General features: G+C 40.8%; 2 protein-coding genes, 1 long non-coding RNA gene and 1 pseudogene across 4 annotated transcripts; 2 read left to right on the top strand and 2 right to left on the bottom strand.

Annotated features, from left to right (window-relative positions):
* Window positions 1-2,510: 2,510 nt before the first annotated feature.
* Window positions 2,511-77,822, bottom strand: ABCB4 (ATP binding cassette subfamily B member 4; the record flags this gene model as incomplete). Its single annotated transcript, XM_079711497.1, has 27 exons — window positions 2,511-2,714; window positions 10,824-10,970; window positions 13,757-13,963; window positions 15,432-15,629; window positions 17,387-17,543; window positions 20,123-20,263; window positions 21,761-21,861; window positions 26,416-26,619; window positions 27,641-27,724; window positions 29,040-29,117; window positions 31,342-31,446; window positions 33,821-33,967; window positions 36,368-36,529; window positions 39,300-39,461; window positions 48,812-48,982; window positions 49,331-49,534; window positions 51,733-51,858; window positions 52,081-52,191; window positions 53,250-53,363; window positions 55,912-56,083; window positions 58,630-58,754; window positions 60,392-60,563; window positions 61,916-62,107; window positions 63,858-63,915; window positions 69,606-69,756; window positions 73,471-73,525; window positions 77,740-77,822. 27 exons carry the CDS (start codon window positions 77,820-77,822, stop codon window positions 2,511-2,513), a joined length of 3,831 nt encoding a protein of 1,276 aa, XP_079567623.1.
* On the top strand, window positions 33,821-47,715 carry LOC307058117. Its single transcript, XR_013811085.1, has 3 exons — window positions 33,821-33,901; window positions 34,229-34,342; window positions 47,706-47,715. It is a non-coding gene; the product is annotated as an uncharacterized lncRNA (long non-coding RNA).
* Window positions 77,823-106,334: 28,512 nt separating the features above from the next.
* Window positions 106,335-212,996, bottom strand: ABCB1 (ATP binding cassette subfamily B member 1). Its single transcript, XM_079711496.1, has 28 exons — window positions 212,875-212,996; window positions 212,239-212,312; window positions 206,726-206,786; window positions 195,226-195,397; window positions 181,175-181,226; window positions 178,334-178,525; window positions 177,742-177,913; window positions 167,967-168,091; window positions 153,509-153,680; window positions 152,115-152,228; window positions 151,870-151,980; window positions 151,564-151,689; window positions 151,254-151,457; window positions 150,396-150,566; window positions 147,765-147,926; window positions 146,749-146,925; window positions 146,087-146,233; window positions 143,471-143,578; window positions 139,732-139,809; window positions 136,536-136,619; window positions 129,875-130,078; window positions 124,052-124,152; window positions 122,518-122,658; window positions 119,667-119,823; window positions 118,977-119,174; window positions 111,001-111,207; window positions 107,403-107,549; window positions 106,335-106,615 (listed from the first exon to the last, which is right to left on the bottom strand). Exons 2-28 carry the CDS (start codon window positions 212,304-212,306, stop codon window positions 106,412-106,414), a joined length of 3,855 nt encoding a protein of 1,284 aa, XP_079567622.1. The 5' UTR covers window positions 212,307-212,312; window positions 212,875-212,996; the 3' UTR covers window positions 106,335-106,411.
* Window positions 212,997-218,053: 5,057 nt separating this feature from the next.
* On the top strand, window positions 218,054-218,902 carry LOC307057890 (small ribosomal subunit protein uS5-like; annotated as a pseudogene). The gene has a single exon. The product of its transcript is annotated as a small ribosomal subunit protein uS5-like (transcript).
* Window positions 218,903-223,090: the final 4,188 nt, after the last annotated feature.

Below are 223,090 nucleotides of genomic sequence, written 5' to 3' on the forward strand. Positions count from 1 at the left end.
GCAACCACCAGTCTGTTCTCTATGTGCATGATTATGTTTCTTTTTCATAGATAGGTTCATTTTTGTCATATTTTAGATTCCACATATAAATGATAACATAATGGTATGTCTTTCTCTTTCTGACTTACTTCACTCAGTATGATAATCTAGTTGCGTCCATGTTGCTGCAAGTGGCATTATTTTGTTCTTTTTTATGGTTGAGTAGTATTCCATTGTATATCTCTTACACATCTTCTTTATCCATTCGTTTGTCAATGGACATTTAGGTTGCTTGCATGTCTTGGTTATTTGAATAGTGCTGCTATGAACGTAGAGGTGCATGTATCTCTTTGGATTAGAGTTTTGTCTGGATATATGCCCAGGAGCAGGATTGCTGGATCATATGGTAACTCTATTTTTAGTTTTCTGAGGAACCTCCATACTGTTCTCCATAGTGGCTGTACCAATTTACATTCCCACCAACAATGTAAGAGGGTTCTCTTTTCTCCACACCCTCTCCAGCATGTGTTATTTGTAGACTTTTTAATGATGGCCATTCTGACCAGCGTGAGGTGATACCTCATTGTCCTTTTGAATTGCATTTCTCTGATAATTAGTGAAATTGAGCATCTTTTCATTTACCTGTTGGCCATCTGTATGTCTTGTTTGGAGAAATGTCTGTTTACGTCTTCTGCCCATTTTTCGATTAGGTTTTTTTGTTGTTAAGTTGTATGAGCTGTTTGTGTATTTTGGAAATCAATCCGTTGTCGGTCACATTGTTTGCAAATATTTTCTCCCATTCTGCAGCTTGTCTTTTCATTTTGTTTATAGTTTCCTTTGCTGTGCAAAACCCTGTAAGTTTGAATGGGTCCCATTCATTTATTTTTGTTTTTATTTCTATTGCCTTGGGAGACTGACCTAAGAAAACATTGGTACAAGTTATGTCAGAGAATGTTTTGCCTATTATCTCTTCTAGGAGTTTTATAGTGTCATGTCTTATGTTTAAGTCTTTAGGCCATTTTGAGTTTATTTTTGTGTATGGTGTGAAGGTGTGTTCTAGCTTCATTGATTTACATGTGGCTGTTCAGCTTTCCTAGCATCACTTGCTGAAGAGACTGTCTTTTTCCCATTGTATATTCTTGCCTCCTTTGTCAAAGGTTAATTGACCATAGGTGTGTGGGTTTATTTCTGGGCTCTCTGTCCTGTCTCATTGATCCATATGTCTGTTTTTGTGCCAATACCATGCTGTTTTTTTTTAAACCTTTACATTTAAGTACTTTTTAAAAAATTAATTTATTTTTATTTTTGGCTGTGTTGGGTCTTCATTGCTGCAGGCGGGCTTTCTCTAGGTGCCGCAGGTGGGGGCTACTCTCAGTTGCGGTGCGTGGGCTTCTCATTGTGGTGGCTTCTCTTGTTGCGGAGCACGGGCTCCAAGCGCACGGGCTCAGTAGCTGTGGCTCGTGGGCTCTATAGCGCAGGCTCAGTAGTTGTGGCGCACAGGCTTAGTTGCTCTGTGGCATGTGGGATCTTCCTGGGCCAGGGCTTGAACCCGTGTCCCCTGCATTGGCAGGTGGATTCTTAACCACTGCCCCACCAGGGAAGTTCCTCCATGCTGTTTTGATTACTGTACCTGTGTAGTACTCTCTGAAGTCTGAGAGGGTTATGCCTCCTGGGTTGTTCTTTTTCTTCAGGATTGCTTTGGCAATTCTGTGTCTTTTATGGTTTCATATGAATTTTAGGATTATTTTAGTTCTGTGAAAAATGTCCTGGGTAATTTGCTAGGGATTGCATTGAATCTTAATTCTACAGTTTTATATACCTAAACTTTGCTCTTCACTTTCTCCATATGATTTTTAAATTTTTTTATTCAAGTATGGTTGATTTATAGTGTTTCAGGTGTACAGCAAAGTGATTCTGTTTTATATCTATATATATTTTTTTCAGGTTCTTTTCCATTATAGGTTATTTCAAGATATTGAATATTGTTCCCCGTGCTATACAGTAGACCCCTGCTGTTTATTTTTATATGTAGTAGTGCATACCTGTTGGTCTTAAATTCCAAACTTATCCCTCCCCCCTTTCCCTTCTGCTAGCCATAAGTTTGTTTTCTGAGTCTTTTTCTGTATTGTAAATAAGTTCATTTGTATCATATATTTTTTTTAGATTCCACATATAAGTGATAGCATGTGGTATTTTTCTCTGATTTATTTCATTTAGTATGATAATCTCTAGGTCCACCCATGTTGCTGCAAATGGCGTTACTTCATTCTTTTTTATGGTTGAGTGATATTCTCTCCATATGTTTTTGGTAACTCATAGCTAGGCTGTTTTCATACTTCATCAAGCCAGATGTTACTTTTAACTCCTACATTTCAAATGCTGTAATATCCAACCCCAAATTGGATGTTCTAAATTGATATGGAATAAGATATACCTATATTTTATGATGACTTAGAAAAGAAGTCTCTAAATCAGAAAAAGCTGTAGAATGATTTGAATTTATTTTTAAGATACACTATAACAAGAGTTCATCACTTCTGTGTCCCAGCCTGGACATTGACCATAGAGAAATAGATGCCTCTCTGTGCTAGCAGCTGCTGGTGTGTGCCATGCTCCCTGACTTTGCCGTTCTCAATCACCACTATCAAGTCTGCATTCTGAATGGTGGACAGGCGGTGAGCGATCACGATGCAGGTACGGCCTTCTCGGGCTTTGTCCAGAGCTTCTTGGACAATCTATTGATAAATCAAAACAGAAGCCTTATCTTAAAAATTGTAGAAATAAGTTTTAACTGTAAAGGAAATCTAAATATTTTACCATATGTACAAAAGAAAATTACCTTTCTTGTCTCATTTTGAATCTTTAGCTTTATGCATGTTTTTACATAATCCATCTTTTTTTTTCCACACACACACACTGTATTTTATTTTTACAAGAGATAAATAGACTGACACCAAGCATTGTAAATGGATGACCACAACAAAAGCAACAATGATTGCAATTACCAAACATGAAACACACTCATACTATGTCATAATATTGACATTCAGTCCAGTAATCCTCCACTGTAACAGCTCCTTTACTTTGCAGTGAAAATTGATTTGTATATTTTTTGCCTCTGAGTCCTTGTGGGATTTTTTTTTTTATTCAAACAGAAAGTCACAAAAATTATAATCCTCATCAGTTCACTCAGTCCCATGTAATTAATTTTTTTATCTTGATCTTTTGTTAGCACTTTTATGAGTTCATCAGTTTTCCATTAGAGTTCTGAAAATGCTTACTCATTCACTTAAGCAGTATAGTCAGTTACCAGAAACCTGTACTTGTCAGAGTCTTTTCCATGAATTCCTTGAAGATGAAACCCTTTTATAGGAACAAATTTGCAAAAGCATCAGAGTACACCCAGAACTGTCTGTAAATGACAAAAGACTTAAAAATGAGCACGGTTAAAGATTTGATGAAAGTTCATAATAATGCAGTTGACAAGGAAATTTAGTTATTTCTGGGATATACATTTTAAAGTAATAACTAGAATTATGACTTATAACATTATACCAGAACATACAAGATTTTTAGAAATTTCACGTAATGTCTGAAACATTTATATTAACATATTTCCATACTAATAACTAGAATTATGACTTATAACATTATACCAGAACATACAAGATTTTTAGAAATTTCATGTCTGAAACATTTATATTAACATATTTCCATAATAATAACCCAAAGAAAGTTTAGTATTAGTTGTTTTGTTTGTTTTTTTATACTGCAGGTTCTTATTAGTCATCAATTTTCTGCACATCGGTGTCCATATGTCAATCCCAATCACCCAATTCATCACACCCCCACCCCAATCCCCCCCCCACGCCGCTTCCCCCCCTTGGTGTCCATATGTTTGTTCTCTACATCTGTGCCTCAACTTCTGCCCTGCAAACCAGCTCATCCGTACCATTAGTCTAGATTCCACATACATGCGTTAATATACGATATTTGTTTTTCTCTTTCTGACTTACTTCACTCTGTATGACAGTCTCTAGATCCAACCACGTCTCAACAAATGACTCAACTTTGTTCCTTTTTATGGCTGAGTAATATTCCATTGTATATATATACCACAACCTCTTTATCCATTCATCTGTCAGTGGGCATTTAGGTTGCTTCCATGACCTAGCTATTGTAAATAGTGGTGCAATGAACATTGGGGTGCATGTGTCTTTTTGAATTATGGTTTTCTCTGGGTATATGCCCAGTAGTGGGATTGCTGGATCATATGGTAGTTCTATTTTTAGTTTTTTAAGGAACCTCCATACTGTTCTCCATAGTGGCTGTATCAATTTACATTCCCACCAACAGTGCAAGAGGGTTCCCTTTGGTCCACACCCTCTCCAGCATTTGTTGTTTGTAGATTTTCTGATGATGCCCATTCTGACTGGTGTGAGGTGATACCTCATTGTAGTTTTGATTTTCATTTCTCTAATAATTGGATGTTGAGCAGCTTTTCATATGCTTCTTGGCCATCTGTATGTCTTCTTTGGAGAAATGTCTATTTAGGTCTCCTGCCCATTTTTGGATTGGGTTGTTTCTTTCTTTAATATTGAGCTGCATGAGCTGTTTATATATTTTGGAGATTAATCCTTTGTCTGTGGATTCGTTTGCAAATATTTTCTCCCATTCTGAGGGTTGTCTTAATGTATATTTATTTTTGGCTGTGTTGGGTCTTCGTTTCTGTGGGAGGGCTTTCTCTAGTTGTGGCAAGTGGGGGCCACTCTCCATCATGGCGCACGGGCCCCTCATTATCGCAGCCTCTCTTGTTGTGGAGCACAGGCTCCAGACGCGCAGGCTGAGTAGTTGTGGCTCATGGGCCCAGTTGCTCTGTGGCATGTGGGATATTCCCGGACCAGGGCTCGAACCCATGTCCCCTGCATTGGCAGGCAGCTTCTCAACCACTGTGCCACCAGGGAAGCCCCTGAGGGTTGTCTTTTCATCTTGTTTATGGTTTCCTTTGCTGTGAAAAAGCTTTGAAGTTTAATTAGGTCCCATTTGTTTGTTTTTATTTCCATTACTTTAGGAGGTGGATCAAAAAAAATCTTGCTGTGATTTATGTCAAAGAGTGTTCTTCCTATGTTTTCCTCTAAGAGTTTTATAGTCTCTGGTCTTACATTTAGGTCTTGAATCCATTTTGAGTTTATTTTCGTGTATGGTGTTAGGGAGTGTTCTAATTTCATTGTTTTATATGTAGCTGTCCAGTTTTCCCAGCACCACTTATTGAAGAGACTGTCTTGCTCCATTGTATATCTTTGCCTCCTTTGTCATACATTAGTTGACCATAGGTGTGTGGGTTTATCTCTGGGCTTCCTATCTTGTTCCATTGCTCTATGTTTCTGTTTTTGTGCCAGTACCGTATTGTTTTGATTACTGTAGCTTTGTAGTGTAGTCTGAAGTCAGTCTGATTCCTCCAGCTCCGTTTTTTTCCCTCAAGACTGCTTTGGCTATTCGGCGTCATTTGTGTCTCCATACAAATTTTAAGATGATTTGTTCTAGTTCCATAAAAAATGCCATTGGTAATTTGATAGGGATTGCATTGAATCTGTAGATTGCTTTGGGTAGTATAGCCATTTTCACAATATTGATTCTTACAATCCAAGAACATGGTATATCTCTACATCTGTTGGTATCATCTTTAATTTCTTTCATCAGTGTCTTATAGTTTTCTGCATACAGGTCTTTTGTCTCCTTAGGTAGGTTTATTCCTAGGTATTTTATTCTTTTTGTTGCATTGGTAAATGGGAGTGTTTCCATAATTTCTTTCAGATTTTTCATCATTAGTGTATAGGAATGCAAGAGATTTCTCTGCATTAATTTTGTATCCTGAAACTTTACCAAATTCATTGATTAGCTCTAGTAGTTTTCTGGTGGCATTTTTAGGATTCTCTATGTATAGTATCATGTCATCTTCAAACAGTGACAGTTTTACTACTTCTTTTCCAATTTGTATTCCTTTTATTTATTTTTTCTTCTCTGATTGCCATGGCTAGGACTTCTAAAACTATGTTGAATAATAGTGGTGAGAGTGGACATCTTTGTCTTCTTCCAGATCTTAGAGGAAATGCTTTCAGTTTTTCACCATTGAGAATGATGTTTGCTGTGGGTTTGTTGTATATGGCCTTTATTATGTTGAGGTAGGTTCCCTCTGTGCCCGCTTTCTGGAGAGTTTTTATCATAAATGAGTGTTGAATTTTGTTCAAAAGCTGTTTCTGCATCTATTGAGATGATCATATGGTTTTTATTCTTCAATTTGTTAATATGGTGTATCACATTGTTTGATTTGCGTATATTGAAGAATCCTTGCATCCCTGGGATAAATCCCACTTGATCATGGTGTATTGACCTTTTAATGTGTTGTTGGATTCTGTTTGCTAGTATTTTGTTGAGGATTTTTGCATCTATATTCACCAGTGATAATTTTCTTTTTTAGTAGTATCTTTGTCTAGTTTTGGTATCAGGGTGTTGGTGGCCTCATAGAATGAGTTTGGGAGTGTTCCTTCCTCTGCAATTTTTTGGAAGAGTTTGAGAAGGATAGGTGTTATCTCTTCTCTAAATATTTGGTAGAATTCACTTGTGAAGCCATCTGGTCCTGGACTTTTGTTTGTTGGAAGATTCTTAATCACAGTTTCAATTTCATTACTTGTGATTGTTCATATTTTCTATTTCTTCCTGGTTCAGTCTTGGAAGGTTATACCTTTCTAAGAATTTGTCCATTTCTTCCAGGTTGTCCATTTTATTGGCATAGAGTTGCTTGTAGTAGTCTCTTAGGATGCTTTGTATTTCTGTGGTGTCTACTGTAACTTCTCCTTTATCATTTCTAACTATATTGGTTTGAGTCCTCTCCCTCTTTTTCTTGGTGAGTCTGGCCAATGGTTTATCAATTTTGTTTATCTTCTCCAAGAACCAGCTTTTAGTTTTATTGATCTTTGCTATTGTTTTCTTTGTTTCTATTTCATTTATTTCTGCTGTGATCTTTATGATTTCTTTCCTTCTGCTAACTTTGGGTTTTGTTTGTTCTTCTTTCTCTAGTTCCTTTAGGTGTAAGTTTAGATTGTTTACTTGAGATTTTTCTAGTTTCTGGAGGTAAGCTTGTATAGCTATAAACTTCACTCTTAGAACTGCTTTTGCTGCATCCCATAGGTTTTGGATTGTCGTGTTTTTATTGTCATTTGTCTCTAGGTATTTTTTGATCTCCTCTTGGATTTCTTCAGTCTTCGTTATTTAGTAACGTATTGTTTAGCCTCCATGTGTTTGTGTTTTTTACGTTTTATTCCCTGTAATTCATTTCTAATCTCATAGCATTGTGGTCAGAAAAGATGCTTGATATGATTTCAGTTTTCTTAAATTTACTGAGGCTTGATTTGTGACCCAAGATGTGATCTATCCTGGAGAATGTTCCGTGCACACTTGAGAAGAAAGTGTAATCTGCTGTTTTTGGATGGAATGTCCTATAAATATCAATTAAATCTAGCTGGTCTATTGTGTCATTTAAAATTTCTGTTTCCTTATTTATTTGCATTTTGGATGATCTGTCCATTGGTGTAAGTGAGCTGTTAAAGTGCTCTAGTATTATTGTGTTACTGTAGATTTCCTCTTTTATAGCAGTTGCCTTATGTATTGAGGTGCTCCTATGTTGGGTGCATATATAATTGTTATATCTTCTTCTTGGATTGATCCCTTGATCATTATGTAGTGTCCTTCCTTGTCTCTTGTAACATTCTTTATTTTAAAGTCTATTTTATTTGATATGAGTATAGCTACTCCAGCTTTCTTTTGATTTCCATTTGCATGGAATATCTTTTTCCATCCCCTCACTTTCAATCTGTATGTGTCCCTAGGTCTGAAGTGGGTCTCTTGTAGACAGCATATGCATGGGTCTTGTTTTTGTATCCATTCAGGAAGCCTGTGTCTTTTGGTTGGAGCATTTAATCCATTCATGTTTAAGGTAATTATCGATATGTATGTTCCTATGACCATTTTCTTAATTGTTTTGGGTTTGTTTTTATAGGTCCTTTTCTTCTCTTGTGTTTCCCACTTTGAGAAGTCCCTTTAGTATTTGTTGTGGAGCTGGTTTGGTGGTGCTGAATTCTCTTAGCTTTTGCTTGTCTGTAAAGTTCTTGATTTCTCCATTGAATCTGAAAGAGATCCTTGCTGGGTAGAGTAATCTTGGTTGTAGGTTCTTCCCTTTCATCACTTTAAGTATATCATGCCACTCCCTTCTGGCTTATAGAGTTTCTGCTGAGAAATCAGCTGTTAAGCTTATGGGAGTTCCCTTTTATGTTATTTGACGTTTTTCCCTTGCTGCTTTCAGTAATTTTTCTTTGTCTTTAATTTTTGCCCATTTGATTACTATGTGTCCTGGCGTGTTTCTCCTTGGGTTTATCCTGTATGGGACTTGCTGCGCTTCCTGGACTTGGGTGGCTACTTTCTTTCCCATGTTAGGGAAGTTTTTGACTATAATCTCTTCAGATATTTTCTCAGGTCCTTTCTCTCTCTCTTCTCCTTCTGGGACCCCTATAATACGAATGTTGTTGCATTTAATGTTGTCCCAAAGGTCTCTTAGGCTGTCTTCATTTCTTTTCATTCTTTTTAATTTATTCTGTTCTGCAGCAGTGAATTCCATCATTCTGTCTTCCAGGTCACTTATCTGTTCTTCTGCCTCAGTTATTCTGCTATTGATTCCTTCTAGTATATTTTTTCATTTCAGTTATTATATTGTTCATCTCTGTTTGTTTGTTCTTTAATTCTTCCAGGTCTTTGTTAAGCATTTCTTGCATCTTCTTGATCTTTGCCTCTATTCTTTTTCCGAGGTCCTGGATCATCTTCACTGTCATTATTCTGAATTCTTTTTCTGGAAGGTTGCCTATCTCCACTTCATTTAGTTGTTTTTCTGGGGTTTTATCTTGTTCCTTCATCTGGTATATAGCCCTCTGCCTTTTCATCTTGTCTATCTTTCTGTGAATGTGGTTTTTGTTCCACAGGCTGCAGGATTGTAGTTCTTCTTGCTTCTGCTGTCTGCCCTCTGGTGGATGAGGCTATCTGAGAGGCTTGTGCAAATTTCCTGATGGGAGGGACTGGTGGTGGGTAGCTACATAATCCATCTTGCATATAGTTATGTTCTTTGTAATAAAAATGGATTCTCACACTAGTCACAAAATGATTTAAACTTAACTACTTCACTTTTGAGTATTTTATTTCCCAGGTTTTCCATTATTAATGTGCTAAAGGAAATGAAAAGTGCAAAAAATAACATTTTATACAAGTAATATGTGGTCATTTTTGAAAATTTGGAAAATGCTGGAAGGGATTCAATAAAAATATTCTACCTCAAAATAACCGCTATCTACATTTGTTTTTTTCTGTGCTTGCGTATTTTTAAAAATTTTATTGAAATAGAGTTGATTTACAATGGTGTGTTAATTTCAGGTGTACAGCAGAGTAATTCAGTTATACATATACAGGTATGTATTCATACAGATATGTATTCTTTTTCAAATTCTTTTCTCATATAGGTTATTCCAGAATATTGAGTATAGTTCCCTGTGCTATACAGTAGGTCCTTGTTGGTTATCTATTTTATATATAGTAGTGTGTACATTTTAAAACCAGACTAATTTATCCCTCCCCTTCTTTCCCCTTTGGCAACCATAAGTTTGTTTTCTATGTCTGTGAGTCTATTTCTGTTTTGTGAATAAGTTCCTTTGTATCAGTTTTAAATTAGAGTCCACATTTGAGTGATATCATAATGGTATTTGTCTTTCTCTGACTTACTTCACTTAGTATAATAATCTCTAGGCCCATCCATGTTGCTGCAAATGGCATTATTTTGTTCTTTTTTATGGCTGAGTAGCATTCCATTGTATATATGTACCACATCTTCTTTATCCATTCGTCATGCCCAATGCCCAAATGCCCAATGGACATTTAGGTTGCTTCCATATCCTGGCTATTGTAAACAGTGCTGCAATGAACATTGGGGTGCATGTATACTTTCAGAACATGTTTTTCTTCAGATATATGCCCAGGAGTGGGATTGCTGGATCGTATGGCAACTCTATTTTTAGTTTCTTAAGGAACCTCCATATTGTTCTCCATAATGGTTGTACCAATTTACAGTCCCACCAACAGTGTAGGAGAGTTCCCTTTTCTCCACACCCTCTCCAGCATTTGTTATTTGTAGACTTTTTAAAAAATAAATAAAATGTTATTTATTTTATTTATTTATTTATGGATGGATGGCTGTGTTGGGTCTTCGTTGCTGCATGCAGGCTTTCTCTAGTTGTGGCAAGCAGGGGCTACTCTTCCTTGCGGTGCATGGGCTTCTCATTGTGGCGGCTTCTATTGTTGCAGAGCGTGGGCTCTAGGTGCGCAGGCTTCAGTAGTTGTGGCACAGTTGCTCTGCAGCATGTGGGATCTTCCAGGACCAGTGATCCAACCCATGTTCCCTGAATTGGTAGGTGGATTCTTAACCACTGGGCCACCAGGGAAGTCCCTGTTGACTTTTTGATGATGGCCATTCTGACCAGTGTGAGGTGGTACCTCACTGTAGTTTTGATTTGCATTTCTCCATTAATTAGTAATGTGGAGCATCTTTTTATGCGCTTGTTGGCCATCTGTATGTCTTCTTTGGAGAAATAACTATTTAGGTCTTCTGCCCATTTCTTGATTGGGTTTCTTTTTCCCCCTGGATATTGAGCTGTATGAGCTGTTAGTGTGTTTATCTATTTTTTTCATGGTTGACTGCACAAAGAAGTCTATTTTATAAATTAAATGGGACATGAGGTAGGAGGCCATACCTTTTCACTTTCAGTATCCAGAGCTGATGTAGCTTCATCCAACAGTAGAATTCGGGGGTGTCGGATGAGTGCTCGGGCAATAGCAATCCTCTGTTTTTGACCTCCTGAAAGCTGAGTCCCCTTATCTCCCACTCTTGTTTCATATTTCTGCAAGTTAGCCATTAGAAAGTTAATAAAGTTCTAGCTCAGAAAAATTCTAATGACATATTGAATAAACTTTTACTTCTTAACACTTGACAGTTCTAATTATAAGAAAAAATTACTTAGAATCACTAAAAAGTTTCTGTAACAACTACCAAGTTGTCCATTTAATTTTTTTAACAGGACATTCATTTTCAAAATCAAACTAGAAAATTAATGACCTTAGTTTTCAATGGTATGCTGCAACAGATTCTCCAATTCCTACCATTATCAAAATGTCAGTTGATCTGCTATCATTGGAGTCCTAACATGGTTACATGTTAGTGTTTAAGGTATAACATTTTTTATTTGAAATATTCACGTGACTCATATGGAGCCTAGTTTATTCTTTTTTAAACTCATTCATTCACTTAAATATTTACCAGCTACCTATTATGCCAGAACTGTGGGAAGTATAAAAATGAATTTGTCTGTGTTCTTACACTTAAGGAATATATAATCAAGAGAAAAAAAAATACATACACAGCACTCAATATAAGATCAAGTTACTAGTCACTGTGAAAATTGTTTCACTGAACTCTTATTTTTCAAATCTATATTGATTTCACTGCAATTTGGCTATAGTCATAGCTGCTATAATGAGGTAATAAATAGGGAGTGTTGGGGACCGTGGAAATTGGAGAGTACAGTCCTCCAAAGAAATAAAACACTAAAGAAAAACAACCTTATACCAAAATTAACTCAAATGGAGTGTGAAATTAAAAGTAAAATGTAAAAGCATAAATTTAGAAAATAAACAGTGGAGAAAAATCTTTAGGACCAAGGGCTAGGCAAAGAGTTCTCGGACTTGACATCAAAAGCATAGTCTGCAAAAGGAAAAAATGAATTGGACCTCATCAAAATTAAAAACCGAAGCTCTGAAAAAGACCCTGTTAAAAGGATGAAAAAATAAGCTACAAACTGGGAGAAAATATTTGCAAACTACATTTCCAACACAGGACTAGTAACATGAATATATAAAAATCTGTCAAAACTCAACAGTAAAAAATAATCCAATTAGAAAAATGGGCAAAAGATATGAAAAGAAAGACATTTCACCAAAGAGGAAATATAGATGGCAAATAACTATATAAAAAAATGTTCAACGTCCTCTGCCATTAGGAAACGCAAATTAAAACCACAGTAAGATATCACTATACACCTATCAGGATGGTAGAAAAAATAGTGGCAACAGCAAATGCTGGCAAAGATTCAGAGCAACTGTATCCCTCATACTTGCTGGTGGGAAAATGAAATGGCAGAGCCACCTTGGAAAACAGTTTAGCAGTTTCTTAAAAAGTTAAACAAGCAATTAGCATATGGTCTAGCAGTTGTGCTCCTGGGCATTCATCGCAGAGAAATAAAAATGTAGGGTCACACTAAAACCTGTACACAAGTATTTATAGCAGCTTTACTCTTAATAGCCCAAACGGAAACAACCTAGATGTGCTTCAACAGGTGACTAGTTAAAAAAGCTGAGGACCATATGGTAGCTCTATTTTTACTTTTTGTAAGGAACCTCCATACTGTTCTCCACAGTGGCTGTATCAATTTACATTCCCACCAACAGTGCAAGAGGGTTCCCTTTTCTCTACAAAACAGAAATAGACTTACAGATAGAAAATAAACTTATGGTTACCAGTGGGTAAGGGGAGGGGGATAAATGGGGAGGTTGGGATTGACACACACACACGACTGTGTATAAAATAGGTAACTAATGAGGACCTGCTGTACAGCACCGGGAACTCTACCCAGTACCCTGTAATGGCCCATATGGGAAAGAATCTAAAAGAGTGGATAAATGGATATGTATAAGTGATTCACTTGCTGTACACCAGAAACTAACACAGCATTGTAAATCAACTCTACCCCAATAAAAATTTTAAAAGCTGCGGGCCATCCAGACCATGGAGCCATCCGACTCAGCAATAAAAAGGCATGAACTACAGTTATACACAACAGCTTCAGGGAATTATGCTGAGGGAAAAAGCTAATCTCACAAGGTTATATACTGTACCTATGTTTACATAACATTCTTAAAGTATAAGATTACAGAAATGGAGAACAGTTAGTGGTTGCCAGGGGTCATGGGGAGTAAGGGCAGGGAAGAGGGGTGTGTGGCTATGAAAGGGCAACATGAGGAATCTGTGGTGATGAAAACGTTCCATATCTTGACAGGGGTAGTGGATACATGAATCTACACACGCAATAAAATTTCATAGAACTACAAACGTATCCAAATGCAGACAAGTATAATAAAGCTGGGGAAGTCTGAGCAAGATCAGTGGATTGTATCAAAATTAGTATCGTGGTTGCAATACCCTATTAGTTTTGCAAGATGTCGTTGGAGGAAACTGGGTCAAGGGTACACAAGATCTCTGTATTCCTTACAGCTGCCCATTAATCTGTAATTATCTCAAAATAAAATGTTTAAAAAAGAAAGTACCGTAAGGAATAAAGCAAACATGGCTACAGTACGAACAAAGCCCTCAACCACCAGTTTGAGGTGACTTAACATCACCTCGTTTGCTTCTCACAACATTTGTACGAGGTAGACACCACGCCTAATTTTCCCATTTACCAGTAAGGAAACTTGGTATCATGGACTTCAGTGTCTTGTCCAAGGTCACAGTGCTAGTACAGAGGCAAGTTCTGTTACAAGACTTTGAAGTATAACTTTGGGAACTGTTGGAGGAGGAAAACAGTTTGCAGTTGATTCTGGTATCAGCCTAGGAAGCTACCAGTTCACTTACTTTGGGTAAGGTCTCGATGAAAGGATGGATGTTGGCTGCTTTGGCGGCACTCACAATTTCAGACATCTTTACAGACCGGCTGTTGTCTCCATAGGCAATGTTGTCGGCAATGCTGCAGTCAAACAGGATGGGCTCCTGGGACACAATTCCGAGTTGGGCTCTGAGCCACTGGATGTTGAGCTTCTTTGCTTCTTGACCATCTAGGAGCTGAAAACCAAAGTCCACAAACTATAAGAAGGGCTTAAAAAAAAAAAACCAACTAAACAGTAAGTTACTAGGAGGACTGTTGCACATGGGTATCAGCAGTTTGTGAAATACCAACCCTCACAGCCTGTAAGCTCTTACACTGCTGGAGGCCAACACAGCCAACAAAACGATTTTTTTTTTTTTTTTTTTTTTATGTTGACTAGGCCATCCCTTTCTTGTTCTACCCAGAAAAATGGTGGCACGTTTGGCCCCGTCTTTCCACATTACTTTCTTTGTTCCTACCTGCCCTCATCCAGGCAAGTGTACCGTCCTCTGCCTTTAAGAAGTATGCAGTTAGGTGTCCTGCTCATATCTGCTGTCACCTGAACAACTGCAACCTTTCACCTTGACTGTATCCCCCTCCTCCAGGCACACCAGGAAAAAAAGCAGATCAGCAGCATGGCCCCAGATTTTGAAAGCTGGTTATCTCCTTTCCTACCTCTACCTCTCTTTCACTTGAGAACTACCAGCCTTCAACTTCCCCATTTCTCTTTTTGATAAAACTAAGGACAAGAGTTCAATGGAAAGTGGACAAGCTCAAAGGGCAGTATCTTTATCTTTGGAAAACTGGCTTTGTTGATGGTGGTTTTGATTATTTTTTTGTTTGCTGTAAGCAGGAGGCATGATGCTTCTAGAGGAGCCTTGTGATGTGCTGAGAATACAGCTTCCAGCAATGCAAAGGGCACGGTGAAGAAATACAAGTCCAACTAGTCCTGCCCTCTATAGAAAGAAATTCCCACTGTAGTATTAGCACAGCATACCTACAGAGTATTGTTGAGCTGGTTTGCCCATATTCATACCTTCAGAGTAATTGTAATAGTGGAAGCATAAGATTTTCCCCAAAGAAACAACAAGGTTTAACATTCTGGTGACTCTAAATGGGGGTGGGCTTCCTGGGCTAGGTCAGTGGGTACCATCCCAAGGTAATGGGAAATGCAGGCATTATTGGTAAGAGCCAAGTCTCCCCTCATGGAAGAGGGCCAGGGGCTAGACACCACAACATCAATGCTGAAAGCCAAATATGAGAGGGCTGGAGTATGGGTTAGAGAGAGATGGCAATGCAGGAGGAGGGGAGGGAGTCCTGGGAGTCTACTCAGAACTCTGGCAGGACTGTGCGGCTTACCTTTATAACCCAGGAAGCAAGTGAGTGTTCACGCAGGAGGCTCCCGCTGGCTCAGAAGGCCCAGGGCAGGGCATAGATCCACTTCATACTCAGTACTTTCTGAACTTCACTCAACTCCTGAAGTTCTACCCTGTCGTCCCCATATATTTGTCTGACTATGGGTGCCACCTTGGGGTTTATAGAATGTGGTCATCGCATCAGCTAGGGTTATAGGTCTTGTCCAGTTTTTTCCATTATGGGAATATTGGTTTAGCCACTTGAAATACTGCCTTTAATCAAGTTACTAATTTAAGAAAGTGTGCTCACCACTGTTCCAGCCAAGGGGTCGTAGAACCGCTCCAGGAGCTGGACCACCGTGCTTTTCCCACAGCCGCTGCTGCCCACCAGGGCCAGCGTCTGGCCCTTCTTCACCTCGAGGCTCAGCCCCTGAAGCACGGGCACGTTTGGCCGCGTGGGATAGTTGAACACGACTTCATTAAGTGTCACATTTCCTTCAAACTTATCCTAAAAAATAGGTATCTTTATGTTGCTATTGTAATTGGTCTGATAATGACTGGAATAAAAAGTATAATTTCAAGGCCTTCCCTCGTGGCGCAGTGCTTAAGAATCTGCCTGCCAATGCAGGGGACACAGGCTCGAGCCCTGGTCCGGGAAGATCCCACATGCCACGGAGCTACTGCGCCCGTGCGCCACAACTACTGAGCCCGTGAGCCACAACTAATGAAGCCCATGCGCCTAGAACCCGTGTTCCACAACACGAGAAGCCACCGCAATGAGAAGCCCGCGCACCGCAACAAAGAGTAGCTCCCGCTCGCCGCAACCAGAGAAAGCCCGCGTGCAGCAATGAGGACCCAATGCAGCCAAAAATAAATTAAAAAAAAAAAAGCATAATTTCAAGGAAGCTTTACCAAACACTATAGCAGAGAAACATACAATTCATATTCAGTACGGGTACTGGCACCAGTTAGTATTGGTAGCAAGTTGTTATATAAAATGAAGATGGGAGCCAGGGGTACAGGTTAAAGAGAGTCATATTACAGAGTTGTTAACTCAAAATTTCTGGTTCACTGAAGACAAATATTTAGTTTTCCCAACTGATGATTTTGCGGCTGGAGCCAAGTCAATGGCCCAAGGCTCAGAGGCCTGGGGATTTAGAGCAGTTTCTACCTGCCGTCTCAGTGAACAGCCCTTGCCTGCAGCCCTGGTGGCCTCTTTATCTCCCTCACTGGGCACAGCTATTTTCTCAGAACAGGAAATACCTGGTGAAGTTCCAAAACGGTTGTGTTAAGTCCCCATCACTTTATCCACGCTGCTTCGCCTGCATTAAAACGTGCAGCGGCTTGTGTTATGCAAGGAACACAACACTGAGATCTAAGTTTGGGGATAGTAAAGGGTTATTCCTCCTACTCTGAATAAAGTGGCCTTCTCACCAGTCGTAACGCTGTGACGACAATATGTGATGAAAGCCAAATTGCTAGTGCAATTACACACAGAGCTATAGGCACATACCTTCCACGCAGAAATGACTCCATTTTCATGGAAATTATTCAGTTCTAGTACATCTGGATTTGGGGGTTCTTTACTTTTGATGTGTTCATCCTTGCAACCCCCTATGAAATTTGAAAATGCCAGGAAAGTTGGCCAAATATTACTAGCCTTGTAACTATCACAAAGCCAGTGAAGTGAATGTGAGTGTAATCACTACAAATTTATCCTGTGGTTGCGACTGCCAGCTAAAAATTGCCACTTGCCATCTGCCTCTACAAGGACAAAGTCACAAACTGTGGCAGCCGCCAGCCTTCAACACCCCCTGAAAGGAGTTCAGGGTGGAGATCAGCAACGAGGCTTTCTGTGCTCTGGGAGAAACTGGCAGAACAGGCCTTCAGATAGTTAGGTATTTTCAGCAGAAAATTTTATGAACCCAATTTCTTGCATCTTCTCGTACCTAGAAAAGCACTACAATCGTTAATGGGGGCATCTGCTCCTGTGACCAGTAGCAAGGCTCTGCCAAAATGCGTGCTTAACTGCACGCGCCCCTTTCACTAAAATCCTATGGAACTCTGACCTTCTCCCTCCCTCTTAGGAGCAGTTTCTCCGAGCTCTCTGAGATGCTGTCTCCCGGGCTGCAGTCCTCATTTTGCCCCGAATAAAACTTAACTCACAACTCTCACGTTGTGCCTTTTTTTTTCGGTCGACATGATCTAGCAGACAGCAAACCTTTAGGAAAAAATTAAGTGCTGATCAGACAGCAGAGAACTCACAGGCCGCAGGCCTTCCTCACTGTGGCTGTCAATCAAAGGTTGTCTTTCAAACAGGCTGAATAAGTGCGCTGCAGACAGCTTGGCTTTAGCATAGTCTGGAGCAAAGGAACTCGCGTGTCCTAGAGCCACGGCGCCCAATACGATCGCTGAAAACACCCTAGATGGGAGCAGAAGAATTTTAAACATTAATTTATATAATTCAGCCCCGAGATGTCTCAAAGCCCAAAGACTTACTGCTGGCCAGTACTGATGTTTTCACTCCCTTACTCATCCCCCTCCTCCCTCCCCCACACATCGCTAGAAAATTCCAAGACCAAAGGAGACCGGGAGGGGAGGCGGCACCCGCTGCCTGAGGGTCTCCTTTTTTCTACTGCCTTCTGGCTTCCTTTAGGAGCTTCTCATTTCCTAGATTTCATGTAACTTTGTAAAGCTCTCCTGTCTCAGGAGGCATCTGCTAACAGAATCTTGAGTTGTGATCTCAGGTAATTCTAGTAACAAGCCACATACCCCGTTTAGACTTGAGGGAACTGAAGCTCTGGGGGCTGAAGGGACTTGATCAGTACCAGACAAGGAGTGAGGTTTCCTCCTGACTCCACAGCCCTGATCTCCAGAGTGTGGTTTCTTCTGCAGCCCCGCACAAACAATAATCATCGTCACTGTGGTTAAAGAATTCTTACTGGGCAAAATAAGCCTTTACTACAAATAGCCTTTCTCTTACAAGTAAAATAACTATTGCTATGACCCTGAAAAAACAAGCTAACGGTCTACTCTCCAATTAAAAGAACGGATATGGATTATAACTCCTAGGAGGAACTAAAGATTCTGAGATTTATGCCTCCACAAAGCTATTTAATTCTGGCACCAGAGCTCCCTAGAGAGAGGGGAGGGTAGGAAAATTTCTAATAGAGAACTTTAAAAAATCTCCCCCAAACTTCTAAATCTAAGATTTTGAGGGGAAACTGTATTTTTTTTTTGATCTCTTTGAGCTCTACTCAAATAAGAGAGACCAAAGTTCCACAAGTTTGAAAAAAATTAAATAAATTCCATGCACTGAATATTTTCTGCTTTGCTTCTGTATCCCTGATACAGACCAGATAAATAACTCTGGATTGGGTGTCAGGGCATTTGGCTCCCTGTTTTGGTTTGTAATTTAATACATTATTTTTTTAATTCTTTTTTTAAAATTGAAGTATAGTTGATTTACAATGCTGTATTAATTACTGCTGTGCAGCAAAGTGTAAATCTAAGGTATTAAAATGTATTTTAAGTACACGGGGGGTGGGGGGAATGGTGGGTAGAGTAATGCTCTCCCTTAAATATTTGATGAGGTTAATTATCAAAACTCACATTTTAGAAGAGTGATGAACAACTCACATGTAGCTAGCTGCCTAGCTTTCCTGTACAGCCTGTAATGCAGCTTTAGTATGAAAGATTTTAAAAGCTATCTTCCAATTATCCAGAATTTAACATTTTAATGATAAAAACAAAACAGTTTTTAAAAGCAGGGCCAATTTTTTCATTGGTATTTTTCTAGACGATGAATGTCTCCAAGTGGTAATTCCCAGCTGGCTATTTCCATCTGTCACTTCAAAACCACTTTCTACTCTCCCATCTCTATCTTATACCATCCTCCTCTATGCGTGACAGGCTGACCTTCAGGGTCTGCATCGAAAGGTTTTCTGGTCCTCTGGCTCCTGATGGGGTTTGGCAAGGAATAGCATAGCAGGGAAGGAGGCTGGAGGAGTGGGACCAGGCCGTTTGCTGTGTTGGTCTCTTTCCTGTTGGAGAGTTGTGGTGTTGGGGTCCTTCCACCAAAGACCACAGAAGGCCCCTGCGCTGGCTTCTGAAAATCTTTCCCTCCTCTTGCCCTTCGGGCTTAAGTAAGGTCTTAGTGGTGCCTAGCTGGGCACTGCTGACCTTAATACTTCTTCACACCTTTATAAACAGACCCTTTAGCAAGCTGTCCTCCATTACCCCATCTGCAGGGCCATTTGTTCCCTGCTGGGATCCTGTGTGATGCAAAGATATATATTCTTTTTTCATGGTTATTTTAATTTTGGATGAAAACAAAAGTACAGCTTTTAAACACTTTCACTCTGTCCGTCTTGACCCTGGGTTTTTTTTTTTAAGTTGTTTGCTACTTTTTAAAAATCATCCCATCAGAGCAGAAATACGCCAAAGTGATCTTAAAAGAATGGCTGCCCTTTGGCAAGACTAGACTGCAACCTAATTGAATGTATTTAGCATATTTTGAAAGACCATTGGTTAGCCTTGGAAACCAAGAAAATAGGAAAGGCCAAGAGGCAAAAGTTGGCAGGGTCATCCCAGGGCTGGTTAGGGAACAGAGTGTTTACCAGACTTCAGTCAAGCGTTCCCATCCCACTGTCAAGGCCATCTTTGGCCTAATAGTAAGCTATTATAACCTCTGTTTTGGGTCCATGGTTGCCAGCAGTTTTCTAATTATGATTTATCTCTGCATTTAGAACATGTGCTGTCCTCCTGTCCTATGTATTACTGAAATTCTGGTTTATGATCATTTTCATGAGCTTGGTTGATTTTAGTCCACTCGGATAATGAAACTGTCCTTGGAGTACTGACAACATTCGATTTCTGGGGTAGATTCAACTCTCTGACTTCATCATAAAACAAGTTAGTTTTTCGGTCTACTCCAAACCTTTGCATAGACCTATTGAAACTTTATTATGGAATAATCTCAATAAATTAAAAGTTACTTACAGAATAACATCTCTGAAGTGCATATGTCCATTCACAATGAGATAGGCACCAAACCGAAAACAACCGGCATGGGAAAAATACATAAATGCTTGCGAAATACTAAAAGTAATTCCATAGATGTGTGCTTTCCGCACAGAATTCCTGAAAAGCAAATCAGTATATCTGTAACCATTATCTTCAACCTCTCTTAGCACTGGCTTGTACAAAGAGCACAGCTTCTAAGTCTAGTCAACCTGTGTTTAAATTCTGCCCCCAGTTATAATTAATTTAAGTGACTTAACCTCTCTACGCATCAGTTTTCTGACTTGTAAGAGGGGGATAACCAGTATGATACAAAATTGTTTTGAGATCTAAATAGACAATACAAATGTCTAGCACAGTACCTAGCTCATAGTGGTTGCTCAAATGATAGTTGCTGTTTTTATTACACAGGAATATCTGGGAACTCAAACATGATTGTTGTTATCAAAAATAAAGGATGTCAAAGTTAGGACTAAAGTTTGAATTGTCTAAATTCAGTTGTCTAATATTATTATCTTGTCTTCTGTGATGAGTTACAGCCTCGCATATCAAAGTTCACATTTCAGATTCAGAAAAGTAGGGTCACCGAGGTTTATCTAGACACACATCAGAAGTTCTTCCCGGAGCTAGATTCCCACCATCCCCAACACAATTTGTTTTGAACCATTTCTAATTAGACCTCTTGCTATCCTCTATTAGTTTAGCTACTTTATTTTACTTTATTATTCTAAATCTTCCAGAAGAACATTAATTTATTTATTTTCAGATTAGAAGGCAGGCACTTGGCAAGAGGAAAAATTTAAAGTATTACTGATCTGGATAGTTTAACTCCTGTGCTGTGAGCATGGTGTCACAATACTTAATGTTACTGAACAATTTACACTGCTACTGACAGATATATGTCAGACATCAAATGACCAGAAAAATGTAATAGCCGCATGAAGTATACATAACTAGGAAGGTGGATACACTGAGAAATTCAATTATCCCTGTTCAAATATGTAAGTGTTCAAAACCATTGTTTTAGTCTACAAAGTTGTGATTCAAATTGTGTTCAATTTTGTTAGTGTTAAAACATATTCATTTATAAGAACAGGGCCTGGTTGGAAACAAGTGGCAAACAGGTGCTGGAGGTTTGTCGAATTGCTCAAGTTTAAACCAATGAAATAGGCTCTGTGTCTTTGTTTTCAGAGTAGGACAGATCTGGTCCTCACGCAGAGAACAAAGGAAACACTTTAACCCAACAACAAATCTCATCTTTGGTTCAGTCTACACAATGCAAAGAAAATAAAGGTTTGAGCAATTCCCTAAAAGAACGTTCATCCTGAATCACCAGATGGGTTGTTTATGTCGCCTGCAGTGGTGAACAAATACTTGTGCAGCCCTCTGTACCTTTTAGCTCTTAGAGACCCAATCTTACTGTTTTTTATAAGAGATGTAAAAATCCAATCCTGTGGTCCAGTTGCATCAAAAAGTTACTTATTTTCACTGAGATAATTATTGAAAAAAATGTCATCCTTACAATCATATCATTGTTTGCAGCAGGAACAAAAATTGGAATCAATAATTCAGCCTAGGAAAACACTACGTTCTTAATAACAATCATATGCTCCTTACCTGTAAGCTCCATACAATTTTTCAACATACATTGATTCAAATTTTCTTTCCTGGGTCAAAGACACAACTGTCCTAATATTTTCTATTGCCTCTGTTGCAATCTGTAATGTAGAACAGATCATGATTAGAAGTGGGGCTTTTCCTTCTGAAATAATAAAAATATGTATATGAGCCTTAGGGTTCTGTCAAAAGAAGCCCGAAGTTTATGTTGACAGGTTTTCAATTCCTTTAAAATTTGGAAAGCAAAGGCATAATGTGTTCTTCAGGACAAGCTCCATGAAAAAACTGGCCATCTTTTTTTTTTTTTTTTTTTTAATTTATGGCTGCGTTCGGTCTTCGTTGCTACGCGCAGGCTTTTCTCTAGTTGCGGCGAGCGGGGCTACTCTTCCTTGTGGTGCGCGGGCTCTTCATTGCAGTGGCTTCTCTTGTTGAGGAGCACGGGCTCTAGGTACGCGGGCTTCAGTAGTTGTGGCACGTGGGCTCAGTAGTTGTGGCTCGCGGGCTCTAGAGCGCAGGCTCAGTAGTTGTGGTGCACGGGCTTAGTTGCTCCGCGGCATGTGGGATCTTCCCGGACCAGGGCTCGAACCCATGTCCCCTGAATTGGCAGGTGGATTCTTAACCACTGTGCCACCAGGGAAGCCCAAAACTGGCAATCTTAAAAGCACCTCTCGTTGGGCTAAATATGGTGGCAAGTCTTCCTATGCCCTATGCTGGGAGACAGACCAGCTTAGGGCAAGAATGGTGGCCCAGGCGCCAGAAGCCTGATTCTATTCCTAGCCCTGCCACCAGGCAGTTACTTGACTGGCTTTAGTCAAACCCCTCTGTGACTTTGCTTTCTTCATAGGGTAGTAGCTTAGAAGAGAGAATCAGGCTGATTTCTACGGGCCTACTGAAGGTGCCAACCATTTCTTCCCTAAAGCATACCGCTTCTTAGAAAAAAATGTTTACCCACATTTGAGAACATCCCAGTTGTAAACATCAGGACCCTGCCTTAAATTCCTGATGAAACCGGAGACAGACACCTGACACATTTAGGCCTCTCGGATTCAGTTTCCTGGACTTGGAGGCAACTGTGTGTCCTGGGAGGGGCCTGCAGATTCAGAGGTTAAGGTCACCAGGGTATGTGTAGGAAGCTGGTCTGAATACTCAGTGACTGAGGAACAGAACAAATGTGTAGACAGACTCTGAGACAGTGAGCTTATGGCGCTAAGAGAGGAGGTGCTGGGGACACTGCAGTTGCCACAAGCCATCTGTATTCCCCACACTTCCATGTGTCCTGACGTCAAACCCCTTTTACCCAAACCAGCCAGAGCAGTTTTCTGACAGCCAAATCACCCCTGACTAATGTTAACTGTCTGTGATGTGGCTATTTAGTCTAAATCACAGTTTGGCAGTTGATTCACCTAAACCATTGGCACAAGACAAAAACCCAAAATGAAATCTTATCAGCTTGGAGACTCTTATCTCAGTTCTCAGCTTTTGTAACCAGATGAAAGCAAGATATTTAATACCTTAAGCTAAAGAGACATATCTTTATTGTATATATTTTTAAATATTTATTGATTGATTTTTGGCTGTGCCAGGTTTTAGTTGTGGTGCACGGGATCTTTGTTGGGGCATGCAGGATCTTTAGTTGCAGCATGCAGACTCTTAGTTGCAGCATGCATGCGGGATCTAGTTCCCTGATCAGGGATCGAACCTGGGCCCCCTGCATTAGGAGGGTGGAGTCTTACGCACTGGACCACCAGGGAAGTCCCTATCTTTATTTTTTATCATTATTTTTAAAATTTATTTTACTTTATTTTTGGCTGCATTAAGTCTTCGTTGCTGTGCACAGGTTTTCTCTAGTTGCAGCGAGCAGTGGCTACTCTTTGTTGTGGTGTGCTGGCCTCTCATTGCGGTGGCTTCTCTCGTTGCAGAGCATGGGCTCTAGGTGCGTGGGCTTCAGTAGTTGTGGCACGCGGGCTCACTATTTGTGGCTCACGGCTCTAGAGCGCAGGCTCAGTAGTTGTGGCACATGGCCTTAGTTGCTCTGTGGCATGTGGGATCTTCTGGGACCAGGGCTCGAACCCATGTCCCCTGCATTGGCAGGTGGATTCTTAACCACTGCGCCACCAGGAAAGCCCCCTATCTTTATTATAAATGAAACATCTAACTAATTATAGCCAGACTAGAGAGTACTTATTGGCTTTTACTCTGGGCCAGGTATTACCTCATTTGACAACACTGTGAGGTTCATGTTCTTCCTGTTTGCACAGGTGAGGACCCGAGGCACAGAGAAATGAAGTGACTTGCCTAAGACTCTAGAGTTAATAAGTAGGCAGGATAGGGTCCCTGTAAGGCTATCTGATGCCAAGTCCATGTTCTTAACCCATTATGCTCTTCTGCTTCCCCTGCTTTGTAATTTACACACGGAGAAACTAGTTGTTAGGACTTTACACTCAACTCTTGATTTTTTGATCACGGGTTAAGTGCTTTGAGGGTTAATTCTGGTTCAGCAGGCCCCTAATCTCAGTCATCAGGCAGGGCCTGAGTCAAGAGGGTGATTATGCAGCCTCCCAGCCCAGCAATCACACTCTCATTACTAAGCCTTTTCCAGAAAATGAAAATGGGAAGTTATCCCAAATCCCCATGTTCTTGAACCGTGATTAATCTGCGCCCAGGTCAATGAGAACTTTTTTTTTTTTTGAAAAAACAGTGATGTTGGGGGGGTAGGGTGGTATCCAAGACCTTTCTAACCCTCATTTTGGGTTAATCAGGAGTTGACTGAGTAAACAAAATTGAACTGTGACTGAATTGCTGATAATTAACATTTAAAATTTCCAATCTCTCATTAAAAAAAACACAAACCCTTATCAGGTTAAAGTAGTTACTAAAAATATTTCAGACTGATCAGTCTGAGTTATTCATTCTCTGATCCCTGGAACGACAATATATTAGCTGAAAGGAACCTGGGACATCATCTGGTACAATTTCTCACGTTACAGAAGTGGAAAGTGAAGACCAGAGAAGTGGGGGGTCTTCTCCAGTATGATATACTGAGCGGCCGCAAGGCCAGGACGGATGGTCCAAGGTGGTGTTTTGTTCGCCAAGCTGCTCCATTCTAACTGCCCTATTCCTGCCAAAACTCTGGCAACTTTCAGTGTCATTAGCCATTTTTCATAGAATTAAGATTCTATTATCTTAACTAGACTCAAGATGTTTTCTTTCATGTGACTAGTCTAAGAAAAATTGATCTTCATTCTACCTGCTGACAATTTCCCTTCTGAAATGTGAAAAGCGGTAGGGTTCTGGAGGAGAAAGGAAACGAACACTACAGGGTGTTTTTTCAGTAGTTAGTTGTGACAAACAGAAATCAAGGAAATGATGCCCTAAAGCAGGGGCCCCCAACCCCCGGGCCACAGACCAGTACCGGTCCATGGCCTGTTAGGAACCGGGCCGCACAGCAGGTGATGGGCAGGAAAGCGGAGCAAAGCTTCATCTGCCTCTCCCCATCGCTCACATTACCGCCTGAACTACCCACCCCCCCAATCCCTCTCTGTGGAAAAAGTGTCTTCCACGAAACCAGTCCCTGGTGCCACAAAGGTTGGGGACCACTGCCCTGAAGTACCCACAGCCAGCAGCCAAGAGGATCTTCAGGGACTCTGGGTACCCCAGAGCTTAAGTGTGGGAATCATGCTAACTGCTTTCTAACCCATGAGCGAGACATACTATCTGTCCCACCTCGCACAACCATAATTGTATTAAGGCCTATGCAGTATTGTCTGTGAAAGGGCTTTGCAAGTGTTGTGCTATAGAAACTCTATCACAATTTATATACACTGTCTGCTTCACCTCCTAATGTTTCTATATAGTATAATGTTTACATAAATAAGGGTAAACAAAATTCCCAGCTGTTATCTACATTTAAACATTTAAATACATGTACGTGTAAATAAAATGTTTATATGGAGATTTAGACACATTAAAAGCCATATGAAGAGGTAATATAGTAAAGAACTTTGAAATTAGACCAGGACTTGAATCCCAGCCATGCCTTTAACTTGTTTCATTCTCAGGTTCCACATTTGTAAAATTGGTGTAACATGAGTATTTGCCTCATAGGATTATTGTGAGGATGAGTTGGTACATATAAATACTTAGAACAATAACTGGCACAAAGTTAAGTGTGTGCCCAATTGCCATTATAATTAGAACCAGAAATCAGAGCATTACTGTCCTCTGGTGGCTGCCTAGCTTAATTAACTATAGAAATCACAGCCAAGAAGAACAGGACTGTCTTTTAAGTACTGGCAAATGTCCTACTTTGAACAATACACTTATAATTCTCTGCCTTAAGGACTCTTCATCTGTAAGACAGGGGTAACTTTTGTCCTAATAATGGCATCGGTATACAAAGTAAAAGGTAAAATGAACTTTGAAAATTCAGAAATGTTCTGAATATAACACCTTCTATAGGATAAAAGCTTTACATTAATTATCCCATTTTCAAGTTCTAGGCATTGACACAGTAAAATATTTCATACACAGCGCTGACCATGATTAGTTGTAGGAAGCACTAACATCATTAAAACATGCATGTTGTAATAAATCAATCAAATAAAACCCATGTCTAAAAACCATACTTACACCAACTGAAGCCATATTTGACCCACCTTTCCAACAGTTTCCAGTTCTTTTTTATCTCTTTTGGCATTTCCAGCCAGCAGTTTCATTTCAACAATTCCTGATACAGCAATAATTGGAACAACCGATAACATCAAAAGGGTTAATTGCCAACCGTAGACAAATGCTATGATAATACCAGTTCCAAGGTTAGCTGTGTTCTGTGCAATTAAAGCCAACCTGGTCCCAGTGGCCTGGAAGAGCAAAAGAAGAGAGAGGCAGCTGTATTTTAAGTTGCAAATCCATGAGCTGCAGCCTTCAGCTTCCCAGCCAGAACCACAAGAGAGGGATCTGCGCTTGTACTAACGTTTGCTCCCTTTTGTTACAATAAACCCAAGACACCTGTGGGTAACTTGGGAGGCTCTGCAGGTGTTTCTTCATGCCTTTCAGCTCTCCTTCCTCTCCTGCCCATACGGATTCAGCACTGCAGAAGCAAGTCATCAGCTGCTCTGCTTTGGGGAGAGGCTGTGGGGTGCACACTTTTTCATGAAGGCAACATTCAAAGAGGAAACACACCGCGGGCACTCTGGGCATTTTAAAGCCTGTTTGCTTCAAATGTGTAAGAGGGAGATTCACGAGCCCCAAGAGACCATCTGTGACCCAGGGTACAGATCCTAAGAGACCATCCCCCCGTAAAGCATGCATAAAGATGAAGTCCTGCTTGCACCAGTGAGAAAACGAGGGCTCTCACAGGGACACTGCAGGGGACTTGCTGCTCTCCTGCGCTATGGAGAAGCAGGGAGTTCCAGAGGTAACAGACCTCAGCTCCAGAGCTGGGGAGGGAAGCCGGGAAGACGGCGGTGCCAGTTATTGGTTAGGGTTGGGCATGTGACCCAAATTAGTCTTAATTAGATGTAAGGGAAGGGTGTTGGTTTGGCAGTCGAGGCCTAGGTGTGTGCTCTCTTTCACTGGATGGGAAACAAGGAAGCTTGTAGCTATGGTTGCTCCTGGCAGCCGCCCTGTGGCCACGAGGGAATGAGCCTCAGGGTGAAGCCAACCCTGAGGACTGAAAGCCATTCAGAGCCAACAGACAGAAGGTGCCTGAGTCCTTCGGGCCACTTGTGAGCCCTGAAGTCCAACCTTCCTCTTTATTATTTAGGCCAGTTTGACTTTTCTGTTATTTGCAGCTGAAGGCAGCTTAAAGACTGCAGCTATGCCATATGTTTATTCCAAACCACGCTAAAGAAAAACAGTAGTAGAGTGCAGTCTACATACCCCTTGGACTTGGGAGGCATCCATTGCAAGTCTCGTAGAAAGTGCACCGGTACTGTTTTTATGATCATCAAACCAGCTCATGTCCTATGGCACAAAATACACCTTTAAATTCATTCCAAATTAAAACAAGCAGAGAAAATCAGATGAAACATCCCAAACATTCAATGCTGAGGAAATATCCACACTTAACTTGGGTGTTGGAGTTGAGGGGAGACCTCCCATGCAGTGGGGAGCTCTAGTCCCTGCCTTGAGCGTACACCTCGGAGCCCCACCAGGATGCAAGCTCCATCCCCACCTGAATCCAGCTCTGCTGTACCGGGAAAACATACTGATGGGGGGGCGGGGCTTATCCAGATTGCAGCTGTGCTCGCTGCCAGCTTCCCCCCAGCCCGAGCCCATGGGTGGGTCCATCACCCAGTCCTCACAACTTGTACTACGGATACTTCCGTAGTATCCTGATGGGGTGGTGTCTCTCACAAAGGAGTCGTGCTGGACACGGTGGAGTTGTGCTGGACACGGCTCTTTCTTGAAAATTCTAGGCATGAGATCATCAGCCCTGGTTTCTCACATTTTTGTTTTGCTTTGTTTGAAGCAAGGATTAAAAGAGTCTGTCTTAGATATGATTTTAATTATAAGCCACTCATCCACAGCATCTTTAAGCTACATATAAAGTAATTTTTCCTCCATAGCAACAGTTTAAAAGACACTGAAAGAGGTCTGCAAATTCAGACCTGCACAAAATATGATACCTGCTCTGTGCCCTTTTGTGAACAGGAATGTAATCAATTCCTATCAATTGGTTGGACAATATTCTGGCCCTCTCTTAAGCCTTCTCTATAAAAATAGAGAATTCATGTTTGCACATTTTCCCACATGTCCTGCACTGGGCTGTGACCTTCCCAAGAGGGCAGATAAGGCATTTTATAGGCCCAGCTACTAGCACACTGGCTGGTACCTAGTGGGTAATGACTGAGTGAATTAATGTGAAAGCAGAGCTCTAACAAACTAAATGACCAACATTTGGTAAAACCTATAGTTAGTATGGTCAATCGTGGGACAGGAACACTGCCAACCACCCTTTCCTTTGTGGAAAGGCATCCTGGAGTCTCAAATGACTCACCAGGGCCTGCGTAGAATCCAGAAAACAGATACAGGTCCTTGAAATGATAGTATCCACATGGATAGAGATAGATGCAAAATAAGCCCCAAAAGTGACCTAAATTAAGCCTACTCCCACGAAAACCCTGAGAGGTCTTTGGATACTGAAGGGCCAGGACAGTTAGCAGGGCCCTGACCAGTCCTTGCATGAACATCTGGGACACACAACATGCAGGGCCGCACACCAGCCAGAACAGGAAGAGGCTTGAAAGGAAAGAATTGCTCCCGAGCACACACCTACCTGTCTCAGCATTGCTTTAAAAGCCATGGACCGAAGCCTTGTGGTGAGGATCTCGCCAGCCTTCCCAAATGTGAAGCCCTGGGCAAGAAGAAAGGCTTTTGTCCCTTTTGAAGATCACAAGCGTTCTGACACAAGTGGGTGTATTCGCATGGATTTCTATAATATTTATTTATGAATCAACTATTCAAATAACAAAGTCTATGACCAGATACTAATTCAAAGTCCTAACTTAAAGTTCATGTACTGCTAGATGTAAGCTATTATATATGGAATGGATAAACAGCAAGGACCTACTGTACAGCACAGAAAACTATATTCAGTATCCTATGATAAACCATAATGGAAAGGAATGTTAAAAAAAGAATGTTTATATATGTATAACTGAATCACTTTGCTGTACAGCAGAAATTAACACATTGTAAATCAACTATACTTCCATAAAAATTTTTTTTAAATTCATATACTTCTAATTCATTGGTATACAATAGAATCCTAAGACCAAAAGTCCTTAGAAGTATCCAGTTCTGGCTTCTAAAGCATTCTAACTAGACTTCCTTTTCAAAACTCTCAAGGACAACATCTCAGTGAGGAGAATACTGTACTTAATTACAATGTTCAGTGTGTTCCTAATGCTTTAAGCAAATCAGTCTCCAACAGAAGTAACAAAATTCTATGCAGGGATGCATTTTGGCTCCTGTAGTGTAGAGGGAGGGAGGATGTCTGGAGTATCAAGCTCCAAAAGAGTTTGCTGCTTCCCCGTCACATCTCCACCTGCTCTCAGATTAGCAAACAATTAGGCTACTCCTTCTCCTCCAGCATCCTTGCCAGACACTTTCCCTCTGTCTAATTATATCCTGTTCAAACTGGAGACCAGCCCAGATGTCCACAGCTGGGTTTGCTTCCCAGGCACTGGCATGGGTGTGAGCCTCCAGCCATGCTGAGTGCTGGGGTGGGCACGTGGGGTGCTCTCTGGGGAGGATGCATCCAAGGTCTTCACTAAACCAAGAGGATCGGTGGTCAGTGCTCAGGGTGAGTCTGCCCCAGGGGTCCAGGCCTAGACTGCCCTGGTCTCCTCCCGCCTTTGCTGGCAGATTGCTCAAGGCCCGTGAGGGCTCCACAGTTCCGTCCATCAGCCCATTGTTGGTGCAGCATATGTATGCTTTACTCCCTAACACACCAGGGCTTGCGGCTGCATTGGACATTTGAGTTGCTACGAACAAGGCTCTGATTTCTAAATGAAAAGCTAGGCTTACTTTTACCACTGGCTCAACGATAATCAAAGAGAAGCACACTGGGCATGACTAGGAAATATCCTGTGGCCTTAATGGATCGTACTAGAAAGGCCTGTGTGTACTGGAAAGGCACTGAGCTAAAGAGACAAAAGAAATGTTGTGAAAGTCTAGGTAGACAAGTACAACCAGAGCAAAGTTTACTAGTTCATTTTGTCCAGGTCTACAATACCTAAATGCAATATAATGTGCATTCTTTCAAACAGTTCATCAATTAAGGAAGAAAATATCAGAGAAGTTACTTGATATTATATGAAGAGTAACCAAAAGAGAATGCTGGGCTTCCCTGGTGGCGCAGTGGTTAAGAATCCGCCTGCCAACACAGGGGACACGGGTTCGATCCCTGGTCCGGGAAGATCTCACATGCCGCAGAGCAGCTAAGCCCATGTGCCACAACTACTGAAGCCCGCGAGCCACAACTACTGAAGCCTGCGTGCCTAGATCCCATGCTCCACAACAAGAGAAGCCACTGCAATGAGAAGCCCGTGCACCACACAAGGAGTAGCCCCCACTCGCTGCAACTAGAGAAAGCCCGTGCACAGCAACGAAGACCCAACGCAGCCAAAAATAAATAAATTTATTTAAAAAAAAAAAGAGAGAGAGAATGTTATTGTACTGATTTTTTTCCAGTTTATGACTAGTTGAGTTTAACTGGGACTTATGTTGTCCTCTGAATTCAAGTCTCTTTTGTCCTTGGTAATGAATGTTTGCTGAGGGCCAACCTGTAACATGACGTAATTTAGCATACAGGAAGTCACAATTCCCCCTGCTTAGGACACTACCCTCTCAAAGAGCCTTGTGCCAACTGTGTCTGCAATTCATTTCAGTCTAAGATTTGGAAGTTCCAAATCAAAGCTAAGGTTTTGATCACCTGTTTCTTTTATTGGATTTTGATTAATCAAGTATTAATCTATATTAACAGATAATTAACAAAAATCTAATTAATAGGTAATTAATCTATATTCTCTAACTGAATATAGACTCTATGAGAAGATCAAATCATAGGTACCTACCTGAAGGAAGAAAGTAAAAAAAGAAATAATTCCCAGACCTAAAAAGAGCAATGAGAACATGTTGCATTTCTGCTGCTTCACTTCATCGTCCCCTGGTCCAAAAATCTACAAAAGAACATTTAAAACACCCACTTGGATTACATGATCTTTGTTTATTCCTCCCATAAACAATGGCTAGAGTATCACATTTTAAAAACTAGGTTTTGAATACATGTTTTTTTTAACTGTGGTAAAATATACGTAACATAAAAACGTTTAAACGGTAGATTTTAAGTATACTAGTCAGTGGCATTAAGTGTACTGACAGTGTTGTGCCACCTTCACTGCCATCCATCTCCAGAATTCTTTCATCATCCACAACTGAAATTCTGTACTCATTAAACAGTAACTCCCATGACCCTCCCCCCAGCCATTTGGGAGCCACCATTCTACTTCCTGTCTCTATGAATCGGAGGAATACAATACGAGTTCCGTTCTGAGAGCGCGTTTGTAAGTCCAATTTGTTCGTAAGTCCAACAAAGTTAACCTAGGTACCCCACTAACACAGTCGGGTATATATCAGTAGTACTGTACTGTAGTAGGTTTATAATACTTTTCACACAAATAATACGTACATAAAAAACAAACACGAAAAATAAAGAAAACAGGGCTTCCTTGGTGGCGCAGTGGTTGAGAGTCCGCCTGCCGATGCAGGGGACACGGGTTCGTGCCCCGGTCCGGGAGGATCCCACATGCCGCAGAGCGGCTGGGCCCGTGAGCCATGGCCACTGATCCTGCGTGTCCGGAGCCTGTGCTCTGCAGCGGGAGAGGCCGCAGCAGTGAGAGGCCCGCGAAACGTAAAAAAAAAAAAAAAAAAAAAGAAAAAGAAAAAGAAAATAGTCTCAATCTTACAGTACAGTACCTTGAAAAGTACAGTAGTACGGTACAACAGCTGGCATACAGGGGCTGGCACGCGCGTTCACAACTGGAAAGTTTGCATGTAGCAGACTTACTGTTTGCGGTTATTAACATGGGTTGAAACACTGCCTACGGACTGTGTGTGGCTGCACATTTTCGTGTTTGTGCCTCTTCCTCTGCATTTGCTGTTCCCTCTGCCTGAACTCCTCCCTGACCCCTACCTGCTCACCACCCTCCACTCCACGGGGCCTCTGCCCCGACAGGCCTCTCCTGACCCGCCCGCATGAAACAGCACCTCCAGCTCCAGCCCCTGTACTGCCAGACCCTGCTTTTAAAATGCTTGCTATGCTGTGACACATTACATATTTGCTTTTTGGTTGTGTTGTGTCTGTCCCAATAGAAGGTAAACTGTTTGAGGGCAGGACTTAGTTTATTTTGTTTCCTGCTTGATCTCCAAGATCAGCATGTGACACAAAGGAGATGCCCCCAAATATAAATAAAATACAATCCACACAGCTCTTGAATTGCAGGAGAGCTAGGGATTGCCTTATTTTGTAATGTAAGAACACTTGGAGGGTTCTTCCTAATTTATTTTTTAGCTTGTGGTCTTAAACCAATGTTCAAAGTCACAAGCATAATAAACTCTTAGCAACTACACTCCAATAAAAATTAATTAAGAAATAAAATAAAACTTTGAAGGATAATACATTATATGAAGCTCAAAAAATAAAGATAGAAAAAAAGCTGAAAAACAGCAGCATAATAAAGTTGTAATGTGATGGAGAATAATTCATCTTTAAGAAAAAAGTCTCTCCAATAACATTAGAGATTGACTAAGGTTATAAAATATAAATGTTGGATTTTATGGAGCCTTAGATATTTCTGATCACTTCTGATAAATATCCCCCAATGAATTTAACAACTGGATAGTGTAGGTTTTCCTTCTTAGCCTCCCCAAGCCTTGTAAGGATTGCTAAACAATGAGGTAGCAATTGCTAAACAATGCTAAACATTGCTACAATTGCTAAACAATGATGTAGCAACTTATTGAATACTTACTTCCAGGCAGACACTCTTAGATAGTTGCCTAAATCATCTCTTAATCCTCAGCCATCCTAGGAGGTAGGCTTATTTTGCAGATGAAGAAACTGAGGTACGGCAAGGGAAAGCATTTGCCCAATTTGCACAGCGATTAAGTGGTGAGGCCGGTCTGTCCCCAGAGCCCAGCCTCTTGCACACTTGAGACTTGAACTCTTCCCCTGCCCCACCACCCAGCCATCCAGTGAGACATGCATCTCCTCTCCACAAACGGGATGGGGATCATTGCCTGAGACCAGTTCATCCAAATGAAGAGAGTGAAACAGAATGCCTTCTTCAGGGATTTTACAGTTTCTAATTTCATTGATAGCATAACTTGCCTATTTTCTTCTTTTGCCTCACAGCTTTCCTCAAAAGGGAGTTAAAACCTTGGGCTTAGTTTAATTTGAGGCTGCTTTACTGCAAAATGGACCAGGTTGGCATGAGACCTGATGTGATGGTGAAGTGATTTCATCAAGCTGTCCAGTGGTGTCTTCAGCCTCACCTCTATAATCTCTGAGAAGATGACCGCGAAGGCTGGCTGAAGCGCCCCGTTGGCAACAGCACACAGAGTTCCCACCACAAGGTAGGGCCATTCTGTTTTATTCAGTTTCAGGATCTTCATAAAAGACACCGGCGGCACAGTTTCATCCTAGAACGCATACATGTCAGGACAAAAAGGTGACAACACTACAGTCACTGGAGTTTATGGACATAGAGAAGGCCTGGCATCACCCTTAAGGAACTTGCAAACTAGGTGCAGAGAATGACCAGGCTACAGCAAACTACTAGAGGGTTGGACAGGATGTTATCAAATGTTAACTATGTCCATTGACTACACAGCATATGCTGAGTATGAGTCCTTCACCCAAGAAGCGATCTTCATGGTGTGACCAGCCTATCTCTATTCCAGCCTCAACAGAGTGGGCAAAAGCAGGATCTGGGCACAAAATGCCCTAGAATTCAAGTCCAGTTCAACTCCAGCATGATGTTGGGGTCACATGAGACAAGACCCATGAAGAGATGGGTAAGTGTCCTCACCAACACAAGGCGCCATGATTAACCTGAGGACCTGGGCCTGGTCTAACCCCGGAACGCTGCCCAGCGCTGCCTTTTCTGTGACGTGTTCCCAACTCACAAAACTAAAGTAACTACTCCCCTTTTCTTTCACCACTGTTCCCTCTGCGGACTTCTTCTATTTCATAGCTTAGCTTGTTTTGTGATCCCCCCACCCCGTTTGTTTACATGACTCTGCTTGTTTGTTTGCTTTTTTTTAAGGTGAAGACTATGTCTTTATATCCCTAGAAATAGCCCGATGCCTGGCACACATCAGGTTCTCAGCAAATGCTGAACTCAGTGTCTGGTCAAGCAGGAAGGATTTAGGTCACATAAAGGAGAGTATTCTGACTACAGAGGTGGTTTAACAGTAAACTAGATACAAAAGGTGCCTATGGAATCCCATAGCCTTACAGTTGTTTAAATAGGTCATGTTTGCATCTCTGTGAAAAAGAGAACATGGGAATAGTTTCTATTCAGACCTCTTCTTTCAAGCCACCCATTTTCTCTGCGTTTTAGGGTGTTGTTTTCCTCCCTAGTTAACATCTTTTAGCCCTGGTCTCCAGCCTGTTAAATGAGCTGAGGCCGCTCTTCACACGCCAGCAGGTCTTCCAGGCCCTTCTAATCAGACTTAATTTCCCCTGCTCCTTGGGCACATTGTTTATCCCTCTATGATGGCACTTAGGACAGTCTTGTCGATGTGGCATTTTCTGACTCCCACTCTTCTCTGTGCATTTCTCCAAGAGAAGTGCTCCTCTAAAATACCAGACTCTCAAGATTTAGCAGCATAACTGTCCAGATAAATGAGGAAATGAGAAGTAAATACTTCCACAGCCAAAAAGGGGGAAATTGTTTATCTTACGTATGATAATGCAGCTCCACAATAATTCAATTGTTATTCTCTTTCCATAAATACACCAAGATTGAGACCTCTGAGAGAGCCCTCGTAATCTCTGCAGTAAATAACATTGTGGGCAGAGAAAAACAGATGCAGTGAATTCTCGGTAGGATTAGTGTCTTCAGGCCAACACAAAAGTAAAAATAAACTCAGCTTTTATCAATAAATAACATCAAAAGGTATTCTCAAACCATTTCTTAAAATCATAAAATATCTTTTCTTGCAATGGATTCCCTTTCTATCAATATTATAAAGGCTTCTGTTAACTTGAATTAATAACATCCCAAGCCTTCAGGTGAGAAACGTTAAAGAATGTACACTTTGGCTATTTCTGGTTATTTTCCTTTTTCTTAGTAAGAGAATTCCAATCTTATTCAGAGTAGCAATGCATATAGCAAAAAGATTCAGTTATCTACCCTTCCTTGTAGCTAAGTAGCACCATGTGATTAAGTTATGGCCAGTGACATATAAATAAAAGCACTGTATCGGACTTATGGAAAATCTTTGTTTCTTCTTGCTGCTTGGAACACAGATGTGATGGCTGGAGCTTCAGGAGCCATTTTCGATCATTGAGAATGGAAGCTACATGCCAGGATAGTGAGGATAAATATGAAAGGAACCTGAATCCATGGTAACCATGGCAGAGTCACCATTCTAGCCCTGGGTTTCTCACCTTTAAGATTTTTTTTATGTGAAAGAGAAATAAAACCTCTTATTTTTCTTAAACTGATATTAATCTGAGTTTCCTAGCATAGAAATCAAAAGTAATCCTACCTAATACAGCATGCAAATATCAGGGCCTATTACTTTAGACCAGCCTTATTTATCTCTGGACTTCAAAAATAAGTGGAATATCTAGTTTTAATTTTAAGCATCTAAGCACAAAGACCATGTTTTTGGATCTTTTTTCATTGGAAATCCAATTTTAATTGGAATTGATTTCAATTTTTGACAAATACATTTAAAATTTGATATTTCCTTTTTTTAAGAAGAGTATGGCTCATCGCAGGAATCCTCTGTGCCTGCAATATACTTGCAAGACTTAGACTTTCAACAGCAAAACTAAACAACTAAAGATTTAAGTGAAAAACAACTTACAAGTTCAATGGTTTCCACATCAAAGGCATTCTGATACTTTCGTGAATTCCTCAGGCTTTTATGAAAAGAACTCCTAACTATGGGGCAAGCCAAACCCATGGCAGGCTTTTCATCAGTTAGTGCAACTTTAAATTCTTCTGACTGGATCTGGCTTCCTAATGTCTAAAAGAAGAACAAAACATTGAATTGTGTGTGTGCCTGTGTCCAGATGGATGTAACCTCCAAGTTTAGAACCATACAGCCATTTGAATATCACGTGTCAAGACTTTCAGATTCCGTCACAGCTTCTCAGTCAAAGTTAGCTGCAAAGTATCAAGAAGTATATCAACACATGGAAGTAAAAGAGGTTACAAAGGAGAGAAAGGTTAAATTCAATGTGAACAATATGAAACCTGGAATATAAATATATTCTCTAAAAATTAAAAGGCAAAGTTTTCATTATCCAGCAGGTAACTGGGAATTTCTTCAATACGCCAGGATCCAGAGAACAAGTTAGAGATCGCCACAGGGCAGAAGAATAAACAGAAACATTACCCAGGGCTCATTTTTACAAACAAGGAAAAGCTGGTCACTGCCCGAGGGAGGCTGTTAATCTGGCTGAGTACCATCATCTTTCTTCCTCAGAGTCCTGCAAAGATTCATCCACACCTCACCCCAGGGGAACAGTCCTGCAGGTTCAGCCTCATTGCCCACTTTGGGATCAACTCTCTCCTTAAAGGGTCAGGGAGAGGGATAATTTAAGGACCTTTAGCTCAATGCTAGATGAGGGAATATCAACCCAACCTTCCTGGAGTCTAACTTTGTTCTCTGTTTGCTTCCGCCATGTCTGAGTCCACATCTTAATGGTTTGTCAAGGACCTCACTTCTTGTGGTATTGTCTTTTTCCCTTCAGGTCCTGTCCCCAAACCCAATTATCTGGCTAGTGCCTTACTGTACCCACAGAGGCTGTCTGTCTTGAGCTCTGGATCTAATCTGGTCCTACTTTCCAGTTGTGCTTTCAGCACCCGACAGAATATTGCCCTTGTGCCTTGAACCCCACTGCAGGTACGCTCTGCTTGGTGGACTTCCTTGTTCCCCACTGGAACGGTTTCATACCACCTCCCAACAAAAGCCAACCTAGTGGGACTTCCCTGGTGGTGCAGTGGTTAAGAATCCACCTGCCAATGCCGGGGACATGGGTTCGATTCCTGGTCCGGGAAGATCCCACATGCCACGGAGCAGCTAAGCCTGTGCACCACAACTACTGAGCTTGCGCTAGAGCCCGTGAGCCACAAGTACAGAGGCCCGCGTGCCTAGAGCTCATGCCCTGCAACAAGAGAAGCCACTGCAATGAGAAGCCTGCGCACTGCAACAAAGACCCAACATAGCCAAAAATAAATAAGTAAATAGATTTATTAAAAACAAAAAAAACAACCTAGCTTAGAGACTTCGTCTTGTAACTGGTCCCCACATCCTCACTTCCATCCACTCCCACACTGCTATCAGAGACACCTTCCTGAAGGGCAGTCCTGCTCAAATCACACCCCAGCTCAACAATCTTCCATGGCTCCCCACCACATGCTCAAGCCTGGCTCCCCCAAATTCTAGCACATGGCAAGTCAAACTGAACCACTTCTCATCAATCCTTTTCTTATCTTTTTCTTTTTTTTTTTTTTTCTCGGTATGCGGGCCTCTCACCGTTGTGGCCTCTCCCGTTGCAGAGCACAGGCTCCGGACGCGCAGGCTCAGCGGCCATGGCTCACGGGCCCAGCCACTCCGCGGCATGTGGGATCTTCCCGGACCGGGGCACGAACCCACATCCCCTGCATCGGCAGGCAGACTCTCAACCACTGCGCCACCAGGGAAGCCCCCTTTTCTCCTTTTGTCATCTTGTCCATGCTATCTCAATAGACAGTTCTTCCAATAAGCCCATTCTGATTTTAGACTTCTTCTATGACCAAATGCATAATCCCTCTCTCTATCTCATAATATACTTTTCTGTGCCTTACCTAAAGCCTTCATTTACTGGGAGCTGAGGTCATTGAGCTCCAAAGCCAAGATGGCCACTTTTCACCAGTTGATAAAAAGTATATATTTGAAACCAATAGCCCTTATTTCCTACACCTGGATATACTTCAGCTGCCTCAAATATTCAATCGTAAAAAATAAAACAATAAATGTTGAAAGGAAATATGGGTGAATATCCTAAGAACAACCCCAAATCCTGAAGACATGGAGAGGAAAAATGATAATCTAATTACATACAATTTTAAAGCTTTTTTTATGGCAGCCAAACAACAAAGTGAAGTTGAGAGAACAAAGCAGGAAAAATACCTCCAATACATGCAAGAGAAATGTGTATTTCCTTTTTATGCAAGGTGTTCTTATAAATCAATAAGAATATCATGAACAACTCAACAGAAAACAGCCTAATACAGGAACAGACACTTTCACAGAGGAAAATATACAAACAGCCAAGGAACATGTGAAAAGATGCTGAGGACCCATTAAAATGATAGGATCTAGATGATGTGTATCTGAAATGTGAAGAAAAAAGAACAAAATTATGTACATACTAGTTACAGTAATATCAAAGCAAATGTATATACTTTTACAAATGTAAGAATCATGTTTACAGAATAACATATTTTTAGGTTATTTATTTTGCAAAGTTGCTCAAGAAGTTCATTCCCCAGGCAATTAAGAATCTCTGTCCTAAAGAGTAAGTTCAAAATGTTCTGGGCATTTTCCTTTATTTTCCTCCCCCCTCACCTTTCTCTTTAGAGATTCTTTCAACGATTCTGAATTAAAGTCTCAGATGTATATTTTAGGCATTTTCCTGAAAACTTCTTATTTCTCAACATGGCATTAGCTACGTGATATTTTAATAAATAAAATAAAGAATAATATATTGAGGAGAAAACAGCAGAAAAACTTCCCAGGAAGCAGATACCTGCATGTTAACAAGCCTGAAGTACACCCCTTCCTTCTTCATTAGTTCTTTGTGGCTTCCTTGCTCCACAATGACTCCATCCTCAAACCCAGCAATGACATCTGCATTTCGGACTGTAGACAACCGGTGTGCTATCACTATGGTGGTCCGGCCTTCCCTGGCCTAAAAGGGAAAAGGACAAACATGGAGGGCGGGAGGGTTACAATGTCCAGCACTGTCAATTAACACACAATTAAGCACTTGGATGGAGGTGTTCGCGGATGATGCAAGAGTAGCTCACCATCCCTGAGAGATTAGGGCGCAAAGACCTCACTCACCTGTGAATGGCTAAAAGGAGACTTAAGTTCTGGACCAGACAGGAAGCCAGTCCCTCCAGGATGAGGACTGATAACTTTGGAGGTCTACAACCCTTCTCAAATGTTTTCATACCTCTGTGAGGAGCCCTCGTTCTGAGTTATACGATATGCTAGAGACTTTAGCAGAAGCATGTTCAGAAGTTGTTGCCACATACAGTCTTCTCCAGAGCACTTCTGTAGGATTTCTTTTGAAGTGCCTGATTTTGACTGTAATTCTAATGGACTACATGCAGGCAGCTTAGGTGAAAACATACCCTGGGATCTGGATGGTTCACATCATGGTTCAAAGACCATCTGAATTACAAACTTTGGTGTGGGGCCATTAACTACGATTTTTAACAAGTGCTTCAGGTGATTTTTATGGATGCTGAAATCTACAAATCACCCCCCCCCAAGTAGTTCCCTGAACTCACATGTCATTGGCTTGGTGGGTTTATGAATGGGCCTTTACAACCTGGAAAACGCCCATCAAACTATTCATGTTATGTCATTAACAATGGCTATTTTTTTTAATACTCATTAGCCCTATCAAGACTAACAACTTCTTAAGACCACTCCTACTCTGAGGCAATAAAACCACATCCTTAGGATGGTTATTAGAGTATAGCCCGATTCACCTAAGTAGTTAAAAAGATAGAATTGAGAGGCTAATCATCAAAAAATCAACAAACAGTAAATGCTGGAGAGGGTGTGGAGAAAAGAGAACCCTCTTGCACTGTTGATGGGAATGTAAATTGATACAGTCACTATGGAGAACAGTATGGAGGTTCCTTAAAAAACTAAAAATAGAACTACCATACAACCCAGCAATCCCCCTACTGGGCATATACCCTGAAAAAAACCATAATTCAAAAAGAGTCATGTACCACAATGTTCATTGCAGCACTATTTACAATAGCCAGGACATGGAAGCAACCTAAGTGTCCATCAACAGATGAATGGATAAAGAAGATGTGGCACATATATTCAATGGAATATTACTCAGCCATAAAAAGAAACAAAATTGAGTTATTTGTAGGGAGGTGGATGGACTTAGAGTCTGTCATACAGAGTGAAGTCAGAAAGAGAAAAATAAATACCATATGCTAACACATATATATGGAACCTAAAAAAAGAAAAAAAAAAGGTTCTGATGAACCTAAGGGCAGGACAGGAATAAAGACACAGGCGTAGAGAATGGACTTGAGGCCACAGGGAGGGGGAAGGGTAAGCTGGGACGAAGTAAGAGAGTAGCACTGACATATATACACTACCAGATGTAAAATAGATAGCTAGTGGGAAGCAGCTGCATGGCACAGGGAGATCAGCTCGGTGCTTTGCGACCACCTAGAGGGGTGGGATAAGGAGGGTGGGAGGGAGACGCAAGAGGGAGGGGATATGGGGATATACATGTGCATATAGCTGATTCACTATGTTATACAGCAGAAACTAACACAACACTGTAAAGCAATTATTCTCCAATAAAGATGTTAAAAAAAGGCTAGATTCATAATAGCCAAAAAGTGAGAACAATCCAAATGTTTATCAGTTGATCAAAAGATAAACGCAAGGTGGTATATCCATACAATGGAATAATACTGGGCCAGAAAAAGGAATGAGATTCTGATGCATGTTTCAATATGGATGAACCTTGAAAACATGATGCTAAGTGAAAGAAGCCAGTCACAAAAGACCATGCCTTGTATGATTCTATTTATATGAAATGTCCAGAATGGGCAAATCCATAGAGAAAGCAGATTATTGGTTGCCAAGAGCAAGGGTGAGGGTGGAACGGAGAGTGACTGGTAATCGGTACAAGGTTTCCTTTCAGGATGATGAAAATATTCTGCAGTGAGTCTGTGCTGATGGTTGCAAAATCTTGCGAATATACTGAAAAAACCAATGAATTGTGCATTTTAAAAGGGTGAACTTTATGGTATCTGAATTATATCTCAATTTTTTTAAAAAGAGCATCCATGAAAATTCTGAAAAAGTTAATGAGTATCTGAGTAATATCTCCACCAGATACTAAAACATAAAAAGCTACAGCAATTAGGGCTTCCCTGGTGGCACAGTGGTTAAGAATCTGCCTGCCAACACAGGGGACACGGGTTCAAGCCCTGGTCCGGGGAGACCCCACATGCCATGGAGCAACTAAGCCCGTGCACCACAACTACTGAGCCTGAGCTCTAGAGCCCATGAGCCACAACTACTGAGCCCACGTGCCTAGAGCTCATGCTCCACAACAAGAGAAGCCACCGCAATGAGAAGCCCACGCACCGCAATGAAGAGTAGCCCCCACTCACTGCAACTGGAAAAAGCCCGCAGGCAGCAACAAAAACCCAATGCAGCCAAAAATAAATAAATAAATTAATTAAAACAAAAAAAAGCTACAGCAATTAAAATAGTAAATTCCGGGGGAAGCTATCTCGTGAAAAGACAGTTTGATCAACAGAACCATATAGAGAGTCCAGAAATAGACATGCAACATTTAAGAATTAGTATGATAGTATGAATAAATATGCTTTGTCTCTCTGTAGACCGAAGGTGGACTATGGAGCCAATTTTGTAGCCACGTGGAAAAAAATAATGTGGTCTTCTTCTTCAGTCCTTACTCTAAAATAACCAGATGAATCAATTGTGTTTAAATAAATATAAAAGAGTTACATCATAAAAAGAGAGAGAGACTAGAGCATAACTATTGGACAACATTTAAGACTGTTCTTTGACTTTTAGCATATGAGCCCCAAAGAAACATTCACAAATATTTACTGATTTACCGATATGGAAGCTGCATGGCTTTGTCCATGTACGATAAGGCATAGAGGAAATACTTTGATCAACCTAATTATATTCATGATACTAACAGTGATGAGTAAACTGCTGACAGTGACTGGGTTATCATTATGATAATAATAGGCTGATGCTATATCAACTTAAAAAAAACAGAGGAATCGGAGTCAGACTTGTGAGTAAATGACTGGTGTGCAGGAGAAACAAGGTATGCAAAGTTGCTAATTTCAAAATTAGCAACTGTCACCCTTGACTGAGATTCTTTGGCCAGAGCAGAGGAGATCAGACACAAAGGGCTATTTTCAAACACCCCAGTGATGACGAAACATTGGCAAATAAATACCCTAGATTCAAGGACACCAACTGTTAAGAAATTTGGAACTTCTACTAATCTTGGATGTGTAGGAATGAAAGGCAGGCCCAAACAAAGAAGTACTATTCCATGAGCCTTTCTGGAACTTCTGAAAAAAGAGCATAAAATGAAACTTCTGGTGATCATTTCATTAAATCACTACTCTGGTTCTTTTCTTGCCCCTCCAGTATGGAAACACTATGAGTAGGAGAGTGTCTGTAGGTATGAAACTTTGTGATTATTGACTTTCTTTAAAAAGTCAAAATATCAAGTCTGCTTTTCTATTCTTCTTTAAGACCTTATATTGGAAAAACCTATTATTTATTTTGATGAATAGCTGCTATCTATTGAGCCAAAAGCGGAAATTGTCATTAATAATTATTTTAGTGTAGACATGTATTATCTCAATGAGCTTGGCCATGGTAATCAATTCAGTAAAAATTTATTTAGGCTTTACTATGGGCAAGGCACTGGAGTAGGTGTTATAGAGACACAAACATGAACCATTTATTAATTCTGCCTTTTGGGGGGCGGTTATTCTTTCTAAGAGAGAGGAGGCATATAAATAAATAGCTAACTACAATAACTTGGTGCCACAAGAGGTATTGATAAATGTATAAAGGATCCACAAAAGGAAAATATTATTCTTTCAGTCTAGGTAGTAAGGGAGGAAAAACAATAACTATAATAGTAATATATCCTATGCTCCTCAGAGGAAAAATAATCAATTACAAAATTCAACTTTTCATTGTTAAAAGAGAGGTGGTATATAAATAGATGGACCAGCCAATTGACTGACTAGTGTCATTGGGGGGAGTACAGTAATGAAGGATTTCCCTTTTTTTTCAGTACGCAGGCCTCTCACTGCTGTGGCCTCTCCTGCCGTGGAGCACAGGCTCCGGACGCGCAGGCCCAGCGGCCATGGCCCACGGGCCCAGCCGCTCCGCGGCACGCGGGACCCTCCCGCACCAGGGCACGAACCCACGTCCCCTGCATCGGCAGGCGGACCCCCAACCACTGTGCCACCAGGGAAGCCCAAGGATTTCCCTTTTAAAGACACAGTTTATAGTATGCAAAATATATCAGTTTAGTTATCTTGCAATGTATGGAGTCAATTGGGTAGATTATAAACTATTTGCAGCAACTACGGTAGATAAAACATGGTCACAAACACTTTGTAGCTAGTCCCTTTCAGAGGTGGAGTCTATTTTTCCACCTCATCAAATCTGGGCAGGCCTTGTGACTTGCTTTGACCAAACAATATGAAGGAATTAATGCCTGTGCAATTTCTGAAGCATAGACTTCAAGAGGCCTTATAGCTTGTGTGTTTGCCATCTTTGAAAGCTACCTGGAAAGGAAACTTGTCTGGTCTACTTGAGGATGACAAGCCTACTGGAGGAGAATCAAGCTGCCTCAGGCAACAGCCATCACCAATTTCCAGGTGCATGAGGGAGGCCATCTTGAACATTCCAGCCCAGATGACCCTGAGCTGAGAGTAGCTGCCTGGGGAGACGAGGGAAAACCAATACAGGAATCACACCAGCCAATCCACTAAGTGCTGGATTAAAGCAACTGATATGGAAATTGGTAATTAGACTGGGATGCTACTGTAACAAAACCCTAAAACATGTGACATTGGCTTTGGGACTGGGATCTGAGTGGCAGGCAGTGGCTAGAAGGGAGGTGATGATACTGTTAGTGGAGACTGGAAGAAAAGTAAGGAAATTGCTATTGGAGGCTGGAAAGACAGTGACCTGTGCTATGTAACCTTAGAATAACTGGAAAAATTGTTCCCTGTAGTAACTTGGAAGAAAGATATTTTATCTAATGAACTTGTACATATGGCTAAGGAGATTCCAGAGATCTCTAAACAGAATGTTGAAAGTGCCACGCTGTTTATGATAAGGTATGAGAAGAGAATGATGAGCTAAAGAAGAAGCCATTTGGTTTGCAAGGTGAATTTAGAAGCTACAAAGAAGACGCAGTACTTGCTGGTTGGAAAATGAATTGTTAATCATCCAATCAAATGAGACCAAAGATCAAATCAGGGTGTAGGTGTAAGGTTTTTTTGTTAAAATCTCTGAAAAATTTAAGGCAAATTCTAGTAGACACTCTCTGCTACATAAAAGGGCTTCTAAGGCTCTAAAGGGTTTTCTAACGGCAGCTTCATATACAGCCCAAAGTAGAGAGAGGCTTGCCCCGAAAAAAAATTAAAGATGTAACTTTTGGGGCTTAAGCAAACTACAGTCAAATTCTAAGCAAACTCACAAAGTCTTTAAGAGAGTCCATCAGCTTGGACTAAAAGAGACTGAGAAAATTAAAAATGTAAAGAGGCCTCTGGGTCTCAAATTTCTATGAGCAGAAAGCATGCTGAGAAAGTTACTCAGCTGCAGACATGGGCCCTTTCTTATGGGAAAGGAAAGAGCTCTCAGAGGGAGAATCTGAGAGCCCAGAGGTTGGAGCCCCAAACCAAGCAGAAAAAGTGCACTAGGGAACCCATTCTACTAAGGGTAGAATTGAGCCTTAATCAAGGAATGTTTCCTTTCCTTGGAGCAGTGGGGTAATTGGCAACATGCATCTGACTGCATTTCAAAATTGCTATGGAGCAGTAACTGCTATGTGCTTCCTGTCTTCCTTTTTGAATAGGAGTGTCTGTTATAATTAGCCTGTCCCTGCCTCACCATTACATGGTGGGTATATGTGTGGAAGATAACGTCTCTTTAGTTCATAGTTGTCTGGATCAAGATGAGCTTAACATGAAGAATCTCATCCATATTTGGACCACATACACATCTTCAGGTACTGACTTTGAGCCTGATCTCATAACTGTATGAAAATTTGGATGGTCTTGGGAAGAGGTGGATTTATTTTGCACTTGGGAGAAATGTAAATAATTGTGGCAGAGAGTGTGCTGTGGAAGATTAAATATGGTCATAGATCCTTTACAGCTCACCCATCAAGAAACAGAATCTATTTCCTCACTCCTTCAATCTGGGCTAGCCTTGTGACTTTCTGTGACCAACAGAATGTGGTGAAAGTGACATTGTGTGAGTTCTGGAGTCTAAGCCTCTAGATGTCTTATAGCTTCTGCCTCTAGATACGCTGGCCTGAGACTTCTGTGTAAAGAAGCTGGGTTAGCCTATTGTATGAGTGAGTACAAGCATGAGTATGAGATGCCCAACCAACAGCCAGCACGTGAGTGAGGCCATCTTGGGCCATTTTAGCTAAGTCAACACTCCAGGTAAATACAGCCATATGCTCAGGTAAAAAGAGCAGAAGATCCACCCAGCCAATCTACAGAAGTATTGCTTTAAGCCTGAATTTGGGTTTGTTACAAAGCAATACGTAACTGATTCAGCACTCAATAAAAGGAATAATAGGGGCTTCTCGGGTGGTGCAGTGGTTGAGAGTCCGCCTGCCGATGCAGGGGACACGGGTTCGTGCCCCGGTCCAGGAAGATCCCACATGCCACGGAGCGGCTGGGCCCGTGAGCCATGGCTGCTGAGCCTGCGTGTCCGAAGCCTGTGCTCCGCAACGGGAGAGGCCACAACAGTGAGAGGCCCGTGTACCGCAAAAAAAATAAATAAATAAATAAAATAAAATAAAATAAAAGGAATAATAATCATGGTAACGGTAATCACCATAATAATTGCATTGTTTCTCATGGGCAAGGTATGTGCTAAGAACTTTACATGCAGTATCTCATTTAATCTATTCAACCATCCTATGACATTATTTCTCCCCCTGCCCCCCACCCCAATTACTTCTGCAATATCTCAGGCTTAGAGGACTCCCACCTCAGCCTGCCTGGCACCACAACCTGTGCCCTTAAGCACCACCCCAAGCTGCTAATGGCTTTTCTTGGAGATTTTAAAAAACTGTGAGTGATTCATCAGCTATTTTTAAAGTCAGTATATAAAAGGTTATCAACTGAGGAGTGGGCCATAATCCTACAGAACACAAATTGCTAAAACTGAATGAAGTAACCTGTCCAAATATGAATTAACACTTTCAAGGCTATAATTTTTGCTGACAGAATTCATATCATGAAAAACAACATCTCCAGTAATTCTGTTCATTTAGCACAGCAAGGGCTAACATATTGAATGTTTGTATCCTACAAAGTATTGGGACATGGGTCCTAGGGCTGAATAGGACTTTTTTTTCATATAAATATCTCTCTTATCCTACCTAACTTTATGCTAAAAAGTCTATGTTGACACATGAATGACATTTATGTGTTTTGAGTTAAAATTAATTGTTTAATTTATGCATATATTTATTTTATGATTTCTTCATTTAAGTCACTTCTAATTAACTAAGAAAATACAATTCTCCTATGTGTTATATTTTGGTTCCTTAATATTGAGACTTAATATACATGAAAGCGATGTAATTGAGTATAAAAATTTGTGAGGAATAATTATCATAATCTTTCATTAATTATTAAATTACATTACATAAGATAAGCCAAAATATTAATCTGATAAACCAGGAAGCATGAATTAACTACAGTTTATAGCACACAAGGCAACTGTGTTTACTTAGGATTCAGGTATAAATTTTCCTGAGAAAATAAGGTTCGTACAGCTCATGTCTAAAATATCAAGACGATAGATACTATGTATAACTGAGTCACTTTGCTGTATACCTGTATACCTTATACCTGTATACCTGTATACCTTACAATGTTGTGTTCAACATTGTAAATCAACTATATTTCAACAAAAATCAAAAAATAAAACAAAATAAAATAGGTCAATTCAAAAAAATAAAATTTCAAGAGGCAGGTTGGATAGACTAAGTAACTTGCACATTTTATTACTAAACTTTCTCAAATCAAATATATTTATGATATTTATGTGTTTGAAACCCATTTACATGATGTCATCTGACTCTGGTTTTAATACTGTGTTGTTATTACAGATGACTTCAGCACTGACCTTGAAAGTGTCCCAAGATAAGGTTCTTCCTTTGAAGCTTTAGTTCAGTAAAGATAACAGTGAGAGATTTAGAAACTCTGAGCCGGGCCCACGAGCTCAGCAGCCTTAAAAAGTGTTGCTTAGGGCTTCCCTGGTGGCGCAGTGGTTGAGAGTCCCCCTGCCAATGCAGGGGACACGGGTTCGTGCCCCAGTCTGGGAAGATCCCACATGCCGCGGAGCGGCTGGGCCCGTGAGCAATGGCCGCTGGGCCTGCGTGTCCGGAGCCTGTGCTCCACAACGGGAGAGGCCACAACAGTGAGAGGCCCGCGTACTGCAAAAAAAAAAAAAAAAAAAAAAAGTGTTGCTTATTGTGGTTGAGAATCTGCCTGCCAATGCAGGGGACATGGGTTCAAGCCCTGGTCTGGGAAGATCCCACATGCCGCGGATCAACTGGGCCTGTGAACACAACTACTGATCCTGCGCGTCTGGAGCCTGTGCTCTGCAACAAGAGAGGTCGCGATAGTGAGAGGCCCACGCACCGCGATGAAGAGTGGCCCCCGCTCACCGCAACTACAGAAAGCCCTTGCACAGAAACGAAGACCCAACACAGCCAAAAATAAATAAATAAATAAATAAAAATTTTTTTAAAGTGTTGCTTATTTATATGCTTAGAAAAACATGCAAGTTGAACTTTATTTCCAGAAAAACATCCATTCATTTTCATGAATAGATAAAGACGATGTACTGCCTACAAAATAAGGCAAATATTTGAACTGCTTTTCAGCTGGACCACTGCGTAAGTAACCAGATTTTTCTTTGTACATTTTACCACAACTACTTTTGATCAAAGCCCTAGCCTATGTGCAAGAAAAAAACAAAGCTAAGCGGCTCACTGCACAGGTTTGGATTAGGGCTCAAAGCAAGGCAGTTAATGGGCTGTCCACCTCTCTCTACAATGTGCCTTGACAGAAAGGAGAAACCAAGAAAGCCCCACGGGAGAGCTTCATTTGCTCTTATGTTTATGTTTTTCAACCTAGACTCGCAAAGCATTGGCAAGAATTTCAATAAAGTTTCAACTGGCTGGCCTTCAGGTGTTTAGGGTCCACTGACCTTATCCAAAGCTGCCTGTACCTCAGCTTCACTCTCAGTGTCCAGCGCTGAGGTGGCCTCATCCAGCAGGAGGATCTTGGGGTTGCGAACCAGAGCCCGAGCGATGGCGATTCTCTGCTTCTGTCCACCACTCAGCTGGGCCCCTCTCTCTCCAACCAGGGTGTCAAATTTCTACAAGAGAAAGTGTGGTGGAGCTCTTGAAGTATTTCAACTAGAAAAAGCTATGGAGTCTAGAAATTCATGAAGACATCAGGGAGCTTCATTTTGACCATCGTAATGAGTCACAAATTATAATAAAATAAATAATACCAAATTCTGACAAACTACTAACATACTCTGTATAAAATTTTGTATGCTTCATGTACCAAGCTATACGCTCCAACTGGATAATTCAAGGGACTTACCTAGCAAAGTTGGACAACCTTGTACCTCAAACATTATTAGCTTAACCTTTGAAGAAAGAACTCACATGAGTTGAAATTCTCATTTCGAGGGCAACTACATTAACAGAGGCTTTACCTGTGGTAGTTTCATGATAAACTCATAGGCGTTGGCTTCCTTGACAGCTTTCTTTATTTCATCCATTGTTACATTTCCACGGCCATAACGAATATTTTCAGCAATGGTGGTAGAAAATAGCACCGGCTCCTGACTCACCACTCCAATTATTTCCCTCAGATACCTTACGTTAAACATCCTAATATCCTGCCCATCGATGGTAATCTGAAAAAAACAAAATACTTCCACTGAATATTTTAAACCTTCTGATGTATAAAGCATCAAGACTCTAATTTGTTACCAAAAAAGCCTTAGCTAATATTTAACTTATTTCAGTGGTTAGAAATGAGAATTGGAAATAAAGCAATGTGGAAGACTAAAAATAAAAAGTGTATTCTCTCTTTTGATATTTATTATCTTACATATACAGTTTTTTTATGGATGGATTATTCTCCATAAGTGATTATATATTCGGTTATACATTTTTGGCATAACTATTATTTTTGCTTACCATTACTAAATCTGAATAAAAATGTCCCTTTACCTACCTAGTCTACATATTATTCTGATGGCATTATGATGTTTTACTGTATGTAATATACCATGATTTACTTCAGCATTTCCCACCTGCTGAATATCTGGCTTCCTTCAAGGAACACTGAAGGACAATCATTGTAAAAGCACAGAAATACCAGGCCGAAGTGTATGATTTATTTTTTCTTCTCCGATAACAATTGCTTAACTTATACAATGACTGGCATATGTTGGGCATTTATTATTTGCTGAATAAAGGTTGAATAAACAACCCTCTAAAAAGATTTTTAACAATCTACAATGTCAGCAGGAATATATAAATATATATCTGCTTCATTGTAATTTATTAGCTTTTATCATTTTAATGTCTTTTCTAATTAGTAAGTATGTGGTGGTAGCTTATATTTATTTTAATTCATATACAATTATAAGTGAGGTTGAACATTTCTTTAAACTTTTTACAAATCTACATTTATTCTCGAAAGATTTGCATGTTCATATCCTATGATAGATTCATATTAATTTCTAAAATAGTGATTATAATAGTTTTCCTACATATATCATAAATTATTTGCTCCAATCTATTGCTTTCTTTTATTATAGTTTTACTGATTTTTACGTGGAGAGATTTAAGGAAAAATTGAATCAGTCAACTGTACCACTGGGCATTTTTTCTATTATTTCAGCAGTAATAAAATTGCTAAATCACAATGTGAACAGTGAATATCTCTGAGTTATGGAATTTCTGAAGACTTTTTTCCCTGCTGACATGTATTTTCTTTAAAAAATGTATTACTCCAATAATAATTTAAAAAATAAGATGTTTTCAAATGCTTATCCTCAATGGTTAGTATTTACTATGTCCTTTTTAAAAAATGAATAAAACTGTTTACACTTGAACCAACCTAGAGTTTGCTTTAGGAAATGAGGATGGCCCTATGTTCCTCCTTGGTGTATCAGATTTTTCAAAGAAGGTTTGTTAATTTTATTAAAGTAAATAAATAAATAATTTACATATCCTAGAAAACTTTTTATTCATTCCTGCAATCTCTGTTCTATCTCAATGCCTTTTTAGGTTTTTTTTGTTTTTCTTTGTAACTTGTAAACTTCTGTTTTCATTATTGTTGAATTATAATACATTTCAATGTCAGGTAAACTCAACGTCCAAAAGTTGGTGCAATTGAGGAAATTTGAATATATACTGTGGGCTCGTATTGTATTAATATTAAATTTACTGATTTTGATGATTGTTTTGTGATTATGTAAGAGAATGTCTACTTCTCAGAAAATATATTCTGCTTTGCAGTACACCTGAAACTAACACAACATTGTAAATCAACTATACTCCAATAAATATAAAAAAGTTAGAATTTATAACAAAATTTTTAAAGGCCAAAAAAATATTCCCTAGGCCATTACTGTTCCCCATGTCCCCAGAAGCTTCTTAGAGACTGACCCACTTTCCCCTTCAGATATTCCAACATTTAAGAAAACTCAACTGCCTTTGATGAATTTAATTACTGTCCTAAGATTTCTTGTGATCCTGAACACAAGGTTATTAATAATTGCTGTATGTAATATTTTTGACCAAACTTAGTAAGTCCTCCCAGTGGTTTGGATGACTATTTTCCAGTGACTTAGTGGGTTATGAAAAGCTTAGTTGGAACAGAGGAGAGTGTTGTCTAGCTTCTTTGGCTTTTATCATCTTGAATACTTTTGTTAAAACAGCCCAAGGTTTTGAATGCATTATCCAGATGCATTGCAATTCTATAGTCTTTTTACCAAAATTGGATTCACGTGCAAATTTGTTAACAACAAAACAAAACAATTTCAAAGGGCTAATTGGTATCCAGCTTCCCACTTTGGAGAACATGGCTCTTCCCACTTACCATGCCCTCTGTGGGGTCATAGAGCCTCTGTATCAGCTGGACCACCGTGCTTTTCCCACAGCCGCTGTTCCCAACCAGGGCCACCATCTGACCACTCTCTACCTTCAAGTTGAGGGCCTTTAAGATCTATGAGGGAAAAGAGAGAAAAAGAACACACTTCACAACAAAAGCCTAAAAGGGGAGTAATCTGATTCAATTTTAAATTTGGAAAAAAAGTACCAAATAAGGGAATATAATCTCAAAAGGAAAAAAGCACATACATATCAAAATAATAGAGACTACGGATTCTTTAAGATGATTAAACAATCAGTCTGAATTAGGAATTCCTATAAATATTACTTACAATACCTTGACATCAGGTCGAGCTGGATAACAGAAATGAACATCTTTGAACTCCAAATTCCCTTTGATGTTATCTGGTTTGTGTCCTCTCTCTGAAAAACTGTCAATTTTAGGATTCTAAATAAAACAAAATTCAATGACTATTCCATCATAGGACAAACAATTGCATTTTTAAGGAATATGCTTCAGCAAATTCCAAAAATAGGACCCAGAATGGCATCTCAAGTTGAAGACAGTGTGTGTTTGTGTGTTTAAGGAAATATTCCTTCTCAGAAAATAGGTTTTTCTTGAAAAGTACATAAGGGATATATTCATTTCATTTCTTAGGATATTTCACTTTAAGTTTCTGGCATATCCTCATAAATTTTCTAAATGGTCAAACATGCACATTCCTACAGCTGCAATAACAAAAACATACTATCATGGATATATCCAGGTATTTCAGCATTTAGTGAAAATTAGCTTATTCATAAACAACAAATATAATGGACTGGGTTGAGAAGACTGAACAGTTGGTTAGAGCCAAGTTATTTAGGAATGATGTAAATTTTGTATATATGCCGAAGCTGAACAATTTTCTCATGACTTAGATTAATGAAATAGGAATTGCTTGGATTAAACAATCACATTTCAGTTACCTAGTTTGCATTTTCTCTGTGTAAATGCAGTGACATACTTATGTCAAAATGATTTTCTTTATTTCACTGCAGTCAGTACAACTTATGCATATATATAGTTGATTCAAAATTATATCATATGTGCAGTGATCTTTTTTTTTTTTTTTTTAACAGGGGGCAACCCACAGCAAAGCATACTATCAATTTTGGTCCCACCAGTAATTTTTCCATCCACTCATCCTGTATACAAATCATAATATTCTTAGTCTGGCTACAAAATGAAAGAGAAAAGGAGGAAAACTAGGAAGACAAACATCTTTGCTTTGAACTCTAATAATAACACACTAGTGCAGATGTACTTCCCCAAAATGAGATCAGTGTTATTTGATTATTTAAAGATAAACTTTCAGAAATATTAATAAGAGGCATTTGATTTCATTCATTACTAAGGAGAGGTTGTTCACTTGGCAAAATTTTCATACAACATTTAACCAAAAGCCAGATTTAATTAGCCAGACCTCAAAGAATTTTTCAGCATTAAAGTAATAAATGACTCACATGATCAATAATAGCAAAGATCGCATATGCTGCTCCTCTTGCATTGGCAAAAGCATCAATACAGGGAGCAGCCTGTCCAATGCTGAAGGCTCCGATCATGATTGAGAAAAAGACCTGAGCAAAAAGAACACAAGGAAAAGTTATAAGTCTTATTCTGGAGTCCACCATCATCTCAAATATGATTTGTTTGGAACATACACTACCCAAAGGATCACAATTCGGTTTATCCCTTTAAAATTTTTCTGGCAAAAGGCAAAATTTACAAGGTTACTATAGCATTTTATTGCATGAACAGGTTTCTTCAATCTCAAAAATATTTTTTTTGAAAAAAAATATTTTTTTTGTCTAGCTTGCCAAACTATCTGTTGCTCTTCTCCGGGAATTAGACAAAGTCAGAAAGATTTTTCAAACCTATTTCCTTGATTCTGAAGCTATTGCCACCAGAGGAAAACATTTTCCATCAGTATTATTTTTCAGTCCTATATGATTTTCTCTAACTATGCATGGAATTACACAGAATGTTCAGGATACAACAGATTTTGGCCCCATGAAATTTTCCTTAAAAAGTACTATGTTATGTATTAATACATATTTTGGTAAGACTTTTAATATAAAAAGTAATAGTTCACACATTATAAAACACTAAATCACACCTGTGTGCAATGATTAATATACAATTATTCTGTACAATAGCACACAAACTTAACACATTTCCCTTTATATTTTTTTCACTAGGAAAATAAATTGATATAGAAAAGTCAACACTATAGCTTCAGGAATCCAGATTATCAACAAACGTTAACTGAAGAAAACATAAATGAAGAGAAATTACTCCTTTATCTCTGGGCATGCTGAAACAGCCACTTATAGTTTGTCTTTTCTCAGAAGACAGTAACAGTAACACTTCACATACCCAGAACTCAAATATCTCTCAAATATCTATCCACTATCTACAATACAGAGAAAGACCAGTAAGAGAGCAAAACGGTATCTACCAAAAGCAATGCTATGAAGTCAATGCACTAGAGTTCTCCGTCTTTATGCAGAGGGCATCGCTGGGCTCCCTGCATCACGGGTATCACTCTGTAGCCCTACTCGGGAGAAGTCACTGTCTACATACTACAAACGGGGAGACCAGGCCAGAGAGAGCACACTCATCACAAAGGGTGAATGGTAGTCAGGATTCAATCTCCTTTCTTCATAAAATTTGGCAAATGAGGAAGTAAAGAGAGGTGGAGAGCTTCCGAGCTGACAACCAGAGAGGAGACCAAAAGGAGAAAAAACAGACTCAGCAATGACGAAAGCTCATCCAGCCAAACAGCCCTCAAAACGTCAATGTAGTCTGAAGGTACCACCCTAAAGAACATTTTGAAATGATAAATTTTCATAATGTCCCTAAGACATCATCAAGGGGTCAAATAGTGCTCCGTGTCCTCTGTTTAGAAAGATAGGGAAGTGCAGGTTTTAAAACATGGCTAGTTGAGGGCTTCCCTGGTGGCACAGTGGTTGAGAGTCCGCCTGCCAATGCAGGGGACGTGGGTTCGTGCCCTGATCCGGGAGGATCCCACATGCCGCGGAGCGGCTGGGCCCGTGAGCCATGGCCACTGAGGCTGCGCGTCCGGAGCCTGTGCTCCACAACGGGAGGGGCCACAACAGTGAGAGGCCCGCGTACTGCAAAAAAAATAATAATAAATAAAATAAAATAAAACAAAATAAAATAAAACATGGCTAGTTGAATGGTTCTGTTGCCCTGACTGTCACTGACATGGAAAGAAGGTCACAATACATTGATAGTTTATAAAACGTTTACAGAAAGGTATGCATAATACAATTCCAGTTTTGAAAGGAAAAAAAATCCACATGCAGAAAATAATCCGGAAGATATACACCAAAAGTTATCAGTAAGTATATATGGATTATTAGATCATAAGTAATTCTAAGTAATTTCTAATTTTTAAAATTATTCTAATCCTTTGTATAACTAGTATACATATTTATAATTAAAAAATGAAGCTATTTTCATTTTGTAAAAGAATAAGAAACTAAAATAAGTTTTCATCTTGTATTTGGATAGCTTTTTTTTTTTTTTTTCTTCTCTGCGGTACGCGGGCCTCTCACTGCCGTGGCCCCTCCCGTTGCGGAGCACAGGCTCCGGACGCGCAGGCTCAGCGGCCATGGCTCACGGGCCCAGCCGCTCCGCGGCATGTGGGATCCTCCCGGACCGGGGCACGAACCCGCGTCCCCTGCATCGGCAGGCGGACTCTCAACCACTGCGCCACCAGGGAAGCCCCTAGTTGATGTTTTATATCATGTAAATTTAACATTCTCTCATAGTATGACCTATGTATAATAATGTTTACTTTCTTATATAATGAAACTCAAAGGCAGAATGAGAATGGCGCCAATACATATTTGTTTATTCGTAAATTCATTCCATTTTTTTTAATTTATATGCTCCATATGTTTCTCAATTGGTCTATCTACATGTTATGCCCTGTGTATTCTAGAAGGTCAGCTCTGCCCACAGGACAGAGCAAAGATTTATAGAATGAAAAAAGCCTATAACCATGGCTTATTCTTCAAAAAGGAGGAGAATGAAAGAAAAGGTAGATGGATAAACAACATTTTCAGATTCTCCATAAATATCAGGAAAACAACTTACTGTCATTGCATTTCCAACAGTGTATTCTTTTGCTATAACTAGAGCGGATGCATACCAGAAGGCCAACGCATATGATGCATATATTAACAGGAAGGCAATGCCCATAGAAATGTTCGCCGAAATAGCTTTTTTAATTCCAATCTTTTTGGCATTTTCTAGATGTTTCTGATACCTACCGGAAAATGAGGGGAAAACATGATGATAAGAAAACAATCCATAATCTGAGCCATATTCACCTCCTTGATAGTTGGAGGTTTAAGGCACAAAGCCATAAAAGTAAGAAACCCCTGGTGAGACCCAGCTTCCTGGGAACTCAACCAATTCAGGATTGGCCAGGACTAGAACCCATCTGAGCCTTTCCTTTACTGGCCTGGACCCATCTCCCTTGATCCCTACCAGTCCCACCAATGTTCCCATAGCTGTTCCAGGATTGAACTCCCATCCCTGGGAGAACCTCACCATCCCTTCACGGCCAGGATCACAAGTCAAGGTAAAGGTGGAAGAAGAGAAACCAAGCCAACCAGGAATGACGCCAAAATCTAAATACTATTTGGGATTCTTAAAACAGATTCTTAACACAGGCCAATTTGTCTTCTCCAGAGAAAACCCTCCTTCCACAGCCCCATTGGGTGAGGGACAGGAATTTTACATGTTTGTGTACTTATACTTGGGCTTTTGCTTTTTTGTTTTGCTTTGGTTTGGTTTTTGTTTGGTTTTGGTTTTGATCAGGCTGACCTTCAACTGTTAAGCCTGGGTTCAAGGTTATAAACTGGTCACTACTTATGGGATACAGGCTCTTACTCAACTTTTCTAGATTTTAGTTTCATCACTTGTAAAATGGAGTTACTCTTTTTTTAATTGAAGTATAGTTGATTTACAATGTTGTGTCAGTTTCAGGTGTACAGCAAAGTGATTCAGTTATACATACATATATATATATATTTTCAGATTCTTTTACCTTATAGATTATTACAAGATATTGAGTATAGTTCCCTGTGCTATACAGTAGGTCCTTGTTGGTTATCTATTTTATATATAGTAGTATGTATATGTTATTCCTAAACTCCTAATTTATCCCTCCCCTCCCTTTTGCCTTTGGTAACCATAAGTTTGTTTTCTATGTCTGTGAGTCTCTTTCTCTTTTGTAAATAAGTTCACGTGTATCATTTTTTTTAAATCCACATAAAATCGATATCATATGATGTTTGTCTTTCACTGTCTGGCTTACTTCACTTAGGATGATAAGCTCTAGGTCCATCCATGTTGCTGTAAATGGCATTATAAAATGGAGTTACTAATGCCTACCTTGCAAGACAATTATAAGGTTGACAGATAATGATAGAAAGTTGTTAGTACAGTGCTGGCATAGAGTTGGCAAAACCTGATAATTCCTATTCCTATTATTATTGTTTTAGAATTTAATGTCTTCCTAAATATCGCTCATTCTATTATTGTCATATTTTTGAATATTAATTAAAATTCATATTACTGCCTTCTAGGATTTGACATAAAGGTATAAATGTCTAGAATGGTTCTGTCAAATAACAACATTTTTTTCCATCAATTTCAGTTAAGCCTTCCATGCTAGATGCAAAGAGTCTATAAATTTTGATTTTGGCTCCCTAAAATCAGAAAAAAAAATCCACTGATATACAATGAGACTTTAGAGAAAATACCACATACATCAGAGCGTTTCTATTTCTAACAAAAGACAAACAACATATCTTTTTCCGTTTAACCAAATAAGATGTTGAGAATTTGTTCATTTTTTAAAAATGTACGTTGCCACCAAAAATTATGTCTTTCAATTACTTAAAGCACCTTACTCTCCAGTGCTGTTTCCTCAGTGTTGGACGATGCATACATTTATCTGAGCTGCGTCCCTGAGGAGACAGCCAGCTCGCCATGCCCAGCACTGTGCTTAGTCCCAGGTGGCCCGGCCGCAAGGTGCGGGCACGTCAGCCCCAACGTGACACGGGGCTCCAGGGACAGTGGTGGACATGCTGTAATTACCTTCGCTGAGGCGGCTCGCTTACTGCTGCTAATGGAGAGGCGCTGATTACACTCATCCTGAGGTGTGTGGGCTACTGTGTACAGGAAGCAGCAGTGAGAGAGAAAAAGGAAGAGTTAGAGAACCAGGCATAGGCTGGCTTTGAAGAGGGCTTAAGGAACAGAAAAATAGAAAATGAAAGAGAGGGGAGTAAGGAACCTTTGCTTTTTTTTTTTTTTTTTTTTCTTTGCTATACACGGGTCTCTCACTGATGTGGCCTCTCCCATTGCAGAGCACAGGCTCCAGACGCGCAGGCTCAGTGGCCATGGCTCACGGGCCCAGCCGCTCCACAGCATGTGGGATCTTCCCGGACCGGGGCACGAACCCGTGTCCCCTGCATCGGTAGGCGGATTCTCAACCACTGTGCCACCAGGGAAGCCCTGGAACCTTTGCTTTTAAGGCTGGAGAATTTCCAGAGAATTTCTCTTTCAAAGAGTTGTGGGTGGGGCTTACAACAGACTGCCAAAGAAGTCCGTGGAACATAAAAAGGTCAGAACTCTGCTGTAAGGTCTGACGTTAAACTCTAGCCATCAGTAAAGGGTGCCTATATTTTGTGGGTGAGGGATTAATATTAGGTAAAGGAAAGCAGTAGACACATATCGCAAAAGAATAAGTAACAAAATGTAAAAGTGGGTTCTTTGAACTAGTGGACAAAGAACCTTTCTGACCTTTTCAGCTCTCTGTTCTGGCCCCCAAAAGCTATCACAGTCCTGATGGCCCCCAGAGCCTCTTCTGCCACAGCACCTGCTTTTGCATATGCAGCTAGTTCTTTGTCACTAAATGCTGAGAGTATCTGGAAAAAAGAGAAACATTCATGCCTTCTGTATGGGGAAAAATGTTAAAAGACAGTCTGACCAACTCTTTCACTTACTTTTTCTCCCCAAACCCTGTCCTTTATCAAACATTGTAGACAGGAAGCAAACCACACTCACTGTACCCGATCCAACGGCTGCTTCCACTCCCTACAAGGGGCGGATTTGATCCGCCCTGGTGATATGCTCCCCAAGAGGAGTCCTAAGCAGCTTTGGGCAGGAAAGCGCCCTTTGCAGGAAAGAGCTCTCTGCAGGAGGCCCCTTGGTCTTGTCACTAACCTTAAACCAGGCACCCCCATGCTCTACTCATCTCCGGCCCTAGCACATGTTTCAGATCTTTTGATCACACAATACTTTGCCTAACTTGTTGGTCTTTCCATAGATCAAAGATGTAGAAATGCAGAATAAGTAATTAGCAGATGACCAGATCTTTTCCCTAGCTTCCCCTTCAATAATCTCGTGAACAAACTGTGTGAACAAGGTAACATCTAAAGAAAGATCACAAGAGGTCAACAAGCCTGCACACAAGCCTGCACACAGTGGAGGAGGGTGATGATTCTGACCCCCTATCTCAACAATTAACTGAGGCTACTTCCCCTTTTCCATTGAAAAGCTTTCGTGACTGAACAGAATCTTCAGAGATGGTTTTTGGGGGACACCAAGTCCACCATCTCCCCAGACTGCCAGCATTCTGATTAAAAGTAACTTTCCTTTCTACCAACTTTTGCAATTATTTATTTTTTTTAAGCGGCGAGCAGCAGCCAGACTTGATTCGGTAACAGAGTCAGCAAAAGGAAATCCACACATAATTCTCTAGATAGTGTTTTTGGGAATAGTGTCCAGTTCTGTATCTACTACTGTTTGTTCTCTGTTAATTGCAAAATAAACTAAAATAAAACCTTACTGCTTGAAAAGGATTCACCATCCTTTTTTTTTTTATGTCACTATTTTTAATCACTTTGAAAACCATACTTCCAGACCTACTCACGGGTATTCTACTGGATAAGATGGCTAAACAAGATGTTGCAGGAGAACAGTAAAGGAAGAATCGAAACAAAAGAGATGCCAGAGTCTACTAAGTAAATCATCAATCCCAGAATGAGCAAAAATTGCCAGTGAAGTTTCTCAACTCTGGAGTGTTGGTTGAAATAGAACAGGTTTTGTGGATTTTACTGCAAGGCAAAATTGTCAGAGTGCCATTTAACTGTCACAGGTAACAATTAAAAATACATAGGACAAATCTAAACTTATTTAAATGTTTTATATTCATGCAATAGTTTGAAGGAATGTCATATTTTTAAATTATGTTTCCTGAAATAAGGACATGACCATTTATGTAATTTAAATTAGTATGCCAGAAGATTTACCTAAAGTAGTAACAGTTCCAAAAACAAAATGTAACTAAGGTAATAACTGTGACATTTTGCATCACATTAAAAACAATCTTCCTTATTAGAGCACCAGATTAACAATATGCTCCTAAATTTTAAACTGAAACCATGGATATGGTTTCAAATGACATTTAACATGGATCTGCACAAGTACCAGAATCCTGCATATTGAAAATAACTCTGTCTGCGGGGGTTAACACACATGGAAATGCCCACATCTCACATACCTTTGCCCAAACAGCTGTAGAGAGTCCCAGGATAGGGCTGATGGCCATTATCACAAGGGTGAGCTTCCATCCTCTGAGAAACCCCACTATGAATCCTGCAAAAAACGTGGCTATTGCTTGAAAGAACATTCCAACCTTGTCACCAATTCCTTCACTGATTTTGGAGATGTCACTAAAAAAGATCACACCTAAGTGGTTACAGGCAGGAGGTCTTCAGTCAGAAAGGTGAAGCAGACATCTAACAAACACAGAGACAGGCAACACTCGTTCAGACTCCTGCAAGCCTCTTTCACAGTCTTAGCCTCTTGAATGACATTTTTCCCCACCTAAATACCGTACAAAGGAAGAAATTCAGGATTAGTTCATGCTTCTAAGAAGTTAATATCATTAAAAGTTGATGCTATTCAATTAGTTAATCCCGTTAGAGAAACATTAGCATTTTGAACGTATGAGTCAATCTGTTTCAAAGCAGGAGCTAGGAAGGACATTGCAACAGGAACAGGGAAGGGCTCCTTGTTTCTACCCTTGATGATATTTTCAACCTACTCTATTCTCAATACAGCAGCCAGTGTGATCCTTTGAAAATGGAAATCTGAACATGCTACTCCTCAGATCAAAAATGCCCAGTGGCGGGCTTCCCTGGTGGCGCCAAAAAAAAAAACGCCCAGTGGCAAAGCTGAGGCCAGCCAGGCCCTACATGCTCTGATCTTCCCTCCTCTTGGACCTCATATGCTCACTATCCTCTTGCCAGGACCTCCAGTCAGAAAAAGCTTATCATCTATGTCCCCCTGCTGGAATGTAAGCAACAAGAGGATGGAGACCTTTTTTGTTTGTTTGTTTGTTTGTTTGTTTGTTGCATTACAAGGGCCTCTCACTGTTGTGGCCTCTCCCGTTGCGGAGCACAGGCTCCGGACGCACAGGCTCAGCAGCCATGGCTCACGGGCCCAGCCGCTCCGTGGCATGTGGGATCTTCCCGGACCGGGGCACGAACCCGTGTCTCCTACATTGGCAGGCAGACTCTCAACCACTGCGCCACCAGGGAAGCCATAGGATGGAGATCTTTGTCTCATTCATTGGTATATCACAAACATCTAGAACACTGTTTGGCACATAATAGGCCCTCAAATATTTGTTGAATAAGTGAAGAGTCAACAAGTACTAAGACAACTCTCTTTGTGAATTCATTCACTCATTCATCCATCTTGAGGGTCATCTTAATATCTGTCAGGTCTGTGATAAATATCTGTTTAACTACATGAGAGATAAACAAGTAAAGGATGTAAGCTCATTCTTCAAATACGCCTACTACATAACTAAGGCAAAAAAAGCTAACGGATAAGGAAAATACACTGCAGCATAGGCTGTAATTGCTAAAGACGGCTATCAGATGATCTATTCCCAATATGCACCAAATGCTTAATCTAGGAAAAAAAATTATTTTCATTTAAAATCTTCCTTTGACAAATTTTCACATACTTAGCAGTTAATTTCTTTATGAAAGTGTGGTGTTAACAATATACTTACTCTGTTAGCCGAGTATTGAGTTCAGTGGTGTCATTGATGTCAAACCAGCCTATTTCCTGTCGTAGAATAGCATGAAAAAACTCTTGCCTAATTTTCTTAATCTGTCGGCCAGCTGCCAAAGTCCAAAATGAAACTTGAATATAGGCAGCAACAAGAACTCCAGCACCTAATCCGGAATAATAATATGCATACCTGGAAAATAATTCAAAAGTTTCTTTTAAATATAGTCTTTATCTCTTTGGGGAGAAATATTCAGAACCGGAAATTAGTAAATTTACAGACAGATCGCAAAGACCGTGTAGGACACTGTAACAAACACATTAATTTTTTTCTCTTTTCTTAAATTATAAGAGGATAAGGCTTCCCTGGTGGCGCAGTGGTTGAGAGTCCGCCTGCCGATTCAGGGGACGCGGGTTCGTGCTCCGGTCCGGGAAGATCCCACATGCCACGGAGCGGCTGGGCCCGTGAGCCATGGCCGCTGAGCCTGCACGTCCGGAGCCTGTGCTCCGTAACGGGAGAGGCCACAGCAGTGAGAGGCCCGGGTACCGCAAAAAAAAAAAAAAAAAATTATAAGAGGATAATGGCAAATCTATCCACTTGAATTATCAGGCAAAGGTAAAATAAATTTTTGTGGTTAACTGCAAAAGTATAATGGTGTTCATGAACCATTTTTCAACGGATATTGACAGTTTTAAACACAATTTGACTCTCTCACAATTCATATTCTAGACTTGCATATCTTACTGTACTTAAAAAGTGTACCACATTGCAAATACAGGACTAAACAGACTGAGCATGCAAAATGGTTCTTAGTATAAGTTTTCCCGTATTGTTTACACAAAGGACAAAAAACCCTCTTCCTAATTGGCAGAAGTTGAAAGGTGTTTTAAAGATAGAACGCGGGCTTCCCTGGTGGCGCAGTGGTTGAGAGTCCGCCTGCTGATGTAAGGGACACGGGTTCGTGCCCCGGTCCGGGAAGATCCCACATGCCACGGAGCGGCTGGGCCTGTGAGCCATGGCCGCTGAGCCTGCGCATCTGGAGCCTGTGCTCTGCAACCGGAGAGGCCGCAACAGTGAGAGGCCCACGTACCACAAAAAAAAAAAAAAGAAAGAAAGAAAGCTAAATTGTCATGAATTGAAACCAATTTGGAGTTAAGTCTTAACTAAATTAGAGGAAAATTAGTATCTTTATTTTTTTTAATTTAATTAATTTATTTTTATTTTTATTTTTTTGGGCATGCCCCGCAGCATGTGGCATCTTAGTTCCTCTACCAGGGATGGAAATTGTGCCCCCTGCATTGGAAGTGCAGAGTCTTAACCACAGGACCATGAGGGAAGTCCCCAAAGTTACTATCTTTAAAAGTAATAAATTCAATTTCAATACTCTCAAATATATTTTCTACATCATTTTACAAACTGTTTCCAGATAGAAGCCTTTCAGGCCTGCTATGGCAAACAGACAGTACTCATTTACGTCAGCAGCATTAATTGATAAGGAAACATACAAACGTTATGTGACAGGCTTTTGGGATTTCTACGAAGAAGGCTGAATGAGGGGAAAAACGCCATAAATGACATTACTGGATCAACGGACCAAATTGGAATACAGATGGTAGACTGGATTAAAGTATTGTATCAATATTAAATGTACTGAGGTTGATAACTGTACTATGGTTGTAAAGAGAATGTCCTATTCTTAGGAACCATGCTGAAGAATTTATGAGTAAAGGGTCATACTCTGCGCAGCTTATTTAAATGGCAGGGGAGGGGGAATAAATGAAAACAATAGGTTAAAGAGTCTAACGAAAGGTAAAGCGTATATAGGGACTCTTCGTACATTCTTAAAACTATTCGTAAGTTTGAAATTATTTTCAAATAAACTGTTTTTAAAAGTACACCATAAAGAAGTACATATGTATATATACATATATTAGCCAATTACCTAGTCATTTCTTCTTCCAGAATTCTGGCTGGATTTAGCATTAACAAGGAAAAATTCACTAAATAAAAACAAAACAAAACAAAAATAAGACATTTTTGAAAGGCACTGCCAGGCTTTAAAAATCTTTTTTCTCTTTCCTTTTCACTCTCAAGTCACTCTTTTCATTTGACTCATGTAAAGGGCCCAAGGGTTTAGGTGCATTTAGGGTCCAGTTGGGGGAAGTTAAGCCCTCCCATGTTCAGCCCCCTTCCTAGAGGTCTTGGGCCTTTAAGCAAAGCAGCTTCCTAAGGCAGCAGAGAGGAGCTGATGAAGGGCATACAGAAGGCAGAGGAGGAAAAAAGAAATGGTCCACATAGAAAACACAAGATTTAAGGGGCACTTTTTTTCTTAAGGCGCAAAGCACTTTCCAGATACTTGCTTCTTTTGATTTTACTTTACTATATGTGTGTGTGTTTCCCTTACATGCTTCCTCACGACGTAAGTAATAGAAAGGCTGAATTACATTCATTGCAAAGGAAGAAAAGTTAAAGAAAAGAAAGATAGCTGAGTTGCTCAAAGACAAGTCAGTGGGTCACTGGCAATCAGTCACCATCCTGCATTCCCTGTCCTGGTTATCAGCAGTCCTGTATTTTGGTATTTTTAAAGCAGTATTAACTGGAAGGAAATTGTCTTTTAATTTGAACTAATTTGATAAAAATGTCCATGTGCCTTTTCTGGTTTACACGTTTTCGTAATAGCTAGGATTTATTGAGCATTTATTATATGCCAGGCATTGTTCTGAACACTTTACATGCATTACTTCATTTAAGTTTCACAGCAACTCTATGAGGCAGGACTATTTCATAAATTCCCATTTTACAGATGAAGAAACTGAAGCACAAGGAGATAAAGTAACTTACCCAAAGTCACACAGCTAGCAAGTAGGCTGAGAGTCCTAACACTATACCATACAGCTCCTGACACTATACTACAGTGATTGATTCATGTGGTAATGACTTATTTTCACTTTTTCAAAAACACAAAGTGAAAAAATAAAAAGAAAGCAGCCCACATCTATTGCATTCACAAAATAATAGGATAAAATGTCACCACAGCATTGATGAGAAAACACACCAGGGTAGGCGTTTCCCATTTACCATGATGCTAGGAGAGAAACTAGTCTTTGTTCTAGACTTAGATCATGTTTTCTGGGTGCTGTGTTATCATTCTTATCTTCCTCCAAAGGAAAATAAGGTAGAAATTTATTTCAGGCATGTGACCCTGACAGTGGCATAATTTTTCCCTCAGGATTATTCTTTCTACGGATGTTCATAGTGAAGTGTTTCTGCTAGCTCTTTATCAGTTACTAGATCCTTGAGGAATCAGACCGTTTTTTACTTCTGTTCTTAGGCGTTCAGTTTTGCATGCTCATTTCCTTCCTGAGTTTATAAATCTGACACCTTTGATATGCCACATTGGAACCGTGTTTCGAATTAGAGGCAGACAAGCTATCCTAAAGCTGTGGTATTTGTAGAAACCATTGTTCAAAACCACAGGAAACCTGCAGATATATGTGTACCTGGCTATTTTTTCCCCCTGAATGTAGAAATCAGGTGAAATCCTAAAATGAGTTTTACTCTCCTCCAACACCAATATTACAACTCAGATTGACCCTCCCTCCTAGGAAATAAGAATCTACAAACATTCCAAGTTTGACCTGATCCTTTCTCAGAGTCCCAGGCCAAGAATGGCAATCTAATTCTGGGTTAGTAACCGTAGGAGCCCCAAAGCCCTCAGGAAACCAAGAGTTTCTGCTGCCTGACAACAAAGGTGAGGCAAACATGTGTTGACGTCTCGTTCCTGGAAGAGTCATGGAACGAAATCTGGAATTCTAGACCTGGAAATCTCATGGAATTAGTTCTGGGAAAGGCCTCGACCTGGTCTTCTCTGATGCAACCTATTAGGCTTCAGTCTCCTAAACAGTCTTTAAGTAGTTATGTGGCTGAATGCTTCGCAATGCTGTCTGCCTGTTAGAATCCCGTGGGGAGCGTGAAAAAATATAGATGCCCAGGCTCCATCCAAGACCAGCTGAATCAGAACCTCTGGCTGAATCTAGATCATAATTCTAAAAAGTGTCCCCAGCTGATTCTAATGCTCCAGGATGGAGAACTCTAGTCCGCCTGAAGGCCTCCCATAATGAGGAAATGGGGAATTCTAGAAGCCGCCTATTCATTTTAGAGAGCTCCCATATAATTCATCCATTTTATAGATGGAGAAACAGAATCTTAGAGTGGTTGTTTCATTTCCAAGTTCTTACAGCTAGTTTTCCCCCAATATTTATGCTCCAGACACTTGACATAAATTGTCTCATTGAATTCTATCAGTAAGTCTACCTTTCAAAGGTGAGAACAGTAGGGATTATAGAGGTTAAGTAATTTGCCCAAAGTCATAAGCTGGTAGGGGCCTAAATAATAAATGGATACCTTAAGGATTACATGGGGAGACATTACATAAGGTCACTTTGAGTCTCAAAGTAAATCAATGTCTGCCTTCCTTGATTCTGCCCAGGACTTCTTTTATTATATAGAAACACTCAGCACAGGACAGAGTTGGTGCATGTCCAGGCAGCTTTGGCAGTGTGGGTAATTAACTAAGGTAACTGGGGCTCAAAACTGCCTTTTCCTCTCATCTATGTGGCAACGCAAGGGCACGCAGGGTATATTGATTTCTCCACAGAATCTCCTACATTATTACAGTCACGTAGACCTGGCATAAAATATCAGGTTCCTAATACTCTGCAGAAAAACTGTTTCCTATGACTTCATTCTTAAGGTTTGGATGAGGAATGTTTTATGCATAGTTTCTGTGCAATTGAGTCATTGTGAGGGAACAACCTTGTCACGGAGCCTTTATTCTGTTGACAAGGATGGGCTCTGTTCACAGTAAGTCACCGTCAGGCCCTCTTGTAATTAAACCTTTTTTTCTTCTAACATTCCCTTCTCATTTGGCTCCCATTTAGTCTAGCTGGCCAAGAATCCAGCGATTCTAAAGAATAGACTCTAAATAAACATCATCTCTATGAGATGAGCTAGCGAGCTCAGCCAAGTACAGCTGAATACTCTATCTACTCTCAATCCCCAGGATTTTTGCTAAACTCTACAAATGTAAACATACCAATGAGCTCTCTGAGTATGAAATATAACAACTTCGTCTTCTCCAAAGAGGCACGGGAATATTATTTGTACACACTACTAAAGAGTGGACATTGGAATTAATAACATTTGAGGGACTTCCCATTCCAAACCCTCCAAGACAGCTAATATGCCTAATGACAAATGTGGCTGTAGAGGACCAAGTGTCATTTAATTTGGAGGCCACTGAAACTAAGTTGGCAACTCGGGTGAGTTTATCACTCCAGCTATTACAGGTCTGGAAGTGACTTGCTCGTGCCAGTCCCCAGAGAGACCTTGAATTTAGCCCTGGGCACAGTACATGGCACCTGTCTGCCATTCCAGCTTCAAAGCGATACGGTTGCATAATTAGAAACACAGAAAAGATAAGCAAACTGTTCCAAATAAGAAAGTTGTGGAATTACTCTGGTGTTAGCAAAACCAAAAATAGGATGAATAAAACCGAACCAAATGTCAACTCTCCTGTGATAAGAGCACTGCATCAGATTTTTTAAAAAATTTAATTGTGATAATATACACAAAACCATCTTAACCATTTTAAGTGTATAGTTAAGTAGTATTAAATATATTCAAGCTGTTGTACAATCAATCTCCAGAAATTTTTCATCTTCCCCCAACTGAAACTATGCCCATTAAACAACAACTCCCCATTTTCTCCTCCCCCAAGCCTGCTACCACTATCTTACTTTCTGTTTCTATGAATTTGGCTACTATATACACCTCATATAAGTGGAATAATACAATAATTGTCTTTTTGTGACAGGCTTTTTTCACTTAGCATAATGTCCTCAAGGTTCAACCATGTGGTAGCAGGTGTCCAAACTTCCTTATTAAGGCTGAATAATATTCCCTTGTATGTATATAGCACATTTTGTTTATCCACTCATTCGTTAATCTGATTTTTTAAAATCCTGAGTTGAAACCAATTTTTTATTGATGAGTTCGAATATAGGCATCATCCTACTGTATGTGTGTGTGTGTATCTTATAGATCTATAGATCTTATAAGAAGTAAAAGGAAAACAAATAGAAAATTCCTCATTTCCTTGAAGGCTTTTTAAACTATCCTATCGTACTCCAATTTTACCTTTATGGTGTTTGTGTTGAAGTTTTGGCCACTGGTCAAGAACAAGTCATCCATTTAAAACTTTCCCAAACATATTTTTTTAAAGGAGAAAGTTATTTACATTGGAAGTATAATGTATATGGTCATGAGCACGGCTGGGATAGCAGAAAGACCTGGGTTTGAATTCTGCCCTAATACTGTATAATTTGGACAAGCCTCAGTGTCTTCATGTGTCACAGAAAATATTACCTACTCTGTGGGACGGTTCTTGTGAGGCTTAAGTGAAATAAGACCTAGCACATGATACACACAATGAAAGGTTACTATTATTGGTGTTATTTTTATTATAAAGAGGTTCTTCTCAGAGACAATAGTACTGGAGAGGAAATAAACTATTTTTGTAGGAGATTGATTTAACTTTTGAAGGATGCTTTTACTAGACTTCTAAAAGGCATTAATATTCATCAATATTTATGTAAAGTACAGCTTTTTTTCCTGTTGTATAAATTAAGCAATCATGTTCTCTTAGGTAATTACAATTAAGCCCTACAATGCTAACCAAATATGTAGTTCTCAATCCGTGAACACTGAAAACTCTTACTGAGTGTCATCTAAATTATAGAGTCCACTTTTTCTCAGATATCTTTACTATGAAAGCTGCCTTTCCTTTATCAGTCGTTTTCCTTCTATTCCACCATCTGTGTGCCAGTAAAGCTTCACTCGGTCTTCTCCAGCCTAGTGCTCACAGGTCTCTTGGGAGGAACTGAGCTATCATGCTTCATAGAAAGCATGAACATCTTCCTTTCTATGTTAAATCTGGCTAATATGAAAATAACTTTGTCCATTGAAACCACACTCCAATGCTGTTGACACCGCCTCTCACACAGATGACACTAACGTATGGGACTCCTTTGGCTCTTCAGTAATTATAGTCCTTTGAGTGAGTTTCAAAGCACATCATTCTCACATCGAGTCCATTCAGTCTTTAGCATTCTATCAAGTAACAGTCAACCTCGTTGATCCAAAACTTAGAGACAGAAAGTGGGCCTAATTTTAGCAAAAAGGATGGGGGGAGATAAAAAAACAAAACCAGAAACAGACCTACAAGCTGAGCATAGCTAAGAAGTACCACCACGCAAACTGATGTATTCTGAAGCTCATCATTAATCACTAATGGGATGGACGCTGCACAGACATACTCTGTTATAGTTCCACCGTCCTCACGTAGACTGACTTCCTTACTTTATTTAAATGCAAAACTTTCTGGAGATGGGTATTTCCTTATTCTATATTTAAAATCAAATAGCATACACCTATTGGTTGAAATTTAAATGAGTATTTGAGGAAGTTTTCTGAGAATGTTACAACCCCTTCTGTGATATCTGGAGTCACCCAGATGTCTGAACCATGAAGCAAGCAGATGATGAACAGAAAAATCAATTTCTATTCTTCCACTCAGTTAAACATATATATGTATAATACATATATATTTTTTAAATAGAGAAATGCTTACCTGGAAAGGAGAAGTTTCCTCCAATATTAACAAATCTGTCAGTCATTTCTCCAAATACTATCATCATGAGGGGGAGACCTGACCCATGAGTTATGGCCATGATAGTGCCAAAGGACATAAATAATTTATCCTGCCAATCAGAATATCGAAACTAAAAAAGAAAAAAGAAAAGAAAAGATAAGAATACTTAGCTTGTGTAACAGGATTTCTCTTTTTTCACAATGATATGTTCTTCGGATTTTTATTTAATGTCATTACTTTTGTAACGGTTGCAAATAAAGGTATTAGGGAAGAAAGAATTTCAATCCAATCACTGACAGATTAATTTCATGATTCTATTTATTTCGGATTCTGTGAGGAAATCAATCTAACTCCATTTAATCACTATCTTATTTGGATAAGTGCAATATAATCAGAAGGGACGAAGGTTTGGTTCCATTAAGAAATATTATTTGGGGGCTTCCCTGGTGGCGCAGTGGTTGAGAGTCCGCCTGCCGATGCAGAGGACACAGGTTCGTGCCCCAGTCCGGGAAGATCCCACATGCCGCGGAGCGGCTGGGCCCGTGAGCCATGGCCCCTGAGCCTGTGCGTCCAGAGCCTGTGCTCCGCAACGGGAGAGGCCACAACAGTGAGAGGCCCGCGTATCGAGAAAAAAAAAAAAAAAAAGAAATATTGTTTGATTTTCCAGAGCTCCTGAGGTAGTGAATTAAGAGCAGCTAGGGGTAGACATCATTTACATACACACACATAACATGTCCTTTAAAAAGACATTCAGGGCTTCCCTGGTGGCATAGTGGTTAAGAATCTGCCTGCCAATGTCGGGGACATGGGTTCAAGCCCCGGTCTGGGAAGATCCCACATGCCACGGAGCAACTAAGCCCATGCGCCACAACTACTGAAGCCCGTGCTCTGCAACAAGGGAAGCCACCACACTGAGAAGCCTGCGCACTGCAACAAAGAGTAGCCCCCGCTCGCCACAATTAGAGAAAGCCCGTGCGCAGCAACGAAGACCCAACGCAGCCAAAGATAAATAAAAAAATTTAAAAAGAAAGACATGCAGAATAGTTCAAAGGGAGAATTATAAAGGGGTTGGGGGGAACAGATCCTCTGGGTTTTGACGATAAGATCCCTTTAAGAGGTTTAAGTTAGCTTTTAGAAGGCAGCTCCACAGTGAAGTGCAACAAACATTAAGGAGTGCCTGAGTGTGTGCTTTAGGGAAGTCTTGCTCATGGAGATGACGCTCATTGTAGAAGCTTGAAAGGTAAGGGGGAATTAGCTGAAGAAGAAATGGGGAGTGCAGAGGAAGTGGAGGATGTTGAGGCTTAGAACAGCAGGGGAACTAGAAACCACACGAGCGCTCAGGTGACTCCACACAGTGGAATTCCTGAGTGCACAGTACAAAGCGAGGAAGACAACACTAGAGAAAGGTCTAAAAGGCCTGGTGGGCCACACCAACAATCTTGGACTTAGTACCACCTATAGAGGAGAGGGGTGATACCAGTTGTTACAGTGAAGTGCACAACACCCAAGAACTAACCAGCCAATCAGTGTCATAATACTCCAAAATGCTTTGTCCCCCACCATCTTTGTTAGTCCTCTCCAATTTCTCACTTTTTCTCACCATTTCCGATTGACTGAACTATGGCTTTCTCTTTGTTCTTCTTTCCTCCTCTGCCTTCTGGACTACATCTTCCGTCTATAAGTTTTCCGTTTCTATACCTTCCTCTCTGTCCCTTGCATCTTTCCTGTCTTTTTAACCTTTCCTTCTGCCCATTTCCCTCACCCCACCCCCTTTGGGGGACAAGGATCAGTAATCAGGAGAATGGATGATGAGTCAGGCTTGGTGGAGTGGGATCCCTGAGAGTGCAGCCTGAGTCAGACTGGGTCACTATGCAGGGGCACCCTGAGGTCAAAAGCACAAGGTGGGGAGTGAGGGGTGTGTGTGCAAACTGTTCTCAAAGAGTTCCAAGGGTTCAGTCTGGGAGACCACATTCCATCATCAAGCACATAGGGCAAGCAAGAGTGCTGAAAGAGACAAAGGGTCAGAAGCCAGGTGGGGCCTGGAATGGAACAAGGGGAGCAGGTAAAGTCAAGGACAAGTGGGGAAGGCCCCCTAAAACTGCTACAAAAGGGACCAGTGTCCCCAAGGTTCGTTTTATGGCTCCTGGGGAAGGGAGATAGAGCACCCGGGTCTATGGGCCACAGTTCAAGCACAGGAGCAGGTTGTCATGTAACGTTCCTTTAGTGAATATTTATGTGAAATTGAGGAATGTTTTAAGTGCTTTTCATGGTACATCTGAAACTCATATCATGTAATATGTTAATTGTACCTCAATTTTAAAGGTTTTTCATATTAATTAAATAAAACTTTGTCTCCAAGCTTCAATTTAAAACTCCATGAATTTCACAGCAATATACCCTAAGTAAACCTAGATCTGTTTTCAGTGATTTTTCAACAAAAGAATGCATTCTAACTCCTATTAAAAAACACAGTTTTGTCCTGAACCTCTAGCAGAACAACAGCAAAAAAATCTATTCAGAGGGTGAAAAAGATTACACTTAAATTTAACTTAAGGTTAAACTTTTAGATTCAAATGATTGTTTCTACTTTAAGGTTAGTGACATTTTGTTTTCTCTAGGAGGCAGATTTAAAACTTGTGCACTGGATTTCCCTGGTGGCGTAATGGTTAAGAATCTGCCTGCCAATGCAGGGGACACGGGAAGATCCCACATGCCGCAGGGCAAATAAGCCTGTGCACCACAACTACTGAGCCTGCGCTCTAGAGCCCGCGAGTCACAAGTACTGAAGCTCACGCGCCTAGAGCCTGTGCTCCACAACAAGAGAAGCCACCCCAATGAAGAGTAAGTAGCCCCCACTCGCAGCAACTAGAGAAAGCCCATGCGCAGCAACGAAGATCCAACGCAGCCAAAAATAAATAAAAATAAATGAATAAATAAATAAAAATAAAACCTATGCATTAAAACCAGATTTAGTTTCACAGACAATTTATTCTCTAAAGTACTAAATTGAAAAAATGTTACCCTTACTGAGACTTTTAAACAAAAACATCACAAGCGTAAGGGAGAAGAGAATGAACAGGGGCTTTATGGCGACATGAGACGAATGCAGCAATGCTCCAGAGTGTGGATGTTTTGGTGTCCTCTCATCCTTTACTTAATAAGTTGGAGGTTTCAGCTGACATGCCGCTTAATACCAACATCTCTGCTATCAAAAAATGGCCGTCATAGTTTGAAACACATCATATTCACCAACAGTGGGCAAACACTTTCATGGGTCCCCTCTCTAAGACATATTACAAATGAAAAACAGATTCGACTTCTTCCAAAAGTATGCTGGCTTGCCTTGGACCAGCAGAAAACCACTGAGACTTGTTGTAAACATATCTGAGTCCGTAATAGTAACTCCATATTTAATCAATTTTCCTGGAAGCCAATGTGAACATAATAAATTTCTTAATCATTTACAATTTTCTGTAGTTAACAATCTCTTTATATGCAAACTTATTTTAAACTAAATTTGGGTTTTATTGTGAAACAAGTGCTGAGATGCATTTTCCTGAAATTGGTTGGTTTGTATGCTGCTACGAACACAAGTCCTATTTTCAATTTCCCAGTACACCAGTTAGCTCTGCTCTCACGGCCAGCCTAACCCTACCTCTTTTATCATCCATATTGAGAATGTGGGCCATTAACTACGATGAGCCAATCCAGGACAGCACAGGTGCAGCAGGGAAAACCTATTGCTGCCGGTAGACAGTCTTAAACTACTGCTATAACTATGGATCCAAGACATCAAATTTAAATGAAGGCAGGAATTATTCACATTTAATATTTCACAGCTTACCAATGTTAACGGTCCAATCAAATTTACTTTCTTCGTTTTCTCCTTATCTTGTTTGCTGTAAAAAAATATAATTGACTGAATTTAAAAACTGTTACAAAATATTTCAACTGAATATAAATTTGAGTAGTTATCATATTCAATATTATATATATATTTAACATCTTTATTGGAGTATAATTGCTTTATAATGTTGTGTTACTTTCTGCTGTATAACAAAGTGAATCAGCTGTATGCATACATATATCCCCATATCTCCTCCCTCTTGCATCTCCCTCCCACCCTCCCTATCCCACCCCTCTAGGTGGTCACAAAGCACCGAGCTGATCTCCCTGTGCTATGCTGCTGCTTCCCACTAGCTATCTATTTTACATCTGGTAGTGTATATATGTCAGTGCTACTCTATTACTTTGTCCCAGCCTCCTCTCCCCCCCCGCCCCCATGTCTTCAAGTCCATTCTCTACATCTGTGTCTTTATTCCTGTCCTGCCCCTACGTTCATCAGAACCATTTTTTTTTAAGATTCCATATATATGCATTAGCATATAGTATTTGTTTTTCTCTTTCTGACTTACTTCACTCTATAGGACAGACTCTAGGTCCACCCACCTCACTACAAATAACTCAATTTTGTTTCCTTTTATGGCCGAGTAATACTCCATTGTATATATGTGCCACATCTTCTTTATCCATTCATCTGTCAATGGACACTTAGGTTGCTTCCATGTCCTGGCTATTGTAAATAGTGCGGCAGTGAACATTGTGGTACATGTCTCTTTTTGAATTATGGTTTTCTCAGGGTATCAACATTATACTTTCAAATATAAAATAGTGATGTCCACAAATTGTCGAAATTATCCAGTTTCGACTGCAAGGCAATCACCAAGTGCAAAGGCAACCATCCAAGTTACTATAGGAATCTCTGGATAACCAGGAGATGGTCACCTGTCTTGCAGAGCTCACTCCCAGAGGGAAGATGACTATGTTAACAATGTCCTCCAGACCAATTAATCCTTCACTTGCTAAAATCATACATATTGATCTAAAGTTAGTAAAGGCCGGGACTTCCCTGGTGGCGCAGTGGTTAAGAATCTGCCTGCCAACGCAGGGGACACGGGTTTGAGCCCTGGTCATGAAAGATCCCACATGACGCGGAGCAACTAAGCCCGTGCACCACAACTACTGAGCCTGAGCTCTAGAGCCCGCGAGCCACAACTACTGAAGCCCGTGTGCCACAACTATTGAAGCCCATGCACCTAGAGCCCATGCTCCGCAACAAGAGAAGCCACCGCGATGAGAAGCCTGCACACCGCAACGAAGAGTAGCCTCTGCTCGCCGCAAGTAGAGAAAGCCCGCGCGCAGCAATGGAGACCCAACGCAGCCAAAAATAAATAAAATTAAATTTTAAAATTTATATTAAATAAATACATAATAAAATAAAATTAGTAAAGGCCACCCTTCCGAATGATTACAGGGAGTGGTGTCAGGAAATCCTGTCAACCCTGCATTCAAAATACATCTAGAATTCAACCACTGCTCACCAATTTTATGGCTATCCCAATAGCCAGGAGAACTCCTGCCTTGTTTCTCCACTTCCACTTATGCCCACTTTAGTCTTTCCTCAACACAGCAGTCAGAGTCATCATTTAAAAACTCAAGTCACGTGGTTGCCAAGGGTTGTGGGGGAGGGATGGATTGGGAGTTTGCGGTTAGCAGACGCCAACACTTACATATAGGATGGATAAACAACAAGGTCCTACTGTAGAGCACAGGGAACTGTATTCAATATCCCGTGATAAACCATAATGGAAAAGAATAAAAAAAGAATGCATATATATGCATAACTGAATCACTTTGCTGTACAGCAGAAATTAACACAACATTGTAAATCAACTAGACTTCAATAATGCAGATTTTTTAAAAACTCTCAATTCGTATCATGCTACTCCTCTGCTCAAAGACTTACAATGGCTTCCACTTTTCTCAGAGTAAAAGCCAAATCCTTACACTCGCCTCTAGGGCCCCACATGATGTTTCCTTGTCACCTCTCTGACCACAGGGCCCGTTCCCACTGCTGCTTGCTCTGCTCCAGCCACCCTGGTGTCTCTGTTGTCGCTGTTCTGTGAACATTCCAGACATGCTCCCATCGCAGGGCCTTTACTACCTCTGCCAGGAATGGTCTCCCTCAGATGCTATGCACCTCTCTCATTTCTTTCAAGTTCTTGCTCAGATACTGCCTTCTCAATAAGACCGCCCTTAACCACCCTACTTAAAACTGCAAGCGACTTCCTTTTTGCACTCCTGATTTCTTTAGCCTTGATTAATGCTTTTCCATAGCATTCATTACCTTCTAACATTTGCTGTAGTTTACACATTCAGCATATGTATTATTTATATCTATCTTCCATACAATAAATGCAAACTCTAGGAGAGCTGACTTTTTTTTTAAACCTAAGATGAATTTATTTAGCTTAAATGTCCAGGTAGGTGACAAAGTTTTACTCATAGGACTCGATCCCAAATTATCTAGAACATTCACTAAAATCAAAGGACAGACATCTGCAATGAAATACGTTCAAAAGAATGTGCCATAGGCAATAACAGCATGATTGGAACAAGCATGTAACTAACTCTCAATTTGCCCCAGATAACTGAAGTGAGCTGAACTTCCTTTAATGTATAAGCTTTAGTCTGCTTTTTATAAAAATTTGTCTCGGGCTTCTCTGCTGGCGCAGTGGTTGAGGGTCCGCCTGCCAATGCAGGGGACGTGGGTTCGTGCCCCGGTCCGGGAGGATCCCGCATGCCGTGGAGCGGCTGGGCCCGTGAGCCATGGCCGCTGGGCCTGTGCGTCTGGAGCTTGTGCTCCGCAATGGGAGAGGCCACAACAGTGAGAGGCCCGCGTACCGCAAAAAAAAAAAAAAAATTGTCTCCTTACATTTAATTTCATAATCTTACAGTTTCAACTTATTCTTAGCTTTTTGTATTTCTCTTTTGAACTGTCTTCTTTCCAACACGAGGCCATGAGCTCCACTTCTGAGAACTTCCTCGGGTTCTGCATCTTTTGCAGGAAAACCCCTCTGTACACTCATCAGATGTTCAGCCAGTGCAATACCTAAATAGCCCTCTTCCAGAAAATGCCATCTATTTATAGATTCACAGTCAATCCCAGTCTAAACTGTCAGCTGACGAAACCCACATTTTTCTAGTAGAAATAATATCAATTATTTTCTAGCAGAAATAACACCAATTTTATGTGGCACGCCAAATTGTCTATGAATGAATACCATGGTACGTAGAAGGAATAAGGCAAGATCACTGTATGAAGACGTTAACAGACAAACATAATGCCTCCGTTGAGCCACCAGATAGGCATGTTTTCCGTTGACTAATCAGGTCCCCTGCAGCTTGAGGACACACTACAGAACCTGATAAAATTTGTCCCTCGGGGTGATCACTGGATGACACAGGTCAATTAGTTCTGGGTGGCTTGGCATGAACTCGGAGACCACAGCCGCCTCATAAACTGAGGCTGAAGGCGAAAGTGATTCACTATTCCCACGGTGAAAGCGGGACAATGACACCATGGCATTGGCTGGTTTGCTCCTGCCCCTACCAAGGTCCGTGAAGTGTGGGCAGCAAGGGCCTTTGGGAACCCAAGAGCCATCACAGGAAGGAAGACGTTCAAGAAAGAGGTTTCCCCCTTGCATCGGAACAAACATTTCTCTGGAAGCACAGGCTAGGAAGAATGAGGCTGCTCCAGGGCCCCCTCCCCGCTTCACCACCCACAGGGGAGAAAGAGGGAACAGCCCGGCGCTGGCAGGAGGGGCGTGGGATGGGTAAAATGAGGAGGAAGAGGAATAACGAGGGCGAGGAAGGAGGTTTCTGCTTCCCTACGCTTGTTTCAAAAGCACAGCCATCAACGACAGATGGCTGATGCTCTGCAAGCATAAAAGATCAAATGATGTTTATGAAAGGTTTTTCGGAAAAGTTTTGAGTTACGTAACGCAAGGAATGTTATGCCACACATATTCATCGAATCACCCTGCACAAAGAGAAGCGGGCACTTTGAAACACATCCTCTTCTTCCTGAGCCTGTTGCAAAAGAAGCCTCAGTGACATTCCTTGGGTAAGGTCAGAACCTCAGACAAGACTCTACGGAAGCTCCAGAACAAAGGCCAAAGTCATCATCAGATTTTCTCAACTTCTTGCCTCAGCCAGATTTGGCCCTGCTGATCCACGTGTCGCAGGAAAGCGGCGGCTGCGGGTTATGTACCTGTTGCTGCTGCCACGTTCAAATTCGTCCTCCGTTTTCTGGGGGATCCGGACTGTTGCGAGCCTTCCCGCCTCTAGATCCATCTCAGCCTAGGGAGAAACCACAGTCTCAGGTCCAAGAACACCCACCCACTGCGGGGAGGTCGACCAGCCTCCTCGCAGACCCTGCCCGAGGGATCGGGACCGGCTGACAGCTCGCGGGGCCCGGGGACGCCGCGTGGACGTCGCGCTGCCGCCGCCCGGAGCCCACTGTCCCCGGAGTCCCCCGGTCGGAGCCGGCGCGCCCAAGCTCCCCTCACCTGGGACCTCGCGCGTCTCTGGCCGACCTGCTGGGCGCACCAGGGCTGCGGCCGCGGGGCCTGGACTTTGTTCGCCGCGGCCTCGCCCCCGCCCACCCCCACGCGTCGGGCCGGGCGAGGGCCCCCGGGCCGCAGGAGCCGCTCCCGCCTCCCGCCCGGCTCACACGGCGGCGGGCCAAGCGCGGAGAAGGGCCCGGCACGCCGCCGGAGGTGCCCCGCCGGCCGCCGCCCACCCGGGCGAGCAGCCAGCCCCGGGCCAGCTGCACCAGCTGCTGCTGATAAGCCCTCGACCAGCCCGGGGCCGCCGGGTGTTCCGAAAGCCTCGCCCGGCTGGCCACCCGAGCCCTCCAAAGTGACTGTCACACTCCCTCGGCGCTCAGTGTTCTTTTTAAACCCATGCGGGGGACAGTTTCTAGACGCTCACTTATCATGGGACAGTCGAGGACCAAGAAAGACCCCTAGGCTCGCCTCCCGCTTCTGCATCCCCAGGTCTGGTCCCCGGGGCACCAAACCCAACCATCTCCAGGGAGGACGAGAGCTGGGCAGGGCCACCTGGAATCATCCCATTAAGCTTCTCTCTGTCGGTGCCCTCGTAATTCTTAGAGACACAGAACTTTAGGGCTGGAAGGGACTTTAGAGATCGTCTAATTCAAAACCCGCTTTTTTTTTTTTAATTTAAACAATAAGAAACTGATGCCCAGAGAGGTTAAGTCCCGCCTGAGGCTGCGTCCTCCAGACCAGGGTCCAGTCTCCAGTGTCCTCCTGTGGCATACTGCTCTGATCTTGGACTTCTCCCTGTGCTAAGTTATCTCTACACCTAGAGCCCACTTGAGTCCCCCCGTGTGGTTTTCTTGTCGCTTTTCACTGACCTCTCCGCACTCCTTTGCAAAGGAAGAATCTAAAACAGGGAGCAATATGTTATCATGGCTTTGAAGCCAGTGGGATTCGAACCCAGAGCTTCACATCTTATTAGCTATGTGACCTTGGACGCTTTCTCACTTGTCTAAACCTCAGTTTCCTCATATGTAACATAAAGATAAAACATCTCCTTTACCAGGTCACTGTGAGGAATAAATGAACTCAATGTACAAGGAGCTAGTACTGAGCCTAAAACAGAACACACTCCATAAATATGGCTTTCCTTCCTCCCAAATAGGTAGCAGGATTACCTGCTGGTCCTTGCTGCTGCTCTGTCTTAGTAACACAAAAGTCATCCATGGCTTTCTTGGGTTCCCAGAGAACCTTAAAGCAGAGCATCCTATAAGAGGTGGTGTTGTCGGCAGACCCTGGAATGAATCTCACCTCTACCACTTACTAGCTGTCTGGGCTTCGGCAGTTTATTTAATTCTTGATTCAGTCTCTGAAACCATGAAACAGGGGTGTTGTTAGGATTAGACATAATGTATGCAAAGTGCCTGGCATATAGGAGGTACCTTATAAATGATAACTAGCATTAATAGTTAAAAGATCAGAAGAGGCATATGACGAGAGACTGGGATAGGAGCCAGCAGCTCTAGCACTCACTCTTAAATAAGCCACTCATCTCCATCCTGCTCTGCCTGTTACCTTGAGCTAGGCAGAAATTGACTTGAAGAGATGCTGGGAGTTGATAAAACTATGGCATTGGACTTCCCTGGTGGCGCAGTGGTTAAGAATCTGCCTGCCAATGCGGGGGACACAGGTTTGAGCCCTGGTCTGGGAAGATCCCACATCCCGTGGAGCAACTAAGCCCGTGCACCACAACTACTGAGCCTGCACTCTAGAGCCTGCGAGACACAACTACTGAGCCCGTGAGCCACAACTACTGAAGCCCGCATGCCTAGAGCCCGTGCTGCGCAACAAGAGAAGCCACTGTGATAAGAAGCCCGCGCACCGCAACGAAGAGTAGCCCCCGCTCGCCGCAACTAGAGAAAGCCCGCGTGCAGCAACAAAGAACCAATGCAACCAAAAATAAATAATAAATTAATAAACAAACAAACAAAAAAAAAAACTATGGCATGCTCTGGAATTATTAGAAATGAATTTATTTACGGATTTTCCTCAAAATATTTTTTCTTCTTATCCCGTCTACCACAATCATGAGGATTCTCTTCTTTGATCAACCAGAATTCCTCTTCCTCACAAGTCTAACAGGTGGTCAGATCACTAGGTTAAAATACTCTGAGATTAAAGCAATTGGAATTGTTTAGCTTGAAAGAAAGCTTGGTGGTGACTGAAGGACATTATAAAACTCCATAGCCTATAAGGAGATGGTAGCCTGTTCCGTTTCTATAAAAGACAACTTGAGGGAGAGAAAAGGCGGATACGTGAGAAAGTAGGAAGCTTCTGAACTAAAGACGAAAACAAAAAAACAAACAAAAGGACCCAGGAATAAGATGTGTGTGCCTGTCTGTCTGTCTCTCAGAGTCTATTCACAAAGTTGTCCCTATAAGAAGCGTTCATCACGTGTATTTTGCATCTGAGGCATGTCTGTGGGGAGAGAGGAGCCATGTCCACATGACTCTGTTTATGTTTTTGCCTGTGTTACAGCCCATTCCAAGGGCCACTTTTATATTTATCTGATAACAATAAAACAACATTGCCTGCTGCATCCATCTGGTTGTTCATTCAAAAACAATATTTAAGCCACTATGATACACTGGAGATTTCTCAGTGATACTCAGGCTGTAAGAAGTCTTAACTTCCTTTTCTTGGTAGGATATTGAGATACTTCTGCTTTGCTCTTGTTGATGTCAGGTTAATGTCCTTCCCCCACTCTGTCTTACTTTTTCTACATGTTCCACTAGTCCTTTCTTTTCTAATCTTAATTTTTGCTCTCTCTTGGAGCAATTAAATATTTTTATCCTGTTTCTTTTCTCTTGACTTATTAAGTATATATTCTTCTATTTTTCTATTTAACAGTTAACTCCTTCCTAGAGATTATGACATATCTTTGACTAATCAGTGGTACTTTTTCCTCTTTCAGGACAATGCAAGAACTTTAGAATTCTCAAACCTCATTTATCCATCTCTGACTTACACACTACTATTGTCATGTACTTTAAGTTTTTCTTTTATGACCCTTAGGAGATTACTTTATAGTCAATATTATTTAGATTTATCTATATATTTATTATCATTTTCTTTCTCTTTATTTCTTCCTACATCTCAGAGCCAGTATCTTGGATCATTTTCCTTTTACCTAAAGAACATTTTTGTGTTCCCTTTAAGTTGGTGATAAATTTTCAGGGAAAAAAAAAGCTGAGAAAATGTATCTCACCTTCAATTTGAAAAATTATTTAAAGATTTACCTTACTGGATATCAAGACTTTTATTATAAAACTATAGTAATTAAGGCAATGTGTTTTGGACAGGGATAAACAAAACTAAAATGAAACAGAATAGAGATTTTATAATTAACAGAGCTAGAATTCTAATCCTGGCACTGTTCTTAGCCACCACATTAAACTAGGGCAGGGAAGTGGGGATAGAGCAGATGGATCAAATGTATCGGATGGTTAAACATCTTCTTCCTCCAATCCATTGATCTTACCACCTTTTAACTCTTCCTCACTCCTTTGGTGTACTGTGTTCCACCAACCTTGCAAACATCTGCAACTCCCTTGCCTTCTCTCTTTACCAGGCTTGCTTGGTAAAACTACAACACTGGGGCTTCCCTGGTGGCGCAGTGGTTAAGAATCTGCCTGCCAATGCAGGGGACACAGGTTTGAGCCCTGGTCCGGGAAGATCCCATATGCTGCGGAGCAACTAAGCCCGTGTGCCACAACTACTGAGCCCGCGCTCTAGAGCCTGCGAGCCACAACTACTGAGCCCACGTGCTGCAACTACTGAAGCCCGTGCGCCTAGAGCCCGTGCTCTGCAACAAGAGAAGCCACCGCAACGAGAAGCCCACGCACCGCAACAAAGAGTAGCCCCCGCTCGCCACAACCAGAGAAAGCCCGCGCGCAGCAACAAAGACCCAACGCAGCCAAAATAAATAAATAAATAAATAAATAAAAACTACAACCCTGCTTATTTAAATTATCCAACTACTACAAGCTTCCACCATGCAACAGAACATGGCTAAAGAAACACACAAAACCATCTGAATGGTCCCACCACGAAACTAAATGGCCCTTTACTATATACTTAATGTATTTATTATGCATATTATTTATTGTCCACTCTGCGGGATGCAAGATTCCTACGAACAAAGGGTTTTTTTTCTGTCTTATACACTAGTATATCCCAACCTTTGCTGCCCAACAGCATATGTTTCCTTAGTGCATTTACTCTTCCACTTTCCTGGATCGTTATTTCATAGTTCCTCTTTCCTCCAACTCTATCATCCATTCCATATCTTCACCTTCTGCTTCACATTCCATATCGTCACATGCTTCTTATTTCATCGATGGAAATCGCGGTGCTCAGAAGGGAACTGCCATTGTCTCCCACCAGGACATGTGCCCGCTTACCAGCAGCTGCACCCAACACTCTGCCTTTCCCCCTGCTTCTCTAAATGAACTACCCATGTGTCTATATGCAGGCAGTCCTTGTGTGTGTACTTTTCAGCGATGGATCTCACCTCCTCAAAAATGACTTCATTAGGAGCCATTACTCCCCGTCTCTCCTGCGTCGTCAACTTTTCTGTCCCAGCCTTGCTGGTACACATGCTGTTATTTCTTCCACCTTAAAAACAAAAAGTCTTCTTGACCTCACTTTTCTTACCAACTACTATCACATTTCCCTCCTTCTCTTTACAGCTACACTTCTTAAAAGAGTGATCTCTATTGCTTTCTCCATTTCCTGTCCTCCTGTGCTCCCTGAAACACACTCTAATCAGGAGTTTGACCCGTTCACACTACCAGAGCTGCCTTTGTAAGTCACTGATAACCTCTACGTTGCTAAATCCAAAGGTCAATTTTTTGTCCTTATCTGACTTGACGAATTGAAGCAGTTGACAAATTTATCTCTCTCCCTTGATACATTTTCCTCACTTGAATTCCAGAACATCACATATTTCTTGGATTTTCTTCTGCTTTACTGGTCACTCTTTCTCTGTCTCCTTTGATGTTGTTCCTCTTCTTTCAGCTTCTCAACCAACAGTGCTAAGGCTCACTGCTCAGACTTCTCTGTCTATTCTCACTCCCTCTGTAATCTCAGCCAGTCTCAGGGCTTTAAATACCATTGGTATCCAACAATTTCTAATGTTTTATTTACAGTCTAGACTTCCTTCCTGACTTCCTGGCTCATATATATCAATATAACTGCATCTTTGACGTCTCTACTTGGATGTTTCATGTGCCCAACCTTGACTCCTGACCTTTCCCCCAAGCTGGCCCCTCCAGCAGGTTTTTCTCCTTCTCAGTTGGCACCTCCAGTCGTCCAGTTGATCAGCAAAAATATTAGAGTCATCCTGCATTCTTCTCTTTCTTCTACAGCCCATATTCTGTCAGGAAATCTTATTGGTTCTACCTTCAAAATAGATCCAGAATCAGGGACTTCCCTAGCGGACCAGTGGTTAGGACTTTGTCTTCCAACACAGGGGGTGCAGGTTCGATCCCTGGTCGGGGGGCTAAGATCCCACATGCCTTGCGGCCAAAAAAAAACCCATAAAACAGAAGCGATATCATAACAAATTCAATAAAGACTTTAAAAAAGATGGTCCACATTAAAAAAAAAAAGTTTAAAAAAATATATATATATCCAGAATCTGACCACTTGTTTCTCTCCAGTTCTACCAGCATGGTGCAAGCCGTTCTCATCTCTCACCTGACAACAAGAGCTTCGTAACGGTCTCTCCGCTCCTGTCTTTACCTCCTCTCCTGCCTCTGTCCGTTCTCAAAGCAGCAGCCAGAGTGATTCTTTTGAAAAGTGAGTGAGATCACGTGACGCCTCTGCTCACAATTCCCCAGTGGCCCCGAGTTCATTTGGAGCCATGGCCTGCAGTGGCTCACCCTCTCCGTAACTTCTCTGACCTCGTTTTCTACTTCTCTCCCTGCCTCTTTCCCTGCCAGCCACACTGGCTTCTTGGATGTTCCACAAACGAGAGAGGCGGGGTACCACCTCAGGGTGTTTGTGCTGGTTTTCCCTCGGCCCCAAATTCTCTTCCTCCAAATATTCACACGGCTGAAACCTTCACCTCCTACAAGTCTCTTCTTAATTACCATCTTGCCAATGAGACCAATCCTGACCTCTTTAAAAACCCTTATCCCTTTTGAGCTTATTTTTGTGTATGGTGTTAGGGAGTGATCTAATCTCATACTTTTACATGTGGCTGTCCAGTTTTCCCAGCACCACTTATTGAAGAGGCTGTCCTTTCTCCACTGTACATTCCTGCCTCCTTTATCAAAGATAAGGTGACCTTATGTGCGTGGGTTTATCTCTGGGCTTTCTATCCTGTTCCATTAATCTATCTTTCTGTTTTTGTGCCAGTACCATACCGTCTTGACACATGAAAGAATGCTCAACATCATTAATCATTAGAGAAATGCAAATCAAAACTACAATGAGATATCATCTCACACCAGTCAGAATGGCCATCATCAAAAAATCTAGAAACGATAAATGCTGCAGAGGGTGTGGAGAAAAGGGAACACTCTTGCACTGCTGGTGGGAATATGAATTGGTATAGCCACTACGGAGAACAGTATGGAGGTTCCTTAAAAAACTACAAATAGAACTACCATATGACCCAGCAATCCCACTACTGGGCTTATACCATGAGAAAATCATAATTCAAAAAGAGTCATGTACCAAAATGTTCACTGCAGCTCTATTTACAATAGCCCGGAGAGGGAAACAACCTAAGTGTCCATCATCGGATGAATGGATAAAGAAGATGTGGCACATATATACAACGCAATATTACTCAGCCATAAAAAGAAACGAAATTGAGCTATTTCTAATCAGGTGGATGGACCTAGAGTCTGTCATACAGAGTGAAGTAAGTCAGAAAGAGAAAGACAAATACCATATGCTAACACATATATATGGAATTTAAGAAAAAATAAATGTCATGAAGAACCTAGGGGTAAGACAGGAATAAAGACACAGACCTACTAGAAAATGGACTTGAGGATATGGGGAGGGGAAAGGGTAAGCTGTGACAAAGTGAGAGAGTGGCATGGACATATATACACTACCAAACGTAAAATAAATAGCTAGTGGGAAGCAGCCGCAGAGCACAGGGAGATCAGCTCGGTGCTTTGTGACCACCTAGACGGGTGGGATAGGGAGGGTGGGAGGGAGGGAGACGCAAGAGGGAAGAGATATGGGGATATATGTATATGTAGAGCTGATTCACTTTGTTATAAAGCAGAAACTAACACACCATTGTGAAGCAATTATACTCCAATAAAGATGTAAAAAAAAACCCAAAACAACCTTATCCCCAGGACTCCCAGTTCCCCTTATTCTACTCCAATTTTTCTTCCCATACCATCTTACACCTTCTAGTATACTATACAATTTATGAAATGATTATGCTTGCTGTTTATTGTCACCTCAGTAGTAATGTAAGACCCACAAGAATAAAGATATTTTCCTCTGTTTTGTTCAATGAAATATCCAACATTTGCTGCTCACACTTACTATGTACCAGACCCTGTGCAAGGGTTTGAGGATATAAAGAAAAACGGGGCTTAGCTCCTGCCTCAAAATGAACTGAGAATAAGCCAGTACAAAAATCAGGTCTGTATAGTGTTTTATAAAGTTATAGAGCCCGTCACACATATATATCACCTCATTCAAATCTCAAAAGAAGAAGCATGTTTAAGGAAAACAAGTGAGGCGGTATCATTCTCGGTTTAAAGATGTGGAAACTGGAATTCCTAAAAAGTAAGTGAATGGAATTAGGACACCCTAGGGAAGACTGCTGCCAGGCAGAGGCCATGCCTATCTCTGGATCTAGGACCCACAGCACTAGAGGCTTATCAAATGTGTATTGAATAGATCAATAGTTTTAAGCTATAGCATAAAAGATTTATATGTAAAAAAGAGTGTACTCTAAGTAAGGGCCAAAGGGAAGAACAAACTCCACCTACCAAAGTATCTTAAAATATTTAATATTTTCTATAGTGTAATAATATTACAATAATTGAATATACTATATATATTTTATATTATATTTAAATATAAATTACTTTGCAACAGTTTTCTCTGAAGAGAGAATGATGGACTCAGTTCTCTGTCCAGTTGACCTTTAGCTTGATGGTAATATGCTCTCTGGTCTTTCTCCCACTATATTTTATTTGTGGCTAACAATTCCCTGACCTTTCATCTCTGAAGAGAGACGGTTAGATGCTATCTTTGACTATTATATTTGCATGTTGTCACACTTTACTACATTCTGTTTCCAAATTTTCTGCCACAATACCTCTGCTTAAATCTTCCATCTTCCTCTCAGAGTTGATAGATCTTGATTTCTCCTGTCTTCACTGTCTTCAAACCATGTTACATCTTGTAATTTTTTCCCCAAATTCTTTTCAAAATCCTTCTTAACCTGCGTGAAAAACAAAACAAAAATCCCTCTCCACCTCTGACCTCTTATCTCCTAAAAAATCACTTCCTTTTGGTCTCACTTTTCTTTTCCTCATTATAAAACTCATCTAATTTGGCCCCAGCACATTGGAAGGCATTCATAAGATGTTGAAGATGAGGGTAATGCTGATTTCCAATGAAACTGGTTTTCACCGATAGTTCCAATGAACTCTTCCTTATACCCTCTTAAACCAGGGTAGGCTTGCAAAGGTACCACGACAAAATTCAAAGCAGCTGGGAAGAGTCTGTTGTTATCAATCACAGTGTCACATCATTTCTACCAGGATAAAGTAACAGCACATTGAGAGTTCCAAGGTCACATTGCCTAATGGAATTCTTGTGCTCTGTGAAAGTTATGGTAACTGTTGGGTGGACAGGGAGGGCTGCAGGGTGCCAAGGTCAGAGATTAAATGAATAAGCACCAGCTAGGGTCACTGTGCTTTAGGTCATTAATGTTGACTCTTAGGGTTATTCTAAAACCGTATCTTTTCAAAATATTGTACGTACTTTGCTACAGATTAAAATATTTGCTCATATCATACTAAAATATCTACAGATAATATAACAAAGAAGAACAGGAATGTTATGTTGGCATTTGATATTAGTTCTCAGTTACTCACAGCACTATTTCCTAGCCCTAAAATTGTGGCATCTTAAGAGCTCTTCAATCACTTTAAAGAGTGTTGTGAAATGTTCAGAAATCTACTGAAGCAAAATTAACTTGGGTTTGCAATCACCTGTGCATTATTTATGGAACCCTACTAATATTGGGTAGAATCTATAATTCTCTTTATCCTGCTCCCTTGCCATCTTCTTTTTAATTAAATTTTTAATTTTGAGATGTTTATAGATTCACATACAGTTGTAAGAATAATACAGGGAGATCAGATGTACACTTTTCTTAGTTTCCCCAATGGTAATATATTATTTTTTTGTGTCCAAATTGATAAGGGGTATTGGTCTGTTGAGTAGTATTACCTTGAAACCTGGACATTTAAGGTATTATGTTGTGAGATCCTAGATCTTAGTTAAACCTTTTATTTTCCTTGATTTGGGGGACACTGCTCCACCAGGGAAAGGGGTGTCATTACTGTAAGTGAGGGTAGAAGTCCAGATTCCTCACTTGGTCTCCACTGACCCCTGAGGTGGGAGGGGCTCCTTGTTACTGCCAAACAGAGGTGAGGGTTCTGACTCCCTAATAGACTCCATTGATACCCTCCTAGCTGGGCAGAGTGGGAGTGCATTGTTACAGCTCTCCACATGGTCTCACTGACACCACAGGGGTGCGGAGGTGGCCTTGTTACTGCTGAATAGGGAAAGTCCTGAGCCTCTACTATGCCCCCTCTAATACCATCCCAGAGGAGAGGGGAGGTGGTACCTCCTTCCTGTGGTGGGGATGAATAGTCAGCTCCCTGCTTGGCTTTCTCTGACACCACCGTGGTGGGCTCAGATGGTGAGGTTAGGGTGCCTTGTTACAGCCTCGCAAGGGTAGAAGTCAAGGCTTGCCACTCAGCCTTTTCAGGCGTGGGCCTGGATGGTGCTATAGCTTTTTTCCTATGATGTTTTGGCTAGAGTAGAGAGGCTAGAAAATGTCTAAACATTTTCTATCTTGCTGGGCTGCCCCTCTCCTGGTCCTTTGGTTAGAGAGAGCAGGCTTTTGTTGGGGCTCCTTTTTGTCTGTGAACATTGGCATTTCTGGGTTTTCACCTTCTTCAGCTCCAAGTATGGGATATACAAGGCAAGAATAAAGCAAAACAAGACAAAACATCAGACAAGAAAAATAAATAAAAGGTATCGAAATTGGAAGGAAGAGGTAAAACTGTCATTATATACAGATGATATGAAACTTTATAGAGAAAACCCCAAAGACTCCACACAAAAACTATTTGAACTGATAAATGAATTCAGTGAGGTAGCAGAATACAAGATTAATATATAGAAATCGGTTGCGTTTCTTTACACTAGTAATGAAATATCAGAAATCAAAAAAAAAAACCCCGTTTAAAATCACATTAAAAAATACCTAGGAATAAACCTAACCAAGGAGGTGAAAGAATTATACACTGAGAACTACAGAACACTGATAAAGGAAGTTGAGTATGATTCAAGAAAATGGAAAGATATCCCATGTTCTTGGATTGGAAGAATTAACATAGTTAAAATGGTCATACTACCCAAAGCAGTCTACAGATTTAATGTGATCCCTATCAAATTACCCATGATATTTTTCACAGAACTAGAACAATTTAATAATTCTAAAATTTATATGGCATCACAGAAGACCCAGAATTGCCAAAGCAATCCTGAGGAAAAATAACAAAGCTGGAGGCATAACCCTCCCAGACTTCAGACAATACTACAAAGCTACAGTAATCAAAACAGCATGGTACTGGCACAAAAAGAGACATATAGATCAGTGGAACAGAATAGAGAGCCCAGAAGTAAACCCACACACCTATGGTCAATTAATCTTCAACAAAGGAGACAAAAATATACAATGGAGAAAAGACAGTCTTTTCAGCAGGTGGTGATGGGAAAGCTGGACTGCCACAATTAATTCAATGAAGTTAGAACACACCCTCATACCATACACAAAAATAAACTCAAAATGGTTTAAAGACTTTACATTTAAGACATGACACCATAAAACTCCTAGAAGAGAACATAGGCAAAACATTCTCTGACATAAATCGTAGCAATGTTTTCTTAGGTCAGTCTCCCAAGGCAATAGTAATAAAAGCAAAAATAAACAAATGGGACCTCATCAAGCTTATAAGCTTTTGTGCAGCAAAGGAAACCATAAACAAAACAAAAAGACAACCTACAGACTGGGAGAAAATCTTTGCAAACCATGCAACCAACAAGGGTTCAATTTCCAAAATATACCAACAGCTCATACAAATCAATAACAAAAAAACAAACAATCCAATCAAAAAATGGGCAGAAGACCTAAATAGACATTTCTCCAAAGAAGACATATCGATGGCCAATAGGCACTTGAAAAGATGCTCAACATCACTAATTATTAGAGAAATGCATATCGAAACTACAATGAAGTATCACCTCACACTGGTCAGAATGGCCATCATCAAAAAGTCCGCAAATAACACAACATTGTAAATCAACTATACTCCAATAAAAAATTTTTTAGAAAGTCCACAAACAATAAATGCTGGAGAGGGTAATGAGAAAAGGGAACCCTCCTACACTGTTGGTGGGAATGTAAATTGGTGCAGCCACTATGGAAAACAGTATGAAGGTTCCTTAATAAAACTAAAAATAGAGTTACCATATGATCCAGAAATCCCACTCCTGGGCATATATCTGGAGAAAATCATGGTTCAAAAGTATACACGCAGGGACTTCCCTGATGGCGCAGTGGTTAGGAATCCTCCTGCCAATGCAGGGGACATGGGTTCCAGCCCCGGTCCAGGAAGATCCCACGTGTTGCAGAGCAACTAAGCCTGTGCACCACAACTACTGAACCTGCACTCTAGAGCCCGCGAGCCACAACTACTGAGCCTGCATGCCACAACTACTGAAGCCTGCACACCTGGAGCCCATGCTCCACAGCAAGAGAAGCCACTGCAACGAGAAGCCCGCGCACTGTGACAAGGAGTGGCCCCCGCTTGCCACAGCTGGAGAAAGCCTGCGTGCAGCAACAAAGACCCAACGCAGCCAAAAGTAAATAAATAAATAAATAAATAAATTTTAAGAAAAGTATACCTGCACCCCAATGTTCACTGCAGCACTATTTACAATAGCTAAGACAGGGAAGCAACCCAAGTGTTCATTTACAGATGAATGTATAAAGAATAAGTGGTATACATATATAATGGAATATTACTTAACCATAAAAAAGAAGGAAATAACATCATTTGCAGCAACATGGATGGATCTAGAAATTATCATACTAAGTGAAGTAAGTTAGAGAAAGACAAATACTATATGATATCACTTATAGGTGGAATCTAAAAATCAGTACAAATGAACTTATTTATAAAACAGAAACCAGCTCACAGACATAGAAAACAAACCTATGGTTACCAAAGGGGAAAGGGTAGAGGGATAAATTTGGAATATGGGATTAACAGATGCACACTACTTTATATAAAACAGATAAAAAACAAGGATTCACTGTCTAGCACAGGGAACTATACTCAATATCTTGTAATAAACTATAATGGAAAAAAGAATATAGATATATACATATATATGTATGACCAAATCACTTTGCTGTGTACATCTGAAACTAACACAATATTATAAATCAACTATACTTCAATTAAAGGAAAAAAAAAAAAACCACAGGCCAAAAACAAAAATGAAGAACTCACCACCATGTCATTCTTTGGATTCCAAGGTCCTTAGCTGGTTTGTCTTCTCTTCACTTTTCAGAGTACTCTTATGATGGTTTTTTTTTTTTTTTTTTTGGCTGTATGTGGGCCTCTCACTGTTGTGGCCTCTCCCGTTGCGGAGTACAGCCTCCGGACGCGCAGGCCCAGCGGCCATGGCTCATGGGCCCAGCCGCTCCGAGGCATGTGGGATCCTCCTGGACCGGGGCACGAACCCGTGTGCCCTGCATTGGCAGGCGGACTCTCAACCACTGCGCCACCAGGGAAGCCCTATGATGGTTTTATTTTTTTTTATTTATTTATTTTTTTGTGGTATGCGGGCCTCTCACTGTCGTGGCCTCTCCCGTTGTGGAGCACAGGCTCCGGACGCGCAGGCTCAGTGGCCATGGCTCACGGGCCCAGCCGCTCCGCGGCATGTGGGATCTTCCCGGACCGGGGCACGAACCCGTGTCCCCTGCATCGGCAGGCGGACTCTCAACCACTGCGCCACCAGGGAAGCCCCTATGATGGTTTTATAAATAACATTCTGTATTTCTGGTTGTACTTAGCAGGAGGAATAGGGAAAAATATGTTTACTCCATCTTCTTGGAAGTTGCTACCAGATTTTAAAAATCCATTTTCTCTAATAGGGTGCCGAGGCAAAGGAAGAAGATTCTAAAATCAAATTAGCCAATCTTTGTATTTGTTCATCAATAGAAAAATGAATGTGAAGTATTAGATAAAAAGATTTCTCTAACTTATCTACTCATTCCCCTCCTCCACACTCTCTCACCTTCTTAGTAACCTCCAGTAGATCATGGCTACTTATAAAAATCTGTGTTGGGCTTCCCTGGTGGCACAGTGGTTGAGAATCTGCCTGCCAATGCAGGGGACACGGGTTCGAGCCCTGGTCTGGGAAGATCCCACATGCCGTGGAGCAACTAGGCCCGTGAGCCACAACTACTGAGCCTGCGCGTCTGGAGCCTTGCTCTGCAACAAGAGAGGCCGCGATAGGGAGAGGCCCGCGCACCGTGATGAAGAGTGGCCCCCGCTCGCCACAACTAGAGAAAACCCTCGCACAGAAATGAAGACCCAACACAGCCAAAAATAAATAAATAAATAAATAAATAAAATTTTAAAAAAGTAACAAATGTTCAAGTACAATTGGTGTCTTTAAAAAAAAATCTGTGTTTTTCTATGTAAGACATGCAGGTAGGTAGACATTGTCTCAGTCTGACCTTAAACTTACTCTGCAACAAAGCATAAAGTCAAATGCCGTAACTATAGACCTTGCCACAGAATAACGAGGTACCAGTAAAGAAACCAGGTTATAAGCTCTTTATTCATTATAGCCTTATGTTATGTTATATTACATATTACACTACATTAATTATTCTTACATCTTTTTCTTCCTACTAGACTGTGAGCTCCTTTAAGAAAGGGGATGAACTAAATTTACTACCTGGCACATTGCAAGCACCTGATAAACACTCTGCTCTACCTTCTTTCCCACCTCTTTTCCACCCCCAGCTAGTTCAGGAATCAAGGCAGAAAGCCCAAAGGAGAAACTGCATCCACAATTAATCTAGGCTTGGAGAAGACCTCTAATTGAATATCCAAGTACCATCAATCAGTACCTCAAACTAGATCTCGCAGGAAGTGCTAGCTACCTCCCACCCCATCACACACATCTTTGAAGATTCTGACACAACAGTCACCGAAGGATTAAAAAGAAAGGGTTGTGGAAACTGTCTTCCACGCCCCGTCTCTTAGAGTTCTGACCAGTTTTGCCAATATTTGTTCAAGAAATATTTATGGAGGAAGAGAAGGATGGATTTTAAAGAGCAAGATTTTCCAAACTGTGACCTGAGGAGTACCAGCAGGTTCGTAGGTAACAAGGGTTCCTATAACAAGGGTTCCATGGTTCAAATAAGTTTGAGAAATGCTGGTTACCATGCTGCTCTCTCAAAGGTCATGAGGCACATCAAACTCTTTGAGAGCTCTATAGTAACAAGGCCATTTAACTTTTTTTAGGTGTGTTTCTTCCCTCCACTCTCAGCCCACAGTACCCACTGAAAATACAAAATTCATATTCTCCAATCGCACATACGAAGTTACATCTAAGAGAAATAATTCTAAAAGTCCAAAAGCAGGGAAATAATACAAAAAATAGAAAGTGAAAAGTGGAGCCCTGGAAGGAGGTATGATCTTCATTTGAGGCAAAAGGCAGATAAGGATGTGGTGGGATATGTGAGAGGTTTCATACATTAAGTAGGAATCTAGACTCACAGACATCATTGAGAAGGTTTTTAGAAAGCAATCAGTACCTTGTCAAGAATGGTGGCTTCTTTTTGAAATAACTGGAACTGTCTTTTATCAGTTGAAGTCCCAGGAGGAGAGGAAAGGACATCCGAATTGGGATATTCAAGGCAGATTTAATGAAGTGACTATTTACAAAGGTACAGGCAGAACATAGGGTATAGTGGATACACCATAATGGATCGTGTACTATGTTGGAGCCACAAAAATGGGGGGGGGCATTGCCTTTCCTAGGCTAGCATGGGTGCGGGGAGGGAGAAGTTACCAGAACTTCTCCCTCCCCGCACACTTATGAGTGTCATGTAGAGAAAACTGCTTTGAAAAGGACAGTGATCCCCTCCAACTGTCCCCCAGGTTTCCCTTTAGCTGAACCCACAGAAGTCAATCTCCCAGGGCAGAGAGCAGTGTGGAGAGAAGGGAGGAGAGTAAATATGGAAGGGCAAAGGGAAGATATTTGACACGTCTCAAGGTGAAAGAATCTGGAAACTGGCAACTCTACCATTTCCTGCCTAGCTGTGTCTATTCATGATTCTCACAACACTTTTGAAGAGGGCACATGCTATGTCAAGATACTGCCCTGAGCAGAGAGAAGATGTATAGACTACAAGATAAAGACTTCGCCCTCACGTATATAAAATACCTATAGACAGAGAGAAAAAATAAGCAAATATTTGAAATACAGTGTGAAACATAAACTTGAAGAGGTATAGAAAGTATATGGGAGTTTGGTGCAGAGAATCTGCATAGCTAACCTATGACCTTGGCCTTGATATGCAAGGCTAAAATTGTTGGCCAAAGTAGACTTTCCAGTGTAAATGCAAATTTTGAAAATTGAAAATGTACTTGAGGGCTTCCCCGGTGAAGCAGTGGTTAAGAATCCACCTGCCAATGCAGGGGACAAGGGTTTGAGCCCTGGTCCGGGAAGATCCTACATGCTGCGGAGCAAATAAGCCCATGCGCCACAACTACTGACCCTGTGCTCTAGAGCCCGTGAGCCACAACTACTGAAGCCCACGTGCCTAGAGCCCGTGCTCAGCAACGAGAGGCCACTGCAATAAGCCTGTGAACCACAATGAAGAGTAGCCCCTGCTCGTCGCAACTAGACAAAGCCCGTGTGCAGCAATGAAGACCCAATGCAGCCAAAAATAAATAAATAAAATAAATAAAATTTAAAAAAATTTTAAAAGAAAATGTACTTGAAATTTAATTTCATCTGTTAATAGCCAATAAAAAATTTAGCTTCTCCAAAAAATCACTTTCAGAATTGAAATATATGCAAAAGACTTATTCATGAATGCAAACTTCTATGAAACATCCAGTATTTTGTATTTAGCCTCTGACACTCTTTTAAGTATTTGTTCTCACAGAGGGAATCCATAAAACTGTTTTTTTCACTTTAACCCAACCATTTCCCTTTAGCATATTGCTCTCCAGGTTTTATCTATATGTACATGTTCCAGACCTGGGCTCCCTGATCCCAAAGAATTTTATACCATGTTTTTTTAGTCTAAGGAGGCAGATTACTGTGGCCATAGTGTTTTCCAAATAATTCAGGTAGTCTCAGCCATAGCTTGGCTGGAACTGCCACTTTTCCAAGCAACATAGACAATCCATGGAAAAATGACTCACTGCCTGAGTCATCTATTTAAACTCTAAAGAGTGGGAGTAGTGGGGTCACTACCCACACTGACAGACATGTTTTGCCTAAGAGGGAATTGAACAGGGACAATGAACTCTTTGGGAAATGCAAAAACTGTCATACGCAAATTCTGATAGAACAGGAAAGCCTCAAATGCTGACTGTTTAATGACAGAAATAAATATTAGAAGTATGACTTGATAACATCGTTTAGCTTTCTCTTTCTATCTCTTCACTAGAAAGAAAAAAAAAAAACCCTCTTTCCCTCACCTTGCCTTTTCCCCTCCTTCCCAAAAAGAACAGTGTGATTTCTGGCCTGAGATGCTAGGATGTTGGGGCCCCTGATGCTTGTGGTTGAAATACTCCAGTCGCAGAAGCTCTCTTGCAGGTTTCCCACGTGTGCAAGGGTTACACGGTAGGTTTCTAAAGTGGGTTCTTTTCTTCCTTTACTTAAGGAGTTTGTAAAAGGATGGTATGTCCATCTGCATAACAGAAATCAAAGAAGTTAAATGTGATTGATTTTATAAAATCTTACTGCACAGGTACCTTTGTAGGAATGTGGACACTCAAAAGTAGGGCAGGGCTTCCCTGGTGGCGCAGTGGTTGAGAGTCCTCCTGCCGATGCAGGGGACGCAGGTTCGTGCCCGGGTCCAGGAGGATCCCACATGCCGCGGAGCGGCTGGGCCCGTGAACCATGGCTGCTGAGCCTGCACGTCCGGAGCCTGTGCTCCGCAACGGGAGAGGCCACAACAGTGAGAGGCCCGCGTACCACACACACACAAAAAAGTAGGGCGTATCTCAACTCTCTATTTCAAATAAACCACAGCAAGAATAAAAAATACACTTATTCTGGCACACCAGACCCTTCAGGCTTGGTTCCTACCTGACTTCCCAGACTCATCCCTGTGGTGGCCACAACCCACCCCTCCCAACATGCAACACCTGAAACTGAGCACCATAAGTCACTTCTGATCCAGCCTTCCAGGCTGTTTACACTGCTCTCCACATGCAAAGATTTTCTCTACTGTCCATCTGACAAGTAGATTCTCAGTTCTCTAGGAAGTTTTTTTTAAACCCTCAAAGCACTCCCAGGAGAAGTGATGGCTCTCTTCTTAGTTTCCCAAGAAGTCTTGTGTTATGACAACTACACACATTACTAAACTTCTTTCCTGTCTCCTTAAACCATGGCTCCTTTTCCTATCATTGTGCTCTTAATATCTAGCCCATAGGCACTTAAGATAATTCTTAGGTGAATAAATATAAAACAGAACTTCCTTTTCATGAGGAACTTCCTTTTCATGAGAATTGGTGGCCTTGAAGAGCAAGAAACACATGAAGTGAAGACAACCAACATTTTTCTTTTACTATATTCTATCTGTTGAGCATTGTCCTAAATACCTTATTATAATATTTAGTGCTCAAGTAATCCAATGAGGTAGCTATTGAAATTCCTTAAGTCCCAATGAGGAAATAAAGGTTTAGAGAAAATAAGTAACTTGCCCAAAGAATCACATGTGTAACAAACAGGCAGCCAGAAGAGAAACCCAGGTTTTCTCGCTGGAGTGCCTTGGCGCTTCTCCACATAACAAGCAACAATCAATAAGAGGGAAAACATTTAAATTTTGCTGCCTAGTGCCGAAAGCAAAAATGTTCAGTTTCCAATTCAAAGGTCACTTTTCCTTATGACCCAAACTGGCTCTTTTGAAAGAGTCCTGGTAAAAATATTTCATCATCTATCTTTGCCTCTTGCACATATCTGTAAGCACGGCTGCTCTTCTCTTTGCTATTCTGATTTCTCCTGACGCCAAGAGCAGAGGTCTTTCACCTTTGTGTTAGAAGTTCCAAGTGGGACAAAGGACTACAGTTACAGAAGGTGCTCCAGAAAATCTTTTGTCTAATCTTTTTTTAAGACTGACAAATCTTTTTTCGTTTTCATTTAACAAAGATTTTTTTTTTTTTTTTTTTTTTTTTTTTGCGGTACATGGGCCTCTCACTGTTGTGGCCTCTCCCATTGCGGAGCACAGGCTCCGGACGCGCAGGCTCAGCAGCCATGGCTCACGGGCCCAGCCGCTCCGCGGCATGTGGGATCTTCCCAGACCGGGGCACGAACCCGTGTCCCCTGCATCGGCAGGCGGACTCTTAACCACTGCGCCACCAGGGAAGCCCTAACAAAGATTTTTACTGAGGACTTTCTACATCGATGGAGGTGTTGGATTACAATGATGAACCAGATGCCCACCAAGATATTACAGCCTACAGCATACTTCTGAAGATCAAGAGTTAAGGCAAGCGAAAATCCTTTATATATAGGCTCTGCAACTAGAAGGGTTATTACTCATTCTAGTTATCAATTGGTTTAAAATAATGTTTTGATCCCTTATGGTTCTGCAGATTGACTGTGCTCAGCTGGGTGGTTCTCATCTCATGAGGGTACAGTCAGATGCTGGCTGGGGCTGCAGTCATCTGAAGGCTTGACTGGGCTGGATGTCTGAGATACCCACTCATGTGTCTGGCACTTGATACTGGCTGTGGGCTCTGCTGAGTCAAGTCATGTGGCCTTCCCATGTAACTCGGGCTGCTTCTTATGGCACAGTGGCTGGGTTCTGAGAGGTAGGGGTAAAACACTCCCAAACTCCACTTTGTCAGGCAGGGCTCCCAGAGGTAGCACGCCAGAGTGTCTCATGCCACTCTCCGCCTTGATCAGCCAGCTCCGACCACAACATCCTTTCTTCTGTACTTCAAATCCTTTTGGAACAGGCTGTTTCCTCCACCTGAAATGCTGTCCCTTCATCCCTATGTCCTGTCTTCACACTCACACCATTTCCTGGGTAACTCCTTCTCATTTTTCAGATTTTAGCCAAAATTATTATCACTTCAAGAGCAGCAAATTTTTTTTCTTGGCCACGCCACGTGGCTTGCAGGATGTTAGTTCCCTGATCAGGGATCGAACCCGTGCCCCCTGCAGTGGAAGTGCAGAGTCCTAACCACTGGACTGCCAGATAATTCCAAGAGCAGCAAGTCTCTAAGTAAAGTTTCACCATATGATTCTCTTATTTCTCTTTTAACTTTTTCTTGTTAAATAATCATAGACTCGGGCTTCCCTGGTGGCACAGTGGTTAAGAATCCGCCTGCCAATGCAGGGAACACGGGTTCGAGCCCTGGTCCGGGAAGATCCCACATGCCACAGAGCAACTAAGCCAGTGCACCACATCTACTGAGTCTGCACTCTAGAGCCCGTGAGCCACAACTATTGAAGCCCACGAGCCACAACTATTGAAGCCCACGAGCCACAACTATTGAAGCCCGCAAGCCCCAACTACTGAAGCCCGTGCGCCTAGAGCCCGTGCTCTGCAGCAAGAGAAGCCACCGCAATAAGAAGCTCACGCACCACAACGAAGAGTAGCCCCGGCTCGTCGCAACTAGAGAAAGCCCGTAGGCAGCAACTAAGACCCAACACAGCCAAAAGTAATAAATAAATAAAATAAATAAATTTATATAAAAAAATAATCATAGACTCATAGGAAGTTGTAAAAATTGTAGAGTCCTGTGTACCCTTCATCCAGCTTCCCTGAATGACAGCAGGTAGTAACTATAATACAAAATCAAACCCAGGACATTGGCATTGGTATAATACTGTTATCAGACTACTCCAACTTCTTAAAAACATTTTTTTCTTTTACAAAATTATGGACACAATTCCCATACAGTTTTCCCTTTTATTTGGTAGAGTAGGTAAAGGTAGGTCACAAGTCTTGTGGTAATGATGAGCTCCCCTATTTTTTATATAAAACTATATGGCCTTAGATAAGAATACTGTTAATATATCTTATATTAACAAATGACTTTTCAGATGTTAATTTTTGATAAAGCAAAATTGACCCAGAGGAAAGTACATACTAGATAAAAAAATTGGCAAAAAGAGCAGACACTGAACCTTGAGTATATACTAAGGATGTTGCCAGACAAGAGCAAAGTGATGCAAAGACATAATCCTTTCCTCGAAAGCTTCAAAAATTAGAAGCAGGCATCTGAAATGAAGATGTGAGTAAGAAAAATGAATCAAAAAGACTTCTTATTATTGACACCTGGAAACAAGTGGCTGCTTTTTGTGTCAGGAAACAGAAACACACTTTGGCCTGAATTCAGATGTTCGTTCTGGTGAACAAAATCACCATCATTGTTTAGAGTTGGACAGAGCTGGAGAATCGTAGGATGGAACTAAGAAAATAAGAGTTGAATTCAAGCAAACAGCACACAGGGGACCCATCTGTGTTTAGTTAGTACCCAAGGGCCACACTTTTCAAAACCTTCTACTATGATGTCACCTTCAGGCCATATGAACACATCATCTTCCGCCTAAGAGTTCCTCACTTCCATCAATGTCACAGCATTTTCCTAGCCAATATTTTTCCTTCCTCCACCTTTGACATCTAGACTATGGATATTTCTCACAGCCACCCATTCTTCTCTCTTTTCGCTAGCCCAACTCAGAGCCTCATTACACTCCTTTTTTTTAAAAAAAATAAAATAAATAAAAGCATTATAAGGCGAAAGACTTATACGTTTTGAAAAGAAACCATTATATTTAGCTTCCCTGATTTGAAGCCTGTATCAGTTTCCCAAGGCTACTGTAACCAATTACCACAAATTTGGTGGCTTAACATGGAAAACAGTATGGAGGTTACCCAAAAAATTAAAAACAGAACTACCACATGATCCAGCGATTCCACTTCTGGGTATATATCTGAAGGAAATGAAATCAGCACTGCATGTTCATTGCCACATTATTCACAGTAGCCAAAATTTGGAAACAATCTAAGTATCCATCAAAGTATGACTGGATAAAGAAAATATGGTATATACATAAAATGGAATACTGTTCAGCCATAAAAAGAAGGAAATCCTGCATTTGTGGCAACACGAATGAACCTGGAGGGCATTATGCTAAGTGAAATAAGCCAGGCAAAGAAAGACACATTTTTTGGTAGAAACTTTAGGACATTCTGTATGTGTAAATGATCATATCATCTGCAAAGACAATTTTACTTCTTCCTTTCTGATTTGAATGCCATTTTTTTTTCTTGCCTGATTACTCTGCTAGAATGCTCAGTACTATGTTGACTAGGAGTCGGGAGTGGGGACTCTTATCTCATTCCTGATCTTAGAGGAAAAGCTTTCAACCTTTCCCAAGTGAGTATGCTGTTAGCTATAGGCTTACAATATATGGCCTTTATTGTGTTAAGGTATATTCCCTATATAACCAATTTGTTGAAAGTTTTTATCATGAAAGGATGTTGTATTTTGTCAAATTCTTTTCTGCATCTATTGAGATGATCTCATTTTTATTTTTCATTTTATTAATTTTATTTAATAAAATTTCTTAATAAATTATTGATTTGCATATGTTGAACCACCCTTGCATCCCAGGGATAAAGCCCCCTTGATCATGCTGTATGATCCTTCTAATGTGCAGTTAAATTCCGTTTGTTAGTATTTTTTTTTTTTTTTTGCGGTATGCAGGCCTCTCACTGTTGTGGCCTCTCTCGCTGTGGATGGAGCACAGGCTCTGGACATGCAGGCCCAGCGGCCATGGCTCACGGGCCCAGCCGCTCCACGGCATGTGGGATCTTCCCGGATCGGGGCACGAACCCGTGTCCCCTGCATCAGCAGGCGTACTTTCAACCACTGCACCACCAGGGAAGCCCCTGCTAGTATTTTATCAAGAGTTTTTGCATCTATATTCATCACAGATATTTGTCTGTCATTTCCGTGTAATGTTCTTACTTGGCTTTTTAATCAGGACAATGCTGGCCTTGTAAAATGACTTTGGAAGTGCTCCCTCCTATTCAATTTTTTGGAAGAGTCTGAGAAAGAGCGGTGTTATTCTTCTTTAAATGTTTGGTAGAATTCACCAGCGAAACCATCTGGCCCTGGGTTTTTCTTTGTTGGGAGGTTTTGGTTTACTGACTTAATCTCCTTACTCATTATTGGTCTATTCAGATTTTTGACTTCTTTATGATTCAATCTTGGTATGGTGTATGTTTCTAAGAATTTGTCAGTTTGTTTTTATCCTATTTGTTGGTGTATAACTGTTTATAGAAGTTTCTTGTGAACCTATTTCTGTGCCATCGGTTGTAATTTCTCCTCTTTCATTTCCAATTTTATTTGATTTGTTTTTCTTTCTAGCTAGTTTTGTCAATATTGCTTATCTTTTCAAAAAAAGTTATTATGTTCATTGTTCATTTCTTTTGTTTTTCTAGTCTTTATTTCTGTTCTGATCTTATTTCCTTCCTGCTGATAACTTTGGTCTTAGTTTATTTTTCTTTTCCTAGTTTCTTGAGGTATAAATGTAGCTTTTCTGAGATCTTTCTCATTTCTTAATGTAGGCATTTATCTCCATAAACTTCCCTCTTAAAACATCTTTTGCTGCATCTCATAGGTTTTGGTATGTTGTGTTTCCATCTTCATTTGCTTCAAGATATTTTTTTAAATTTCCCCTTTGTTTTCTTCCTTAACCCATTGGTTGTTCAGCCGTGTTTAATTTCCATATTATTATTAATTTTCCAACTTTCCTCCTGTCATTGATTTTAAGTTTCTATCACTGTGGTTAAAAAAGATACTTGGTATCATTTTAATCTTCTTAAATTTACTAACACTTGCTTTGTGACTTATCATATGATCTCTCCTGGAGAATTTTACATGTGTACTTGAGAAGCATGTGTATTCTGCTGCTGTTGGATGGAATGTTCCCTACATGTCTGCTAATCCATTTGGTCTAAAGTGTAGTTCAGATCAAATATTTCTTTGTTGATGATCTCTTTATTGTTGAAAGTAGGATATTGAAGTCCCCTACTATTATAGTATTGTTGTCTATTTCTCACTTCAGACCTCTTAGTATTTGCTGAATATATTTAGGTGCTCTAATGTTGGGCACATATATATTCACAACTGTGATATCTTCTTGATGAATTGACTCCTTTATCATTATATAATGACCTTCTTTGTCTCTTGTTATTGTTTTTGGCTTTAAGTCTCTTTTCTCTGATATAAGTATAGCTAGCTCTGTTCTCTTTTGGTTTCTACTTGCATGGAGTATCTTTTTCCATGCCTTCACTTTGAGCCTATGTGTGTCCTTAAAATTGAAGTAAGTCTCTTGTACTCAGCATATAATTGGGTCTTATCCAGCCACTCTATGCCTTTTAATCGGAGAATTTCATCAACATACGTTTACAATAACTATTGATAGGTAATGACTTCTTTGTGCTATCTTGTTAATTGCTTTCTGGCTATTTTGTAGTTCCCTTGTTCCTTTCCTCCCCTCTTGTTGCCTTCCCTTGTGAATTGATGATTTTCCATAGTGGTATGCTCTGATTCTCTTCTCTTTTGTGAATCTGCTGTAGGGTTTTGCTTTGTGGTTACCATGAAGCTTACATAAAACATCTTACAGATATAATAGTTTATTTTACACTGATAGCAACTTTGCATACAAAAACTCTAACCTTTTACTCCCCCCTTTTATGTTTTTGATGTCACAATTTACCTCTTTTTAAAAAAATTTATTTATTTTTGGCTGCATTGGGTCTTCGTTGCTGTACGCGGGCTTCCTCTAGTTGCGGTGAGCGGGGGCTACTCTTCGTTGTGGTGCGCAGGCTTCTCATTGTGGTGTCTTCTCTTGTTGCGGACCACGGGCTCTAGGCATGCAGGCTTCAGTAGCTGTGGCGCGCAGGCTTCAGTAATTGTGGTGCACGGGCTCAGTAGTTGTGGCACACGAGCTTAGTTGCTCCGCGGCATGTGGGATCTTCCCAGACCAGGGCTTGAACCCATGTCCCCTGCATTGGCAGGCAGGCAGATTCTTAACCACTGCGCGACCAGGGAAGCCCACTATTTGCCTCTTTATATTGTGTATTTATTAATAAATTGTAGCTATAGCTATTAATTCTCTTGTCCTTTAACCTTTATACTGTCCTATAACCTTTAATACAGCACCATATTACAGTATCAGAGTATTCTGAAGTTGACTACATGTTACTAATTAGCATCCTTTCATTACAGCTTGAAGAACTCCTTTCAGTATTTCTTGTAAGGCAGGTCTTGTGGTGGTGAATTCTGTCAGCTTTTGTTTGTCTGAGCAAGTCTTTCTCTCTCCTTCGTTTATGAAGGACAACTTTGCTGGACAGAGTATTCTTGATTGGCAGGGCTTTTTTTTCCTTTCAGCACTTTGAATGTATCATCCCACTCTCTCCTGGCCTGTAAGGTTTCTGCTGAGAAATTCACTGATAGCCTTATGCAGGTTCTCTTGAAAGTTATAAGCTTTTTTTCCTCTCTTGATGCTTTTAAGATTCCTTGTTTTAGATTTTTAAGTTTTATTATAATGTGTATTGGAGAGAATCTCTCTAGGTTGATTTTGTTGGGTGGCCTACAAGCTTCGTGAATTTGGAGATCTAAATCTCTGCCCAGGTCTGGAAAATTATTAGCCACTATTTCTTTAAATAAGCTTTCTGTCTTCTCTTCTCCTTCCAGAACACCAATAATTCACAAATTGGTTCTTTGGATAGTACTCTATATATCATGTAGGCTTTCTCATTCCCTTCCATTCTTTTTTCTTTGTTCTCTCCTCTGACTAGGTAACTTTAAAGTTCTTCTCTTCTGTCTTCTGACTGACCTATTCTGCTACTGATGCTCTTTATTATATTTTTCATTTCATTCACTGTATTCTTCAGCTTCAGAATTTGTTTGGTTCCTTTTAATATTTTCTCTTTGTTAAATTTCTCATTTTGTTTGTGTACTGTTTTTCTAATTTTGTTGACTTGTCTTTGTGTTTTCTTTGAACTCACAGAGTTCCCTTAGAACAGCATGTTTGAATTCACTACCAGATAAATCACAGATCTCCATGTCTTGGGTTGGTTACTGGAAGATTATTGTGACCCTTTGGTGGTGTCATGTTTCCTTGATTTTTCATATTCCTTGAAGTTCTGCATTGCTGTCTTCCCATTTGAAGTTAAAGTCACCTCCTCCTGTCTTTATTAACTGGCTTCAGGAGATAAGTATCTTCCATCAGCCCTGCTAGTGATTCTGAGGCTTTCTCAGACCTCTGGTTACACCTGATCCACACTTCTTGCTCCCTCTTGTGGCAGAATCCTTAAGCTTATATGCCTCCCCTTGATCTGCAATGCATCAAACCATGTATTGGCTGCCTCCCTTTTGTTTGTCAAAGGTGGCCCTAAAGCTCATTTGTGGTCTCTCCCTGGCCTGCAGATTCAAGCCTGCATTCTTTGTGTGCTTGAATATCACTCACCATCTGCCAGATCTTGCTCTCACCACTGCTGCTGGGAGCACACACAGGGAGCCAGCCACAGGGTCAGGGGGTTTGTGTGGGTGAGGCATACTGAGCACTGGGGACACCCGTGCACCCGTTGGAGGATATGCAGGTGAGGCATTCCCAGCAGCTTTAGGGCAGGCTTCTTGAATGTGGTTAGCAGGCTCTGTGTCCCTTTAACACCCTCTGAGGGAGCTATGTGCCATTCTCCATCTCTTCCTGCCTCTCAGTCATGCAGTTCATGTTTCAGTACTCCGGATGTGGGGAGAGAGAAAGGAGCTCCTTTGGCAGTCTCCCATGAGCCACGTGTCACTCACAAGCTCTCACTTTCCCTGAGAGAAATCACAGGCTGAGATCTCTCTTGGCCCTAAGCTGTGTCCCCTTGGGGGGAGGGGTGGTGCAAGTCAGGTCAAGCTGTTCCTCTCATCCTCTCAATGCTTCCAAACTCAGAGTTTTTTTGCTCCCAAGGTGTGCTGGAACTTCTCATCTGGAAACCAGGACTTGTACAAAGGCTCTATGGTCTGTGGGTGATTGTCTTAGACAGTGTTTTCCAGGGGCTCCTGGACCAAGGCCAAGGTGGGCTGGAGCCAGTTCACAGGCTACTGCAGGGTCCACAGCCAGGACCCAGGTCTTTATCCCTACTAGTTGACTCACGGGGAAGCAAGCCTCCTCTTAGGTTCCTTGGCATATGATGCTGGATCCCACAGCTCCCAAAACGGTGCTTTTGTCTGTGCTTGGATGCCAAATTATGTCACTGAGGGAGAAACAAAGATGTCTTATTCCGCCATGGGACTGATGTTACCCCTCAAGGGTTTGTTGTTTTAATCTACATTTCTTTGAAACCGTGCACTTTCTTTCTCCTGAATTTCTTCTTTGGGATTTACTGGACCACGTCCTCTGCCAATTTTTCCTTGGAGGTGATGGCATTTTCTTCCATTTAAAATTCTTTATATGTTAACAATACCAATTATTTATAATAAATATGGCAAATATTGCTCCCAGCTTGTGACTTTCAATCATGTTTATAGTGCTTTTTGGCTTGTCTTTTTATAGTCAGAGTATCATTTTCTGGTGATATTTTCCTTTTTCATCATGTTTTCATGATGGTGTAAACTTATGGCACATTTTAACCACATGCCGCCAGAAGGATCAACTTTGGAAGAGACCAATTACTGGGAAAAGGGATGCATTATCAAAACAGAAAAAGAATTGTATTTTTAAAAATGCAAAGTATTAGGGCCTCCCTGGTGGCGCAGTGGTTGAAAGTCCGCCTGCCGATGCAGGGGATACGGGTTCGTGCCCCGGTCTGGGAGGATCCCATATGCCGCGGAGTGGCTGGGCCCGTGAGCCATGGCCGCTGAGCCTGCGCATCCGGAGCCTGTGCTCCGCAACGGGAGAGGCCACAACAGTGAGAGGCCCGCGTACCACAAAAAAAAAAAAAAAAAAAAAAATGCAAAGTATTAAAATCCTGTAAGAGCCCTTTATAAGAGCAATGCAAGATATTCAATGTACATCAGAGTATACACTTCACAACTGTCCATCCTCTGCCCCATCTCAGCCCCTAAAATCCTGTATTGATCTATGTGGTCGGTTTGGCAGCCAGCATAAAGTGGAAATGCAAGAATCAGCAGGATCAAGTCCAAGAAGAATGAAGCCAGATGGCTTTGTCTTTTCACGCTGGGTTCTACATGTACAATAGGAATTATTACACTGTTTAACCATTCTTACAAAAATTAATGAGAGTTTTTAAAGAAGTCCTTTTTTTAAAGTGCAGAAATGATCTTCAGTAGTCCAACTAGGAGATGATAGATTTACAGGCACTTTAGACAAGATGACTCCAGTCATATAAAAGTTTAGTTTTATTATAGGCACTTTATGCAAACATTCAGTACTTTTTGCTACTTCTATAATCTTTTAGCAAGGTAGTCAGTTACAGTCTGAATAAGAAAATATAAACAAAAATTATACACTTTATTAACAAAATCTACTTTGAATGATTCTATAAATTTTATAATGCAATTAAAGCCATTACTTTTCTCCAGTTGATGCTGTTTCTTTCTGTTCCTTCAATTATAGTCCCTGAAGACTCTGAACTGGGTGGAATGATCTTCCACTGCAGACGGAAATGTTAAATAAGTAACTCTACATAGTTTTCCCAGGAAGTGCTCACTTTTTAAATTTTGATTAAATGCCATATTTTAACACAAATATTAGGCAATATTTAATAGCTCATATGGTCACAGTTCACTAGCGTTTTGCTCCAGCCTGGACACTGACCATGGAGAAATAGATGCCTTTCTGTGCCAGCAGCTGCTGGTGTGTGCCGTGTTCCTTGACTTTGCCGTTCTGAAACACCACTATCAAGTCTGCGTTCTGGATGGTGGAGAGGCGGTGAGCAATCACGATGCAGGTGCGCCCTTCTTGGGCTTTGTCCAGGGCTTCTTGGACAATCTGTTCAATAATCACACAAATTAACTCTGATCATAATAATCCACTCCCTTGAATTTCCCCTCCATAACAAGCCTCACAATTAATTTCTCCAATGATACCTGCTTCTTTAACAGTGGTGTCAATGGAATATAACATAGATTTTAGCAAGGGATCTGTCATATCAGAAGAATACTAAATCCTAATTTGGTTTATCTCAAAGTTATGACTGTAAATACAGCCTATGCAATCATTTAGAAGCACTTAGTAGTGTGCCCAGCCTTGTGGCATCCTTCTGGTCTAGCACTACAGTAAATACAGGAAGCCTGAGCACAGGCCAAACACAGCCTCCTTGAATTTTGGTATTTTTAAGATTAAAAAAAACTCAGAATGAGTTTATCTTTCAGATACCTGAACACTCAACTTTTTCTCAAACTGCAAACAATTGCTAGTATTTACCTTCAAGTACAGTCAGCATTTAACATTGTTCTGTGCTTCCACTTTTTTATATAGTTGTTGAGGAGATGCTGCCAGTAGAAATGGGACTATGCCTCCTGAATGCAGCTTCTTAGATCAATACAAAGTGATCCGGGGCTGATTTGTGGAGCACAAGCGTTATAAGACTAATCTGCCTTGTTTCATCTTAGTTCTCTTGAATGACAGCTACTGAAAGTGTTTAAATTCCACTGAAAGTAACAAAACTCAGTATCTGGCTGAATTTTGTTCTCTACTGTAGAAGATAGAAGCATAAATTTAAACCTTTTAAGGGACAACTGCTTCAAGTGTGAATGAGTCCACATTAAATTCTTACCTTTTCACTTTCTGTATCCAGAGCTGATGTAGCTTCATCCAGAAGCAAAATATGAGGCTGTCTAACAAGGGCACGAGCTATTGCAATGCGCTGTTTCTGGCCACCAGAGAGCTGAGTTCCTTTGTCTCCTACTCTGGTGTTATATTTCTGTAAATAGGGTTTTGTTACTATGAAAAGTAGAACTGATAAATTTCTGAAATAGAGTTTGCAGAAAATAGGATAACCACTTCCATATACACAAAAAAGTTTAGGTTCAGAAGCTAAGAATGGGTTGAAGGAGAGTTAAACAACAACACATAGCTCTAAATGGCAGGATTAACCTCTCTTCTTGAAAACAGACATCTGGGTCTTAAAAGTTATGCTTTAGTGTAGACAAGCCAACATATTTATGAGGAAGATGACTGTTGCCATGTGAGGCTCTTCCAGCCTTCTGGTTTCATTGCATTTGGGACAAAGATTGGTAGGAGGAAGGAAATTTGATTTAACAGGCTATGCATAATAAAATAATTGAAACTCATTTTATTTATAACCAGCAGGTAATGCTCTCTGCATTATTTTAAAGTGAGGAAGGACGCAAGAGGGAGGGGATATGGGATGTATGTATACGTATAGCTGATTCACTTTGTTATACAGCAGAAAGCAACACACCATTGTAAAGTAATTATATGCCAATAAAGATGTTAAAAAAACAAAATGTCGATTATGATATCCTTTAAAAAAAAATAAAGTGAGGAAGGGAAGAAATTCTTGGGATGCTAGCCTTTTGTTCTCTGTTTTTATAAGACTATCTCCAAAGCTTCAACAATTTTAATGGATGCTAAGAAACTCTATTCGATATCTAACTTGAAAAGCTGAAATCTCCTGATTTACTTTTGTTTTCAGAGTTCTCCTGAAATTTTTCACATATTGTTTCCCAGAGTAGGTAATGCTCACTAAGTATCCAATATGACAATAAGTACAGGAATTAATAGGGTATGTAGGGGAGAGCAGAAATGTAATATGTAACCTAAAAAAACCATATTATCGTTTTATTTTCAGGTCCTTGCCAGGCTGAAATGTTAGTCAAACTGTGGGCTCTGATTCTGACATCCAGAGTTTGACTTTAAAATTCACGTTCTACTTCCTACACTGTTGGTGGGAATGTTAAGCTGGTGCAGCCACTATGCAAAACAGTATGGCGGTTCCTCAGAAAACTAAAAATAGAATTACCGTATGATCCAGCAATCCCACTCCTGGGCATATATCCAGACAAAACTATAACTCAAAAAGATACATGCACCCCTATGTTCACAGCAGCACTATTCACAATAGCAAGACATGGAAGCAACCTAAATGTCCATCGACAGATGAATGGATAAAGAATATGTGGTACATACATACAATGGAATATTACTCAGCCATAAAAGAGAACAAAATAATGCCATTTGCAGCAACATGGATGCAACTAGAGATGATCACACTAAGTGAAGTTAAGTCAGAAAGAGAAAGACAAATACCATTATGATATCACTTATACATTTCCAGAATCTAAAATATGACACAAATGAACCTGTCTACGAAACAGAAACAGACTCATAGACATAGAGAACAGACTTGTGGTTGCCAAGGGGGAAGGGGGGAGGGGAGGGATGGAGTGGGAGGCTGGGGTTAGCAGATGTAAGCTATTATATATGGAATGGATACACAACAAGGTCCTACTGTATGGCACAGAGAACTATATTCAGTGTCCTACGATAAAGCATAATGAAAAAGAATATTAAAAAAATGTGTGTGTATGTGTGTGTGTGTATATATATATATATATATATATATATATATATATATATGGCTGAATCACTTGGCTGTACAGCACAAATTAACACAACATTGTAAATCAACTATCCTTCAATTAAAAAAAAATTCATTCTATGTATAGGGTTGCCTGTTTTTACTTGCTATTTCTGGCAACCTTAGTTCTATGGCACTCAACATAGAGCTCTCCACCTGCAGGTGGAGTAAGCGAGCCCAGGGGAGGTTCCGGCAGATGCTAGGGACTGGCCCAACCCAGAGCTGCAGCCACCAGGGAGGCTAGAGCACTGGAGCGAGTCCCATGAGGGTGCAGAGGTTGCCAGGCTGCACTGCCACAGTATCGACCCTGTTGCGGCAGATAAAGGCAGGGCTGTACCCCTCAGAGGAGGAAACTAGACCAGCCCCCTGCAGGGTGAGGTAAATCCTAGTGCGAACCACTCAGGTGAAGAATTAGGTCCTTGGACAGAAAATAGGACTTAAGTGGTTTTGCCTTCCCTTTCCAGGTCTAGACATTGAGGAAAAGACTTATGATGTCTACAGGTGTGCTCTGTAGACGGAGTCCAGAGCCCAGAAAGGTAGGTCCCGGGGGTAGACAAATGTGAGAGGGACAAGGGATATTTCATAAGCTAGATAATAATTACTCTCTCTATTTGCCTTTGTTAACCCCTAGCCCAGTGGTTCTCAAACTTTACCTGCATCAGCATCACCTGGGATATTAAAACACAGATTGCTAGACCCTACCTCCAAGTTTCTGATTCAGTAGGTCTGGGGTCAGGCCTGAAAATCTGCATTTCTTACAAGATCCCAGGGGACGCTGATGTTCTGGCCCACGCCCAGACTTTGAGAACACTGACCTCGCCATGAGTAAAGGGAATTAAAGTTACATGCTTTAAATGTTCTAGCCTTGGGAAGGGCCAATTATCCACAGATGGTCTAGAAGGTTAAAGGAGGGGAGGGGACAACGCCCTTCCCTGGGGCCTATGATGTGTGGTGACAGCAGTTATCCAAAGAAGAGCCTCCAGAAAAGGAAATCTTGGGAGAGGGTTGGGGCCATAAGGCATTGCCATCTTTCCCCATGAGGAGAGGACCTTCTCCGCCAGTTTCAGGCTACTGAGCTTTATTTTTTAGGGGGGCACTTCCTTAAAATAAAGAACATAACTTATGATAATGGGGGGCAGGTGGGTTAGAGAAGATAGGTCTAGATTGCAATGCAAAATACAGGACCTAAGAGGCTTAAGAGAGGGCAAGAGGTTCCATTTATCTAACTTCCTAGGAGGAATTCAGAAGGCATCCGTGGGACAACAGCCCAGGGAAGGTTTCAATAATCAGCCCTACAAGCAGAGGTTGGGGCACATGGAATGTGCAGTGGTGAGAGATGACACTCCAATGGCTCAGCCTTACTCAGAGCCTTCTTTCTGGCATGGGGCCAGTTCCCTGGCCTGGCCCGACTCCACAGAGGGAGGTTTGAGGCTTGGGGGAGAGCAGCAAGGAGGTGGAAGGAAGGAAGGTTGGGAGAGAAATGGTGGGGGAGGGTCACTCTTGCTTCTGTGGGCCCTGCACCCAGACTTGGAGGGAAAGGCCTCCCAGGCATATGTATTTTCCAGTCAGGCTGCTCACAGGGAGTGAGTCGGGTGATCAGGTAAACCTCACATCCACTGGGGATGGGAAGTGCGGGCAGATGCTTGTATACAGGTGGACGTGTGTTTTAGTTGCTCATTTCACCTTTGGGATCCAGCCCTTTAGAAGTCACAAGCATAGGTCAGGGGGGCTGCCACAGGCTCCCAGCCACCTTATTTGGAGAGAGACTTACATCAGGCAGCGTCTCGACGAAGGGGTGTATGTTGGCCTCCTTGGCTGCCTGCACGATCTCCTCCTGTGACACGACCCGGCTGTTGTCCCCGTAGGCGATGTTCTCACCGATGCTACAGTCAAACAGGATGGGCTCCTGGGACACGATGCCCATGTGTGCTCGGAGCCACTGGACATTCAGGTGCTTTATTTCCTTGCCGTCAATTAGCTGAAAACAAGATATCATCTTCAGAACCAGCACATTTTTTGAATAAAGCAAAATTAATATCATTATTTCATACATTAAGATTGCCAACTTATTATGAGACTTTTGTTGTTGTTTTCAGTTTAGATTGTCAAGGTTAATTGAATAAGGTCATAATTGTATGCTTTGAGGAACCATCATATTTCTTCTGTTTTAACCCTATGCATGCAGTAGGCAGAATAATGCACCTCTCCTCCATCCAAGACATCCATGTTCTCTTTCATGAAACCTGCGAATGTTATTCACAAGTGTCGATGGAATTACGATGTAAGGTTGCTCATCAGCTGATCTCAAAATGACGAGGTAACCTTAGATTATCCAGGTGGACCCAACATAATCATAAGGGTCCTTAACTGTGCAAGAGGGGGGCAGGAGAGTGTGTATCACAGTGGAGCAACATGAGAAAGACTCAACAGGTCATTGCCGGCTTTGAAGATGCAGGAAGGGGCCACGGGCTAGAAAAGGTAAGAAAGCAGATTCTCCCCTAGAGCCTCCAGAAGGCACAGAGCCCTGCTGACACCTTGACTTTAGCCCAGTGAGATCCACTTCGGACATCCGCCCTCCAGAATTTGTAAGATAAATTTGTGTTGTTTTATCCCACTAAATTTGCTGTAATTTGTTATAGCTGCCACAGGAAGCTAATAAAATGCATTCTAATGCTGCGATGTATTCTGGCATCCTTATTCTTATGTATTGATTTTTCACAGGAAAAGTAGCCACCCTTAGATTGGAAATAACTAACTGCTATACCATATAATAGGTTTGTACGTCACGTTTCTGATCTGACCTGTTAGTTAGGATCAAGTTTTTGAGGACTTAAATGAAACAGAAGTGAGCGTCGAAAGGTGGCTGTTATATCTCTAAATCGTTGTTGATCTTAGGAATGTGAATTAATGTCTCTTAGTTTCTTTGTGTGTAAAATGAGAATGATAATTCCTAAAGTCACAGAATTGAGGATTAAATGAAGTCATGTATGAACCCTACTGAGCACAGTGCTGGGCACAGGGTATGTGAAGGCCTGTCTGCGATTTGGATCTGACCCAAAGGAGCTGGGGGGAGAGGCTGCCCTTTCTCTAGTGACCTGTCTCCCCTTGGATTATCCTGCAGAAGCCTGGGGCGTACCCATGCAGCCTGGCCGATAAAAATCCTTACTCTCTGATGCAGATGTGTCTGCCCCAAAGACCTATCTTGCAAGAGAACGCTGGCATTCAAGTGAGAGCTGTTCATCCTCGCTGAAGAAGATATCAGTGACTCAGCTTCGAGCTTTTATAATAGTGGTGATGAGTATGTTCTGAGCTATATGTACATTTTGAATCCCGTGTACCTGGCTGGGTGCCTCTCGGAGACAGCTGGCCAGGGGTAGGGCACAGTCTTTGCTGCAGGAAGACAGCTTCTGTTTGTGAAGCTGGCAGGAGCAAGGATGGGTGGAAAACACACCCATGACCTTATTAGTACCAAGTCCGGTTGCCATGGAGACTATTCCAAGCATCTATGCTCCAGGCTTCCTCACAGTGTTAAGTGAAGGTGGGAAGTAGAGAGTGAAGAGAGGCAGGAAAAACCATACAAGGATGTGGAGAAACAGCAGATCTTGTTAGATGGAACAGTGTGAAAAACGGAAATCTGAGGAAAGAAAGAGTAGTTTTAAAAAAAAACTTTTTTCCAGGCTTATAGCCCTGGGAGAAAAAATAGACACTGTCAAACGAATACAGTCAGACAAATATGACTGATCCCAGCAAGTTTTAATGAGTTTCTCCATCACACTGCATACAAGAAGATGCTTGGGCCTTCCCTGGTGGCGCAGTGGTTGAGAGTCTGCCTGCCAATGCAGGGGACGCGGGTTTGGGCCCTGGTCTGGGAAGATCCCACGTGCCGTGGAGCGACTGGGCCCATGAGCCACAACTACTGAGCCTGCGCGTCTGGAGCCTGTGCTCCGCTACAAGAGAAGCCGCGATAGCGAGAGGCCCGTGCACCGCAATGAAGAGTGGCCCCCGCTTGCCACAACTAGAGAAAGCCCTTGCATAGAAATGAAGACCCAACACAGCCATAAATAAATAAATAAATAAATTTAAATCATATGGGCTTCTAAGAAGACCTCTGCTTAAAAAAGAAAAAAAAGATGACGCTTGGGCCTCCTCACCCCCACGCTATACACATCAACTACAAACTATTTAAAACCTGTGTTTGCTAAAGAACCCTTTCCTTAGGAGAAACACGTTTAGAAGACCAAATGTAAAAAGATCAATGCAGAGCTTCTTTGGCTGAGGCATGGGTGGCCGTCTGAGGGAAGACCAAGGAAGTCCAGGGAGCCAGTGAACACTGCTCAAAAGATACTGGTCCTAGGACTCCCCTGGCGATCCAGTGGTTAAGACTCTGTACTTACAATGCAGGGGCTGTAGGTTTGATCCCTGGTTCAGGAACTAAGATCCCACATGCTGTGTGGCACGCGGAAAAAAAAAAAAAAGAAAAAAAAAGATACTGGCCTAAATACTTAAAGTAACACATTGACAATAACAATGAAAGGCCAAAAAACAAACAAATAAACAAAAACAATGAAAGTCTAAATTAAAATGACGAGCTATCTCTATTCTAAACTTAAATCTACTACCTGATTTCAGTAGCACAATCAAATGTTAAATATGTATTATCCTGCTGTATGTATTTACTCTGAAATGGTAATCATAGATAAAATATTGAGCATTGACTATATTATAGGTCCTGTTGTAAGTACACCTCATGCCCTCTCTCGATTAATATTCACGACAACGCTCGCGAGGTTAATGTGATTTTAATCCCCATTTTACCGATGAGGACATGAGCAGAGTTAAGTCACTTGTGCAAGGTCACACTCTTAGTGATTGAGGGAGCTCGGATCGGACCTACACATTACAGGTTGGATTTTAGCAACACAGTGTCTCAGAATTGAAAAATACTTTCTGTCTTCCCTCAAAAGTGCAATGTCTCCATCTTAGCCCAGGCACCCACTGGGTAATACCCAGACAACAGGCTGCTAACTGTGTCCTAAGGGGGAGAGAGGACTCTGGTGGCAGCGCATAGCATGGGCTGGCAAGGGAAGAAAGGAAAGGTCAGGCAAAGACTCAAACCAGAGTGAGTCTCAGTGAAGCTAATGAACTTAAGATTCAAGGACGCCCATTTGCAGGCAAATGCTGGGAGCTGAATGGTGTTCTGGATGGGAGAGAGCCCAGGTCTTCTGGGTAAGCATTTAGGATAACCTGCCTAAAAAGGAGAGGGACCAGAATCTTTAAGGTTTCAATATTTTGTTGTGAATTTTTCTCATTTGAAGGAAATATTCACTTTCATAACTAATTGTGTGTTCATAACTTTGTATTCTTTCAAGTAGAGTCCCTGAAATTGTACAACTTTCAGGCCCCACCAAACTTGGAAACTCCACCCTCTGAACAATTCCATAGCTTGGTTTTGCAAGACTCGCCACAATTTGATCTAAACCTTTTAAAGTTATCAGTTCAGAGGTTCTCCACCTCTGGTTGGCATCAAATCACCTGGGAAAAATCATAAAAATGAAAAGGCTAGGCCCTGACCTTCGTAAATGAGCCGGGGTGGCTGTGTTCTCTATTAGCCCTCTAGGCCATTATGATCCACGCCAGCTTGAGAGCCTCTGCTCAGATCAATGTTTCTCAGAGTATGATTCAAGGCTCGTTGATGGTCACGAGGATTTCCCGACCTCCTCAGGGTCAAGTCCTTGCTTCAAATGATCATTATGATCAAATGATGCTCAAATGCATAGACTCATTTTTTATGGCAACAAGAACTAATCACAGGACTTCCCTGGCGGTCCAGCAGTTAAGACTCCATGCACTTAGGGACTTCCCTGGTGGCACAGTGGATAAGACTCCAAGCTCCCAATTCAGGGGGCCTGGGTTCAATCCCTGGTCAGGGAACTAAATCCCACATGCATGCCACAACTAAGGAGCCCGCATGCCACAACTAAGGAGTTGGCCTGCCGCAACTCAGGAGCCCACATGCCACAACTAAGAAGACTGCATGCTGCAACTTAGGAGCTGGCAAGCTGCAATTAAGGAGCCCACCTGCCACAACTAAGACCCGGTGCAACCAACCAAATAAATAAATAAATAAATATTTTTTAAAAAAGACTGCAAGGGGTGTGGGTTCAATCCCTGGTGGGGGAACTAAGATCCTGCATCCCACGAGGTGTGGCAAAAAAAAAAGAAAAAGAAAAGAAAGAACTAATCACTAATAACCTATTAACTGAGTTATTCAGGGTCACTAATTGACATTCATAAACAAAACTTGGCACATTTACCAATGTCTATTGAGGGCACTTCCACTAAGAAGTCTGGCTGCTGTGGAGCACTTGGCAGTATTTCGAAGCTCTGGTGTAAATGCACAGGAGCAGATCTTCGTATTCCCTGCAGTGGAGGAGGACACTTTGTTTTCAGGGCGTGATCAGTGTTGTCTTGAGATGGTTACTGTCCTATACACTCAGCATTCATTTCCATATTCTCCTGCGTCTGTCCTTCCACTTATCAAGGGAGTGGAGGACTAAAAACTGTTTCCCAGGCTCACTTCTTGTTCTAGAAGTAACTGAGGTTCTACCAGTGAGATGCAGTGTGCAAAATCTGGGAGACAGAGGCCGTGGTAAACTAACACCTCTGTGTTTCGGCAGACGGGAGTTTTTATAACACCCAGACTCTGGTCTTGTGTCTTCAGGTTTGGAGCAGCTGTGACACTGGCATAATTTCCTACAACCTCCTGGCCACAGGACCCCAGCTGAGATGCTGTGATTTGAATGTTGGGAGTGCTGACTGTTACTTTTACTTCCATCTTCCAGCCCTTCCAGTGATTCTGTAAGCACCAAATTCCCCTTATTGAATACGTATCTGCTTGAAATACCTAGAGCAGTTTCTGTTTCCTACACTGAACCATAACTGATACGGTCCATGTTTTAAATTTTGCTCCCCTTGTACTTATGAACATGGAGAATAATCATTAATTTCTTTACTTTCTTCTTGTCTAATTACTGCATGTATGTTTACCATTGTTGGTTTCAACTCCAACACTATTAACACCAAGTGTTTTTTCCCACTACAGTGACTGTGAATGTAGTAAGGGGGGGGGAATTCTTTTGGTCTTTCCTAAGTGGGTTATAATCAAAAAAGTTTGAGAACCATTACTCTAATTAAATCTGCTATTTCAGCCAAACTGGCCTGTATGCTGCATTGGGAACAAATCAATCATCAGCCACAGCTCATGTTCTCTCTTTCATCGAAAGATGTCTTGATTGCTCACCCTTACAGCTTTATGCAACCAGCTCTAGTTATCCCTTAAGAACTAGCTCTAGGCCTATCTTCTCCTTTAATAGAACTCATGGAAGGATATGTCCCATCTCTTCAGCTGAAATCCTTGAGGACAGACACCATCCCCTATAACTCATTAGAGCTCAACATTTAACACACTGCTTAAGAAATGTCTCTTAAGGACCACGATCAGTGTCTGAGAGCTAAAATTTCCTCCTCTGATTGCTTCATGTGCCAGCAAGGTTTTCACTGAGAGTTCTCTGTCCAAACTTTAACCACAAAATTGAAGCATGAAGTCAGAATTCACAGAAGATATAAAACAAGGTAGTACAAATAAGGAACAAAGCTTAAGGAAGAACAAAGTTTCCACAACTGTCAAAGAATCGACTGAGTAAAGGCATCACTGTCTGTGAATACAATAAGAAATATTTATGGTAACTGTGATTACCGTGGGGAAGTGAAAAGGGCCCTGGCCTACAGGATGAAAACTCTATTTTCACATCAATCATTAATGCAAGTAGGGCCCACATAGAGCTGGCAGGCATCGGTCTGACTATACAAAGTAGGTGTCCATCGTGGATGGGCAGTGCCCAGGCCCATTCCAATTGTAGTATATTTTGAATATCACCTCTGAGTTTGACCAGTAACTCAGTGCCTACATAATGAAAATGTTTTCCTCTAAATTTCATTCCTTCCTAGTTTGATTCTTTTCCTAGTCCCCATTATAGTCATTTAAAAATCCACTACTCCCAAGAGTTCCCTGGAGGTCCAGTGGTTAGGACTTCGTGCTTTCACTGCCATGGCCCGGGTTCAATCCCTGGTTGGGGAACTAAGATCCCACAAGCTGCGCAGCACGGCCAAAAAGTAATAATAGTAATAAAATGTCACTACTCCCTTCAAGACTCCTATCTCATTCCCAGTACCTAAGACAGTCCCTGACAGGAACTCACTGACAGTTTATTGAAAGTTGCATGAATAAATTTGACCCTTCACTTACTCTTTTAGTTCAGGAAACAGAAGAGAATCCCTCTATGTTCTTTATCTGTTTCCCAAATTTGTTGATCTCGCTTTTTTTTTTTTTTCCTTAGAAGGTGTTTGAATTCCCTCTCTCCATCAATGGTTTTACTTCATCCTCAGCCATAAAAATGTTCAAGATTCCCCATGCTAAACATCTTCCCTGGGCTCTGCCTCCCCATTTTTATTTTCCTTTCCTTCTCCTTTGATCTTCTAGCTAGTCTACCGTTGGCCCAGTCTCCATTTCCCCCCTAACCACACCTCAGCCATGCTCAACAGTTTCCTACCACCATCACTTCATTGAGAAGACTGTGAAATGTCAGAAGCAGCCCATTAATTGCCAAATCCTCCCATGTGTTTTCAGTCTCCGTCTTACCCGATCTCTCCATGGCATTTGTCAGTGCCGACTACCTTCTCCTTGTTGAAAACCCTTCCCATCCCTGGCTTCCATCTTACTAGTCTCTCTCAGCACCCCTCCTCTGTCTTTCTGGCTTTTTTTTCCTGCATCTGCTCATGTAAACTGAGACCTAACCAGGGGAAGGGGGATGGCTGGTAAAAAGGCTGCTTGCAGAGGAAGATAGAGCAGCAGGGTTGAGGGAAAGGCTGGAGAAGTTGGCTGGGGCAGTGGACACAGCTTGGAGACTATATCTAGGATGTCAGACTTTAAGTGGGACCATTGTTTAAAAGTTTGTAAAGCCATGGCTTATAGTTGAGAATTAAATACATCTAGGCAGGGGTTTCCCTGGCAGTCCAGTGGTTGACACCTTGCCTTCCAGTGCGGCTTCGATCCCTGGTCGGGGAGCTGGGATCCCACATGCCTCACGGCCAAAAGGCCAAAGCATGGAACAGAGGTAATATTGTAACAAATTCAATAAAGACTTTGAAAATAGTCCACATCAAAAAAAAAAAAATCTGAAAAAAAATACATCTAGGCATTTAGAAGATGAAAAAACTGAAATGAGCTGAATAAGAAAGTGTGCTCAGAAGGACCTAGAGATTATGACACTAAGTGAAGTCAGTCAGACAGAGAAAGACAAATATCATATAATATCACTTATACGTGCAATCTCAAAAAATAATACAAATGAACTTATTTACAAAACAGAAATAGACTCACAGACATAGAAAGCAAACTTAGGGTTACCAAAAGGGAAACATGGCAGGGAGGAATAAATTATGAGCTTGGGATTAACATACACACACTACTATATATAAAATAGATAACCAACAAGGACCTATATGTTCCCTATAGTATAGGGAACTCTACTCAGTATTCTGTAATAACCTATACAGGTAAAGAATCTGAAAATGAATGAATATATGTATATGTATAACTCAATCACTTTGCTGAATGATTTACAATACTGTAAATCAACTCTACTCCAATAAAATTTTTTTAAAAAGAAGAAAAAAAAGTGTGCTCACCACTGTTCCAGCCAAGGGGTCGTAGAACCGCTCCAGGAGCTGGACGACCGTGCTTTTCCCACAGCCGCTGCTGCCCACCAGGGCCAGCGTCTGGCCCTTCTTCACCTCGAGGCTCAGCCCCTGAAGCACTGGGATGTCTGGTCGAGTGGGATAGTTGAACACGACTTCATTAAATGTCACATTTCCTTCCACTGTATTCTAAAATCAGAACAATAACAGTAAATTTGATGGCTGCAATCCTGAAAATTCACAATAGCCAACCCTCTCTACCGCCAGGTATCAGAAGGTAGTGAACTTGTACTACAGTCAGGCTTCATTTGTAACTGCTAAAATGTAATACATAAGATCTAAAAGGGCCGGTGTTTTCATAGCATGTCTCGTTAACACAATACAAATGTGAAAACTCAAATCTGTTCCCCAAGAATAGGGTAACCTACATATAATAAAACCTGATTAGCAGGATTTGTGTATAAAATGGGCACTATTTCTACATCTGTGTGGCTTTGTTCTACAGAAGTACTAGGCGTTAACGTGTATTATCAGCATTTACTAAAATGAACTAAAATGACAGAGAAACTTTCATTTTATTACCACCAAATAAAAAAAAACACAGATTTTATTAAACTTCCACTTAAAATACTAAAATTCATCAGTTAGGAGCAGATCATATAATTGAAACATCAAACTGACCGGCTTTAGGCCTTCCGTGCTGTAGCTGTCGATCACAGGGGTTTTTTCAATGATCATGATGACGTGGGCTGCTGACATTTTGGCCTTGGCATAGTCAGGAGCAAATGAACTGACCTGTCCCACAGCCATCGCGCCGAAGACAATGGCTGAGAACACTCTGCCAACGACAAAGACAAAACGTGCAAAGAGTTAGGACTGCATTGCTAGAAAGGTGACACTCCTACACCCAGAGAGCACTGTCTCAAACAGTCACAACACGTTAGTCAAAAAGTTTCAAAAAAAAAAAAAAAAAAAAAACACGTTTCCTTATAAGTTTATATCCGTGTAACTGACTGATTGTAAAATGACCCCATGTTTCATCTCTCTCTGTGTCCTCACCTTCTTGTAAGTGACTTTGCAGCTCCTCCATTGAAGAAGTAGAATTTGTTTTCCTAAGCTTTGAATCTGGGCTGGACTTGGAATTTGCTTTAGCCAACAGGATGTGGCGGAAGTGACTGTTGCCAGGTCCAAGCCTATGACTCAGGGGGCCTTGCATGCTTCTCTCTCTCCCCGCCACTACCACAAGCCCACCTAGCTGCTGGAGGACAAGGCACAGACAGAAGAGTGCCGTGGGCCCCAGCCAACCAGCCTGTTACTCATTGCACACAAGAGCGAGCCCAGCTGAGATCCACTATGCCCAGATCAGCAGAACTGCCCAGCTAACCCCCAAACTTAAGGGCAAAAATAAATGTTTATTATCGTGTGTCACTGGGGGGATAGTGGGTGGTTGTCATGCAGCGTTATTTGTGGCAATCAATAACGGATATAGGCGTTTTGCTGGATTACATCAGATTCTTAGAAAACCTGTGAACTGTACCACAGAGCGTTCCTTAAAGAGCCAGATATCATGCTGCTCTCAAGATGCATCGACATTCTTTTTTTTTTTTTTTTTTTTTTTTGGCCATGCCACACGGCTTGCAGGATCTTAGTTCCCCCACCAGGGATCGAACCCAGGCCACCACCCTGAAAGCGCCAGGTCCTAACCACTGGGCAGCCAGGGAATTCCCTGCATCAGCATTCTTAATCTACGACATGGGAGTCATAGCAGCTTAAAGTTGGGAAGGACTTCACAGAATGTCAAGTCCAGCTCTCAATGCTTGTGCCAGGGCACATCCCCTAAGCTAGCTTCCATCCTTGGTTTTAGGACAGAGGAAGTTTGATTGAGGAAGTCTATTGTTAAAAATTTCCTTTTCAAACCAAGAAAAATGTACGTCCTTTTACATAATACTTCCCTTCAAAGTACTGGAATATTATTTTTAAAACCCTTTGCGCCTTTGGTAACTCCCGTCACTTTCAACATTTCAGCTGCCCTTCTCTGGACACGTTTATCAAAATGCTCTTTTAGGGCTTCCCTGGTGGCACAGTGGTTGAGAGTCCGCCTGCCGATGCAGGGGACACGGGTTCGTGCCCCGGTCTGGGAAGATCCCACATGCCGCGGAGCGGCTGGGCCCGTGAGCCACGGCCGCTGAGCCTGCGCGTCCGGAGCCTGTGCTCCGCAACGGGAGAGGCCACAACAGTGAGAGGCCCGCATATCAGGGGGAAAAAAAAAATGCCTTTTAAAACAGTGTACCAGGAACTGACATAATATTAGGAATCTCCCAGAATAATGCCATGAGTCCATCAGGTCCATTCCTTTGGACTCTATTCCTGAGTTAACGTAGCACACAGTGTTTTTTCCTTTTTTCCTTTTAATAGCTCTAAATAAATCACACAGATGGTTCATCTTGGGCTTGTTATCATTTAGACCTGTGGAATCTGTTTAAAAAGGACTTCTCCTCAGCCAGGTCTCCCCTATCCCTTACTTGGAAGATGGATTTTCCGAATCTGAAAGTCCAAGAGTCAGCAATTTCCATCAATTGAATACCTTAACCTCAGAGTAAAGCAATATATCAGATAATTATCTAATCAAAGCACCAATGCCAATGATGCCTGGCTTTGATCTGTTGGTTATAGTTATAAATAGCACCTGCATATCAATTATCAGAAAGATGTTGAGTGGAAACTTTAAATCTTGTGTTGGAGTCATCCTGAGAAAACTGTAATGCATGCACAAGTCAATGTCTAAATAGGATGGAAATATTATACTAACACATATTCCCAGGCTTCGATGATGCTGCTTTAAATGTAAAACTGTATCACCACTAATTATGGTATGGTATCAAAGGGCAGCTCAGCCATCACCAAAACTAGACACTCAGAAAAATTACATGTATTTTTCACTACCAAACTGCATATTTTAGTATTTTAGAAATATAAGTTAAGTCCAGGTCTGTCTTCTCCTGACTGAGGTACAGTTTTCTGCATTCACAGTGATGGAGCAGATACTGCAATCGAGCTTTCCTTTGTCACTTCTGCATTTCTCCACCTCTTACCTTCTAACTGCTTTTCTCTTATGAAAGAAAGCAAATTTATCCTGGAATCTTCCGGGGCTCTCAGAACTCAGTGTTCCACACCCATTCTTTGGCCGCCCTGTTCAGAATCCTTTAAAAGGAACCAGGTACTTGGCCCTGGGTTAGGCTTCTTCCCAAACACCCAGACCTTCTGGAAACCCCTCAATGAATCACCACTCCAGCTAGCCATGGATTCAAGGTCAAATGTGTGAGTCAGCATCGGGGAGGAGGGTAGACACAGCTTCCCCAAATGAAATGAGATGCTTCCAGGATAATACACGGAGACTCAGAGGCAAAATGCCATCTTCTGAATGACCAAAATCTCTTCATGAAGCTTCACAGTAAGGTTTTCTATCCAGGCATGAAACGTGCACCTTGGTTTGATTTCTAGAGTTAACTGTAAAGATGACCCCCATACTTACAAGAGAATATCCTGAAAGTCTATGATGCCATGTCCCACCAAGTAGGCGCCAAAACGGAAACAGCCAGCATAAGAAAAATACATCATTGCCTGGGTGATGGAAAATGTGATTCCAAAGATGTGTGCTTTCCTCAAAGAGTTTCTGAAAAGAAGATATTCTGAAACTTACTTGACTTTCAATTCTCAGTCCTTAAAACGTAACCTTTCATGGGTTAGCAGTGGGGTATGGAGGTGTAGCAGACAAAAATGGGTGTCGTCTCCAAAACACTAAGTTTGGTCCTCACATCACCACTTGTGAGAATTTAGGAAAATGCCTAGTCTCTGAACCTCAGTGTCTTCATCTTTAATGGAGAATTAACCACACCTCAAAGCACTGAGGTCAAGTTAAAATAAGCCAAAGACAACAAGAAGAGTTTGTTAGGGATTAATAAATTCCTTCCCTTTCCCCCACCCTTGGACATATAATACGTACGTACTCTATAGTAAACATTTGTTCAACACACGTTGACCCAACACCACAAGCTGAAGTACCTTATGAATCATGTGTTAAAGGAAGAAAGGAGAAGCACTAACCCTCTAAGGGAGTTAGAGAAGGCTCTGCAAAGGAGTTAACACGTGGATTTTTTGATCCACATGGAACTGGGCGATGTAGAGGTGCGAGAGGCTGGTGAGTTGGCCAGTGACTGGGCCGCCTACTCCTGCTTCAATCAGATCAACTTCTGCTTTTATCTGTTTCATATACTGGGATTTCAAGTGATTTTTCTTTCATAAAAAAAGACTCTACTCTCATTTTAAAAACTTTGAAAACCCACTGATAAAAGAAGAAAGGAGGGCTTCCCTGGTGGTGCAGTGGTTGGGAGTCTGCCTGTAGATTCAGGGGACACGGGTTCGTGCCCCAGTCCGGGAGGATCCCACATGCCGCGGAGCGGCTGGGCCCGTGAGCCATGGCTGCTGAGCCTGCGCGTCCAGAGCCTGTGCTCCACAATGGGAGAGGCCACAACAGTAAGAGGCCCGCATACCACAAAAAACAAAAAGGAAGAAAGGAGACTCAGAGAGAATGGGCTTGCTTATGTTCACATCACTTTTTAGAGCCCTCACTGTGAGTTCATTAAAGGAAGAACAGAAGGTCTGCATGAGAGAAGGGTAAAGAGAAGAAGGAAGGGTGTACCCAGGAAGACCACCCCCTCAGGTTCCACGGATACCTCAAATTTCATGTTCCACAAAAAACTCATTCCCAGTGGGAACATGTAATAGCGTCATCATGCAAATGTAGCATCAGAGTCATTCTCAACATCCTCTCTCCCTCCCCTCCCCTCAGTTATCTGCTCTTACAGGCTCTGCCTCAGAGATGTCCCTGCCTTAGGTTAGGTCTTGTGATTCCTCTCTTGGATTAATTATAATTGCTTCCCAATTGGTTCCCTTCTAGAAGTCTCTCCACTTGTTCCCTACCTTCTGGCCAAAGCAATCTTCCTGAAAACAAATCTGGTGATTGAAAAACTCCCCATACTCCCCTCCCACTCTTCAGTGGTTATTACCTGTATGGTACCTGCAAACTCAGGGCATACATATATTCAAACTTCTCCTCCCGAGTCAAAGAAACAACAGTTCGGAAGTTTTCTATTGCTTCCGTGGCAATCTGTAACAGAGAATGCCCCGTTACTAAAGGCACCAAGGCCAACAGTGGCAATTGGTTTGAATTCCATATAAGAGATTCATAAAATTAATTTTATTAATAAGTATTATTTACATATTACATATTAAATAATATTTATTATGACTCCTGAGCGTTCTTGCTATAGAAAAGGATACCAAGTGACTTATCAAATCGAGATTTAGGTCTGGAAGGAAGATGGGCTAATTCAAGCTTCAACAGATGAAGGCCCTTACCTAAAGCCACATGGCTTTACAGTAGCAAAATTAACCTAAGAACTCAGTATTTTATCTCCATTGCAGTGCCCTTTCTTCTAGGATGGTCAAATTTTAAGTTTATAATTATTATATATATAAAAGTTATTATAATGTCATTAAATTATAATATTATTAAAATACCTATAAAATGTAATATTTATATTTTTCTCTGTATAACTGTTATTTGAGACAACTAAAGAATATTTGGAAAATATTGAAAAGACAGAGAAGGTAATGAAAAGTTACATACTGGTGTATTTTACATAATAGCTTACATGTTGTTATTTTCTAAACTATACCTGTTTAACAAAATTGGGCTCAAGTTCTATGTTTGGCTTCATAGCCTTATTTTTTACCTTAACAAATAAAGAGACTTTTCAAAGGTCATTAAATATACATTAACAACTGGATGTTTAAAGGGCCACTTACTATCCCAGCCAGCTAAGCAGTCCTTTATTGCTAAACAAAGCTTTCAATTCTTATTAAAAATAATGCTGTGATAAACATCCTCATACATAAACGTTTGTCCATATTGAATTATTTTCTTAGGAGAAGTTCTTAAAAGTTAAATTACTAGGTCAAAGGGAATAAATTACTTTTTAAGAAGCACAGCACATATTATCAATTGGTTTTCCAGAAAGTTTCTATCTATATTTTAATTGAATTTAACTTCCAACAAGGCTATTTGACTAGCACAAATACATCCTTTACCACCTTTTGGAGTCTGGGTAAAAGGGCTATGGAAAATACGAAAAACATCAGTGTACAAAATGAGACTTCAGCCTGCATCACCATGAGACCTTGAAATGCCCTTCTATCTCGTTCTCCTCATCTGTAAAATGAGGAGGATGGACAAGAGGGTCTCTGAAGTCCCTTTTAACTCTAATTCCAAGAGAAATAATTTTTGGAATTGTAAGTCTAGATTATAAATCAGTAAGAGAAATTATCCTTATTGTTTAAGATGTTCTTCCTTTCTCTGGCCTCTACACTGGTCGGAACTGATTCTAATACAGACACATTCAATTACATGAGAGTGATTTACAGCATAAAAAAAAAAAATCACAAACCCAAAATCTTACTTATTCTTTACTGAATCCTACACAAATACCTAACTTCAAAGATAATAGTGGATATTTGATATGACATTGTTGGTTTTAAAGACTAATGCAAAAAATATTAGAAGAAAAAATTAATACCATAATCTTCAAAACAAAAAGATATTTAAAAAATAAAAATATTATACTCTGACCCAGCAGGCCAAGAAGATTGTACTATGTTTACCATAAGCTACTAACAATACAGGAAAATGTCCAGATTCAATTTATGTCAAAATATTTTACTAAATTCTTTACATATTATAAAAATAGTATATACTTTTTTAAGAAAATGCTAAAAGTGCAGAAAGCAAAAAGTTAGAGGAAAAAATTCACCTCCAGTCAAACCTCCAAAGACAATCCTTGTTCAGACCCATGGTAGAAATATTTTCAATTATAAGGCTTCAAACAAAGAGGTTTTTTGCATCAGTAAGAAAATTCAACAAACTATAACAATGTCTGCTGAAAAACAGACTTTACTATAAATTTCAATGTAATGATTTTAAGAAATATTTTCTGTGCACATTATTCTAAGGCAGGTCTGTTTTGTGATTGGTTTGTAAATGTCATTGCTTTTTAGAGTGAACAGCCCAATAAAAGTGAGAGTTTATGAGTTACAGACCTTGAAAAGTGAGTAAAACAATATAATCAGTAAACAACTGTCTTATCTTGCCGCACGATGAAGCAATTTGGAAAAGGATTAATTAGTACTCTGCATTCTCGCAGCTTCATTTGCTCCAAGACTTTTAAATAGAGATTCAGTAACCACTATCAAGAGAGAGAACTTGTAATTCAAGAATAGGAAATAGCACTGAGTTTTCCTCAGAAACCATCATGCAATAAACAATTTTTAAGAAAGGAAAAAATACATATATATTTCTAGAAAAAACTCACACTTCTCTTCCTACCCTCAAATAAACTGATTACAGCTTTTATTTCTAAAAAGAAAAAGCATCTATTCTATAAAAATGTTCATTTGTCAATAATAATGTGACAAATCGATGGAACACAGATCACAGGCAAGGTAGAGGTTATCAGCTGGCTCTGACATCACACAATCCTGCTCTGGAATTCTGGGCCTGCTCTGTCCCTAAGGGCAAACCAACAGATACGGTCCTGGCCCCCATTTTAGTAGGGAAGACAGACCATTAATCAATAAAGAAATAGGAAAGAAATAAAGTGCTGAGAAGTATCAGGAATTAATTCAAGTGCCAGAAAGACCTCTCTGAAAAGTAATAATTCTGAGATATGAAGACCAGAGGGAACCAGCTTGGAGTGTTCTAGGAACTGAAAGAAGGCCCATGAGGCCAGAGCTGGTTGGGTGAGGGAAACATTAGTGCAAGACAGGGTCAGAGAAGTCATCAGGGGCTGATTCATGCAGAGTTTTATAGCCCAGGATAAAGGGCTGATTTTATTGCAAGTGTGATCAGAAGCCACTGGAGGATAAAACTGATGACTAATAAGAACCTGCAGTATAAAAAAACAAACAAAACAGAAAAAAAAACTAATACTAAACTTTCTTTGGGTTATTTGTATGGAAATATGTTACTATAAATGTTCCAGACATTACATGAAATTTCTAAAAATCTTATATGTTCTGGTATAATGTTGTAAGTCATAATTCTAGTTATTACTTTAAAAGGTGTATCTCAGAAATAACTAAATTTCCTTCTCAATTGCATTATTATGAACTTTCATCAAATCTTTAACCGTGGTCATTTTTAAGTCTTTTGTCATTTACAGACAGTTCTGGGTGTACTCTGATGCTTTTGCAAAAATGTTCCTATAAAAGGGTTTCATCTTCAAGGAATTCATGGAAAAGACTCTGACAAGCACAGGTTTCTGGTAACTGACTATACTGCTGAACTGAACAAATAAGCATTTTCAGAACTCTAATGGAAAACTGATGAATTCATAAAAGTGCTAACAAAAGATCAAGATTAAAAAAATTAATTACATGGGACTGAGTGAACTGATGAGGATGATTATAATTTTTGTGACTTTCTGTTTGAATTAAAAAAAAAAAATCCCACAAGGACTCAGAGGCAAAAAATGTACAGATCAATTTTCACTGCACAGTAAAGGAGCTGTTACCGTGGAGGATTACTGGACTGAATGTCAATATTATGACATAATATGAGTGTGTTTCGTGTTTGGTAATTGCAATCGTTGTTGCTTTTGTTGTGGTCATCCATTTATAATGCTTGGTGCCAGTTGATTTATCTCTTGTAAAAATAAAATACAGTGTGTGTGTGTGAAAAAAAAAGAAGCCATTGGAGGAGTTAAAAGTTAGCATGATTTTGTTTGTGTTTGTAAGAGATGAGTGTGCCTTTTGTAAGAGGAATATAGAAAGCAGACAGATCAATTAGGCTGCTGCTGTGTGACTTCTCTGAACCTTGGGTTTTATTACCTAACAGGGATAATTCAAAAGGGTTATTGAGAGTGTCAAATGAGGTAATGCATGTAGAGCTCTTAGCATGATGCCTGGTATACAATAAACAGGCAATAAATGGTAACCTGAGAATGGTGATCAGGTGGGAGTTGATTTTTACTATTTCATGGACCGGCTGGTACAGCAACCACCACTTTCCCTACCTGCTGTTTCCTCTCTCATGAACCACCAATGGAGCAGAACATGTACCTCACCCCCAACCTTTACCCAGAAAACCTGCCATACTCACATGTACCTATTTCCGTCTGCACCCCTTCCCCTGTCCCCTCTGTCCCCTTGACAGAACTCCCAGAGTCTTCAACCTGATGCACCATTTCGAAGGTGCCAACCTGTGGTTTGCAGTGAATTAACTTCCAATCGGTCATCTTCTTCCTACGAACAACCTAAGACTCCTTTCTGGGACATTTTGAACATCTCAGTAAACAATGACACTATAAAAGAGTAATGCACTTTCTTTAGATACACATTTTTTCCATCTTCTCATCAGATGAAGAGTCAACACCATAGGGGAGAAACCAACAAAGTACAGGATTAAATGAAGTGACTAGTCACAGGATGGACTCCAGACACCTGGGGGCCGGCACCATCCTGCTGAACCTAAGGACCAGGACTCTGATGGCCTGAAGGGAAACTTCATGTGAGGTCTTTCCCTCACTGGCAATCACTGAGAAGCACTAAAGCTGGTCCAGAGGAGTTTCCTGAAGGAATCCCAAAGACACAGGGTAAAAAGTCTGAGGAGATGGCAGGGAGGTGGAGGACAAAGTGTGAGTGGTAATAACCAACCTCCAGGACCCCCTCCATCCTCCTATTCGTGAGCTGCCTGGTCCAGAGGCAAAGTACCTCAGACACCTGGGCCACTGGATCTGCCTGGGTCCCTGCCCTGATTCTTGGGAACCTTGAAGGGTCCACTGATAGATGTATCCCTATCCTAGATGGTAGCCCCAGGTTTGGGGGTGCTCTGACCACTCATTTCTACAACGATACAGATCACATGATATCAGATTATGTTCCGCCATCTGCAGAACTCTTCACTTTGTAACAGAGGCACAACTTGGGAGCACGACTGTCTGGATTTGAATCCTGGCTCTGAAACTTAAACTCACGAGCTCTAAGGCATTGGTGGCATTACCTGCCTGTGCCTCAGCCTCACCTGAAAAAGGAGCTATAATAGAACCTATCTCGCAGGGTCACCCTGAGAAGTAAAGCAATTGCCATATAAGCATTTGTTCAAAACAACAACTCTGCTCAATACTCTGTAATAACCTAAACGGGAAAAGAACCTGAGAAAGAAAAGATACATGTATAACTGAATCGCTTTGTGGTACACCTGAAACTGACACAACATTGTTAATCAACTATACTCCAATGTAAAGTAAAAATTCTTTAAAAAATAAAGGGAGATGCAAAATGCAAATCAACAACAACAGAAAAGTATTCAACACCGCCCCTCAAAAAAAGTATTAGGGTAAGGGTAAACAGAAATAACATGAAGGGAGGAGGTGTATGAAAGGGAAAGAATGATAATATTTTCAGCCAGATAGAATAAATACCTTTAAGACTTTTCCATTTTTTAATCTCCCCCCTCATATGTAATTAAATGGGCCTCCTTTCCTCAATAAAGCAATGGATTTCTGCTTGCTCCAGAGAAAGAGGGAGGGAGGAGTGTGAAGATAAGCGCCTGAAACTAGAAAAGCCTGACAAAATCAGTTGTCAGTCTGTGAGTCTAAGCATTTGTTTTGCTACTTTTCTTCAGTTTTCAACCCGATGAACAAGCGTCAAATAAGACCGCTTTGAGGAATGGTTATAAAAACATTCTCAGAGCTCAGGAAGTACTTGTAACAGAACGACACTAATTGGAATATTTTACTCTACTTAGGTCAGTGATTATACTCCATATGACTCACCTTCCCGGCATCTTCTAGTTCTTTCTTATCTTTCAGTGCTTGTCCAGACAGCATTTTCATTTCAATAACTCCTGCTACTGCAATAATGGGTACAATTGCTAACAGTAAAAGTGTTAACTGCCAGCCATAGATTAAAGATATAATAATGCCTGTCCCAAGATTTGCTATATTCTGGGTAATTACAGCAAGCCTGGAACCTATAGCCTGTGAAGCAAACAAACGAAACACTGTCAGAGAGACACTTTCATATTATCTTTAAAACCCATGCTTATATATTTTTTTAAGGATTATGATAATTCAGCTTCGTGAAAATCTCATCTCCTCGGTTATGAAATAAAAAGTAAAGGTTTACTTGTAAGTCTATTTGGTTTCTAAAATGAGGATCTCCACAACTTCAGAATAAATACTAAAAGTAGATCAATAATTCAGAGTTCAATTACATATATCTCTCTCATCTGATTTTTTAATACCAAGAAAATTTTCATTAAACAATGACACCATGATCCCTAACGCAAGCTCTGCAAATTAGCAGGATAAAACAGTCTGACAATTATATTCAACTGGGACTGTTGGAAATTCCCAGTGTTAGATAGATACATAACTACCCATAACTTAAGCCTAGTATTTGTCATTGAGGGTATACAAACACTGGGTTGACTAAAAAGTTCATTCAGCTTTAAGTAAAAATAAAAAATATTTTTCATTTTCATGAAGAACTTTATTGAACAATGTATTCACTAACTGAATGAACTTTTTGGCCAACCCAACATCTCTTGGCCTATTTCAGATGCTTATAGTGTTTAGAAAAAATACACAGAGCTGAAAGTTATGGAATTTAAATTTAGAATATTAAGCAGGCATCAGAACCTTCAGCTTATATGCCAGAGGGAGCCTGAAGCATGATTTTCAGGAGCATGCAGTTATTTCCAACTCAAAAGCCAGAAGTCAAAACATAAAGTCAATTCACTCCACTACTCTATACTTCTCTCCTTTACCCTGGAAACACCCCATGTCCTCAAGCCTTTCCAAATTCCCGCCCTGGTCCTCGGATCTGCTTTTTTGGAAATGGCCCATGTTTTTTCCACTCCCCAGATGTCCTCTGCCTGAGGGGGGCCAGTCTCAGGGAAAGATTATGATGGAGTACAGTCTAGAATGGTCACTGCCACCTCTGTGACTTTGGACAAATTCTTTCCAACCCCAAAATGAGCAGGTACATTGATTAATACCTAAAGTTTCTGTCAGCTCTGAATTTTGGGGACAGAATTCTTTACAAGACCCGTGTCTCAATATCGACCCTCTGAAATCATTCAACACCTATGTTGATATAAACACCAAACCAGTAATTAGGGGTAAATGCTGTTAAAATAAGCTACCAGTAACTCTACACATTAAATTCCATACCAGGGAACTGCACCAGGGCTGAAAGAAACAGCATAAATAACAGAGCATTTATTTTTGTTTGATGCAGTCACTGAGCTTATGATAAAGGGATGCTTAGCCAAACTTGGTGTAAGTCAAAGAGTAGAGTGGCCTTCAAAGCCAGCTCTCTTTATTTGCACATTTTCAATCTCAGAGTCAAAGATTACAACCTGGAGTTAAGTCTGTGGCACAGGGATATCGAGACTGTTCCTGTGCTCAGTATGTTCAAGTCCTACTCAGAATTCATTTCCCATAGCACCTGACTGAGAGAAGCATTCAGAACATCCCCCAAGGGCTTCCCTGGTGGTGCAGTGGTTGAGAGTCCGCCTGCCGATGCAGGGGACACGGGTTCGTGCCCCGGTCCGGGAGGATCCCACATGCCGTGGAGCGGCTGGGCCCGTGAGCCATGGCCGCTGAGCCTGCGTGTCCGGAGCCTGTGCTCCGCAACGGGAGAGGCCACAACAGTGAGAGGCCCGCGTACCGCAAAAAAAAAAAAAAAAAAAAAAAAAAAAAAAAGAACATCCCCCAAGTTCACGGCAGACGAATTACCCCGATACCTAAGGTTTCACAGATATAAATGTTCAGCTGTGGATGATAGCCAAGGCTACAGACATAAGTAAACTGTATCATAGATGACAAATTCTTCTTTAGTGTACATGAAAGATGATCTAAAAGACCTAGAACCTTAAGCTGGAGAGAAAGTAAGCCCCTTGGCTTAATGTGATTTAATGCTTCCAGGGACACTGCACTGGTTACCAGTCTTTAAAGACTGACACTCACTGTCCCATCATCTATTCCTCACACAGAGAAGGTGTCTCTAGAATGCTCCACGGGAGAGCATGGATTATTAGTAGTAGCCAAGTCATTATCATTTTGAAAGTAAGAATGAGAGTAAGTAATACTCCAAAACCAGAGTCCAAGAGTGAAGCAAGGTGAGACAAAATGCTTCAATACCTGAAACCCACTAAGACTCTCCTCACAGGGTCTTTATCCCACTGTGCTATCACGTATTTGTAACACTTCCTCTCCCACTCATTTTTCTCCCCATCTCTCCCTGTTTCCCCCTCTCTGGCTATTCATTTCCTCCTCAAAGCACCATCGTATGGCTTGAAGTCCAATTTTAAAGTATGTGTGCTTACTGGGAAAAAAAAAAGCCTATTTCCTGAAACTCCTTTTGAAATTAAGAACATTTAACTTCATCTTTCCCTCAAATACTTTCTCCCGGGGGGAAAAAAAAAATTTTTTTTAATACATAGTTGCTTTTGACTTCTATACGGCTCTCATTTGCTTTTTTCTCAGAACTCTAATCCTTACATGAAAATTAAATACTTTAAAAGCCCACAATTTCATAAGCAAAATATTGAAATATATTTTCTTCTGATTTATGGTTAGCAGAATTAAACTACTTGCTCAAAAATACATCGGAGAAAATGTTTCACTGATGGTGAAATATGAAAAAAATTTAACTTAGATAAACATCATCACTAACTATATACACACAGACTTGGGTTCACCTTGTTTTACGTGGCAATGATCTTTGACAGGACTGCTTGGCTTAGGTATTTATATATATAAAAATTACACTACTTCCTACTATGAAATAGATACACACACACGTGTGTATGTATATATATGTGTGGATATATATGTATAAATGTATATACATACACACATGTATCCACTATCATAAACAGGTCAGCTGGTGCCATATAAGGGATTCAACTGTCCTCTCTCAGCCAATTTGTGATAATAGCTATATTGGGCTTTCCTGGTTCTAATGATGCTCCACAATCTGACTGCCTCCTCTTCCCTGGTCTCTCTTTTATAGCCACTTTTACATTCTGGAGAACAGTTCTGACTCAGAGTGGCTCATACAAGGTGTGCAGGTGTCGTCCGTGCTACTGGGGCCATGAAAGTGGGAGTTGGAGGAAACAAGCGAGAAGCAGACACCTGACCCTGATAGGCAATTAGGCAGAATGGAGTTCCTGGATGTGGTCAAGGGTGTCACAAACAACACTGCAGAGGGGAAGGACTGAGCACTAATTCTACAAACACAGCAAAGACATGACTTAGAGGAATTATGAAGGCCTGACTGCCAGTGCACAGTGTCCAGACAGCATCTGCTCAGGGTTTGGCTGCAAGGGGCTGAATTAGTGTGTTTCCTCCAGGACGTGTCCCCCTGTGCTAAATGGGATGTGGGACATGTGTGTCGGTGAAAGCACATGAGCGCACACGACAAGGTCTATGTGAAAGGGATACTAAAGTTATGGCAGCAAAGTTTAGCTAGGGAACTCAGGATTGAGGAAATTTCAGGACACAATTTGTCCCCGGTGCTCACTATCCCCAGGAAAGGCTCTTCCAGGGAGCTAGCCGAATGGATTAACCTCAAGCTTGTTGATTCTCATGCTAATTTAAATAAAAAATAAAATAGAGTAATACTTTACGTCCTCCTCCACCTACCAACCCATTTCTCTGCCCCATTTACCAGAAAATCCTGTAATGATTTGTCCAATTGTGTCCTAATCCTCTTTCCATCTTTCTCGTAAACCCATTCCCATCAGGCTTTTGCTCCCATCACACCCCTGAAACAGTTCTTGTTCGAACCATGAGCACCTTTGGGTGGCTACAGCATTGTACAATGTTTGCTCGTCTTACAAGCTTATCAGCAGTATCTGAGATCCTAGACTGCTCCCTCCTTAAAATGCTTTCTTCATGTTGTTCTTGGACACTGCTCTTCTCCCTCACTGGCCACTTACTCTTGCTCTTCTTCACTGGGTCATCTCATAGCCCCGAGCTCAGGGCCCAGACCCTGCCATCTTCTCTATGCTCCCATGCTTCCTTGGCTATCTCCTCCTGCCTCATGGCTTTAAAAGCCACCCATGTCCTGAAAAATCTCCAAATGTGTTTTTCCAGACCAGCCTTCTCTGCTAACCTCCAGACTTGCAAATCCATCTGCTGTCTGGACATCTCCACTTGGATGTCTACTGTGGGCATCTCAAACTCAACATGTCCCAGACACAACTCTTTCAACAGGCTTCCCGGTTTCATTAAAAAGCAACTCCATTTCTTCAGTTGTGCAGGTCCAAAATTTTTGGAGTCACCCTTAAATCCCTTTTCTCTAATATCTCATACCACATTCAGCCGGCCAACAAATTCCGTTGGCTGTACCTTCAAACTATACCCAGAATCTGATTACTTGTTATCACTTTCACTATGACTCTCCTAGTCTAAAACACTATCTTCCCTCCCCCTGGATGATTGCAATAGACTCCCTGCCTCTCCCTGACCCCTTCAGCCTATTCACACAGCAGCCTTTAAAAATTTCAGATCATGTCCCTCCCATATTTAAAACCCTACAATGGTTTCTCATATAAGTTCAGATATGATGCTGATCTCAACTCTTATATAACTTTCCCTTTCACTCATTTTATTCCAGCCACATTATCCTCCTTGCTGTTTTGGGAACAGTTGTAGAAATAAATGCTCCAACCTCAGGGCCTTTGCACTTGCTGATCCTTCTGTTCAGAATGTGCCACCCTAGACATCTATAGGGCCGGCATCTTTCCCTCCTTCATGCCTCTTGAATACGTTGCCACATCATCAAGATTGTGGCCTTCCTTCTCTGACAACCAGCAAGCCCCTACCAGCATATCCTGCTGCCATTTTCTTCCACAGCTCTTATGACAATCTGACATCCCATAAGGGCTCAGGAAGGGCATAGCTGTTGTCTCTTTTAGGAAGTTCCAAGTTATTTCAGGCAGTGTACGTTCTGTTCTGTTAGATTCTGCACAGCTTGAGCTAAACCTCAATTTCTGTTGATTTGTTTGCTTTAAGCATTAAAGCAACAATGCTCAAGGTTTACATTGAGATTTTTTAACTGTATCTGCTTCCACATTCATAACCTATTTTTACAGAAGCCCCACATATTAGTTATAAGAAATGTAATCATAGTACTCTTACAGAAAGATCAAAAGTTAAAGATTGCTAAGGTTCAAGGGAGGGAAAGACATGGCAGAGATCACATGCTTTTTTTCTCCCAAATTCCACATCATCCTGTAGATTTTTGTCATAAACAGTTGTAGTTAAAGGAGAAGTTGTCACTTTATCCACAAATCAAAATCTGCTGGTTCAATAGTTTCTAGTTATATCCCTTAAAGAGATTCACATGGTAGCAGAATTTAAGTTTTATAGTCTGAGCGAGTTGTTCCTTCTACCCTTGTTTCCATTTTTTCATGCTCTTTTCATTTCTTTCAATCTTTTTCTTTCCACATCTTTATTGGAGCATAAATGCTTTACAATGTTGTGTTAGTTCCTGCTGTACAACAAAGTGAATCAGCTATACATATACATATATCCCCATATCTCCTCCCTCTTGCATCTCCCTCCCACCCACCCTATCCCATCATTCTAGGTGGTCACAAAGCACCGAGCTGATCTCACTGTGCTATGCAGCAGCTTCCCACTAGCTATTTTACATTTGGTAGTGTATATATCAGTGCCACTCTCTCACTTTGTCCCAGCTTACCCTTCCCCCTCCCCGTGCCCTCACGTCCATTCTCTACGTCTGCATCTTTATGCCTGCCCTGTCACTAGGTTCATCAGTACCGCTTATTAACATTTCATATATATGCATTAGCATACGGTATTTGTTTTTCTCTTTCTCACTTATTTCAATCTGTATGGCAGATTCTAGGTCCAGCTACCTCACTACAAATAACTTAATTTTGTTCCTTTTTATGGCTGAGTAATATTCCATTGTATATATGCGCCACATCTTCTTTATCCATTCATCTGTTCTTTCAACCTTTTTAAGATTTTCTTTGCTCCCCTCTGAACTTTAGTGCCCCTTAACTTTCTTACAGCAACTACACACATTCTTTTTTTCAGTAGCTATTATAATTTTCTGGGGATTAGCAAAGCATTAACACAGACTGAACCTTCATGATATAATGATAAATACTTCCTTTTCTAAATAATTATCCTTCCACATGTATTTTGTTAATAGCACGAATAAGATGGCAAATAACAAAACAAAGCTTATAAGTTATCTATACACTATACAGTACATGATATTTAAATAGTTAACATTTTTTGCCATAAGGCACATGATATATTGAATAGGTTAAAGTTTGAACATTTTCTTAATGATGATGAGAATTAACTGTAGGGAGAAAATTAGTTTCACGCTGAAATTCAAAATGGCCCATTAGAACAATCACAGCAGAAAGGAGGCAGTCAGTACCCCTTGAACTTGAGCAGCGTCAGTGGCAAGCCTGGTCGTCAAGGCTCCCGTGGTGTTTTTAGGGTCGTCAAACCAGCTCACATCCTGTGACACAGAAAATGATTTCATTATCTTAAAGCCCGATGCTTGAAACCCTCAGCTCGGAGGGCAGTGACAGGGTCAGGTTTATTTATCACTTATCCTCCTACATTAAGCATTCAGGATTTGATACAGAATAGACAAGAAAGGGACTTAAGTGCAAAGTCATAAATAAACCATTTAATTTGTCAAAGAAACCTTTTGAGTGCCTACTTTGTTCCAAACATAATTTCTAAGTGTTGGATCTATTCAACAGTGAACAAAAAAGACAAAGTCGCTGATTTCATGAAGCCCAGATTCTAGTGATGGAAACCACAGATAAATATATACCATGCCAGGTGATAATAAATGGTAGGAAGAAAAATAGACTGGGGTAAGTAGGAAAAAAAAGTGAGGGAACGCACTATTTTATAGATTGGGAAGGGGAGAGAGAAGTCCTCTCTCAGGTGACGTTTGAGCAGAGAACTGAATGAAGAGAAGAATGAGAATATCTGAGACAAGGAAGAAAGAGCATGTGCAAAGGCTCCGAGGAAAAGGCATATTTGATCTGTTCACATACAAGCAAGAAAGCTTAAGGGCTGCCACCAGTCTTAAAAGCACCTCTGTGGGAATGTGTAAAGCCGCCTCTTCCCCTGGACACACTTCTATCCTCACTGGGCTCTCCCACTCCTCGTCTCATACCCGCATGCAATGAACCAATGGGTATAGAGTAGACTGTGTATGGGAGAGGGGGCAAAGCTACAGGAGATGAGGTCTGAGAGGCAGTGGGGACCACATCGTGTGTGACCTTATAGGTAACTGTAAAGATTCCAGATTTGGATACTTCCCTGGCGGTCCAGTGGTTAGGACTCCGCACATTCACTGCTAAGGGCCCGGATTCAATCCCTGGTCAGGGAACTAAGATCCCATAAGCTGCGTGGCGCGGACAGAAAAAAAGAAAATAAAGAGTCCAGGGACTTCCCTGGTGGTCCAGTGGTTAAGAGTCGGTCTTGCGATGCAGGGGATGCCGGTTCGATCCCTAGTCAGGGAACTGAGATCCCACATGCTGCAGGACAACTAAGCCCATGCCGCAACTAATGGGCCTGGGTACTCTAGAGCCCACACACCGCAACTAAGACCTGATACAGCAAATAAATAAATAAACATTAAAAAAAAAAAAAAGAGTCCAGACCAATCCTGACCAATATGGGTAGCTTTCAGCAGGTATGGGGCAGAGGAATGTGATTTGCCTTTTTATCTTAGAAGAATGATTCTGGCTCTTGGGCAATGAACCCACTGGATTGGGATAAGGATGGAGGCAGCGGGACCAGTTAGGAGGCTGTTGTAATATTAAACAAACTAGAGGAGTCGAGGAGGACTCCAAGGTCATTAGCCTGTACAACCGGTAGAATGGAGGTGCCATTTACTGATATGGGGGAGGACCAGGAAAGGAGCAAGCCCTGCGGGGAGGGGAGAGTCAGAGTTCAATTTTGGAAATATTAGGTATGAAATGCTTAATAGACATTCACACAGAGAAGTCGAATAAACAGACAACTGTGGTTCAGGGCAGAATAAACCAATTGGGTTTAAAAAAAATCGACAAAAGAAATCTAGATTAAAATTTAGCATTCAACATAAAATAGGATTTTCTTTGGAAAACCACTTACACTTTTCAATACAAAAATACTAGAAAGACTGTGAGTTTGAAGTACCAGTTTATGTCTGTTACAAAAATAACTATGGTCCTAAGAAGTTACCTCGACGGTTGATTTGCAATTAAAGCAGTAACTATCATTTTCCCCAAAAATTATTGAAGGAAAAAACCACAGCATTATAATTTCTTATAGTATGTATCCATTTGCTTTTAAAAATTGTTCAGTGCTTAAGTGCCTCTCCCACTGAAATGTAACTTCCGTGTACTAGGGACCATTCTGATGTGAAGGCCTTACAATACCTAGTATTATGCCTTGTAAGCAGAAGGCACTTAATGCGTGATGGCTGGACTTAATAATTTATGGAGAAGGCATTACACAAATCATCAGCTCAGCTTCCAAAGAATAATGGACCTAGGAGTTGGCCTGGGGGCTGGAGGGGCAATGGGGCATTTAGCCCTGGACCAAAGCCTTGAGTCTAAATCGAATGTCACTTATAAATATGGTTTGACGCCCAGCATATCCGGGGCACCCAGATGGAGCATCATAGCATTAGTGAGTTTAAAATGGAAAGTTATGGGGCTTCCCTGGTGGCGCAGTGGTTGAGAGTCCGCCTGCCGACGCAGGGGACACGGGTTCGTGCCCCGGTCCGGGAAGATCCCACATGCCGCGGAGCGGCTGGGCCTGTGAGTCATGGTCGCTGAGCCTGCGCGTCCGGAGCCTGTTCTCCGTAACGGGAGAGGCCACAACAGTGAGAGGCCCGCATACCACAAAAAAAAAAAAAAAAAAAAAAAAAAAAAAGGAAAGTTATAAAGTCACAGACAAAATTTGCATGATTGTTAAAGAAACTTTCCCCTTTGAACTGGGCTGCTCTGGGTTGCGTGTCCAGAATCCCCTTCCCCCTTTCCGCAGAAAAACATTCACATCTCTCTGTTGTTAGGGTTCCGAAGGTGTTAAGTGTGAGAGACATTCCATTAAATCATTCTCCGCTAGCAACACTGCAGCTGGAATTAACCTATCAGTCTAGCCCCAGCGAAGAAACTGAGCAGCAGGGAATGGGCCATGGGGATGACTTTTGATCTGTGGAAAGAAAGGGTACAGAAGGCATTTCCTGGTGGGAAGAAACACAAGTATCCTGGGTTTCCCAGGGGAAAGAAGGAAAGAAAGAGAGGAAAGGGATGAGAAGCATGGAAGATCGCTTCCACCTACTCTGCCTACAGCTGCTGAGACAGAGGCTGGAGGTGAACTGCCCTGGAGACTCCCACTTGTCTCGCAGGGACCCCCGTCCTCGCGCCGACCCAGAGGGGACCTCCCAGGGCAGGGCTCTGAGCCTGACCTGGCGGGTGGTTCAGCAGCATCTCTGATATGCGATTGAGGGAAGATCAATACAGGAGCTCTGAGTAACCTGACAGCGCCCCACTGCTTCCCCCGCACAGGGCACAGCGGGGAGTTTTGCAGATCCCAGGCACAGTCCTCAACAGACATACCTGTCTCAGCATGGATCTGAAAACCATGTATCGGAGCCGCTTGGTGAGGATCTCTCCGGCCTTGCCAAACGTGAAGCCCTGTGAAGAGTAACATGCCCCAAGGGAAAAGACTTGTCAGAGACACAGCCGCTGATGACACAACAGGAGGGGGACTTGGTGTCACTGCTAAAGCAGGACACCAGACAAAGTCAGAAAGCCCGATTTCAAGGCTTGGCTCTTCTTCGGGGACAGTGTACTATGGCGGGTAGCCGCACTGCTGGCAGAGCCGGGCGAGTTGAAATCGACACTCAGGTGGGCCCGTCGGGGATTTATTAGGACTTGGTTTCTCTGTCCCCCGTTCCCCCTCCCGCTTATTTCTCCCCGTGAAACAGGGTCTGTCACTCAGGAAGCTGGGGAGTTGTTCCCAAGGCAGAAGGCACTCTAAACCGGGGGTTTATATTATGTATCATCCAAACCAGAACATTTTTGAGCGTGAGAAGGGGGGCTGTATCATAATTACACCAGGACCCGAGGCGCAACCTGGGAAAACAAGAATATACAGCCACCTCAGCCATAAAAGATACAGACAACAGAGATATCAAATTCTTAGTTTCCAAGTTAAAAAAAAAAAAAAAAAAAGCCGAAGTCTAGGAGCGAAATAGCTGGAAAGGAAGGCTTACTGAGAGAGAATTTTCTGCACTGCCTTCCCCCTTCCCCAAGGATATAATCTGTGTCTGGGAGGAAAGAAGAGAGTTTTGGGAAAGAAGAAAGTAAGATGTGATTGTACGACCATGCTGGGCCCTGTCTGCGGAGGAACCAGGACAGACCCTCATCCCAGTGAGTTTGGGGATACAGAACCAGAAGGAAGCACTGCTCCCCTTTCTATCTGGAGCGCTGGGGAGTGGCAGTTTACGGATGAGGCTTGCCACACGATGGCCTGCAGAAAGCAGAGCGGAAATGGCTGGATGGTGTATCAGAAGAGGAGAAGCCCTAATAACAGCCTAGTGTGTTGGACATTATGGAGAGCGAGGGAAGAAACACGTGCAAAGAGCACTCTTCCCCGTGGTCCTGACCAAGGAAGACCGGTTGGACCATGTAACGGAAGGCCGCCAGCCCCTCGGGTCACCAACATGAGGCAGGGAGGCAGGGGAGGTGCACAGACCACCACCCTCTACCCAGGGCTGTAATGCTGCCTAACCCTTCTGCGAAAACAGACACCAATCCAGGGAGAAACCCTGGATTAACTGAGTTGACGCCTGAAGTTACCAAAATGACTAACTTTACTTAGAAATGACCAGCTGAAGGTTTCTGCTATTAGACTGAATGAAATCTGAACTATCTCGCCCACTACAGGAATATTACTGTTGTTATTTTGTTGAGAACTTTCACTGTTAAGTACTTCACAAACATTGTAAGTCCTCAGAACAAACCTACAATCACCACTTTCCAGAAGAAATGGGGGTTTAGAGAGGCTGGTAACTTGCCAGAGGCTACAGTTCTAAGGTGGCAGACTTGGAATCTGAATCTTCGTCTAAAAAAATCTTAACCAGAATGAGAACCCAGAGCCTTGGGTTTAACCCCACAGTCAGCTCCTTCCTTGCATTTCTAAATGAGGAGTTGGCATTCTAACATCACCATTAGGCACTGTGCCACCTCTGCACTTCTGAGGTCCTGGGATTCAGAGCCTTTATTTTCACCTTGGTTTGTCAAGCAAACCAGGCTCCAGTTTCTCTGAGCATCATTATGTTACAAAGGTACCACGTTAACTGCCTTTGCTTCACCAATTCAAATCTCCAGCTCAAAGCCTACCTCCCTCCAAATTTCTTAACCAACTGCACCCTCAGCAATCTCTACCTTCTCCCAACTCCTATGGCATTAATAGTTGGTAAGGCAATCTCACATACAATTAGAGTGTCACATTTAATCTAGTATGATCACATTCCCCAAAGAGACTTGAAGTACTCAGTAACAAAAGAGTCCAGAGCTTTGGACCTCCTATCATGTGCAGAAAAGTGTTCTGTCTGTTCAAAATATGAATACATGCTTACACCATGTAAAATAAAGAGACCTATTGAGAGTTCTATCTTAAAAAATTACATGTGACTAATCATTCATTCATTTAATAAGTGATTGTGTTTACAACTGCCTCACACAGACCTAGGAACTTAGTCTTATAATCTCTTTTAATTATCAAGCATCAGCTACCATTATCCCCATTTTACAGATGAGGAAACTGAGGCTTACACAGTTTAAGTTACTTACTTGCCCAAGGACACAAAATTAGCAACTGGAGTAACTCATACTTGGCCCTAAGCCTAACACCAAAGCCCACACTGTCTTACTATGCTGAGCTTTTTAGAGCACGTAATTCCTTGCAATTTCATCTCAGCCAAATGATTTGCAACTTGTAAAATCTGACTCTTTACAAATGTTTCCTACAGTTTTCGTTTGAAGACTGACATTTTTCCATCATTAAAAGCATTCCTTCTCCTTTAGCAAAAGATAAATGATAAACTCTTCAAACATTTTTTAAATCAGTGTAACTGGCTTATGGGGTTCTGGGTTTTGTTGTTGCTTTTAGAAGACTGGAAGACATTTCTTTAAGTATTTAAACTGACGGGCAGTACTTATATCCAAACATATGTCCAAGGCTCACCTAAATCCCATTTTTTAGAGCCTAGTGTCAGCAACAAATTGGTACTTGCCATCTACCTCTACAAGGATTAAATCATGTGCTGCTGCAGCTGCTGACTTTCAACACCCCCTGAAAGGAGCTCAGGGTAGAGACCAGAAAGGAGGCACCCTGTGCTCTGGGAAAAACTGGCAGAACAGGTCTTCAGATAGTTATTTTCAGGAGCCAATTTTATGAGCCCAATTCCTGTATCTCCTCATATCTAGAAAAGCACTAAAATCCTTCATGGTGATAACTGCTCCTAGCAGAAACCTGCAAAAAATATGTGCTTGATTGCAATGTATTCCCCCTTCACCAAAATCATATATATACTGACCTTCCCCGCTCCCTCCTAGGAGCAGTTTCTCCAAGCTATCTGAGATGCTGTCTCCCTGGCTGCAGTCCTCATTTTGCCCCAAATAAAACTTAACACGTGGGACTTCTGTGGTGGTGCAGTGGTTAAGAATCTGCCTGCCAATGCAGGGGACACGGGTTCGAGCCCTGGTCCGGGAAGATCCCACATGCCACAGAGCAACTAAGCCTGTGCACCACAACTACTGAGCCTGCACTCTAGAGCCCGCGAGCCACAACTACTGAGCGCGCGTGCCACAACTACTGAAGCCTGTGCGCCTAGAGCCCGTGCTCCACAACAAGAGAAGCCACCACAGTGAGAAGCCCGTGCACCGCAGCGAAGAGTAGCACCCCCCCCGACGCAACTAGAGAAAGCCCATGCACAGCAACAAAGACCCAACGTAGCCAGAAAAACTTAACTCGCAACTCTCACATTGTGCATTTTTTAAAGTCAACACCAGCTTTCATTTCTAATCACCAGATTAGATCAAATACTCTCTGCTCCCTCTGACTTCATTAACATTTCCAGTTGGGGGAGGAGAAGGTGGGAAGGAAGTAAGCAAGGGAGCCAGAGGAAGCAAAACATCTTTGTTTTAAAAATGTCAAAGCAACTGGCTGCTAACAGCCCAGCAACTAGAGGAGCAATTCTACTAAAAAGCAAGTTATTACACAGATGTTTAATAAATTCCCCCAGTTGAACAATGGTACATTTCTCAAAGTGAAAATGTAGACACTTACCTGAAGGAAAAACGTAATAAAAGAAATAATTCCAAGGATTAGAAACAAGAGTGAAAACAAGTTACTATTCTGTCGTTTGGTTTCAGGATCATCATCTCTGGTAAAAACCTGTCAAGAAAATATTTAAAGGGTTTTCAGTACCACTGAAGAAATCATTCAAAGTCTGACCCATTTTGCATCTAGCAGAGTATTCGGGGTCAAGGGAGCCTTAGTATGTGGAGGTCAGGCTGGCTTCCCTAAAGGGGGACATATTCTGCCTTCCCTGGGGACCAAGAGTGGGCCTGTCATTCATCAATCTATCCAGCTCTTTTTCTGCTCATACTCCTTCTTGGAGTAAGAGTGCCACAAGGGAGTGCCACACCCACCACAGCAGAATTGGGAACAAATACTCTCTTCTTCCTTTGATGGGAAACTACACTGCATGGCGATCTGTTGTTTTACAAGTTGGACATTTCCAACTGTCCCAAGGTGTCTGGAGACACATCTGCTGATGTGGTTTCGCTGAACCCAGGAAAGGTGCTCATTCATTCAGCCCAGGCCTCTCCAAAGAAAGGAGGTTCCTTGAGCCAGCCTCTGTAGGACAGCCAGTTAGATAGCCAGTGGGGAACTGCAGCCAGCTGACCTAGAACCACAAGTGGAGACCTGGGTTAGAAGAGCTTACAGGATGCCCTGGGCTTCAAGAACAGAGAATAACCACGCCACAGGGAAAGAAAATCACCTCCCTTCACAGTGGGCCAAAATCAGTCTTGTGAGAGCCATATTCCTAAGCCAACCCAGACAACTTTATCCCTTATAAAGGAAAAAAAAAAAAAAGCTTTTTGGAAGAAGTTAAATTAATTTTTCTTGATTAGTCATTCCAACAAAAATAAGACCTGGGCTTCCCTGGTGGCGCAGTGGTTGAGAGTCCGCCTGCTGATGCAGGGGACGTGGGTTCGTGCCCCGGTCTGGGAAGATCCCACATGCCACGGAGTGGCTAGGCCTGTGAGCCATGGCCACTGAGCCTGCGTGTCCGGAGCCTGTGCTCCGCAACGGGAGAGGCCACAACAGTGAGAGGCCCACATACCGCAAAAAAAAAAAAAAAAAAGACCTAACAATCAGTGAGCTCTTACTCTGTGCCAGATGTTATTCTAAACAAACTCATGCATATTATCCTTTACCCTCACAACCACCTCCTGAGGTTTGTTATCATCACCATTTTACATAGAGGGAAACTGAAGCACAGAGAAGTTAATTAACTTGTTCAAGGTAACACAGCCACCAAGTGATGACCCAAGGCTATACGGCCAAGCAACCTAACTCAGAGCCCACAATCCTAAATTCTGTGTTACAAACCTTCAGTGAGGCAGAGAGCTTGTTCCTTACCCAATATCTTGGAGCTAATGTGTCTGCCTTGGACCACCTGTTTCCAGGTCTATTGTTACACGAGGAATGAGGAAAACATAAAATTTGTAAGTTTTTGTTATACACAGCCAAACCTATTCCTAACTAATCCAATTCCTTTTTTTCCCCTGATGATGCCACTGTCTACCTCTGTGCCTGCAAGACAAATGTTAGAACAGGGACTGGCCCCAACCAACCTATGGTGGCTATGGAACACAACCATGTTCCTTTGCTTCTGAATGGTTACTTGTGCACTACAATGGCAAGGTTGAGCATTTGCAACACAGACCATCAGGCCGCACAGCCTAAAATATCTACTCTCTTAGCGTTTATAGACAAAGTTTGCTAACCCCTGGCCTAGAACATATGCTCCATGGAATCAGACACTTCCTCTCTTTCCTGGTACTTTTTCAGCACCTAGAACAGTACACGTGGCACAAAGCAGACACTGAAGGTATTCCTTGAAGGACTACATCAAACATGTGAACGCCAACCTGAAATAAGTTAGCCAGGCATAGGTGGACCGGCATATTTATGTATCTTTTAGTATAATCAAAAGTTAGCGTCTGGTCTATATTTTGTGTAGTGATCCATCTCTTTCTCTACAATGTTTTTAGCAGTTATGGCAAAGGTGTCCTCAGCTTAATGTCTGAACATCTGCCATTAACAGAGGGCACTCCTGCCTGGATTGTGACTTCTTTGTTGAAAATGCCAAAATGAAAAGCAGGTGCAACCAGCATCTGTCAGCCTCAATCTTTTGGAAGCCATCCCGTTTGTTTTCATCTTAACACGTGGGATGGACATCTCACAGAGGCCAAGCGCTCAGCCTGCTCATGACAAGCACATGAGTCAGAGAGCAGCTCTCTCTTGAGCCAGTGTGATGAACATACAAGGGACTCTCTTCGCACCCTGGTGAAAGGACAGTTCCTGAGGTTGACTCAGAGTACAATGACGGCAGGTAGGGGACGGTCACCTAGTCAGTTTCATGGACTATTTTTCAGGGATCTCATTCCCAGGGCCCCAGGATAGAAACCAAATGCTACAACAAAGGAAGCTTTGAAAAATTAGTTTTCCCACCACAGACAAGACTTCTATTCCTACATCTACAAGCTGCTTAGTATCATATGAAGGTGAGCTGCATGTTTTTGTGGTTTCTATATAAAGTTACAAACACAAACAGTTCATTCTTTAGTCAGGACTCACAAGTAAATCTCCAAAATGGACATAAACACTTACCCCTATAATCCTTGAAAATATTACTGAAAATGCTGGTTGCAGACCTCCATTTATAATGGCACAAAATATACCAACCACAAAATAAGGCCATTCAGTTATATTCAGCTTCAGAATCCTCCAAAAAGAAACTGGAGGTACACTTTCATCCTGGAGAACACAAAATAATACAACAAACTCGTCAGGAAAAGAACTGATATTTAACTGATTTAATTGATGTACAGTTCGTCTATATGCACAAAAATTTTTAAATGAATATATCTTATTCCTACTTCCTTATCAACTGATGGCTATTTACCTTAAAAAAAGTGCTGACAGATTCTGTTATATTGTTCCTTTATTTCTTAAGAAATAAATGATGATTCCATAAACATTTAAGTCTGACCTGACAGTTGGAACGTGACAAGTATATTTATAAGTAAGGATGAAAGAACAGAAATGTTTGTATTTGAAGATCCACTATAATCTATCTCTTTACATTATAAATTCTAATTCTAAAATTCTTGTCCTATAAATTCCAACTTGAGTCTAAAATGTTGAGATTTGGATTTGTGGAACAGGCTAGGGGATAGGACAGGAGGATTCTGGATAATCATTTCTTGTTCCCACTCGTATCCCAGCCTTAGCCCACTGGTGAAGATATAAATCCACAGCCTCCTCCGTACCAAAGTCTCTTCTGTACTAAGCTTTCTGTTTTGGCTTTGTGGTCCATGGATACTCTTGCGAGTTGATTTTCTTCTTATTAGACTGGATCCTAAATCTTTGGGGGACATGTCCAAGGTATCAATTTCACTTTCGGATCCACCAGCTTCATTTTCTAATTCAATTTCATTTCCTTTTGTCTAAAATAAACAAGAAATATGCATAAGCTGGTTAGGCTCAGTTAACCAACAAAAACTAATCGCTTAACAGCAAATATCAAGGAAATGGCAATTTAAGTCTTTATAGGAAAAGGATAAAGTTAAACTGCTATTTTCTGGTGTGATTATATTTGAAAATTAAAACCACTAAATGAGTATTCCCATAAAATATGCTGAAACAACATGGCATCCGTTCTATGTATCTAGTAATATACTTTTTGTGGGTGTTTTTGGCTCAATCATGTTTGCTTTGGACCAGTGTTATCAACAGAAATATGGTGCAAACCATATTGTGAGCCACAATTTTTTTCAGTAGCCATGCTAAAAAAAAGTAAGAGAGGTAAAATCAATTTTAATTATATATTTCATCTAACCTAATGCATCCAAGGTATTAGATCAACATGTAATCAGTGTAAAGACTTTTTGAGATATCCTTTTTTTTTTTTTGGTGGACTAAGTCTAAGTCTTTGGACTCTGGTATGCATTTTCAGCTTACAAACACTTCAATTCAGATTAACCACCGCTGAAGTGCTCAATAACCACATGTGGCTAGTGGCTACTTGAGTGGATAGCTCACTTTTAAGCCTTTTTTAACTTTACTTTTCTCTAATTATCCTTCTTTATTTTCCCTCCTTTCAAGAGAAAGAAAAAACCTCTAAAAATCACTGGTCGGATCCTGAATCCCCCCGCTTCCCACCCAAGTATTTTTTCCCTCTTCTCAAGATAATCAACGGTAACATTTATTTATAGCACTGAACACAGCAAAATCAGCTTATGCCTAACATATTATGCTTTAGGAAAATGCTAGAGTTAGACTGTACCTGCATTGTGACAAGTTTGAAGTAAATGCCTTTCTCCTTCATGAGTTCATCATGATTGCCTTTCTCCACAGTGACTCCATTATCAAGACCAGCAATGACATCAGCATTACGAACTGTGGACAAACGATGCGCGACCACAATGGTGGTCCGGCCTTCTCTGGCCTAAAGAGAGAAAAATTTGGTTTTGGAATACATGAACAACTATATAGAAAAATTCATTAATTCAAGTTATATTTACCGACCACCAATGCCTTGGACATTGCAAAACTGTGTAAGCTGTATAAGATAGTCTCTGCCTTCAGTAAATGTACAGTTAGTGGTTTAAAATGATATTCTATTATAACTATAAACACAAATATGATAGTCTCATATTAATATTATGTAAGCCTCTAAGTATTTTACTCAACCTCTCGTAGCCTGTTTATAGTAATAATCAGGGGCTTATACAAAGTAAAACACCCTACAGCCCAAGAATTGGTCCATCAGAGCAGGTACAGGCCAGCTGCTACACTGGTGCATACAAGCTAGCATCAGTCCTGGGAATCACCATGTCTTATCTCACAGGACATTTGGATGATCAAGACAATAATAAATGTGAAGCAACAAAGTGCAGACTTCAGCGTTACATTGATCTGAACTCAAATCTTAGTTCTGCCATTTATGAATTCCAGGATTTTATACAAATCTTTTAACCTGTGTGAGGCTCAACTTATTCATATAAAAAATGGGGATAATAATATAGTGCTAATTTTTAGAGTAGTTGTGATAACTAAATACAATAATGCACAGGAAGCACTGTGATGTACACAGTAATGCTTAATAAATGATGCTTATTCCTAGGGAGAAGCATTATGGAAAAACTGAAGAGCTATGTAAATGTTTTAAATGCCCAATCTCATTTTTATTTTCATATGGAACACAGCCAGAGAACTAGAACTCGCCTGAGATTTCTTTAACTTTGTAACTCTCCCAGTGCTTATAATGTTTGTTACTCTATATTTCTCTCCAGGAACTAGCAATAAAATTCTCAAAACAAACTAACAAAAAAAGGTATCAGGATCAGTATGAAAAAGAGAAGTGAAAAACTCTGAGAAGAAAAAAACTCTCTAGGTGGCAGCAACTAGAAAGTAGAGAAGACAACGGATCAGCTCCATGGATGTTTTCAAAAGCTGGGGATGTGGTATTCCCCCCCAAAATGTGCATGCTAAAGAAAAGGTATTTTTAAATGTAACCTTTCTAAATTCATTATATTTATAATTTTATACATAGTACCATGGTAGAATCAGAAGAAAATACAGATGTGAAATTATAGATAAGAAAAGTGAAGGGGGAAAATGCAGCCACAATCCCATCTCTTTCTATTTTGGTTCACAGAAGTTTTAGTGACCTGCTTTTTCTTCTCTCAACAATCTATTACGCACTCTAACAGGATGTTTAGAGAAACAACACTGTTTTGTTATTACAGAGAAGAGGAACTGGAGCAAATATGAGTTCATCTTTGAATTCTACTGGGACACTTCAACTCGGAGCACTTATGGGTTAAAAGGTTTCCCCATTCCTTGTCCTCACAGAGCTGGCCTGGTTACCATCATACACCAGAGACCAAGCACACAATGCCTGGCACAGCACGAGCACTCAAGTCCAAACTGGTGAATGAGACTCGAGAACTGCTGGAAGGTCAAACTCTGTTGATGGTCAAGGACATTTCATGGCTCTGGTAAGTTTCCAACATCGGCAGCTCTCTGGCACTTTCCTGAAGATAAGAGGTATCTCATTTCCCACAGAGTCTTCAATAGGCATCTAACATCTTGGGAACTGTAAACTTTCCTCTTGTTGACAACAGCAAAAACTCACAAAACCTAAGTAACAGGGTCATTGCTAAGGCTAATAAGTTTTCAAGATCACAATAAGAATCCACCTGCTGACACAGGGGACACGGGTTCGAGCCCTGGCCCGGGAAGATCCCACATGCCACAGAGTAACTAAGCCTGTGTGCCACAACTACTGAGCCCGCATGCCACAACTACTGAAACCCGCGTTCCTAGAGCCTGTGCTCTGAATCAGGAGAAGCTACCGCAATGAGAAGCCTATGCACCACAACAAAGAGTAGCCCCCGGTCACTGCAAATAGAGAAAGCCCATGCACAGCAATGAAGACCCAATACAGCCAAAAATAAAGAAAAAAAAACTGCAAGTATCTTTCAATGAAAGCTTATTCATCTCTACCTAAAAAAATACCAGAGAAATAAAGAGAAGTTAAACAAACAGACCCAAAGAGGCCTGATGGTTTGTTTTGTTTTTTTTTTTTTTGCGGTACATGGGCCTCTCACTGTTGTGGCCTCTCCCGCCGCGGAGCACAGGCTCCGGATGCACAGGCTCAGCGGCCATGGCTCACGGGCCCAGCCGCTCCGCGGCATGTGGGATCCTCCCGGACCGGGGCACGAACCCGTGTCCCCTGCATCGGTAGGCGGACTCTCAACCACTGCGCCACCAGGGAAGCCCTCAGGCCTGATGGTTTTAATAGCTTAAAGAATCACTTTAGAAGAGATTTTTTAAAAAATATTAAGAAGAATTAACAATGGAATGTTCTTGTGCTTATAAATCAGCTAGGTTTGAAATGAGGTTCACCCACCTTATCCAGGGCCACCTGAACCACAGCTTCACTCTCAGTGTCCAGCGCTGAGGTGGCCTCATCCAGCAGCAGGATCTTGGGGTTGCGAACCAGAGCCCGAGCGATGGCGATTCTCTGCTTCTGTCCACCACTCAGCTGGGCCCCTCTCTCTCCAACCAGGGTGTCAAATTTCTACAACACAGAAACCCCAGGAGGATTAAGCAACAGAATAAGCTATCTCAGCTCAGATGACAAGATGGCAAGCTGGGACTTCCCGGGTGACGCAATGGTTAAGAATCCACCTGCCAATACAGGAGACCCGGGGTCGAGCCCTGGTCCGGGAAGATCCCACATGCCACGGAGCAACTAAGTCTGTGCGCCACAACTACTGAGCTTGCACTCTAGAGCCACAACTACTGAGCCCTCATGCCGCAACTACTGCAGCCCACGTGCCAAGAGCCTGTGCTCCACAACAAAGAGAAATCACCACGATGAGAAGCCCGCAGACTGCAACAAAGAGTACCCCCCTTTGCCGCAACTAGAGAAAGCCCGCACACAGCAACGAAGACCCAACGCAGCCAAAAAATAAATAAATTAATTAATTAATTAAAAAAAAAAAAAGATGGCAAGCAATCCCATAAACAACCCAAGCCTCACAGGCAGTATGGTCCAGTTCCTTAAACTTAGTAATAACCAACCCTAATTAAAAAAGATATGTATGTCTACTACTAGTTGATGTTGCTAGAGCTTTAAAATCTGAAGTCATCTTGATTTCCCTTCTTAGGACGTTCCTCCAGTTTATAGTCATTTCCTAACTTCCTATGCATCAGGCCAGCATTTTATAACCCTCTAGCATGACAAAGATAGAGAAGGACTTACATTAGGCAGTTTCATGATGAAGTCATAGGCGCTGGCTTCCTTCACAGCTTTCTCAATTTCATCCATGGTTACATTTTCACGGCCGTAGCGAATGTTCTCAGCTATCGTGGTAGCAAACAACACAGGTTCCTGACTCACCACACCGATAATTTCCCGCAGATACCTTACATTGATGGTCCTGATGTCCTGTCCGTCAATACTGATCTGAAATAAAAAGTAGGTGTGATATTCACACACTGCAGACTTGTGACGTATAATCTGCAAAGGTAACTCAGTGCCGCAGCATCTAGTTCAGCAAGAGTCATCTCACCACGCCCTCCGTGGGGTCATAGAGCCTCTGTATCAGCTGGACCGTCGTGCTTTTCCCACAGCCGCTGTTTCCAACCAGTGCCACCGTCTGCCCGCTCTCTACCTTCAAGTTGAGGCCCTTCAAGATCTATCATGATGAATGAGAAATAAACTTAAAGGCAATACACAGATTTTGAGACTATGAGCTGATAGTTCAATTCAAAACTAGGTTTAAATATACATTTTTTAAACAATCTCTAAAGGGAAGTATCAGAAACTCTTCATCCAATACACTGTTGAATCACTAATTAATCATTTATCACTGTACCTTAACTTCGTTTCGAGATGGGTAATTGAAGTGAACATTTCTGAATTCCAGATTTCCCTTAATATTATCGGGTTTGTGCCCGTTCTTCGAATAGCTGTCGATGCTTGGTTTCTAAACAGAATAAAATTTCAGAAGATGAGTAGGTTACAATAACTACTTTTAGTGACATCTGTGGAGAGTTGAATAAAGTGATAAAGAAAATCGACTTTTTTAGACAGATAGATAAATGGCCAGCCCAGACTTACGTTATCAATGATCTTAAAGATTTCATAAGCTGCTCCTCTTGCATTTGCAAATGCCTCAATGCTTGGAGATGCCTGTCCAATACTAAAAGCCCCAATTAATACAGAAAAGAAGACCTGAGGAATGTGAAGGAAAAACATCAAGTTACTTAGTGTTTAGTACATTTTTTCATACTTCTTCTAACATCGCTAATTAAATTTTTAAATGGCAAAGGCAACATATCAATACTGGCTGTTAAAAGGATTTTTAAAGTTGAAGTACTTTACAGTTTAGAATGCTGAATTAGTCTTACCGGCTCAGTGAAACAATAAATTCTATATGACTAGAATATTTTTATATGTCTTCAATGGCCAAGAATTTTAGTTTAGGTCATCAGTAGGGTACAGTGGAAACAAACCCTATTATGGGAGTCAGAAGCCCAAAGTCTGAATCCTGGATTGAGCACTGACTGGCTTTATGTCTTCAGGTGATTCTCCTAGATCTCTGGGCTTCAATTTCTTTATTTGCAAAAACAGGCAAGATTCTATCTATTTTCCCTACCGGGCAACCTTAGTGTTCTTGTATCAAGTGAAACAGTACATATGAAAATATTTTGTGAAGTATAAAGCACACATTCTTTATCAGATGGAGCCTTTCTGCCCTCTACCAGACTGTATTCTCTTTGAGGTCTGATGAACCGTTTATTTTCTGTTTTGTTTTTTTTTTCATTTTGCCCAAATCAGTTTCTTATTGGTAGACTTGATACTGTTTTTCTTCAGGGATTAAAGGGAACTAATGTCACTATTCATTTCTTTCTAAATCACACAGTAGTTATATTACCCAACAACTTACATAGAAGGAATTTTGCTAAGTGATTCTATACTCATGTTCTCGGTTAGTCCATTACAACAACACTAAAAATTATGGCACCTTATTCCTGTCATTTCCATTTTGCAGAAGAGGTAATAGAGTCTTGAAAAGTCTAGGTGGCTGAACCGAATCATACAGCTAATAAGTGGCAGAGCCGGAATTTTTTTTTTTTTTTTTTTTTTGTTGCGGTACACGGGCCTCTCACTGCTGTGGCCTCTCCCGTTGCGGAGCACAGGCTCCAGACGCGCAGCCTCAGCGGCCACCGCTCACGGGCCTAGCCGCTCCGCGGCATGTGGGATCCTCCTGGACCGGGGCACAAACCCGCGTCCCCTGTGTCGGCAGGCGGACTCTCAACCACTGCGCCACCAGGGAAGCCCCAGAGCCGGAATTTGAACCAAGATAGCCTGATATCAAATCCCAGGCTCTTGCTCGCTATTCTTTGCATTTAACAATTCTTCGAAAATATATTCTCCAACAGTCAAACCAACACTACTAAATTTCACTGGCATTTTAATAGTGAGTCATCTCTTAATATAACATCACTTACAGTGAGCACTTGTCCAATAGAATATTCTCCTGAGAGGACTAAGGAGGTCCCATACCAGAATGCTAGAGCATATGATGCATAGATCAACAGGAAAGCAGCACCCATAGAAATGTTGGCTGTAATAGCTTTCTTTATTCCAATTCTTTTAGCTTCTTCCAAATTTTTGTTGTACCTGGGAGAAGTAAGAAAAATTAGCACACATACCTGTAAATCTTATGAAACGGGTCAATACAGCATGATGGTTATTGCATACACAGGATGTGCCACGGCCTGGGGGAGGTGTTTCACGTGTATTTTCTCCTTTTGTCCACACACTGATCCTATGATGTTAGTATTATGTTAATCCCTTCTTGTACAAGACGAAACTGAGGCCTTATGGAAATTAAGTAATTTGTCGAGGGATGCTCTTAAAAGCACCTTCTCTGACTTTAGCAATAGTGAAATAAATGAAGTAATACTTAACGAACTTCCAGAACTTGCATCGTTCCATACATAAGACAAAACAGAAGCTTTGAAAACACTTGTGTTTTCCCTTTAAAATCTGCATGTATTTTAAATGTACTAATGAAATGAAGATATAATGCTAGAAAGTGCTCAATATAGGTGAGTCCTTTAAACCTCTGACTATCAAGTCTGCTCCCCGCCCTGCTTCTCCCTGGGCCTGTTGGAAGAACCAAATGAGAAAATACATGTGTGAGAGCATTTTAAGAGCTCTGAATTGCCATCTAAGACTTTTTACATGTAAATAAACTGTCTAGTTTATCTCACTTCCACAGATGTTTATTTTAAAAATCACTGACCTGAAAAAATTATTTGGCTTAAAGTATATAATAATCCATCACTATGTATCAGTGTCCCCCTCCTCAGCCTTTCTCTACGTTGCCTACTACCCATTCCCTCTGTCAATGCTTCCGACGTTGGTCCTGTCATGGCTACTCACTGCTGGAGGGAGGGGCTCTCCCTGGTGGCTTGGGCCACCCAAGGCCTTCTGGCTGCCTCAAGGACGGAGCAAATCAAGATCTCAGTACTATAACCCTGTAATCTGTTCACAGCACAAAACTCTGTACTACATTAGCCAAACTTGGAGAACACCTGTTAATAATTCTTACAGCATATACAGGGAAATACACAAAAGAGGGCAAAAGCAAGGAAGCAAACAAAAACCAAAGCAATGTTAGAGACCATTGACAGTTATTTCTCTCTCTTTCTAATCACTAACACTCCCAAATGGCAATTCAAGTACTTTTTAAGCCCTGGGAAACTGGTTAATTTCTGATATTCAAGGTAAGTAAAGGAGATGGCCTCTGTAACTTTACCTTCATTTGAAAGGAACACGGCAGACTGTTTTCCTTAAGAAGAGAGATGTGGAGATAAGCAAATGGGGCCCTAATTTAAAGAAAAAGAAGGATCTTTGCAAATATAGAATCATGGTAAAATTATTAGAGAAATAGGACAGATTATAATTGAGCCTTAAATCTGTCCTTATCCTCTTAATCACAACTCCTTGCAGGAAGAGGTGCTCACAATTGTTGACATGAAAGAATTTATTTCCATACAGAAGGTATATTTTGAGGTCTTTGATCCATAAACACATGACTATGTAAATATTATGCAGTATTATATTTATTTTTTGGAGCATTTGTCCCATTCGTTAGAATGTAGAAGCAGAGGTCAAGCCTTGCTCAGATATGAGCATGCATTCTTTCTTGCCTTCATGCCTTTTAAAAACTACTTCACCAATAACCAGTTACCAAAGCATGGCCAAATGAAAATTACAGAACTACTGCCTAAAGAGCAAATTGAAACAGAACTTCATGGTGATAAAATGGTAATATATTTAGAGTTTCTCCCTCCAAAAATGTAAATCCCAAACTTGCCAGTTATAATCTTTGACCAAAAAATTATTTTTGAGAAATGTATTTCGATGGTTGATATATATCCCTCCCACTTTATGAGGTGATTTGATGTGAAAGTATTACTAGGCATAAATTATACATGATGACATTTAAGTAACTTTAATGCTATGAGTCACACCCTGTTATTTCCTTCATTTCAGTTCTTGCTTACCAAGATTAATGTAGAAATCATTTCACTGATATGTTGTGTCCCAAGCAGCCAGAGGAAACTTTTGCACAGGCAAAAGGAACAAGGAAGAAAATCATTTAGATGCCAGAAAAGATAAAGGAAGAAAAGGAGAGGGTAAGGAAGAAGGAAAAACAAACAATACTACTTTTACATAGGCTTTGATACACATATAACACCAGATATTAAAATCATTAATTCATTATAAGCTTTAGTATGAAAATGATAATGCAGGATTTCCTAAAAGGGGCAAAGTTACATAATAAAACAATGACATTTAGAAAAAAATATTTTTAAATAATATGAAAATATATATCAGTGATGCAAATAGCCCCTTATGAGAGCAAGGAACAATTTTTGCTAAGCAAAGAGAAATCAATACTAACAGGTCAACATATGCAAGACACACATGAGAGAAAAATATATTTAAATGAAGGAGAATAAAACTATTGTATACTACTGAATTAAATTCACTCTAAATTGTGAGAGACTTTGAGAGATCCTACTATACCTGCTAATTTCAAGAGAAAATCAGACTAAGACCTTAATTACTTGTCTATGTAGAAGCAGAGAAGGGAAGAGCAAGAACTAGGAAGAAAACTGAAGAATTCTATTTGGTCTAAGGATAATTTTAACAATTCTACTTCCAAATTAAATCCTCAATCTAGGTACTTATCACCCTTCTCCTGGACTACTTCAACAGTCTTCCGAGCAAATCTTTGACGGCTCTCATACATTCACCAGACCAATTACAGGCAGAGACATGTTTTAAAACGTAATGTAGATGGTCACTCCCTTGTTTAAAACCCTCAACGGCTTCCCTGTGCCCTTCGAGTTACATCCTAACTCCTCACCAGGGTCTGCAAGTCCCCTTGTTCCGGCCCCCACCCACCCTCAACAGCCTTTCTTCATCTCAATCTCCTCTCACTCAACTGAACTCCAGTCACACAAGCCTTAGGATATTTTCTAGAATATACCAAAGTCTTTGCCACCTCAGGAAATCTGGAAGACTCCTCTATCCCTACCCCTACTAGAGCAGGATTTTCCTCATCCCTCAAGTCCCAGCCTCCATGAAACCACCTCAAACGTCCATCATGCCTTCCTTGACCACCACTGTTCAAGTACCTTTGCCCTCCTTACCCTCATGGGCACACTCTTGGATTGTTTCATAGCACATTTTCAAAAATTCATGATTTAATTCATGTCTTTGATGATTTCTTTCTTATCTTCCTTACTACTTTCCTGCCTCCCTTCCTCCCCTTTTCTTCACCTTACTGTTCTGACTGGGGATCACACGAAGGCAAATATCCCCAGAGCCTAGCACAGTGCATGGAGTGTGTTAGATGCTGGATAAATTTGCTGAATGAATTGAACTTTCAAGAAATGGCCAAGCTGGAAAGAACCTTAGGCCATCAGGTTCTAGTCTTGAGTCTACTCTTGATCTTCAGGCAAAACTAACTTCCAGTTCTCTAGAGGAGAATGACCTTCCAAAGATACGTTCCAGTAACTAATATCTTCTGAAGAAATGATTCTACACCTAAAATGAATCCTTGAATATACCTGTGTAAGCCCCTTTGCTTATTCTTATAATAAAAAGTTGATCAAAATCTTCTCTAAAACAACAAAAAAAATTTGTACCTAATTCCTTAAAGCACTCCATTTAAAAAACCTCAATTCCTTTAAAATTTCAGTGAACTAAAGTGATCAGATTTATCTAAGTTCTGAATATTGGACTTGACTCCTATTATGTCCTTTCCCTCCTTACCCAGGTCACATCACATACATCATTATCGTTTTTCATTGCTAGCAATAATATCTTCTCAACTTATGTTCTTCAAATTTTGGATGCCATTAATTTAAAAAGTATTATAGGGACTTCCCTGCTGGCGCAGTAGTTAAGAATCCACCTGCCAATGCAGGGGATGCGGGTTCGATCCCTGGTCCCGGAAGATCCCACATGCTGTGGAGCAACTAGGCTGAAGAGCCACAACTACTGAATCCTGAAAGCCACAACTACTGAAGCCTGTGCACCCTAGAGCCCACATGCTACAACTATTGAGTCCACGTTCTGCAACTACTGAAGCCTGCGTGCCTAGAGCCCGTGCTCCACAATGAGAAGCTATCATAATGAGAAGCCCGCGCACTGCAGCAAAGAGTAACCCCCACTCGCCACAACTAGAGAAAGCCGGTGCAAAGCAATGAAGACCCAATGCAGCCAAAAAAATAAAAATAAAAAATAAAAAGTATTATAATTTTGTTATTTTATGTAGCATTAAGAAAGGAGTATAGGAGGTGGAGTCAAGATAGCGTACTAAAAGGACACAGAATTCGCGTCTCCTCACAACTAGGGCACCTACCAGGCACCCCTGGGGGACCGTGGACACCTAAGGGGATGGGAGGAACCCCCGGCGACCAGGTAAGATGTGGGGCGTGGGGAGAGTGAGGGGGGAGGAGAAGTGGAGGCAGGACAGGACCAGCACCCCTGAGGGGCAGCTGGGGGAGCGGAAGGGATCCAACGCCCGAAGGGGGAAATTGGGGGACCACTGGGAGGGCAGAGAATCAAAAGGGAGAGCAGCCAGGTTTCCCCTGCCACTTGAACCCCCAGGAACCTGCTGAGGTCCCGAGCCTGATCCTCTGCACATCTAGGCCCCCTCCAGCTGCGCAGGTCCTGAGAGAGTGGGAAGGAGGAAAGGGGGAACAAAAATAAAGGCCAGACCCCTGGGACCAGCACCCCTGAGGGGCGGCTGGGGGAAGGGAGGAGTTCCTACACCCAGCGGGACCCACCCACCATTAGGGGTCCAGCAGCGATGGGGGAGATACGGGGCAAGACAGTGGGGGAGGGCCACGAAGTAACGTCAGGTAACGGGGCCAGCGCTTTCCCTGTCCACTTAGGCAACGGGAAGCCTGTTGAGCTCCTGGGCCTAATACTCTGCCCTCGGAGCCTCCCTCCTGCCACACAGAGCCCAAGCCCCGCCCCTACACCCCCACCCAGGGCCATACCTCTACACTTGGATGACCTCAGCCTAAACCCCACCCACACACCCTCACCAGGGCCTTACCTCCAAACTCCAGAACTCAACACTCCAGAAGCCCTCCTTGGGTGATGCCTCTCCCATTCCACCAGGTCCTAAGCAGAGGCCCCGCCCCAAGCTTGAACACAGCCCCACCTAGGGCCTATCAAATGCTCAAATGTCACACCCCACCCGCTTAGGTCCCGCCCCACCCTAAACCCCACCCCTGCCTAAGTTCTACCCCGCCTAAACTCCGCCCCCATAGCCAAGGCTTTTTTTTTTTTTCTTACTGTGCCATGAGCCTGCAGAATCTTGGTTCCCAGGCAGGAGATTCAGCCCAAGCTCCTGCGATGGGAGCTCCGACTCCAAAGTGCTGGACTAACAGAGAACCTCAGAACCCAGGGAATATCAATCAGAGTGAGGCCTCCCGGAGGTCCTCATCTCAGCACCAAGACCCAGCTCTATCCAACTGCCTGCAAACTCCAGTGCTGGATGACGCAGGCCAAACACCCAGTAAGACAGGAATACAGCACCACCCATCAAAAAAAAAAAAATTAAATGACAAAAAAATATGTTACAGACGAAGGAGCAAGGTAAAAATCTACAAGACCAAATAAATGAAGACAAAATAAGCAACCTACCTGAAAAAGAATTCAGAGTTATGATAGTAAAGCTGATCCAAAATCTTGAAAACAGAATGGAGAAAATACAAGAAACACTGAACAAGGATCTAGAAGAACTAAAGAGCAAACAAACAGTGATGAACAACACAATTACTGAAATGAAAAATACTCTACAAGTAATCAATAACAGAATAACTGAGGCAGAAGAATGGATAAATGACCTGGAAGATAAAATGGTGGAAATAACTGCCAGGGAGCAGAATAAAGAAAAAAAGAATGAAAACATGAGGACAGCCTCAGAGACCTCTGGGACCACATTAAATGTACCAACATTTGAGTTATCAGGGTCCCAGAAGAAGAAGAGAAAAAGAAAGGGTCTGAGAAACTATTTGAAGAAATTATAGTCAAAAACTTCCCTAACATGGGAAAGGAAACAGTCAATCAAGTCCAGGAAGTGCAGAGTCCCATACAGGGTAAACCCAAATCGATACATGCCGAGACCCAAATTAATCAAACCATCAAAAATTAACTACAAAGAAAAAATATTAAAAGCAGCAAGAGAAAAACAACAAATAACATACAAGGGAATCCCCATAAGGTTAAGAGCTGATCTTTCAGCAGAAACTCTGCAAGCAAGAAGGGAGTGGCAGGACATATTTAAAGTGATGAAAGGGAAAAACCTACAACCAAGATTACTATACCAGCAAGGATATCATTCAGATTGACAGAGAAATGAAAAGCTTTACAGTCAAGCAAAAGCTAAGAGAATTCAGCACCACCAAGCCAGCATTACAACAAATGCTAAAGGAACTTCTCTAGGCAGGAAACACAAGAGAAGGAAAAGACCTACAATAACACACCCAAAACAATTAAGAAAATGGTGATAGAAATATACATATCGATAACTACCTTAGATGTAAATGGATTAATGCTCCAACCAAAAAACACATAAACTGGCTGAATGGATACAAAAATAAGACCCATATATAACCTGTCTACAAGAGACCCACTTCAGACCTAGGGACACATACAGACTGAAAGTGAGGGGATGGAAAAAAATATTCCATGCGAATGGAAATCAAAAGAAAGCTGGAATAGCAATTCTTGTATCAGACAAAATAGACTTTAAAATAAAGACTACCACAAGAGACAAAGAAGGACACTACATAATGATCAAGGGATCGATCCAAGAAGAAGATATAACAATTGTAAATATTTATGCACCCAACATAGGAGCACCTCAATACATAGGCAAATGCTAACAGCCATAAAAGGGGAAATCGACAGTAACACAATCATAGTAGGGGACTTTAACACCCCACTTTCACCAATGGACAGATCAACCAAAATGAAAATATATAAGGAAACACAAACTTTAACTGATACATTAAACAAGATGGACTTAATTGATATATACAGGACATTCCATCCAAAAACAACAGAATACACTTTCTTCCAGTGCTCATGGAACATTCTCCAGGTTAGACCATATCTTGGGTCACAAATGAAGCCTTGGTAAATTAAGAAAATTGAAATCATACCAAGTATCTTTTCCGACCACAACTCTATGAGACTAGATATCAATTACGGGAAAAAACTGTAAAAAATACAAACATATGAGGCTAAACAATACGCTACTAAATAACCAAGAGATCACTGAAGAAATGAAAGAGGAAATTAAAAAATACCTAGACACAAATGACAATGAAAACACGATGACCCAAAATCTATGAGATGCAGCAAAAGCAGTTCTAAGAGGGAAGTTTATAGCAATACAATCCTACCTCAAGAAACAAGAAAAATTTCAAATAAACAACCTAACCTTACACTTAAATCAATTAGAGAAAGAAGAACAAAAAACCCCAAAGTTAGCAGAAGGAAAGAAATCATAAAGATCAGAGCAGAAATAAATGTAATAAAAATGAATGAAACAATAGCAAAGATCAATAAAACTAAAAATTGGTTCTTGGAGAAGATAAACAAAATTGACAAACCATTAGCCAGACTCATAAAGAAAAAAAGGAGAAGACTCAAGTCTATAGAATTAGAAATGAAAAAGGAAAAGTAACAACTGACACTGCAGAAATCAAAGGATACTGGAAGATTACTACAAGCAATTATATGCCAATAAAATGGACAACCTGGAAGAAATGAACAAATTCTTAGCAAAGCACAACCTTCTGAGACTGAACCAGGAAGAAATAGAAAATATAAACGGACCAATCACAAGCACTGAAATTGAAACAGTGATTAAAAATCTTGCAACAAACAAAAGCCCAAGACCAAATGGCTTCACAGGTGAATTCTATCAAACATTTAGAGAAGAGCTAACACCTATCTTTCTCAAACTCTTCCAAAATATAGCAGACAGAGAAACACTCCCAAACTCATTCTACAAGACCACCATCACCCTGATACCAAAACCAGACAAAGATGTCACAAAAAAGAAAACTACAGGCCAATATCACTGCTGAACACAGATGCAAAAATCCTCAACAAAATACTAGCAAACAGAATCCAACAGTACATTAAAAGGATCATACACCATGATGAAGTGGGGTTTATCCCAAGAATGCAAGGATTCTTCAATATATGCAAATCAATCAATGTGATACACCATATTAACAAACTGAAGGATAAAAACCATATGATCATCTCAATAGATGCAGAAAAAGATTTGACAAAATTCAACACCCATTTATGATACAAACCCTCCAGAAAGTAGGCATAGAGGGAACTTACCTCAACATAATAAAGGCCATATATGAAAAATGCACAGCCAACATCATTCTCAATGGTGAAAAACTGAAACCATTTCCTCTAAGATCAGGAACAAGACAAGGCTGCCCACTCTCACCACTATTACTCAACATTGTTTTGGAAGTCCTAGCCATGGCAATCAGAGAAGAAAAAGAAATAAAAGGAATACAAATTGGAAGAGAAGAAGTAAAACTGTCACTGTTTGCAGAAAACATGATACTATACATAGAGAATCCTAAAGATGTTACCAGAAAACTACAAGAGCTAATCAATGAATTTGGTAGAGTAGCAGGATACAAAATTAATGCACAGAAATGTCCTGCATTCCTATACACTAATGATGAAAAATCTGAAAGAGAAATTAAGAAAACACTCGCATTTACCATTGCAACAAAAAGAAAAAAATACCTAGGAATAAACCTACCTAAGGAGACAAAAGACCTGTATGCAGAAAACTGTAAGACACTGATGAAAGAAATTAAAGATGATACAAATAGATGGAGAGATATACTATGTTCTTGGCTTGGAAGAATCAACATTGTGAAAATGACTATACTACCCAAAGCAATCTACAGATTCAATGCAATCCCTATCAAACTACCAATGGCATTTTTCACAGAACTAGAACAAAAAATTGCACAACTTGTATGGAAACACAAAAGACGGAATAGCCAAAACAATTTGAGAAAGAAAAACGGAGCTGGAGGAATCAGGCTCCCCGACTTCAGACTATACTACAAAGCTACAGTAATCAAGACAGTATGGTTCCAGCACAAAAACAGAAACATAGATCAACTGAACAGAATAGAAAGCCCAGACATAAACCCATGCACATATTGTCACCTTATCTTTGATAAAGGAGGCAAGAATATACAATGGAGAAAAGACATCTTCTTCAATGAGTGGTGCTGGGAAAACTGGACAGCTACATGTAAAAGAATGAAATTAGAACACTCCCTAACACCATACACAAAAATAAATTCAAAATGGATTAAAGAACTAAATGCAAGGCCAGACACTATAAAACTCTTAGAGGAAAACATAGGCAGAACACTCTATGACATAAATCACAGCAAGATCTTTCTTGATCCACCTCCTGGAGTAATGGAAATAAAAACAAAAATAAACAAATGGGACCTAATGTAACTTAAAAGCTTTTGCACGGCAAAGGAAACCATAAACAAGACGAAAAGACAACCCTCAGAATGGGAAAAAATATTTGCAAACGAAGCAATGGACAAAGGATTAATCTCCAAAATATACAAGCAGCTCATGCAGCTCAATATCAAAAAAACAAACCCAATCCAAAAATGGGCAGAAGACCTAAATAGACATTTCTCCAAAGAAGATATACAGATAGCAAACAAACACATGAAAGGATGCTCAACATCACTAATCATTAGAGAAATGCAAATCAAAACTAAAATGAGGTATCACCTCACACCGGTCAGAATGGCCATCGTCAAAAAAACCTACAAACAATAAATGCTGGAGAGGGTGTGGAGAAAAGAGAACACTCTTGCACTGTTGGTGGGCATGTAAATTGATACAGCCACTATGGAGAACAGTATGGAGGTTCCTTTAAAAACTAAAAAGAGAACTACCATAGGACCCAGCAATCCCACTACTGGGCATATACCCTGAGAAAACCATAATTCAAAAAGAGTCATGTACCACAATGTTCACTGCAGCACTATTTACAATACCCAGGACATGGAAGCAGCCTAAGTGTCTATCGACAGATGAATGGATAAAGAAGATGTGGCACATATATACAATGGAATATTACTTAGCAATAATAAGAATCGAAATTGAGTCATTTGTAGTGAGGTGGATGGACCTAGAGTCTGTCATACAGAGTGAAGTAAGTCAGAAAGAGAAAAACAAATACTGTAGGCTAACACATATATATGGAATCTAAAGAAAAAAAATTGGTTCTGATGAATCTAGGGGCAGGACCGGAATAAAGACACAGACGTAGAGAATGGACTTGAGGACACGGGAAGGGGGAAGAGTAAGCTGGGACGACGTGAGAGAGTAGCACTGACAGATATACACTACCAAATGTAAAATAGATAGCTAGTGGGAAGCAGCTACACGACACAGGGAGATCAGCTCAGTGCTTTGTGACTACCTGGAGGGGTGGGATAAGGAGGGTGGGAGGGAGATGCAAGAGGGAGGTGGTATGGGGATATACATATGCATATAGCAGATTCACTTTGTTATACAGCAGAAACTAACACAGCATTGTAAAGCAATTATACTCCTATAAAGATGTTTAAAAAAAAAAAGAAATCTCACACATTGAGAAGTAAATAAAAAAAAAAAAAAAAAGGAGTTTAATAGGGTACTCCATATACAGCTGGGACCCAAAAGTGGTTTCAGGTTAATAGTGCCCCCAGTGAATGGCAGAAGCAAACACAAATCCTTCCCGCGGAACTTGAGTTCTCAAGCCAGTCCCATAGCAACTGTAAGATGGCTCTGACTGTGTGATTTATCTGAATTTCAGAGATGATGAATTGTGAGAGAAAAATGTGCATCTTAGAATTGATGAAATACTACATATTCTCTAATTGTTCACAGGAATGCCATTTTTTTTTTCTGAATTGTCATCAGGTACCCGGAGACCTTACCATACATTATTGGTCTGCAGACCTTACTATACTGTTACTGGAATTCCTATGTAGACAATCATATCACCTGTACATAATGACAGTTTTGCTTTTTGTTTTCCAACCCTTAGATCTTTTCATTTTATTTTTATTTATTATTCTTACTCTTATTTTTTCCTTCATTTTATTATGTAATACCAGTACAACCCTGAATAGAAATGATGCTAGCGGACATACTTGTTTCATTCATTATTTTAAAGGAATGCTTTTAACATTTTACCATTTAATACAAAGTTTCCTGTGGGTATCTGGTTTATCAGATTAAGAAAATTTTTGTCAAGAATCATATGCAATTAATGCTTTTTCCTCATCCATCAAAACAAAATGTTTCTTTCTTTCAATCTGCTAGTATGGTTAATTATATTAATAGATTTCCTAAGGCTAAATCATCTTTGCATTTATGGGATCAAGCCACCAGGTTCAGGATTTTTAAAAAATCTGATGATATTTGGTCACATTGATTCATTTAGCTAATAATTTATCTAGATTTTTTGCATCTATGTTTTAGGTGAAACTATCTTACAATTTTCCTTTCTCATATACCTGCTGTCTGGTATGGTGTCAAAGTTATACTAGCCTCCTAAAATGAACCCACAACTTTCTGTATATATTTTCCATTCTCACAAACAATCTGTGTAAGATGGGGTTATCTCTTGCTTGAAGTTTTGTTAAAATCTTGTCTGTAAAATTATCTGGACCTGGTGGTTTCTACTTGGTGTGTACGTATACGTAAAGGCAAGGGATGGAGATTTTAAACTGGATTCGATTCCTTTATTGATTATAGTTCTACTCAAGTTTTCTTCTTAAGAGAATTTTAACCTATATTTTTCTGGGATATTGTCTATTTCATCAGGATTTTACAACTTATTGGTATAAAAGTAATTTTTAAAATAGATTTTTAAAAATCTGTAGCAATTCTTTCCTTATTCATTCTTATTTTGTTCCTCATTAAACTTGCAAAGGGCTTCCCTGGTGGCACAGTGGTTAAGAATCTGCCTGCCAATGCAGGGGACACGGGTTCAAGCCCTGGTCTGGGAAGATCCCACATGCTGCAGAGCAACTAAGCCCATGTGCCACAACTACTGAGCCAGCATTCTAAAGCCCACGAGCCACAACTACCGAGCCTGCGTGCCACAACTACTGAAGCCCACGTGCTTAGAGTCTGTGTTCCACAACAAGAGAAGCCATCGCAATGAGAAGCCCTCGCACCGCAATGAAGAGTAGCCTCCATTCACTGCAACTAGAGAAAGCCCACACGCAGCAACAAAGACCCAACACAGCCAAAAATAAATAAATAAAATTAATTAATTAATTTTAAAAAACTTGCAAAGTACTACTTCATTGTTTAACTGTGTTTTCAAAGAATTAGTTTATGGATTTTTGTCAACTCTGTTTCTTTATCTTTTTTTCTATTAAATTATTTATATGCTCTTATCTTCATTATTTCCTTCTTGTACTTCCTTTTCTCTGTTGTTCTTTTTCTAAGTCCTTAATTTGGCTGTTTGGTTCATTAATTTTCAGCAATTTAAAAATTTCTTCTACCAAACACCCTAGTGGTAGCACTGGACTTGGGTTCATTTTTAATGCGAAATCCTCAGTTTTAGGAAGAGATAGCTCCCTAGTCCACAGAGTATTACAAATTCAGACTCTAGCAGCACCTGAAGGTGAGGCCTGAGACTTTGATTTCTATAGAGACATGCTTTCCCCCAGCTCAAAAACTAAGCAGAAGCAGATAGGCTTTGTTTGTCTCCCTGTGCTGGTGGATGCATTCTTTTTCTGGTCCACCTTTCCACCGAGGAAAACTGGAAACAAATCCCAAGTTTAAAACCTCATTTTGGGGCTTCCCTGGTGGTGCAGTGGTTAAGAATCCACCTGCCGGGCTTCCCTGGTGGCGCAGTGGTTGAGAGTCTGCTTGCCAATGCAGGGGACATGGGTTCGTGCCCCGGTCTGGGAGGATCCCACATGCCGCGGAGCGGCTGGGCCCGTGAGCCATGGCCGCTGAGCCTGCGCGTCCGGAGCCTGTGCTCCGCAATGGGAGAGGCCACAACAGTGAGAGGCCCGCGTACCGGAAAAAAAAAAAAAAGAATCCACCTGCCAATGCAGGGCACATGGGTTTGAGACCTGGTCCAGGAAGATCCCACATGCTGCGGAACAACTAAGCCTGTACGACACAACTACTGAGCCTGCGCTCTAGAGCCCGCGAGCCACAACTACTGAAGCCTGCGCGCCTACAGCCCATGCTCTGTGACAAGAGAAGCCACCGCAGTGAAAAGCCCGCGGACTGCAAGGAAGAGTAGCCCCTGCTCGCTGCAACTAGAGAAAGCCTGCGCGAAGCAACAAACACCCAAAGCAGCCAAAACTAAATAAAAATCAAATAAATAGATTTATTAAAAAAAACAAAAAAACCTTCATTCCGTGTCTATTCAAACATTAACTATTCAGAAAGGACTTTGCTGAATAATCTCTCTAAATAGTAAAGACCCCCCTATGACTCTCATAGAGTATTTTATTTCCCCAAATAGTTATCTACCCCAACTGGTATGTTAGATATTTTGTTCATTTGTGGTTGTTTGTACCTGTCGCCTCCACCACCAAGAGAAGAGGGGCTTCATTTGATCGGATGTTTGCTAGGTAATTAAGCAAGACTTCACATTTTATTAGTCAGACATATTTTAAGGCAAAAGCAAAAACCTTAGCAAAAATTGAGATAGAGCACAGATATTACTTTCCTTTGAACTATGGTAGGTACATAGCCATCACAAATTATTCTCAGAGGATATCTTTGGGGGTATGAAATATATCATATGAACAAAGTGTACTCCAAACACATATGTACAGTTTAAAGAATATACAGTGAACACCCAAGTAAGCACAATTGAGGTCATTGTGCGCAACTGAGCAAACCATCAGACCCACAGATGCCCCCAGCCCTGTGTCCCTTTCTTATCACCAACTCCTCATCTCCCCCAGAGGTAACCATTATTCTGACTTAATGACCCCATAGATCTAACACAAAAACTCATTCATTCTTAGAGAATCAAGAATTACTATGTTTCAGCCTCAAGGAATTATTTTATGTCACTAATGACCTAGAAGACTCTAGAAAATGCTTTGAATAAGCAGATATAAGAAGAGTACAATTAGAATTACAACTTTTCCAGAATATTAACTATGCTGTAACATATCCATGAAGCTACTTAAGGAAACATATATATCAGAGAGTACTCTTATAGTCATCACCGTCAACCGGAAGGGCATATAAGATGACAGAATTTAACATCTCTACCAACTTAAAAAAAGAAACTCACACCTTTCAAGTTCTTTCTTTTGTCCTCCAAATGCAATCACAGTTCTAATTGCAGCTAACACCTCTTCAGCTACTGCTCCAGCTTTTGCGTACGCCAAGAGTTCTTTATCAGTAAATGAAGATAGTATCTGTTTAAAAACACAATTGCAGATAATTTAAAATTTAACAAGTTAGTTGTATCTTTTGTAAAGAAAAAATAAATATATACACAAATGCTCCTTGTATGTTACTGTATATAAACCTTTTACTCATCTTTGGTCATCATGTCCTACTTTTTAGTATACATATTAGAAGCCACTTCAAATTCTTTCTGGACTGAGATGGTATAAAACAAATTAAGTTAAAATCTTATTTTCTCACTATACCCCATGGATCCTCATATAAATAAATAAATCTGGGACTTTAAATCTCAGAAGGAGGTGTATACTATTAACATAAACATAACATACACTATTAACATAAACCAATATAGCAAAAGGGGCAGTACATCAAGGAAACAGGGTGTGTACTCAACACAGCAATTGCTAATTGTACTCTAGCTCAGAAATATCAAGATAGGAGGCCAGAAGAACGCAGGGGACCAAGTACTGAGTAGTGACAGGACTACTGTCACTACTGTCATTACATGTCACTACTGAGTAGTGACATGCCGGGGAAGCAGAGTTCTCTTTGCTGATGTTTCTGAGCAATACATTAAGCCACCAGGAAGGTCTCTGTTTTATGGATATGCTTCGATCCTTCTGTTTGGTCCCTGAGCATCTGTTCTGTAGAAGGAACAGTACTGGGTCCTTTGTATACACAGGATCTCACTGATTCTTCTCATTTGTGCAGTGAAGTAGGTATTATTTTCCCCACTCTATACATGAGGAAATGGAGGGATGAAGAGGTCAAGTAATTTCCTAGTATGTGAAATATCCAGTATTCAAGGCTTCAAAGCATGAATTAACAGCCACTGGAGTGAATCTCTCTAAAATCAGCCACTGACATGTGAACCCCTCTGGGATCCCAGAGGGCCCTGTGATAAAAACTGGATTAACTGGCATGGGCAAAGGACTAAGGTTAATATTTTAACCTGGAATACCTGACTAATCAACCATCTAACTAGATATTACACACAAGCAATTCAAATAAAATTCTGAGTAAACAGTATTACACTCTTTCAATAAATAATTTACAGCACTTGTGGACTCGTATGGGTATGTAATAACAGTCTATTCCTTCATGTCATAAAAAGCTCAAAGTTATTTTGATTTTAATAGTGTATCTCTTCCTTTGCTGTGTGTGAAAGTAAAAGGAGCTATGATAGATGCAGGACTGGGTGGGTGAAGGGAAATGAACATTTATTAACTAGATTCTATGTGCGGATGTTGTGCTGTATGTACCTTCTTCTTTGGTACCCAAAACAACAACCCACTGATGCACTAGACCTTCCTGACCTCTCAAAGTGACCTGCCTAGGGCTCCCCAGCACACTTGCCAGAAGCACTCACAGCGTTGGGGCTGAGTCAGGGAGGTCATTGTCATTCCTGAACAAATAGGTCTGCATAATGCAAGAGGTGCACACAATATGCTTTGGCTATTTTTCTCTGCTCCTTTTGAAACCTCACCCCACAACTATCAACCACACCAGAAGCAGCTGAAAACAGGAAGATTACTAGAAATATTTTTGAATTAGGAGCTTCAAAACATGCTATTTTAATTTACTGTTAAAGTATCAAGTACCATTCCAATTGATTCAATATACCTGGCTTCTCTACAACCTTCCATAACTATAAGCATATGATTAGGCAAGACTATGGTAGAATCTTCATTAAGCGCTTTGTTTTGTTCTTTGTTTTTTAAGATATCATGCCTGTTGAAAGAAAATAACCTCCAAAATATTCTGAGAGATATGGAAAGCCAACTTGCTGTTCCTCTAATATAAAATAATAGAATGGTGATACTTCACAATTACCCACATAAACTATATAAAATATCACTAACTCATCCCTTATTCCAAAGGCTGTAAATTTCTTAACAAGGCCTAATTGTATTAGTGCGAGATGCATGAAATTGTTATTCCTGTAAGTTAAAATCTAATATAGGCCACTTTATATTGTTCAAACTAATATAGTCAGAAGCAATTTTTTTTTTTTTTTTTCCGGTACACGGGCCTCTCACAATTGTGGCCTCTTCTGTTGTGGAGCACAGGCTCCGGACGCACAGGCTCAGCGGCCATGGCTCACGGGCCAAGCCGCTCCACGGCATGTGGGATCTTCCCGGACCGGGGCACGAACCCGTGTCCCCTGCATTGGCAGGCAGACTCTCAACAACTGAGCCACCAGGGAAGCCCAGAAGCAATAGTTTTGACCACCACAGATGTTTTGACCTTCACCTTTGTCCCTTTTTTCCAATTCTCAATGTAGGTTTTTGTTTTATTTTGTTTGAGATAATTTATACATGCTTTATTTTTTTAAACTTGTTATTTTGAGATAATTGTAGACATAAAAGCAGTTATAAGAAACAATATAGTCAGAGCCCATATCCCCTTCATCTAGTGTTCCCCAAATAATAACACCTTCAAAACTTCAGAACAATATCACAGCCAGAAATTTAACATTTAACATTAATCCATCAACGTTATTCAGATTTACTAGTTTTACATGCACTCGTGTGTGTGTGTGTGTGTGTGTGTGTGTGTGTTTAGTTCCAAGCAATGTTATCACCTATGTAGATTCGTATGACTACAGTCATGATACAGAACAATTCCATCACAAGGATCCCTCAGTGCTACTTTTTGTAGTCACAGCCACTTCCTTCCCTACTCCTCACTTCTCCCCTCCCCACCATCCCTAAGCCCTGAAAACCGCTAATTTGCTCTATCTACAATTTCATCATTTCAAGAATATTATATAAATGGAGTCATAAGGTATTTGACCTTTTGGGATTGGCTTTTTTCACCAAGTATAAATCTCTGGAGACTCATCCAGGTTGGTGTGTGTATATCAATACTTCTTTCCTTTTTATCACTGGATAGTACCCATAGTATGGATGCACAACAGTTGTTTAACCATTAACCTGTTGAAGAATATCTGGGGTTGTTTCAGTTTGGGGCTATTACTAATAAAGCTGCTATGAACATTTGACTATAGATTTTTACATGAACATGATTTTCTTTACTCTTAGATAAATGGCCATTACAATTTGCTGGATTGTATGGTAATTGCATGTTCAGCTTTATAAGAAACTGCAAACTATTTTTCAGGTTGCTGTACCATTTTTCATTCCCACCAACAATCTATGAGTGATCCTGTTTCACCGCATCTCAGCAGCATTTGGTGTTTCACTATTTTTTAGTTTAGCCATTTTGGTAGATGTATAATGATACCTCATTGCAGTTTAATTTGCTTTTCACTGGTGGCTAATGATGCTAAACAATCTTTCATGTGCTTAACTGCCATGTGTATATCCTCTCTGATGAAATGTCTGTTCATGTCCTTTGCCCATTCTCTAATTGGTTTATTTGGGTTTTGTTTTTTTTTTTAACTATCGAATTTTGAGCATTCTTTATATTTACATTATAGTCGATACTAGTCCTTTGTCAGATATATGATTATCATATTATTTTTTTCCCAGTGTGTAGCTTGTCTTTTCATCCCCTTTACATGGCTTTCAGAGAGCAAAAGTTATAAATTTTGACAAAGTCTAATTTATAATTTCTTTTTAAGGATCAAGCTTTTAGTATCAAATCTAAGAACTCTTTGCCTAGGCCTAGATCCCAAAGATTTTCTCCTATTTTCTTTCTAAAAGTTTTATAACTTTACATTTTACATATAAATCCACAATCCATTTTTAGTTAATTTTTGTGTAGAGTGTGAAGTTTTGGATGAAGTTTTGGTCTTTTCTCTTTAACCTCTGGATGTCCAATTGTTCCAGCACTATTTGCTGAAAAGACCATTCTTCTGCCATTGAATTGCTTTCGTACCTTCATCAAACATCAGCTGGGCATATTTGTGTAAGTATATTTCTGGGTTCTCTATTGTTTCATTGATCTATGTGTCTATCCCTCCACCAATATACTATAGCTATATAGTAAGTTTTAGTATCAGGTAGACAAATTCCTCTCACTTTATTCTTCTTTGTCAAAATTGTTTTAGCTATTCTAGAGCCTGTATCTTTCCATATAAATTTTAAAATAAACTTGTTTATCTATGTCCACAAAAAAAACCTTTCTGGAATTTTTAATAGGAAATGCCTTAAACCTACAGATCAGTTTGAAAAAAGAAATCAACATTTTACTGTGTTCAGTCTTCTAATCCATGAACACACTATGTCTCTCCATTTATTTAGCCTTGATTTCTTTCATCACATTTAATAATTTTCAGCATACAGATCCTATATATGTTTTGTGAAATGTACACTTAAGCATTTCATTTTACTTGGAGTTACTCTAAATGGTATTAATTTTAATTTAACACTTAAATATTGGTTTATGCATGTTCATTGTTAGTATGTAGAAATGCAATTGATCTGGTATCCTCTGACCTTTCCAAACTCAGTTGTTAGTCCTAGGAAATTGTTTGTAGATTCCTTGAGATTTTCAACTTAGAAGCTTACATTATCTATAGTTTTATTTCTTCCTTTCTCATCTATATGTCTTTTATTTCTTTTTCTTGCCTTGTTGCAGTGGCTAGAAGTTCTAGTACTTTGTTGAAACAGTGGTGAGCATGGTCTTCCTTATTTCTAGTCTTAAGGGGAAAACATTCAATCTTTCACTATTAAGCATGATATTAGCTGTGGAGTTTTTACAGATGATCTTCATCAAGTTGAGGTAATATCTTTCTATTCTTCACTTCCTGAGAGGTTTTTTTTTTTTCATCATCAATGTGTGTTAGATATTGTCAAATGTTTTTTCTCTGTCAACTGATATGATCACACAGGTTTTCTTCTTTAGCTTATTGATATGGTAGATAACATGGATTGATTTTCAAATGTTGAAGCAGCCTTGCATAGCTGAAACAAATTCCACCTGGTCATAGTACATTATTCTTTCTATACATTGCCAAATCTAGTTTGCTAATATGTTACTGAAGAATTTTTATTCTTAGTCCATGAAAGATACTGATCTGCCATTTTCTTTTTTTTTTTTTTGTATTGACTTTGTCTGGTTTTGGTATCAGGTTAATACTGGTTTCATAAAATGAGCTGGGAAGCATTCCTGCTTTGGGGGGAAAGAAGAAAAAGTCTTCTTTCTTCTGGGGGAGATTGTATAAAATTGGTATCAGTTCTTCTTCAAATGTCTGGTAAATTTTTCCAGTAAAATCATCCGTGCCTGGAGAATTCTTTCTCAGGAGCTCTGAAGTTACAAAATAAATTTCTTTAATGATTATAGGGCTATGCAGATTGTCTATTTCATCTTAGTTGAATTTTGGTAGTTTGTGGTTATCAAGGAGTTGATCTCTAAGTTTTCAAATTTATGAGTATAAAGTTTTTTGTAATATTTCCTTTATCTTTTTAATGTCTGTGGGATTTGTAGTAATATTCCGTATTTCAATCTTGATATTGTGATTTGTGTCTTCTTTTTGTCAGTCTTGCTAATTTTATTGATTTTTTTTTTTTGAAGAACGAACTGTTTCCTTGATTTTCTCTATTACTTTCCTATTTTCAAGTTCACTGATTTCTGCTCTTACCTTTATTGTTTCCTTATTCTGCTTGCTTTGGTTTTATGTTGCTCTTCTTTTTTCTAGTTTCTTGAGGTAGGAACTTACATTATTGATTTTAGATCTTTGCTCATTTCTAATGTAGATATTTAACGCTATAAATTTCTCTCAACACTTCTTTAGCTGCACCCAAATATTTTGGTATTTTATGGTTTTGTTTTCATTCAGTTATATTTATTTTTGTATATTTTAACTATTTACATTTAAGGTAATTAATATGTGAGCAGTTAAGTCTACCATTTTAGTATCTGTTTTCTATATATTTCCTCTGTTTCTCATTCCTCTGCTTCTCTTTTCTTGCCTTCCTGAGAGTTACTTGATCAAGTTTTAGGATTCCATCTTGACTTATTTATAGTGTTTTTGAATATATCTTTTTGCTTAGGTTTTGTAATAGTTGTTCTGGATGTTATAATATTCATGTGACTTATAAAAATCAACATTTTACCACTTATAATTTTTGGTTCAATCATCAAATATGATTTAGAAATCTTCTGGAGAAAGAAAAGCCCAAATTTCTGCTCTTTCTGTTCTTCCTTTTCCCTTCCTGATGCTCCAATATTTCTTATATCACTTCCCTTCTGTTTGAAGAACTTCACTTAGCCAGTCTTTAATAGTAGGTATGCTAATGGAAGTTTCTTCTATAGTTTTCCATGATCTGAGAATGTTTTTATTTCCCCACCATTCCTGAAAAATACTTTTACCAAGTATTCAGTTGACAGTTCTTTTCTTTAAGCACTTGAAAAATATTTTGCCACATCCTTCTGGTCTTTTGTAGTTTCAGATGAGAAATATAATGTCATTCAAATTGGTGTTCCCTAGTAGGTAACGTGTTGTTGCTCTTTAGCTGCTTTTAATTTTTTTCTTTGTCTTTAGTTTTCAGTAATTTAATTATGATTTGTTTAATCATGGATTTCTTTGAGTTTATCCTGTTTGAGGTTAGCTTAGCTTCTTGGATCTCAAGGTTTTTTTTTTTTTTTTTTTGGCTGCATTGGGTCTTCGTTGCTGCATGCAGGTTTTCTCTAGCTGTGTCGAGCAGGGGCTACTCTTCGTTTCAGTGCGCAGGCTTCTCATTGCAGTGGCTTCTCTTGCTGTGGAGCATGGGCTCTAGGTGTGCGGGCTTCAGTAGTTGTGGCTCGCGGGCTCTAGAGCGCAGGCTCAGTAGTTTTGGCTCGTGAGCTTAGTTGCTCCGCAGCACATGGGATCTTCCCCGACCAGGAATCGAACCCACGTCCCCTGCATTGGCAGGAAGATTCTTAACCACTGCACTACCAGGGAAGTCCCGGACCTGAAGGTTTGTCTTTTACAAATCTTGGAATTTTTCAGCAATTATTTCTTCCAATACTCCATCAGCCTTACTTTTCTTTCTTTTGGGACTCTGAAGGTAACAAATATTCTATCTTTTGTTATTGTCCAACAGGTGCCTGAGTCTCTTTTCATTTTCTCTGTTTGGGGTGGGGGTGTGTATGAATTCTATTGTTCTACCTCCAGGTATACTGATTCTCTCTTGTCATCTCCACTCAACAAGATTAAGCCCATCCATCATGACTTTTATTTCTGCTGCTATATCTTTCCATTCTCTAATTTCATTCTGTCCTTTTTTCATAACTTCTTTTTCATTGCTGGTGTTTTCTATTTTCTTTTGTTTCAGGAGAATTTGTAATTGATTAGTGAAGCATTTTTATGATGACTGCTCCAAAATCCATGCCAAACAATTCTAACACATGAATTATCTCAAGAGTGGTCAGTTAACTTTTTTTCTCATTCAAGCTGTGATTTTCTTTCTTGGTATGACAAAAGTGATTTTTTATTATATCCTGGACATTTTGTCTATTATGTTAGGAGACTCTGAGTCCTATATAAATCTTTTATTTTAGCAAGCAGTTACCGTGTTTGGGTTTAGCATGCAATTCTTGACCTACTTTTGTGAGCTGTGGTTCCAGGAGCAGTTTTACATTCAGAGTCTTTCTAGTATTATTTTTTGCCAGCGTGGTTTATCTAGAGTTGCTGGGGCCCCTGCTTCTGCTACCTGAGGGAGTGGAAGTGATTTCTTAAGGTCAGACCACCAGGTATCTCTTGTTGGGGCAGGATATGGTAGCTTCCCCTCCCTGTGCCCTCTAGCTGACCCAGTGTCTCTGGGTGGGGTTAGAGAGTTGCATGCAGAGATCAAAAGAGGCTTCCTGGAGTAGGAAGCTTGCTGGGACTAAGTCCCTTCCTGTTCTACATTCTTGCACTGGTGCCTCTGGGTTAGAGAAGAGAGCCTCAGGTTCACAGGAGCTTCCTAAACTGGGCCACATTTCTTTTTTAATATGATTGACAACCAGATAATTTAAGAAATTTGTTTGAAACAATACCAAAAGCTTACGGCAGAGTGAACTTAGGTCTCCAGCAATAAGCCTAGGGCTCCATTTATTAAATAAATAGTATCTGAAGCAATGCACAATTACTTATTAAGAGATTAACTTACTGCTTTTTCCCATAACTTAACTAGAACAAACATGAATATATTTTAAAACAGTTTTTCAACAAATACTGATATGAAGCATCTGCCACCTGACTTGCTTAATATCCTAGTAAACAGGAAAATCAATTAACACAAAAGCTTTTGCCAAATATTTCAACAGACTAATGCAGAGATACAATTTAGCCACCAAGAGCACCACTTAAGCACTGTGTTAGTCTCAGTAACAAATAACAGAGTTCTAAGAACTTCAATTTCTTCCTCCATTAAATGAGATAATATCTATACTTCAGAAAAATATGTATTTCATGGCTTTGAGGAAGAAGATAATATGATAGAGTGAGGGGAAAAATATTCTGTAATATTCTACAACCTCCTTCTTCATATATATAGAAAACATTACAGTTAAATACTGCAAAAGGCATAACATCTGCTAATTCTGGGGGAGATTAAAATATGTTGTTATTTTATTCTCTGAAATTCCCTGGGATTTTTTAACCTAAAAAGTGGGATCTGGATAACAAGGTCCTATTGTATAACACAGGAAATTATATTCAATATCTTGTGATAAACCATAATGGAAAATATGAAAAAGAATGTATATATATGTATAACTGAATCACTTTTCTGTACAGCAGAAATTAACTGTACTTCAATAAGTTTTTTAAAAAAGAAAAATGTGTATTTGCCTGACACAGTAGATACTAAAAAAATGGCAGTTATTGTTTATAATAACAAAACAATATCCACCCTACAGGGTTAAGTTTTTTTAATTTCTTAATACTTACAGCCTGATTTATTTTGTGTTAGGCTTGGCTTTGGTTGGCCCTCCGTTATTTTATGACCTTTTGCCACATGAATGTGTAATGCTTTCTCTAATTTTTCTTTTTCTCTAAAAAATTATGTACTGGTCCAATCTCTCCACTGCCACCCACTCTTACGTGAAATCAGTTTAAAATGAACACCACACAGTCTTGAAAGAGAAAGGCCTGTGTATGGAGGTGGGGAGGGCCGTTTGTACTGCTTTGCCTTTGTGACTGGGAGAAAGAACTATAGACTTTGGATTTACACGCATATGGGACTAGAAGATACCTCTTTTTAAAAAATTGTTTTCACACCAAGGGATTTAAGTATGTATAAACACAGTCATTTATAACGCTGACAAAACTGTTCAATCAATTTCCAAGTTAAATAAAATCTACAAAAACATTCAAATCAATAATGGTTATTGAATGGGACCTATGTGTTGTTCACTGAACTTGAAGCTCTTCCTGAATCTCTACTTATGAATATGGAACTGCCTACCAGGGAACACAGCTTGCCAAAAGCTGAGCACGTCTTTTACATGAAGGCAGAGGATGAGATGGGACAGCTACTTCTTTCTTTCTCATCCCTTCCCCAAATAACTGCTGGGCAAGGACAGCACAGAGTCCTGGTGGGTATAAGACTCAGTGAGATTGCACCTGCTTATTCCCATTGATTGTGAAGAGAAGGTTCGAAACCAAGTATCAAATATAGAGTCAGGGTCATCAAGTGAGAAAAACAGCCTTCCGCTGTGTGGAGTTATGGGGTGTTTCGGGAGTGGAGACAGTTTAAAATCTGGATTCACAGGCTTCACCTACCTTTGCCCAGATAGCAGCTGACAGACCAAGAACAGGACTGAGGGCTAAAATCACAAGGGTTAACTTCCAACCTTGTGTAAATCCTACTATAAAACCGGTGAAGAATGTTGCCACTGACTGAAAGAATATTCCAATTTTGTCACCAATTCCGTCATTAATTTTGGAGACGTCACTAAAAGAAGAGACGGTGTTAGAAATAAACATCAGAACTGTGAACACACAACTTTTCTCCTGCATCTAGCTGGGTTTTTTGCTTGTCTCAGTGTGGGGTAAATTAGTTTACATCTAGGATCTTGCACAGTAACGTCCCCAGCAAGCGTCACATTGCTGCTCTAATGCACACTCCCAGAGGATTTTCTTGAGTCTGGCAAGTCCAACACCTCATTCATTGCTAGTCATGCAGGTCTCCTCATACCCTGCCAGGGTTCTGGGAATGAAAAGATGCGTGAGACATGATTGCGGCTCAGAAGGAATTTCGTTTCATAATTACTTCTGAGTGATGCACTAACGTCTCCTAACAGATTTGATGACTTCTCTTTCATTTTTTAAGAGTCAGAAACACATCGGAGTTCGACATAAACCCAGGACTTACTCTGAGAGCCGGGTGTTAAGTTCTCCAACGTCATGCACGTCAAACCAGCCCACCTCCTGCCGCATGATAGCATGAAAAAACTGTTTTCTAATTTTGTATACTTGTCTTCCAGCTGCCAGGCACCAGAATGAAACCTGGATGTAAGCAGCGACAAGCACGCCAGCCCCGATTCCACTGTAATAATAGGCGTACCTGAAAAACGACAAGAAAACTGCACATGCTCTGCTTTCTCATCGATGCACCTTTCCACAACAGACCACTCATCCTGCCTTTTTTGGTTATCTGGCTATCTTGACCTCCTTCACGAGCAGAACTGATGGTCGGCATCCAACTATGGCTGCCCTGTTACAGTGTCATGCTTAAGGGTGTGGTTTCTGTTTTGGCTCAAAGCCCCACTCTTCACTTAACTGCTGTGTAGCCTTGGTTAACCTTTCTAAACCTCAGTTTTCTGATTGGTAAAATGGAGAGAAGAACTTTAACACAGTGGGACTTCCCTGGCGGTCCAGCGGTTAAGACTCCACGCTTCCACTGCAGGGGGCGCAGGTTCGATCCCTGGTTGGGGAACTAAGATCCCGCACGCCGCAAGGCACGGCCATTAAAAAAAAAAAAAACTGTTACACAGTAACGTATGAATACACTTGGGCCCATGCCCAGCACACAGTTAGCAACCAGAGGATGCCGGCTATTGTAAAAGACTTGTGTGGTGCCTTCAAGCATCACAGCATCAGGTAAGCTACCACTGTCATCCTGCGTACTTGGATTACCTCCGTATCAGCTGATGAGCACTTGGGGTGGTTTCTGCACATTGGAGAATGGAAACAAGTGACAAATTTTGCCAGAAAGTGGAACCAAGAGATGGAAATGGTCCTGTGATCTTTTGGGTTATTCATCTGGCAGAGCTTAGATGCCACGGGACAATTGAAAATGAAAAGTATTTTTATATCATCTGCCCAACTGGCCATCATAAATTATCCTGAAATGTTTAATGAATCAAGTAGCAGTCCTTCCAGTTTAAATTCTAAAAATAAAGAACATGAGCATCTTCTAAACCCAGACCCTTGTCCATCTAGAAATGCTAAATTTGTGTTTCCTCATCTGAGTCTTCATGCTGAAAAAAGCAAGCAACTCATGTGCTTCACTAAGCACTTACATTTTAGGTAAAGACAAACATGCTAAAATGAAATACAGGATTCCAAAATTCCTATTTTTAAAAGTTCACTACTTGCCACCCTCAAAGAAAAATGCTTCTATAAACCATGCAGAAGCTATAAAAATGGCATTGTGAAAAAGAAACTAAATTGAGTTATTTGTAGTGAGGTGGATGGACCTAGAGTCTGTCATACAGAGTGAAGTAAGTCAGAAAGAGAAAAACAAATACCATATGCTAACACATATATATGGAATCTAAGAAAAAAGAAAGAAAAAAAAAGAAAAAAAGGTCATGAAGAACCTAGGGGCAAGACGGGAATAAAGACACAGACCTACTAGAGAATGGACTTGAGGATATGGGGAGGGGGAAGGGTAAGCTGTGACAAAGTGAGAGAGTGACATGGACATATATACACTACCAAACATAAAATAGATAACTAGTGGGAAGCAGCCGCATAGCACAGGGAGATCAGCTCGGTGCTTTGTGACCACCTAGAGGCGTGGGATAGGGAGGGTGGGAGGGAGGGAGAGGCAAGAGGGAAGAGATATGGGAACAGATGTATATGTATAACTGATTCACTTTGTTATAAAGCAGAAACTAACACACCATTGTAAAGCAATTATACTCCAATAAAGACGTAAAAACAATAAATAAATAAAATAAAAATTTTTTTAAATGGCAGTGTGATAACCATATAGTTGCTGATGTCAATGTTTGCAACTTGGTGTAAACATATCTTCCCCAAGCTATACCTGGTAATTTACAATGTATTTATCAGGGAAGATGTACTTAGAATACTAAATTTTAGTTAATAGATAACAATATTTAATTATGATCCAAGTGTTAATGATATAGCAAGAGATAGTTAAAAAGAAACCTCATTTAAGAAGTAGAATGCATGCTTTGAGAATGAATTAATGCACTGTACGTCAGTCTATGTTTACTCAAAACACACCTGTGTTTAAGTATTTATAAGACGATTACAAGACATTCTGTTTTTCATCAATATTTTAAAAATGCCTCTCTATAGGAATATTTGGAGGTAATTCTCATCTTTCAAAATATGGTCAAATATCTCCATTTCCCTCAAATCTATGGAACGATTTATAAGATAATGTGGAATCATTATCTTCTGAATCACTAACTAATACCTTTGGACATGTTTTATAAGCTGTTCTGAGAGCAAACTTCAAGATAAGTAAATCATTAATGAAAGCTTCCCCAAGGTGAGTTAAGGTTAAAAGGACTATATTTATTCTGGGACGCCTTGTTTCATAGTTTAGAATTAGATGCTGTGTTAAAAAAAAGAAATCCTGTTGACTGATCTCATGATATCATGACTAAAAATATCCAGGAATCAAACTAATAATTACAAAGCCATTGCAAATAATAATTCCTAATTTAACTGCATTTTAAATAAGGCCACTTTGAACTCCTCTAATTTCCCTATAGATGATATTCTATATGTACCAATGCTTACATCAGTCTAATCCAGGCTTAACCTTAACTTTAGCACATCTTATGCAGCAAATTATTTTCTTTAAAAAAAATCTTACATTGTATCCTAGAAACAATGATGTTGCTCTCCTCAAAACTTTGAATCTTTATTATAATAATGCAAAATTTTAAACATTGCTACAACTGGATTGAGACTGAAATGCTTAGCAATAGTAAGGAAAACATCTACTTACGTGGTCATTTCCTCCTCCAGCTTTTTGCCGAAATACGTACTGTCCATAAAACCTAGATCACCACAAAGCATATACCGTTATGTCTCTTTGTTTTCCATTAAAAATGAATCAAACTTGTGTCACTTAACAATTTACACAAAAATAGGTCAAGCTGATTTAATTTCAATTATGTGTAAGCACCACGGCATCCATTCAAATCTTTTACTACCAGCTGTGTGCAACCACACACACACTAAATTCAATGAAGCTATTTGCAAGAAGAAAGCCACACTGATTAAGGAGTCTGTCAGCAGAAATACTAGTGTCCCTGGATTAAAATATTTTATGAAATATCACTGCAAGATGACATAGAGAAAAATCTTTTCTAGGCGCTTTGTCCTGATAAATATCAGTGCAGACTTGACACTAAAGCACTTAGTATTTCAAATAGAACACTGAATTTCTCCAGTTTTTATTTTTATTTTAAAAATATAAAATACAGGGACTTCCCTGGTGGTGCAGCAGTTAAGACTCTGAGCTCCCAACGCAGGGGGCCCAGGTTCAATCCCTGGTCAGGGAACTAGATCCCACATGCATGCCACAACTAAGAGTTCACATGCCACAACTAAGGAGCCAGTGAGCCGCAACTAAGGAGCCCACTGGCCACAACTAAGGAGTTGGTGAACCACAACTAAGGAGCCCACGAGCCTCAACTAAGGAGCCCACCTGCCACAACTAAGGAGCTGGTGAGCCACAACTAAGGAGCCCACCTGCCGCAACTAAGGAGCCAGGGAGCTGCAACTAAATAAATATAAATAAAAGAATTGCTAATATATATATATATATATATATATATATATATATATATATATATATACAAAGAAAAACATCATAAATACCAGTCAGCTCATCATGCAGTATTAGCAAATGTTAACATTTTGGGACAAGGTACATTAAAACTTTAACACCCCCGCCTAAATACACACACACACACACACACACACACACACACACACGCACTAGCCACTGTTCATTATTCTGGCCAATTTTCCATGTCAGTATGTGTGTATATATGTGTATCTTTATTTTTTCTAAGTTGCATCTATTTCAGCTGCTTCCAATATCTTACTTTTACAAGCAATGCTGCATTAAACCTGTATATATATATTAAATACAGTGAATATTTTTGCAGGATAAGTTGTCATAATCAAGATGGCTGGATCAATAGGGAGGCACACTGTAAATCTTGTAGTTATTTCAAAAGCTACAGTATAACGTGAGAGAGCCTGGGTCAGATGAGTGTGATTTTGACAGGTGCGGGAAAGAGGAAGAAAAGTTTTTCCAGCAAAGGGAACAACACAGACAAAAGTTCAGTGCATGCTTAAAGAATGAATAAGCCGCTTTGGCGGGGGTGTGGGTGTGTTGTGTGGATGGAAGGAGGTGGATATGCGGTTGAAAGATAATCTAGGCTCCACAGGTACGGTGTATAAAAACTAGTAGGCATTCCCTGGTTTTGAGCAGAAAAGGACAGGAGTAGAGGTTTGGTCTAGGATGACTTAGCTACCAGAAATGTGTAGTTTAACTGGAACGGGGGAGACTGACAGATGGAGCTACTGCAATTATGTAAGGAAAGAAGGTGGAAATGAGAATAGGAAAGAAGGAAAGTGCCCATAAGATTTAGAGAGTGAGAAGTTACAGGCTCTAGCAACCGATGGAACGGAAGTAGCAAGAGTAACAATAAAAAACGACCAAGACCTCGAGTTTAAGCATCGGGACAAGGGTGATGTCGTCGTGGGAAATAAGAAGTCAGCAAAAAGACGAGATCTGGGCAGATGTGAGCAGATGATTAGTTCAGTTCTGAAGATCTTTATTCTGTGGTACCCGGGACATTCTACTGAAGATGTCCAGTAAGTATTCAAACTGTGGCCTTCCAGTTCTAGACAGAGTTACGTCTTAAGATGTAGGAGTCTCACATCTTAGAGGTCAGAGCTAAATTCAAGAAAGAAAAAAGCCATCTCTTCTCACCTGTGAGGACAGGATGGCAGGTAGGGAGGAAATGACAACGAAGCACAGCACCCCACGGAAGGCTACATTTAGGAGTAAGAGAGAAAGTAGGAAGCCATACAGAGATGCAGAGATGTAGCAAAACATGCAGCAGAGAAACTCGACAGCTTCCACCTTATGTCAACTGGAGTAAGTGTACAGATAAATTTCTAATCAGTTATGAGATTGCTTCCGCTCCATATTTTCAAAGATAAAACAGGATATTAAATATTGATAGCTGGGTGAGGATTTTTCTCCAAATAAGTCTCAGAAGATCTCTCATTGCAGATGATCTAGGCAGGAAATGTCAATAGTGTATCACAACCAAATCAAGACAAATTTTCAAGTCTAACTAAATACCTGTTTTCTACTCATTGCTACTACCAGTTTTCTCAATTCTAGAGATAAGGGACCAAGAGAATTTGAACAAACATTCTTTGGCAATGGTGGCTTCCAGGTCTACTATCACATTTATTCAGCTCAGAAAGTAAAAATTATGTTCAAGGTCAAAACTGAGTCCTTTATGTTTATGTGTACAATATTATCTCTCTCAGTGTGTGTGTGTGTATATATATATATAATTTCAGTCATCAGAAACTAACTCTTGCACAAAGTACCTTTTATTTGTGCTTCCGTGGTGTCAAAGAGCACCAGTAAATTAAAAAATGGAGCATTCAAGTCCTCTGACAGAGATGATCTCTACTCACCAAAGCATGAAATAAAGATATGTTCTTTAGACTCCCTCCAATCAACTTTTCTTTTCCTCCTATCAACTTTTATTAATTAAGAGCTCTCTGGCCCAGAGATTTTTCTTTCCTCTATGAGTCTCTCATAAAATTCTTATCCTGAGGCATTTTTTTTCAGAAAACCAAAACTTTCAGGCTGAAATGACTTTAGAGATCATACAGTCCAATAACTTTTTACCTGTATGGATCTCAAAGGGCTACTGCCCAGACCAACCATTATAAAGAAGAATACTGGAAAAGTATCCAAAAATTATTATTATTTTTCAGTGAGAAAATCCAGAAACTCTCTGGGCTGTATAACAACATCAGCCAAATAATCAGTAGAGAAAAGCCACATTTTTTTTATCCTAAAACCAAATCTTTTTTTTTAATTGAAGTATAGTTGATTTACAATGTTGTATTAGTTTCAGGTATACAGCACAGTGATTCATGTATATATATATACATATATATATATATATATATGTATATATATATATGTATGTATGTATGTACTTTTTTTAGATTCTTTTCCCATATAGGTTATTACAGAATATTGAGTAGAGTTCCCTGTGCTATACAGTACGTCCTTGTTGGTTATCTATTTTACATATAGTAGTGCGTGTATGTTAATCCCAACCTCCTAATTTATCCCCACTCCAACAAGAAAAGGCAAACATTTCAGTGTAGCTTTTATTTTAATAAAATACTTGGTTAGACTCTTGACCACTTTCTCCTCTTCTGGCTTCCAGAACCTCATTCTTCTGGTTCTCCCGCCACTCTGATCCCTCTCTCTTGGTCTCATTCACCGGTTCCTCATGCTCTCCCTCCTCTCTCCACGCTGGTGTTTCCCAGAATTTTATGCTCACTCCCAGGATGACCTCGACCACTTCTGCAGCTTCAGTGACTCCTGCATCTGTCCTAAAGCCACTAAAATGCTCCGCGTCCTCGTGGCTAGTGCTCTGGTTCAGGTCTCCGTCATCTCTTACCTCTGCTCTACCAAGAGCCTCCTAACTGGTCTTTCTACTCCAATCAGATCTTTATATTGCCATCAGATTTTATCTTTGGGAACAAGAATATAATTATGTTGCTTCAGTTAATAACCTTCAATGACAGTCCACTGCATGAAGGATAAAGTCCAAGATCCATCACATGTCCTATTGGTCCCTTTGCAATCTTACCACGATAAGTCACACAATGACTTTCCAGATGATTTTTAACCCCACACCTTTCTCCTCATCCCAGTAGCCAGGGCACTGCGCAGTCACCATCTCGGGGTCGGGGAAGCTGCAGCATAAAAGAAAACAGTGCCCAAGTCTCTGCTTGACTGTTGTGTTCCTGAAGGCTTTGCCCTTGGGGACTAGAGAGGAAACTGGGCACGACAAAATATTTTGCTTAAATTTCATGAGACTAAGCTCCGCCCTTTGAGACAAAAAACTACTTTCCACATACTAAGACGAGATGCAGTAGAGAAGTGATGACAGCTTTCCTCCTCCAAGCCTTTATTCGTTCTCCTCTCTCTATGCTTTTACCACGACCTTGCTCCTGGAAAAGACCTCTCCTCCATGAATGAGCTCAATATGACCTCCTTCCAAGTGGCTTACCCCCAAATAGGGTGACAGACAGGATTCCAGAGTAACTGACACACGATTCAATTTACTAAATCAACACTAGAATAGACATACCATGGTTTATATCCATCTCCTCCTTCCATTCCCATTGGTGTGAGCTCCTAGAGAACAGGAGGGTACATTTATCTTTGTACCCTCGGTGCACACCCTGCTCTATCTGCTGTACGCAAGCTTGTCCCAAAGACATACAAAGGTTTCACAGAGCTACCACACACGCAAACCATTTATGAAAATATTCCAACCAGCCATTGTCTTATTTTGTATATGCATCTGACATGTTGTAGAATTAAACAGAGATACAGCAGACCACTACCTTACTACCTAGAGTAAGGAAAGCCTTTTCTAAAACCAAGTAAGGGGCTTCCCTGGTGGTCCAGTGGGTAAGGCTCCACGCTCCCAATGCAAGGGGCCCAGGTTCGATCCCTGGAAGGGGAACTAGATCCCTCATGCATGCCGCAACTAAGAGTTCACATGCCGCAACTAAGAAGTCTGCATGCTGCAACTAAAAGATCCCACATGCTGCAAACTTGCTGTTTTACCTGGCAAGCATCCATGACAGATGTAATTTACACCCAGGGACTCCCTCATTAAAGAGGTTAGTAAACCACTGCTTTCAATGGTCTGCAAGGTCCGTTCTAGCTCAAGAATGCTAGGATTCCAGTTTTCCCAGTCTTGTGCAGGAAACTCCATCAAACACAAGCAAGAGGATTAGGAATGACATATATACACTACCATATGTAAAATAGATAACTAGCAGGAAAATGCTATAAAGCACAGGAAACTCAGCTCCGTGCTCTGTGATGACCTAGGTGGGTGGGATGGTGGGGAGACGGGGAGGGAGGTCCAAGAGGGAGGGGCTATATGTACACGTAGAGCTGATTCACTGCATTGTACAGCAGAAACGAACACAACATTGTAAAGCAATTAGACCCCAATTAAAAAAAAAAAAAACACAAGCAAGAGGAATTTGGACCTTTTGCCTAGATCAATCCCTCTGGCACTTGCCTGACACTCACTGTGGCTGAGCTGACTGCACGTGATAGAGGTGACTCTGGGAGCCAGAGTCACCTCACGTGTGTAATTCATACTGGCCTGCTTTCATACTGGCCTGAAGAGCTGTGCCTTGGGGCTGACCTGCCTGATATACCAATACGTAAGTCTACAGGATGGCACCTTAGGGAGAGAAAAGACCAAGTGAAAAGTACTAGCGTTTGCTTCAATTTTAGCCAGAGTTCGAAACCACAAGTAAGAGTGGGAAAAATACCAGAATAAAAGGCACGATTCCTGACCCAGGAACTCAGCTCTGTCCACTAACAAGCAATTTCATTCTGGTCACTTTGTCTCAACTTCCTGAGCATTGGTTTCCACATCTATCAAATTATGGGTTTGGGCCAGATAATTTTCCAGGCTCTTTTTCACCTACAAAATTCTGTGATTCCATCTTTCATTTATTCATCTCACTTCTTAAGCGCCTATAATGGGTCAGGTGTTGTCTATCTTCATTTTTTTTGCTGACTTTTATAATATATTGTAGAGATTACATTCTAACTAATCTACTTTTGGCTCGAAGAAACATTTCCCCAATAGTAACCAAAAAACCAAAAAAATCTGACCATACTATACTACTACTACTATTCCAGAAAAACTAGTCATATTTTAAGTTTTAACTCAAACTTAAAAATAAACTACCGGGCTTCCCTGGTGGCGCAGTGGTTGAGAGTCCGCCTGCCGATGCAGGGGACACGGGTTCGTGCCCCGGTCCGGGAGGATCCCACATGCAGTGGAGCAGCTGGGCCCGTGAGCCATGGCCTCTGAGCCTGCGCGTCCAGAGCCTGTGCTCCGCAATGGGAGAGGCCACTCCCAGCAGTGAGAGGCCCGAGTACAGCAAAAATAAATAAATAAATAAATAAATAAAATAAACTACCACACTGGGACTTCCCTGATGGGAAGGACTAATGCAGGGGGCCCGGGTTCAATCCCTGGTCAGGGAACTAGATTCCACATGCATGCCGCAACTAAGAGCCTGCATGTCACAACTAAAAGATCCTGCACACCACAACTAAAGATCCCATGGGCGGCAACTAAAGATCCTGCACGCAGCAACAAAGATCCCACGTGCCACAACTAAGACCTGGTGCAGCCAAATAAATAAATTTTAAAATAATGAAATAAATAAATAAACTGCCACACTAAACAATATACTTCTAAATATTCTGTCATTATTTAGTACTCAATTTTCCAGAAATTTATCTCTCAGAATTTTTCCCATGAAATGGTTAGCAGCAGAGGAAAGCCTTGAGCAAATGAAAAGAAAACATCCACCACAGAAATTTTTATGAAGTACTTAGAACTGAAGTATTAACTAACATTCTAGTCTGGAGAACACTCATAATGCTAGCCTTGAGGACACAGATGGCAATGTTTTCTGTTTACAACACCAAAGTCTTGAAACACACATTCAAGATCTGCATATGATTTATATGCTCATAGTTTAAGCAGCAAAATATAGATATTATTTTTGAGAACTGACATTTTACAAACAGTTTCCATGTTCCTCATATGAGTTTCAGAGATGTGAGAGTAGAAATAGTAAATGATAAATATAAGTTATAAATATAATATAAATATAAATATATTTCCACATTTCCCCTTTTTCTCTGAATTATTAACTTGTACTAGAATTTGAGTATCTCATTTGCTCCATTCCTCAGCCCACAATCTGGTACGAGATTAAACAGAACCAACCATGATATAGTTATGGAGAAAGAGAGAAGCCATTCATGTGGACGTACCATCAACTGAACCATTAGAGACAATAAATAATGAAGAGTTTATGTGAAGAGTATTTGTGGGTGTTACCCACAGTGAGACATGGCAGATCTCCCCCACATACTTTCATTTCTCGATTAACACATAATCCTCACTGTCTTCCTTTCTGGGTGTCCCTCTGTCTCCTTCAGTGCATGGACTTGGGACTGGTCTGCATGGGTTCAAATACTGACTAATTACTAACTCTGTGACCTCAGGCAACTTAAATATACTCAACCCTCTGGGCCCTGGTTTCCTCATCTGTAACGTATAGATAATAATAGTATCAACCTCATGTCCATGAAAGAAATAAAGGAGTTAATATATGTAAAGCACTAAGAACAGTGCCAGCACGTATTAAATGCTCAATAAAAGTTGGCTTTAGTTACTGCTAAAAATTGAGTCTTCCTCAAGGCTTAGAACTCCCCATTCCTTTTACTTTTCTCCATATCCTATCCCAGGAGATTTATCATTCCTTCAACTCAAATGTTGTCAAATCTCTAGTCCAATTCTTTATGCCAAGATTCGGTCTCATTTCTTAAACTGCCTGGATATCATTTACACTTGTACCCGACTTGTCACCTTTAACACAACGTGTCTAAAATCACAAGCACCTTTATCCAGGCTCATGTGCAGGCAGTGAATAGTCACATGAGGAAGATGAGAATTCACAGAACACTACAGAATTTCAGCAGTGGTTAAGTTCTAGTCACACAGATGACTTCGTGAGGCCCAAGTCATCAGAGATTTTAAGGCAAAGGCAAAACCTAACAAGATAGAGATATAAGGGAGTAGGATGTCAGGAAATCAGATCCACAACAAAAAGAACAGGATGAAGGCCGCTATCTGATAATCAGAGAAAGGCACTGGGAGAAGAGAAAGCCTTTGAGGGGGCTATTACAGTAGCATAAAAGGATCTGCTTGGGGCTTCCCTGCTGGCGCAGTGGTTGAGAGTCCACCTGCCAATGCAGGGCACACGGGTTCGTGCCCTGGTCCAGGAGGATCCCACATGCCGCGGAGCGGCTAGGCCCGTGAGCCATGTCCTCTGGGTCTGCGCGTTCAGAGCCTGTGCTCCACAGCGGGAGAGGCCACAACAGTGAGAGGCCCGTGTACCGCAAAAAAAAAAAAAAAGGATCTGCTTGCTCAAAAAGTTTTTCAAACTGTCTAGTTAAATCCTATGTTTAGTGTAAAACTCTGAGGCTTTCAGGAGCCTTAGCAAATCTAAGTCTCCTGAAGCAAGGAATACCTCCTGTCCAACAAGGAGGCTCTGGTACCTAGCCTACCCCCACAGAGAGGTCATGAGGTTCTACCCAGGGAAGGGCAAGAAGAAAGGTCTGAGAGTATCTGAGGCCCCAGTAGGCTGGCCCTCCCACCAGAAGCAACAGAGAGCTCATTGGCCCTCAGCTCCAGGACCAGCATCAAAACCTTTGCTATCCACTCCCCTCATCTAGGCAGCTTTCAGGACGTTTGGAAGTCTGAATCTACAAAGAAACACATTTATGACAAGATACTGAGTGTTCTAGAGTAAAAATTACAACAGAGAGAGCATGGAGCCTTGAAAAGACACAGAAGGATATACAGGGGAGTGGCAATCAGGAATGGTGGTGAGAGAAGGGGATTAACTGTATTTTTTAAATTAATATTTGTTTTTAAATGGTTTCACTTGTCACATAGAACCGTCTATTTTGTGCATGAGAGAGGTACCATCTGACCAAACTTGGTTATCACCTCCTCTTGGAAGCCTGCCATAATTTCTAGATGGAGCCAGACACCCATCCTCTCCTTCCCAAGTAGTTTGTGTATCTCTGTATCATAGCACTAATCATATCCAACTGCATTTGTTGGCTCCCTTGTCCATTCCGCCCATTATGCTAAATTTCTTGGGGGTTGGGAATGAATACTTAGGACACATACTATGGATGGCTCACAGAATGCTTTAATACATATTCACTGGTGGACTGATCGAAGATAATAACCCCCTACTCAACACCCTGCCTCAGAGATTGGCAACCCTTTCCTGTAAAGGATCACATAATATTTTAGGCTTTGTGGACCATATGGTCTCTGTCACAACAACTCTACTGCACCACTGTGTTGTGAAAGTAGCCACAGATAATACTCAAATGAATGGGCATGGCTGTGTTCCATTAAAACTTCATGTATAGATACTGAAATTTCAACTTCATATCATTTTTATGTGTCACAAAAATATACTTCTTTTAATTTTTCCCAGTGATTTAAAAACGTAAAAATCATTCTAAGCCCACAAGTGGCATAAAAAGAGGCAAGAGGCCAGATATGGCCCACGGGCCATAGTTTGAGGACCTTGCCTTCCCTGATAGGCCTGCCTAGCAGTCCAGTTACTAAGGAAATGCTGCTGAAAGGGATCATTATTCACATCTATAACAGGTACTGAGTGATTTGCAGTATGCCTTTCAACAAATATGAAAACTGAGGTAGTATCACAGAGCTCTATAAAGAGGAAATGAGATAAGGAACCATATCATCACTGCAGGTATGAAGGCTCTTTTGTGAGGAACATGGAAGTATGAGTTTCCTGTTGATAATAATAACAATAATTAACATTTATTGAGTACTTTTTTACGACTAAATCCTCTTCCATGAGACTTAAATGAGGAATCCATTGAATTTTCACAACCATTCTATGAAGTAGGTTCTATTGTTATGCAACCTTTTTTTGAAGTTGAGAAATTAAAGTATGAAAAAATTCCCCAAACCTAACTAAAAAGTGGGGCGGGCTTCCCTGGTCATGCAGTGGTTGAGAGTCCGCCTGCTGATGCCGGGGACACGGGTTCATGCCCCGGTCCGGGAGGATCCCACATGCCGTGAAGCGGCTAGGCCCGTGAGCCATGGCTGCTGAGCCTGCGCATCCGGAGCCTGTGCTCCGCAATGGGAGAGGCCACAACAGTGAGAGGCCCGCGTACCACTAAAAAAAAAAAAAAAAAAAAAAAAAGTGGGGCAAAGGTGGGGTTTCAGTCCCAGGCAGTTCAACTCCAGAGCCTGCACTTTAACCACTGAATACAGTACCTCTCAAGAAGGTGACACAGACAGAGACAAAATTTCCAAATAGTTCTCTAAATTTTCCCAAGATTGGAAGAGGAAGCTGAATGGGAAGGATTGGCAAGGAATGCAACGTCAACTACTCCCCCGGTTGGAAACCCTATGATCCGGACATCTATGAAGATGCAGTACAAACCACCAGCTTACGAGATAATGCAGAGGCCTAGGAGGAGCTAGTCTCCACAGCTGGACCGTTCTGAGAACTTACGTATGCTGTTGGGTAACTAAGACAGGTTACTGCCCATCTCACATGTCTAAAGGTGGACCAGGTAACAAACACCAAGACATAGTAATAGTCGGTACTTCTACTTAAAGAGATCAATTATTTTCTTATGAGAGTAAAGACCAATTAACATCTGGGTGATGGAGATATAATGTGTGTATATGTTAATGCACTTGGTTTTTTTTAAAAAAATGACTAGTCAAACATGCACCCCAATGTTCACAGCAGCATTATTTGCAATTGCCAAGATATGGAAGCAACCTAAGTGCCCACTGACAGATAAATAAAGAAGATGTGGTACATATATACAATAGAATACTACTCAGCCACAGAAAAGAACAAAACTTTGGCACTGGCAGCAACATGCATGGACTTTGAGGGCATAACGCTAAGTGAAATGTCAGACAAAGAAAGACAAATGTTGTATGATATTATCACTTATGTGTGGAACCTAAAAAACACAATAGGGCTTCCCTGGTGGCGCAGTGGTTAAGAATCCGCCTGCCAATGCAGGAGACACAGGCTCGAGCCCTAGTCCGGGAAGATCCCACATGCTACGGAGCGACTAAGCCCGTGCGCCACGACTACTGAGCCTGCACGCTAGAGCCCGCGAGCCGCAACTACTGAGCCCGCATGCTGCAACTAGTGAAGCCCGAGCGCCTAGAGCCCGTGCTCCACAACACGAGAAGCCACCACAACGAGAAGCCTGCACACCACAACGAAGAGTAGCCCCCGCTCACCACAACTAGAGAAAGCCCGCGTGCAGCAACGAAGACCCAACACAGCCAAAAATAAATAAAATAAATAAAAACACAACAAACTAGTAAATATAATAAAAGAGAAGCAGACTCACAGATACAGAGAACTAACTAGTGATTACCAGTGTGTGTGGGAGCAATATAGGGGTGGAGGAGTGGGAGATACAAACTACTGGGTGTAAGACAGGGTCAGGGATGTATTGTACAACATGGGGAATATAGCCAGTATTTTGTAATAACTGGAAATGGAAAGTAACCATGAAACATTGTATAAAAAAAATTTTAGGGGCTTCCCTGGTGGCGCAGTGGTTGAGAGTCTGCCTGCCGATGCAGGGGACACGGGTTCGTGCCCCAGTCCGGGAAGATCCCACATGCCGTGGAGCAGCTAGGCCCGTGAGCCATGGCTGCTGAGCCTGCGCATCCGGAGCCTGTGCTCCACAATGGGACAGGCCACAACAGTGAGAGGCCCGCGTACCGCAAAAAAAAAAAAAAAATTTTTTAAATTAAAAATTAGAAAATAAAAATAAAATTTGAAGAAGACCAATCCCCATAGCACAAGTGAGTTTACTGTGGCCCATCCAAGTTCAGCTCTGCTAGCTTCAGGCAGCCATGTAATAGTCTACTCTTCCCAGACTGGGCCAATTTTCAACAGTTGTGTTAACAGCCCAATATTTCCTGATAAACACAGCTGAGTTCAGCAGCTGGCCCTCCATGGAATGCATGCAGGTGCACAGCATGATAAGTAGAACACCTCCCACAGTTAGATCAATGTGTGTCTGGATTTCATAAAAAGTGGGATCAGAATGGGCAAAGATGTACATATAAAGTCAGCTGAGCAGCCACAGAGTCCTGAAAAGTAGTGAGAGAACCAACTCCAAAGAGTAGTGCTAAATTATAGCACGCCCGGGAACCAATGAACTCAGAGAGCACCAAGTGCTTCCTTTTGATGAATGGTATGAAAGAAAGATGCCAGTCCAAACGTGGTACAACATCTTTTGCCAGGTCCCTTTGAATGCCACGAAGGGGCATAATAAATGCATAATAATTTTACAGAGCTCAAACATACTATAAAATTTTCTGGCCCAATTCATGACCTGTCTTCACAGAACTGAAGCAGTCCCTCCTCAGGGTAAACAATGCGCTCTTCAGAATCACAAAAAAGAGTTCCCCGGATCCATAGACAGGTATCAGAGGATCCATAAATACCCCGAATTGGCATGCATATGTATTGGCATGCATATATTCTGGGGGAAAGAATTCATAGTATTCATCAGAGACTTAAAGATCCTGCAAAAGCTACATCACTTTACTCTCCGGTGTGTTCTCAAACAGGCCTTATCAATGTTTCTACTCCTTGACTGCACAGCAGGCTGTAAGTCTTCGGGTATGCTTAACCAAAGGTGACTTGGGAGCTCACAGCTATCAACCAGTCCCTCCTCAATCAAGTTCGAGAGTGTGATGAAAGTGTGTGTGCGTGACACCCTAGTCCATTCACTTTCTCACTCTCCTAAGAAACTTGTTTTAATTTTTTCTTTTGGCCACGCCACAAGGCTTATGGAATTTTAGTTCCCCAGCCAGGAATCAAACCCAGGCCCTCAGCAGTGAGAGCGCAGAGTCCTAACCACTGGACGGCCAGGCAATTCCCATAAACTTGTTTTCGATCTCCTTTCTTTTTCAGCCAAATGTCTTACTTTTTATTTGACTGAAAAAATTGAAGTTACCAGAAGAAAAGTTCCACAAATTCTCAAGTCCTCGTCTACCCACCTCTGGGCACTGACACTCAAATACTCTCTCTCCCCACTCGTTATTGTGGGTGAACTATTTGTGCTCCTACCTCAAGCAAGTATTCCATCTTGAGCATAAGAGTCCATCCTTTCTCAAGGATATCACTCAAACAAATTTCTTTCCTTTCTTGCAGAGCATCACTTTCTCCTCTCTTTTGGATCATTTCCATTAGCATATAAACAAGCTGTTATTTCTCTCATCCTAAAACAAACACACACACACACACACACACACACACACACACACAACTTCTCTTGTCCCCATTTCTCTGTTTTCACATGTTTCCAAGGAGTCTAACATGGAACTTCCCTAGTGGCGCAGTGGATAAGACTCCGAGCTCCCAAGGCAGGGGGCCTGGGTTCAATCCCTGGTCAGGGAACTAGACCCCACATGCATGCCGCAACTAAGAGTTCACATGCCACAACTAAGGAGCTGGTAAGCCACAACTAAGGAGTCCACAAGCTACAACTAAGACCTGGTGCAACCAAATAAATAAATAAATGGTTTTTAAAAAAACAAAGAGCCTAACCTGTGGCAATGTCCAAAATTAAATTTCTGGTGTTTACTGCCAAAATACTCTTCCCTCCATCTTTCTCATCTCAACTGATGGTAACTGCATCCAGTTTATCCAGTTTCTCCAGCTAAAAACTATTGAATCATCTTAAACTCCTGTCTCTTATACCCACATCTAATATGTCAGAGAATCTCACAACTGATTCCTAGTTATCATTCAAAGTCCAGATGAGGCTCCTATACCTCTTCCTGAAACTGCCTGGGATATTTCTGACTTCACAGAGCTCTCTATTTTTCTATATATCTCTACCAGCACTTCCACTGTATACTCTAATGCTTGTGAATATTATCTTCTGGGATTCATTAAAAATATGAACTATAGCTCAGACCCCTCCACAGCACTAAACACACTAGTGCATATTTAGTAAGGGCTCCACAAACTTCATTCTGAGCGAATGATTTTTCTGCAGATTCCAACAAAATCAGTACAGCAAACAATACTTACTTCCATTAGTTATTTCTGAAGTAGTTAGGTTTCCTATATTTCCTGCATTTGCAAAGCTATCCGTCATGTCTCCAAAAACCAGCATCATGAGGGGGAGTCCGGCTCCGTGGATGATGGCGGCCATAATCCCCAACACCATATACAACTTATCAAGCCAATTCGAATAGCGAAACTAAAAAATGAGAAAATACAGAGAAGAGGAACAATTAGCACAATTTCACGGATGGTTAGCTCTACTTTCCAAATATATCTGAAATCTAAACAGTTCTCAGACTACTACTGTGACCACCTTGGTCTGATAACCTAATTAGAAATAGGCATTTGGGACTTCCCTGGTGGGCCAGTGGTTAAGAATCCGCCTGCCAATGCAGGGGACACGGGTTCAAGCCCTGGTCCGGGAAGATCCCACATGCTGCAGAGCGACTAAGCCTGTGCGCCACCAACTACTGAGCCTGCGTGCCACAACTACTGAAGCCCACACGCCTAGAGCCCATGCTCTGCAACAAGAGAAGCCACTGCAATGAGAAGCCTGTGCACCGCAACAAAGAGTGGCCCCCGCTCGCCACAACTAGAGAAAAGCCCACACACAGCAATGAAGACCCAATGCAGCCAAAAATAAATAAATAAATAGATAAACAAATAAATAAAAATAAATGTATTGAGGTAATTTAAAAAAGAAAAGAAAAGAAATAGGCATTATTTTCTTTTTTTGAGTTCTGACCTGCTTCTTTTTATTGGACTCACTCTGTCTTCTTTCTTTAAATTGAAGTTTAGTTGATTTACGATATATTAGTTTCAGGTGTACAACAGTGATTCGACAATTTTATGGATTATACTCTATTTAAACTTATTATAAAATATTGGCTATATTCCCTGTGTTGTACAATATATCCTTGTGGCTTATTTATTTTATACACAGTACTTTGTACCTCTTTAATCCCTACCCCTATCTCATCCCTCCTACCTTCCCCCTCCCCACTGATAACACCAGTTTGATCTCTATATCTGTGAGTCTGTTTCTGGTTTGTTATATTTATTTGTTGTATTTTTTAGAGTCCACATTTCAGTGATAACATCCAGTATCTGTCTTTCTCAGGTCTGACTTATTTCACTAAGCATAATACACTCTAGATCCATCCATGTTGTTGCAAATGGCAGAACTTCGTTCTTTTTTATGACTGAGTAGTATTCCACTGTGTGTGTGTGTGTGTGTGTGTGTACCACATCTTTATCCAGCCATCTGTTGACGGACACTTAGTTTGCTTCCGTATCTTGGCAATTGTAAATAATGTTATTAAGAATACTGGGATGTATATATCTTTTCAAATTAGTGTTTTTCATTTCTTTGGATCTATACCCAATAGTGGAATTACTGAATCATATAGTAGTTCTATTTTTAGTTTTTTGAGGAACCTCCATACTGTTTTCCATAGTGGCTGCACCAATTTACAGCCATACCACCTTGAACATGCCAGATTTCATCTGCCTTCTTCTCTTACATATGCGGGTTTGATGAGAAGCATAGGACATTCTGGGAAATTACAAAAATCTATAATGGCACAATAACAGAAAGACAGTATTTGTGACTCTGATTTCCAAAAATGGAAGCAACTTTTCAGCTCAAGATTTTTCAACCCAGAAAAATCACCATTGAGGAAACATGTGTTGTGGCTTTAAAAAAATGGCTTGGGTCAAAGATCTGCTGCCTAACAGCGTTAGCACAAAATGTGAAATGATGTTAATGTAATTAGGTCTCCATAGTAAGAAGGAAAAGGAAAGGAATGAGTTAGATGCATGCTTCCCAGAGACCAGTACAGATGTGCATAATCTCTTTAATTGCAGGCAAATTGAAAGAAAGGAGGGAAGGAAGGGAGGAAGGGGTGGAGGAGGAAGGAAGGAAGGAAAGAAGGATTTGTAATCAAATGAGCTTAAATTAATGACGTTATTTTCCATAATCTAAAAACATCCTATTTACAAATTAAAACCTTTAAGGGAGAATACGTTTTGCCTTTTTTTCGTATTTCATTGAAACACAGGCTAAATTTTGCCACTATTTACTTTGTCTTAACTAAGCATTCATCCACCTAAGGAAAAAAAAAAGGAGTTAGAGATGAGCAGAAACCATTTAGTATCTAGTATCTTCTATCAGAGACTATAAAATGGACAAAGTATCTAATTTCTCAGTAGAGGAAGAGAAGATGGGTGATTTTTTTTTTTTTTCCCCCGGTACACAGGCCTCTCACTGTTGTGGCCTCTCCCGTTGCGGAGCACAGGCTCCGGATGCGCAGGCTCAGCGGCCATGGCTCACGGGCCCAGCCGCTCCGCGGCATGTGGGATCCTCCCGGACCGGGGCACGAACCCGTGTCCCCTGCATCGGCAGGCGGACTCTCAACCACTGCGCCACCAGGGAAGCCTGAGAAGATGGTTGATACACAAGGATTTCCCCCATCACCAACCCCACAGGACATTTTACCTCGAAAACTAACACTGGCTATTATAATAAAAGCAAGCAGGCCATGAATATAAATATTTACTAAATGCCTACTCAATGACTGAAAAGAGCCAGAAATAAATACCAAAGTTACAACTCCTGCTTCCAGGGTGTTTAAAGGATGAAGGCAAAGCAAAAAAAGTATATTCAATATATATTCTGCATGACTTGACAGTATGCTATACAGAGTAGAGCAGATACAAAATGGAGCGAATGGGTCACTGCCTCCTTTGTGGAAAAGCTTCATAGAGGTGATGCTTCCTCCCAGCTTTAACAGTTTAGCAAGGGCTTAAAAGCAAGGAGGAAGGCATTCCAACCAGAAAGGACGGTAAGTTGAGGCAAGAATGATCACAGTGTGCCCAGAGAAGACTGGGGTCTCCCAAGCTTGGGGTGTGAGGTGTAGAAGCAGCAGGAAAAAGCTAACTGAGGGGCTTCCCTGGTGGTGCAGTGGTTGAGAGTCCGCCTGCCGATGCAGGGGATACGGGTTCGTACCCTGGTCCGGGAAGATCCCACATAATGCGGAGCGGCTGGGCCCGTGAGCCATGGCCGCTGAGCCTGCGCGTCCGGAGCCTGTGCTCCGCGACGGGAGAGGCCACAACAGTGAGAGGCCCGTGTACTGCAAAAAAAAAAAAAAAAAAAAAAGCTAACTGACCAAGAAGTACCCTTCACTGAGACAGGGCAAACCAGGATAGGCAAAGATATGGGGGGAAGGGGACAGAGAAGGGGCAGAGAAATCTCATTTGGTCCCGTTTCATGCCCATCCAGGGAATACGTGGAGAAAATTCAGTTTGAGGAGTACTTTTGTGACACTAGCGTATGTAGCAGAAGTCATGGGTGTGGACAAGATCATTTAGCAAGAACTAATGAGTGGGATTAAGAACAATTTGGAGACGAAGTAAAGTAGATAGCATGGTGACTGTCCTTTTCATGATCTTGGGACAAAAGCAAGAGAGAGAATGGTTACTAGAGGGGGATATAATGTCAAGGGAGAACTATTTCATGAAATCATATACACATTTATAGGCAAATCAGTCAAAGAGACCATCAGTGAAAACACAGGAAGGAAACTGAGATGGACTAACGTCCTAGAAAATAAGAGAAATAGTTATTTCGAGCACCTGGGGTGAGGGACCATCAATGGGCACGATAATTATTAGCAGAAACAAGCTATCCCCTGAGGCCCCAAGACCCCACATAGCTGCAAAGGGGTAGAGATCCTTCTACAGTCGAGGGATCCAAGCTGTCATCACCTTCACCAAGTGATCACACTTGGTATCATAGAAAAGTAGAATACCCTGACAGTTGATGTTTCCAGGTGTGATGAGACATGAAGTACACAGCATCCCCTATACAATTTCTTACCAAAAATATTTAACATGAGTGTATTAAAACCTTTAGACTTAACTTTTAGCATATAAGAAATGCAAGGCATGGAATAACAAGTTAAATGACACCGTAAGGAAGTAATAAAAATCGTCCAGAAAGTGAAGCATTCTATAGGACTATCGGTACCATCGTTTCACAGGTCAATGTCATTTAAAAAGAGGAGAAAACTTTGGAATTCCCCTGGCAGTCCAGTGGTTAGGACTCCATGCTCTCAATGCCAAGGGCCCAGATTAGATCCCTGGTCAGGGAACTAAAATTCCACAAGCAGTGCAGTGCAGCCCCCCCTCCCCCCAAAAAAGGAGAAAAGTGTTCTACCTAGACTCAGGAGACACAGTATTCAAATATCATCCCTGACTGGATCCTGTTTTGAACAAATCAACTGTAAGAGACATTTGGGGGAGCTAACTGGAAAAATGTGAATATAACTGACTACTAGACAGTATTATGGAATTACTGTTCATTTTGTTAAATATGATCATTGTATTATGTTTTAGAGGAAACTGTTTGGTAGGAAAATTTTTAAGAGATATAAACAGGGGTCGTTACGTACAAAACATCATGAAATCTCTAATTCCAGGTGAAATGTGTGGCAAAATGTTAACCATTATTAGTTATAGATAATGGTTATATGAGTATGAATTTTACTACTGCACCTTTCTATACGTTTGAAAAATCAAAATACAAGTTTGTAAGGGCAGGATGGTTCTCCAACAGGCAAAGGTATGTCTCTTCATCTCAGGCTAGAAGAAATGAGCTAAAAGTGAGCACAGATACAAACAAGTGTCTGAGAATGAGGACAAAGTTGAGACAGTTCAAAGCTCATATTTATTTGTGAGGTGAGGCAAGATTGATTTCTGGAGGGAAAGTGGCAAGAAGCTTTGAGGAAAGTGGTAACATAATGCTGAGAAGGACAAAAGCCTCAGTGCAATGTCCCACCTCTGTTATATACTAGGAAGGAGACTTTGGGGGAAAAAAAATCTCTTAATAACCTTGAGCTTCAGTTTCTACATTTATAAAATGAGGAAAATACTCATATACACAGAAAGCTTCACATAGCTGTAATGAGGCTAAAAACGATACTTAATAAAAGAAACCTTATTAGGCATTGGATATAATAACATACAACACAAGCAGGTACTGTTATCGGTTTTAGAAACATAAAAGTTAATAAAACTTTTCAGGAGCTTACAGTGAGGGAGCAGGTAGACAAAAAAAATGTTGTAACACATCAGGTGAAATGTAGAACAGGAGTTTCATTATAATCACAGCCCTTTAAGTACAAGGAAATGGAAAATGTTTGGTCAGATGTTGACAGGGAAGAGAGGGGGTGAATCAGAACCACACAGGAGGAAGGATCCTCAACACTGAAAGCCAAGGGTTGGACTTCCCAAGGCAAAGAAGTAGAAGGTGCCGGCAGGGGAGTGGTTTAGGTAATCTTCAGCAGGCAAGAGGGCATACATGATCTTACTATGGTGCCTGGGTGGAGGCAGAAGTCAGCGAATTCATTCATTCATTCATTCATTCATTCAACATTCAAAAGGTATTTATTGGGCTTCCCTGGTGGCGCAGTGGTTGAGAGTCCGCCTGCCGATGCAGGGGACACAGGTTCGTGCCCCGGTCCAGGAGGATCCCATATGCTGCGGAGCGGCTGGGCCCGTGAGCCATGGCCGCTGAGCCTGCGCATCCGGAGCCTGTGCTCCGCAACGGGAGAGGCCACAACGGTGAGAGGCCCGCGTACCGCAAAAAAAAAAAAAAGATTTATTAAGCACCAAATAGGGATCAAGCTTGGTTCTAGGTACTGGCAACAAGTAAGACAAGCTTTATGAGGACAGGTAGCTTGAGTAAGACAAGTTACCTGTCCTCATAAAACTTACATTACATTTTACTAGTATGCAAATAGTACAAGAGGGAATAGACGCATTCAACATTCATTCAATATCTAAGTACCTATTAAAGTTCCAGGCACTGTTCTAGGCACTTGGAGCACAGCAAGGAAGGAATCACACAAAACCACCTGCCCTCATGGAGCTTCGATTCAGAAAGAAGACAAACATAAACAAGAAATCAGATAGTGGTTAAGTACTCAGAAGACATATCACACAGGGCGATGCGCCACAGTGACAGGAAGCGCCAGCGGGCTCAGACTGGCTGGGCGGGGAAAGTCTCTATGAAAAGGCAACATCTGAGCTGAGTCCTCAGTGACAGGAAGGAAAAAGCCATGTGATAATCTGGGTACAGAGGTTCCAGGCAGAAAGAACAAATGCAAAGGTCCTGGGGTGAATACAAGCTCAGTGTGTTTCAAGGATCAAACATAATTACCACAGTGGCAAGAAGAGGGTGAAGGAGATCTGCCTGCCGTGAAATCAGAGATGACACAGAGGTCAGATTATGGAGGGTATTTTACAGCCAGAGGAGGAATTTTGGTTTTACTTTCAACTTCCCATCTAAGTGTAAAGGAAAGGCATTCGAGGGTTTGAAGGATGGAATGGAGGTGATCTGATGTGGCTATTGTGGGTAGAATAAGTTTTAGAAGCGCAAACATGGACGAGGGGGGACTAGGAGGGAAGAGAGTGGTTGGGAGAGTGAAGTCTTGACCAGGTGTAGGAGGGCAGAAAAATGCTCCGGCTTCCAAGCATGTGCACGTCCTAATCCCAACGACCTGTGAATATGTGTCCTCACATGGCAAAAATGACTCTGCAGACATGAAGGATATTGAGATGAGCAAAGCATCCTGGATTACCCAAGTGGGCCCAATGTCATCATAAGGGTCCTTATCAGAGGGAGCCAGGGGGATCAGTCAGTAGTAGGAGAAATACTAAGCAAGAGGGTGGAGTGAAGTAAGGAAGGGGCCATGAGTACAAGAAGGCTGGAAGCCTGTAGAAGCTGAGCACGGAAGGAAACAGATTCTCTCTTAGAGCCTCCAGCCCTGCTGGTACCCTGACTTTAGCCCAGTGAGACTCTGGGCCCCAGAACTATAAGGCAATACATTTGTGTTGTTTTAAGCCACTAAGTTAGTGGTATTTTGTTCCGACAGGAGTAGAAAATGAATACACAATGTCAAAAAATGGATACTAAGGAACAATAGCCAAGCAAGAAGGATCATAAGCAGGGGTGGAAGACATCCATTTGAGTTTACAGCATTAGAGGTGAGAGTCCACCCAGATGATAAACCAAAGGTCTTTGTCCACAGTAATTTACTAAAGGAAGGGATGAAGGTTGTTGGAACTGAAGAGGTCAAAGAATGTGGAGCTTAGGAGACATTAATAAGGTTACCAAAATAAAAGAATGATGAGAGCATAGGCGAACGAAGTAGAAGCAATCAAACGCCAAGGTCCTCAATGGAGGAGCAAAAGTAACTAGAAATTAGTAGAGGGTATCACTGAAAATGGATAGAAGATATTATAATTGTCCAGAACCAAACTCAAACAGGGATGGAGTTTTGCATGAAAACAATTTGGAAATGGTCATGTGAAACTAGAGAACTGCCAACACTATCACTGGCCCCTGGGATTAGGGGTTGAGAACTCTAAATTCACAGGCAAAGATGACACAAGAAAAGACCCAAAGAACTGGGAGGAAAATGAGCAGACTGTGGCATCACAGATGCAAGCAAGAGGAATGAATACGGTACACAGTGTCAGGTGCTACTTAAAGGTCAGGATAGACTGTCCACTGAATTTGGTGAGTGTTGGAGATAGAAGCCAAATTATAATATTAAGAAGTGATTTGGAGGTGAAACAGAGAGCAAAGGCAGCTCCTATTTGTGAAGCAAGCTAGAGGAGATGGCTTTAAGGAGGGCATCAGTGACATTAAAGACAGGTGACATGAAAATACCAATTGGAAAGACCCAGTTGAGGGAGGGATTGAGGATACAGAAGAGAAAGGATAATAATAACCTAAGGTCCTTGAGAAGGCAGAGGATATAGGAGCCAAAATACAGTGTACAAGTGGGTGATTAGATTTAAGAACTAAATGCTTCCTGTTATAATAGGAGGGAAGGAGGAAGCAACTGATCCAGGTACAGGTATGTTTGTTAGACTGGGAGAGAAGAGCTGAGGAACTTCTGTCAGGTGGCTTCCATTTGGTTTGTGAAATAAAAAAAGAGGTCATCCACCAAGAGTTGGGGTTAGGTGGGGAGAAGTGGGAAATCTGAGTAGAGTTTTAATATACTCAGCGAGAAGAGGAGGAATAGGATTTCTGTGTGGGATAGAGCCTATTGTGAGATTTTTCTCCAGCACCAATCAGATGTCGGGGTTCAGGCACCAAGAAAGCAGATGGCTGATTTTGCCTGGGCTGGGCATGACAAGTGACAGGTGAAAGGAAGTTTATAGTTCGGGCAAGAGTACCACTAAAGTGATGACCATTGCTCTAAACTGATAAGAAAGGGAATGGAAACAGGAAGGGGCTGACTGGGAAACTGATGGGTCAGGGGACTCAAGATCCAAGGAAAACAGTGAGCAGACTGAAGAGAGAGGAGATGGCTGGCTAATTCAATCTGGCTGCTTCAAAATGGTACTTTGGAGGTAGAACAGTTTCAAGTAACAGCAAAATCCAGGATGTGAGTGGGTGGCTGGAATAAAGGGGAGGGAAAAATGACTGCCGTTGTGAAGGTCAAAGAGTGGTTACCCTTATAACACCATAGAAGTCACCCAAGATAGTAGGAGTATCAGGGGTGGAGAGGGAGACACTGAACAAGGTGGTAAAGTCTCCAATGAAGAATGACCAAGTGGCCAGAAGATAACAGCGTCAACAAAGAACCCTTCAATTCCAGGCAAATAAAATTTTAACCAACCATATACTATCATAAATAATTAAAGTTGTTAAAAGCTCTGGACGTAGCGTAGCAGATCTTGGCAAAATTCTGGGCCTTTCCCCTTACTAGCTATGTGACTGTGTGACTGAATACATCGCTTAAACCTCTCGAGTCTGTTTCATCATCTGGACCATAAGAATAACACAAGTTCCTACATCACAGGGTCACTGTGAGGATGAAGTTAAATAATACACATGGGTGCTTAACAGATGCCTGGCACAGAGGAAGCACTTAACATTGCCACCTATTCTCTATTTAGAAAAAAAATTAATGCTTCAATAAGATACATAAAGTAGAAAGATCAGAGTTGAATCTGCAGCAAGAGTGTTTAATCTTTAAGGAGCGCTCTGTGTAAGAAGTGTAGCCCAACTTGTACTGTTCCCGCCCTAATTTCCAGTTGTCCCGTTTCCTCACTTGCTTTAGATTTTATCCTACTTTTGTGTTTCTGTAAATGTTGAAACAAAGCCTGACAGAAATAAAATAAAGGCCAGTAGAAAAATCTGAATGTATTCCTTACCTCTTTTTCATCATTTTCTCAAGACTGCCAAAAAGTCTTCTACTAGAAAAAAGTTAACAGGGATGGTGTACAGAAAACAGTGAACGTTGCAAGCCTGAGACTGCATTCAAGGTTAGCCCTTGGCTGGCAGCTAGAATTTGGATTTTGGGGAGAGTAACCATCACCCTAACTGATAAAAGTGGCCAAATTATTTGTACAAACAATGTGCTTTATGCTGAAGGTCTGCCTTCCTTCTGTGAGTCTGGAATTTTGGTACACGCTGCGCTACACGATCAGCCCCCAGTCAAAAACCCTTGGGCACCGAGTCTCTAATGAGCTTCCCTGACAGACGGCATTTCACACGTGTCGTCACAACTCATTGCTGGGGGAATAAAGTTGACTCCACTGGGACAAGACACTGGGGGCTTCTCTTGGACCTATCCCTCTTTCCTTTGCCCATTGCTGACTTTGCTGTAAATCTTAGCCACGAGTATGGCAACATGCTGAGTCCTGTGAGTCCTCCAAGTGAATCATCAAACCTGGGGTTCTTGGAAACCCCCAACACATATCAGTTTTTGTCTTAGCTGGAAATTTTTATTAATCAGCAATGCCAACAGCATCAGCATTTTACTGTTAAATGTTCTTAATACGTCCCTGTCTATATGGGTTTTATACTCAAGTTCACAGTTAACTATGTCAGCTCTTCAAGAAAAAGGCATGAGGAAAAGCCACTTAAATAGTACAGCTTTTCCTCAAAAGACTTAGAATATATTCCTTCTATGCCATCCTGAGCACTGTGATTTACAACATGAATTTCCTAGGTCTGAATCTTGGCCCTGCTTAGGATTCTTGGGCAAGTTAGTAAGTCTCACCTCACTTTCTTTATCTGTAAAAATTAGAATAATAATAGTATCTATCTTCAAGGGAGTTGTAAAGATTAAATGCGTTCATATAGGAAGTACTTAGTGCAACACATGGCATAAAGAGCTGTATTTATGTTATAATTATTAGCCTTCAAACTCCACATGTTTATTCTTTTGTGGGCTCAATTGTATTGATAGTATTACTTCTATATATTAGGTCTGTTAAATTTTCCAAAACATAAGACTAATTTTTTAAATTTAAGTTACTTATAAAACAAAATTACAAAAGACAGAAATATTTTGGTCTCCAAGTGATAGAACGGAAACTAAGTCTTGGCAATAAACCCTATGTTAACATCAAAGCTTCTTTTAGTACAAGAATATAAGAATGAAATCTAAAACAAATAAAAACTGTCACTTGATTATTCAAGTAGTCTTTCTGAGAATGACCCAAGTGCATAGCCTCATTTCCCCAAAATTCCAAAGAGAGTGGAAACAGAGTCAAAGGTGGAACTTTAGCAAGAGCAATTGCAGTGCAGGAAGATGAAGTTCTTATAAGATAACCAGAGTGCTCAGTGTAAAAGGCAACACTTTTTTCCTGCCTATAAGCATTTTTTTGTTCAATTTACTAATATTCATTTTATAAGATGGACTACCCCCCCCAACACCACACACACACACATTTTAGAATTGTCTGGTGTGTTAGGCCTGAATTATAAAGTGTGCGCTACAAGACTTAATTGGTTCAGCAGTCTTCCAGGTTCTACTTGCACAGTTCACCTAAATCTGTATTCTCAGGGGGAAAAAAAAAAAAAAAAAGGATCCAGGTAGAGAGAGACAATCAACCAGCCTGTCTTAATCCAAATCTGATTAAAGAAAAGCTTCTAAGCAGCTACCAGTGAAACCAGAAAATAAGATAAAGAATTAATTATATTAAGGTTTTCAAATTCCAGATTTTCAGTTATTCAGCACAAAAGAATAATGACATGTACTAATTCATAGGAATAAATAATCCATTGCTAACTTCTATTATATGAGTGTCTGGGACTCTGACCTCAAACCTGCCAGGATTAGAGCCCTTGTCGACAGGGCACCCCGTTTTTTCTTTGATCCACACTCCACGTGGCTGGTGTCTTCTATCTAGATGGCTGAGACCATCACTGGGAGAAGTGCTCGCACAGGTAACATATCACTGGCTACGTAACTAACTAGGAGAATATTGAAATCCAGGCTAGGAAGGGTGAGTCTGGAGGCTTATTGTACACAGCAAGTTATGACTGGCATTCCCCTGAAAACAAACTAAATTAAACGAATTCATTTTACCTCTCCATTAACAAATACAAACAAATTTTTCTCCAAGAAAGTATTATACCAGATGAAATATCTCTTTTCTAGATCAGGAGAAGTCAAATTTCCAAAGCACTTTGAATAGTGAATACATTCAAACTCACCACTGCAAAAGTACTGACAGTTGGTTTCTTTTCTTTCTTCTCATCTTTTTTACTGAAAAACCTAGCAATAGAATTACATAAAACTTTAAAAACTATATAAATCTTTAATTACCCAATTAACATAGAGCTTATACTTAATAACAAATAGGACAAAGAAACATGTCTACAATGTTATTAAAAGAACAGGTTATAATATGATCCCATTTATGAAGTTTAAGTATGTTTACATATACCTTAGAAATCTATACAGGTAGTTATCACTGGGTGTTGAGATTTCTACCAAAATATTTTCTTCCTTGTGCCTTTGCTATTTCCTAATTTTCTATGGTGAATACACAGAGACACAAGACTTTTGCAATTAGAATAAATAATACTAAAAAAAGAGAGCTTCCTGTTTTTCTTCTAATTAGAAAATCATTCGTGCTCTCCAGACTTAATTCCCTTAATTATCACCTTCGTAATTCTAGCAGCAGATAGCTAGTCTACATACCTAAATATTATCCTTAATCATTCCCTTTACCTAGTGGAGAGGAGTGGCAAACAGATGCAGAGCATAAATTACCCTGAGAAAGGGAATTAAATCACTTTCCTTGAGTAAATCTAATTCTGAAAAGATGTCTGGAGCCCTAAATGGACCATTAAGGCAATAAACGCAACCTAGAAAAACTACCATCAAAAAAGATGGTTTGTGGGCTTCCCTGGTGGCGCAGTGGTTGAAGGTCCGCCTGGCGATGCAGGGGACGCGGGTTCGTGCCCCGGTCCAGGGAGATCCCACGTGCCGTGGAGCGGCTGGGCCCGTGAGCCATGGTCGCTGGGCCTGTGCGTCCGGAGCCTGTGCTCCGCAATGGGAGAGGCCACAACAGTGAGAGGCCCGCGTACCGCAAAAAAAAAAAAAAAAAAAAAAAAAAGATGGTTTGTAAACTGCAAAAAAGCGGTCCTCAGGCAGAGATAGGAAGGTCAAGTATTTTGAGCGCAGATTCAAAACTCTGTAACTAGTTTTCTATTCTATGTAACTGCCACCTAGCATCTGAAAGCAAACCAACCAAAACTAGCCTCAGCATCTACATTTTCATATTTATAAAAGAAAGACTATTTCAGGGAAGAATTACATTATTTTTACACAGCTTTTCAAGTTCAAAAAGTAAATTCATCTTTGTCTTTGTTCTTTACGCTAAGCAAAGTCAAAGAGTTGAAGCAACTTCTAAAGAAAAAAAAAATCCAGCGTCTACCCCATATTTGGCTTTGGAGTAATGTTCAACAGACATAAAAACACACAAAATACACAAACATAACTCTTCAGATTTGGTTCCACCCTATTCCCAGTAAAGGCGTGGTTTCAGTATCCCTGGAATCAGGATGAGAGGAAAAAAAATAGTCATACATAATTCAGTTTTAGCTCTAAGCTTTTTATTTATTTTTTCGTTCTCTAAAACTGCAGCTACTCTGAAGAATTTATAATGTTCCAGACACTGGCTAAGTAAACACTTCCCATACAGGACCTCATTTAATCTTAATCTCTGTGAGGCAGGCACATTTTTGTCCTTCCTTTAAAGACAAGAGAACTGCAGGTGAGAAGAGTTAACTAATTTGTCCAAGGTCACACAGCTAGAAGAAAGCCAAGATTGAAACTGCAAAGTCTAACTCCCAATCACCAGGCTATCTGGTGCAACCTCAGAATTCTAAGACGCTGCATTGCAAGGAAATGCACATATAAACTGACTCTCACCCCTCCTAGAAGACTCATTTATCCCCATCCGCTCAAACACAGTGCTGACAAATGGCAAAAGTCGCTTATCAAGCCTCATTTTAATAAAGGATCTTAACAAATACAAATATGCCAAATGGTACTACTACCCAAGCATTATACCTATTAGCAAAGCCACGTGCTTCTTTATAATTTCAAATACAGTTTTAAAAAAACTCAAAGAAATAAGATTTGTGGTTATTAGAGAGGGGGGAGAGGGAATGAGAGGCAGCTGGTCCAAAGATACAAACTTCCAGTTATAAAATAAAAAAGTGCTGTAGATGTAATGTACAAGAAGACGATTACAGTTCACACTGCTGTATGATATATATATATATATATACACATATATATAAAAGTTAAGAGAGTAGATCCTAAACGTTCTCATCACAAGAAGAAAAAATTTTTCTTTTTCTTTTATCTATATGAGATGATGGAGGTTAGCTAAATTTGTTGTGGGAATATTTCACAATATTTATAAGCCAAACCATATGCTGTACACATTAAACTTACATGGTGTTGTAGGTCAATTATATCTCAATAAAACTGCTCAAAACTCAATAAACTATATATATATAAATATATAGTTTTATTAAGAACAGATTAAAATCAGTAATGGTGAGCACAATTTAATAAGAGCTACTTAACCAAAAAAAAAACAATTTCTAGTTTGAAAAAAAAAAGTCTATAGACCATGATAAGAATCAACAATAAAATGAAGGTATGCGCAGGCTCAAACGAATCTTTTTTCTGTTTTTCAAAATATGGACTCTATTTTATTTTATTTTTTATTTTATTTATTTTATTTTATTTTTTTTGCTGTACGCGGGCCTCTCACTGTTGCGGCCTCTCCCGTTGCGGAGCACAGGTTCCGGGCCCGCAGGCTCAGTGGCCATGGCTCACGGGCCCAGCCGCTCCGCGGCATGTGGGATTTTCCTGGACCGGGGCACGAACCCGTGTCCCCTGCATCGGCAGGCGAACTCTCAACCACTGAGCCACCAGGGAAAGCCCTCTGTTTTACTTTTTGAAGAATAAATATAAGTAAATGTCCCACAAATATTTATTGAACATCTTTTTCAAAAATGGAGGTATAACTGACATGCAACATTGTATTAGTTTCAGGCGTACAACAGAATGATTTGATATTTGCATATATTGTGAAATGATCACAATAAGTCTAGTTAACATCTGTCATCATACAGTCATAGAATATTTTTCCTTGTGATGAGAACTTTTAAGATTTTCTCTCTTAGCAACTTTCAAATATGCAATATAGTATTATTAACTATAGTTGCCACGCTTTACATTATGTCCCCATGACTTATTTTATAACTGGAAATTTGTACCTTCTGACTCCCTTCACCCATTTTGCCTCCCTTTCCTCCACCTCTGGAAACCACCAACCTGTCCAATGTCTTTATCATTTCCTTCCACATATCCTTAATACTTCTTACTCCAATATCCCTAAGTGTTTGTGTCAAAAATACATAGTTGTTTAAGGTACTAAGTTTAAAAGTCAAAAACAAAACAGGAAATATCTACCTTCCACTCTTTGTAATCTATTTTCTTTTTGTTTATTTGGGAATTTTTTATTATGCAAATTTTCAAATAAACAAAAAAAATCAAAACAGTAATAAGACTACCCATAAAAAATTCACCTAGATTCAACAACTGTGAACATTTTGACCATGTTTTCTTTATTTGCATAACAAAATATATATTATAACTGTTAAAATTTTGCTGAACTATTTGAAAGTAAGCTGCAAACATCATGGCACTTCACATGTTTTCCTACCATTATCACATATAATAAAATTAACAGCAATTTGATATCATCTAATACCCAATCCACGTTCAAAATTTCCAAGAATGTTTTCTATAGGCTTTTCCTTTTTTGGAACTGATGTAATAAAGGTTCACACATCACATTTGGTGGTTTTGTCTCTTTAGTCTCTCTTTTAAATCTAGAAGTCCTCCTCCCCACCTACCCCCGCCAAACACTGACTTTTTATAGGAACAAAAACAGATGTCTTATAAAATGTCCCACATCTTGGATATGTCTGTTTCAAACTTAGTCCAAATTGAGACGTGCAGTAAGTATGAAATACCCAGATTTGAGGACTTAGTATGAAAAAGAGAATGTAAACTCTCTTGTTAATAATTCTGATTACATGTATAAATGATAATATTTTGTATATACTTGGATCCCTAAAATATATTTTCAAAGTTAATTTCACCTGTTTCTTTTTACTTTTTAAATGTTGCTATTAGAAACTTAATAATTACAAATGTGGTTCACATTGTATTACTATTGGACAGCATTAGTCTGGAAGCTTGATTGGATTCACTGGATGATTTGCAAACATACTTCGTGGTGGTGCCGTGTCACTGAAGTCTATTCCACCATAAGCCAGGCCAGGTCTGATCACTTGGTTAAGGTTCCTAACCGCAAAATCTCTCCACTGGAAAACCACACTTTCCTTTTTCCAATTAAGAATTGTGGCTAATTCTTAGATTCAGCCTTTCTCTGAGTGCTTTAGGATCTATTAACAATCCTTGCCCGATTCAATTATAACAATGCAGGTTTCAACATGATAGCTGGCATTTTTCTGTAAAGAAGTTTTTTTTTCTCTCTCTCTCTCTCTACTTGTCTCACCCTTAGTTTTCCTCCTCCTCTCAGAATTTTATTAAAAATTCATTTATTCAGTATTTCACAATCGAGTACAGTCATTATTCTTTTTGACGCTCAAACTGTCCCAGATTCGGCCAGTGGAAGCCCCTTCAAGCCAGCTCCTGTGTCCTTTTTGACAACTGCCCTGAACTCTACTAACTGTTTTCAGGTACCACAAAGCTACTCCAGGCTCAGGCTCAATTGGTATTAGCCCTTTCTCTATGGGGCGCAGATTCTTTTTGTAATGAACGATACTGAGAAACCAAGATCTGACACTGTGTGCAATTTGCCACTATCCCTTTCAGTGGACAGAAACTGAACTATTTAAAAAAATCATGAAATCACACTGACGTTTCTAATTCAAATTTAACATTGTTTTTAAAAAGCTTATTTAATGACCACATTTGTATTTCTTTTCTCTTACACTGAAAAGCTTGGTTTCTAATAATATTCACATATTTACTAAATTGTTTTATTTTAAAATTTATTACTAACAAAAAGCTTATTGAGCAAAATTTTAAATTTCATGTACAGACACTGCACTGTGATCAAAATTCACTTAAGATAGTTATTTTCCCTATGTGGTTACAGTACCAAGTCTATATATAATCAGGGTAATTTCACACCATTCTAGTAACTTCTTTGGTAGTACACTCCTCTCACAATTTCTTCTACAAGGGTCAGCTATTCATCGCCTTAAAATTTAAAAAATGCTTAAATGCAGTTGTGGCCTTCTGTCCTATCTGCCACGCCACAAACATGCAATGTTTATGTGACTGTTTTACCAGAAGGAACAAAGGACCACAAAGCAGAACACAAGCAGCACATGGTTCAGGGTCGTCGGCGACCAACATCACTTATAAAGCAGGTTACAAAACACCGAAAATGAGCACTGGCCTGTATGGGACCAGAAAGCTGAGGTAGAAGCTCACCATGCAAACGCTGTGCTGAACTCAGCCAGCGAACTTCTGCAGCTGCTTGCATTTAAGATAAACATCATCAGCAGCAGCAGCTGATCATTTATTTCAGAGCTGGAGGCTAGAAACAAATTTCCCAAATCTCTCAAGCCATGTAAAGTTTGAAAATGAAACAGACTACCTTTTCTTGTCCCTTTTCAAGAAGCTCTCCCCCACTGCTCTTCCACTGCGGCCGTCTTCAAGATCCATCGCGACCTGAGGAGAAACGACAGCGGATTAGCCAAACGCCAAGATCCGCAGGAGGCAGAGGTGAGGCTGAACTTGAGTCCCGCACGAGGAGCGGAAGGGCGGAGCGCTCGCCCTGATGCTCCAGCCGCTCGCAGGTGCGATGGTCCCCGCAGAAACTTGCCTCCGCGCCCAGCATCCAGCCTCCGCAGGCGAGCAGAGTTGCAGGGGTGCGGCGCGGCCCGGACTTCGCCCGCCTCCACTGCGGCTCTGCCTCCCGGTGGTTCGCCTCGCCGTCCACCAGCCCGCGGGCTCAGAGCCCGGCTTCCGACACCGCGCTGTCTCTGCGGACTCAGGGCAGCACACTCCAGGACGCGTGGCTAGCACCGAAAACTAGGGGCTGGGGTGCCCCAGGAGCTCCCCGACTGAGAGTAAGTCTCACCTCACTTGGTCCCCTTGGACTTGCCAAGTAGAATCTCCCCCTCCCTCTCCTCCGAAGCCCTCTTCCCACAGGGACCAAGCTCAAGAAATTGGAGAGCGCAGCCTTCCCGCGAACCGTCTCCCTCTAGTCCCCAGCCTCGCGCTTCCCTACCTCGGGCTTTCTCTTGGAACGTCCACTAAAACGTGAATCTTGGAAGAAGAGATTCAGACTCCAGCGGAAAGTCGCGGCGGATGCGAGCAGCGGCCTCCACCGCCGCCGAGCCTAGAGGAGCCGCTACTCGAATGCACCCGGGCTTCCCGTGGCGAAGGGAGCGAGGAGTGAGCGTGCAGACCACACCCTGGTGCTCCGCTCCCCAGCCAATCAGCCGGGCCGCTCGGGACCGCTCGATTGAACGCAGATTGCTCGACAAGTTACGAAACAGGTTGGAATTGCTGGAGGAATGTGCTCGCTTCTGCTGCCCCTCAGCAAAAGGACGAGTAGAGGAACGCTTATCAGCTGACTCATCAAGGACTTGCACATTTATAGGGTCCTGTCTGTACAATTCCAAACAAGTCTCCATATCCACCAAAGTATGTGGAGATAGATAGATATAAATGTGAATATACGATCCACTCCTTGTGGCTCGAGTAGATACTACTGCCCATTCTGTAGTTAGAACGAGTTAAAATTCCCTTCCAAGCAGCGCCTTTAAAAAGGCCGGGTGAAATTTTTCTGCAGGTCTTTCTTCAGTATGTTAGACAGTGTCTAAGGTGTATCTGTTCATGTTTTATTTGAAGAGAAATAGAAGTAGGAAGATTATTTTTTAAAAAAACATATAAGTCGAAACGGACATTTCAGGGTGGAAATGTAATTAAAAGAATGTAATCTTTTCGAATTGTAGTCATCAGGGGAATGCCCATGTTTTTCTCAAGGCGTTTTAAAACTTATATTTTAATTCGGATTCTTAAAGTATCGTGTATTTTAGCATATTACGTTAGTGGTAATTTACTTCCATATTTACTGTTACCATTTACAGTTTTTTCTGGTCCTCTCTTTTCCTCAAGTTGTTGAAAAGTAAGTGCAGTCTTCACAATTCAAATTCATAAAGCAGCGTTAACTCACATCGGAGGTTTACATACTTATTAACCCAGGGGAAATGGGTGTTGTAACCTTTAGTCTGCGGTCTCCAAGTTACAGGAGTTACTCTCAGCTCGCTGCAAAAGTGTAAGAGAAGGGCCTCCCTGGTGGCGCAGTGGTTGAGAGTCCGCCTGCCGATGCAGGGGATACGGGTTCGTGCCCCGGTCTGGGAGGATCCCATATGCCGCGGAGCGGCTGGGCCCGTGAGCCATGGCTGCTGAGCCTGCGCATCCGGAGCCTGTGCTCCGCAACGGGAGAGGCCACAACAGTGAGAGGCCCGCATACCACAAAAAAAAAAAAAAAAAAAAAAAAAAGTGTAAAAGAAGAAAATCCTTTTATTTTTTGCTGCATAGTGTATTTTCCGTACTTTAAGTAACTCATACTTCAAAGCCATAATTTTCTTTCCATCCTTCGTTCCAGAATTTCCTTGCCTTGATTTTTTTCTTAGCCATGCGATAAGGTTTCTTTCTTTACAAACTGTTAATTAGACCCTCTAACAAGCCACTCATTTTCTCTGTGTTCTAATTGTATATGTGTGTGTATAGCATTGGCCCAACTATTTAAAGGTGTAACACTAACCCTGTGTTCCACCTGGGGCAAATGAAGAGTTTGAAGAGTTCCTCCTTCTCCCATGTGTTTTTAATCTGATTCATGCCTCTGCTCTTTGTTTCCAGTTCTGTTTTACCTTGTCCCACCTTTAGTTTATGTGATCTTGTAATATATTTTGTGCCCTTGAAAATAAATCCCCCCTAAATCCTCCCTAAAACAATGCAGGATTTTTTTTTTAAATTCAAGTATAGTTGATTTACAATGTTGTGTTAGTTTCAGGTGTACAGTAAAGTGATTCCGTTACAGTTACATATATATATTCTTTTTCAGATTCTTTTCCATTATAGGTTATTACAAGATGTAGAATATACCTCCCTGTGCTATACAGTAGGTCTTCATTGTTTATTTTATATATAACAGTGTGTATGTTAATCCCAAACTCCTAGTTTATCTCTCCCCCCTTCCCCTTTGATAAGCATAAGTTTGCTTTCTATGTCTGTGAGTCTATTTCTGTTTTGTAAATAAGTTCATTTGTATCACTTTTTTAGACTCCACATAAAAGTGATATGACATTTGTCTCTGTCTGACTTACTTCACTTACTATGATAATCTCTAGGTCCATCCATGTGGCTGCAAATGGCATTATTTCATTGTTTTTTATGGCTAACAGGATTTTTTTTAAGTATTACATATATTATGCTGATGGCACTATTTCTACAGGCTTGAGCTTCAAATGAAAATCTCTATCAAGGACATACATACTTTAAGGATCATAATATCCCAGAGAATTTTTAGTGAAGCTCTGTCTTTCCACTATATATATATATATTATGTATATATTTTAGTTGCTTTGCTCCACCGACATGAAGATATGGACATAAAATACAATGGACCTAAAACAGTGGACAGTTCTAGCTACTCCCAAGCCACAGGCCTGGACTTTAAAGGCTTTGACTCCTGTCTCACATTACTGCCAGCCGCTCCTGGTAATATCAAACAGCTGGACTAGGCCCTTCCTCTATGAGCCTCATTAATTTCCGGTGAAAGCCCTTAGAAAGCAGCCCCTTTGCAAGTCTTGACTCACACACCTTCACACAAGCAGCTATTTTTCCTTTTTGAAGTGTGCTTCCCCGTAAGTCTGTACCTTCCTGCCCTCCACTGGCAAGTAGTTTTTCACCGACTTGTCTGTACTTTCCCAACACTCAAGATTTGCATCCCTGCTGCGGTCTATTCTGTACGTACCTGTGGGAATAATAATAACTAACGTTGAGTAAGCACTGGCCGTATACTAGGAATTTTCCCAAGCACTTGAAAGAGATTAACTCATTTAATCCCCACAATTATCCTCTGACGTATGTACTATTATTGTTACTAACATTTTACAGTGAAGGAAACTGAGGTTGACATTGTGTGCCCAAAGTCACACAATTGGTAAGCAGCTGACCCAGGACTTGAAAGCAGTCCAGCTCCCAGCCCTCATAAATACCCTCTTAACCACTCCTACACCACGGTACACTACTATAGTACACTCTCATACACCGCCTTTTTTTTTTTTTTTTTTTTTGCGGTACGCAGGCCTCTCACTGTTGCAGCCTCTCCCGTTGTGGAGCACAGGCTCCGGACGCGCAGGCTCAGCAGCCATGGCTCACGGGCCCAGCCGCTCCGCAGCATGTGGGATCTTCCCGGACCGGGGCACGAACCCGTGTCCCCTGCATCGGCAGGCGGACTCTCAAGCACTGCGCCACCAGGGAAGCCCTCCCCTTGGCTTTTAAGGACTGTAGCACACACTCTCTCTCTATCTTCATTCACCTCACTTCCATACACTCTCTCCCTTGCCTCCAACACATCCATGGGTGTTCACTCCATTTCAGCCCAACTCACCTCTCAGATGATTCGCTCTTTCTTTCACTCTGTGCTTTTCCACATGTAAATCTTTAAATTAATTTACAGCAATTTTCTTTTTTGGTACCTGACTCCACAAACAACCTGGACTTACATTCAAGTACTACTTCTGCTGTTTTTGCTGTGTACATTTGAACAGGTTACTTAACGTTCCAGTCCCTGAGTTACCTCTTTGGTAAAAAGAAAATAGTAGTGGTACCTCATAGAGTTATTGCAAGATTAAGTGATTTGTGTATTTAAAAGGCTTGTACAGTGCCTGAAACATGTTAAACACCCAACAATTGCTATATATTAGTAATAAAATCCCCTTCTCAGTCTATTTTTGCCCTTCCTTGGCATTCCTTAGCACTCATGTATGTAGCTACATTTATTTATTCCCTGTTACTTTCAAAGGAGCAAAAGAGGGGGAAAAAACAGTACTTAAATACTAAAGAAAATGAGTGAATACAGTATCAGTTCGCACCTTTATTGCCACTTTCCCCAGCATCTGTCACCACAAATATTGCAAGAACTTCAAAATTGGTCTCTATTTCTACCTTTACCCCTATTTTTTTTCATCTCCCGTGTGCTATTTATTCAGAAGAAACAGAAAAATGTGCTCCATAAAAACAAAGATGTAAATCGAGGAAAAGAAACTCAAGAAATCCAAAAAATGCACAATTCACTACCTTTACCCTCTTTAACAGTCCCTCTCCACCTTCCCTCCCCAGGGTCTATTGCTAAGAGTAGGTCAAGTCAATGGTTTCCCCTCTCACTGAGAGTAAAATCCAAAGTACTTCCTATGGCCTATAAGTCCCTTCAAGACCCGGTCCCCTCTCACCTCTGACCTCCTCTCCTATTACTCATTCCTGGGTCCTCTCACCTCTGACCTCCTCTCCTATTACTCATTCCTGGGTTATTCACTTCCAGTCTCATCAGCCTTCTGTTCTTTGATCATCCAAGCATGCTTCTTCCTCCGGGTGTTTGTAGTAGTTCTAGCTACTCCCAAGCCACAGTCTTTGACTTTAAAGACATTGACTCCTATCTCACATTACTGCCAGCCACTCCTGATAATAAAGAGCTGGAGTAGACACTTCCTCTTTGAGCCTCATTAATTTCCAGTGAAACCCCTTAGAAAGCAGCCCCTTTGCATGTCTTGACTCCCTTAAATTAGCGGTACCATATCACTCATTTCTTCATTTCTTCAGGTCTTTACTCAAATGTCAAGCTATTTTGTTTGAAGAACCTAGAAACAGTGTCTGGCACATAGTAAATGCTCAGTAAACATGTTTTAAGGGAATAGAAAAAAGTGAATGAGCAGGTTGACTCAGAAAAACGTGGACTAAGTATAAAATTATATAAAGGCTTTTGGGTCTTATTTTTATGCTGCTTAAATTTTTAAAACTTATTTATGCTTATACTTACTGGGATATTTTTTCATAATTCTGGGCCTCAGTTCAGTCAATATTTGTTCCACAAACATTTAGTGAGTGCCTGCCATAAGCCAAAAACTGTGCTAAATTGTAGTGACAGATGGTGTAAACATTATATTCTACCTTCAGGGAGATTGTAGATTATTTTATTTATACAAGTTCTTCTGGCCCAGATAGACTGGGATTGTGTGTTTTATCCTTTTTTTGTTTGTACTGCAGTTCATGTAGTGCTTTTCCTGTGGCAGAGATATCATAAATACCATTGTCGGGCTAGTTGCCTTATTTTCTTTGAAACTGTCTGCCATCCAAAGTAGCATTGACCTCGCTCTTCTCCTCCTTAAAAACAGCAGATGGCGGATGAAGCCAGTGCTGGGGAAGGGCCCGGAGGTGGGGTGAGAGGGCCTGGAATGGGAGACAGCGGTGGCTTCCGAGGAGGCCACGGACCTCACGGAGGCAAGGCGCAGGACAAGGAGTGGCTTCCTGTCACCAAGCTGGGCCGCCTGGTCAAGGACATGAAGATCAAGTCCCTGGAGGAGATCTATCTCCTCTCTGTGCCTATCAAGGAATCTGAGATCATTGACTTTTTCCTGGAGGGCATGCCTCAAGGATGAGGTTTGAAGATAATCTTGAAGATTATCTTGAAGATAATCTTGAAGATAATCCTGGCAAAAGCAGACCTGTGCTGGCCAGAAGACCAGGTTCAAGACATTTGACTCCGCTGGGGATTACAACAGGCATGTCGGTTTGGGTGTCAAGTGCTCTAAGGAAGTAGCCACTGCCCTCCGTGGGGTCATCATTTTGGCCAAGCTCCACATTGTCCCCATGCGGCCAGGCTACTGAGGGAACAAGATTGGCAAGTCCCATACCATCCCTTGCAAGGTGACTGGCCACTGTTGCTCTGTGCTGGTGTGCTTCATCCCTGCCCCCAGGGGCACTGACATCATCTCAGCCCCTGTGCCCAAGAAGCTACTGATGCAGGCCAGAATTGACGACCACTACACCTCTGCCAGGGGCTGCACCACCACCCTGGGCAAATTTTTGATGCCATTTCCAAGACCTACAGTTATCTCACTCCTGATCTCTGGAGAGAGATAGTGTTTACCAAGTCTCCGTATCAGGAATTCACTGACCATCTTGTAAAGACCCACACCAGAATTTCCGTTCAGAGGACCCAGGCTCCAGCTATAGCCACCACATAGTTTTCTTTTTTTTTTTTTTTTTTTTTTTTGCAGTACGCAGGCCTCTCACTGTTGTGGCCTCTCCCTTTGCGGAGCACAGGCTCCGGACGCGCAGGCTCAGCGGCCATGGCTCACGGGCCCAGCCGCTACGTGGCATGTGGGATCTTCCCAGACCGGGGCACGAACCCGTGTCCCCTGCATTGGCAGGCAGACTCTCAACCACTGTGCCACCAGGGAAGCCCCTGGAGTTTTTTTTTCTTGTGATAAGAACTTTTAGGTTTAGTAACTTAGTAACTTTCAAATATACAATACAGTATTATTATTATTATTATTATTTTTTGCGGTATGTGGGCCTCACACTGTTGTGGCCTCTCTCGTTGCGGAGCACAGGCTCTGGACGCGCAGGCTCATCGGCCATGGCTCACGGGCCCAGCTGCTCCGCAGCATGTGGGATCTTCCCGGACCGGGGCACGAACCCGTGTCCCCTGCATCGGCAGGCGGGCTCTCAACCACTGAGCCACCAGGGAAGCCCCTGCAATACAGTATTATTAACAATAGTCAGCATGCTGTACATTACATCTTCATGACTTATTTATTTTATAACTGAAAATTTGTATCTTTCGACTCCCTTCACCCATTTTTCCCACTCCCACCCCCCACCTCTGGTTACCACCAATCTACTTTCTATCTATGAGCTTGTTTTTTTGTTTGTTTTTAAGATTCCACATATAAGTGAGATCATCCAGTATTTGTCTTTCTCTGTCTGACTTAGTTCACTTAGCATACTGCCCTCAAGGTCATCCATGTTGTCAGAAATGGCAAGATTTCATTCTTTTTTATCGCTGAATAATACTGTGTTGTATATATATATATATATATATATATATATATATATATATACCACATTTTCTTTATCTATTCATCCATCAATGGACACTTAGGTTGTTTCCATATCTTGGCTATTGTAAATAATGCTGCAAGGAACATGGGCATGTATATATCTTTTTGAGTCAGTGTTTTTGGTTTCTTCAGGTAAATACCCAGAAATGGAATTGCTGGGACCATATGTTAGTTCTATTTTTAATTTTTTAAGGAACCACTATACTGTTTTCCATAATGATGGCACCAATTTACGTTCCAACCAGTAGTACACAATGGTTCCCTTTTCTCCACATCCTCACCAACACTTCCAGACAATTCAATTTTAAATGTAAAGTGTATTTGCCATATAAGTCCCATAAATGTTGAGTTTCTCTCAGTGCATTGAAATATTAGATATTAGGTGTGGAACCACCAGTATTTTAGCTACTTTCATTAGTTCTCTTTATCTTACAGCCTATTAAACTACTCACAAATGAATCTTAATTCCAATTCCTTGCTTTTTAATTTCTGTAAATGTGTTAATAAATATTTTTATTTCTTTAATGTAGAATTTTCAGAAGCTTTAAATTCTGCCATTAATAGAAAATCCATTACATGTGTTTCTATCGATCAACAAGCATTGACTAAAAATGTATTCTGAAGAATGTAAAGGCTCTCTGGTTGTATATTTAGATGAACATTTATATCCTAGCTCCCTTAACCCTTCATTATCTTTTCAAGCCACTCTTACATTTTATCTCTTATGCTTTCACCTACTTTTCCTTCTTCTCCTAAGAAGAGAATTTTTAATTTTTCAGGAGGTTCTTCTTCCCATGACTCTTTTGTTGTAAATCCTGTGTTTTTCTTTCCCTGGTCTCTCCAATAATTCATTTCCCCTATTTCTCCTACCTCTTCTATTTAGCCAATCTGAGTCCGTAATCAAGGTTCACTAGTCTATAAAAAAGAATGCAAATTCATGTTGATGTACTCCATTGACCTGAGCCAGAGAAAGAATACACCTGAAGTTTCAGTCCAAAGAGCAAGAGAAATGACAGCTGTGGCAACAATAATCAAGGATCCACACACTCTCCACCCATTTGTGTGTAAGTAATTTCATGTACAAAGGACGTATGACTATCTTAATGACAGGGGACATTGAATGACTGTACCTGAACTCACGCTGGATTACATCAGATTGTTTCTATGCATGCATGCACTTAAAACAGAAGTTCTTAATGTGAGTATACTGCTCTCTAAGGAAGTTATTTCTCCTGACATTGTTTAACCAATGGATGCAACAGCCTTAACTTGGGTGAAATGGTGACCAGAAGATAACGAATTGACTTAATTTAAAACTAAGTGACTGGGCTTCCCTGGTGGCGCAGTGGTTAAGAATCTGCCTGCCAATGCAGGGGACACAGGTTCGAGCCCTGGTCCTGGAAGATCCCACATGCCGCGGAGCAACTAAGCCCATGCACCACAACTGCTGAGCCTGCGCTCTAGAGCCTGCTCACCCCAACTATAGAAAGCTGGCGCACAGCAAAGAAGACCCAACGCAGACAAATATAAAAATAAAATAAATAAATTTAAAACTAAGTGATTTAGCCATGTGTCAAGTCAATGACAAACAGAAGCCTGAGTTTTACTCCTCTGAGAACCCTTCTCTGTCTATACTAACCAGAAGTGATTTTTACCCACCCCCATCCTACGGCTAATTATACCTCTCATTTGGTATTCATTACTACTGTTTTATATGATTAGGCATTTCTTTTTATATTTTAATAGCACAGCAACTTACACAAATAAAGATTCAACACATACTTGTTGAGACCAGTAAGTGTTGAGTGTCTGATGTCAGAGATAGCTTTATAGAAATCAGACCAGTGGGTCAACGGCTTAAGTTGGTGCTTTGAAAGTTCTATAGCCTTTATAAGCCTCTAGTAGCATCCTTAAAACTCCATTAGTGAATCATCCCTCTGAGTAAGTCTCTGTCTTCTATTAAAATAAACCTCCCTTAATAGCACAAGAAGATTTTTTAAATGAATTGCAGAATTAATGGGAGAGAGGACATGACAGTAAGATCAAGGGAAAGATGAGAATGAAGTGAAGCTCAGGAGGCTTCGAATTCTAACTGCATCACTTGTCGACTGACTGGCTTTGGACAGGTTACTCAAACCTTGATTTGTGCGTTGTTAAAATGGAGACAATAGCAGAAACCACCTAAGGTTTTTGTAAGAAGTAAACTAGGTAAGACTTGAAAAGTGTTTGGTGTTGAGTAAGTAGTGTTATTACCCAGATAGCCTAATAAAGATGATAAATGGAATAAAACAGAAATAAAAATTAACAACTTGAGAGTAAAATTGTAATGTCTGAAAAGGGCTAGTGATGGACATTGAAAGTAAATAATGATATGGAAATAATTATAAATAATTGTTTGAAATAAAACTAAAAAGAACACAAAAATTATCTTGAATAAATTCAGATTTAAAGGCGACAGTTAACCAAATAGCTCTTCATTGAATATATCACAATGGATTAATATTCTTAATATTTAAAGAGTTCATATAAGTGTATAAGAAAATTCAAAAGCCCAAATAGAACTGGGCAAAATACACAAATAGGCAATTCACACACAGAAATGCAATAGTACTTTGGTGAACAAAGTACTTTGGTGAACAATGTAGGACATAGTGAAATGTTCACACTAAGTATAAAGAAATTCCAATTAAAACAGCAAAGATATTTTGAAAAATGAGATTATCAAGTGTTCACACAAGTGAAGTAAAATAGGTCGGAAATGAAAATTATTAAAATGAATAAGGAAATAATGTGGCAATATATACTCTAAATGTTTGACTCAATTCAATTTTAGGAGATCTGTTCTAAAGAAATAATCCAGGGACTTCCCTGGTGGTCCAGTGGTAAAGAATCTGCCTTCCAATGCAGGGGACACAGGTTTGATCCCTGGTCAGGGAACTAAGATCCCACATGCAGCGGGGGAACTAAGCCCACACACCACAACTACTGAGCTCACACACCTCAATGAGAGAGCCCATGAGCCACAACTACAGAGCCCACATACCCTGGAGCCCGTGAGCCACAATTAGAGAGAGAAAACTCTCACACCACAACTAGAGAGAAGCCCAAGTAGACCTGCACACCATAACAAAAAGATCCCACATGCCTCAACAAATATCCCATGTGCCACAACTAAGACCCTATGCAACCAAAAAATAAATAAATAAAAAGGAAAATAAATAAACAAAATAAATAAATATTGAAAGAAAAAATAAAGTGTAGTGTTGAGTTAAAAAAAAAATCTGGGCTTCCCTGATGGTGCAGTGATTG

This window comes from Hyperoodon ampullatus, assembly GCF_949752795.1.
Source record: "Hyperoodon ampullatus genome assembly, chromosome: 9".
NCBI classification, from domain to species: Eukaryota; Metazoa; Chordata; class Mammalia; order Artiodactyla; family Ziphiidae; genus Hyperoodon; species Hyperoodon ampullatus.

What these genes read in the sequence shown, in the direction of transcription:
- ABCB1 (XM_079711496.1), bottom strand. Translation starts at nt 212,306, where the DNA reads ATGGATCTTGAAGACGGCCGCAGTGGAAGAGCAGTGGGGGAGAGCTTC. An exon ending in TTCAGAAATAACTAATGGAA is followed by an intron (nt 181,227 to 195,225) that starts GTAAGTATTGTT and finishes GTGGTGATCTAG; the next exon opens with GTTTTATGGACAGTACGTAT. An exon ending in CAGCTGCTATCTGGGCAAAG is followed by an intron (nt 168,092 to 177,741) that starts GTAGGTGAAGCC and finishes GTTTTTAAACAG; the next exon opens with ATACTATCTTCATTTACTGA.